The sequence below is a fragment of the Nyctereutes procyonoides genome, unplaced genomic scaffold (assembly GCF_905146905.1).
Source record: "Nyctereutes procyonoides isolate TBG_1078 unplaced genomic scaffold, NYPRO_anot_genome, whole genome shotgun sequence".
NCBI lineage: Eukaryota > Metazoa > Chordata > Mammalia > Carnivora > Canidae > Nyctereutes > Nyctereutes procyonoides.
Genome location: NW_026575140.1, coordinates 60054412 through 60342769, shown reverse-complemented (window position 1 = coordinate 60342769; position 288358 = coordinate 60054412). Strand labels below are relative to the sequence as shown.

At 43.7% G+C, this 288358-nt stretch overlaps 6 protein-coding genes across 16 annotated transcripts in view; 2 read left to right on the top strand and 4 right to left on the bottom strand.

Moving 5' to 3' along the window:
* Positions 1-29912, top strand: part of TMEM123 (transmembrane protein 123) — a 60042-nt gene extending 30130 nt beyond the window's left edge. Inside the window, exons 3-5 of the mRNA XM_055304758.1 lie at positions 24247-24501; positions 25632-25785; positions 27904-29912. Of these exons, the coding sequence (XP_055160733.1) occupies positions 24247-24501; positions 25632-25785; positions 27904-27928 (434 nt within the window). The 3' untranslated portion in view covers positions 27929-29912. The remainder of the gene's footprint in view (positions 1-24246; positions 24502-25631; positions 25786-27903) is intronic.
* A 10155-nt stretch (positions 29913-40067) lies between these two features.
* BIRC2 (baculoviral IAP repeat containing 2) lies at positions 40068-60893 on the bottom strand. The gene is made up of 9 exons (XM_055305808.1): positions 58397-60893; positions 55288-57363; positions 55097-55196; positions 50490-50568; positions 49649-49697; positions 43206-43448; positions 41189-41443; positions 40853-40894; positions 40068-40750 (listed from the first exon to the last, which is right to left on the bottom strand). Exons 2-9 carry the CDS (start codon positions 56177-56179, stop codon positions 40557-40559), a joined length of 1854 nt encoding a protein of 617 aa, XP_055161783.1. The 5' UTR covers positions 56180-57363; positions 58397-60893; the 3' UTR covers positions 40068-40556.
* Positions 60894-68216: 7323 nt separating this feature from the next.
* On the bottom strand, positions 68217-86759 carry LOC129497816 (baculoviral IAP repeat-containing protein 3). Of its 4 annotated transcripts, none has more exons than XM_055306974.1 (9): positions 86728-86759; positions 79756-82810; positions 79563-79662; positions 77895-77973; positions 75036-75084; positions 73197-73439; positions 69386-69640; positions 68969-69010; positions 68217-68853 (listed from the first exon to the last, which is right to left on the bottom strand). In XM_055306974.1, the coding sequence occupies exons 2-9, from the start codon at positions 80606-80608 to the stop codon at positions 68660-68662; spliced, it is 1815 nt and encodes a 604-aa protein (XP_055162949.1). In that variant the 5' UTR covers positions 80609-82810; positions 86728-86759; the 3' UTR covers positions 68217-68659. The 4 variants fall into 4 exon arrangements, with proteins under 4 accessions (XP_055162949.1, XP_055162947.1, XP_055162948.1 ...); XM_055306972.1 differs by lacking the exon at positions 86728-86759 and adding an exon at positions 86322-86397; XM_055306973.1 differs by lacking the exon at positions 86728-86759 and adding an exon at positions 86221-86327.
* Positions 86760-136164: 49405 nt separating this feature from the next.
* YAP1 (Yes1 associated transcriptional regulator) lies at positions 136165-249845 on the bottom strand. 6 transcript variants are annotated; one of them, XM_055304760.1, is made up of 9 exons: positions 249177-249845; positions 246199-246449; positions 195892-196007; positions 173186-173305; positions 157423-157613; positions 155339-155386; positions 144485-144615; positions 140886-140998; positions 136165-139564 (listed from the first exon to the last, which is right to left on the bottom strand). In XM_055304760.1, the coding sequence occupies exons 1-9, from the start codon at positions 249492-249494 to the stop codon at positions 139326-139328; spliced, it is 1527 nt and encodes a 508-aa protein (XP_055160735.1). In that variant the 5' UTR covers positions 249495-249845; the 3' UTR covers positions 136165-139325. The 6 variants fall into 6 exon arrangements, with proteins under 6 accessions (XP_055160735.1, XP_055160737.1, XP_055160738.1 ...); XM_055304762.1 differs by having other exon boundaries at positions 173192-173305; positions 249177-249844; XM_055304763.1 differs by having other exon boundaries at positions 157435-157613; positions 249177-249602.
* LOC129496625 (thymosin beta-10-like) lies at positions 224246-224371 on the top strand. Its single transcript, XM_055304767.1, has one exon. It carries the CDS (start codon positions 224246-224248, stop codon positions 224369-224371), a length of 126 nt encoding a protein of 41 aa, XP_055160742.1.
* Positions 249846-263975: 14130 nt separating the features above from the next.
* CFAP300 (cilia and flagella associated protein 300) lies at positions 263976-286374 on the bottom strand. Of its 3 annotated transcripts, XM_055305416.1 has the most exons (7): positions 286204-286374; positions 285996-286077; positions 280484-280559; positions 274851-275017; positions 270696-270868; positions 266079-266145; positions 263976-265258 (listed from the first exon to the last, which is right to left on the bottom strand). In XM_055305416.1, exons 1-7 carry the CDS (start codon positions 286311-286313, stop codon positions 265130-265132), a joined length of 804 nt encoding a protein of 267 aa, XP_055161391.1. In that variant the 5' UTR covers positions 286314-286374; the 3' UTR covers positions 263976-265129. The 3 variants fall into 3 exon arrangements, with proteins under 3 accessions (XP_055161391.1, XP_055161392.1, XP_055161393.1); XM_055305417.1 differs by lacking the exon at positions 280484-280559; XM_055305418.1 differs by lacking the exons at positions 263976-265258; positions 266079-266145; positions 274851-275017 and having other exon boundaries at positions 270725-270868.
* Positions 286375-288358: the final 1984 nt, after the last annotated feature.

Below are 288358 nucleotides of genomic sequence, written 5' to 3'. Positions count from 1 at the left end.
CTGCCGCCACCCTGGAACCCTCGTTCCATAATTTCACACACATGGACACACGGGCAGTGCTGTTTGAATTACTTTTCTGCGATCTGTACTTTAGAAATTTTAGGAAAAGAAGTAATACAAGTATTTATAAGTAAAGGAGTAGATTTCGGAAGTCTTTAAAATGAGAATGTCCCTGATCTACCTCCTTTCTTGATGAGAATCCCTGTTTGATTGAGTAAAGTAATATGTGGCTCTGGCTCCTGTGCAGAAGGAATAGCGGTGGGCTCGTGGCATAGCATTGAAGGCCCTGTGAATTCTGGGAATCTGGCTGTGTCTGACATTTGTGCCAGTCACGGGCTCCGGGTAGAACATGAAACTTCTACCTCCGAGAATGCTTTGATTTTCACAGTTTATTTTTGAACCAAAAATAGTCTAGTTAGCTTCAGTATAGTAACACGGCAGCAAACAGACATGGGCATTTATGTTTGCATGCTTATTAGTTTGAGGAAATGTCTTCTCAGGGCCAGAGTGAAAGATTCATGGAGGAGTGTGACCATTTCCAGGAGAGACATCTCACGTTAGAAGTTGCACACATCTGTCCTGCGGGCATAGTTGAAACGTGCATTCTGTTGGAAGGAAAAATGTTTTAAAAACTGAAGAGAGGGATCCCTGGGTGGCGCAGCGGTTTGGCGCCTGCCTTTGGCCCAGGGCGCAATCCTGGAGACCCGGGATCGAATCCCACGTCAGGCTCCCGGTGCATGGAGCCTGCTTCTCCCTCTGCCTGTGTCTCTGCCCCCCTCTCTCTCTCTGTATGACTATCGTAAATAAATAAAAATTTAAAAAAAAAAAAAAACTGAAGAGAAACCATAAACATGATGACAAAGAACAGGAAAACAAGAAGAAAGTAGACCTCACCCGAGTTATGATGGTTAGGGTCAGGAAAGAACCGAATATCTCTTGGTGCCTTTTACTCAGATTCCCTGGAGGTCCCGACCAGCCTGGCTGTAGTTCCAACGCCCCACGCTGAGCAGTGAGCAAACAAGGTCCTTGCAGGAGGGAGAGGGAGACAAAGTAGCCATTCAGGGCTCAGCTTACACGGCTGTGGGCGCAGCAGGGGCTCTGTCTGGCCTGGAGCCGGTGGTTCCCAGCTGCTGGCCTTCACTCCTTTGCACATGAGCAGCCAAGCCATTGGTGCGCTTCAGGCTGGTGATCGGTCACGTCCCATGAACCCAGAATGTCTCTTCAGTAGCTTTGTGAACTGTCTTGATAACCAAGAGTTTCCCACATGGGGCAAACATGCAAGAATGAGCAGCCCATCCCCCCATGAGTGTGTTCCCTGGAAACACTAGCTCTCAGCAGCTGTGTGTGCACCTTACATCTCAGCAGAGATCGTCCGTACCTTCCTGCTGAGCTGGCAGGGCCGCTGTATCTCACATCTCCTGAGAACCCACTGCCCTGTGGCAGCTCTGTGACGGCCACAGGCCGGTGCCAGCCACCTCCTGTGAAACCCCCGTTGTCCGCAGAAGCCGGCGAACAACACCTGACTTAAGTGTGTGTGGGAATGGAGGCTGCATCTGACGCGAGAAGACCTGCGTCAGTCTCTGGGCCGCCCCACGGCCACGAGTGCCTGCAAGAGCGAGGGCGTGCCCAAGGCCAGCAAGTGCGCAACACAGCCCAGGGCTGCAGAACCTCCAGTAGGTGCAGGACGCCTGGGCCAGCAGGGGCTCCAGGGATGGGGGCACCCTCCAGTGCGCCGGGGAAGGGTGGAAACACATATCCGCATGGAGGAAGAGGGAGGAGCCGCCACTGGGGAAGGAGCACCCAGCAAGGAGGAGCCTCCCTCTCCGTGCATAGGAAGGTCTTCCCAGGGAACAGGAAGGAACGTCCTTCAGGAAATTTTAAAAAGCCAGCCATGAACAATAGTGTTGGTCAGTGAGTTACTGGATGGCAGGGGTGGATACGTGTGAGTTCCCACCACACAGAACAGTTGTAAACAGAACACATAAAACAAAACCACCAGACCCTGGCCACTGAACTCTAGGGCTCCATCCCATGCCGATGGTGAAGCGTTGGCTCCTGGAAGACTCCATGGTGCCTCCTCGGGGAGGGTGCATCAGGGCCTGTGAGGGACATCCCTGACACCCTGGAGGGCCGCAATGCCAGCAGGTCAAACATAAGTTCTTGAATGGTGACTGGAGTCACTTGTCTAGGACTCGATCAGGAAACGAGGAACCAAACTGCCTCTGTCCCCGGGAGGCCATGTGCTCATTCCATCTTGATGTTTGTGGTGAGTGAGTCTGCTTTCACGGGACACAGCAGCGACAAGAGACCCTGAAATCCCTGCCCGTCTCATTAATTGTGAACTGGCTGATTTTTCCATGATTATGAAGTTAAGACATTTTGTATAACTTCCCTGAGTAGCTGAAACTTCTGAAGTTTTCCTTTTTCGGGAGAAAGCTGACATAAAGAAATTGACCCTAAGTCACCTTGCACCCAAAACACAGTTTTACTTAGATAGGTTTTTTGGTTTGCTTCTTTAAAATCCTCCTGTATTCAGTTTGTTAACGTGCTAGTAACTGCAAAGCAGCATCCAGCGGGCAGAGCCTTGGAGAAGCTGCCACCCACAGTGCCAGTGGTGCTGGATTAGAGTAGGGGGCAGGTCATGGCCGGCAGCAGGAACTTCTTTTCCTGGGGGCTAAGCATGAATAGCCATTAAAACACGAATGGGGGCGGGGGCAATAAAACAGGCCTGATTTTAACCCACACGGATTTTATGAAGTTTTTGGGGGCAAACTGTAGAGTGTTGTGATGCTTAGTGACTCATCCCATGCCCTGATGGCACGTTCAAACCATTGGCTCCCATGGACTGCTGTGAGCTTCCTCAGCCTGCTTATCTTACGTGGTTCATATGAGCTGACACACGTCCGTGCCTCGGTCTCCCTGCCAAAGCACACAGGTGGCAGTGTGGGGGGCTGCACACATGCACATCACAGGTGCTATGTGAGCACTGCAGGTGCGAGCTCTCCTGGGGCCTGCAGGTGCTCAGCCTATGCCCAGGAACATCGATGGAACTGGGCCCAGGGGAGGCCAATTTCAGTGAAAAGGCAACAAGAACAGAAGCAGCTCTAATGGACAATGAGCATGCTGGCTGCAGAGCCTGCAGGGTCCTCAGAGCAGGAGGGGGCTTCCAGCTAGCAGGTAGCTGAAGGATGAGGGGAGGGGATGTGGTAGTCAGAGACGGGGCAAGGGAGGCCGGACGTGTCACTGGAGTCTCATTGTGAGGACAGGAGTCAAGAGGAACTGGGTCTGTGCTACAGAGGAGGGGCAGGCCGTCCTTACATGCATGTCCTCTGGGAAATGGCGGGGACGGTGGGGGGGGGGCATGTCGGCGGTGGGTTCGATGCTTAGGCCAGGCCTGGGATGGGCACTGCCCGTGTTCCTGACCACCATGCAGAAACCGATGCAGGCTCATGTCTTCACTCCCACCTGGGCTCAGCAAACACACTTCGTGCCTCCAGCATTTGCCAGAAACCTGAGTTTCTGAGAAGAGAACTCATGAGCACAGAGCAGAGCCAGGCAGCTCCACACTCACCCTCTCCCTCTTCCATGTAACCTGGACGGTGCAATCCAATGACGAAGTCTGAATTCCGAGCACGGGATTCAAGGTCTTCTGTGCCCCAGGTTTGTTTCCAAATCTGTAAAATTACAGTAAAAATATTGCATAGGTCTCAAGGTTTCTTGTGGGTAAAAAAATACTGTCTGTGGAATACTTAGCTTATACACGCTGGCTTATACATGCTATACTCATAATCCCAGTCCTGTGAAACCGTTACATCCTCAGGGGCTTCTAGTCACATGGGGGTCTTTGCTCATAAGCTTGTGGGCTCTGTTGGCTATGCTCTGATGGCCTGGATGGTGGGTCTTACATTGGCATCAGGCCTCCCTCCAGGGGCCCCACCTCCCTCCATCTGCTGCTTTGAATCAGCAGTCAGCTAGAAAACTACATAACAACTTGTTACCAGTGTGTCTAAAATTAAAGAAATTTTCTTCTGTAGGGACTGAGAAGTTTTTTTAATCTCAATTGATTCAAGTTTTTTTAATTTTTCTTTTATTGTGAATGGGCTTTGAAAAAAAAAACGCAGAATAGGTGCACGTAGTCTTTCAAGCAGTGTAGGAGCACATAAAATCTAAAGAGAATCTGGTCCCTTCCTTCCTAGTAATTCCCCAGGAATATTACTAGTGCACATATACCAACAAGTATATACATAGAGTCCAGAAGCTTGCTTCTGTGACTAGAAGGCAGATGTATTGTGTGGTACTGGTTATTGCTGCAGACAGAGCCTGGACTCAGTGCACAGAGACCATGCTGTTCCTGGCCCCTGCGTCAGGAGTTGGGCAGTAGCCAGGTGCTTCTCTGGGGTGGGCCTGGGGTGGCAGTCAGGAGGATGTGAGCAGGGCTCAGGGACTTTCTCCTTAGGTGGCTCTGGGGAGTCAGGCTGGCTGTTGGCAGGCCTCCGTTCCTCTCCTTCTCGTGTTGTTGGAGCATCTTCATGACATGGGGGCACACGTCCCCTAAAGTGAGCAGTACCAGAGATCCCTAAATCCTTAAGAGCCAGACAGAAGCTCTCCTTCACTTAGAAAGAGATCCCTAAGTCAGGTCTCTGTGCAAGGGAAGTGGAGTGGGCCTCACCTTGCAAAGGAAGACCCATCAGAGAACCGCGGATGCACGGTAACCCCATCAGGTGTGCAGCCCATGTCTTTCGTGCCCATCTCTGCTATGTTTCATGAATAGATGTACCGTGACCTTCTCAGCCCTGCCCTCCTCAGCATGCACCTCCTTGTGATAAGTCTGCAGTGAATGCACACTTGCTGGGGTGGCCAGATTCTCGGACACCGAATGGTGGGCTCATCATGGGGTTCCATGCGAGGCCCACGAAGATGGACTCTCTCACACTCGAGAGCCTGGACACACTCTGCCCTTGAGCCTTGTTCTGGGCAGACTGGAGTTAGTCCTTGCACATCATCAAGCACAGAGACAGCATTGCCAAACTAAAGTCCTAAGGCAAAGTTAAATCCTGCAAGAAATGAAGCAGAGGATTAGGTCTCAGTGAGAATGGACCGGTTAACTTAGTGTTGAGTACAGAAAGCAAGAGCAGAGCCTCTGGCCTGAAGCCACTGGTAGAAAACTTAGACACATGGTCAACTATGTGACATGCCTCAGAAATCATGTGAAGTGAGAACATGAAGAAACCAGGACACGTTCAGGATAGTGGTGACTCCAGGGACCGCATCCAGGAGAGCGCTCCTTTCGGGAATCCCTTAGCAGATTTTCATTCATCAATTCATCAGGATGGTGAGGATGCAGATGGTCCTGTTGTTATCTGTAGCTTTTTGCATGCCTTAGTTTTAGTTACTTAGCTTCTTGCTTGCTTGTTTGCTTAAAAAAATTAAGAGGCCATTGGGTATTAAATACAAAGGTGTGTTTATTGATAGTGATTCGGTGCTGTGAGAGTGGTTGGTGGTGGAACAACTGAGGGAAATGCAGGGCTGGGGTTCTAATGGATCCTCATCAGGGAATGAGGCACGAATGCCAGTGGAAAGGTCACCACGGCCCTGCGAAGGTTTGCTCACTGCCTCCTGCAGCAATTTGGGGCATTTCCCTCACCTTGAAGTCCATGTTCTCCTCTGTGAATTTCAGGGAACAAGCCTACTTTTTGGTGCTCTTACACAGATCACATGATATTTTTAAAATATTAAACCTGTGCAAAACACCTGCACGCAGTGACTGGATGCCACAAATGTTCAGCATTTTCTCCCTGTTCAATTACTGCCTTGGTGGATCTAGCATTTGAACAAATAGGTATTTTTAATAAGTGCAAAGTTGATGTTTTTCTTTAGTCTTGCAAGAAAAAAAATGTTCATATTAAATATTTTCGAATGCCTTTCTCCAGTGAATTAAAATTATTTGCTAGTGGCTAGTGGACTGTAAGGTTGTCATGTCTGGAAATTTCTTTTTGCTGACATTTGAGCAGATCACTTTTTCACTCCATGAATCAATCTCTCTTTGTGGTTGGACCTTAAGCTCATTAATGACCAGATTCTCTTGTGGAAGCTGTATGTTGCAGGTGCATGTTCTCCATGTTCAGAGAGTAAATCTTCCATAACAATGACAGCACCACTGCACAGCATTCTGGGACTGCAAATAAGGTCATTTCAGAATATTTCAGACAAGGAAATGATTCATCTGGGTGCAAGAAGCTTGTGACCATGACGTGTGTTGATGATGGGGATGTGCTGGTGCTGTGTCCTGGCTGTCAGCTTGTAGGTCATAACATCAGGACTATTTGGTGCGTGCCCAGCTGAGGATGGTTAAATATGTGGAGAATTCTGAGAATGTTATTTTTCGGTCTATGATCTATTTGCCAGCATGCTCTTCACCAGCTACTTGATGAAGGCCAACAGCAAGGCAGGGACAGTTACTGACCCTGACCGAAGATTTTCGACTTGGTGACACTGCTTTCCATGGCTGGCAGTCAAACTCAGGGGCCAAGAGAACCGACTCGTAAGCTGGGCTGTCCAAGTCCCAGTCATCGTGGCCTCTCTCCCTAGTTATGCTCACACTACTGAACCTGCGTGCCTCAGTTTATATCTGCCTCCTGCAGGAATTAGGACAGTGCCCGCTCAGAACGAATACTGGTACATACGCTCTTGAGCTCACACACTGGGCTCAGCTTGGAGAGCTGATTCCCGGTTGGATCCGTGCCCACATAGCGAAGGAGGAATACAAAGCAGTAGCATATGGTGCTTTCTTTCTCTTTGACCAAACCAGAAGCTGTGGAGCCGAGGAGCCTCATGTAGCTCCGAGGGCCTTCTCAGGGCAGAGAGTAGGCAGGAGACACTGGGGACAGGGTCTGGAGGGACAGGCAGGCACTATCCATCACAGGTACTGAGCCAGTGTCTTCAGGTGTATTTATATATAGTGCACACATGATATGTATTCCTGTACTTATTTCTATATAAAATTATTCTCTTCCTATAAATGTTTTCTAAGTTACTACAGAAAGAAATTTAATTTTGGCACTTAACTGGGAGGAAAAATAAAATGATTGTGGTCACTTAAAATGATTGGAGTTGGTCTGATGCTCAGACGGGAATGTGCACGTGTGACACAGGCGTGCCTCTCGCCCCATACTCCTCTTTGCTCTTCTCGCTCTGTGCCTTCCTCACTTTGCGCCAAGTGGGAGGAGGTAGATGTATGCTTCCCACTCCAGCACACAGATGTGTGACACCTGCAGGTCCACCTTGCAGCTAGCTCGTCTCAGGCTTGGGGGGAGGGAGTATTATGCCCCCAAGGCTGGACCCGCTGCAGGTGCTTGCCTGAGGAAGAACGTTGACAGCCAGCATGTCCATTCTAACAAAACAGGTCACCGTCGTGCTTTATGGTGTGAAAGCATGAGTTCTACTGTTAGTGCCTTCACAAACTGTTAACACTTAATGGACCAACAAGCAATGTGCAGAGTTAGAGCCTGTGTCCCACGGGGGGCCAGAGTAAGTACTCAGGCTTCAGAACTGCACGGTGTCTCTCTGTGCTCTGCTCGCTGTGTCCCCCGTGTGCTGGCAGCCACACACAGCGCAGAGATAGACATGTGGCCACATTCCAGGCACACTTGGCTTACAGAACAGGTGGCTGGCTGATGGTGGCCTATGAGCCACTCGTCCACAGGGTTTCTGAGCAGGGAATTAAGCCTCTAGAGTGCAGTGTCCAGTGGGGCAGCAGATCCCAGGAGTGCTCACGGGTGCCTGGGGATGCTGGGGCCCTATGAGGGGTCACCTTCTCCCTGCCCCTGCCCCACCACCTGAGCCCTCACCTCCCAAGCCTTCTGTCCCTGGTGTGTCCTAAATGCTGCTCATGGCACAGCCACTCTCTACCCAGGAAAGCAGGTCCTCCGTGTGGTGACCCCGAACCACCTTACGGCCCCCTTTCCCATCCACGGTGTCAGCACACACCCTGCACTCCACTGTGTACTCTGCACACGTGTGTCCTGGTGCACAACCCCCACCCCCATCCCAGGAATAACCTGCTCGGTGCTTGCGTCCTCCTGCCCCAGACCCGGTGAACATCCCTCCTTCCTGCCCTCCCTTCTTTCACACTTGAGCTCTTTCTGTTCCCACTGCATCTGTTCTCTGTAGAATAAAATATCGTCCATACTGTGTTTGAATAATAGAAAATACATATCTGATATTCCGTACTAGGTTAAATGTCCTTAGAGGAGTTTTTCTTTGTAGCACTTGTAATATTTACCATATAAAACAGGCAACCAGTAAACACGCATGTTTATTCTATAATTAGGCAAAATTTGTAGACTCAAATATTGCCGAATTTAACTGAATTCAGCTTTAAGTAAATAGCATTCTGTTCCTTTATTTTAGGGCTCACTATGAAAGACTCATTTGTGCCAACTGGTCTGTCTGTCCACCTGACCAGTCCACCTGACCATACGCTTGGGAAATGTATTAGCGTGTGTCAGTGCCCAATGCATAGTAGGATGCTCAATGTTCAGTGAATCAGTGGGTGATTGAAATTCTGTAGGAATGCGTGAAGATCAAAGTGGTTTTTTCGTATGATGTATACTTTAATTTTTAAGAACAATGAACAAGAAAGCTGAAAAAGCCATCGACTTGAATGCACAAACTTACAATAAACTGTGTCTAGAAGAACCATCTTGAGATGCTTTTCACAGCCGAGCTATAATGAAGCCGGGTATCCCCAGGCTCATTCTCCTGGTCCAGGTGAACACCTGCCTTGCAGGAAGCCTCTGGAAGTAGACTTTCAACTTTGCAACCTTCCGAAGTTCTTATGGTCCCCCCCCACCGTCCCCCCCGTCCCCCCCCCCCCCCCGCCAAGGAGACATCTGGGGAAGTTCCTGCAAGGTTGTGTGTGCTCTGAGCTGATGAGATCTCAGAAGTCTGTGTGAACCTACATTCCTTTAATGGGTTGCATTTCAATGGCAAACTCCTCTCTGTGCATCCCTTGAGTTTAGCTCACAAGGTGTGACACACCATAGGTTCATTATCAAAAAGTTTTGAATTTTATATTGTGATTTTTAAAATTTAATCTATGGGTAATTGATAAGTGTAAATTGTCTAATGTTTTAGGAACTGGCTATCTTCTTAATGTTGATTTTAGCTTAAATTCACAATGGCCAGAATTCATATTCTAATTCTTTAAATCCTTGAAAGTCATTGACTCTTGTTTTGTGATGAAAGTCAGGTTCCTATGTGCTCAATGAACCCTGTGCTCTTGAAAAGTACATGAATTTTAGTTAGATAGAAATGTATGTATTGATTAAGTCAAATTTGTTAGTATTATAAATTCTTAACTGATTTTTTAAAAAAATCTGCTCATTCTTTTCCCTCAAGTTGTCAAAATTCCAGGTCCATAGATTGTTTGTTTTTCCCTATTGGGTCATTCATTTTTTGCTTCATATATTTTTTCTGATATATATAAAATATACTTCCTGCTAGGTTGACCCTTCTATGAAATGTCCTTTCTTAAAACATTTCTGGTTATGACTATTATGATTATTTATAGTTTCATCACTGTATTTTTTTTTACGATAGTCACACAGAGAGAGAGAGAGAGAGAGAGAGAGGCAGAGACATAGGCAGAGGGAGAAGCAGGCTCCATGCACCGGGAGCCTGACGTGGGATTCGATCCCGGGTCTCCAGTATCACGTCCTGAGCCAAAGGCAGGCGCTAAACCACTGCGCCACCCAGGGATCCCTCATCACTGTATTTTGAAGTATAATTGGTAAACATTATTTGCAGGTGTAGAGTGCAAATTTGCAGGTGTAGAGTGCAAATTTGGTATTTGTACAGTGAAATGATCACAATGACTCTCGTTAACATTTGCCATCATTTGTAGTTAAAAATTCTCATCCCAAGAGGAAACTGTAAGATTGAGTCTTGCACGTTTCAGATATTCAGTACAGTATTAACTGCAGCTGCCATGCTGTGCATCACATCCCCTTGACTTCCTTACTTTATAACTGGAAGTTTGTACCATTTGACCCCATTCATTCATTTTGCCTCCCAAACTCCACTCCTTCCTCTTGCAGCCACCAAAGTATCATGTCTGTGAGCTTAATTTTTTCAATTTCACATGTAAGTGAAGTCATACAGTATTGTCAAAAGGCAAGATTTTATTTCTGTTGGCTGAGAAATATTCCATTGCATGTATGGACCACATCTTCCTTATCCATTCCTCTGTCCATGGACAGACTTAGGTTGCCTCCATATCTTGGCTACTATCAATAATACTGTGATAAATACAGCAGTGCAGATAGTTTTCAAGGTAGTGTTTTTGTTATCTTAAGATAAATAACCAGAAATGGAATTTCTGGATTATTGGATATTTCTGCTTTTAATTTTCTGAGGAACCTTCATATTGTTCTCCAGAGTGGCTGCACCTGTTTGCATTCCCACCAACAGTGCACGAGGGTTCCACTTTGTCCTCATCCTTGCCAACATGTGTTGTTTCCTGACTTATTGATTTTATAGCCATTCTGACAGGTGTGAGGTGGTATCTCATTGTGGTTTTGATTTGCATTTCCCTGATGGTTGGCAATGTTGAGAGTCTTTTCTTTTCATGTGTCCGTTGGCCTGTCTATGTCTATGGAAAATTGACTCTTCAGATCCTCTGTTTTTTTAAGTGGATTCCTTCTGCTTTTCCTTCCTGCTGCTGCTTCTGCTGTTGAGTTGAATGACTTCTTTACATATTTTGAGTGTTAACCCCTTATCAGGTGATCTGCAAGTACCTTCTCCCATTCATCAGGTTGCCTTTTCATTTTGTTGAAAGTACTTTGCTGTGCAGAGGCTTTTTAGTTTGATGTAGCCCCATTTGTCTATTTTTGCTTTTTTGTTGTCTTTGCTTTTGGTGTCAAATCAAAAAAAAAAAAAAAAAGCTGTGACTAACATAAGGAAGCTTACTGCCTATGTTTTCTGCTAGGCATTTTATGATTTAAGTCTTAACATTTAAGTCATTAATCCATTTCAAGTGAATTTTTATGTGTGATGTAAAACACTGGTTCAGTTTGCCCAGCACCATTTATGGAAGACTCTGTTTTCCCTGTTGTATAATCTTGAATTCTTTGTCATAAGTTAATTGACTGCATGTACATGGGCTTATTTCTGGGTTATCTCTTCAATTGATCTGTGTGTCTGCTTTTTTTTTTTAATGTTTTATTTTGGTTTTTTTTTTAAGATTTATTTATTTACTTATGATAGACAGAGAGAGAGAAAGGCAGAGACACAGGTAGAGGGAGAAGCAGGCTCCATTGGGAGCCCGACGTGGGAGCCCGACGTGGGATTCCATCCCAGGACTCCAGGATTGCGCTCTGGGCCAAAGGCAGGCACCAAACCGCTGAGCCACCCAGGGATCCCCATGTGTGTCTGCTTTTATGACAGTAACCTACTGTCTGGATTAGTACGGATTTGTAATAGAGTTGGAAATTAGGGAGCATGATGTCTCCAACCTTGTTCCTTTTGTCAAGATTACTTTGCCTATTTGAGGTCTTTTGTGATTCCATACAAATTTCAGAATTTCCTATCTCTGTGAGGCTTTTGATTGGGATTGTAGTGAATTATAAGAAGCTTTAGGTGGTATGGATTTTTAGGAGTATTAATTCTTCCAGTACATGAGCATGGAATATTTTTCCATTTGTGTCCTCTTCAATTACTTTTGCCATTGTTTTAATGTTTCCAATATACAGGTCATTCATTTTCTTGGTTAAGTTTATTCCCAGGTATTTTATTTTTCTTGATGCATTGTAAATAGGATTGTTTTCTTAACCTTGTTTTCTGCAGGTTCCTTATGAGTGTTCAGAAATACAACAAATTTTGTATACTGATGTCTATATCCTGAAACTTAATTGATTTCATTTATTAGTTCCAACAGTTGATTTGGTGGTGTCTTTAGGATTTTCTGTGTATATTATCTTGTCATTTGCAGATGGCAACAGTTTTACTTTTTACTTTTCAATTTGTATTTTATTTTTCTTGCCTAATTGCTCTGGCTGGGACTGGTAATACTATGTTGAAGAAAAGTGGCAAGAGGCGGTATCCTTGCTTTGTTCCTGAGCTTATAGGAATAGTTTTCAGTTTTTCACCATTCAATAGGATGCTTGCTCTGGGTTTGTCATATACAGCCTTTATTATGTTTAGCTGTATTCCCTCCAAGTCCACTTTGTTGAGAGTTTTTATTGTGAACAGATACTGAATTTTATCAAGTGTGTTTTCTGCATTTGTTGAAGTATGATCATAAGATTTCTAACCTTTGTTTTGTTCATGTGGTGGATAACACTGACTTGCAGATGCTGAACCATCCTTGCATCCTTGGAATAAATCCCCCTTGATCATGGTAAAGGATGCTTTTATTTTTTTTTCTTTTTTTTTTAATAAATTAATTTTTATTGGTGTTCAGTTTACCAACATACAGAATAACACCCAGTGCTCATCCCGTCAAGTGTCCCCCTCAGTGCCCGTCATTCATTCACCCCCACCCCCCGCCCTCCTCCCCCTCCACCACCCCTAGTTCATTTCCCAGAGTTAGAAGTCTTTATGCTCTGTCTCCCTTTCTGATATTTCCTACACATTTCTTCTCCCTTCCCTTATATTCCCTTTCACTCTTATTCATATTCCCCAAATGAATGAGAACATACACTGTTTGTCCTTCTCCGATTGACTTACTTCACTCAGTATAATATCCTCCCTGGGTGGCGCAGCGGTTTAGCGCCTGCCTTTGGCCCAGGGCGCGATCCTGGAGACCTGGGATCGAATCCCACATCGGGCTCCCGGTGCATGGAGCCTGCTTCTCCCTCTGCCTGTGTCTCTGCCTCTCTCTCTCTCTGTGTGTGTGACTATCATGAATAAATAAACATTAAAAAGATTTAAAAAAAAAAAGTGAACACCTTTAAAAAAAACAAAAAAAAAAATAAAGGATGCTTTTAATCGATGAATAAAGTTTGTTAATACTTTGTTGAGGATTTTTGCATCTATGTTCATCAAGGATATTGGGCATTACATTTCTTTGCTTGTGGCATCCTGATCTCGTTCTGTTAATCAGGGTAATGCTGGCCTGGTAAAATGTGTCTAGAAGTGTTCCCTTCTCTTCTGTTTCTGAAAGAGTTTGAGAAAGATTGTTGTTATTTCTTTGAATGTTGAGCAGAGCTTACCAGTGAAGCTATCTGGTCGTGGACTTTGGTTTATTGGAAGGTTTTTGTTTACTGATTCAATCTCCTTAGTAATAATAGGCCTAGTCTGTTCAGATTCTCTTATTTCTTCATGATTCAGTCTTAGAAAGTTGTATGTTTTTAGGAATTTATCCATTTCTTTCAGGTTGGCATTTAATTGTTCTTAGTATTCTCTCATGGTGATTTGTAATTTTGTGGTATATATTGTAACATTTTTTCATTTCTGATTTTCAGTTCTTTTTCTCTTGGTGATTCTAGCTACAGATTTGTCCGTTTTGTTCATCCCTTCAAAAAATTAGTTCTTTGTTTCATTGATCTTTTGGGTTTCTTTCATTTTTTAATTCCACTATGATCTTTGTTTCCATTTTTCTATTAACTTGGGGCTTTTTCTCTAGTTTCTTGAGGTATAAGGTTAGGTTGTTTGAGATTTTTCTTGTCTCTAGAGGTAGACATCTCTAAACTTTCCTGGTAGAGCTACTTTGGCTGCATCTCATAAGTCTCGGTATGTTTTACTTCCATTTGTCTCATGGTATATTTTGATTTCCCTCTTGATTTCTTCTTTCAACCATTGGTTAAGTATCATGTTATTTAAACTTCACATATTTGTGAATTCTCTGGTTTTCTTCTAATTGATATCTGATTTCATACCATTGCTGGAAAATATGCTTGGTATGTTTTTTTTTTAATTTATTAAGACTAGTTTTATAGTCTAATGTAGTATCTATTCTGGAGAATGTCCCATGTGCACTTGAGGAGAATGTGTATTCTGTTGCCTTAGGATGGAATGTTCTATGTATGTCTGTGAAGTCCATCTGATGTGTGTTATTTAAGGTCAATATATTTTTTAATTTTTCTGGCTAGTAACCTTTTTTTTTTAAAAAAAAAAAATATTTATTTACTTGAGAGAGAGAACGGGGTGGGGGGAAGGTGGGAAGAGGGAGAGAGAATCTCCAGCAGACTCCGCACTGAGCACAGAGCCTGACACAGGGCTCGGTCCCACAACCCCAAGATCATGACCTGAGCTGAAACCAAGAGTCAGACACTCAACCAACTGAGCCACCCAGGTGTCCCTCTAACAATTTATCTTAATGAAAATAGGGTTTTAAAGTCCCTGGTATTATTTTCTATTTCTCCCTTTTGGTTTATTAATATTTGTTTTATACATTTTGGTTTTCTGTGTTGGATGCCTAAATATATACAAATGTTTTATCCTACTGTTGGATTGACCTCTTTATTTAATGCCCTTTTTGTGTTTTATTACACTGTTTGTTTTAGAGCCTATTTTGGGAGCCCCTGGCTGGCTCAGTTGGTAGAGAATGTGACTCTTCATCTCCAGGTTGTGAGTTCAAGCTCCACATTGGATGTGGAGCCTACTTAAAAAAAATCCAGTGAAGTCTATTTTGTCTGATAGAAGTATTGCTCTCCTGGCCCTCTTTTGCTTCCCATTTACATAAAATATCTTTTCCACCCTATCACTCCGAATCTGTGTCTTTGGGTCTGAAGTCTCTTTTGGCAACATATGGATGGGTCTTGTTATTTTATCCATATAGTCACTCTTTTCTTTTGTAGAATTCAGTCCACTTGCATTTAAAGTAATTATTGATAGGGGTATACTTACTGCCATTTTTCTCATTTTTTTTTCTGGCTGTTTTGCTGTTCCTCTATTCCTTTCTTCTCCTAATCATACCATGGTGTGATGAGTTTTAGTGGTGTGCTTAGATTCCTTTCTCATTGTGTCTGTGCATCTGCTATAGGCTGCTGCTTTGTGGTTACCATGAGACTTGGATAGGATATAACAACTTATATTTATGACAGTCTTTTTTAAGTTGATTACATAGTTTGAATAAATTCTAAAGCTCTACTTTTTTATTCTCCCTTCCCCCAGTGCTTTATGACTTCATCATATTACATTTTCTATATCATATACCCCTTAATTACTGTAGTTATACTTTTACTGCTTTTGTATTTTTTTTAAAGATTTTATTTATTTATTTAACAGAGAACATGAAGCAAGCACGAGCGGGGGAACAGCAGAGGGAGAAGGAGAAGCAGGTTCTGTCCCAGGATTCTGAGATCATGACCTGAGCTGCAGGCAGACACTTCACCGACTGAGACACCCAGGCGCCCCATATTGCTTTTGTCTTTTAACCTTTGTATGCCTTTATAAGTGATGAATCTACCACCTTTACAACATTAGATTCATCTGAATTGTACCTTTATTCTTTCATATGTTTGCCTGTTACTCATCAGCACCTTCTTCTTTTGGCTTAAAAAATCCCTTTAATATTTCTTGTGGCCAGTCTGGCTGTGATGAACTACTTGAACTTATGCTTTTCTGGAAAACTCTTCATTTCCAAATGACAACTTTGCCAGATGGAGTATTCCTGTTTGAAAGCTTTTCTTTGAGCACTTAGAATAGATTGTGCCACTCTCTTCTGGCCTGCAGAGTTTATACTGAAAAAACCTGATCATCTCATGGGGGCTTCTCTTGATCATAAGCAGTTGTTTTTCTCTTCCTGCTCTTAAGATTCTTTCCTTTCTCTAATGTTTCATGTTTTAATTATAATTAAAATCCTTGGTGTGGATCTCTGTGGTTTCATCTTATTTGGAGCTCCGTGTGCTTCCTAAACCTGGATGTCTGTTTCTTACCCCAGGTTAGGGAAGTTTTCAGCCATGATTTCTTCCAGTTTTCTCTCCTTTCTCTCTCTGTCCTGGGGTTCCTGTAATGCCAATGTTGCTCGTTTGTTGTTGCCCTATGAGTCCCTTAAGCTGTCTTCACTTTTTTCCATTCTTTTGTGTTTTTGCTGCTCCAGTGGGGTGAGTTCCATTGATCTGTCTCCTGCTCAATCTAGTTGGCTGTTGAACCCCATCTGGTGCATTGTTCAGACCACTTGCTGTGTTCTTCAGCATTTTGGATTCTTCCTGGCACTTTATTATATTCTTTCTCCGTTGAAGTTCCCACTGTGTTCATCCATTCCTCTGCCAAGTTCAGGGAGCATCTTTTTAGTATATGTGCTGCCGAAGCGAGCACAGGGAGCATCTTTTTGACCATTATTGTGAATTTTTTATCAGGTAAATTATCTCTATTCCATTAAGAACTTTTTCTGAGGTTTTCTTGTTTAATTTGGAGTATCTTCCTATTTCTTCATTTTCCTTTACTTTCTGTGTCGGTCTATGCATTAGATGAAACAGGCACCTCTTATTCTTGAATGGGTGGCCTAATGTAGCAGAAGAACCGTACCATCTATCCTGTCCTAGCTTGGTTGTCTTTCATAACTCTGATTATTAAGCACCATATTTTATGTCTAAAGACTCCCAGGAATTGAGAGTGTGCCAAGCCCTGTCAGTGTAGGGGATAGTCCCAGCACCTGGACTCGGGCTGATTATAAGCCATGTCCTCAGGTCCAGCATTGGAAGCATGCCAGCACACACAGGGACTGTATGCATAAGTCCTGCTGCCCACCAGTCAGGCCATCTGGAGGTGTCCCCTGGGCAACAATTTCAAAAATGTGGGAGCCAGGCAAGGGTTCAAGTTCCTTTCCATGAGATGCCTGTGAGAGTGTGTGCCTGGAGAGAGGCACACAGTGTGTAAAGGTGCCCAAGCCCAAGGGAATGGGCCTCCCCCACAGAAGGATGAGTTGTGCTTCCATCTGCTATGTGTGCAGTGCCTGAGGGTGGCAGTCTGCCCAAAGTGCCTTTCCAGTTGTCACAGTCCATGGGACCCAGGAATGCAATCACCCTGGCCACCAGAGCCAGGCCAGCAGCAGGGGGGCAGAGCCTCCTCCCCTGGAGATACTGGGGAGCTGGAGTGGGGCAGAGGGAGAGAGCAAAGATGCCCATATCCATCTCTAGAGGGGACCCATCAGGCCCCTAGATGTGTGTTAAATTCCATGTCTGCCATTTAAGCCAACACCTGGACATTAGCAGAGGAGCCTCTGACATAAAGCATAGGCACCTATCACTCGGCTGCCTCTGTGCTTAGTCCCTGGAGTGAGCGAGACTGAGCACATGAGTCCCTTTCAGTCAGGTCCCTGTAGCCCAGTGAGTCTGCTGGGCCTGAGCCCCGTCATGCTGGAGGGCCCATGGGCTCGTCTCCCAGGCATAGGTGTAGAGGTGGGGGTACCTGATGTGTGGTTCAAGGAGAGGGTTGTGAGCTCCCTTGTGACTGTGGGTCATAGTGCTGGGGTGGAGTTTATGGTGGGATTGTGTGTCAGCCTCTCCCCCTGCTTCCCTGGGAAGGTTTCAGCTTTGCTCCATGTGTAGGCCTTGCTCACCAAGGTAGTGGTTTCTTCCTGGAGGTCACTGCAGATCCGGTATTGTGGGAGGAGGTGACTGTAGGATCTGCTGCATTGCCATGCAGAGCCTGTTTTCTGGTCAGTAACTGGTTTGTGGTAACCTCTACGCTTTTGCCCTCTGTACTTTCCAAGTCTGCTGTGTCTCGTATAAAGATAAGTCGCTTGTAAACAAAGCAGTTCATGGGGTTTTTCTTACTGTTGGATAATCTTCACCTTAATGTACCTTCAGTGTGACCTCTAGGCTGGGCCTTGAATAGAAACAACTTCACTAGACTGAGATGGGGGGAGGCACTGTAGGTCTCAGGAAGGAGGAGCGACAAACACAGAAATGGACTGGCCGTGAGGGGCAAGGGAGCAAACGCCTCTGTTGCTGGACAGTCTAGAGCACAGGCCAGAAATGATCTTGTTCACCCACAACCATGCCTGGCACTATGAGTAAAATGAAAATCCAGGTGTGTAGTTTGCACAGTTAATAACCAGCTAAATGTTTTTTTCTATTGAAAAAACAAAATAAGGTACGTTAATTTGGGGGGGCACCTGAGTAGCTTAGTTGGTTAAGTGTCAGACTCTTGATTTCTGCTCAGGTCATGATCTTAGGGTCATGAGTGCGAGCCTCTGTTGGGCTCCCCACTCAGCAGGGAGCCTGCTTGAGATTCTCTCCCCCACTTCGTGTGCATTCTCTCCTTAAAAAATAAAGATACACTAATTTTTATTTAATAATATAATGAAGAGGGATCCCTGGGTGGTGCAGCGGTTTGGTGCCTGCCTTTGGCCCAGGGCGTGATCCTGGAGACCTGGGATCAAATCCCACGTCGGGTTCCCGATGCATGGAGCCTGCTTCTCCCTCTGCCTGTGTCTCTGCCTCTCTCTCTCTCTCTCCCTGTGTGACTATCATAAATAAATAAAAATTTAAAAAATAATAATAATAATACAATGAAGAGTTCAAAATAAATGAAAACCAGATGTTTGATGAAAAGGGAAATGCCTGGGAAGGAGTTGGAAGTGGAATAATGTGACTGTGCTGTTTGCATGTTGCTTGGACTGTGAGCTCCTTGCAGGTAAGGACTGCATTGTCTGTGTGTCTGCAGAGCCTGGGAGCATACTTTCAAGTGGGGCAGGAGTGCGTGGGGGGCAGGGAGCAGGTGTGCACGGGGCAGGTGTGCGGAGCCTGCACAAGCAAGGCTGGAGCATGCTGGGGACAGCAGGGAGTGAGTTCTGTGCTATGGAGAGCAAGAATCTTGGGGATGAGAGGCGTGGTCAGTTTTGAGCAACAAGAGAAGGAAGTTACTGTCCTTGCAGATGCCCTTGTGACCATGATCCAGGCCTTCTTTGTCATTAGCCAGGGTTACTAATTAATTGGGAGTTGAGCGTGTGGTAACAGAACAAAGTGGGCAGGAACTCAGGTGAAGGCACCGGCCCAGCAGGTCATAGTCTGGTGGCCAGGAGGGTGGCGCCCACTCCTGGCTCTGCTCAGCCCCCTGCAGCTCTGGGCCAAGCAGACCCTGGTGGAACTAGATGTATTGTGGATATACGAGACCTTAGTCCAAACACCTTGGTTATTTTTCTGCATTTATATAGTTGGCTTTCCTTTTTGGATTTTTTTTTTATTTTTTTATTTTTTCCTTTTTGGAATTTTAATTTTGAACTTAGATGTTTAAGAACTTGCAAAATATATTGAATTTTCAGACAAAGCACAGTTCTCTATGATTATAATAGTTTTCGAAATTTTTTAAGGTCAGTTTCCTCTTAGATCCTGTTTTAATCTAGAGTTTTCAGTTCTGTGGATTTTTGGTCCTCGGGTCATGAGAATTCAGACTTTTAAGAACCAGTCTCCCGTGTTGCACAGGGAGGGAAGACCTCTGCTCTCTAAGAGCACAGCCGGGAGAGAGCTGTGGTTTTGCTGTGTTCCAGAGGACAGAGGTTCTCCGGGGGCCACACGCACGGTTTTCTCATCATTTGCTCAGGCTGCGGGGCGTGTTCGGAATCCCACACACTCAGAGTAACGTATGGCACCACAAACTCATGACCGTAGCTTAAATAGCTCAGTATTTTTGGTAACTATCATAGGAAATGAAAAGGTACTCCTATCCTATTTAAAGATAACTGCGATTTAAAAAACCTCATGTGTATTTTCAACTCCAGTTTGAGCGTGTATTTGATGCCCTGATGAAAGAACTGTCACCTTTAACCTTGGAATTTTTAGGTTAAAGGGGAAAGCGGTGTTCTGGGGCTCGAGGCTATCGGGCAGGAAAGTTACTTAACACAGACCTGTAGCGAGCAGCAGGACTCTGTGCAGGGTCAGGGCCTGTACTTGGTGTCGGGGAAACAGGCCTCGCTTCTTTGGAAAATCGCCTCAAAGAACCAAAGAACCGATGGGCACAGAGCCTGGTCTTCCCAGTGATGCCGCCGTGCTGACCTTGGGCCAGGAGAGCTGCCGGCACCTGCCCCTCAGCTTCCCTTGGGGACCTCCCGGTGCAGCTCCTGAGAGGAAGTGCATTTCCGAAAACTGATGCTCTGGGAGGGAAGAAAAGTCACCGAAGGTCTCTGTGTGGCATACACCGCCCCCTGGCTCTGTTTGCTAGCCGTGTCCATGCGTTCCCAGTTTCTTTTTTCTTTTTTTAAAGATTTTATTTATTCATGAGAGAGACAGAGAGAGAAAGGCAGAGGCACAGGCAGAGGGAGAAGCAGGCTCCCTGCGGGGAGCCCGACCCGGGAATCGATCCCAGGCCTCCAGGATCACGCCCTGGGCTGAAGACAGGCCCTAAACCGCAGCGCCACCAGGGATCCCATCATTCCCACTTTCCAGACGAGGCAGGAGCATGAGTGTCCGGTTCAGTGAGGTGTGTGAGGCAACCCGCAGGGAAGGGGCTGAGCGCCCGAGGGGAGCGCAGTGCATGGCTCACCCAGACAACACCCAGCACCCACCACGGTAGAGTCTCATCCCTTCTGAAAACTTTGTCCTGAGGATTGTGCTCTTACCGCCAACCAGTGACCGAGGGCCGATGGCCCTGGCAAAGCGCACTCCTCTCAGGCGCCATCAGTACCCCCTTCCTTTCCCCTGAACTCGCCACCTGGCGGGAAGCCGAGTGCGTGGACACATCCCTGCCACCCCTCACCCGCCGTCCGCTCACCGTGTCCTCCGACAACAGCAGCCGAGAATTTCTCGGGTCTGATTGAAGCCCTTCCATGGCCTCATTTCATCCATGGGAGTTCTGCGTGTTTTTGGACAGATGCTCAGAGGAGCCAGCTCCGCCCGGGCGCCACATGAGTGTACGTGACTGCGGGTGGCCTGAACCCGGCCCCACTGGCTAGCAGTGCTGGCCCCAACACGTCCTGCCCTCCTGCCCCCTGCCCCCGTCCCCTATCCCCTCTCCCTCCGTCCCCTCTCCCCCCCTTCCTCTGCCCCCCTGCCCATTTCCCTATCTGTAAGGTCCCTCCTGGTGACTCGTTTTAAGTTGATTCCTACGGAAAGATCCATCTCTCAGTTAACATCACACCCTAAGGTACTGGGGATACCGTGGATTAGGATTTCAGCATGCGCCTGGAGGACGCAGTTCGTCCCAGAACCTAAGCCCCGACCGCTGTGTGGGCCACGCCCCTTCCTAGCAGCCAAGGTGCTGGGCTGCCTCTTGTCCACCTGCTGGAAGAGTCCTTGTAGGTCCGTCTGCTGCGCAGAATGATGCCAGACACTGACACTCTGTGGTCACCCAAGCTCGGGGATTCTCCCCTCTGCCAGCCAGGGCCTGCTTCAGGATTGGAGGGTCGCTGTGGGCGTGCAGGTGTGGCCGTGGGGATGCGGGGTGGCAGTGTGGACACGGGTGTTCCCAGCTCCTTCCCGGCTCCTTCCCAGCTCTGCCCTGTCCCCCTCACTCCTGCTGATTCTGAGCTGACGGGCAGAGGGTCTGGGGGAGGAAAGCCAGTTGCAGGAAGGCTGGGACTACATGTGGCGTTGGCACACATGCGGTTCCCCCAAGTGATTCCTGGGGTTCCTACAGCAGGAGCTTCCCCCCTGCCCACCCAGCGCCCTGGTGTTGGGGATTGGCTCCCTGCTGGTCACCCGTGCAGAGCTATGTCCTGAGGCTGCAGACTTGGTGCGGGAAACACGTGCCTCTGCCATCTGCAGATGCAGCGTCGGACCCCTCCGAACGGCTTGTCAGGCCCCCGTCACTGGTGGTGTCCATTTCTTGTCACGTCCAGGGGCTCCGCATCCTGCTGCAACCTGAGGGCAGCCTCCTCTGTCCTCTGCAGACCCTCTCCAGGTACAGACCCTTTGTGCCTTGACAGTGGCTGCGAGCTTCTCGGTGACAGCACAGTGTCAGGTGTTTGCACGAGTCAGCATTTGCATCGACTGTGAAGGACCACAAGGAGTCCAGTAAACACCGGGGACCGTCCTCGGCATAATTTTCCCTTCGTGATGACAACTTTTAAGTGTTACCCTCGGCCACCCTCATGCACTGTGGCATCGACTCCTTTCCCCTCGCCACCTGTTCCATCCCCCATGACTTAGGAAACCTGTACCTGTGGACCACCCCTGCCCTGCCTCCCGCACCTGCACAGCACTGGTCCCCCAGGGATCCAACCCTCGGGGCCCAGACAAGGACACTGATCTTGGGCACTTCCCAGGATTGCCGTGGACGCATTTATACCTCGTGACACTGTTTGATACAGAACTTGCCTGTTTGGTCAATTTATAGAAATGTTCAGCTGCTTGTTTCTCTAACACACTGGGATTTTCCTAGTTGGATGAACCCACTCCAGCTCCCTACCTCACCCCTGTGGCTCCGTCCAGTGTCTCTGACAAAGGGCAGGAAGCTCACGAGTGGGCTGCCACCAGAAGCTGGACATGTTTGTTGTTTTACTCTGCGAAGCCCTCTGTTCTGAAGATGTGACATGAACACTGGTCCTTTGCTGTATTTAATTCCACTATAATAGCATTCGTGCACGACTTCTTCAAACAAAGGGGAATATTTCCACTCTAAGTGTATTACTTATCTCTACATGGAGAGCATTCAGAGTAGTTCATTTTTATCGTTTGTATCCTCTACTTGGAATAACTGTAATTTATTGGTCTCTATAGTACAAAAGTTTTCATTTGGCCTTTATTAAAAATTACATAAGACTCTGTGGGTGAGACCACACAGCAGGGACCCAGAGTTGAGAAAATGTGCTAGGAGTTGGAATGGTAAAAGCTGAGAGGCAAATAAGCAGCACCATTAAAATCAGCCTGTACAGTTAAACTGGAAAAAAAAAAAGTATTGTAAGTCTTCCAAGAAAAAGTCCAAAGTGACTAGAAGACGGGATGGGGATGTTGGTATAGGATGCAATGATTGCGGGTGCGGTACAGCACTGTGGGGGCCGAGACACCCTGGGGAAGGGGAAGGCGGGCGGGGTCACTCCTTCACCCAGAGGTACGGCGTCCCCAGGTGGCAGATGGGAGCAGGAAGCCTGCAGTAAGCTCGGAGCCTCAAGACAAATGCAGGAATCCATTCAATCCCAGTAAAAAGACCGAATGAGGGCAGCCCGGGTGGCTCAGCGGTTTAGCGCCGACTTCAGCCCAGGGCGTGATCCTGGAGACCGATGCTCGGGTCCCCCATCGGGCTCCCTGCATGGAGCCTGCTTCTCCCTCTGCCTGTGTCTCTCGTGATTAAATAAACAAAATCTTAAAAAAAAAAAAAAAAAAGACCGAATGATAGCAGGACTTCAGTCCGTGGACAGCACATACTACAACAACTGGGGCTCCTGTGGGCTTCCAGGGAGGTCCCGTGAGAGGCAAACAGGCGTAGTTAGAACCACAGCACAGTTCACGTATACACATGTCTAGCACCAAGGCTTTTTCTGAATGGGAAACAAGCTTTCTTTTTTTTTTTTAATAAATTTTTGTTTATTTATGATAGTCACAGAGAGAGAGAGAGGCAGAGACACAGGCAGAGGGAGAAGCAGGCCCCATGCACCGGGAGCCCGACGTGGGATTCGATCCCGGGTCTCCAGGATCGCGCCCTGGGCCAAAGGCAGGCGCCAAACCGCTGCGCCACCCAGGGATCCCAGAAACCAGCTTTCTTGTTTGGCATTTCGGGGAGTAGTGACATGATGAGTACCTGCTCCTTTCCATGAGACCCCCATGTCAGGTGTGAACCGAGTTGCTGGTTCAGGTGTTGGATTTCTGAAGCCTTCAGAACCAGGTTTAGTAGAAGTGTCCCCCCTAATGATGGGAAATTCTTCCCAAGCAGCCACACTGGGCACCAGCATGTGGCATCCTATCAAGCGATAGCCTTCACCTCCCAAAGCAGTGTGGGCTCCTCCCCACATCCCACATGGGGGGTTAAGGCACGGCTGCTGGGAACAAGGTAGCTAGAAACCGCATTTTTAAAATCCTTCCCCCTTCCACCCACCAGTCCCATCCTCCACTCACCTGATCCTTGGGACAGGACATAGGTATGAGGTTCAGACAGCATCAGTTTAAGACACAGTTCTTGTCCTGAAGGAACTCTGCCCTCGGGGGTCTTATTTCCTATCTTCACCAAGTTCTTAGCTTCACAGGCAGGCAGGCGGGATCCCACACAGTCGTTCATGGTCTGAGATACTGGCTGCCACGATGGGCTGGCTGGTGGTGGGCTCGGGATCTTCCATGCTGTTCCACCTGTCTGACCAGGAAGGCCACAAAGAGTGGGTACTAATTCCCTGAGTCACTGTTCAGGGGTAACATTTCTTGGATATTCCTGCAGATAATGTCACCTTTGTGACCTCCAACTATACGAGCCAGTCCACCACCAGCTCCACCAGCTCCACGAAACCACTGACCACGCCACTATCTCCTGTCTCCAAGACGGCCACAGCTACAGCCAGAATCACAACAGCTGAGGTCTCGGCCAACAGGATCTCTACCAGCTCAGGTTCCCAGAACACAACCCAGGCAACGCTGGCCACGGAGACCATCACCCACAACAGTTCAGCCACAGCCCTTTCTTTATCAGTAACAAGTACGTATCAAAGCTGCCCTGTTTCTGTACTGAAAATAGGTGTCAAATGCCACATTTCTATTTTCCTGTTGTGCAAAAAATAGAAATGTGGACAGTGGTGTCATATTACACAATCCGTGGCATCAATCCTGGTGGTCTTGTTCTTGTAGAAAAATGAGTTTCTGATTTAATCAGGTCCATGAGGACTGTAAGGGATGTGCTTTGAAAATGTGTCCTGCTTGGAACTCCTGGTCCCTCGCCACAGACCAGAATTAGGCAGCCTCATCCACTGGGCTCTAAACCCCAATCACCAATTCATGGAGGTTTTACTTCCTTTCTGCTTCCAGTGGTATCAGAACCTGAACATTAACTTTGAACATATTAAGAGTTCAGCTAGTGACTGCACATATCAACAGAAAGAGCAGACTTCACAGTTTCCTCTGTTTTTGTAGGTTTCTCTCCATTGTTTTATTAATATGGTTTATGTTCTGAAATCAACTGTAATGTCTCCAGGGCTGTTGATGTGATAAAGCCAAAATAGTTTGAATCCCCTATTTATTCAAAAGGAGAAATTTCAGTTAGAACCATTCATTCAGACTGGATCCATGGTGCCAACACCTACTGTTAGGCCTGAACTCTCCCAGGACCAACAAGGAAACAAATTCCCCAAATCCTGCGGCCTCGGAGGCTGTAGTCAAAGGTTGGGGTCCAGCAGCAGAAAGACCCTGAGATACTAAGGGGCAACCCTGGGGGCGGTGGGGGGCTGAGATGTGGGCCTGCAGGTCCTGGGCAGGGGGATCAGACCCGGGGTTGGGGGTGGGGAGAGGACCTGCAGGTCCTGGGGGGGGGGGGGGGTCAGCCCTAGGGGCAGGGAGAAGACCTGCAGGTCCTGGAGGGGTCAGCCCTGGGGTGGGGAGACCTGCAGGTAGGTCCTGGGGGGGGCGGTCAGCCCTGGGATTGGGGGGAAAGAAGACCTGCAGGTGCTGGGGGTGGTCAGCCCTGGGCACAGGAGAGAAGTGCTGGATGGGCTAAGGGACCCAGAGCTCAGCAGTCACCCAGTGCAAAGCAGGCTTTTGGCTTTCTTAGAAATTCAGATTGGCAGCTTATTATGATAATGTTGAAAAGCAACTAAAGCATATTTTTTGTTCCAGTCACACCAACTATTAATTCTAAAGGAAATCCAGGATCAAAATTTGATACTGGCAGCTTTCTTGGCGGTATTGTGTTGACACTGGGTGTCCTGTCGATTCTTTACATCGGATGCAGAATGTATTATTCAAGAAGAGGCATTCGATACAGAACCATGTGAGTTTTGCTGGCCAGCACTGGTTATTTCTGTTTTTCCTTAAATACCACAACAAAATGCCAGAACAGGGCCACAGGTTTATGAATTACATTCCCATTAATCCTCAGTGCCCAACATTACCTGCAAATACAAACAATGCCCATGCCTGTGAAAGTGCTGCACTGACTCATGTCCCTTTCACGTACCTCCAGCCGTAATCAGCACCTGTTCAGGAGGCTGTGGAGCTGGTACTTCCGGCACTTGTCGGGAGCACGGAGGTAAATCCTGGGTAGGAACATGGATTTACAGAAATTCTTCTGCAGTCTCATTTTCTCTGATAACTCATTGTATCAAATATCCTATCTATCCAACAAGGCCCCTTTGTAGGCCTGTAGGTCCTGTGCTGTTTGCAGGGGTCACCCCTAGCTTTTAGTCCTCAGAGGCCTTTGGGGGTTTTGACTCTTACTGGAGCACAAGAGCCAGTTTATTCTTTTGATTGTTGAGGTGTTGTAGGGTGACTCCTGTCCAGAGGACACACATGTGTGTCCCACATGGACCTGACATGTCAAGTGCATTTGAGCTGATTTAACAAACTGAAACAGAACAGGTTCCTTGACCACAGAAGTCACTAAGGCTTGGATATGTTGCTGCACATTGAGTTTCCAGAAGGGAACACAGCATGAAAGTATTTCTCAAATTTTTCATTAAACTGCGAAACTTTAATAAACTCACTTTCAAAGAATATCAAGGTTTTGCCAAACTAAAAGCATATTCAGAAACATTCTTTAGATCATGAAGGAAACAGACTAGAGTCAACTTGTTTTTTTGTTTTTGTTTTTGCTTTTTTAAAAAAAGATTTTATTTATTCATGAGAGGGAGACAGAGAGAGAGAGAGAGAGAGAGAGAGAGAGAGAGAGAGAGGCAGAGACACAGGCAGAGGGAGAAGCAGGCTCCATGCAGGGAGCTCAATGTGGGACTCGGTCCCCGGTCTCCAGGATCACACCCTGGGCTGAAGACGGCGCTAAACCGCTGAGCCACCCGGGCTGCCCCTCAACTTGTTTTTGATACACTTCTGTGCTTCTAGAAATATTTATAGTGTGCTTTTGGTAAATTTCACCAGTTGAGCAGAAGGGAGGTTTGATCAGTGTATTTTCATAGTTAATCAGTTTTCATTGATGTAAATGAGGCTGTGAAATAGTGAAGCAGTTCCATTGTTTTCATTTTAGCTTGCCTTCACTACAGAGCATGCTGTCCTGTGTGTGCCTGTGGCATCCTGCTGCCTTCCCCCGGCTTCAGGGGCCCAGCAGCAACCCCTCGGCAAAGGGCGGCGGACCTAGGGGACCTAGGCCCCCACAGGCCCAGTACATGTGGCTCTTCCTGTTCCCCACATTTTAGCACATCTGAAGTTAGGATGTATCTTAGTCTGTGAGCTGAAAAAACAGTGTTGCAGTTTATTTGGCCGTTTTTTCTTACTGCATCTGAAAGCCAGTAGTTGCTTTGAAGTTGTGAGGTTCCTATGCAGGGCAGTATTTGATGTCTGGTGGTGAGCACTACCAGGTTACGCGGGGGCAGGCGGGGAGGGTCTGTGGGTGCAGGGATGCTGCTGACTCCGCACGGGACCTACCTTGGCCCCTTAGCTTCTGGTCCCTGTGAGATGAGCTGATTAGATGAGACAGGCAGAGTCAACAGCACAGCACCTCATACATAGTCTGTGTTTGAGGAGTTGTGGGTGTGTGATTTAGCACAGCCACTAAGAGGCCAAGCAGAGGCTGCCTGAATCCTTAACCATATAGTAAACCAGGCACTTAAGATTTTACAGAAAGAAATGACAATGTGGATTCTAGGGCCTGACGTTATTTATTTAAAAATAAGAACCCAGGGATCCCTGGGTGGTGCAGCGGTTTGGCGCCTGCCTTTGGCCCAGGGTGCGATCCTGGAGACCCAGGATCAAATCCCACGTCGGGCTCCCGGTGCATGGAGCCTGCTTCTCCCTCTGCCTGTGTCTCTGCCTCTCTCTCTCTCTCTCTGTGTGACTATCATAAATAAATAAAAATTAAAAAAACAAACAAAAAAAAAGAACCCAAACTGTTTTGACATAAATACAAAACAAAGTAATTTTAACTTTTGATATATTACAGTGATGAACATGACGCCATCATCTAAGGAAGTCAAGGACCAATGGAAGAAGATTGATACAGCCCTGTCAATTAATTTCAGTTATTAGGCCATGCATATAATATACAATGTGCTGTATAAACATGTAGAGATTCCTCCTGGTTACTAAAGGTAAAACAGGTTTGGTTTGGGTTTTTTAAAGGAGTATTTGGAACATATAGTTAATACAATGGTTATAGTCACTTTTAAAAAATACACAGTAAGACAAGGCCTGCCCTTTCCTTATATGGCACTGGTCACAGCGGGGGAGTAATTGGCAGACGTGGTCCCTGATGGGCGCTGTGCCATCCCAGCATACAAATAAGGGCCTCAGGATGGTAACAGAAATGCCACACAGCAAAAATTATAGGAGTTAACCAGCTCGCAAGCATAACTTTAAAGCTTTGTACCTGGTGCACTGCCCCCAGGCCCCAATCAAACTAGAAATGATATCTGGGCTTTGCCCTACTAGGGAGAGCCTGAACTGTCAATGATAGTTAATCTAAGTATTTTTTCCTCTGTGTATTTCAGTAAATTGCAGCACTGAACAGTGTTTTAAAGATTTAGTTAGGTTATCGCTGCTGTGAGACTAGCGTCACTACTGGAAATTGCTTTATTTCATATGGAACAGTTATTTTCTGTTTAGTGAATATTTTTAAGAGGTGTAAAGCTTTCTGTTCCTAGAATCGCTTAATGTCCTGTAAACTTCCCTAACGTAGGCTCCTCCTGTGATTTCCAAACCCACCCCACAAGCTAAGGCCATGCCAGTCCGTCCAGGGGCCATAGGGCGGCACTACCTACACGACCCCTCGGGCTCCCACCTACATGACCAAATGCTGCATTTTTGTGCGCTGTTGATTTTACTCAGATTTGGGGAAATAGCATTTTTATACTAAAAAAACTTTGGATTAAATTTTTAAAACTTTTTAAGATAAGCTTTTATTATTCTTCAGGCCACTCGTCTCCTGGGGGCGGGCATGTGGCTATATTATGGTAGCAGAGAAAGCACCGTGTTGTAGGGACCCCAGGGCCAGTCAATGTAGTTCCTGTTACAAACAGCCAAAACTCGGTCATGTTTGGCAAAAAAAAATGGTATTTAGTCCGACTGTATGACCATCTGAGAGAGTGTTTCTATCTTAGTAAATTTCTGCTAATCCAGAAATACACTAAAATGTCCTAATGTCCCTCATCTGCACTGAAAAGTATTTAAATGTGACTTGTGATCAGCTTTTGTGTTTCAGAGGATGCTAGGAATTTTTATGTAAAAGCAGCACTTCTGCTCACTGTGCATTACGGCCTAGTCTGCTGAGGACCAGGTGATGCCGCAGGCCTGAGATGTGTATTGTAGAGGGAATCCAAGAAAGCCTGGGTGGGTGGAGTTAGTAACAGACCACATACTTGCCTGGTCAGGACCCCACCATTTCTATTTCTTTGCAAAATGATGTGTATGGGGGGGGGGGGTGTTTCAATTTTACCTTTTTCATCTCCTGTGTTCTTTGTGCTTCTCGGCTTGAGGTCCATTAGAACAACGTAGGCAGGCCTGATTTTGAGCACTCGGAAGATAGGAAACCACTTCATGTCCCTGAATGCCTTTTCTGTGGCGTGAAGACTGTCTTCTCTGTGTGGCGCTGCATTGCTCACTTCCCAGGCCAACCACTGCTCCCCCTAGTGCACATTTCACAGGCATAAACTCATACCCTTGTCCTGTTCACTTCGGCAAATACTTGCTTTTGTTTGCATTGAGAAATGTATTCACTTGAAGATACATTAGATACATTAGTCCAATCCAGGACTTTAGATAATCCAAAACATGAATATTCCCATTCAGATAAATGAGAGTTGACAATATACTAGTGAGAATTTTGTATTTTTAAGGAGAAAAATTTAAAGCAAATTCTTTTAACTCTTTTTTCCTTTTATTATAATGACCAGCTTTTGGTATTTCATTGTCACTGAGATCTATTTTTAGAATAAAATTTTGTTCTTCATCTAAGAGTTTTGTGTGTGTGGTTTTGCTTCATTTCTTCAAACTCAAGAGAAATGAAAAACCCCAAATAAAGAGGCATATTTTAGGGGTAACACGACACTAGTTAAGTGTGGTTGGCTGGACCAGCGGTACCACCGGGAAACCTGGTGGAAGAGGAAATTCATCAGCGCCACTCTAGACCTTCTGAATCAGTGTTTCTATGATCCTACCTGGGGGTCCTTCAGAACATCACACCCCTTCTTTATTCTATTGGGTAGAATTATACAAATATCAGCCACAAATGCCTCAAAGCACAGACCAGCACAGTAACATGCTGAGGGCTCTCTCCCAAGCCCGCAGCCCCCCAGCATGGTCTGGCCCCCTGGGAACCTATGACAGAGCAGCAGGAGACTTGCAAGAAGCAGCTCTCGGTCTGAAGACATCAGACGGATGCTCTACCTGCAGTGCCCAAGCTGTTGTCCAACCAGCACCTCTGCTCGCCTACAGAAGCACAGGCAGCAGTGCTCTCTGTGCAGGGAACCAGCTGTAGGTCTGCCTCGTTCTGATCTAGAAAAGAACCTCACCACCACAATCTGGCCAGAGCTGAGAAAAGCCCTAAAAGAAAGAGACACATGAGGAACCTACAACCTACCAGGAATGAATCCAGAAGGAATAGAAAATCTCGGGCAGTCTGTGGGCGCTCAGCGGTTTAGTGCCACCTTCGGCCCCGGGCGTGATTCTGGAGACAGGGGATCGAGTCTCACGTGGGCTCCCGGCATGGAGCCTGCTCCTCCCTCTATCTGGGTCTCTGCCTCTCTCTCTGTCTCTCTCATGAATAAATAAATAAAATCTTTAAAAAAAAAAATCTCAACAGACCAATTAGGAGTAAGGAGATTAAATCACTTGTCAAAAATCTCCCCATAAAGAAAAGCTCAGGACCAGATGACTTCATTGGTAAATTTAACCAAAGAAAATTAATGCTAATCCTTCCCAAACTCTTCCAACAAATAAAGGAAGGAACACTCTCCCAGTTTTGTTTTGTTTTTTTAAAGTGACCTCTACACCCAACATGGGGCTTGAACTCATGACATCAAGAGTCGGACGCTCTACTGACTGAGCCAGCCAGGGCATTCCCCCACCCCTGAAACCATTTTTAAAAGCCAGCATTACACTAATGTACACTACACCAAAGCCAGAAAAGGACACCACAGAAAACTAGAAGGTAAAGTCCCTGATGAATATAAACTCAAACATTTTTTCTACTACCAGAATTCCGCCCAAAGGATCACTCACCATGCTCACCAGGGATTTATCCCTGGGATGCAGAGATGGTTTGACATAGGCAGATAAGTGTGATGCACAACACTTGCAGACTGCAACCATGAAGTTTAGGTTCTTTCAGAAGAAAGAAAAGCATTTGACAAAATTCAACACCCGTATTTGATTTAAGGTTTTACCATGAGAACAGAAGGGATGTCCTTCTGTACAGTAAAGTCCACATAGGAATGGCCTATAGCCGTCATCAGGAGTCAGTGATGGCAGGGGCAGGAGGGAGGCAGAGGGTACCACTCCACACAGCATGAGAAAGCCTAGCCAGTTAACGAGGTAAACAGCATCAGAACTGGAACAGAGGAAGTAAATTTTTTATTCGCACACAACATGTTTTCATAAACAGAAAATCCTAACAACTCCACCAAAACCTTTTAGAGCTAATGGATACACTCAGGAAAGTTGCAAGATACAAAATCAACATTCCAAGAGCAGCAGTATTTCTATATACTGACAACAAAGTTCCTGAAAAATAGACAATCCTATTTACGGCAGCATCAAAAACATTAATACTTTGATTAAATTTAATCAAAGAACTGAAAGATCTCTGCTGAAAATCACAAGATACTGATGATAGACACTGAAGACATAAATGGAAAGATAGCCTGTGTTCATGGAATGGTACAGTTCATACTAGCAGAGCCCGTAATCTGTGGTCCTCTTAAACCTGGTGCCCGATGATATGGAACAGTTCATGGAGGAGATGAGAGAGCTAAGGAGGAAAATTAGGGAGCTTCAGTTGAGGTACAGTTTGCGCATTCTTATAGGGGATCCCCCTCACCATGACCATCATGATGAGTTTTGCCTTATGCCTTGAATGCTGAGGTTAGTAATAATAAACTCCCTGCCTCCCAAAGTTGCATTTTCTTTATGTACCCTTTACTGTGAATCTGTGATGTTCTGTCATTTTTCTGATTGGAGAATTCATATGACTTAGTCTGAAAGTTTTTCTGTCAGCGGGGGAGTTTCACCAACTTGCATGGAAAGATGTTTAGTACATAGTGTGAAGGTAATAAAGCAGTTTAAAAACAAACAAACAAACAAACAAACAAAAAAAAAAACCCTGTTGCCCATCCTACCTTTCCAAACTTGTTTCCCATTATTCACCTTCTTTTTCCAAAAATGCTTCATGCATTTTTGTCTTCATATTTCTCACTCTGGAAAATACTTCCCAATATCTCTGTTCTCCAACTCTGCATACTCTAATCCTATTTAATTTTCAATACCCAATTGTAGACACATAGAACAGTGGAAGAGAATAGAGAACCCAGAAATGGATACTTAACTCTATGGTCAACTCTTCAACAAAGCAGGAAAGAATATCCGGTGGAAAAAAGGACAGTCTATCCAATACGTGCTGTAAGGAAAATTGGACAGCCACATGCAGAAGAATGAAACTGGACCACTCTCTTACACCAGACACAAAGGTAAACTCAAAATGAATGAAAGATCTAAATGTAAGACAGGAATCCATCAAAATCCTAGAGAAGAACACAGGTAACAACCTCTTTGACCTTGGCCGCAGCAACTTCTTACTAGTCACATCTCCAGAGACAAGAGAAACAAAGGCAAAAAATGAACTGTTGGGACTTCATCAAGATAAAAAGTTTCTGCACAGCAAACAGTCAACAAAACTAAAAGGCAACCTACAGAATGGGAGAAGATATTTGCAGACATCACTCATCATCAAGGAAATACAAATCAAAACCACCATGAGATCCTACCTCACACCAGTAAGAATGGCTGAAATTAACACCATAAGAAACCACAAATGTTGGAGAGGATGTGGAGAAGGGGGAACCCTCTGGCACTGTTGGTGGGAATGTGAACTGGTGCAGCCACTCTGGGATTCCTCAGAAAGTTAAAAACAGAGCTACTCCAGGCACCTGGGTAGCTGTCGGTTAAGTGTCCAACTCAGATCATGATCTCAGAGTCATGAGATCAAGTCTCACGTTGGGCTGTGGGCTCCATGCTCAAGCAGTCAGTGTACTTGAAGATTTCTCTCCCTCTCCCACTACCCCTTGCCCTGCTCACACACACTCATAAATAAATAAATCTTTTTAAAAAAATAAGTAGAACTATCCCATAATCCAGCAACTGCACGAATAGGTTTTGACCTGAAGGATACAAAAATACTGATTCAAAGAATACCTGCACCCCAATGTTTATAGCAGCAATATCCACAATAGCCAAGATATGGAAGCAGCCCAAGTATCCACTGATATATGAATGGGTAAAGAAGAGGTGGTGTATATACAATGGGATATTACTCAGCATTAAAAATGAAATCTTGCCATTTGCAACAACATGGGTGGAGCTGGAGCTATAGAATACTATCCTAAGTGAAATAAGTCAGAGAAAGACAAACACCATGATTTCACTCATTTAGGAAACAAAATAAATGAGCAAAGAGAAGAAAAAAAAGACAAACCAAGAACAGAATCTGAACTACAGAGAACACACTGAAGTCACCAGAGGGGAGGTGTAGGTGGGGATGGGGGAAACGAGATGGGGATGAAGGAGCACACCTGTCAAGATGAGCACCAGGTGATGTAGGGAAGCGCTGAATCACTATATTGCATACATACCTGAAAGTATTATCACACTGTATGTTAGCAGGAGTTTTAAATAACTGACTACTTACTTTTATTACATTATTTGAACAATCCACACAGCACTTAACCTGAGCTTCTACTATGGCTTGGATTAAAATCTGCCTCTCAGAGCTTCAGTATTCCATATCATGCTTTACCTTCTAAGACTTCTGCTTGCTCTGACAATGATTATTTTTTTGCACCTCCTATGCCATCCCAAACCCTTCACTAATTAATCCCCATACCTGCCTTCATGCTTTTTCACCTTTAGTGTCTGTAAAATATACCCTAATTGCTCCAAATTCTGCTATAGTATGAGTTATATTCACAACAGCCTCAAAATGGAAAAGTTTCCTCAAAAGACAGAGATTCTGGTGGAAACACAGACTGTCTGGACCCATCTCGAATGTGGCAGAGATTATATACCAGATTAGGACAGAGAAGAATCTTTAGTTTCCTTATAATTTTGGAATAGCTATTATGATTTCTGGTTTTATAGAAAAATCATTGGGTATTTACCTATGGACTTGGAAATAAGATCTTCAAGGCCTACAGTCAAGTGACAAAGCACCTGGCCTGTGCACACGCATGTGGGATACACTGGCACGCACAGAATACGTGGTGGATTAGCAGGGATTACCACAGGGCAGATTCAAAATCCTGGTGGGGAGAAACAGGATTTCAACATCTCACTTTATATACTTACCCTGGATCTTCTACGTGTCCTAATTCTACCTGGCCTTTAAAAAACAGCAAAAACAGCAACACATGCTCAGACTCCGTTGCAGCTACTTGGGGATCGGACCCCTGGCCCTGCCATTAGCACAGCCCCGGAGAGAACAGACATGCTTGTGTGCAGTCCCTGGTCAGGTCCCACTTCACCTTGTGACCAACAGATGGGAGACACTGACTCTCAGAGAAAAGCTAGGGGGGCAAGGTTGTAAGGGCTTGCTGGAAGCCTTAGGACTTGGAGGGGAGTCCCTGGGTCTGGGATCCCGGGCTCTCACTGAACATGTGGAGCAGCACCACCATGTGGCTTAGGAGATGCTGCCCACTGCCCTTTATTGCCACCGCTGCAGAGGACTCAAAGCTCCAAGGATTCGCAGCTGGAGACCTGTCTGGACACCGTTATCACAGAGAGACCACAGGATCTAGCATACAGATCAGCTGTTGTCATGGTTTTCCCATCTCTAAGCTAATCACACACATCCCAGCACACCAACTAGACAGCGTGATCCATGGTGGGTTTGTGGGGCCCAATAAATAACACCCATGTTACCCAAGTTCAGGACCAGTAAGGGATGAAAGCAGTCACCACACACAGATGAAAACATCACCTTTACTACTGATGAAGATGTCTGACAATGACAGACGTGGAAGTCCGAACACCAAACCCCAGAAGGAAACCTCCTCCTTGGTGACTGAGCCCCAAGGAGGCCGCAATCACAGAGCAGAGCAGACTGCAGGCACACCGATCCCACGGGAACACCAGGGGCAAGACGTGGCTTAACGAATCTCACACCAACCCATCTACCTCCCAAAAGCACCGGGACCGTAAGTGCTGGAGAGATGAGAAGTCTGCAATGGAAGAAACTCCGAGGAGAATACGTGTCCTCCTCCCCTGTCCAGTTCTTCCTGAACTGTTACTAGTCACCAGTGGTTCTTACATAGGACGGTGGAGCTCCGAGGGTCCTGGACACTCTGGGGGTCCTAACCACTCACATGGGTTGTCTGCCACTCTCACAGGTGTGCAAACACAGGAGCGCAGTCACTGTGGACAACACGGCCTGCGTCCGTGTGCTGGGCTCACGGGGCCAGCAGCCACAGCCGCCCTGCCCTCCAGCACGTTGGAGTGGAGATGCGGTCACTTAAACCTGGCCCCCGAGCAGCCGTCGCTTTCATCCTATGGGACGAGATGGGAAGCACATCCAGGTACTTCTGCTACAGACCCAACTGCATTGCTGACGAGCTGCCTTTTTCCCAACAAAGCATATTTACTTTGGGGAAAAAAAGAAAAAAAAACACTGGCAGCTATAAGTGGCATTTTCTCCGAGTGAGATGAAAACGAACAGTGTTCGTAGTTGATGGTAAAAATCAAATTTCTAAGCAAAAATTAAAATCCTATAGAAGCTGTATTCTGTGAGCTTGAGAACGTCCCAATCCTTAAATTTGCCCTGATGATACTAATGTGGACATTCATAGATGTGACTTTTTTAAGATTTTATTTTATTTATTCATGAGAGGCAGAGAGAGGTGCAAAGACACAGACAGAGGGAGAAGCAGGCCCCGTGCAGGGAGCCTGACGTGAGACTCGATCCTGGGTCTCCAGGATCACACCCCGGGCTGAAGGCGGCGCTAAATTGCTGGGCCACCGGGGCTGCCCTAGCTGTGACTTTTTGACAATGAGTCATGAAATGTGCCAACATGAGACATCTGCACAACTCAGTAAACGAGTGTTTTACAAATGACTAATGCTTAAGGGGTCGTGCCCATACGTGGGTTAAAGATCCATTCAAAGTGCAAGGTTCAGGGATCTCTGGGTGGCTCAGCGGTTTGGTACCTGCCTTTGGCCCAGGGCGCGATCCTGGAGTCCCGGGATTGGGTCCCACATCGGGCTCCCAGCATGGAGCCTGCTTTTCCCTCCTCCTGTGTCTCTGCCTCTCTCTCTCTATCATAAATCAATAATCAATCAATCTTAAAAAAAAAAAAAACCACAAAGTGCAAGGTTCACCACTTAGAATGTGGATGTTTTCAATGATTATATAAATGTACAGTATCAGTACAGTAGTGGAAATGTATTTTCCTTATGGTTTTTAAATAACACTTTCTTTGCCCTCATATGCCTTAAGAATTTAACACATAATACACATAACATACAAAATATGTACTGTTTATGAGTAAGGCTCCAGTCGATAGTGGACCATTAGTAAAGTTTTGGGGGAGTCAATAATTATACAGATTTTTGCCTGTGTTGGGGGACTGGTGCCCCTAACCCTTATGTCATTGAAAGGGTCAACTATGAAAGAGAAAATAAAAAGATCACTGAACAGTTAAAGGATCCCAGGGGCTAGTGGGGAGGAAGGGATGAAGGGGAGGGACAGAATTTTAAGGCAGTGAAACTCTTCTGTGTATTACACTCTCACAACCCTGAGACCGTAAGCTGAGCTGAAAATCAAGAGTTGGATGCTTAACTGAGCCACCCAGGCACCCCAGGAACTCTGTACTTTCCATTTCGCTGAGAACCTAAAATAGCTCTTTAAAAATGTATAAATTTTTAGAATTTAAACTTAAAATTTTAAGACCACTGGCATGATTTTAGATTCCACATTCCAACTACCTTTCAGAAACTACCATTTGTCAAGTTTCCATGTAATGCCAAAAAGAATATCCACAATTACCTGAAAAATTCTCCTTCCTTTTCTAAATACATACTCCAGAGGCTGAATTTTCTTCATGTACTGTAACCAAAGCCAACATATTAAAAAAGATTAGCTGCAGTAGCTGATCTAAGAATCCAGCTGTTTTCTATTAAGCCAGACATCAAAGAGCTTTGCTAAAATGTAAATCGATGCCATTCTTCTAAAGCATTGACTTGTTCCATGAGAAGTGCTATATTAACATGCACTGCGCAGGGACGCCTGGGTGGCTCAGCGGTTGAGTGCCTTTGGTTCAGGGTGTGATCCAGGGGGGCCCTGGGATCGAGTCCCACATCGGGCTTCCTACATGGAGCCTGCTTCTCCCTCTGCCTGTCTCTGATGAATAAATAAAATCTTTTTTAAAAATTGAAAAATAAAAAAACATGCACTGTGCACTGCTTTAACGGAATATTTCATTTTTAACTGAATTAATATTTTAAAAATTTGCTGTAATCTCTAACATGGTTAAGTATCAGCAGATGCAACCCACATGAACAGAAGCTCTTGAGGTCCTCAATATTTAGGACTGTAAATGTTGAAGAGCTGCTACTATGCATTAGCTTTATTTCATGGAGAATAAGGGTACTGTCTGACATATTACACTTCTAGAAAAAACTTTAGATCTGTCTTCAAGGCTACCAGCAGCTAGCTGTCCTTGACTTCTGGGATGGTGGTTGACAAGGGAAGGGCCTGAGCTGCTGACACAGGAAGGCTCTGTTCAGCCCTGGACGTGGTCTCCACGGAGAACGTGGGAAACTGCCAGGGCAGACACAAGAGCCTCACAATCCCATTTATATTAAGATCAAGAAATAGAGCCATATATTATTTTCAAACATACATTAAAACCCCAAAAGTGTAGTTTAGCAAGAGATTAAAATTTTCAAAAGGTAAGTATTCTGGACTCCCCTACATCTGAACCAAACGGCTAACCAGGGAATCACCCCCTCCCTAGGGTCTGAAGTCTGCCCCTAACTCCCAACTCCCCCATAACTTTACTAATAGCCAACTGCCAACCAGAAATCTCACTGATATCACTTAACACATCATTTTACATATCTACTACTATACCCCGTATCACTAAAATACCTTTTTCTTAATTTATTTTTTGGTATTTCTAGACTACACAGTTTGTTTTTTCAAATTGTCACAAAACTCAAATTTCCCCATATATTTAGTTTAAAAATCCAAGTATAGTGACCCCACACTGTTCAACTCCATGTTGTCTGAGGTCCAACCATATTACTCCTAGACCGCCACCTAGATCTCCAGCAACCTACATCCCCGTCACTCAGCCTAAATCTGCATATTTACAAAACACGAGTGACACCAATCCTAGGGTCTTAAGGATTAAACAACACAATAAATACACCTAACAGTGCATCTGACATTCGCCCGTTGGTTCAACACCACAAATACCTCTTGCAACTGATTCTCATTATTAGAGCAAAAAGAACAAGAGACTGAAACCCTAATCTCTGATCTAGGCAGGCAGGACTCAGCAAGGGGATAAAATGTTAATTACATTGCCATACTTAAGATTCCATGCAATATTTTCACAGAATGTAAAAAACACAGAAATTCTTACACATTATGAAAACTGACTAGGCTGAACAAAGCCTAATAAGGTTAACTTTCAAATAAGCAAAATTAAGATAATTATTGTTCTTAAGCTGGATGACAGCCCATGCGATTTTTAGAAATATTAATACAGCTTACTGGAACAGCGTGTCCAACCAGCTAAGGAGTTGGGTAGATCCAAGTTCTCATGTTACTTCGTCATCGTTGAAAGGATCAGGGTAATGTGCTTCAAGCAGCTAGCACCTGGGGGCTGTTGGGGCTGCCATAACAAAGCACAGGCTGACTTAAGCAGCAATTTATTTTCTATTTCTGGTGGCTGGAAGTTAAGCGCTGAGATGAAGATGCTGGGGCATACGGTTTCTTCTGAGGCTTCTCACTGCAGCCTGATGCCCATCTCCCTCTGGCATCTTCACAGGTCCTCCCTCTGGGTGTGTCTATGAGCTCATCTCTCCTTAGAGAGACACCAGTCCTCTTACATTTGGACTTAGAGAACCTCCTTTTGCTTTAATTGCCTCTTCAAAGGCCCTATCTAGAAATACAGTCACACTCTGAGGTACTCAGGAGATCAGGACCTCAACACACAGATCTGGGGGCACAGTGTGGCTCATAACCACAGTGGATCCTCAATATATAGTAGCTATCAATCAAAAAGAAAACAGTTCCTAAGATGATTTAACACCCTCTCTGAATTCCGTCTCTAACGGCAGGGAAATACCTTCCACCAACACAAGGTCGTGCTGGAAACAGCCTGGACAATGCAGAAATCTCCACTCTTCCCGATGTCTTCTCTATATAATGGGACCTAAAGGAGTTTCAGGATATGAAGACACATGGAGTTTGTACTATTTGCTCTTTCTACTGGGCCTCAGAAGTCTGCCATGGACCCAGATGTGGTAAAGGCAGGGATGCTCGGGCCCAAGGAGACACTGACCAGTTAGCCGTATCCCACCTTCTCTTCCCACCAACATCAATGCATAAACACCACTGCACTCTTTTTTTTAAATCCCAATGCAGATTTACCTAATTTTTAAAATGGATTTTAATTACAACGCACAAAGCAACTAGACAGGTATCGTGTCATCTAAAACAATTTCATAAATCACATTATTCAAGAACACTTCTCAGTAATTTGTTTCATGAATTCCATTTTTTATTTAGCAGCTAACATCTGAGAGCTTATAATGGACAGATACTGCACTTAAGACCATGAACTCATTTAAGGCATGGAGGAAATACTTTGAGTCAGGAAAAAAAAAGTTTGATGGTACAGTCTCTTTAAAGAACTTTATTGAGATGTTTCTCACAAATTAGAGAAAAGCTTATTTACCAGTAAGAAAAAACTCTTTACTTTAAAACACAAGTGGAAATATCCCAGAGAATTTGGCACTGTGACCCAGAGTTCCTGGTGTCCAGCTTTTGTCAACTGCACTCTCAAGTCATACTCCAAGCTTCCAGAAACACCACCAAGCCCAGGCACTTGGGACGTGACACTGCAGGGAGCTGGGGCTCCCCCTGTATTGGCACTCGCACACTAACACAGCTTGACAAACCCAAGTCAGTCTTCTCTTTCATAGAAACAAGGGTTAAATAGGACATAGGATACTATGGTTTAGAAACAAGATCACTCATAGCAAAGCAGAATACAACACAATTGTCACAATTAAAGAACCAATTACTTTTTATACTTCAGATGGCTTCAAAGGTTCAACAATATCCTAAAGACTTTTATACAGAAGCTAACATATAGCTGACTTTTATGAGAGAAAGGTACGAACAGTACCCTTAATTATACCCCTGCAGATAGGACACTTTCTTAGAGAAGGGGCGCATTCCTGGCACACCACCAGGTGACCACAAGGAATGAACACGATGGACACTTCTTTGTCCATGCACACTTTACACGTTCTCTCTTCTTGCAACCTCCTCAACTGCTCCTCCAGCGACAGACCTATAGGGAGAACAAACTTCAGTGAAATTGTTTCTATTTTAACTCCCATTAAAAAAAAAGGGTAATATTTCCTGTTGTTCTTAAATCTTAGTTTTGTTTTACCTGAAACATCTTCTGTTGGGATATACTTCATGTTCTTGTCCACTGAGGAAAGAAAAATACACAAAAAGTATTTTCTACCATATTCTACCAAATATAAGACTGCTTCACCTTCTATTCATTTTCTTTTCACCTGCTATCTGCTGAACACCACAGATGCTACCTACAGATCAGGAATTACACGGTCATACTAACGGGGCAATAAGACGACTTCCCTTTTTTAGGACTAGTTAAATGTACGGACGGACTATTGTTTGCTAACCAGATTTACCTTGTTTGTCAAACATCAACATGAACATAATCTCAAAGATTTCTGAAATAATTTTACCAAAAACTCACCAAATAAGTTCTTATATAATGTAGAGTCGATTTCTTTTAAACAACTTTTGAAGATGTTGGCAGCAGAGTTTCCTTTAACTAAGACAGTATCAATCAGTTCTCTCGCTTGCAAAGGTATCTGTGTTTTTTGTTTAATGATATCATGTTCCTGTTTATTAATTACATTGGCCTTTAAAAGATTATCCAGGATTGGAAGCACACAAGTCAACTGTTGAAAAAGAGCCATTCTATTCCTCCGAATTAATGACAAATCATCTTCATTTAAAAGAAAGAAGAAAAAAAAATCCATTAGATCTTAAAGTGCTCCAACGATACTCACATAGTCACTAACAACCAAACCTACCAACAATTTAGACACTAAATAAATAGGTGCTTGAAAAAGCACAAAATTACTTGTTTGCACTTAAATTTAATGCCTATCATTTAGAAAACTTCTGGAAGATTCAGCTAAAGCATATCATATAGTACACACAACACACAGGGCCTCTGTTTTTGTCACTTCTAAAAGTGGAGATATTTACATGTCTTAGAACCCTGCTATTCCATAGAAAGAAAGCAGAGAATTTTAAAGACCAGTAAAAAATAAATAAATAAATACATACATACATACCAGTAAAAACCTTCCACCTCTGTACTTTCTCCCCTATGAAATTAATAATACTGACTTCTATTTGCATCATACCACTTTAGTTTTATAAGGGCTTTCGTGTAAACTCCCTTATTTGATACAAAAGATCCTGTCAATTAAACAAGGCAGGTAAGACTACTTCTCATTCTCAAATATGGAGGAAAAGAAACTCAGAAGATGAGTGACCTCCCCAAAGTCAGAGAAAGAATCCGTTGCAGAACCAGTGCCCTGGATGAGTGTCCTTTTCACCCTGGACTTCACCACTGCAAGAGGAGGGGAGGACAGTAGTGGTACTCATCCCGCCAGGACAGGCCTAGGATCCCATGCCAGCCAGGCTGCTTCCTGGCCCTGTGCCCTCAGCCCTGTCACTTCCTACATCAATTTACTTAACAAAAAAATGTTTTCAGGTCTTGCACTATGCTAAAATGTTTTGTTTGCAACTTATTTAATTCTCACAGTAACCTTGTGCAATTTGTACTATGATCTCCACTTCATAGAACCGCAACCTTCATAGAACCTGTTTTCTTCTGACAGAGCCAGGATTTAAACACGAATCTGTTTCAATATCAAAATCAGACTTTGCATTTTTCTACACGACCACACAATGAGGTTCTCTTAAACCATTTCTATCATTACTTACCAGGTTCAACACAAAATGTCTTCCAGCCTGAACTCCCAATCCACACTGTCTATGCACCCCTCACCTCTGCTGGTTCTTTTGTGTACTAGACTCCACACCTCATCCACAATCCCCACAGGTAAGCACCATAGTTACCACTACAGCACAGTATCTGACAGGTGTTCATGCTCCATTTGTATTTGCTGAAGGAATGATTTCTCAAGAGACTTGTTTAGGAAGTCTAAAGCTTAGCACAACCTGCATGAACACCACAATCAGCTCCCTGATTGGCTCCCCACTGTCTCTGGGCTGGGCAGGGGCTTCTCAAGCCCTAGGACTTTACCACCGGTTCCATTTTTGTATAAGGACCACTTAGCAAGGATCAGGGAGTCAAACACCATGGTAAGGATAAGATTTCAAGGAAATTTTTTTAAAACACTGAAAGAAGACCTCCATTCAACTTTAAAGTCTTCCTTTCTTCTCATATATAACAATTTAAATTTGTTACATAGGAGAAGAAAAGCAATATACTTCAAGAAGTTAGGTTAAAATCCGGACTGGCATGAATCACAGATCTTGTTGGAAAATAAACATATTCTAGAAAGCTACAGTCCAGTCTGAGCACTGCCCACAGTGCAGAAGGGGATGTGTGTCGGAGGCTCCTGGCACTGCTGCCAGGAGTTAGTGGACAGACGCTGGTGCTCCTGCAACAGGTCACCCAGTCCGTGACCCTCACGGAAATAGGGCGGGTAATTAACATTCCCAAGTACCTGATGCCATTTCTTCAGTTTGCCTTTCCTTCTCTTCCTCCCGGGTCTCATCTTCAGCATTAAGAAGTGCTAACACGATCTCATTAACTGTTCTGTAGTTCTCCCCAGTGCTCAGGATCTTACTCTGCACGGTCTGCCTCACCAGGATCCTACTGAAGCCCATCTCCAAGGCGGCCTTCACCACTGGGGTGTTCATCATGACTGTGTCTTCTGAATGGTTTTCTCCAGGTCCAAAATGGACAACTATTTGAAAAGACATGTACCAATGTTAAATCCCACAAATGTAAAACTACAGAGAAAAATGATGACTATGGCACAATCTTTCCTCTCCTGGTGCTCATATACTGGTATAGCACATAAGCTTTATGCACCAATTACCGATAATTCCAACAAAAGTATGAGTGCAAGAGGATAAAATAAGAATGTAAGAATATGCTATCCTTTTTTAAAATTCCACTTCCCACACTACACCCTGGAACCTACTTAATGAGCGACTCAAAGCACAGGGCTTAGGAATCCATGTTTTTTTAAAATTTCTGAAATGATTCCAACATATGGTCATTTTCAGGAACCAATATGCTACACAACTATAGGAATGCTACAAGAAAGCAGGGAAACCAACAAAGACTTCATTAAAGGTGGCGTCAGAGTCTGGACTTGCCAGGATACATGAGATCAAGAGAGGTGGACAGATGAATCCGAGAGTAACATAGATGGAAGGAGAGTTAAGACTAGTTCATGCAAAATATGTCTAACGACATAAAAATATGACTGAAGAAGTCATTTGATTTCAGACCATGATATAAAGAAAATCAAGCTGTGAAAAGTGATTAAAATAACCCAGGAGGGAAGAAAACAACTGACATGGTGGAGCAGGGAAGCACTTCCTAGAAACAGGGTCAGCACTGACCAATTTGACACTTTGGTGGAAATGACAAGAAAACATCATTCTACATGATGCATGACAGCCACCTGCTGGCAAAGTGTTCTAATAATCATGTCTCTCCAAAGCCGCCTGCAGGTGGTCACACACACACACACACACACACACACACACACACACAGCCAGTCTGAAGCGGCAACATCAGAACAAGCATGTGAATGAATAAAGAGGAATTATGGGAGTATCTCAAAGAAATCCTGACACATTCAAGAACTAGAGACACAATGGTGAAAGGCACTCAGAGATGAGGATGATCCCCAGATCGCATAGTAAAGCCTCGCCAGCTTATCTTTTACTCTACAGGTACTAGAATGTTTTCTATACATCTTAAGTGAAGGATGTTAAGACCTGGTTTGTTTTCTCAGATGATGATTCTGGCAGCTCTGTGATAAACTTTAATGAGCTAAGATGGAATGAGGAGACCCGCCAGGAAAGCACGACAGACAGTGATGGCAGTTTGCACTGGGCTGATAGTGCCAGATGGACATGGAGAGAGGCACGCAGATTCAGGCATGTTAGGAAGGCAGGGATGAAAGGACAGCCAACAGACGGAACACACAAAGAGGAGCTCGGGTGACACCCAACTTGAGTCAACTTTCTGACCTCAGTAGGTGGGTACCGCAAACTGAAATGGGCAGACAAGAAACACGTCTGAGGGAGCAAAGACAGGAGAAGAGGTCTGCTTTGTTCATATTAACTCTGAAACACCCGTTATAGTCAAGTAAAGATTTAAACACAAAGTTGGACATGCCAGCCTGGAGCTTAGGAAATGAAGAAATAAATCTGGGCTAAGTGTTGAGAAGTACTCCATCATTTATGGTTTGAAAAAGGAGCCACCAAAGGAGATTATTCATGATTAACCAGAGAAATAGAGAAAAACCAAGAATATTGTGTCCGGGAAGCCAAGCAAAGAAGGGGTCTTAAAATGGATGCAGGAGAATAATGTTGGCAAGACTACCAAATGAGACGTCTCCCACTACATTCTAATGCAACAGCAATTTGGAATCCACCTACAAACAACAGTGCTTTTGTGAAAGCTTTGAGATATAGGTAGAAGATTATGAAACCCCAATGGAACCCAATACCAAGGAGAACTGTTTCAACAAGACAGGCCTGCACTCAAAGGGCTGACTCACCAACCCTGGGCCTGGCCACAGACCCATGAAGAGCCCCATATCCTCAGGACTTGGCCACAAGCCCTTTTGGCTTGATCCTGTCACCAGCACCCTACACAAAAGAATGAGGGGGACCCACGCCTACCTGTGCTCTGGCACACAGACGTACCTGTGAGCTGGATCCAGCCACAGTCCAGGAACCACTCGAGGTAAATCCCCCAAATTCAGTCAGAATGTAGAATCTTGAAAGGACCAACCTATCTCCACCGCAATCTGCAAACAGTCCCGCTAGCACAGGGATCCAGGAAGTAACACTCCCCAGGGCACACCTGGAGCTCCTCAAAGGGCCCTCTTAGCCCTGGGTCCCTCAGCCGCAACACAACCGGCAAAGAGACCCAGGGAGGGACACTCATGTCCACACCTACAGCTCCAGCCTCTCCAAACTCAATCAGGAAGCAGTCCTGCCCATCAAGGAACCTAGCAGAGGACATGTCCACCTGTGCCTCCACAGCCAGTTGTGCAGACCTCAATCTGGGCTGGAGAACCTCCAACGGCCCTCAGTTCCAGATGCCCTTAGCCACGCTCCACGGCCCGTCCTGCTAACCAAGGGACCCATCAGACTCATCTTTTCCCTCAAACTTTTTTTTTTTTTTTAATGATAGAGAGAGAGAGAGAGAGAGAGAGGCAGAGACACAGGCAGAGGGAGAAGCAGGCTCCATGCACCGGGAGCCCGACTTGGGATTCGATCCCGGGTCTCCAGGATCACGCCCTGGGCCAAAGGCAGGCGCTAAACCACTGTGCCACCCAGGGATCCCTTTTCCCTCAAACTTAACTAAATAGCCATCACATCAGCCTAAATACCCCAGAAATCAACCTGAAGACTGACAGAACAAACTCCACCACTAAAGGGAGAGAAGCAACTACACTGAAGAAGGTAGGAAGTGTGAAGATGTGGGTTGGGGGAGAAACGGGCTGTGGGGAGGGGGATAGGGAGCCCTGGTTGCAAAGAAGGGGGAGAGAGAGGAGCACGGGAACCCACGAGGAGAATGCTTCCCCAAAGTCACTGTCTGGGAAAATGAGAGCGGCTGAATTTCTGGAGTTCTTGCAACCAGCTGGGAGTAACACCAGGAGTTTTAAAGGTCAGCAGGCTTGGATGGGGTACAGCCTGGGGGGCACTGCCCTACCACTAGAGTGGAGGCAGGCAGCACACAAACAGTGACCTGAAAACCCTGAAAAACGCCTGGAGCAGAAAGGGGGGAGATTATTGCTCTACTTGGAGAGGCCATTCTCACACGATGCCTCTCCAGGTACAAAGGAGCCGATGCCTCTCCAGGTACAAAGAAGCCGGCTGGCCCCATTTCCCTCTCCCCGCCCCTCAGTATCATCAAGGAGCCACCTGTGGTAAACAGCGCAGCACCCACACTGGCTGCCTAATCTGCTCTCACCAGGTCCCACACCCCTGCTCTCTGCCGGTAAGGCCTTTCTCAGTCAGGCTTGCCCCAGTCCCAGAGCAGCAGGCCCTTTACCCCGATGACAAACAGAAACCCTTGCCCACACCACACCTCTCGACAGGGGAGTTCTGCAGGCTCTCAGTTCCGGTGGAGTTAGGGTCAGTTCTCATTTTACAAGCAGAGCAGGGCACACCTCGTTACAAGTCACCACATTCAGGCCAGGGACCAAACACTGCCCACAGCGGGCAATACAGGCCTTCCTCATGAAGCAAGAAAAATCTCAAATACACAACCTAACCTTATACCTACAGGAGCTGCAGAAAGAACAGCAAGAAGTCTAAAGAGGACATAATTTGGAAATGACTTATCTGATAAAGAGTTAATATCTAAAATATATAAAGAACTTCTAAAACTCAACTCTCAAAAAACCAATAACCCAATTAAGCAATGGGCAGAAGACATGAATAACATTTTCCCAAAGAAGACATCCAGATGGCCAAAAAACACATGAAAACATGTTCAATATCACTCACCATGAGGGAGATGCAAATCAAAACAATGAGATATCACCTCAGACCTGTAAGAATGGCTAAAATCAACCACCTGATAAACAAGTGTCAGTGAGGATGTGGAGAAAGGGTGAATGCTCTTACATTGCTGGTGGAAATGTAAACTAGTACAGCTATTGTGAAAAACAGAATGGAGATTCCTCAAAACATTAAAAGTAGGACTTCCCAGGGTACCTAGTCAGTTGAGCATCTGACTCTTAGTTTCAGCTCAGGTCACCATGCAGGAGTCACGATGCAGAGATCGTGAGATCTCCTGCACTCAGCAGGAGTGTGCTTGAGATTCTCTGCCTCTCCCTCTCTCTTCTGTAATTCCTCCCACTTGTGAGCACGCTCTCCCACTCTCTAAAACAAATTAAAAAATCTTTAAAAAAAAAATTTCCCTATGATCTAGCAATCCCACTTCTGTATATTTATCACATGGAAACGAAATCACTTTCTGAAAAATTTACCTGCACTCCCACATTCATTGCAGCATGATTCACAACAGCCAACACATGAGTACAACCTCTAAGTGTTCATCAGCACGTCTGAATAAAGAAAATGTGGTAATATATGCAGTAGAGTATTATTTACCCATAAAAAAGAAGGAAACCTTGCCATCTGCAATAATATGGATGGACTTTATCAGATGAGTAAGTTCTGAGAATCTAATATAAAGTGTACTGCCTACAGTTGACAATACTGTGTTACATACTTGGAAGCTACTAACAGAATAAATCTTAAATACTCTTACCACACAAAAAAAAACTACGTGAGGGGACTGATGCATTAATGTTACTGTGGTAATCATTTAGCAATGTATGTGTATCAGCCATGCCTCTTTTTACCTTAAACTTAGATAGTGTCATATGTGAATCCTATCCCGACAAAGCTGGGGGAGAAAGGGATGAAGCACTGACTCTTTCAAATGCTGGTAACAGGTCAAGTGGTAGATTTACAAAGACGGTGGTTCTTGGTGACCCTGACAAGAGTAGTCTGCAGTACAGTAAGTTCAAGAAGAATGGAAAAGAGCAGAGTAAGCACAGATAAATCTTTCTACACATTTTGTTGTGAAGGGCAGTGAAGCGAGACTACAGCTAGAAAATGATGTCAGCTAGATGTCATCTTAGGAAAAGTCTTCTTAGAACTGGTTATGATACATTAAGTTTATATATATCTTGAAGATAGAAAAATTGATGCTATGAGATAGAAGGGGGAGATCACTGGCAAAGCAAAGTTCTTAACAGTGGCAGTAGGTTTGAGATTTGGATGACAAAGGACAAGAAGAGTTGGCCTCAGTTCCTTCATAGAAAGAACATGAATGAGAGTGTTAAAGATACATCTCAGACTGGTGGCTTGGCTGGGAATGAATGGTAGTAGTTCTCTTCTGATCATGTTTATTTCCTTGGTGACACAAAATTATGAGCTGTGGGTAAATTAGGGAATAGAGTGTAGAAACTTACAGAAAGAGAATATTAAAGTCATTTTATTAGGGAGCTGCAAAGGGTAGCAGGGTGGTAAGAAAGCTATAGTTATAAATTTAAAGCAAGAGCAGTCAGCCCTGCTATCTTTCCCAGTTCCAATATACAGGAGGTGGTTAAGTACTGATTCCAAATCCTCAACAACCCTCTTGAGTCCTGGTATGTGCTAAGAAATAGTACATGGTTATCTTCATTATTTTGGACACCCTAACATATGTAAATTACATACATGAACTTAATGCCAGATATGACCAATACTAAGCTCTTATCAGATCTACTTCCTGTTCTTACAACTAAAATACTACACACTTGGGACGCCTGGGTGGCTCACTGGTTGAGCATCTGCCTTTGACTCAGGGCATGATCCTGGGGTCCTGGGATCAAGTCCCACATCAGGCTCCTTGCATAGAGCATGCTTTTCCCTCTGCCTGTGTCTCTGCCTCTCTGTGTCTCTCATGAATAAATAAGAAAATAAATAAATACATACATACATACATACATACCACACACCTAATAAATACCTAGTATCTAGACCAATTCTTAAATCATGTATCAACTGGCCCTTTCCAAACATACTAGCTTATAGCAAACTTTTCTTCCTTGGAGGGCTTATTATTTACACTTCTCATGTGGTATTCTTTGAGCTAATCTGTGATGGTTATTTCTCTTCTGCATATGTCCTGTGTCCCCAGTTGGAAGCAACTTTAAGAACAAAGATTAGTATACTTGCTAGAATACTCTAAAAATGTCATGAATCTTAGCAGATACATAATATTTATTAGTTAACTTCTCAGCACTTTTTTCTATGTCCTCAGGACTCAAAACATAGCTCTATTTATATACTTCTGTGTTTAACATTCTTATAAAAATTCCCATTCTGTATCTGTATGTATTTCCATACATACTTGGTGGATCAGCATTTTCATCTCCAGGAGTATCTGATGTTGACAAAAGCTATGGAACAGGAGAAAAATTAAGAGGTAAAAATCAAAAATCTCAAACAACCTTAAACAGAACAACAATAAGATAAGTTTACCTTAAGTAATGTACACACACTTCGGAAAACTAGGTAATTTATATACTTATTTTGCTCTGTTTTACTTTAATCATCATAAAAATCCCCTTAAACTTTACCTACTTCCAAATTATAGTTCAAGCATTTCTTAGTTTCAGGAAAGGAGGAAAAAATATTAATGGTTTCTCATTCCACTTAAAAGATATTTCAGCTAGATCACTCTCAGGTTCCCAATTCTTAACAAGTTGCTTTTTTTTTTTTTCCTGCAAAAGATGGAGGAGGCACTACCAGATCCTCCTCCAATCCCACCACAAATTTGTACAGTGGGAGATTGATTTTTCAGAAACGTAAAAGCAAATCTTTTTTTTTAAAGATTTATTTATTTTAGAAAGAGAGCGAACAAGCATGAGCAGGAGGAGGGGAAGAGGGAGACAGAGAATCCTAAACAGACTTCCTGCTGAGTGCAGGAACACTGGCTCAATCCCACAACTCTGAGATCATAATCTGAGCTAAAACCAAGAGTCAGATGCTCAACTAAGCCACCCAGGCACCCCCCAAAAATTTTTAAAAAGCCCCGAACAAGTAAAGTAGTAACAAAAATAAAAATTAAGGTGTCATTAATTGGGTATAATGCGATTAACCATAATCAATAACAAATGTAAATATTACTCTTAATAATATTCTTTGTCATTATTAAAGAGAATTCAGCATTGCCAAATATAAAAACTTACCTGCTCAAGAAGGTGAGGGTATCGAGCTTGAATCTCATCCACAAATTCCTGCCCTTTCATGCGTATCAAGAACTCACACCTACAAAAGACAAAAGTTGGGATCACTAGGTGGCTCAGCAGTTTAGCGCCTGCCTTTGGCTCAGGAAGTGATCCTGGAGTCCCAGGATCGAGTCCCATGTCAGGCTCCCTGCGTGGAGCGGGCTTCTCCCTCTGCCTGTGTCTCTGCCTCTCTCTCTCTCTCTGTCTCTCATGAATAAATAAACATCTTTTAAAAATAATTTTTTAAAAACTTGTTTAAAAAAAAAAGACAAAAGTTACTTTTAAAAAGTGTTCTATACCAAAAAATATGACCTAATCTTCTAGAAAAGTGGCTTTCAAACTCTCTGATTGCACCCCACAATATAAACATTTTACATCACAGCCTATCAAGCAGGAAAAAAGACTCCTTGTGAAACACTACTCTATTGTGACACATTGTGTTATTTTCTATTTATCACATAAACGCTTAACAATAAAAGGGTTTAGCCCTCAAAGGGGCACAAGCTAAGACTTGAAAAATGCTGTCCTGGGCAATTAACTTTTGGGATTTCACATGGTTTCAGAAGCTTAATATTCCTAAAACATGATCTTTCACAACAATTGCTAATCTTTCTCAGGGGTCCACTCTTCCATTATCTGTGAAGCACAAACCTTCTCTCCGAAACATATCTATATGCAATATGATGGTGTTTCCCAAAAACTGGTTCACAAACTCCTAGAGCTGCTCAAAAGCCTTCCAAGTAGCTCACCTACAGCTACTTCCATTTTACCCCATCAGTGTCTCTCAGTAAACAGTCCAGCACCCACCCAGAAAAACAATGAGCCTCCACCTATGTTACACTGCATGCAAAAATTCACTAGGAATAAATCAGAGACCGAGATATTAAATCTAACATGATGCAACTTCTAGAAGACAGTAGAAAATCTTTTTGTCCTTGGGCCAGTTAAGATTTCCTAGCTAAGAGACCATAAGCATAATCCATACAAGATAAAACTGATAAAATGACACCCTCAAAAGCTACTGCTAAAACCATGAAAAGACAAGCCACACATGGAAAATTGGCAAAACATACCTAATAAAAACTTTTACCCAAAATGCATTAAGAACTCTCAAAACTTAGTAATTAAAAAAAACTTTAAAATGGGCAGAAGATATGCAGAAGGCAAATTAGCTCACCATCATTAATCATTAAGGAAATGCTAATTAAAACCTCAGAGAAATATCATGATACACCAACCAGGATGGTGATACCAATTACAGTAACTACTGTGGAACACCTGGAGGTCTCACACACCTCTGGGAGGAATCCAAATCAGCGCAGCCACTTAAACAACACAGCAGCCCTGAGGAAAACTTGCCATACAACCCACAAATCCCAAGCCTAGAGATTCACCCAAGCAAAATGAAAACACATGCCCATGGATGTTTATTAATATTGACAGACGCTTTGCTGCTTATTACTCCAAACTGCAAACAACCCAAATGTCCTTCAACTGGTTACTGGGTAGAATTAGCAGAGATCATTTAAGCACACTCAAGACTTAAGTCTGTCACGGAGATAAGACCGATAGTTCCCACAATGTTCTCTATTATCCTATAGTTTTAAGTTATTTTAAGGACTGATTAATTTACATACATAATGATTAAAGCAGCAAGTATAATGAACCCCGGCTCACAGATCTGCCCCCTTTTCTAACAAGGTCACTAAGGACAGAGATCTTGGGATGCCTGGGTGGCTCAGTGATTGAGCATCTGCCTTTAGCTCAGGGCATGATCCTGGATTCTCAGGATTGAGTCCCGTATCAGGCTCCTTGCATGGAGCCTGCTTCTCCATCTGTGTCTCTGCCTCTCTTTCTGTGTCTCTCATGAATAAATAAATAAAATCTTTAAAGAAAAAAAAGAGATTTTGTTTTCATCACTGCTACAGCTGCAGTAGCGGAACTATCATCCACCAGGGACTCAAATATGTGACAAATGAACTGTTACAAAATAGTGATAACTGTGATCCATTTTTGTTTTCCATTTACTGAGATTTAAAGTTATCCATAATTGAAATTTGCTGTTTTCTAAAGTGTTTACACAAAGCACCCTAAGCCTTTTTCCCTTAACTATCTAAAACAGAACACAAATTACATAAATAAACCAAGATTTTGTTTTGTTTTATAAAGGGCAAAATGAAGTAAATCAAACACCAGAATTGGAAAGCTATTTTTGTCTTTATAATAGTTATTAAGTTTCAAATTATATGTATACAATCCCATAAAGCCAAGCATAATGGTCATTTAAAATTCTGATAATAAAACACTTTTCCTAAATAATTTAAACACAACTTCACTTTTGAGAATTAGAACGTCAGATTTTACCGTGTTATGTTATGAATATTAAAGATAAAATTTTAAAACACTTTTTAAGATTTTATTTATTTATTCATAAGAGACAGAGAAAGAGAGAGAGAGAGAGAGAGAGAGAGAGGCAGAGACACAGGTAGAGGGAGAAGCAGGATCCATGCAGGGAGCCTGATGTGGGTGGGACTCAATCCCAGGACCCCAGGACCACGCCCTGAGCCAAAGGCAGATACTCAACTGCTGGCCACCCAGGCATTCCAAAACACAACTTTTAACAATGTACTGACTCATAATAAAATAGTTCTTACTTCAAGTTCCTTTATCTTAAATCATAAAAAAAAAAAAAAAGACAAAAAGATGTTTTAATTTCCTGAAGGTGTTCAAGAGATTCCTCATTCTTATGAAAGGCACTCGGGTCAGGACATTGTCCTGCTCAACCGCACTCCTATGAGGCACCTGGTGAAATGCAGAAGAACCATGGCTGTGGGGGTGACGGGGAGCCGTGTGAGGAGTACAAGCTATGCTTGGGATGACAGGAAAGTCTGGTGGTGATGACTGAGGAACAATGTGAATGCAGAGAAGTACATACAGAAGGAGAAATTTAAAAATGGTTAAAACGGTAAATTTTGTTAGGTATTTTTTACCACAATTTTAAAAATTACCTAGTCTAACCCCCTCACTATACAAAGGAGGACAGAGTTTCAAATGGGTCACACGACATGTCCAAGTTCACAAAGCTTCTCAAAAATGAATTTCTAATTCTACTTCCACAAACAATACTGCCTCTCAATTCTTTGTGGGGTACAGTGGAAAACAGGACCTACTGCTAGAGACACAGTGACTAAGAAAAGATGAGTGACGGGATCCCTGGGTGGCGCAGGGGTTTGGCGCCTGCCTTTGGCCCAGGGTGCGATCCTGGAGACCTGGGATCAAGTCCCACATCGGGCTCCCGGTGCATGGAGCCTGCTTCTCCCTCTGCCTGTGTCTCTGCCTCTCTCTCTGTGTGTGTGTGTGTGACTATCATAAATAAATAAAAATTTATTTAAAAAAAAAAAGAAAAGATGAGTGACAATCACAAGATAAACTGTACAGAAAAAATAACTTATAATTATAATCAGACTTAATCAGCTTTCATTATATGCATTTTTGTATTTGCCTTTTCCTAGATCATTTTATGTCGCTTTTTCTCCTCTTCCCTTTTTTCCAATGTACTTTTTTTTTTTTTAAGATTTATTTATTTATTCATGCGAGACAGAGATTGAGAGAGAGAGGCAGAGACACAGGCAGAGGGAGAAGCAGGCCCAATGCAGGGAGCCTGACCTGGGACCCAATCCCGGTCTGCAAGATCACACCCTGGGCTGAAGGGGGCACTAAACCGCCGAGCTACCCAGGCTGCCCTCCAATGTATGTTCTTTCATGTTATTTTACACACCTTTGTAATCCTTACAATTTCTTTAAGGCAAAAGGGGAACCCTACAGATAAAACATATGGCCATAATTGTAAATGAATATCAATAAATTAAATTAGGGGCACCTGGGTGGCTCAGTCAGTTAAGTATCTGACTGTGATCAGGTCATGATCTCGGGGTCTTGAGATCCAGCTCCACATCGTTTGCTTGTCCCCGCCCCATCTAGTGCTCTCTCTCTCAAATAAATAAATCTTAAAAATAAATAAATTCAATTATATCCTGAATACACGGCTTACAAAAGAAAAGAGAATACTAAAACATTTTTATCAAAATAAAAATTCAGTGTATTTTTTTCAGTTTTTATCTTAAAGAATAACCTCTACACCCAATGTGGGGTTCAAACTCACAACCCCGAGAGCAAGAGTCACAATCTCCTCTGACTGAGCCAGCCAGATGCCCCAGATCTGGTGTTTTATTTTTTTTTTTTTAATTTTTTTTATTTATTTATTTATGATAGTCACAGAGAGAGAGAGAGAGAGAGAGGCGTAGAGACACAGGCAGAGGGAGAAGCAGGCTCCGTGCACCGGGAGCCCGACATGGGACTCGATCCCGGGTCTCCAGGATCGCGCCCTGGGCCAAAGGCAGGCGCCAAACCGCTGCGCCACCCAGGGATCCCAGATCTGGTGTTTTAAAAGACCAAGTCCCCACAGGCATAAAAGCATCTTTGCTACACAGAGATGTAAAAATGAACCCTGCAAGCACACCTACTTTTGGAAAGCAGTTTTGTGTGGAAATACCTTTCAAAACAATTACCTGGGAAACCACTTGGCGTGCTCCACCCATGGGTCATCTCCAGACTCCCAACACCGCAGTCCACCGTCACAGCAAAAGCATTTGACATCATCGTTGCGACCTAAAGAAAACAAGACTGAACTGAAACACATGTTCCAATATGTTCAACAAAGTGAACCTGATAAATCATACACTACACCTTAGTTTCTTACCCACGTAATAGAATCCAGCACTTGCGAGCTGCTCAGGCCGCACGGGCACACTAGATGGCCAGTACACGAAAGTTCTCAACCGGGCCGCATGGGTCTGCATGCTCAAATTTGAAATGCTAAATCTCAGGGTCTCCAGAGAATTTTCCAAAAACGGGCAGTTGGGGAAATGTCTCCGGTGTTCGGACATCGCGTCATCCTTTGGTTCCCAGTTACTCAGGGTCCCACCGCAGGCAAAGCAGGCCACCTTATCTCCAGGTCCTATATAGTAAAAGCCTGCCCTTGCCAAGTCTGACGGGGACAGAAAGGTTAGCGGCCACATGTGATAAGTAAGAAATCTGGCTTCCTCGGTGCTCATGGCGTAACTGTAGGGGTTAGTGCTCAGTGGGGAGAAGTCTTCACCTGCTCTGGAACTCACAGGGTTTGCTGCGAGGTTGGAATGAGAACCACTAAATGAGCCATGTTCCAAAGTGGGAGATATCGAATGTGTAAAGCTGTTTCTCATTGCAGAAATGTTCTTAGAGGTGGAATCCCGGCTGGTGAGAGAAACCAGACTGTGAATAAAACTACAGCTTGGATAGAGCTGTTTATGCTTTTCAACAGGATTGTCTCCAGGCTTCCAGTTGTCCAGCATCAGGCCACAGCAGAAGCATTTGACCTTGTCATTCACACCCGTGTAATAGAAGCCTGCGCGGGCCAGGCTCCTCTCTGAGACGGGAACACCCGCCGGGAATGTGGAGTATGTAGACATTCTATAGAGTTCACACGAAAAGTCATATTTTATTTTTTGTTTGTTGCCAATTGTCTGGTTTCGTAAGATGGTGCTATCCTCCATTGTCCTCTTAATCCTCTGATATGAACCTGGGACAAGTCTTTGGGAAGTAGTTTTGTGCATGAGTGATTTTACTTTTTGATGGCTAAAAACCTTCACATGAAACTTCTACCTTCACAAAAAATTAGTTTTTATCATATAAAAGAATCAAATGACAGGCTCCTACTTCTGTAAAACTCACTACACCTTCTTTATGGGATTTATGCCAGAGTTTACACTGAGGTGAGATAATACCTAGAATCCAGGATATTAAATTACCAGGATACTACTTAGCACTATTTCAGATTAACTCTTATGTAACAAGTGCTAACTGCTCATTATTTGGTGTAATATTAACATAAAGACCTGAAAAGATATTGGCACACTTATGGAAATATGTTAAAACTGCCTGATTCTTCAGAAGGTTGATGTTCCCAAAATTCTAAATAAGGTACCTAAATTATACCGTTAAAACCTGTTTATTAAGCCAATTACAATTATGCTTCAAGTGGGAAAAAGTATATGCAGGTCTCTTCCAAGCACCTCAATATATTTTTAAAACTCTTGGCTTTATTCCAGCAAACAAGAATTAAACTCTTCATATGGTCACAATATCTAAAGGCTAACTTCACATAGGTTATCACCACAGTATTTATGTGAGGGTATCAACACTCACCAGCTTTCTAGACCTAACCTTGCCTGTTTTAGCATGTATGATGTCATATGAATTTTGCTTAAAGCTAACTGCTAACTCTTCCACCTTTGTCTGTACTTGTTTCCATTTCCTGCAGCATCACGATTGGTTTCTTCCTCACTCTGCATATCAACTACACTTGGTCAACTGAAGGTATTTTCTCCATCAACTACTTAATCATAAAATTTCCACAAGAGAAACTTTAACACTGCATTTAGAAATCAAACAACCTATCTTTCACTTAAAAATCATGTCTCTATAACATCATTCATTTTGTAAAGATCAATCAACTTATCAAGACACAGCTTACTCTTTCTAGTGTTATCTAGTGTTATCACACATGTATGATAACATATTATAAACCTGTCTCTACACAATGTACCAGTAATTAATCCTACTAGCCTTCCTTATGAAAACCCTTGATACTTTATAATTCATACACAAAATCACACTCCATAAAATCCAAGCTATATCCCTCTATAAAGCTTCTGGTTCTCCATAACGGGGTTTATTTCTGCCGAGGAAAGAAATCAGAGGGAAAAAGTGGACTCTTCAAAGGGGACCCTCTGTTAATCTGGAAAGAGAAAAACAAAAGCTGTTTTAGAAAACTGTATTTTCACAGTAAAGAGAACTTACACTTCCAAGTGTTCACTACAGTCTAAAAAGGCTCTAGAGTTTAGGGAACACACCTCAAGTCCAGAAACTTGTCACCGAGATTGTCTAACTGGAAGTAAAACAAATGCAGAAACGGCCCTTGGCACCATAGTTTTTCAAGAGCGAACCACCTCCAAGACACAGGGATTTGTCAGCGCTTTGTTCCTGGTCCCCCCGCCCCGGGACAACGTCAACAGCCTGAGGGGAGTCCCTGGCGCTGTGGGGGTGAGGTGCGGGGAGAGCCCCCGGAGTGGGGAGGGGCGGGGGGGAGCCCCTGGAGCGGTGCGGGGTGAGGGGGTGAGTGGTATCGAGGGAGCACCTGGAGCCGGTGGGGGCCGGTGCGGGAGGAGCGCTGTGCGGGAGCCCTCGGAGTGGGGGGTGCTGTGCGGAGAGCCCCTGGCGCGGTGCGGGGGGGGGGGGGGAGTGATCCGGTGGGAGCCCCGGAGCGGTGCCCGGAGCGGTGCGAGGGGCGGTGCCGGGGAAGAACCTGGAGCGGGGCGGGAGCAGCGGCTGGGGGCGCCCCTCGAGCAGTGCGGGGAGGAGCAGCCGCACCCCACGGACCGCGGCCGGCAGGAAGCAGGCGCAGGGGCCGGGAGGGAAGTGCATCGCCCGCGGCCGCAGGAGAACCCCGGGCCGCGCAGAGGCCCCGCTCCCACCAGCCCGCCGCGCAGAGCGAAAGCGGAAAAAAAGGCAGCCCCGGCCCTGCCCCGGCCCTGGCCCGGCCCTGGCCCGGCCCTTGCCCCGCTCCCCGGCGCGGACGCCGCCACAGCTCGGCCCGCACTCGCGCCGTCGCCGGGGTCCGAGGGCGAGGAACTCCCGCCGACGCGGAGCTGGGAGCGCCCGCCGCCACCCCCGCGCCCGGCCGAGGGACCGCGGGCTGCCCCGGCCTCCCTCCCTCAGACACGCCCGCGCCCCGACAGGACCTGACCCGGCCCGCAGACGCCCGCACTCACCGCCGCGCTCACCGCGGCCCGGCGCAGCAGGCGCGGAAGCCTGTCGGCGGCTCGGCGCCCTCCAGCAAGCCCGGCCGGCGGCGCCCCCCGTCAACGAGGCTCCCCAGCCCCCGCCCAGGCGGGGCCCGCGCTGACGCACGCTAACGTCACTGCCGCGACAGGGCGCCGGGGGCCGCGTCAGAGCGCAGCGCGACGGCCTCCTCCTGCGGGCGAGGCCGTCCAGTGGCGGGCGCTGTGGCGGGCGCTGCGGCGGGCCCTGCGGCGGGCCCTGCGGCTTCCTTTCTCCCTCCGCGCCTGTCGCCCTCCGGAGGCGCGGGGCACGCGCCGGACTGCGGAGTCCTGCCGTCCGGAAGCCGGCGGAAACGCCCGGCCGCGCGGAGTCCCTCCGGGGTGGCCCTGGCGTCTGCGCCTGCGCCGTGGCGCCTGCACGCGAAGGTCGCGCGGCCTGCGCGCCCTCCGGCCCTGGGGGCAGGGCCGGGAGAGCTGCTGGACGCTCGTCAAAGACGGATTACGGACTGGACTGCGTAGTCGCCTGCGAATCCTGTGTACTGTACGGTCATGCGGTGTGTCACCCATCATAAGCTGTCAGTTTCCGACCTAGGGCAGGGACACTGCGAGGGGAGGGTCCTGGCCCCAAGGCTGCGGGCTGGGGCCTGGAGGAGCGATGCTGCCTCCCCGGGGGAGCTCCCGGGGCAATTGTGTCGGAGCCACTCGGTGAGGCAGCCTGGGGAATTTCAGGAACCTGGACCCCTGGGGCTCTGCCCGCCGGCCGGCCTCCAACCGAGGGCCTCGCCCCGGCTGACAGCTGCGGGAGGCCGGGAGGCCGGGTCTGCCCAGTGACTCAGACCTTCCCAACAGGACGCACGCTCGGGTGGTTGTCCCGCTCGGAGCTCCGGCCTGCTTCTCGGAAAGCTGCAGAACCTCCCTACATAGGTGGGAAAACACGCAGCAAGAACTGTTCATTCTAAAGTCAAGACTATTTCTCTTTTTCAGTTCTTGTCCTGACGAGAAAAATAAGATAATGAGTATACTTCCCTTTAGGGAAAATTCCACATTTTAAAAACGCAAAAGCCTTAAATACCTTTCCCAAAAAAAAAAAAAAAAAAAGCATGTAATAACATTCAGGTCTGATAAATAACTACTTTTTAACCTCTAATCTTGTATGACCTTGTAGTTTAGTGTTAAATGTATGCAGTTACCCCTTTATTCAATTTGTCTTCGTATTTCCAGTTTAGAGTTGCTGGTCATTTTTTAAAAAAGGATGTATATTTCTGCTGAGGTTGCATTCTAATACTTTTCACATTTATGTAGAAAAAATACAGGATCCAAGACCATTTTGAGGAAGAATTAGATTGAAGGGACTGGTCTACCAGATAGCAACTTCTATAATGAAGCCATAGGTATTAAAACTACTGTATTAGCATACAGATGATCAAAGCAACAAGATAAAGAGCCCAGAAAAAGAGACATATATTTATGTATTATGTATGTATTTGATACAACATTGGTATTACATATTAGAAAACGATTAACTGGTCAATAAGTAGTGCTAAACAAATAGTTATTTCAAAGGAAAATAAAATTACACTGTGACCTGTTAAAAAACTATTTTTAAAAAATTCTGTGGATAAAAACACTGAAAGTGAATAGCTATTGTTATGAATCTGGGGATTAGACATATTTTGTGTCATTATTGGTGCTGCAGGGAACAAAGATAATTTCTCCTCTACCCTTCTAGGTTCTTGGCTGAGACGTCCCTGCAGCAAAAAGATTAAACACAGAAAAACAAACACTTTAATAACATTAAACAAACATTTAATAACATGTATGCCTCCCGTACACCATGGGAGAGAGCAGAATCCTGAGTGACCCTGTGAAATGGCCCAAGCCATCACCTCAAATTCCATCTTCAGCGCTAAAGACCTAAGGTGTTGAGGGTGGGGAATCTATTACGGGAAGTCACCAGAAAAGCACAGTGAAAAGGGTAAAGCTACTATGCAGATTTAAGTCTTTGCCTTCTCCATTGATAAGAATTTCTAGAGATTTGGTCATCCTGCCCCCTTCCTGGTACAGCCAAGAAGAGACCCTTACAAATGGGGATATCATTTATATACAGGAACATCACTTACAAAAAGGTAACTTCTCCTGGATTTTCAGAGTTTATCCTGTGTCTGCTATTTCCTAAAAATAACCAACTCAACATTATTCTTATGTCAAAGAGACACATTTTAGGGTGGGCAAAATTCCACTCTTCAGTGCTCAGGGTTATATTCATAGTGGCCCTAGTAGAGGAGTCTTTGTTTGCCAGGCTGGTTTTGTACATTTCTTACTTCATACCTGCAATGAGCATTTATTCAAAGTGCCATCATTCATTTAGTGGAAAATGGTGTTTAAAGACCGTAAATCGAATGTTTATGGTGCTGATTCGTCCTGAGTTGTAACGTTTTGATAACCTGTTTCATGCAGAGAGCTGGGTAATATGGCCTTGTTTTGTTTTGTTTTCAATTTGTTTTTATAATAAAATGCATTATGGAATCTCACCTTGAATTCCACTTCAGAAATTCAAGGTTTTATTTAACCTCATTGATCATACATCCTCCTCTTCCTTCACACTGAAAAATCTCCGTTCTACTCCCTTCCTGTTGCATGGGTAATGATTCAAACTTTTTTTATTCATTTTTTAATTGCAGTTAATCATACTTATCCATATCTCCTCTTTTCTTAAATAGTAGCATACTTTTTTCTTCCTTTTTTCACCTTATAATTAATTCTGAAAAATCACTCAATAGTGATATATATAGAGACAGTCCTCGTTTTTCCCAGTACTCCATTGTGTAGGGGTACCGTAATATATTCACCTAGTATCATCCTATATTCAAACACTCCCTACTGATGAACATCTGGGTGGTTTCCAATCTTTTGCTATTATACATAGCACTATGATGAATAATCATAGACCTACATCTTATTCTAAGATACATTCCTAGAAGTTGGACTATTGGTCAAATGTTAAATTCATATGTAAGTTTGCTAGCTATCGCCAAATATCCCTCTGCTTGTGTAGGAGCATAGCGTTTTGCAATCCAGTCTACATGGGTTCCTTTTTTCTGTACAGCTTCACCAGTGGTGTATGTTGTCAGACTTTTAGATTTTTGCAAATATGTTGATAAATACTATTTCAGTACAGTTTCCATTTTATTGCTCTATTATGAATGAGATTGGACATATTTTCACATGTATATTGCATATGTAACATTTTATTTTTAAAAATTAAGTATAAAAGAAGGTTTGGATTGATAAAGTTTTGATATTGCTAAAGAAAAAAATATTCTGACACTTGTTGAAATCTCCACAGGGAAGGAAGCCTTCATTCAGGACAGTTGCATAAATGCATTGCAACAGGGAGACAGAGCAGCTAGACTCTGAATACAGCAAAGGCAGCTGAAGATTTACAGCCAACCAGCAGAATGAGGGGGTGTCGGTCAGTGGCTGTAAAATCACTTAGTGGAGTTCTTGAGAGCAGGGGATTCTTGTTGAAGACTGGCGAAGGGTGTAGACATCAAAGACAGGGATAAGGAATTTGCTCAGCTATCAAGGGCAGGGACGTGATCACTAGGCACACCTAGTGGGACTCTTGCTAAGAAGGGGAAAGCAAGCAGAAGGTAGGGCCCAGGGCACACAGTGCCCTCCATGTAACAGACCTCCCCTGTCTACTGAGCTTTTCCTGCTAACCTCCCCAGAACCAGCCACCCCCAACCTTCTCTGTCTTTAGTGAAGACCGTTGGCAAGCCTGTGGCTCAGGCCACATCAGGAGTTAACTCATTTCCCCCCATCTCTCCCAAGTGCATGCAAACTACACCCCTTAAACTTGTCTCCTTTGCTCTTGTTAATCTCTCAGTCAAGAACTCAGAAGGGTAGGGGGAAATTATTTTGTCTCGCATACGTCAGGGAATGTTCTCCAGCCGGAGTCCTATAAATTAGATGGGACAAAAGTAACAAGGGAAAAACAAGTTTATTAAAACGTGCATAATACATGTATAGAAGAGGAGCCTCAGTGACGACTACGCCAAAGAGGTAATTAGAACTTGGGCTTCAATACCAACAAAGGAAAAGACCTTTGGGGTTCTGAGTGAGAGAGGAAAGTCATAGAAAGTGGCCAGGGGAAAAATATGGTAAACAAGAAATCTTTAGGAACATGTGTTTTGCAGATTTAAGTCCTTGCCTTCTTCATTGATGGGAGTTATGAGTCTTCATCTTCCTGATACTTCAGAGGCAGATAGCTCTACAAATAGAAATTTACTTTATAAATAGAAATTTCCTTTTGGGAAAGAAAAACTTATGTTTTTAGAGCTTTTCCTGCATAAGATGTTTCTTGATGGACTTCAGCTCAAAATAATCCACATGCCAAAGGGACAATTTTGGGATGACGTATTCTGGTACCACTGAGTACATGGATGAAACACACACTTTCCTGAAATCTTGAAATATTTCATTAAAAGGAATAAACAAGACCCAGAACATTAAGAACTGGGACATTCTGGCCCCATCACGGCTCCTTCCCCCTACTTTTTGTTACTTACAAGTTCTGAGCATTCCCTTTCCATCCATTTGTCTTAAATCACTTTATATTTCTGCCTTAAGACTTTATTTTGTTTTTTTTAAATATGTAAAATCTTTTTCATTGAAACAACGAGTCTGAAAGCTTACTTGATTTAATTAGCTTATTTTACACCTGAGGGCTTGACCAAGGTAATTGCAGAAGAGATTTCTAGGGCATATGTGGAGAATCTGAATGTTCATGACAGCTTTGAAATTGTGTTGTCTGTATCAAAGTCAAATTTTCTAAACTTCAGAAATATTTTAAAAATAAGTAAGCTTTAATCACTTAATATGAATTAAAAATCTCAGCAGCTCTCATTTCAAAAATCAGTGAGTTAAAAGGATGATAAAGGTATTATGTTTATGGGTTAAATGGAGCTCCGTATATTGGCCTCATACCATTCATTTCTTCACAGGAGGCTGGAACCATTGGCTTAAAAGCTTGCCTGTGCCAAAATCAAAATTTTACACATCTAATTGCTTTAAATACATCCCCAGTAACCGTATTTTGGTTTGCCACTTAGAGTCTGCCTGCTTTGCATACACAGCCTCTGCTAGCTAAGAGAACCCTCCAGGCTATAAAAGTCTCCAACTTGCTGCTGCTGCTGTCCTTGCTCCCTGACTCAGAGGCTCCCCATCCAGCTGTTGTGCAATCACCTAGTCTTGTGAGCTTCCCCTCTGCCTCTTGCCTGGGACCTCCCTGGACCACATGCCCTCTAGCAGTCCCACAACTCCAATTTTGGGAGGCCTCCTGCTGTGAGAGACTTACCCTTGCAGGTGTCAAATGCCACCAAAATGAGGCTCAAGTTGTTGCTGCTGCCACCTGACCTGCCCCCTTGAACTTACTACAAAAGGAATCACAATCCTAAGAAAAGACCTTATGATTGTTGAAAGATAGTCACATGTGGGCAAATACAAGACAAAGGGGACCTTGCTCTTTCTGTATTTCCTGACAAAGGAGGCAGAGATAAAAGATTTCTAGGATCTGAAAAGCTGAGGCAGGTCCAGGGAAGGCTCTTCCTGAGGTTCCCCAGACAGCAATCATGTGGGGGACCCTGGACAGCTGAGTCCATAGTAGAATTATTGGAAAACCTTGAAAAAGTGCAATAAATAAATAAACAAAACTTTAGGTGACTTAGAAAGTTGAGTACTCCCCAGGCCCAAAGTAAACAAGATTACATAAATATTGGAAACATGGACATTTTTAAAGATGACAGCTTAAAATCATTCTAATCTTTGCAATATAGGCTGCATTGTCATAATGTATCAAATTTAGGTTTACTTTGATCTCTGCTGCTTTTTCTTGAGTTGTACTCACTTGGAAAAGAAAGGCAGAAGGAAATGCAAATAAAATAATCTCTTATAACCTGTAGCCCATTGACAAATACTTGAGGCAGGTAGAGTATAACCTTCCTCCAGGAAATCCCAAGCTTAATGTTGATACCTGGCTAGAGGGAAAACAACCTTATTTGACCATAACCAGGCCTCTGGGATCCTGAGAGTCTAGCATAAGAAAGTCCTTTTAGAAACTTCCCTTACCTTCACCTCCCCCAACACCAAACTATATAATCAGTGGCCCCTCACAATCCTGAGGCAGCAGCCCTTTCTGCCCATGGGTCCTGTCCCTGGGCTTTCATAAAATCACATTTTTGCACTAAAGATGTCTCAAGAATTCTTTCTTGGCCGTCAACTCTGGTCCTCACAAACATTCCAAAACTACATCAATACAGCCTTGAGCAAATTATTTTAACTCATTCACTTAAGAAATATTTATGGAGTGTATATCGTGGACATAAATTCTAAAACTGTCCTTGCCCACAAGCTCACAGGCTAGCAGAAGAGACCAATAAACAAGCTCTATACAATATGATAAGTCATCATAAATTCAAACACATGGACAATAAGGGAACATAAGAAAAAATTTAACGCAGGGGGGTGGTGTGTATGGCAGCACAGAGTAGATTCCTAGAGAGAATAATATTTTATAGTGCATATTACCTTTGCATACACTCTGATGAGTCTCTAATGTCTCAAAGTGATAAAATTAAGAGCAATTATATTTATCTAGATCAGTGCTATCCAATAGAAATGTAATATCGACATAAGTAATTTTAAATTTCTAGTAACATATTAAGTAGAAAGAAACAACTGAAATTATTTTAATATTTATACAATCCAATGTATCTGAAATATTACTTCAACATGCAATCAATATAAATTATTGAGATATTTTACATTCTACTGTATTAGGTCTTTGCAATTTATTATATATTTTATAGTTATCATACATCTCAATTCAGAAGAAGGTACATTTTAGTTACTTAGTAGCCTGGCTAGGGATTACCATATCAGATCACACAAATCTATTTTCCACCAATATTCCCAATATTTTCAAGTATGAAGACATCTCAAAATATTTTGAGGATAACCACATAATAATTCAATACTTTTTAAAGAGAGAGAGAGAGGTGGGGCAGAGGGAGAGAGAATCCCCAGCAGACTCCACCCTGAGTGCAGAGCCCAGCATGGGGCTTGATCCCAGGACCTTGAGATCCTGACCTGAGCTGAAACCAAGAGTCAGATGTGTAACTGAGTCATCCGGGCACCCCTATGGTTCAACACTTTTAATATCCACTGACTGATAAATCACTGAAAAAATACTTATGAATAAATGTAACAACACTTTTCCATGTATTTTTTCTTTTGAATAAGAGTGTCTACTGTTAAGAAACAAAATTCAACCAGTAAATTTGAAGGTGTGATTGGCTTCATTAAATGATTCATGAAAATAGGCAGCATTTCCTTTTAGCACATGGAGAAGAAATCCAAGAGGTTGCATAAAATGAAAGGTTTTATTGGAGGGAGGATGGGGCAAGAAAGTTTTAGAAAAGGAAAAGGATTGTTTTCATAGGGGGACCTGTGGCGGTCTTGGGCAGATGACCCTAACATTCTTTTGGGATTGGAGAGGACCCACATAACTGACTCACTGGTGCTGACGGGGATATTCCTGACTGGCCAGTTAAGACTAGTTCGGGGCCTTGGCGGGGGGGGGGGGGGCGGGGGGATTGAAACTGCAGTTTGATTAGGTATTAGGCCTGGTGTGGTTCTCTTTCTAACACTACATATATTTGAAAAATGGTACAATAGGGATGGTAGGAGGTTGTACCATATAGTAATATGCTGGGATGTAACATGCTCAAGCAACTTTGAAATGGATTTTGGCCTGATAAAATATATTGATTGCTATTTTCAGGCATGACCTAAGTTCTGTTGTAAACACAGCTATTATGGTAAGGTGAGTAAAAGGACCAGGTGACCACTTTCTGAGGGATGATTCTAATATCCTGCCAGCAAAATGAACATTACACTAAAGAGTTCCTAAGGTCTCCCAATTTCTCCTCCTGCCTCTTTCATTTATGAGCCAGGAGACATCAGCTGATACACTTGACCTCTCTTAAGCCTCAGTTTTTATGCCTCTAAAAAACAAGAGCAGTGGCGGGCCTGGGTGGCTCAGTTGGCTCAGGTCCTGACCCCAGGGTGGTAAGTTCAAGCCCCACATTGGGTATTAGTGTTGCTTCTAAAATAGTGAATCCCTTCTACATTCCACCTGATAGTTTTGCCTGGAATTTACTTAGTAAATACCCACACAGTCTACTGGGATGTATAAAGCATCAGAAGGATGTGAACACAACTGAATCATGTGGACTATGACCAAAGGGCTACCTAATGGCTACTTGCATGAAGTAACTATCAGAAAGTGACAAGAGTGCATGTGAATGTCATGAGCATGGCCCGAGTATGAAATTAAGTGTGGTTCAAAGTTCTGAATTATAGCACTTATTATATATTATATATTGAGGTTTAAAATATCCCCCCAATTCAGACTGAAGGCCAGGTTGGGTTGGGACAGAGGGGATAAGGTTGGAGAGAATGAAATGAATTAATGCAGGTCAAACACACCAAAGTGGTGCCTGACTATCAACCCACTGAGTTACCATTATTATCTATGGTGATTTATTTTTTCCAAATCAGAATTTCAAGTTAACTAACATATAGATGAATAACAAAACATTTGAATAAATAAGTAGGTTGTGTTAGCTGTGTATTACCAAAATGAGCAACGAATAAGAGTTTCACAGTGAAGATGGCAAAATTAAAATACTGTAATATAGTACATAAGAATGAGATTTTTTAAAAGAATGTTGCAAAAGGAAAATGAACTTTCTAAATAGTTGTCCTGTAACAATGTTGTTACAAACCACCCAAACAATAACGCAATGTTACCAATAATTTAGCCAAATGCCCCAGGAGGAAGCTCTCAGTCTGTGGCCAGACAACTGAGCAAAAGGAGAGGCAGAATCAGCTGCACCTCAAAGTAGTAAGTCTCCCTGAGCCCCAAAATGGACGTTCTCCTCCTTGCTTGAGCAGCAGGACATCTAGAACATCTAGAGCTGCTTTGGATGATTGGCCTTTGCTTGTGCCCCCACAATATTCCTCATTACGGTGCTACTTCAGGTTTTTTTTTTTTTAATTTTTTTAATTTTTTTATTTATTTATGATAGTCACATAGAATGAGAGAGAGAGAGGCAGAGACACAGGCAGAGGGAGAAGCAGGCTCCATGCACCGGGAGCCCGATGTGGGATTCGATCCCGGGTCTCCAGGATCGCGCCCTGGGCCAAAGGCAGGCGCCAAACCGCTGCGCCACCCAGGGATCCCTACTTCAGGTTTTAAAGCCCTAATAAGTCTACAGGAAATAAAAAGTAGAAAATTATTAATGGGGCATGCTGAGTACCAAAAAGTAATGTAAACAAGGAAACTTTGCTGCCCTGACAGTACAGAATACATTGTTCACCACAATAGGCTGTGGGTTCCAGCCTAGGCTGCTAACCCATACGCTATGTCCCAATTCTAATACCAAAGTGGTGAGAATAAAACAAGCAACTTTTCTGATGGGAAGGGCAGGCATGAGACTTCCCAAAGGAAATAAGCAAGTTTGCGTATTCAACTCCCACGTCCCACAGAACCCTGCAGATGAAAGCCAGGTGTACTCCCCGCCACCCCCCCACCTCCCCACCCCCCGGGGCTTGACCAGTGTGAATGAAGAAGCATCTTGTAGTAAAGGATCTAAATAGGGTCCAACACCCACAAGGTCTTAAGGAGCATGGAGGCAGCCTGGGAGGGAGTAAACTGATACAGAAATAAGGAGTTTAAGACCAAGAGTAATTGTGATGGCTTTATTAAAATGTTCTTCACAGAATTCTTTGCAAAACCACCAAGTCCCTAAAAAGTCATCCAACAAATATCAAGACCTACTACATATAGGACACTGATCAAGAAAGGCAAATAATCTGTTTCTTCATAGGACTCCAAAATATTTAAAATTCTGAAAGCTTAATTCAAAAATTTAAACTTCACTTACGATTTCAGTAGTGTTGAAATTCTGATTCAGTAGCATGCTTGTAGTGCTCTGTCTTTTTCCACGTGAACAAAAGCCTATCATTCTAACATACATATGGCTCACATGTTTTAGCTATATATTTATATAAAACAGTTCTGAGTTGCAAAATAGATTTAAAAATCTTAAGGAAACCAACCATTCCAGAGGTCAAAATTATAATACATTTAATCCACTCTTTCTAAATTAGACAAAGTCTTGGGTCTTTTCAGGAAAGAAATGTACGAACTGTGCCCCTGACTGTGCCTCTACAAATAGGACATTTTCTTAGGGACGGGGCACAGTCTCTGCACACCACCAGGTGACCACAAGGAATGAACACAATGGACACTTCTTTGTCCATGCACACTTTACACGTTCTTTCTTCTTGTAGTCTCCTCAATTGCTCTTCCACTGGCAAATCTAACAAGAGAAAAGAATGGTTAAGGAGAGGCAACTTACTGCTGCTTCTCCAATGAAAAGCCAAGAAAATAAAACCAATAATTTGTACTGGTTTAAATTATTAATGCTATTTTACCTGAGATGTCTTCCGTGGGAATATACTTTCTATCCTGTTGTACTAAGGGAGTAAAACAAAAAGCATTACTAATAACAAGTAAGGCTAATATTGAGTCACAAAATATATTTTTTAAACTAACAGTTTAGACTCTAGCCAAATGCTATAAATGACCATCATCATGTCAATGCAACAGAACTCTTTCATCTTTTAGATCGAATTATTTTCAGTATTTATTATTTTCATAATAATTAAGAGCATATTTTTTAGTTGAATTGAATTGAATTTTAAGTTCCAGTGACTTAGCATACAGTGTAATATCAGTGTCAGGTGTACAGTGTCGTGATTCAGTTTCCATGCACCACCCTCACTTGTCACATTAAGAGCATATTTTCAATTGACCTAGAAAGTTCCCCAAACTAATTGCATAACACTCACCAAAGAAACGCTTGTATAACATGGGGTCAATTTCTTGCAGAGAGTTTTTAAATATGGTGACTGCAGAACTTCCCTTTACTAACACGGTATCGATCAGCTCTCTTGCTTGTAAAGATGTTCGTGCCTTCTGTTTAATAGAACTGTGTTCTTGCTCATTAAGCACCCCGGCCATTAGGAGACTGTCCAGGATTGGGAGCACGTAAGTCAAATGTTGGAAAAGCACCATTTTGTTCTTCCGGATTAATGATACATCATCTTTATAAAAAAAAAAAAAAACAAGCATGAACACGTTCCAACTCTGCTCAAAGGCTTCCTTCCACATATACACATAACTGAATGGAAAACCCTCAAAATTCATGATCCATTGGGCACCGCAGGGGATGCTAGGTCCAGGGGTTCCAGGATGAGCACCCTGTCTGTCATGTGTCCCTTCATTCCATGCTCCCAGCAGCCACAGAGGGAGGTGCCAGGGCCCCCACTTAGCAGAGGAGGAAACAGGCTCGTGAGGCAAGGGAACTGTGCAAGGACACACAAACGGAGGCAGTCTGGTGTCACAGGCTGTGTCCTCAGACATCTGAACAACGCTCAGCCTTTAACCAAGTCAAAGTCAGAGCCTGATCAAACTAAAATTCCAATTCAATCTAGTCAACTTGGGGAAAGATAAAATCAAGAGATTAAAAAGGACACAAAGTGTATTTCTTCAATTATCATCCACCTGTAAAATTTCTTCAAAATTCCCATTTTAAGATGAAATTTTAATTATTTCTCATATTAGACTGGATATTGCCATTACCCAAATTTTTTATAGTAAGTGGGGAAAGGCACCAACAGCATGTTAAAGATTAAATCCTACTTGTCAGGTGATAACTTTCTGTCCATAGGATCATTGTATTTGCCGCTGAGATCCAGATTTTGTATTTGTTGGTAAAATATTTTATATTTTGAAACTCTGCAATTTTATTATCTCCTTGGACTTTAACTTATGAATCTAAGTTTATTCATTATTACACAATTTTACCATGATCCTTAAGGCTCTTTCTATGAAATAACTAATGACAGAAGTGTGGCTGTCCAAAAAAGATTATCTGGGGGAAGATGATGTTAGATTTTTGAAACACTGACTCTGTCAAGTAATAGGAGATAAAAACCAAACCATTCAATAAAAAATTAAAAAAAAATACCGCTTAGTAAAATAGTCAAGGTCAAAGATACACATTTTGAAGATAACTAGAGCTCTGGGAGTAAATGGGAAAAGGAGAAGGGCTTAGGTGGTATCTACATAAAGTACCTGCTCCATAAACAGCTGTCGAGCAAATGAGCCATAGTAATGTAAGGAGCAGAAGGAATAGAGAGGTCATGGCCAGAGGGGTTAAGAATTAGAACCTAATACATTTGGTGAAATCATCTAATAGAGAAATACTGATATACCAGAAAATTAACATATAATTTACACTTGATGTTGATGTATATTCATTTTTCCATCTAAGATTTCTTTTTTTTAAAAGGTCTATTTATTTATTAGAGAGAGAGAGAGAGCAAGAAAAGGGAGGTCAGGGGGAGGGGCAGAGGAAGAAGCAGATTCCCCTCTGAACACAAAGTCCAGTGTGGGGCTCAATACCAGGACCCTGAGATCATGACCTGAGTTGAAATCAATAGTTGGATGGTAATTACATTTTACTTAGACTATTGTAATAAGTTATCTGAAATCCTTAAGATTTCTAAAATCGTATTGCTAGTGGTTGAGTCATTTCAAAGTCATAGACTATTCTGGCTTATAAGAGGTAAAGACTTGAATATACCTTTGAAGCATATTAATCTTTTGCTCTGGAAATGAAATCCTAAACTGCCTCTTTATTTACACACCTGTCAAGAAATTATTTACCCGCTGTTCTTGGGAAAACTATAAAGTCATCAGTAATCTCAATGAAATATTTTCATTTATTCATTAAAGCAATATTTCTTGAGCACAGACTATGTGAAGACTGTGTGCTGGACAGTGTAGACATAACAGAGAGTGCAGATGCTACAAGATCTTTTTGATGCAAATTATTGTATTGTTGATTGCAGACCGTTGATTTTCTTTGAAATAAATACAAGTGTTTTGAGGTGCCTGGGTGGCTCAGTTGGTTAAGTGTCTGTCTTTGATTCAGGTCATGATCTCAAAGTCCTGGGATCCAGTCCCAAGTCAAGCTCCCTGCTGAGCAGGGAGTCTGCTTCTCCCTCTGTCCCTCCCCACCACTCTTGTTCTCTCTCTCTCAAATAAATAAAATCTTTTTATAAAAAAGAAAGAAATACAAATGTTTTATAGCTGGATGGCTTTAGACTTCATAGTGTCTACAAACAATTGTAGAGGTGGGTATTTTCTTCTTCAAGGGATGATGACCAACAACTAAGATGGAGAAGACCACTGCAAGGATACACAAAGATGAGCTTGGGCTCCGTTGCTGTTCGTGTTGGTGGTTTGCAGAATTGAATAAGTCACACTTTGGTAAAGGCAGGATCTGTTTGTCCAGATTGGCTAGAAGACAAATCCACCTAAGGAGTAGGCTTATCCAAATCTGGAGTTGATGATCTGCCAATCATCTTTGGCAGAAATAGATCCCAGATGGCACTGGACAAAGTTAAGGGGCAAACTCTCTGCCCTTTCTGGGCTTTGGGGGTATTTGGGGGAGTGAGGTCTCCTAAGAGAAAACATGCTTGGGACTAACCTAGTCATTTGTGTAAAATGGTCAAAGCTATATTATAGCGATGAACCAGAACAGATGCTAGGCAGAGAGATTCTCGAGGATGCCTTTAAGGGGACTAAGAGAGACCCAAACAGCTAGAGTTGTCGACTGTCATCCATGATGTAAACACTCTGCTGTTATTCCCAAATCTCTAGTAGGAGCTTCTGAAAAGTTGCAGTTTGCTTTAAACTATATTGAATAGACTTATGGATCTGGTTCATGCTTGTCAAAGAGCAGCAAAGGAGAGACGAGCATTTCTGTTTGTCTAGGCCAGAGTAATGACAGCATTCAGAGTGACCAGATGGGGATGGATATGCCTGGAGGAAGAGAGTCTTTGTGAAGGGCCACAGAGCAAAGGCCATATAGTGGCAGACAAGGCTAGCATGGAGGGACATGGCTACCTTGTCTTGAGAGAATGTGCAACAGTGTCCTCACCCTCCCCTCAAGAACAGAAGGACTCCCTCAGTTCTTATATTGGCTGGCAGGAAACATAATCATAATTTGTACATTAACATGTGTTATTAATGCTATAATAATGTCATTGGGGGAGCACCTGGGTAGCTCAGTGGTTGAGCATCTCCCTTCGGCTCAGGTCGTGATCCCAGGTCCTGGGATCGAGTCCCACATTGGGATCCTCGCAGGAAGCCAGCTTCTCCCTCTGTCTATGTCTCTGCCTCTCTCTCCATCTCTCATGAATAAATAAATAAAAATCTTTAAAAAAATAATAATGTCATTGGGCTGAGACACTCTGTTATGCTAATATTAAAATAATTGTCCCTGATCCCACCCTGATTTGCAGCAAAGGAGAGTGAGCCTGGGATCACAAACAAGCCTTGATTACATATGCAGTCAACAACTTAGAGTAAAAATATAAATTAAGAAAATGCTTTCACTCAATACATACATTTTCCACTGACTAATGAGCAATTCAAATACAGTGTAATGTAAAAAAAAATTCCAGAATTCAAATTGAAAACACTAAACATAAAACTTGATTGCCCTGACAAGGAGTATACTTTTAGTGACTTACACATGGTGGCATCATATCCACACAGAGACAGACACCAATCAATGCGGATATGTACCTGATTCTCTGTTCTCAGCTGCTCTTTCTTTCTCCTCCTCCCTTATTTCATCTTCCACGTGGAGTAGGTCAGACACGATCTCATTAACCGTTCTGTAATTCTCTCCAGTGCTCAGGATCTTACTCTGCACAGTCTGCCTCACCAGGCTCCTACTGAAGCCCATCTCCAAGGCGGCCATCACCACCGGGGTGTTCATCATGACTGCATCCTCTGAATGGTATTCTCCAGGTCCAAAATGGACAACTACATGGAATAAGGGATTTTCCACATGTTGGGAGAGTCTGTATATCTTTTGAATTGAAAGTTATTACATTTCAAAAACATAAAGCCCAGAACATATAGGCATTGTTTTATACTAACTTTGTTAAATTTAAAATAACGATGTACATGTTCAGTCACTAAATAAGAATATGGAATAGTGTATTATGATAGAAAATATGCATTACCAGGCATAACTATGAGTGGGAGAAAGGAACAGAAGGTTGGATATCACCATCCACTCAGCATTCTTTTCTCCCTATGATGAATGAACAAATGAGCTTTCTAAATCAAGCACGTGTCACATATTTTTCAGAGAGGCCACTGTCCTCACTCATGCCATCACTGCGGGGCCTCCTACCATGCCTCTCCTGTCTCGTTCCTTCTCAGCAATGCCACCAGAGTGGCTTTTCACAAACACAAATCCAACTGTGTAGCACTCCTTCTGAAATCTCAGCAACATTTCCATTGTCCTCACAAACGTTTGACTGTGGCTCATAAGACGGCACACGATCTGGGCCCCACTCACCTCTTCAGCCTCATCTCCTACCACTTTCTCCTTCACATGCTATGCTCGAGCCCAGAAGTCACAAACTGTTGGCTCTTGGGTCAGACTCTGCCTGTGCAGCGTTGATCATTCAAAGAACTCTGCTTCCTTTATTTGCCTGTTCACAAATCCCACCTCTGGTCATACAGAATTTTGTTCAGTTCTTCAAATGTGCCTGTTCTTTTTTGTCACTTAAGACTTTCACAGGCTGTTCTCTCTGTCTAGAATATTCTTTTGACAAATATTTTGACAAATATTCTTTTGACATCTGGCTAACCCCTACCCTTCCCAGGTTTTCTGTGCTAAGACGAATACCTCCTCTGGAAAGCCTTTTCTCATGTTCCAAAGTCCGGGTGCACGGTCCTTCATGCATTCCCACAGCACACCATGCTTTACTTTTCCATACCCCTTTCTCCTACCTGTGTACTTGTCTGAATCCCCTGGACTGTTGGCTCACAAGAGCAGGAGTTATGTTTACTCTGTTCTGTGTCCTTTCCTCAGAATAGCAGGCACACAATAAATATTTATTGAATTAAATTAAACACTAGATAATAGAGTAGAACAGCCTGTTCAAATATTGGCTCAATCACCTTTTAGGTTTAGCCTAAAAAGACAGGTCATTTAACCTATCTGAGCTTCAGGGTCCCTCTTGAGGAATAGGAATAATATTTTCTACTATCTTCATTTTATAGAAATAATATGTGAGCGACCTAATGTCAGACTACCTGTGTTCCCACAAGGTCTGAAAATGAGTGTGAGGCTGGATGCATGTGGTCTGTTAAAACAACATATTCAAATCCCACCCTTAGATGCCATGGCTCAATATGATAGCTTTAAAGTGGAGACCAGAAATCTGATTCCTTAGGCAATTATGATGAGCACTAAAGTGTGAGAAATACAAACTTAATGAATGTGAGAGTGCATTATAAAGTATAGAGTGTCATATGGTACAATAATATGACCACTATCAGCTTTCCGTCTCCAGAGTAACAATGGTTCTATTTAAATGCAGTAATTATTGTCATTATACTTACTTGGTGACTCAGTATTTTCATCCTCTGTGTTGTCTGAGGTAGATAACAACTACAGGAAAAAAATTGTAAATTAAAATATAAGTCTCAGCCTGTCCATTACAATGTACATGAGTCAAGAAATCTATTTTATTCAATTTATTGCAGACTGACTTGCTTACAGTCAAAATGATTTTTTATCTTGAAAGCAGTATTTTGTTTATATTCAACAGTTATTCTCTACACCATAAACTATACTTCATAGAATCTATATTTGTGAAGGCAAGAAAAGGGCTATATCTTCTCAGTAATCTATGAGACAATTATGGTTTGCCTTTCATCCCAAACATCTTACATTTCCTGGGTCATCCTTTGGAATAAGTTGGACCCTCTATCAGTTCTACTAACTGGGGCTGAAAAGTGTTTGATCCTCAAACTATTATATAAGTTCTCATCTGCTTTTCCAGGAAGATTATTTCCCATTCAGCACTTTGATATTCTACCACTCTCTTCTGACCTGACAAGTTTTTGCTTGAAAAACCTCCCCTAGACTTATAGGGCTTCCTTTATATGTAACTGTCTTTTTCCTCCTTGCTTTTAAGACCCTCTATCACTACTTTTTGCAATTTTAATTATATGTGCCTTAGTGTGGACCTCCTTGGGTTGATTTTGCTGTGGATTCTCTCTGCCTTCTGGATCTGGATTTCTGTTTCCTCAGATTCAGGAAGTATTCAGCTATCATTTCTTCACATAAATTTTCTGCCCCCTTTTCACTCTCTCCTCTTCTGAGATCCATATATTATAAATATTGTTATGCTTGATGGAGTTGCTGAATTCCTTAAGCCTATTCTCATTTTACATAATTTTTTCTCTCTCCTGCTCAGCTTGATAACTTCCCATTACTCTGTCTTCGAGGTCACTAATTTGTTCCTCTGCTTCTTCCATCCTGCTGCTCATTTCATCAAGAGTGTTTCTCATTTCATTTATCTCTGCTATCTTATTCTTTATCTCTGTTATAGGGATCACTCATGCCTTTTCTCAAGTCCAGTGAGGATCCTTATGATCATTACTTTAAATTCTCCATCAGGCATGTTACTTATATCTGTTTCACTTGGCTCTCTTGCTGTGGTTTTGTCCCGTTCTCTCATTTGGGACGTAGGTTTCTGTCTCCTCATTTCAGTCTAACTCTGCCTGTTTCTATGTATTGAGAAAGTCAGTGATGTCTTCTGCTCTTCAAAGTCATGGCCTCAAGAAGCAGAGATGCTGCAGTGCCCTGTAGTGCTATGTCCCTCCTTCCCCAGGACCCGGCCATTCAGAGTATCTCCCATGTGTGTTGTAGATATCCTGCTGTTATGGCTCAGCCACATTGGCCTTAAGTCCAGTCATCTGCAGATGCTCCCCTTGCCTGTTGTGGGCAGTTTTGTCCCCATGGGGTTTGTAAGCCAGTCTGGGGCCACCTTGGGTTTGAGGTGAGTCAGACTAGGCACTCACCAGAGATGCAGAAGCATTGAGCCACAGGGTTCTTTCCCTATGTTGTCCCCTGAGAAGCTTGCATTGGTGGGCTGAGCCCACAGTCTACCTGCTGTCTGCTCCCAGCCCAAGGCTGGAGCTGCCATCTGACTGGTGTGTGTGCTCATCTTTCCCTCTTCCTGGAGAAGGAGTCACTTTGGGGGGGTCCTGGCCCCTGTTGGGGCTGCTTGCACACTGCCAGCCTGTGGCTCTGGTTGGATGAGCTCTAACCAAGAGTACATTGGATGGAGTGCATCCATAAATTACAAGACATAGTGTCAGCAAGGTTTGTGCCAGTCTTCCGGTTGAAGGGGACCCGCAGCACCAGGGCTGAGGCAGGCCCACTGGAGGAAGTGGTACAGTGTAAGCAAGTGAGGTAGTGAGTGTCAGGGCCACCCTGGCTCCCACTGGTGGCTGTGTGTTTATGCTGAGGGGGACCTGCCAGCTCCTTTGCTCCTGCAGAGTTTCCCTCCGTGAACTCTGAGATTCATTAATGACTCCGTCTCCCATACACCCCAAGTGTTTTTCAAACTGCTGCTCCTTATACCGTATCTCTGCAGGCTGTGTCTTTATGAGCAGGGACTAGGTTCCTCTCACCCACTAGTTGTCCCATTGCTGAGCCACTGATTTTAAAAGTTCCAAGTTTAAGTCCCGCTGGTTTTAAGGACTCACAAAATTCAGCCCCTCTGGTTTTCAAAGCCAAATGTTACAGGGCTGTTCCCTGCGTGGGCTCTCTGGTGTGAGGGTCTGTTTTCTCTACACTCTCTGTGCCTGTGGCTCCTTCACTCCCGTGGATGGCCCAGCCCACAGAGCCTCCACCCTTCCTACCCTCTTTGATGTGGCCTCTTCTCTATTTAGCTGTGGAGAGCCTGCTCTATCAGTCTTCCAGTTGTTTTCTGGGTTATTTACACTGATGTGAGTGTTACCTAGTTATATCCATGGGATGGACGAGATGAGCCTAGGCTCCTCCTACTTCACCATTTTCCCAGCAATCTCCTCCCAGGAAGATTAGAAAGAGTGATACAATTCTCTTTCTCAAGTCTTTTAAACAAAAATTTGTGTGGTAAAACTATCAAATACTGCCATCCCAACCAATTTTTTTCCTCAAGTAATTTAATTTATTGCAACTTTATTAAAGAAATACTTAGAGCCATCCCTCACATATAATTTTTTAGGACGTCTTGAATTCTGAATCTGTTTTTGTCCAAAGAATAGTTCTAAGACCATGTTGGGTATTTTTAAAAATGAAATGTATTTTTAAAACAACTCTTATCTTTTCACTAAATTGGTGTACTACTCTCTGTAATTATCAGAAAATAATTTATCTGTTGTTAACCAATGAACCAAAAAAAAAAAAAAAAGAACCATCCATACTTGTTCAAGTAGATGAGGGTAACTGGCTTGAATCTGACTGATGAACTCTTGTCCTTTGATGCGTATCAAGTACTCACACCTAAAACATAAACAAAATTAAGTTTGTGGGGTTAATTTAAATCCCACCATCTGTAGCCTGTTAAATATTTTGTGTGAACATTCATTTCACATACTACAGTAAAGGCGAGATGCCATAAGCAAGAGAGCCTGCATGGGCTGTTCTGCTGTAGCCGAAGCTACAAGGGTCATGAGATGCTCAGTCCTCCTGGCGGCAAGGTAGGCTGCCTCCACTGAGAGCTCCCAGCTGCCCTCTTCAAAAGTTTGAAGACTGATATAGACACTCTGAACATTGAGCTGAGGAAGTAGGTAGAAAGCTCTCTAATAAATGACACTGTTCACTCATAAGGTTTGTAGGTTTAAAAGTTAACAATATACAAAGAGGGACAAGAGAAGTAATGACGAAGGTGAACATATTTCCTAATAGGTCAGGTCTTCACAAGCTGGCAATTCCTGGAGAATACACATCACAGTTGACCTCAAGCACAAAATGAACCCCTCACACTACCAAAAGCAAACTCACCCTTCTTTGTATATATTCACAAAATCAGCACCATGGAAGGCCAGCGGCACTGTTCAAAAACAACTGTGTAAGGGGTTCTTCCTAATCTTTGTGAGTTTTGAAATCTGAAATATTTGGGGCACGTAAAGGTGCTATAAATAGAGTATGATACTAACAATTTACGTTAGGAAAATACATCAGGATACTGAGTTTAGTAAGCAACATTAAAAACACCAAAAGTTTTGACCATGCAAAAATATAATCATAAGCTACCTGATTTCAATTTAAAAAAGGAGAATGTAAATAAGTAAAGAACAATCAAAAGTGTAAGAATTGACAATAAAATGCTCTGTAGTGATCAAACAGATGAGGTGGGTCTGGATTTACCCCGACCATCATATTGAATATTGCGGCCTGCCTGGTGCTTCTGATTCTTTGTATCCAGCTCTGCTTTTCCTGTCTACCCATAGCACTTGCTATCTCCTGACATGCCATGGAACTCATTTATTAAGTTTTTAATTAAGTGTATGCCTCTCTTGCTATTAAATTCACCTATGAGACCAAGGATTTTGGTTTTGTTCAACTGAGTGTTTTAACCATCGGAACAGTCCCTGGCCAAAGACAAGCAATTAATATTAAATGTTGAACAAATGGAAATAAGTCCAAAACATAAGAATGGCTGAAAAAAAGTTTCAAAACAATATATATAATATCTAATTCATGTATTCCTATCTACATTTATCTGTATGTGTACATATTCAGGAAGAGATGTCTGTAGGGATAGTCATTAAAATGCTAACTGGTCCTCTTTAGGTAGATTTCTGGATGTTCACATTTTTTTCTCTGTGCTTTTCTCCAGTATGTGATTTTCGTCCTATGATGAACATATATCATTTTAAAATAGATATCTATTTTTTCATTATACAGAAAAAAACCTACACCTCTATCTTCCATCGAAATAGTTCAGTGATTTTCTAGGTGATCCATCCTAAGTTTATTCACAAGTGCATCTTTGAAACAGAGTAGAGCAACAGCTTATTCTAAGGGAAACACATATAACCTATGTGATGATAACAGCACACTTGCAAAGAGAGTGCCAAAGCAACAACCTGGGAAACCACTTGGCGTGCTCCACCCACGGGTCGTCTCCAGACTCCCAACACCGCAGTCCACCGTCACAGCAGAAGCACTTGACATCATCACTGTGACCTACAATTAATTGTGGACCAAACTGATGAATACATATAATATGCTCATTGAAAATGTGTGAGATGAAGGCTGACGACAGAGGAAGTGTCTTACCCATGTAATAAAAACCAGCACTAGCAAGCTGCTCAGGGTGAACAGGAGCTCGGGGTGGCCAGTTACAGAAGGTTCTGGAGCGGGCCGCGAGGGTTTGCATGCTCAAGTTGGAGGCTGTATATCTCACAGTGGCTTGAAGCTGACCTTCCACAAATGGGCAGTCGGGGAAGTGTCTCAGGTGTTCCGACAAAGCATCATCATCCGGCTCCCAGTTGCTGAGCTTCCCACCACAGGCAAAGCAGGCCACCCTGTCCCCAGGCCCCACATAGTAAAAGCCGGCTCTGGCCAGGGCCGATGGCAGTGGGAAGGCCAGGGGCCAGCCCTGGAAGGTGCACAGTCTCTCTTCCTCGCTCTTCATGGTGACGCAGGAGGGGCCTGCCCTCCAGGGGGACATGGCTGGACTGGGTCTGAAGTCGACAGGGTCCACAGGGAAGCTGGAGTAGGATGCGCTGAAATAGCTGCTGCGCTCCAGGCCAGGGGATTGTGCATGTATGGACCTGGCCTCCGATGAAGGGGCAGGGGGCTGAGAGGCAGCCCCCACAGTGCTGACAGCACTGAGATTCTGGATAAAGCTGCAGCTCGGGTACAGGTTTCTGTGCTTGCCCGTGGGGTTGTCCCCAGCCTTCCAGTTGTCTAGCATCAGGCCACAGCAGAAGCACCGGACCCTGTCCTTGGCACCCGTGTAGTAGAAGCCGGCACGGGCCAGGCTCCTCTCGGACACGGGGACGCCCGCGGGGAATGTCGAGTATGTGGACATGCGGTACAGTTCACATGAGTGGTCGTACTTCAGTTCGAACACAGGGCTGCTTCTCAGCAGATTTGACAAGAATATGCTATTTTGTACTATGTTCATAGTGAGGTGGACAGGGAAGGAAAGGGACTAGCCTTTCTCGGGGGAGGTAGTTTTGTGCACGGCTCTAGATTTGGGTTGGTTTTCACACTAAGTGGGACCCCAGACCAGGAAACCTATTGACCCGTGCCTGTGCACGCAAGGGCTTCGGCGTGGTGAGATGCTGGTTCTACACTGACAATTACGTACAACCACACCTTTGCACCGTCTTCATACAGCAGCTCAAGCATGACAATACAGCACCTCAAAGACAATCAAAACCCTTCACAGGGGCATGGAGCCCTGTAGGTCAGCAGGTGGCCCTCAGCATCTGCGTCCCCCCCGGTGGCCAGCGCTCTCATGGACGCGTTCGACCAGTCTGCAGATAAAACATGGGGCTTAGGCAGCTTGCTTGTCTTCACGGTGGAAAGTTATGCTCTGAAAGTCCTCTACAGAAAAAAAAATTCTAACTATGTTTTGCTTATGAAATTTCGCAGCCAGAAAAAGAGAAAAAGCCTAACACCTACCTCAAAAGAAGAATGCACTACCGTATTTCCCTGATTCTAGGATGCACTTTTTAAATATCTCTGTCATCTTACAACTAATAGCATATAGCATTTTAATTAGCAGCATTTTTATTTCCAAGAAGTATATAAAGTAATGGTATGTCTTATAATCAATGACATCTTAGATGCAATGAAATACAGTATATGTCAAATCTTGCTCAAGTAATTTTTTTTCCTACAATAATTTTAATGGGGGAAAACAAACAACAAACAATCTAGAAACTAACTAATCTAGCCTAAAAAGGAACAGAATTGGCTGATGCATCTTAAGGCCTGCTTAAAAATTTACTAAATAATAATTACTTTCCACAGTCCGGAGCTTGGTTGCTAACTCAGTGATTGCACTAGAACTTAGCAAATTAAACATTCTATTCCAAATATATTTTAGTATATGTGCTGCCGAAGCGAGCACTCTATTCCAAATAAATTATCAGAGATGAATGCATTTGCTCAGATGGTCTTTTGGGGGCACAGCTTTGTGCTGAGAGACAAGACTAAATCTTCTATTCTGATGATGGATTTATTTTTTTAAAAGAATCAAGATTCAGAGTGCTGAATTTGTAGGCTAAGATGGATAATCAAATCATACAAATTTGGCTTTAGTCAGAAATAATTTTACAGACAGCATACCGTGAACCAGAATTTATCATAACAAAAAAATAACAATAAATTTACTTTGTCACTGTCTACTCTTTTTGACAGAAACCTTCTAAAAGTTCAGAAACCTCTGTTATGACTAGCTATTTGTAATATTAGCAACGACCGACAAACAAGTCGTGGTGAGTTCCCTCGCGGGGATCCATGTCAGATCCACCAACACTGGGCCCTCTACTCCAAACTTTCAATGCTGTATTTCCAGGTGGCATGAGAAACGCGTCTCCATCCCAGCTATGATTTCCCTCAAAGCTAAGCTACTATGTCTCACTTTGCTTTGCTTCTCTTTGCTACAAAAACCTTTCTGGTGCTAGTCACTGTCTCTGTGCACCTTGTCTCTGCTAACTCTGTTCATTTCCCAAAACCTAACCACCTCGCCATCATTCTCACTGTTACCCTTCTCAGAGATCACACCGCATTTGAACAAATGGAGTTTGGGATTTCTCACATATGGACATTCACATACATGGCTGGATAACTCCTTTACCAATCAACCATGCTAAGGTGTCACTGTCTCTCTACACATGTCATACCACGATGTCTTGTCACTGTGGAAGGCTTCCAACCCATCAGCTGCCTCACCAGCATGTTTCTCTACTTTAGCGGAGGGGTGAATATTCTCTTTGTTCTGGATAACTGCCACTATTTTTAGATCTTTACTAAACATGAGTTCCTTATTTCTATTCTGCACTGCAGCCCATGCTTCAACAGTATGTTCCAGCTAGAACCACTTCCCCTTTAAGTCCATAAGTCAAATTCAGAATTTAACATCATTATCACTTCCTTGACACAACTCATATCACTAGGTCGTGCCTTTTAAATTAACATTCTTTGGATACCACAAACGCCAGTTCACTATGGAATTTGTTTATTCATGCACAAAACTACCTCCCGGAGATTAGACTAAGTCCCTTTTAAGGTTTTAGGCTTCCATTTTGAAATGTTCTGATTTATAGAAAAAACTGGAAAAAATCTAAAGTAGAATGGTTCTCCTCTTTTGTAAAACCTGTTTTAAAAAAAGAAAGACTGTTTTAAAGGTCAAATGATTCACAGAGGTGACAACACAACGATGTCTTTAAGATTTTTTCCAAAACAGAGCACTAGTACTTGAGGACAACATACCAAGCACACACGGTCAGACATCACAGAGGCCAAGGAGTCCCAGGGGACACCAGCAGCTCAAAGCAGCAGCCAGTCAGGGGGTACGATGATGTCCAGCATGCCAAATTTGACCTTAGCACTTTACTCATTTAACTTTTCATTTTTTTTAAATTTTTTTTAACTTTTCATTTTGACATTAATTTAGACACAGAGAAAAGTTACAAAAACAACAGAATTCCCACATACGCTGTACTCAAGTTCTCCCCAGTTAACATGTTACAGAACCATGGCACAACCGTAGGTGCCAAGAGACAACCTGGGATACAAGGCTGTTTGCCAACCCAGGTGCCCTGCCTGAATCTCGTGTTTTCCAGGTAAGTTTTTCTTGGATCACAGGTTTTTTTCCTTTAATGTTCTAATTAATTACTAACATTTGTTTAAAAGTAAGAGATTTCCCATGACAGTCTAGATCCTCAGCTCCTTCTGAAAAACCAGACTGGCCACAGTGGGACTACCCCTACATGGGGATATCAACTCCCTGTGAGCAGTGGCCTCACCACTTGGAGAGGTACATGCTCCCCCCCACCACAGCACAATGACCAATTCCCAAACCCACACTTGTCATTTGTCGCTAAACTGACACTATGGTTCTTACTGTACAATTATGAAGAAACTGAAATTGTTCTAATACCTGTGTCTGTCAAAAGTAACAAAAATGCAATATTCTCCTTTGTGGAAGAGGAGAATAATGCTAACATTAAGATATGTAAATAAAAAAAAAGATATGTAAATAAAGTATGCTTTTGTTTAAAAGAGACATCCCTGATCTGTTCATTTGTGTCACTCGCCTGTCCTCTGCACATTTGGGACTGTGAACCCCCTGTGCAGGTCTCATGCTGGAGAAATGTGGATGTGGACACAAGACACACAGACACCTCTAGAAAGGCAGGTAACAGTTTCTGATAAAAGTACAAAAATACTCCAAGATGCCCATCCCGCATCAGTTCCAACTCTATTACCCACTTCCACACACAGACCTCCCAGTCTCGGGGGGACCTGCCATTTCGCAGGCTGGGGCTGGCACAGGCTCTGCCATGCCATCACGGGTCCCAGGCCCCCGTGGCTCCCGAGCCCACCGCCCTCTGCAAGTCTGACACCTTCAGGATCCTCCTGGCACGTCTCCCCGCTGCCCCCAGCTCAGCTCTGGAAGTGAGCTCTGCCTTCTGCATCCCGCAGAGACCTCAGTGAACAGCCAGTCTTTCACACCCCAAATCCACGTCTTTCTCCATCAGAATCCTGCTCCCCAACCGAGCTCCTCCCTTCTTCCTCCTCTTCTCTCCGCACTTGCACTCGTTCTCCAAGATACCAGAACTGCTTCAGTGTGTCTCAGTTTCACAGTGAGAACAACACTGAAAATCCTCTTTCAACCCCACTTTCTGTTCTGGAAAGTACAGTGGACTCTTGAACAAATCAGGGCTGGGGGTACCCATGCCCTCTCCCCACACTGTTGAAAACCTGGCTGTTGACTCCCCAAAACTTAATAAACTATAGCTGACAAAGGTCCTTACTGAGTACAGTCAGTGAATGCATATTCTGGATATCATGTGTGTGATGTACTGTATTTTTATGACAAAGTCAGCAAGAGAGAAGAAAATGTTAAGGAATGCAAAGGAAGCTATATCTTACATTTCTGTACCCTATAAATCGAAACCACATGTTTCATGTGGACCCATGTGATTCAAACCCTGTTGTGGGCAGCTCTGGTGGCTCAGTGGTTTAGCACCACCTTCAGTCCAGGGTGTGATCCTGGAGATCTGGGGTCGAGTCCCATATCAGGCTCCCTGCATGGAGCCTGCTTCTCCCTCTGCCGGTGTCTCAGCCTCTCTGTGTGTGTGTCTCTCAAGAATAAATAAATAAAACCTTTTTTTAAAAAAAAATAAACCTGTTGTTCAAGGGTCAGCTTTACTTACCTCATTTTCTCTTCATAGCCAAGTGAACGCAGCAGCATCTACAGCTAAGGCTGCCTATTACACCTTGACTTAGCCAGCGTCACTGAAACTACTGTCAACATTAACAACCCCAAAGCCTTGGTTCCCCAGACCAGTGGAAATGTTTGCATCTGACACTGGGGCCCACTTCCTCTTAGAGACTTCCTGTTCCAGGGGTGCCTGGGAGACTCAGTCTGTGAAGCGTCTGCCTTCAGCTCAGGCCATGATCTCAGGGTCCTGAGATGGAGCCCCAGGTGAGGCTCACTGCTCAGGGGAGACTCTGCTCCTCCCTCTGCCTCTGTACCTCCTACCCCCACTTGCTCGCTCTCTGCCTCCCCCAAATAAATAAATAAAATCTTAGAAAAGAAATGTTGGAGTCCCTTGGCCTCTGGATACCACTCTGGGATTCCTCTCTCCTTTCTAGCGGTTTCCTCTCAGAATGGCCAAAGGTCACAACCTTTCTTTCTGATCCCAGGGCTGGAGGGTGTCTCCACCCTCTCCAGCACCTGGCACAGCCTCTGCCTCAACCCCGCCCCCCTGCAGCAAGCTCCTTCAGAACAGAACCAAGTTTCAGCTCTGCACCAGCCCAGCCCTGCCAACAACCACCTGGCTCTGCACAAGATGTAGACACTGAACAACAGGAGGTGAGCACACCTGACGGAGCACCCCGTGATCACAGCACCCTATTTGCCTGGTGTTAAGAACACCAGTTTTCCCTTAATGACTATAGGGTCTGCTCCCGGATGGTTTCTATCAGGGTTTGAGGGCACACGATCCTATTCAGGTGCCAAGGACGGGAGGCGCAACCTTGGGGAAGGAAGCCCCCTGAGCTGGAGCAACCCCAAATCCACGGCAACCATCAGGGTACCTATTTTCTGAGACCCTGAGATTTAATCCTGAAACTCACTCGTCTTCAGGGGTTGACCATGCACACAACAGGTGTGAACTGGTGCCAGTGACAAGGACTAGCAGACACCTCTCTGACTAAGGAGGTGGGCCACGCTAGGGACCCCCCCTGCTGACCACCAGGCAACCTCGCCCCGTGCCAAGACGCCAACCTTCCTTCCTCCGCAGATCCTGCACCATCTCATCGGGTCCTTCCCACAAAGTCCAGGGGCAGACTGTCCCCAGCTCACCTCTGGCTGGCACGAGGGTGCACACGGGCAAGGGGACCCCGCAGCACCCCCCACCCCGGTCCCCGGGCCTCCGTGCAGACCCTCGCCCTCCGCCGCGCCCCGGGCGCACCCCACTGCGCGAGGGCAGGTCCACGCACACGCGCACCCGGGGGCCCTCACCCACCTGCAACCCAGGGGGGGCCCGCACCCACCTTAACTGTGCCGCGAGGGCCTGCATCCACCTGCCACCCCGAGGGCCCACTCCACGCGAGGGCAGGTCCGCGCACACGCACGCCCGGGGCCCCTCACCCACCTGCCGCCCGGGGCCCCTCGCCCGCGGCTCCAGCCGTGACTTCGGTGGCCGCCTGTCCCCCCCCACCCCCGCCCCGGCTGTCCGTTCCCGGGCTGCGTGTCGGCTGCGGGAGGAGGGCGCCGCCGCTTTTAGGGCCCCGCGGGCGGGCCAGCCCCCATCCCCGCCCGGGTCTGCGCAGCCGGTGCTTTCCGTGCAGGACGTGGGGGAACTCCGCAGCGCCAACCACAGCACTTCCCCTAACCCCGGCCTGGCAAGCTCCCCCTCGCCCCCGCCCCGGGGGATTTCCTTTCCGAGGGCGTCCTGGGCCGGGTCTCCCCCGCCTTCCCGACAGCGAGTACTCGGCTGGCCGCTGCCGGGGCAGGGCTCGGCTGGAAACGCGAGGTTCTCCTTTTCAGTGCATTTTTACCGTGTGAAAGAGATGACCTATGAGCTTCCTAGATTGAAACCTCCTTTCTTTTTTTCTTGGTTGGGTGGTTGCTTTTATCCTTGGGGTGGAGCCACTGTACAAGCAACTTCCTCCTTGGGGCCTCCTGCCCCCATTAGAGGTCTCCCGGGTGACCTGAAGGCTCGCACCTGCCACTGCGCCCTCAGCACTCCCTGAGGACCACCTGCCTGCTGGCCGGGGGCCTGGGCAGGCTCACCCCCAGGCCTTCCAGAAAGTCAAAGAAAACTGGGAACCCAAAGAAAACCCATAATAATAATAAAAAAAGAAAAGAAAAGAAAAGAAAACCCATAATATTCCTCAGGAATTCGTCATCCTGTGGACACAAAGCGGGCACCCATTCCATTCGGCACAGTCAGGATGAGTCCGGATACCTTCAGGATGAGGTGGATGTGCCTGCCCAGATGTGTCAGGGCTCCACCTGGAATTGCGCCAAAATGATTCAGTCATCTGTCACGTGGAGAAGTCAGTCTACTCTGAGCCTGCCCAGTTCAGAACTTTATAAGACATTTCAGCTACCCTCTGATGTGACTGAAAACCTTTGCATGGTCCTTACATACTTTGCTTCATGTGCCCACCAAAATAATTTGTAAAAACTATATTCCTCTGCACATTTTTAACTTCACATTAAAATATAAAAGTTGTTTTATATTTTTGCATTTGCAAAGCAATTGCAAAATCCAGACTAGGTATTTTAGAATAACACTGACCCAGCACTCTCTTCAACCAATGCAGTGGAATACAGACACCATAGCCATTTGATGTCCACCATCATCACAGTTGACACATCAGCTCATCTTTAATAATTGCAAATATTATATCATTGCCTTTGTCCTTGAACATTCTATTCCCCCTGATTTTTATTTATTTAATTTTAATTTTAATTTCAATACAGTTAACATAGAGCATTAATATTAGTTTCAGGTGCCCCCACAGAATTTTAATATGTTTACAAGAAATATCTTTATAATCACTCATATTTCTGAAACAAATATGTGCATAAACTAAATTTAATTTTTCCCCTGTGATCATAAGGCTCGTAAGTGTTAAAAATGTCTCTTTGATTGCATTATTTTTTTAAAAGATTTTGTTTATTCATGAGAGACCCACAGAGAGAGAGGCAGAGACACAGGCAGAGAGAGAAGCAGGCTCCATGTGGGGAGTCCGACGTGGGACTGGGTCCCGGGTCTTTAGGATCACACCCCGGGCTGACGGCGGCGCTAAACCCCTAAGCCCTAAGCCACCGGGGCTGCCCTTTGATTGCATTATTGACACTAGGTTTAGTACTGCTTAAGCCTTTGATCAAAACACTATAGATCAGTGCCACCTGGGTGGCTCAGTGGTTGAACTTCTGCCTTCGGGTTGAGCCTGCATAGGGCTCCCTGCATTGAGTGTGCTTCTTTCTCTGCCTGTGTCTCTGCCTCTCTCTATGTCTGTCATGAATAAATAAATAAAATATTTTAAAAATATATAGATCATACATGTTGATACTAAAGATAAAAAGTTAAATTCTACTACAACTGCAATCTTAATAGAGGTTTCAGCTTAATTTGAACGATCTATTCAAATGTGTGTTTGTCAGTATCATCATTACTAGAATATGATGGGTTCAACAGAGGTGCTGTTCCCTTTTTTTATTTCTAAAAGTAAATGTTGGAAACCTTCTCTACATAAACAAGTATAGATAGGACCAGAAAAATGTTATAATATCAATTTTTCACAATTTTTTGAGCTATTGTTTTATACCCCCCAAATCATTTAATGTTCTTTAATTGAAATTTAATTAGTTATCTGTACACAACTCAATTTTGTTGAAATCAGTGACTTGGAAAGCACACACCTTTTGTTCCCAGATCAGGTTGCCAGAGTTAGCAAATTAAATACAGAACATTTAGTTAAATTTAAATTTGAGATAAATAATTTTTTGGTATATTCAGTTCAATTTGAATGTAAATAATCAATGAATAATGTATTGCATGGAACAAACTTATACCAAAAAATTTAATTAGTTATCAGTACACCTGGTAGCTTGGTGATGTGAGTGCCTAACTCTTGACCTCAGCTCAGGTCTTGATCTCAGGATTATGAGTTCAAGCCCTGCATTGGGCTCCACACTGGGAATGAAGTCTGCTAAGAAAGAAAAAGAAGAAAAGAAAAAAAGAAAAGAAAAGAGAAAGAAGAAAAGAAAGAAAGAAAGAAAGAAAGAAAGAAAGAAAGAAAGAAAGAAAGAAAGAAAGAAAGAAAGACCTCTGGGTGGCTCAGTGGTTGAGTGTCTGTGTTTGGCTCAGGTCATGATCCTGGGGTCCTGGGATTGAGTCCTGCATCAGGCTCCCTGTGTGGAGCCTGCTTCTCCCTCTGCCTATGTCTCTGCCTCTCTCTCTGTATCTCTCATGAATAAATAAATAAAATCTTAAAAAAATAAATAAATAAATAAAGACTGGGGCCTGAGAAGTCCTGAGAGGAGGAGGATTTGCACATGCCTCAGACTCAGAGTTGAGACCAGACCTGCCAGGGCCCTGAGTAGATCACTATATCTCCTTGCAACATTTCACACAACTTTAACTGTTGATTTTTTTAAAAGATATATTTATTCATTTTTTATTCATTTTAGAGAGTAAGAGTGTGTGAACAGGGGGGAGGGCAGAGGGAGAGAGAGTCCCAAGAAGACACCCTGCTGAGCATGGAGCCTGCTGTGGGACTCGATCTCACCACCCCAAGATCATAACTTGAACCAAAACCAAGAGCCAATGGCCCAACTGACCGAGCTACCCAGGCACTCCTACTTGATTTTTTTTTTTAAAGAATTGTTTTGCTATAGCAATTCTAAGTTGCATGTGAGCCAGGACTGCGTGTACTTTGTTCACATTATTCCAGCACCAGCAGGATAGTTGTAAAGAGTGGAGGCTCAGTAAATCTCTGTTAACTGACAAAAATGAGTCAGCCTATCTGCCGGTGTCTCTAAACATGCACTCAATTTTTTAATATTGTAACTGAACTTTTATTTTCCCTCTCACCCTGTGAGTATCCCAAATATTTTATATAAAAACTCCATTTGTCCTTCTAGCACTCACATATTGCCTAAGTATATTTTTCCTCCAATACCCTTTTGGACAAAGAGGGTATCAAGGAAATGCTTGAGGACAGTGATGAGACAGACGCATGGGGCCATTTCTACCTGTTCTACCAGCTTTCTTCCACTGTCCACGTGTAAATAAGATATGAGAAACATGCTCCCTCCATTCCTGATTTTGAGATTTGATAATTCTAACCACTAGTGTATTCTCAATATCCTATTATTTAATAATCAATTTAAAAAAAATTTCCCTTGAGGGTAAAATACTCTCAATTCCCTTGATGGTAAAATACTTTCAATATGATGAACAAATACTCTTTCTTTGGAAGGAATTTCACAGGGTGGAAATGCTATGACACCTTCAGGCCCAGCCCAGTGCTATTTCTCCATAAGTTCTTACATTTTTAGCTAAAGAGATACAAAGAAATTCTGCCCAGGAATCTAGAACTGAAAGCAAAAGTGAAATGTAACAAAGAGGACATACTGTTCTAATTCCAAAGTAAATCTGAAAGTCATTGTGAATGCCGGGGATTTCCTGGCCAGTTGGCAACTTCACAACCTAACTCAAGGTCACAAAGATTTTCTTCTATGCGTTCTGTGTGTTCTTTTAGAAGCTGTCATATTAGCTTTTACCCTTAGGACTATGATTCATCTCAGGTTAATTTTTGCATATGGTGTAAGTTGAGGGTCAAGGCTCATTCTTTTTCCTAAATATTGTTCCAACACAATTTATTGAAAAGACTCCCTTCCCCACTGAATTGCTTTACTGTCTTTGTCAAAAATCAATTGAACTTATATGTTTAGGTTTGTTTTTGAACTCTATATTCTGTTCTGTTAATCTACTCTTTTATCTTTATGACAATACTATGCTGTATTGATCACTATCTCTTTAAAGTAAGCATTGATGTCAAATAGCATTATTGAAACTTTGTTTTTCTTCAAAATTGTCTTGGCCAAGTCCTTTAAATTTTCATACAATTTTTAGAATTGTGAATAACTTTTTGAAAGTTGCTGGGTGTTTGATTAGCACTATGTTCAATCTATAGATCAATTTTAGAAGTATTGACATTTCAGTGTTACCGAGTCTTCTAACTCATGAGCCAAGTATAACCTTCCATCTATTTGCTTCTTTAATTCCCTTGTTTTCAGTACAACCATCTTATCCTTTATTATATTTATTGCCATGTATTTTGCATTTTTATGCTATTGTAAATGCTATTTTTAATTTGGATTTTCAGTCAATAGTAGTATATTTAAATTGTGTGTTCAGTGATTTGTTATTAGTGGAAATAAAATGATTTTTGGTATAAGGACCTTTTATCCTGCTATCTTGCTAAATTTGCTTACCGTAGTCATTTGTTAGATTCTTCTGGGTTTTCTTTAGCAAACTATCATGTCATCAATAGATTAAAAACAATTGTATTTCTTCGTTTCCTATTTTAGTCCTTTGATTTTATTTCTTGCTTTGTTGTAACTTGTAAGTTGGGACCTCTAGTACCATGATGAAGAGACTTGATTTAACACCAACTTCTTTGCCTTGTTCTTGATTTCAGGGAAAAAGTGACAAATATAGATTTCTCATAGGTATTCTTTATCAGATTGATGAGGTTTCTTTCTAGTCTTAGTTTACTGATAACTTTTTTTAAAATCATAAATGGGAGCTATGTCTATAGAGATGATCATACAGTTTCTCTGTTTATTCTGTTAATATGGAGAATTGCATTGCTTAATTTATGAGTATTAAGCCAACCCTGAATTTCTAGATAAACTCCACTTGTTCATGATGTCATATCCTTATTATATATTGCTGGATTTAATTTCCTAGTATTGTGTTCAGGATTTTTTAATCGGGGAGGGGCAGAGAGAGAGAATCCCAAGCACACTCCACACTCAGCACAGAGCCTGACACAGAGCTCAATCTCATGACCCTGAGATCATGACCTGAAATCAAAAGTTGGACACTTAACCCAATGAGCCACCCAGGCATCCCTATGTTTGGGATTTTTTTCGGTAATCTCTACACCCAGTGTGGGCTTGAACTCACAACTCCAAGATCAAGAGTCGCATGCTCTATGGACCCAGCCAGCCCCTCTTTGTTCAGGATTTTTGAGTTGAGGGTAGACAAGGAGAGAAATAAGGGGGGAGATGGAAACAGAACAGTTAAGATCCAAGAGAACATGTAGCATCACCAGAACAAACTGTTGAAATCTGGTAGAGAAGGTAAGAACTAATTAAAAGTCAATAGTTTATACACTTAAACACGGTCATGATATGGAGTGGAGAGAATGACAGGATGAATTCTACTAACGACACTCAATGTTGTGAAGTCAGTTTTCCTGCCAGAATTGGGGAGCCCTGACTCCTATGGCAGTGGTCCCACACGCGCATCTGCACATACACCAGGGCAGGTCTCTGGAGCAGGGTGGGCAGGGAGCAGCTAGGGCTGTGGTGGACTGGGGTTCCGGGGCACAGGGAGGTAAAGCCGGCTAACTCTCCACTGGAGGCTAAAGAATGCTCGGTGTCTGCCTGGGACCAGACCAGTCCTTACAGGAGCCAACCAACTGGACACAGGACCCCTTTGCAGGAGCCAGTGTCGGGGCTGACAGTCCCCTGTGCTGGCTGGGAGATAACCCTCAGATGAAGGAGGCTTGTTTAGAGCAAAAGAATGGGGTTAAAGAAGATGGAGCGAAGTTGCAGAAGACAGAGCATGTCCAAACAGCTGCCTGGATGCAGGAAGCCTTGGTGTGGACTGTTTCCCCATTCTCAAAGCTTCTCAGCCGCCCTGGCTCTGTGCCTGCAGAGGTTTGAGTGTCTGAGATCCAGAAACATTAAAAGCTGAAGAGATCAATTCCAGATGCCTACTACCCTCCTCCTACCATTTCCCCCACCGATGAGACCAAGGAAGAGGAACCTAGGGAAAAGCCAGGATTCTTGGGGCTGCACCTGCTCTGTTGCTAAAGAGATGCTGTATGATCCCAGCCCTTCTCTCAGTGACACTGAGCAAGGCCAAGGAGACATGTTTGGCACAGAAGCTCAGGAGGCACTCATTCTCAGGCTTGTGTACTGTGGTCCTGGCCTTGAGCAAGTGCAAAATGTGCATTGATAGGCCTTCCCAAATTGGGAATAAGAGAATTGTTATTGAAATAGCCTTACAACCTCTGAATTGAATGGGCATAAAATATTCTCCAAACAAATAAATCTAAACTGTGTAGGAAATTGGATGCATACTTGGCTTGGCAAGTCAGGAGCTGGTGGTATCCGAAGGTAGCTGTAGCAGAGGCCACAGCCCGGGGTGCAGCTCTGCAGCTAACTCGTCTGGCTTTGAACTCTACTTTCCCCTTTCTAGTTGTGTGGCTGCAGCAGCATTGCTGGTGCCCATCCCAAGTACCCTTTACCTCCCTGTGCACCCAAATCCCACTAACAGCTTGCACCTGTGACCTGCTCTGGAGCATTACCCTTGGTGGATGTGAGTCTGAGACCATAGCTGCTACTGTTGCCTCCTCCTGCTTTTCCCACTGCAGATCCAGTACGGCTGGGCTCCTTCCTTGTTTAGCTCATTCTCCCAGTGGATCCTGCCGCCCTCCTTGGCCACAGCTCTCCTGAAGAGCAGTACTTCCTCAATGGATCACGCGGTCCTGAGTCCCTGTGTTAGCTTCTGATTCTAGAGAGCCTACCAGAGTGGTACCGGGAGCAAGTTATGCAATCTGCATCCATCCATACCTCGGCTGGAAATTCAGTCACACCTCTTAAGAGTGCTCTCTGGATCAACTGAGTTGATACTCGTGAGGTACTTAGAAGCGTGTCTGGCACACAGAAAGAGCTCAGCCACGTTAGCTCTTCTTATGAGACATTGGTGCCATCAAATATAACTATATAGCAGTTCTCTATAATAATTTTCATAATGCTTTATTAGTACAGTTGTTTTAGGGATGATGCTTCTCAGGTCAAGTCAGTGTCTTACTTTTATCATTAGTCACAAGGAATGTGGTACAACAGAGCATCAGTGTTTCAGAGCAACCTGCCCAACTGAAAGCATGATCCATACTAAGGAGAGGAAATACAGAACACATTATGTCCCTCCCCCATGTCCGTCAGTAGAGCAATAATTAAATAAATCATGTTTAGACCATGGGACATGATACAGCTATAAAAAATTGCGTGACAGAAGTACATGTAATATTCTTGCAGAAATAAAAGAGAGAATTGAATATAACAAGATGAAATCAGAGAGAAGCGTACGCCATGAGAAACTCTTAACTCTAGGAAACAAACTGAAGGTCGCTGGAGGGGAGGTGTTGTAGGGGGAATGGGGCAATTGGGTGAAGGAGGCATGTGATGTGATGAGCACTGGGTATTATACACAACTGATGAATTACTGACCTCTACATCTGAAACTAATACAGTATATGGTAACTAAATTAAATTTAAATTAAATTAAAATTTTAAAAAAGTAAAGAGAATTGAGAACATGAGTAAGGAGCAAGAGATTATAAAAAATAAACAGGCAGATTTGTAAAAGGATAGAATATAAGTTCCAGAAACTGAAAAATAATCACTGAAATTAAAAACCTTAATGAGATCATTAAACTGTTAATGAAGAGATAGTGAACTTGATCCACAATCTGTAGAGACTGCTAGACTGCAGCAGAGAGAGATGAAAATGAAAACAGGAAAATAAATATGGAGGATTTGTCTAATTCCAGACCCAGAAAGATAATAAAGACACAGGGGAAAATCCAATATAAAGAAGTAAAGGCTGAGACTTTCCCAGAAGTTATGATTCAGACTCAATAATTTAAGGTGGCAACTGCTTCCTTACACCATAATCAAATCAAATCACCAGTGAATACTCAAGAACAGAGTAGTTCTCAGACATATTTGAAAAGTCCTTTACAACTGCCAATAAAAACCTTGATTTCTTAGGAATATTCTCAAAGATAACTTCGTGGCTCACCTTTCCGGTAAATGTCATCTCTCATAAGACAGAGGAAGTGGTAACATCTGACTCTCATTGTCACCAATGTGGAAGAAATGGCTGATGAAAAAAAAAAAAAAACAAAAGGACCTTGAGATCAAAAAGCAATGTATTGATTTCTTTCTTAATATGGTTGTTGTAGATTGCATTCTCTAGCAAAGGGACCCTCAGATGGAGACTGTGTGCAGGTGGGTTGTCGGACGTCACTTTCAGAGATGAAGGCTTTCAGCTCCTAGCGGGCCCCATGGAGGGCCTCCCCTGAATGCCACCAGCAGGTAGCACCCCTCAGCTAGGGCAGCGAGGAACTTTGTGCTGCAGGTGGATCTGGACAGCACAATGCATTCACTACAATGTCCAAGGAGGGAAGGAATGCTTGCTGTAGTCACACATCTACCCTTGACTTGCAGAACATACATTCCAGAAAGGTTAAAGGATCCAGAAGATGAGTAGCCAGCACAGCATCCGTCCATTCAACAGTTAAGCCAGACTTACTGTTATCAGACTTTGTACTGAAGTTGGCTGCTGCATGGTGGCGAGGGTCAATCATAAGTATTTCTTCCCAGTTCCCAGTGATGTCTAGTTGGTAGCTTGAAATGGGCCACAGTAGAAGCATTTGTACCAAGGAAATTGAATAAAGCTACAAAACAGAGCTTTTTACCCCAGAGAGCCCTTTGTTAAACACATACTAGCATAATACTACACCTCACTTCTGAGCTGATAATCCAACAGAATGTAAAGGTTTAAAATTGTCCACTCTGCCTCTAGTTACACACACCCATGTATGTATGAAAGGTGGGTTATATACACTCCTAGAGAGTTTGTGACAAGACCCTCAGACTTGCACTGTCCAATGGAAATATGTGAGCTACATATATAATTTAAAATTTTCTAGTAGCCATATTTTTTAAAAAGTAAAAAGAGTGAAATTGTCATTATGTATTTTACTTAACTCGATATATCCATATTATTCTCATTTCAACATGTAATCAATACAAAAATATTTTTATTTCTAATATTTTCAAGATCCCTGTGTATTTTATGCTTATAGCACATCTTAATTCAGATGCTTACTTTTGGAGTTGGGAAGAAGGTGAAGTAGGAGGACCCTAGGCTCACCTTGTCCCACAAACACAACTGGATAACTATAGAATCATTCTAAATACCCAGAAATCAACCTGAAGACTGACAGAACAAACTTCACCACTAAAGGAAGGGAAGAGGCCACATCAAAGAAGGTAGAAGTGTGGAGATGTGGCTTAGGAGAGAAGGGGATTGTGGTCACCATAGTAGGGAGGGAGCCATGGTCACAGAGAAGAGACAGAGACAGGGCAACACACAGGGGAGCACATGGGAAAATGAATCCCCAAAGCCATTTGCTGGGAAAAAGAAAGGGGCTGATTTTTGTGAGTTCTTGCAACCAGAGAAGCTCAAAGGCTGGAGTTGCAATGGTCAGCAGGCTGGGCTTGGCAAGAGCATGGTGGGAGAGAAGGCAGAGCAAACAGCCTGCAGACATATAGTGTGGAAACAGTGATCTGAAGAGTGCCTGGGGCATGAAGTAGGGGATTATATGCTCATTTCATGAGCATATAATGTAATAACATTTGAATAACATGAGTCCCAGAAGAAGAAGAGAGAAAAGGGGACAGAAAATTTATGTGACAATACAATAGCTGGAAACTTCCCTAATCTGGAGAAGGAAATAGACATCTAGATCCAGGAGACACAGAGAACCCACAGCAAAACAAAAGCAGATCCACATGAGGACATAGTTGTAGTTAAAATGGCAAAAAGTAGTGATAAAGAAAAAAAATTAAAAACAGCAAGATAAAAGAGGACACATACAAGGGAAATCCCATTAGTCTAGCACAGATTTTTTCAGCATAAACTTGGCAGGCCAGAAGGGAGTGGCATGAGATCTTCAACATGCATACGGGAAAAATCTGCAGCCAAGCATACTCTACCCAGCAAGGATGTCATTCAGAATAGAAGGAGAGATAAAGAGTTTCTCAGATGCAAAATTTACATCAAAATACTTGAACTGTATCAGATTTCAAAAAATTCATACTTCAAAAAAGTAGATTCACATACATAAGTTGTTCCAAACAATCTTTTACAAGCCAACCAATGAATATTGATAAACAACACAAGACTGCCCCATTCAGTGTCTTCTACTCCTGCAACAGTTACATCATAGCATCTGCATGTATAGATTGGACAATTTTAATAAATATCTATGATACTTTCCATGAGTCTGATTTGGAAAACTGAGCAAAAAATATTTTCAATATTATCACATGGTAAAACAAAGCAATGAGGGAAACATCAGCCTCTTGTTCTAAAACTCCTATAAATCTACATTTTTGACCTAAAAACTGAAGCTTTTTGATAGAACTAATATTTTTCCATATTTATCTGAAATTCTTTGATAGTCATAAAAGTTCCAAATATATCTATGTCAGAGTTTGGCTTTTTAGTCTGTGAGTTAAGAATACTTCTTCCTAAATTTGGAAGTCCATGAAGACAAAACATACTCAAGTGTTAAACAGGCATGACTCATCTAAAACTAAAAAATAGTAGTTGCAATCTGACAAATTTTGAATCAAATGATCTTTGAAATTCTTTAAAAAGGCTTGTGCTCTATGGGCAATGGTTTGGTGACTTCATCAAAGGTATTTCACTTTTTGTAAAATATTATTTTTACTCTTTTCCTAATAATTTTATAACATTTCCATAACTGAAATAATAATTGCTTTTACCATGTTGCCATCTAAAAATTATTTTCTCGGGGTACCTGGCTCTAGTCAGGAGGAGGTGTGACTCTTGATCCCAGGGTTATGAGTTTGAGCCCCATGTTTGGTTGTAGAGATTACTTTTTTTTTTTTTAAGATTTATTCATGAGAGACAGAGAGAGGCAGAGACATAGGCAGAGAGAGAAGCAGGGCCCATGCAGGGAGCCCGATGTGGGACTTGATCCCAGGACCCCAGGACTCCTGAGCCGAAGGCAGATGCTCAACCACTGAGCCACCCAGGCATCCCCAGAGATTACTTTAAAAAAATAATAAGTAAACTTTTGAAATGATTTTCTTTCCTGGGTAAGAATCTAAGCCATTTAACATCCAGCTAAATTGCAGACTGAGATCTGGTTAAATGTAATTTTTAAAAATTATATTAGATATTTATTTCTGATTTCAGAGAACTAACTTCCTCTTTTCAAAACTTTTCTGACTAGAGGAGGAAACATCAAATTCAGTACAAAGTTGCTGAAAATGTCCCTAATATTATGTACCTTATTGTCTTAGAGAAAATGTATACATCAAGCAAATAGCTTTTTCATTTTCCTCTGTCATAAACTGCAATTGCCATTCACTGTGAAATTTGAGGCATATCTTCTTCCAGTCCTTTTTTTTTTTCTTTCCTGCTCTGGTTTGGGGACTAGCTTCTGCATCTCCATTTGATTCTACATCTTTAGTATGCCCTAGTTTTAAACTTAAAATTTTGTCCATACTTAAATTTAAAATTTGAATAATATAATTAAAATAGTAAGTATATCCACCTACTTACCAATTTCAATTTACATAGATATCACTATAAGTTATGCTACCTGAATAAACAACCCGGTAATCACGTCACAATGTTACACTGGTGTGTAGGAAACATCATTAGCTCATTTTGTTGACACCGACTAGGCTGGGGATGTGTTTATGTGGCATACCAGAAAAGACACTAGCCCAAAATGCACACTATACACCACAATAACATCTCCCACGATTCAACACTTAAACGGAAATGCAATCCTATCAAAACAATAGGGATGTATTCAGTAGAAAAAATATTTTACATTGGCTCCATTTAAATTTTTCAATATATTTAATTAAAATGAAACAGAAATTAAAAATTCAGCTCTTCAGTGGTACTAGCCACCTTTTAAGTGCTCAGGAGCCCATGCACACAGTGGCCACCGAATTGGACACAATGGCCTGATGCCATACTTGCTGGTCCTAACTTGCTTTCAAACCCCAACATTGACCTGTTTGCCACACATTCCATTCCTTATGCTTCCTGTTGGACCCCAGCCGGGCCTCATCTCGCTGTCCCTCACCACTCTCAACTAAAGCTATTCCATCTTGGCTTCCTCCAGCAGCCGCTACTTGGTTAGTGCTTCTCTTGTTCCAGACCAACCCGCCTGCCAGGTCTTGGCAGGAATAGGATGGAACAAATGTTTGTAAGAACACAGAGGTTAAGATAAATCAGGAGGCTATAAAAGGCAAATGGTGACTCTAAAAAATTTGTGTTTCTTTTCTTGAACAAATGACTTCCAAAAGAAAAAATACTTGCAGGAGACATTATTTAATCGACATACATATTTGTAAAAAAAAAATCACACAAACTAGTAGAAAAATGAAAATAAGACATCATTCTGAATTTTTAAAAACAAAAGAAAGGAAATTCTACAGATAGTTCAGAGTAAATAAGCATCTGAAGGAATATTCTGTTAGGAATTAGAGTAGTATGTAACCTTTCAGAAAAGGAAGCATTGATCAGCATGGTCGTCAGGAGCAGCAGCGGCCTGGCACACCCACTTCCTCTTTTGCTAGGCTCTGTGGTGGTTCTGCCCAAGCCTGAATCTCATCAAAGAACCTGGCAATGCCTCCCGGTATCTTTGTGGCAACATGGACACAGACTGGCTGGATAATGGCATAAGTGGCACGGATTTTTTTTTTAAATAAAGTCTACCTCCAATGTGGGGCTCACACTCAAAACCCCGAGATCAAAAGGCGAGGCCCCTGAGCCAGCCAGGCGCCCCAAGTGGTACTCATTTTTATCTGATGTTCAACTTGATGTTTGTCTAAAATGTTCTTTTCTCTCTGCAGATTTTAAAGATCTCCCTAAAGAGATGATGCTTCAGGAAGTGACCTTAAATGCATCTTTGCAATATTTTAGTGAAATATAATTAAGAGTAGATCACATGAAGTTACTGCTCATCATTTTTTATAAGTGGCAGAAATCCTGGATTGATAGCTGGCCAAACAGATGTATTATCTTGGAATGCAAGAGCTCAACAGCTGAGATTCGTGGTTTAAGTTGACCTCACTGGGGCATAAAGTAGCTCACAAACAGAAATGCAGAGATGTGATTCATAGTATGGACTGTGTGACCCTGGCTCTAGGAATGAGTACAGACCCAGGGAAGTGGTCATGGTAACAGCAGTCCCTGCTTCCTGTAATTACTGGAAACCCACACCCTGCAAATCCCTTTTCCTGGGTGGCACACTGGCTGGTGTCCCCAGTCCGGGTCTCCACAGTAGCTGGCACCAGCTGGCACTGTGCCCCCAGCCTTGCCCACACTGGGTGCTGGCTACTGCTCCTGCTGCCATACCTGCCTGGCCCCAGCTCCTGCTCTGTCCCAGTGCCACCAAACTGGGCCAGTGTGGAGAGGCATCTGCTCCTGCCACTGAGCACTTGGTGTCCGTGGTGCTGTGCAGAACAGTGACCTTCAAACATAAAAATTCTTTTCTGTCCTGATGGAGAGAGAATTTCTACCCCAGGACCAGAGATGAATGCTGCAGGAACCTGCCCTTTATACCGTTGACCCTCACGTAATGTGGTGATCAGAGGCACCAACTCTCATGTCATCAAAAACCCACATATAACATTGGGCTCCCCCAAAACCTTAACTACTAGTCACCTACTGTTAATAGCCCTTCCATAACACAAACGGTCGATTAATACATATACTGCGTACGTGTCATATATTGTATTCTTACAATTGAGTCGGCTACAGAAAAGACCGTGTGATTGGAAAAATCATAAGAGAAAATACCTTCTGTACTGTATTGGGAAAAATCCATGTGTAAGTGGACTCACACCATTCAAACCCGTGCTGTTGGAGGGTCTCTCTACATCATCCAAATGCTAACAACGGTGGCACCTTCTCGCTCTCCCTGCCACTCACACTCATCCCTGCAGACTTTCCGAGCTGAGAGCTTACTCATGTATACCTCCAGTCCCTTCGTCTACCGTGAGGATTCTTTACTTTCCTTCTTGGATACATCTTTTATTCACTTAGTCTCTGCACTCACTGGAAGCTAAGTCTGAGGACAGCGAGGACTTCCTATCTCCAGTGCCCAGGGACACAGCAGACAATTAATAAATATTTATTAGGTGAATGAATGAAAATTTTTCTTTAATACAAAGAACTTCATAACCACAGAAGTTTTCAAAAATGGAAAGGACTTTTCCCAAAGGCACTGGGTTTCCTGTGACTGGGGACATCCACTCACCAGGGACATAACGTCCTCAACTGCTAACGGGAAGCAGGGAGTTTCTATATTTGCATGAAATATGACTATCACTGCTTTCTGTAAGTGGCCTGAGGCATGCTCTGAAAATGGTTTGCTAGTCATTTGGCCCAGGAAACTACAAAATCATGCAAATCAAGACGTTCAACTCTTTGTGTTCACATTAAGAACACATGTGAGACTGCCCAGGCCACCAAGGATATGTACATTGGGAAAGCCACCCAGTAACTGAGAGATATCACTTTGCAGAAGAAGCGTGTGCTATCCTGTCACTGCACACATGGACTGGCAGGTATGTCCCGGCCAGGCAGTGGGTCTGGACACACGATCAGTGTCCCAAAAACAGTGCCGAATATTTTCCACTGCACATGCTTTAAAAAAAGCTTCGAGGGGATCCCTAGGTGGCTCAGCAGTTTAGCGCCTGCCTTTGGCCCAGGGCGCGATACTGGAGTCCCAGGATCGAGTCCCACGTCGGGCTCCCGGTGCATGGAGCCTGCTTCTCCCTCCTCCTGTGTCTCTGCCTCTCTCTCTCTCTCTCTCTCTCTCTCTCTCTCTCTGTCTATCATAAATAATAAATAAATAAATATTTTTTCAAAAAAAAAAGCTTCGATGTAGATTCTCTGGTCACAGAACACATCCAGGTGAGCAAAACGCCCAAGATGCGAAGCAGAACTTACTGGGTTCGACACCCGAGCCCTCCCTGCCACACGGAGACGATCTTGGCGGAAAAGGAGCAGGTTGTTCCTAAACCAGAAGAGGCCTCACACAGAAGAAAAGGATATCCCAGAAGAAACTGAAGAAGTGAAAACTTAGGGCCTGGGAGTATGTTCTGCATAAAATAAATGCAAATAAGAGTTTAAAAGAAAGGTAACTATTATAATGTTAAAGATACAAGATAGGGATCCCTGGGTGGCGCAGCGGTTTAGCGCCTGCCTTTGGCCCAGGGCGCGATCCTGGAGACCCGGGATCGAATCCCACGTCGGGCTCCTGGTGCATGGGGCCTGCTTCTCCCTCTGCCTATGTCTCTGCCTCTCTCTCTCTCTCTCTCTCTCTCTGTGTGTGACTATCAAAAATAAATAAAAAAAAATTTAAAATTTTTTAAAAAAATTTAAAGATACAAGATAAAGATACAAATGTAGTTGGACTTCTTGTCAGCACAACTGATTCCTCTGAATCCCCGACGCTATTCCCACATGAGCACTTGCCCTCCTCTCACCTCCATCTTTACATAATCTGGATGTGGGCACCTAGGGCGCCCAGCCCCACCTCACCCTTTGTCCCCGGAGACCTAATTGTCTTGAGCAGCCAGGGTGTCCAAATTTCTATGCTTTCCTGGAAAGGTATGTGGTCTCATGACCCCCATGCCTCAAGAGTCCTGCTTCTCAATGTGCTGTCTCCATCCAACTAGCAGCCACAAAATGTGAAATCTAGCCTCTTCATCATTTTCTGCCACCCTGAGGATGGAGTCTGTCATTACTGCCCACAATTACGTGGACACTTCCATGTACACCTGCACAGACTCCCCTCCTCTCATCTTTCTCCTCACACTGAATGGCACCAAATTCCTTTCTTCTGTAAAGCAATGACCCTGCCTACACCTGGGCTTTGGCATCCACCACACACCAGACACTCACCCCCCTAAGTGTCCGCATTATGAACAGAGGGGATGGCTCACCTAGGAGGAGCTGTGGTGTAAAGTGTCCCGATGATTTTGTTCATTGCCTCTTTCTACTCCTACAATGAACTTTGAGCTCTTGTTTTGTGCCACGCCTTAAATATGTTTTATTTTTACCTTTTTCACCCTGAATCGACACTAATGAACATAAAGCTGGAAGTAATCCATATATGGTAAGTGAATTCTTGTTCAGAATAGCTAGAAAATTGGACATTAAAAAGACCTGGGCACTTAGCTTTCTGGGTAAATAAGAATTGACTTAACTATTTTTATAGATGGTAATAAATCCAGCTCCCTCCTTCCCCATGTAAGCTATCCAAAAAAACCAAACCAAACCAAAACAAAACAAAAAAAAAAAAACAAAAGTGTATTATCTTTTCTGATTATAGCATTAACATATACACACTCAACCAAAAATAAAATATATACACACTCATAAAATCAGAAGGTGCAGACAACTAGGATAACGATTTTGATAGCTAATATTTTTGAGTTCGTATGATGTGTCAGACACGCTGGCTGTTACGCAGCATTACCACCTTCACTCGCCATTATGGAGACTGAGAAACATAGAGAAGCCACATTTATTTGACGATCCCACAACCAGAAAACAGTGCTAACAAACAGTGACATTATCCAGAATCCATCATCAGCTTGGTGAACGTTTGCCATAACGCAGTCCTACATGTATCTCGAACAGTGGGATAAGCACACTGTCCATTCACTCTTGTTCAACTGTCTGATACTCCACTTGGTATAAACATCAGGAAGCATCGTCACTGAGTTCGAGAATGCGCCTTGGGTTACTTTCGTACATTGAGAGCCTAAGAGATCATTTTTTGGTATGCATTCCTTCTTCATAGTACTCTTCTGGATTGCACATTAATAATTAGGTGTTTCCCTTTTAGAGCAAAATCAGACCTTTACATGCTGTCTTCTTAAATCAAAATACAAACAAACATATACAAAAATTTTCAAAATAAACATATACATGTATTTTTCAAAAATAAACATATACATGTATTTCTCCGTGGGCTGCCGGGCTTCTTCGTGTGGTTTGTCACATTTGAAATGACATTAAACCCTGAACTTTGGACATAGTGAATTTTCCTTGTATGGGAAGTTTTTTTTGTTGTTGTTGTTGTGGTTTTTTTTGTTTTGTTTTGTTTTGTTTTTTGTTTTTTGTTTTTTTTTTTTGCTGTGGTCCTGCTAGCACCTTCTAGTGGCATGAACATGAAAGCCGGCAGTGATGATTCAGGTTTGTTGGGAGTTTTTTTAAGTAAAAAAACAACCATAATTTACAGCTTCCTGGTACTTCTACTTTTCTTTCCTTTTGCTAATAAAGCCACAAAGATCATGAAATTCCAAAAAAGAGACTAAAATATTTTGAAGTGAATTCAGAGCATCATTCCATAATAAATGTGAAACTATGTAATGTAGTTGTCATAAAAGGTCAAGATAGTTCAGGGAATTTTAGGTGTTTTTTTTCCTGAATGGTAACTTTTCACAATGCCTCAGGTTTTTGTTTTTTTTTTTTTTTTTTTTTTAAAGAGAGACCATGCTGGGTGCCAGGAGGAGGACGGATCTGAGAAATGGACAGTTGTGCTGTGCTCTCGATTTAGAAAGCAGAAATCGAAGTATTTTTTTTAATTTTCATTTATTTATGATAGTCTCACACACAGAGAGAGAGAGAGGCAGAGACACAGGCAGAGGGAGAAGCAGGCTCCATGCACCGGGAGCCCGACGTGGGATTCGATCCCGGGTTCCCAGGATCGTGCCCTGGGCCAAAGGCAGGCGCTAAACCGCTGCAACACCCAGGGTTCCCTGTCTCAGGTTTTTAAACAACTCCTGGAACTGTGGCTGTACGGTGGTCAGTTATTTATAGCCTCTGGCTCAGTCTTACCTTGACTGGTGTGGACAGACAGGCTAGAGGAACAGAATTGTGCTAAATCACACCCAACCAGCTGCTGGAGAAGATGCGGCATCACACACTTGGGAAAGAGGCCACAGCCCCACGGAGGCCCACAGGCACTGGAGAAGGACCTACCCCCCCACACTACCCCCTGCTTACAAGAGCAATTTCTTTTTTCTATCTATCGATCTATATCTATCTATCTATCATCTATCTATCTATTTATTTTACTTTAAGAAATCTCTACACTCAACATGAGGCTCAAACTCACGACCCGGCGATCGAGAATTGACACTCCACCGACCAAACCATCCAAGCCCCCCTGTGGTAAGACCCTTCGAAACACAATTTTGAAGACTTTCTTTTCGACACAGTTCAGAACTTTGGACATAGTGAATTTCCCTTGTATGGGAGATCTTTTTTTTTTTTTTTTTTTTGGAGAGAGAGAGAGAGAGAGAGAGAGAGAGAGAATGAGAGCAAGCATTCATGTGCCGGAGAAATGAGCAGGGGAATGCACGGGAGGGAGAAGCAGAACCCCGCTGTGTGGGGAGCCCGATGCTGAACTTGATCCTGGGACCCGGAGACCATGACCTGAGCCCAAGGCAGACGCTCCACCGACTGAGCCCCTAGGCGCCCCAGGAAGTCTTCCTAAGAGTTTTTTTTGGTTACTTAGGACATTATACATTTTGTGAGAGGGCTTGGTTGTTGTGAGGATGGGAGCAGGAGGTGTGTACCTTCTGTTCCCAGGCTACCCTCTCACCACTCTTGACTCACTTGTGTGAGAACCACATGCTGGGCAGGGAGGCGAGGCCGTGAGAGGCACCACAGGACACGTTCCAGTCCAGCGTGAAACTGCTCTGGGTCACAGACAATGGTCCAGCCTACCCCTTTGATTCCAGAAAGCAGCATGTGCTAGAGAGAGGACAGCTGTTGCCCCGCAGAGGTCACTTGGGGCGTCTCTGCAGTCCCGTCCATTCATTCAACAATCTATACTAAGGGCTGCACTGGATGGGGGAAGCAGCCCTGGGTGGGCCAGAGCCCTGCCCTCTACCCCTTACCAACAGGACTCCCGACAACCCCCTGGACTCCCAGCTCTGCCTCAGCACCCGCTGCCTGGGGACCTGACAGATGTACCTGCTGTCTCTGTGCTGGGCCCTCTGCCTGGGAGGAACTCCCACAGTTGGGGGGCTCATCTGCCATGTCTCCACAGACCTAATGCCTGCCAAGGGCTGGGAACTGTGCTACATGGCTTATATGCGCCCACCCCAAATTTCACACTTAGCCCGGGGGGGTGGACATTAGCATCCTACCTCGAAGATAGAGGCCTAGCTCTGCAATAATCCATGTTTCAGAATAATCTTTCAATAATTGTTCAACTTTGACAGGAAACCCTCCCATTATATTTGCTCTACTGCATCTTACTGATTGCACTTCAGATTTGGGAGGGGGAAATGCCCTGTTGTCTCTCTAGCTGACGAGGAGCCTGGCTCATGGGATGCACATGTAGCAGATGCAGCAGCGAGCAAGGAAAGAATGGTTGGGGCAGACTCACTGCACTCGTACGTGACAAGCCACATTCTCCATCGTCATTAGAGAACAGGGACACTAGAGAACAGGGACACTAGAGAGCAGGGACACTAGAGAGCAGGGACGCGAGGAGCCCAGGTTGAGATAAGCAGAGCCGAGGGTGCCCCAGCACGTGAAATGCTCCTATGAGGTAATGTAGAAAATCTCTGCATTCACAGAGGCTCGGATGGGAGTCACATCTGGAACTCTCAGATTTTTAAAAATGCTGTCACTTACGATAAGAAAAAAGGCCAGGTAGGCTGGGCCTGAGGCCAAGATAAGAAAGCGATTGGGCTTTAGGACCAAGATGGCAGAGCCGGCTGATTTGCGGAAAGCTCCTCAGGAGTACAGGACTTCCTTGGTCAGCTGGCACTGTCCAGAACCCAGAACCAGGGCGGCCCTGTCAGTGTGAGGTCTCTGCTGCAGGAAATTATAGCGTTTGGTGGTTTTTTGTTTTTCAATGAAGAAATTGCTCAATGTATTATCTTTATTTTGGGCTCCCAACTTGGAGACATCTGAACTAAATTGCTGAGGGATGTACCTCCCCCTCCCCACAGAGTTTAAGGTTTGGCTGTCCCCCTCTTTGTTGGACTGAAAAATTTGGAAACTGGGACAGAGCAGATAATATCTAAGAGTACTTGCAAAGAGAAAAATGTCATGATTCACTAACTCTTAGCATTTTAGAAGGCTGGTGGGCACGAAAGGTCTGCCATGAGGGGCTGCGTCAGGGAGATTCCCACACCTGTGGTTGATGGGATCCTGCCTCCACAGCCACCTGCTGTAGCATAGACACAAACACTGCCTTCTAGTGACACCTCTTGGGAATTTACCATTCCCCACCATCTCCATCCATCCTCCCTCCATCCATGCTCTCATCCGTCCTTCCATCCATCTATCCATCTACCCACCTACCTACCCTCCCACCCATCCATCCACCCACCCATCCATCCACTCATCCATCCATCTTTCTAAGACCTTAATGCTAATTTTTAATGAATGTGCTTAAGTGTTTTTTTTTATTTTACTGGACATCATGGAGAAAAAGTAATAAGCTGCAAATTAAACATTTTATTATTAATAAACAAAGATTTTTAAGTCTCTTATTCTTGTAATAGTTTGACTCTATTATTGATGTGTGACTGGTGACAGCTTTCAAGCCTCACCCCTTCTCTATGCTACCCCACATCGGGGCAAGCTGATAAGAAACCCTGGGTGTTTCCTCCTTTGGCACCAAAGGGAAGTTCATGTCATGCAAGCCTGACCAACATGGGAGTTGTTGGTCACAATGAAAGCAGTCAGCCTCCTCTCCCTGCTCTCTCAGGCCATTCTTAGATCTCCTTGGGAGCCACCCCACCTCCCCAGAAAGCCTCATTTTATGAATAATAAGACTTTCATTCCCTCTTTGTGTGGGCACGGCTTCATCTGTCTGTACACCCAAAACAAGTCTGGGGGAAGGGAAGGGTCCATTCCACCTCTATATGGCGGCCACAACAAATCTATTTTTTGAAACAAATATAAAAACATGTTATACGTGATTATAATTAAATACCCAAGTAAAATCTCTTGATTATATTTTATAATCTATAAAAATGCATTAATTGAAGTTCAAGTAATAAGACACTGGTTAAAAAGGTTGGAAGATACTTTTGACACATGATGTGCACCTTTATCCTCAGTATGCAAAGAATATTTAAAAAATACAAAAGTTCGATTGGAAGGGAAATATCATTAAAGAGACCAGGTGGCCACGACTACCACAGAAATAGCAGATGCATTCTCGAGGATACCACAGGCTGGGGAAAAGCCCTATTCCAGGGCTCTCCCTGGCTTTCTGCACACAAGACCTTCAGATGCTTCCCATCCTCCCCTCTCCCTGTCTCACAGATCCATAAGGAAATAGGTCAGTTCTATTTTACTAAGAATACCACACACAAATGTCATTACGTTAAGTGAATAAGTCAAATGCAGTAACAAACAGTTTTCAATGCATACTCTAAGAAGGAAAACACCTGTATGGACCACACCTGTCGGGATGAGCACCCAGTGCCGTATGGCAGCGCAAATCACCAGCCCTACCCATGAAACCAATAGAACAGCGTGTGAGAACTAAGTGGAATTTAAATAAAAACTAAGAGGGAGAGAGAAGGAAATATGTGTGTGGCTTTTCTTCTTTAATTTCATGGTTCTAGGTATGCCCGGGTGGCTCAGTGGTTGAGCATCTGCCTTCAGCTCAGGGCATGATCCCAGGTTCCAGGGATTGAGTCCTGCACTGGGCTCCCCTCAGGGAGCCTGCTTCTCCCTCTGCCTGTGTCTCTGCCTCTCTCTCTCTCCGTGTGTCTCTCATGAATAAATAAATAAAACCTTTTTTTTTTAATTTCATGGTTCCAAATACAGAAAATGTGAAATCTTTGCTGTGGACGTTTCCTATAAACTCTGGTCACTTTAGCTGCCATTCTATTTTGTCTTCCTCGGCTTCTGGGCTACAGATTTTTCAAGCCAGATCACAAATGGCAAGAGAAATGCTCAGGGCTGAGCAGTAAGGCCGGTGCTTCCTCTGGTCCCTCCTGGCTCGCTGGCCCAGCCTCCAGCGTTCAGAATGGAAGTCAAGGCACCTCGAGGTCCACCCGCACACTTCAATGAGCTCAAGTTTACGCATTCTGCCCTTTGGACGTTGGGTTTATTCTCTTCTGACTCCAGCATTACGTAAGGTTCTTGGGGTTACAGAAAATGAGCTGCATTCACTTGGACAAACCCCATAGCATGAATGAGGACCCGGTTCGCCCTTGGAGCAGGAAACAGGACAAGACATGTGAACAAGGCTCACCCTGGAGGCCCCTCTCTGCACCTGTGGTTCAAAATCCCAGATTCTGTAGAGAGGACCCAGCAGCCTGATGGAGGCTGGTCCTCCCAGTGGCCTGCCATGGCCTTGGGGCAGCCCTGTGCTCGGGCCAGGCTGTGGGCCATGGGTGCTGAGTACGGTGTCAGCCCAGGAGGCCTGCCTGTCCCGGGCACTGCGGTCCTTGTGCTAACCCTCCCACGGCACGGGGATGACGGTTCTCCAGTCCACAAGCTACTACTGCTCCTGGGTTCAACCCTGAGGATTACCCTGCTTACAGAACTAAATGCACCTGACATGTGTGTGACGCTACATAAAAACAAGCATAAAAAAGGCAGAAAACATACTCTGTTTCATACTATAACTTCCAGAAAGAGGGGATCCCTGGGTGGCGCAGCGGTTTGGCGCCTGCCTTTGGCCCAGGGCGCGATCCTGGAGACCCGGGATCGAATCCCACGTCGGGCTCCCGGTGCATGGAGCCTGCTTCTCCCTCTGCCTGTGTCTCTGCCTCTCTCTCTCTCTGCGTGTGTGTAACTATCATAAATAAAAATAAAAAAAATAAAAATAAAAACTTCCAGAAAGAGTTCTGTGATGTGAATGGAGTCTCATATTCACTCCTCAGCAAAAACTTCTGTTTCCCTGTGGGGATGGGCTGCGCCCACACCTCATGCCCGTGGCACCACCATCCTGGGATCCTATGCCCTGGATACCCCAGCAGAGGCCCCCGCAGGGGGACCTTGGCATGGGACCTTCTATGGAAATATAGTCTTTCGGATGTAGGTGATACTGGGTAGGCCCTACATCCTGGGAGGGAGTCCTAACGAGACACAGAAGATGAGGCAATGGCAGCAATGGGAAGGCCCAGGAAGGCGGAGGACGCACTCCCAATTGTGCCAGCCAGAGCCAGGGCTTGAGGTGAGGTCAGGGGCTTGAGCCAGCAGTGGAGATGGGAAGGTCGCTGAACTCACCGTGCCACAGCCCCCCTGAGGCAGCTCACAGGGCCGTTGTGGGTCTGGTGGACCCGCCAACCCCACCATCCCCACCATCCCCGGAGAAAGGAACAGCAGGAAATCAAACAAGCAGGCCTTGTGAAGCAGCCTACAGCTTACACTCACCGCTCCTTGCCCTGGCCCCTGGATCTCTCTCTACACTACATCAAACCCAGCCTAAAACGTACTTCTCACTGAGAAGACTATTTCGGGGAGATGGACGTTCTCTCACACAGCAGCACAAAGGTCAGGACCCAAGCTTCCGCAGCCAGGAGGGTCTGGGGGTGGTAACCGTGCTCCAAGGACACAGAGCGTCGTGATCCAAAGCTCTCGGGCCCTGCCAGCCGGGGCGTTGCTGTTCACAAGGGAATGATAAATAAACCTGAGTTTCGTCTCTATCACTGGGCTCTAGGGGAAACAGAGTCCAAACTGCAACTACTACTAAGCGCCATACTCAGGATTTGACTCCAACACCCGAGATGCTAAGATCTTACCTGCCTTCCTACAGAGGATACAAAGGGCGATCATGCCCCAGTACACACTGATACATGGCAGACACATCATGCGCTAACCTGGGCTGTGATACAACGTGACAGATAAAATCCCTGAGACGCTAGCGTCCTAATGAGGGCTGACTATATTTTTAAAAAACTACATCCATGCAGGGCGTGTTAGGAAGGGTTAAGTACTATGGAGAGGAACAGCACAGTCAGGGTGTCTAGAGAGTGCGAGAGGGATAGGTTGGTTTTCCTTTGGGAGTTCAGGGAGGTCAGAGAGTTTAGGGAGGTCAGGGAGGCCAGGGAAGCCAGGGAGGTCAGGGAGGCCAGGAAGGTGGCATTGGGGTCTCAGCTTGGAGGAGGCAAAGGATGAAGACAGGTGGACAAACAGAAGAGGAGCCTTCCAGGCAGAAGAAACAGCATGTGAGAGGACCATGACCCAGCTCCCAATCTGTGACTGCGATAACTGGACAAAATAACCTGGAACACTCCTTAGGAGCATAAAGCATCCTGTGGGAGGATGTCCAGTCAAAGGACAAGCTGGAACCTGCTTAAAAATACCTCCCACCTGTGAAACGTCCAGCCTGAAAGCTCCTGCGGTAGATTTCTTTCAGTCTAATGCTGTTTACCAGTGTGATGGGAGTGGGGATGGTTCCGAAGTCAAATAAGCTTTGAAAACTGGCTTAAAAAGAGTTAAACAGGATTTACTCACTGCAAGACTTCTCAGGTCCTTTAAAAAGCCAGTGTAGACAATGATTGTCTGAAAGTGGATTATGACACGCAAACTCTGCCAACCTGCCATGGAAGCCTTTTACATGGAGAGTACCTGGTGAGACTACTGCACAGAACACCCTTTGGAACAAACGTTGCACATGAGAGGCTGGCAAACATCTTCTGTAAAGGGCTGAATAATAAATGTCTTGGCCTGTGAGGCCAAACATTCTGCTTCAACGATTTGACCTGCCATTCTAACTGGCAAGCAGCTGAGTGGGCACGGCTGAGATACTAAATTTCAATGTAAATACACTTCTCACCTGTCATAAAATGTCAGTCTTATTTTGATTTTTTCCAGCCATTGAAAAATATGAACCATTTATCACTCACTGGCCATACAAAGACAGCGAGGACTAGATTTGCCCTGCAGGCTGTACTTTCCCAACCCTGGCTTTAAACAAACGTACATTTATCCAGTTTTTTTTTTTTTTTTTTTTTTTTTTGGTAACTGGGACTTTTTAATGTATTGCTTAAAGTCCCGGGCTGGCATCCTGATCACCAAAAGAGGTGGTTGTAACACATTTCCAAGATGTATTTGAGGCCGAAAATGGCTCAAAAGAAAAATCATATTTGTAGACATAGCTCCTTTATAATGACTTCTTGATAGAAAAATGGAGTTTAACTCTGCACTTATGGAGTTTAACTCTACTTTGATAACTGAACTATTAGGAAAAAATGGCATATATTTTTCTAGGATTGGGTTTTATTTTCCTCTGTATAGTTTTTTTTTCCTCTGTATAGTTTTTGAAAATCTAATTTTCATTCCTTCTCTAGAAGAAACTCTAAATGCAAGTTCCTTCTGTGTAAAGGCAGCATTTGCATGCAGCCTGGCCTGAGCCCGAATTGCCTCAATGCCATGCTGAATGCGCTCCTCCCCTCTCCTCTGCACGCAGCACCACCGTGGCTTCTAGGCCAGCCTGTCCCCTCGCACTCTCTGCCCAAATCTAAGTACCCTCAGACCGCTTTCCCTTCCACCTTCCTTTACATCTGTGCTCCCGGTAAATCAGAGCCTTGCCCTCACTAGGACGGAAACGACTTCTAAAAGAAATGGTTTCACTATCGTGTTGGCGTGTCTGCATTCTCACGGGAGGCATGAAACTGTCCTCTGGCTCGCCCGTCCTCACGCAGCTGGCAGGTGGGAACACCACCAGGTCTTCCAAGAACAGCAGGTAAGTTTCCAGCAGACCTCATCCCATCGGAAGTCACCTCCCTGACCCAGGGGAAAGACACGTGTCGTGCCCCAGGGTTGAGCAGGTGGTCCAGGCTAGCCTCCTCTCCGCCTCCTGCGCCACCAAGAAGAGTCAGATCCGAACAGGTGCCTCCTCTCTCCGTGTAGAGGACGCAGACAGCTTTCCCTGCACCCCTAGTCCTCGGCCGTAATTAAAGACAGATTAATGAGAACAGCACGCAGGTTACTGGCATGTACAGCAGGCATCTGTGGAGCTACCAGGGGCGGGGAGGTCCCTGCAGTGGCTGGAGGACCTGCCGATGCACCAGTCAGGACACACTGGTGTGGGCCTGTGGGCCGGGGAGGACCCCGGGGAGGGGCTGCCTCCTGCTTAGACCGCGCAGTCTTGAGCCTCCTCATCTTCCTGCGTGGATGTAGGGCTCCTTCATAAATGTAAAAATGTCCCTTGTGAGAGGTTAACGCTGCGGTTTTCAGGGTTTCCCCTGCATCTGCTGTTTCCTGAAACGAAAATCCTTACAGCAGAGATGCAGGTTTGGGTGTGTTCTGCATCCCTTCCCACCACCCCCAGCCTGGCCCAGGATGGCAGTCTGCACTCCCTAATTAGTGCAGCTCTTTTCAGCGTCTCCCTTAACTTAGTCAAGGGGGGGGGGCGCAGAGCACCTGCGATGGCACAGAAACTACCCCCCAAGCCCTGACACTGACAGGCCCTTCCAGACCCTGAGTGACTGACCCTCCCTGCCACCTGCACAGACCCACCGACCCCTGCCCCACGTTCTCCCCATGGTGGCCTGGACGGATCTTCAGAACTTGGGAGGTGTCCTCCCGGTGTCGGCCTCCCTGAAATAAATGCCTTCCCTGTGTCGCTCTGTCCGTGGCGGGGGTCTTGACTGGGCCAGAGCTGGCTGCCCTTACACCCCTGAGCCCCAGAGCCCCAAGGACCTCTTCCTGCTGAGATTTTCAGGCCCCAACCCCCAAAGGAGAAGGATGGAGGTACTGGGCTGGCAGCAGTGGCTCGTGGGGGGTTCGGAGGACACCCAGCCTGATGTCTGTAAGGCACGGAAGCATGCACAGGAGCATCCAACCCGCGGAGGACCACTCGCTTCATGCTCGCTCTGTCCGCCGTCACTGGCTTGGCTCTGGACAGTTGCTCCACGGAGCATGGGGAACTCAGAGCACACACGCTATCAGATGCACCCAGGAGCATAAAGCTTTTGTCCAAGGACAAAGCAATTGGATGCAAATATGGAGCTCATGGCCATGCCCTGCGTTCCCCCCGGCCAGGCACCTACTCTCCTCCAGGGAATGCCATTTCTGAAAATCCCGGCTCTCTCTGTTGGTGTTTTGCAGAGAACCAGGGAGAGAAAGCTGAAAAAGAAACAAGACCTTCGTGTTCTCACATTACATTATACTTTCCAGCCCTTTGAAGTTCTGCAACCCTCCGCCAAGTACTTGGCAAATCCTGAAACACGCATCTGCGAAGCTGGGGTTTTTCCTTCACATTACCTTCCACCTACTTTAAAATAAACCACTCATTGTTCAAAAGGGAAAACTCATTTTTTTTTCTTTTTTAAGTAATACTTAATGGAGTAAAACATTGCTGGAAGGTTTGCAATTAATTTACTGTGCAATAAATCTTTAAGAAACCGAAGTGAACAGGAAGTCAGTTCTCAACCGGGAATATTCAGGCCTCTGCTTTTTTAAATTAACAAAATGTAAACTCTTTTTTTTTTAATCTAGAAAGGTACATGAACCTGATTCTCTAAATGTTTATACAGAAACATAAAATCAAAAGGGAAATGTCAGAGCCCACTTTCTTGTGTATCTTGATTTAATATTAAAATAATGGAAGCAAATGTATGGAAATAAGTAGTTTGTTTGCAAATTTTATTAGATTTAAGTTTTAGTTTTGCCTACATCTTTCCAGATTTTATCACTAGGAGATCATAAAAACTATTTTTAAAATCATTAAAACCTTTTTTTAACTCACTAAGCCCAGGACGCCTGGGTGGGTCAGTGGTTGAGCATCTGCCTTCGGCTCAGGTCATGATCCCAGGGTCCTGGAATCGAGTCCCACATTGGGCTCCCTGCAGGGAGCCTGCTTCTGTCTCTACCTATGTCTCTGCCTCTCTGTGTCTCTCATGAGGAAATAAATAAAATCTTTTTTTAAAAAAACATTAAAGAGGATCCCTGGGTGGCGCAGCGGTTTAGCGCCTGCCTTTGGCCCAGGGCGCGATCCTGGAGTCCCGGGATCGAATCCCATGTCGGGCTCCCAGTGCATGGAGCCTGCTTCTCCCTCTGCCTGTGTCTCTGCCTCTCTCTCTTTCTGTGTGTGACTATCATAAATTAAAAAACAAAACAAAACAAAAAAACAAAAAACATTAAATCCAAGGTCTGTAGGGTGCTACAAAGACCAACAGGCCAGGACACATGACTCTTCAGCAGACATTATGCTTCCGGCCTTCTGCTTCCCTGACCTGACTGCCTGGTCTCTGATGATGCTCTGTCCATCTGCCTTAGCCTGAACCATAGGATACTGTATGCAATTCTCTAAACGTCCCCATCCCTCCCAGGCTTCTACACCTTTGCAAACACCGACCTCTCTCCTAGGAAGGCTTCAGGATGTGCTAGTCGCCCTGTAAGGATCAGCTCAAATAACATCTTTAGTGACTTCCAGGCCCCCAGCTCAGGACAAGTGAGTTACTCCCCGGTCCTTGAATGGACAGCATCACAGACACAGTTATGTGATGAGCATGTTCATTGAGTCGTTTCATTGTAGAGAGCTTCCTGAGAGCAAGGGGTGGGGATCCATCATCGTGACACTCCCATCCACTCTGCTATGCCGACGCATTGAGGAACAAGTGACCCCCTTTCTGGCCATTGGAGGAGACTTTCTGCAGAGCTTGGCCAGTTCTCAGGAACTCCAAGAAAACATCAGGACTTGGTGTGGAGGCGGACGTCTTGTCAAGTGGGTTGTAAGGAGACCCGTTTGACACGTGCCAGGTTTGGTGGCAGTCCTGGGACATCTGAAGGTGATATGGCCAGCCTGGGGAGGACAGGCAACAGTTCTCACCACCAGAGCAGGAATGGATCATGACTGAGACCACAGCCTTTGCCAAGGAGATGGAGAAAAGCATGAAGACCAGACAAGTATCTGTGGGACAGGATGGAGGCTTGCTTTGATACAGGGCTTGGGGTCAGGGAGGGTATTAGGCACCACATCCTATGATGACACTGACACTGGAGAGAGGTCACCAGCCACTGCTGCGTGGAGAGCAGGTGGAGTCTGGGCACTCCACAGGACAGAGGCCATGAAGAGAACACCTGCCAGCCTCAGGGCAGTGCCTTGTGTACCCACGGACTCGACTTCACGTGTTACACTGTTCCCATGGGAAAAGGGGTCTGGGTCCCACACTGAGCTTCAAACACTCGTGGAGAACAGCACCCGTGCATCCGTGGGACCGGCTGCTTTACCTCGGGTGAGGCCCTGAGCGGACAAGTCCGTACTTTGCTACAGTGAATACTGGGTGCTTTCCACTGCTGTCAAGTGGTGACAACTGGCTTGCTAATCAGCAGAAGCAAAGACCAACCTTCACCATGCTGCCCTTGCCAAGATGTCCCGAGGCCAACAGTCCCAGTTAATGACGGAGAGTCAGGATGATGGAAAATCACCGCATTCGTGAAAACAAAGGGATGATGTAGGAAACGACAATCAGGTAAAAACGGACATCACAACCAGGAGGGAACGCCGTCTGCTGGCTTTAGGTTAAAAATGAAAGGAGTATTTGCATCACGTCACAAAGCAGTATCAGAAGGAAGCACGCATGCTCTGCATTTGGCTTACCACTGGGGGTGCCCTGGGAGGACAGACCCTGGCCTCTGGGTCCCATGATTGCTGTGTGGGGGTCTCACAGCCTGCAGAGGGAGGGCCCGGGACCGTTGTCCAGCCCTGGGGACGCTGCGCATGAGCACAGGCTCCAGACAGGGGCAATGAGGCCAGTGTGCTGGGGGTGATTTCTCAAAGCCAGAGCTCCTCCCAGACCTGGCCTCCCTTTGCTGTCTCGGCTCTTTGTTCACAACAAGCTGGGCCTACAGGGCACGGGGCTGCTGGCTTTGCTCCGGAGCTGCTGACCAAGTGCGGGGATCTCTCAGAAAGCCAGCGTCTCGTGCAGAAGCAGACGCACAGAGCCTAGCCGAGCGAGCGAGCAGGGCAACATCAGGGTTAAGCAGCTGAGGACTCACAGCAGATGCTGCTGGTAAAGCTGCTGTCATCGCCCCTGTGCAACATACGTCCCCAACTCACTGATGCAAGAGAGGAGAAAGCAGATCTGCACAGTAAACAAGGTAAAAGAAAAAATTCTTGCCTGGCTTAAATTCACGAATTCAGCTTCTCCCCCGAGAATGCTAAGGGGGACGAAAAGTAAGCATGTGCTATGAGTCCTCACATACTCAGATCTGATGTTTTCCTGCTCACTTCCCTGCTCTCACTGCCCTGAATGGGTTCTACACCACAGCAGACTCAGGCCTCAGTGCAGGACACCCTCTCCTCCTTGCCCCCAACCTGGGAAGATTACACCTGTTTCTGGGCGGGTCAATCTCAGTGACTGGACCTGGACCCTATCTTATCACTTCCCTCTTCCTCCTCCATGTCTTGACCCAGCCCTGCACCCACTCACCCTGGAAACTCCTACCCATCCCCAATGCCACGGTGCCCAACACTGAGGATGGCAGCCGGTTAGAGGGACGCCTTCACTTTTATTTGTATTTATTTATTTTTATTTTATTTTTTTAATGTGGGCTCCTTACCCAACATGGAGCTTGAACCCACAACCCTGAGATTAAGTCACCTACTCTACCAACAGAGCCCACCAGGCGCCCCCACCCTGACCTATGATTATAGCAACTCTATGTGGTGCTAATCAGAAGTGAATATATTAAATTATTAAATACACATATACATTTATAGATAAAGAAATATGTAAAATTGTCATGTCCATGATTGATAGTCACTTATATGTACAAAATTTATATATATAATTCAAATATATAATTTATAAGATATTATATACACTATTTTATTTAATATGGAACAGCTACTACTTAAAAATGCCAATTAGTTGGCAAAATATATATTATTTTTTATTTTATTTTTTCAGCTTTTAAATTTTCATTTATTTTGCAAACTTGAGGTCCAATTACATTTAGTAACAATAGATCATTTACCAGAGTGCCAAAACACACACTTCATAATTTCAAATATTTTATTCAAAAATCTTAATAAGATTTTTTTTAAACCTAGATACATTCCAAATACTCATTAACAGCAGTAACTAGAGAAAGGATTCTACCATCTTACTTTCGCCCTGATACAGACTGTTGTCAATGAAGGTCCTGCGGTTTATTTATTTTTAAGGATTTTATTTATTTATTCATAAGAGACACAGAGAGAGAAGCAGACATAGGCAGAAGGAGAAGGAAGCAGGCTCCCTGCGGGGAGCAGCCAGTAGAGGAGATACTGGAATCCAAAAGGAGCCATCCAAGATGAACTCTAATAGGGAAACAAAATTTCACAGAAAATAAGTGGTTTTGCATTTTATTTTGAAAAAGACAAAGAAATGAAGACACCGTATCTTTTCTCTCAGTTTGCAAGTCTCCAAAGTCAAGACTTCACTCTATTGTTGGCATCGATTCCCAAGGACCTCTGAGGCATCATCACAGAGAGGGTCACCCGCATCGGGGCTTCACCAGTGCCCCGAAGGTCTGCATGAAAGTCGTGCTAATAAAGCTCTGGCAGTGTCCCAGTCTTGCCAACCTCTACTTTTTAGTTTGCCAGCTCAGCATGCAAACATTACCTTCCCTCCTCAACATCATGCAATCCTGTGAATTTTGCAAGATTTACAGTTTCACTTAGAGATCAATTTCCAATAACAACAGGGTGACTGGGTTGCTCAATGGGTTGAGCATCCACCTCTTGGTTTCTGCTCAGGTCGTGATCTTGGGATCGTGGGGTCGAGCTCAGTGTTGGGCTCCATGCTCAGGAGGGAGTCTGCCTGGGATCCTCTCCTTCCCACCTCCCACACTCTTGCACTCTTGTGTATTCTCTCTCAAATAAATAAATTTTAAAAGTCTTTTGTTTTCTTTTTAAAAGATTTTATTTATTTATTCATGAGAGATACAGTGAGAGAGGCAGAGACACAGGCAGAGGGAGAAGCAGGCTCCCTGCAAAAAGCCTGATGCGGGACTTGATCCCAGGACCCCAGGATGACGACCTGAGCCAAAGGCAGATGCTCAACAACTGAGCTACCCAGGCACCCCAAATTTTTACAATCTTAAAAAAAACAACAAAGAAATCAATTTCCAATGACAAGAAGAGCGATGGAGAGGCAAGGATGCAGATCCAAAGGAGTATTTGAGGATGAGAGGCCATGGATTATAGTCTCAGGCTCTGCCTGAACATGCAGGGACCTGACACTGACAGCTGGGATGACCCATAGCCTCCTAGAGCAGGAAGTAAAACTCCAACTCTCACTTTAGAACTGAGTGTTGAGTGTTCTCTGATCACACAACGAATGGGATACAGTTCAGGCTGCATCCAGGTCTGCACCACATCCTCTGTGATCATCACAGGGGCTTGGGAGCTGATGGGGACAATGCGCTCCTACCACTGCCCCCCCTGCACAAACCCAGCAGCCTGTCCCCAGACCCGCTGAGTGCCCCTGGGGCAAGGCCAGGGCCACGTGGGCAGGATGGAGCCTACACCCTGTGTGTGAGATCACATCACTGTTCATTGCATCTAAATGAGCTCGACAGCATAGTTATTAGCTAATCCCCAAAACTGCTGTTTCACAAGCAATATTCAGGAGGGAATCACTGAAATAAAAACAAAATCAACCACCCAACAACTCACGTATCATCTACCAGGAAACAAAGGCAGGGGAACTGCCCCACTGAGCTGTTCAGGGCTTATGAGCCCCCAAACTGATTGCAAGATTGCAAGCCTCAGCCGAGGCCTCACCCTGCGGAACCCCACCTTGACCTCACCTTGCTCATTCTTTCCCAGGACATCTGTAGGGAGGGGCTGGCCTTATGCAAGGACACTGCCTCCCTCCCAGTTTTGGTTCCCACAGCAAGGCATGGGTACATGAGGGACAAGACCAATGTGCACAGAGAGAGCTGGGCAATTGACCTGTAAAGGTTTCATCTTTTTCCACCTGAGTAAGTGTATGGAGGAACCAGCTCTGTTAGGAGGGGATCTGAAAACCCAGTTTGTCCTTGGGGTCTGAAGTCTCCTGAGCACTCAGGACCACACGGCCTGACCTGGGAGATCCCAGGAGCCTCTAACTTAGACTGCAGAATTCTGTCTGGCGGGTGAAGCTGCAGATGCAGAAGGTGGACGGTGACCTCTCCACAGAGGAACCTCTTGAGTCCAAATCCCAGCAGTAGCTCCCGTGTTCAACACACTTCAGTGGCTCCTCTTTGCTTCACGATAAAGGTCTTGGGAGTCCTTCCCAGGCCTGGGCCCCTCTCGTCCCTCCACAGCCCTCTCGGCCTTTCCTCCTACGGGAAGCCTTCCTGGATTGCAGAGGGCCCTATGCGTCCCTGTCCTCCACCTGCTCTCCACCTGTTGTCCACAGAACAGTTATTTCATGTCACAGCCCAGGGCCTGTCCAGCACCCAGGATCCTCGGCAGCTGCCGGAGCGGGATATGGGGAGAAACTGGAACTAATGAGCCCTTCCCAGTGCCGCTGCCAGGCACGGAGCTAACGCAGGTACATCTTTCCTCTAACCACCAGCGGATCATTAACCCCTTCCCGTGAAGGACTGAGGCTCCAGAGCTCACTTTGCTAAGTGCCCAGAAGGCAGGAACAGAGCGGTCAGCACAGCCTCCTGCCCAGCCTGCAGTGCACCAGCGAGCACGCGGGGTAGCCCTGGGGCTGGTGCAAGCGCGCAGGCCTGACCTGGGAACTCCGCCCCGAAGCCCCGCCCCGAAGATGGCCCCACGCACCCTTCCGGAGCTCCGCCTTCCCCGGGTGCCCCGCCCACCCTCCGACGTCCCGCCCCGCACGCCCCGCCCACCCTATTCCGGGTCCTGCTCCATCCGGACGCCCCGCCCACCGTGTCCAGGGTCCCGCCTCCCCGTGAGTGCCCCGCCCACCCTGCCGGAGCCCCGCCCGCACCCAGGTGCCGCACCCACCGTGCAACCCCAGCAGGACCCGGGAAGCAGCAGCGCTTCCACAGCAGCCTGCGCAGCCCCCGGGGTCCGTCTCCGCGGAAACGCGGTGCGAAGGGCGGCACTGCGGGTCCAGGGGGCCTGGGTCACATCCGTGAGGACCTGGGAGAGCTGTTCTGCAGACAGGGGTCACCTGGGCGTCTGGGACCACAGCGTCTCCGGCTTGCCCCAGAGCAGTCCCACCCCCGCAGCCGGCACAGGGGGTGTCCCTCTCCTCCCGGGGCCAGGCCCCCCCGCGCCGGAGCTCCTAGGGGAGCGGTGGATCACCTGGCTGCGGCGCGCTCCGGGGCACTGCTGCCAGCCCCGAGACGCACGTCTGTGCACGCGGCCACCTGGAGCGCGGACTGCACTCACCTGTCCGGCCCTCCGTTCCCCCAGCGATGAGGACCTCAAGCCAGGGGCACGCTCCGCTGTCCCTGCGCCAGCACAGCCCTGGCACTCAGAGGCAGAATCTGGGACCCACACGCTCAGCGGCCACCGCGGAAAGCCTCCCAAGCAGTGCATGGTCTCCGCGGCCCAAGGCCGGGCTGTGCACCCGAGGTCAGACAGGAAGGTCCGTCTGAAGTGCTGGGCTCTGCAAACAGCAGGCTAACGTCTCCCTCAGATGATCTTTATACATCGAAGCTACTCAGCTAGATTTGAGGCAAATGACTGCATTCTAGGTCTCCCATTGATTCGTCCCCATTTCTAACCAGGCTTACCTAAATGTAAATTGCTGTGGGAGTTCTGGAACGGCTAAATCATTTATATTCAAGAAAGAGACTTTTATCTTTACCCCATCCTCCTCCACATATTTCTATGCAGATTGTGTACTGGGTAGTATAGGAATTGAGGGTATTAGTCCCAGTGATCACAGGGGCCTGAGTATGGTGTTTCATTTTTCAGAGGAAGGAATTCATGCTCAATCTCATTGGTGACATTCATTCACTTAAAAATGACTTTTGCATTTTATTTTAAATAATTAAATAAGTGCTGCCTTTTCTTGGAAGAAGGTTATATGTTTACATAACAATGCTGTCATTTCTCAAGAGTTTTTGACGTGTTTTAGGTCATGAGCAAAGCATACCTCGAACACCCAGAATTCTGAAGGCAAGATGAGCAGGCATGCTAAATGCAGCATATGGTCTCCTACGCCCCCCCAAGTTTCTTAAATTCACAGTGTCCTTTCAACAAGAGCAGACTAAAATCTCTTTTCTGAAACAAAAACAGACATGACGCCTTATTTTATCAGAGGAAACACGTGGTGAGCAAAGCCTTACTGTGAATAGGCATCTCCTGCCAGATCAGAGTCGTACAAAACTCACTTTGCTCTAATGAGAACAGAGCTGGCTGGAGCTTAAAATTCTATTCCCGGAGTTTCCAAATTTTGTTAAAATATTTGGCTAAATGGTTGATTACACTTAACTGAAAATTACGATATTTTCAGATACAACATGTGGAAGGAACTAAACTACTTGCCGCTCATTTGTGTGCTTCTCCAGCAGACAGTGCAGCATGGCGTCTCAGGGATTCCACAGGGCTGGACTGTGCACTTTGCAAAATTATACATCAACTTGGACACAATTTCTTGTCAATTTTGCTGAATAGTGATCGGCTAAAATATTTTATAGTAAAACATTATGAATAGAATGCAACATTTGTAGAAGTTTTTATGATAAAACAGGACATTTCAAAGAAAGTTTTTCTGTACTGCCAGCATCATTTCTCCAACTGCCTGAGGACGTGTGTTCTCTTTCCTGTTCTTGAAATTGTTTCGGGGAAGTTGGAGATGCTCTAACCTAATGTGTGGATCTCAGTCAGAGCTCACTAAATGACCCTGAGGAGAGGCAGATAACATGACCCTCTCGGTCTTGGTCCTAATCATCTAGTTCCTCCACCCTATCTGGTCCCACCTGGGTATGTACTTCTATCTCCTATGTTTGTTCCCAATGAAAGGAGCTCATCTAAAGCTCACTCTGCCTTTTAAGGGATTCCTCTTCTGCGCGGCTGCACTCGAGGCCAGAAAGAATAGTGCCAGACTGTTACAAATTCCTTTTCTTGGGATCCCCGGGTGGCGCAGCAGTTTGGCGCCTGCCTTTGGCCCAGGGCGCGATCCTGGAGACCCGGGATCGAATCCCACATCGGGCTCCCGGTACATGGAGCCTGCTTCTCCCTCTGCCTGTGTCTCTGCCTCTCTCTCTCTCTCTGTGATTATCATAAATAAATAAAAATTAAAAAAAAACAAATTCCTTTTCTTTACTTTTTAAAAAATGTGCCTATAAATACCTAATTATTGTGGGTGAGGCTCACGGTTTCAGATCATGCTGCTTATCTGTCAGTGGGGGGCCTTTTCCTGACAGCACTGATTCTCACACTTCCACACATCAACATCATCACCCTGACCCAGACCTGCCTATATCACCCCACTCTCTCTTCTGTGAGCATCCAGCTGCTTTTCTGTTTCCTGTAGAGACAAGAGGTGAGCGTCTGAACTGTTTTCTGCTCTAATCTCATATGCTGTTGTTGCATTTCCCGAGTTGGCTGGAGGCAAATGTAGCTCATGATACCATTTCACATCATTTTTAAGCCCTGTGTCTTATGTAATCTTTTTCACTTATTTCACCTCCTTCTCCAGTTTTTGCACAAAGCTTCATAAAATCTCTAAGAGAAACTTTCTATAATCTACAAAGAGCGCCATGCTATAAAAATATTTGGAATGTGATGAGGTGATAATCTGAAGGATGAGGGTGGGCACCAACCCCCAAGCAGTCGAAAATCCAGGCCTAACTTTGGATGCCCCCAAAACTTAAGTATTAATAGCCTACTGCTAACCAGAAGCCTTATCAGTAACCTAAAGGGTTGAGTAACATATATTTTGAATGTCATATGTATTGTATATGGTATCCTTACAATAAAGTCAGCTAGAGAAAAGAAAATGTGATTAAGAATCATAAGGAAGAGAAAATACATTTACAGTCCTGTATTCATCACAACAATCTGCACGTATGTGGACTCATGGTTCAACTGTGTTGTTCAAGGGTCAACTGTGCTGTTAAAAACCCAAGAGCCACAAGAGCCAAACAGAGGCCAAAGAGAGAGAAGGAAGTCTCCTCGGCATGCTCTGTGGGGTCTGATGGCCAGGGAGAGTAGACCGGGGTGAACAGACCCATCATTGAACAGATGTATATCCCTCACCCACCTGGACGTCATTGACAAGGCATGTGCAGCCAGCCCAGAGCAAAATACAGAGTGTGTGGGACTATTGACCAGACTCTGAGCTTCCTGGCCATGGGCACAGGTTCAGAGAAGATGAGCAAACACACCGCCTAGACCAGTAAGTAAAATGGAGACTTTAAAATGCCCTTTATAATGCTGAGAAGTTTGAAAGAGCAATCTCTTCTCTTTGTAAATGTCCCCTGATCGTGTCCACTGAGAGGAACATCTGCTATTCCTTGGCTTTCCGGCCTCCAGGCGCTGCCTCCTGAACCTGTGGGAATCCGCCAGAATGGCCTCCACCACAGAGGCAGGATGCGGGTGCCCACCTTCCCCCATCCTGTGCATCTGCAGTGCAGGCATGTAACTCAGGTCTCCTCACAGACTGCCTCTCCCAGATTTTGGGTTAGAAACATGTAGACACCCTACTTATGTGTCCTGGTCCTAGACCGACGCTTGTGGTGCAGCTGGTGGTGTGTGCTCAGCGGACCCCCTCAGTGGCGTGATTTTGGCCATAATTTCCAGCTTATGCGCAACCTGTCAGATTCTCTGGCTCCTGTAGTCTGTGATCCACTCAATACTCTTTTTTTTTTTTTTTAATAATCTGTTTTCTGTTTAAAATAGCTAGTTTGTTGTATTGTTTCTATCAGGAAACTTGACTCAGAGAAACCAAGGACAGGAGCGGTGACAGGCGACAGCCAGTCAGGAAAGCACCAGAATCTGGGATTCATCACTGGGACACTGGTGACAGCTGTGAAAATGCATCCAGAGTTCAAGGCTGAATTTGAGTGCCCGAGTGCCCAAGGGCAGAGCTGCTTACAAAAACGCATCTCAAGCACTCATCAGGGGCCATGCTGTGGAGAAACACATGATGAACACTCCAGAAGCCTCGGGGAACCCAATGATGGGAGGGCAGCAACTGCTGGAACTTCTAAAGAGATGTGTGTCCTGCAGTGGCCGGCCACGGTAGATGAAGCCAACTCAACGTTGGATCTCACTGAATTAGCTGAATTCATAGGGTGCCTGGTTCCACTGAATTTGGGAAAGCATGCTGCCCAGGAGCTGAAGTAGATCTCTGAGGTGTTCTGCACGACCTTTCCTGGAGGATGTGACCCTGTTCCCAACACAGACCCACCTGGCCTCGCTTACAGGCAGACCTCACAGCCACACAGCTAGCTTGCCAGATGGAACTAGGTCTTCATGGGTGCTGCAAGTCTTCACAGGCACCCTCCGCATGGAACCAGAACCCAACCGCCCTGAGCCCTGAGCCCTGAGTCAGAGTCATGCTGCCAGGAGATGATCTTGCTAGGTGGGATGCCTCGGTGGGATTCTGACGGTGCTCGATTGAGTAGGACAGATTAAACTTAGAGATGAGATGAAAACAATGTGGGTGACTGGAGATCCTGCAGATCCAGCAGCTGGGGGTGATTTTTTGGCAAGCACTGGCCCACCAAGGCACATCCTGCCTGAACCGGCCTGTCCATGCAGATGGGGACGGGGTTGTGTCTCTGCAGCTGAGAAATTCCTCTCATGGACATAGGTCAATGAGTGAGGACCTGGCTGGCCTTCTTTCAGCTCAGGTGATGTGGAAGGCTACTCCCAGGCTTCCGATTCTGCCACCGATGGGGCCCACTGCATGGGAGGGCTGCTGGAGCACCGAAGTTAGGAGATTGCCCTGTGGTCAAAGATGGGACCTAGGGGCCTGTGTGCTAACCCAGCATCCTTGGTTATCCATGCACATGTTGGAGCAGCAGTGAACATGAGAGATGTCTTCGATCTGTGTGGTCACCCCGGCCACCCTGGGGACACTTGGTCTGTACAGTCGCCCTGGCCACCCTGCGGACACTTGGTCTGGGTGGGCGCCCCGGCCACCCTGCGAACACTTGGTCTGCGTGGTTGCTGCAGCCAGCGTGTGGACAAGGACCCACCTCCACTGTCTACCCTGGGTTCCTGTGCTCTCTGGTGGGGAGATGCCTCAGGCTCCTTCGAACAATGGGAAGGAAAGAATCCTGAGATAAGAATGTTGGAGGTTTTAATGTAACTGCTCAGGGCTCTCTGAGCTCCGTCCCTTGAAGAACGTTGAGACGTTGGTAACAAGCCTCGAGAAGTACTGGCAAGGAGAACACCAGCATCTTTGAATGCTGCCTTCGTGGCTGTAGGAAATACCCCAATTGAAATAAACACCCTGATGTCTGTGTAGAGGAAAAACACAGCCCCGGGGGCAGTGGCGGGGTGGGGGCCCATGATCCTCAGGTGGCAGACCCCGGAAAGTCAGGACAGTCTGACCTGCAGGAGCCACGGTGGCTGATCATGAGGATTCCCTGTGACCAAACTATAGGAATGTGGGTCCTGCCTGATCCGTGTAATAATAACAAACAACACAACACACCCAGGGGGAGCCTGGTGGCTCAGCGGTTGGGCGTCTGCCTGCAGCTCACGGTGTGATCCCACGTCCAAGATCAAGTTCCGCATCACACTCCCCCAGGGAGCCTGCTTCTCCCTCTGCCTGTGTCTCTGCCTCTCTCTGTGTGTCTCTCATGAATAAATAAATAAAATCTCAAAAAAAAAAGTCTGAGGGGATCCCTGGGTGGCGCAGTGGTTTGGTGCCTGCCTTTGGCCCAGGGCGCGATCCTGGAGGCCCCGGATCGAATCCCACATCGGGCTCCCGGTGCATGGAGCCTGCTTCTCCCTCTGCCTGTGTCTCTGCCCCCCCCCCTCTCTCTGTGTGTGTGACTATCATAAATAAATAAAAATTAAAAAAAAATAAAAAAAATAAATAAAAAGTCTGAAATGTTTAAAGTTTTAGTCAAGTTTCAAAATGTTTTCAAGTAAATTTTTAATCTGGCACCCCCTCCTATTTTGTTGCATGTCTGAAACAATTTAGTTTATGACACATTGATGTAGTTAGGCCAAATATGGATTTTAAAATATTGTATATTTTCTGCCCACCCTCTTTATCACCTCTGGTTAATATCTTGGATTATAATGTGTACACACAGATTTAAGTTTCACATCTGGATTATATGCTACAAAGTCTTTGCTAGTTGGTTTTGGGAATCAGAATGAACTTACCCACCAAAAGCAGTATGATGAATAGTTCTCAATCCCTAAGTTAGACATAAAACCTATTTGATTTGTTGCACAGCTGTTGTATAATCACGAGTTCTGTGTTGAAGACTACAACCTTCAGGCTACAAATTATGCTGGACTATGGAGAGTTATGCCAAAAAGGGGAGGTTCCTCAAGCAACCAGACCCCTTCTCTTCATCAATCCCTCTCAGGGACAGAGGCTTCGAGGCTGACCATGGGCAGTGGCAGAGAACAGGCACCTCCTGTTGGGCATGAAAACCAGGAGCTGACTTGGTGAGGGGACCCCAAACCCTCAGGTGGACCAGCTTGACTTTAACTGGCTTGGGCTCTTTAAAATAGAAAGGTTCTCACAGGGGCAGGATGGCCAGGGGGGCTGGGAGTCAAAGCAGTGTAGTGGGAATGGAGACTCCCCTACAGCGATCCTCTCCCAGTTTACTTCCCCGGGAAACTTCCTGACCCTCCATATCTTGGCCAGCACCCTACCTGTGGTCCTCCTTGGCGCACATGATGGCACAGGATGGCACACTGAGCTGCCATAGCCAGTGCTCCCCAGTCCTGGATGCACACTGGGGCTGATGCCTAGCCTCTACCCCTTCCCGATTAAAGCAAAATCTCTGGGAACAACCCACAAATCAAGGGGCTCTAAAAGCTCCCTGAGGTTAAGAAAACAATCCCATTTATAGTTGCACCAAAAAGTATGAACTATCCAGAAATAAACTTAACCAAGGATGTGAGAGACCTGTTCTCTGAAAACTATTAGACATGATGCAAGATACTGAAGAAGATACAAACAAATGTAAAGATACACCATGTTCATGGATTGGAAGCATTAATACTGCTAGAAATGTCTATGTCACCCAAGGCCATCTACAGATTCAAGGCAATCCCTATCAAAATACCAACATCATTTTTCACAGAACTAGAACAAATAATCCTAAAATTTGTATTGAACCACAAAAGACCCCCAATAGCCAAAGCAATCTTGAGAAAGAAGAATACGGCTGGAGATATCACATTCCCATTTTTCAAGGTGTACTACAAAGGTATAGTAATCAAGACAGTGTGCTACTGGCATCAAACCAGACACAGATGAGTGGAACAGAAGAGAAAGCCTGGAAATGGAGCCTCAATTCTATGATCAACTAATATTCGACAAAGCAGGAAAAAATGTCCACTGGAAAAAGAACAGTCTCTTCAATAAATGGTCCTGAGAAAACTGGACAGCCACATGCAGAAGAATGAAAATAAATTCACACCAGACACAAAAAATAAATTCAAAATGGATTAAAGACCCAACTGGGAGACCTGAAACCATAAAAATCCCACAAGAAAACACAGGCTGTAATCTCTTCGACATTGGGTATAGCAATATTTTTCTAGACATATGACCTCAGGAAAGGGAAACAACAGCTAAAAATAAACTACTGGGACTACACCAAAATAAAGAGTTTCTCCACAGCAAAGGAAACAATCGACAATACGAAAAGGCAACCTACAGAATGGGAGAAGATATTTGCAAATGACATATCTGATAAGGGGTTAGTATCCAAAATATATAAAGAATTTCTACTACTAAATATCAAAAGAAACACAAATAATCCAATTAAAAATGGGCAGAGGATCTGAATAGACATTTTTCCAAAGAAGACATCCAGATGGCCAATAGACACATGAAGATGCTCAACATAACTCATCATCAGGGAAATGTAAATCAAAATCACAAGGAGATACCACTTCACACCTGTCAGAATGGCTAAAATAAAAAGGACAAGAGAAAACAGGTGTTGGAGAGGATGCAGAGAAGGGGGAACCGTTGTGCACTGTTGGTGGGAATGCAAACTGGTGCAGCCACTATGGAAAACAGTGAGGGGATGGCTCAAAAAATAAAAAATAGAGCTACCCTATGATCTAATAATCCTACTGGTGGGTATTTACCGAAAGAAAACAAAAACACTAATTTGAAAAAATATGTGCACCCCAATGTTTATAGAAGCAATGTCCACAATAGCCTAACTATGGGAGCACAAGTATCCATGGACAGATAAATGGATAAGGAAGATATGGTCTGTATGTACAATGGATTATGACTCAGCCATAAAAAGAATGAGATCTTGCCATGTGCAACGACATGGATGGAACAAGAGTGTATTATGCTAAGAGAAATAAGTCAGAGAAAGACAAATATCGTATGATCTCACCCATTCCACTATTGCATATGTGGAATCTAAAAAACAAAAGAAACAAACGAAGAAACAAACCAAAAAAACCCAGACTCTTAAATATATACAACTATGGTTTCCCACAGGGAAGGTGGATTCACAGAAGGAGTGACTAAATAAAGGGGATTAAGAGGTACAAACTTCTAGTTATAAAACAGGTGAGTCTCAGAGATGAAAACTAGGGCACAGGGAAGAGTCAATAATATGATAATAACGTTGTATGGTGACAGATGGTGACTATGCACATCATGGTGAGCACTGAGTAATTCACGGGATTGTTGAATCAATATTTGTGCACCTGAGACTATTAAAACAGTGTATCTTAATTACATTTCAGTTAAAAAAAGCAGAAATATACAGTAAAAAAATTTTTTAAAGCTCCCCAAGGGATTCTAATGTTCAGCCAGGATTTAATACTTCCCTGGGATGCCTGGATGGCTCATTTGATGAAGCATCTGCCTTCAGATCAGGTTGCGATCTCGGGGTCCTGAGATTGAGCCCCACGTTGGGCTCTCTGCTCAGTGGAGAGCCTGCTTCTCCCTCTGCCCCTCCCCCTGCTCGTGTGTACACTCTCTCACTCGTTCCATCTCAACTAAATAAAATATGTTAAAAATTATAAATAAAGGGATCCCTGGGTGGCGCAGCGGTTTGGCGCCTGCCTTTGGCCCAGGGCGCGATCCTGGAGACCCAGGATCGAATCCCACGTCGGGCTCCCGGTGCATGGAGCCTGCTTCTCCCTCTGCCTGTCTGCCTCTCTCTCTCTCTCTCTCTCTCTCTCTCTTTCTCTCTCTCTTTCTCTCTGTGTGACTATTATAAATAAACTAAAAAATTTAAAAAAATTTAACAAAAAAAAATTATAAATAAATTAAAATTATTTTCCTAAACAGAAAGCTCTTTGGAAGCAGGGCACACGTTCCCTCATCTCAAGTGTTAATGAGCCAATACACCTGTCCAAATCCTGCCTGGTACACACTGGGCTGTCGGTGGTCCTAGAGGTGGGTCGTAACCCCTGGTGGCCAGTGCAGCTCCTGACCCAGGTGCCCAGCAAATGCACATAAATCAAGCTATGGGGATGCCTGGGTGGCTTAGCGGTTGAGCGTCTGCCTTTGGCTCAGGGCGTGATCCCGGAGTCCCGAGATCAAGTCCCACATGGGGCTCCCTGCATGGAGCCTGCTTCTCCCTCTGCCTGTGTCTCTGCCTCTGTCTCTCATGAATAAATAAATAAATTTTTTTTTTTTAAAAAAAGAATCAAGCTAAGCCTGCTGGTGACCAGGAGCAAGAGCTGGGTGCCTCTGCTGTGGGCCTGAGTGACAATGGGAGAAATGGTGTGGGTGGGCTCTGCCTTCCGGACCTGCATCTTGCTGCAGGACATGTCCATCCCTCAAGGAGTTTTTTCAGAGTAATTCTGGTTGTGAATTTTACCTGTGTGTTTATAGGATACACCCGCTGGGAGTCAAGAGTCTGAGGCTGCGCCCAGGCTCTACCGTGTACTAGCTGCATGCCCCTGAGTGAGTCCCCGAGGCCCGTCCTCTCGAGATTTGTGTGTGAAACCCGTCTGGTCTCCTTCTGCCTTGCCCCTGGCCACCTGCCCACCCCACCTGTGCCCACGAAGCCTTCCCGTCCCAGGGCCCAGCCCCACAGCCCCGCAGCCCTGAGGCCGAGTCTGTGTTCCTGGAAACCACGGTAGTGGTCACCTTAGCCCAAGGGATGAGCCCTCCACTGTGCTGAGGGGAAGGGGGCAAGACTAGCACTGTCTCCTGGCGCCAGGGGCGGGCTCGGGGCTGTCTGCTGTCTCTTGCAGGCTGGCCTTTGTCCTGGTGGAGGAGCTTCTCAGCCTGGCAGCTCAGCGGGTGCTTCCTCTGCTCATTCTGGCTACTGAGACAGTCCAGGTCACTTAACTGTGGATGAAGCCACAGGATGGCCAGCCTCCTCTGGTTATGGACACTACGGGAAGTGAGGCTCTGGGGAGGACCTTGGATTTGTTTGAACCACATACAGACATGTGCTTATGGGACCTGCATTTGGAAACAGTGAAGTGACAAACCTTCTCATGCACGTTGTGCGTTTGGGAGAGTTGTTAGCTTTGGTTCCTTTGGGTGGTTCTGCTCTGACCCTAACGGGATTGTGGACAGTCTTGTCACCTGTGGAGCTTCCTGGGTGTCATGTTAGTTTGCTGTGTTCACACTGTCGTGTTGCCCCTCAGAACAACACAGGACTGAAGGGCCACAGGCGTGGTCTTGGAGCTACACTGAGCCCATGCTTTCAGTCAGGGTCACGTTCCCCAAAGGTCCCCCTGCTCCTCTAGCTGGGGGCCCAGCTGCCCATCTGTCTGCAGTCCCCTGCGGTCTCTGTACTCATCTCACCTCGGGCCCAGAGGCCTTGCTTCCCTGGGCCCCCACCCCAGCCATGGTGGACCGCACTGCCTTCTTCGGGGCTGACAGGAACTTGTCAGCGCCTGGAGCATGTGGTGGACACGCCACCCCCCACCTCTGCTCTAGGTCCTGCTTGTCTCCTGAGACGCCCCCTGCCTCCCCCGCAGTGGGGGTCTCACACTCTTGCAGCTCCCAGACTTCAGGAGTCAGCGGGGAACTCACTCCTGGGGACGGAGACCTTCGGACTGGCCTCTCCGGTGAGCCCCTGGCTGAGACACAGAAGGGGCCAGACTCCCGTCCCTCTTGGGACCCCGCACTCAGGCCTCTGCCCAGCGGCTGTTGTCCACGCCACTCGGAGGCTGGGGCCGCGTTCCCCACCTCCAGCGGGCTTGCTCAGCCTCGAGTTCCTGCACCCTCTGACCTCTCTGATCCAGCGTGCTCTCCCCCTGCCCGGTGGCCAGGCTGGTCCCAACCCATTGACCTGCATCTGCAGGAGTGGAGGGTGAGAAGTGCTGTGCACCGGCCACCATGTCCAGCCAAACTGAAACACCCCTGTGCCTACATTTCCTCTCCTTCCTATGCTGGTGCCAGAGCTTCCACCTAGTCCCAGCCCTCGATGCCCAGGGTCACTGCCCTGGCCCTGCTGCTGGTCATCCTTCTGCAGAGGACACTCTCCAGGCAGTCGCACCAGCTCTCTTCAGCTCTCCACCGTCTCGCTCTCCTGTCTCTTAAGCGTCTTGGGTAAGGTGCAGACCACTTGTTACATTATCTGAGTGTGTTCGTGGAACCACTGTACACAAGCTTTTTAAGAAAGACGGATGAACGACCTATCTGGGTACCACCAAGGGTGTGGCTAACTGGGACTGTGTGGGCCAGAGAGCAAAGTCCCACCTGCAGTGGGGCCCACGCAGGGGGGCTCAGGCCCAAGAGGTAAAGGTGGTCTGAGCTCAGGATGATCGGCCTTGACACAAACATCACCGGGTGTGTACGTCTCTCAATGTCCAGTCCCCTCCTACTTACAGCGTGTGATCTGGACCTAGGTTCGAATGAGACCCATAGGCACAAACAGCAATGACACCCACATCTTAAAGGATGTGGTGTGACCAAATAGTATGCAGAAACGTTCTGACAAACTATGGTGTCATGACATACTGGAAGCAGTGCACCTGCAGGACAGGGAGCACAGGGACTCGGCACGTCCACTTCTGACTGCCAGGCACCCTGCACAGACCTCCAGCCTGAAGGATTCTAAATGAACCAACAGTATGGCTCTAAATAAGAATACACTGCGAACGATCGTGGTTATGGTAAAAACAAAAACAAAAAGAAACAAACAAAAAAAAAACCCTCTGCTTTTAAGGAATATCAGTTTACCAGTTACTCTTAGAATGTTTCATTTTGGTCCTTTGATCCAGCATTGGAAGTTGTGAGGATTACGGTATTTTCATTTCACTCTTGAAGGAAAAGTTGGTCTACATGTCTCACAGTTAAGTGATGGCAGTGGTCCAGAAACTGGATTAATTTGCTTTTGAAATCTGTCACAGGTAGCAGAACACAATGAAACTGTTGGCCATGTTTAGGCCTTGAGATTTCTGCTTTCATGACTTTGGACGGCTGAAAGAGATTTGGCCAATAGTTCAAATTAGTGTTAAATTTCCCCAACAATATTCCAGCTTTGGTCTGGGCCTGCCACCCTGCTCCAGATCAATGGTGTGTCTTTCTCAGGAGGTTCCGGGAGTGTTATCACATGCATGCCCATAGCATCAGCACTTTCCTGATTCACAAGTACACAGGCCCAGGCCTTCTCCCGTAAATCCTGTTGCTGAACTCCACAGAAATTCCTTGGGCCTAGCATGAAGAAAGGGCTCTGCTGCTATTCATGGTTCAGATGATAAAAGACAACCGAATCAAGGCCACCTTCCCCTCCACACAGTACCACTGCAATTTTAAGGCTTGAGACTTTTCAGAATTCAGATAAAGCCCCAGAGCAGGTGGCCCCGTCGGAACCCGCAGGGTACCCTGGCAGCAGCTCCGAGCTATCCAGGGAGTAGGATTTTGTATCTTTCCTAACGTCTAAAGTCTGGGTGCGTAGCTACCCTACTGGTCCGAGTCCTACGCACACAGGATAGTCCGACTCTCATCTGGAGCTTGCTGATGTACAGCCAGCGAGGCCACATGGACCCCTGGCTGCAGGGACGCTACTCTGGTCACCAGGACAGGTGTTTACCTATGCCCCGCTGTGAGGCTCACTGATGGGAAAGACGCAGCAAGGGCCTCCTCGTATCTTGCCACTTAACCCACAGCTTTGAAAAAACACTTGCTTCTGTGGGCCGGATCATCGTGTCCACCTTGTGTAAATGCACCATAACCCAAGATGTGGGCAGTAACTGCGCATGGCCTTCAGAGGACAGTGGTGTGTGCTCTCTAGCATCCCATGGGCAGTGGCACACCCCGCGGGCAATGCCCACCTCACACTGCTCTACATGGATGCTGTGAGGGTCATGGGACTCCTCCTCCCAGAACACCTGTAGGATAGACGCGGTGAGGTGCATCTTCTAAGAGGTTAGTGCTCTGGCCCACCGCGCCCACTAAGGCCATCCTCCTGCTTCAGATCCTATTTCCTGCGTCTTCAAGAAGCTACTTTTACTAAGAATCAAGTCCACTCACTCACTTTGCGTATTAACTAATATCAATTTCACAAAGTCACAAAAACTAGTATTTAAGTTTGCCTTTTGGAAGAACCATCCTAGGCACCAGATTAGCTGGTGAGGAATCTTGCAACCTAGGCTCTTTGCTCCTCTTATCTCCAAACATTAAGTAGCAGAAACCGGTTTTATCCTTTTCCCACTTTTTGGTTTTCTTGTTGCTGTTTTAAACTTCTGCAGGTCCTAGCAGTTCGGATGTCATGTCTCCTAGTTCAGAAGTTTCTGTTAAAATACGGCAGATTTTAGAATTCAGAACATCTTCTCAGTATCGTGCACTTTTGCTCACGCCTTGATTCTGCACCTGCTTCCCTCAGTATGAAGTCTGCCAGCTGACAGCTGGGTTTATACTTAAGAAGTTAACAATTTCACGTGGAGTTTTCTATATCCAGAAACATGGAAAAACATCCCGCGTGTGACTGGAAAACTACAATAGCAGATGTCACAGAACTATGTGCTAATTCAGTAGATTCTTCATCAAAAAAGCCAGTTTATCAAGTTTCTCTGATAATTGAGAAACAGTAACTCAATGCCAACAGTTTCAAGTGGGAACAGGAGGACCTGGCGGGTCCCGCCAGAGATGCGGCCCATTTCCACGGCAACTGTACGCAGAACCCCGGGAGGCACCCAGAAGCACAGCCAGATTTAACAGAATTGACTATATAGTTTGTAGTTGCCAGGCCCAGGGGCAGCTGGTTGCTCGCATAGAAGGGAAGAAAACATGATGGGGTGCAGGGTGGGGGGCACTCTTCTACAAACCCAGTAGATAAGACCATGGCAGAGGCAGGACACAGACTTCTGAGGTCTACTGGCCACTCCCCAAACTACTATGTGGGTTTACTATTTTTTCTCTGTCTCCGGTGAACCATTTCTCTGTTTATCCCAGCTCAGCATTCATTTATTCATTCACTGCGCTGTTTTATTTTAGTTTGGATCTTTCAAAAAAAAAAAAAAAGTGAGTGTATCAGGTTCTAAGTAATTTGACCAACACTTCCTCAACATTCAGGATGCACAGCCTTCTCTCTGGAGGGATGCACCCCACTTTCAGATTAATAGAATTCTTGTGAGTATTCTGCTGAATATCACTAACTGAACTGGTTATTTCAAGGTGATACAGTTCTGACCCACGGGAGCAGGATGAGGGTGGCCTCCCACCACGGGACATCAGGCCATCCATACGAGGTACAATCACTGCATCCTGGACAAGAGAAATGATCGATTTCAAGTGCCACAAAATTAGTGTTCTTCTACTGCAAAGAAATTACATGTAACAAAATATTAAGTTTTCAGATTTCCCTCAATAAAATTGATGTGTCAATGATTATACATGCAAGAAAAAAAAAAAAAAACCACTGTCAAAGACAAGTCTTCTATTCAAAGTTCAGGACCTACCACCACCTAAATTTGTGAATGCTTTTATTTGTAAAACAATAACTATTTCACTAATGTGTTATATTTTGGAGATCATGAGAAAGTATTTTGGAGAAATAAAGCCAAAGGCTCTTTTGAAAGACTGTGAAGCCCCGGTCAGTTTCTTCTGTGCTGTTATGTGTCATGAGGTCATTTCAGAATGAAGGAGGCACATTTCTGCTGACACTTGGTCGTTGTTGGGGACAGTTTACCTGAAGAACACAAAGTATCACGTTCAAAGAATTCCATCCAGCTTCCAGATGCCAAGCTAATCATGTGTGAACTGGTGTACCAGTTACTAGTACAGTCACCTTTCATTTCTGTGTCCTTTAATTGTTCTATTAGAAGACCATTAAAAGAAGCCAAAAATGTTTTACGTATATTAATTGTTAAAAACAACATAGAGGAGCTTAAAGAAAGAATATATTTGAGCCACATAAACACACAAACAGGGATTACAAAAGAAAAAGTAATGTAACAGTTTATGTAAGTACCTAACATACCAGCATGCTTACAGCTAAAACAAGACATAAAAAGGTAATACGGGTACTGTGTATATAGTTCTGACAAATGTGCATTAAAGAGTTCTCTAATATAAAAACATTTAAATTGTGGAGAATACTTTTCATGATACAGAAAACAACTGTTAAAATAGGCACACCCACAATCCTTATAAAAATATGCTTGCCAAAGATAAAGCTCATCCAAGCCCCAGTTCTCAGATGTGCAAAAGCCACGAAGCTGTTAACCCTGGGTACTGTCTCCCCCTCTGCGTCATGAGTTTCAACACTGACTGGTATGAATTATGAATTACAGTTAATTATAGTTATTCTTCAGTGTTTCTGCCAAGCTCCCTATAGGATGCATCTACTTAATATGAATACTTAAAACAACATTACTTGTATATAAAAGTCACTTCCTTAATGTCCTTTTTTCCTTTCCTAGAAAAGGCACTATATTTAGAAAATACTTATTACCACAAGTAGTGCTGTGGAAAATCTGAAACTCCAAATCAGCGTGCTCTATCAACAACAAGTACATCTAAGAAGCCCTAACTAAGAGAACACAAAATGTAAAAAGCTGATAAATTTAAAGATTATAAAATTGGTTTATTGTAAAAGCAATTCAAGAATACCCAGTTAAAATCTTATCCCAACACTACCCAGTACAACCCAGAAGGCATTAAACACTTTGACATCAGAACAAGGACACAGAACAAGAGAGACCAAATTAAGGTTGTGATTCAGATTCAGAAAGAGGAAGGACTTTCAGGCGCCCTTCAGTCAGTGCCAGGGGCCACAGCAGACGCAGGTGTAACTCAAGTGACTGAACTTTTAGGAACAACTGCCTTTTGTGACAACAGAAGAAAAAGACACGTATCAGGTTCTCTATCAAGGTCCCCCTAGTCTCTCGCGATCCCTCCCACGTCCCCACCCTTGCCCTGATCTAAAGCTACTGCTGACGTGTAAGATGCGATCTTATTTGTGGCTTATTGGCACACGTAAGCACTCCTTCCAAGTAGCCTTGACCTTCAGCATGTGAGAAAAGAACAACATGCTGTCTCATTCATACCCTCACTTATGCATTCTAGGTAGAATTTCATTATTGCTCTTATATATATATAAAAAAAAATCTGCACAGTGGCCATTTCCCCTCAGACTTAATTTCAAGATAACCTTTCTGTTTTCTTAATAAAAAGCTTTAGAGTCAATGATTACGAAGGATTGACCTATGAATTCATTATATAGAACAGTGATTGCATTTTTTGAGCAAAGTACTTAATATAAAACTTCTCACTCCCAACTTTCATACTCCTCTAACTGAAGGGTCAAAATACTTAGATTTAATCTATCTTCCGAAGCAAGATGAGACTTTCCATAGCAGCGTTAGCTAGGAAAAATGATTCTTCGGTTATAAACCCTTGAAAATAAGGACTTATTCTAGAATATTGAAAGACCCTTAATCACAGAGGTGCTAGCTGGTGCCACTATAATTCACAACCAACTATTACCGTCATAGCTTATACTGAAGAGTTGATTCATGCTCATTTTGTTCCTTTAAAAAATACTCTTTGGAAACCATTATTACTCCTGTAGACACATACTCTAGTTATATCTCTTCCTGTAAAAATAAAAAGTATAATCATGATTATCTCTATTTCTTTGCTAAACTCAACTACTGATATACATTAATTAATCTGATCACTTTACCAGCTAACTCACACCCTCAGCAGTATTCTATATATACTTCCAGGGTCAATTCTCGGCATACAGAAGTAGGAGCAAGTCTCCATGTATGTTATGAACCTACTTAGTGATTTCCCATCAAGGTTCAAAATTAGTCCAAGGGAGTGTCAGGGAAAATAAAGCTGTATCTTGTTTGCTTCTTTCAAATTCATCAGACAATACTGTGTGCCCAGAGTGCATATAGTACTCCTCCAGACACTATGCTTTCTAGAATAACTATCTCCAATGTCTGCAGACTGTCTCAATCAGATTTACACTACTGTGAGATATAAACTACTAGTCACATATTCTAAATACATACATTCAAAACTACCATTTTAAAATAAATTGGAAAGTATGGAAACCTTAAAAAAAAAGATACATTCTGCTATCACACTATTATAAACCTTATAAGTGTGTGTGTGGGTATATATAGAGAGAGAGCAGATAATCAAGATTTAAATAAGATGGTAAAAAATCAGGAAATGTAGATTTTACCAAAGGAACTACAATAACTGCACCAAGCAACAACTATAAACAGATTGGCTACTATGGTAATTTGTCTCGGTTCTGGGGGAAAAACAAAAACAAAAAAAGCACAACCCAACCAATCAAAACAAAATAAAATGAACAAAAAAAATACCAAACCCACAATAAAACCCACCAAAACCTATACTACAGTATGTGGCAATAATTAATATATTTCTATGGAAACTGTCTCATGCCTCAGAAGCTCCTAAAATAAAATCAAGGTCACTCTGTGACTAATGCTAGCAGTGTGAGGGAAAGCAGAACAGTCTTCAGCCTTGGTTTCAGCTAGCTCATCACATCAGCATTAAGGACTCAACATCCATACAACATTTTTGGCTTGGCAGACCAGTAAGTCATGTTTCTCCACTGGCCAAAGGCAGCTGAAGAAACAATTGCCTGAACAAACTAAACGCTGTGACATGAAGCATTTGACTTCCAAGTCTGAGGATTTAGTTAAAATGATCGGTCAACACCTAACTGGGCAAAAGGAATGGCATCCATCATCCAAACAGGCTCACTTCCCCCAGCCCCCAAAACGAACAGTAGTTATAATAGCAAAAGAAACAAAAAAAAGTTTTGTTTTGTTTTTTTTGATTCTTTAGAGCCAACTATGAAAGAGGTCAGCAACATATTAACAGCAGCAATGGACACGAAGAGCAAAATAGTGGATGAAAGAATCTTGCTGGACGTCTGTTCATCTTTTTCGGTGTCAGCCAGACGACTACGACTGGCTTACTTGGAAATTTCGAGCATACACGTCTCATCTCCTTAGATCCTTCACAGATTTGGAATTCGGTCTACCTGAGGGCTCTATAACCATGTGAGAAAGCTTTCTTTATCCAGCTTGGTGGCAGCCAGCACGGACTCCATGTCGTTAAGGATGTCAGAGCTCAGAGCTTCCTGCAGACTTGGCATCAACTCCTCTCCTTCTATGTTCATCCCATCTCCCTCCAGCGTTCCGAGGTCCACATTTGTCCCAGGAATGGCTTCTAGGTAGTCTGGGAAACGGTTCTGCTGGGAGGGCAGGGTGCTTTGGTTGATAGTATCACCTAGTTGGGATGGAGAAAAGCAGACATCAGTGCTCCGTTAGGTGAGCATCCAGAAATGAATGGAGACCGACCTCCTGCACCAACTCCCACAGTTTACTTTAGGTTAAACAGCTTGCAGAAAACAAAATACCAAGTTTACTTCTAACATGTGCGCAGATGCTGAAGCAACAGCTCAATGTTTTATTACTAAGTGCTCGGCACCAAAAGGTCTCACAAGAAAAAATAAAAATCCCTCAAAAACTTATGGACAGCAAGGGAGAGAGAACAAGAATGCCACACAGGAGCGTCACTGCAGACTCTCCAGGTCAAACTGTACGGTAGATAAAAATATGGAAATGATGCTCACAGACGCCTCTTTCTTTACCTGGCACACGGGGGAACTGTAAAAGAAGGAAAAAGGACTAGATGAAAACTGCCTTCTGCTCTGGGAAAGTCACACTCCTAATGGCAAACCAGCTTCCTGAGTCCTTGAATATACAAAATCTCTCTAGCTTTCCTACTAGAGGTTCCTGGTTTATCTGGCCTGGAAGCCTTTCTTGAACATGACGTTAACATTCCTTAGAGCTTCCAGGAACATGGACACTGCCCACTGAGAGCTCCAGGGTTCTGGAGAATGGAGACGTTGGGGAGAGGACAAGGAAAAAAGCATGATGGGCAAGAGACAGTCTCAGAGGCACCGGAGTATGGTGATCTCAGATTCAGGGAAATGAAGAGGAGGGGTGGTGAGTACTGGAGGACACACCAAGGCCACAAGCAGGATGAGTACAGGCAGAAAAGATGCGCCAAACACTCTGAGGAGCTGTCGGCCAAAGAGGTGGCCAGCGGGAGAGCCACTCTGGCCCTGCGGGTTCAGACCCAAGCATAGGGTGGTCAGGGGTCACCTGGTGAGCCACGGGAGGAGACAGCCCCCACCCTGCCCTGCTCAGCTCTTGCTACAACCAGGCAGCCTTCCCCGCGTGCTTTCCTGAGACCTCGAGCCCTTGGGGGAGATGGAGGCAGACAATGAATCCATATGGATCTCCGTGAAGGCCGTCCGCTGCCCTGCCAGATGGCTTAGTATGGGAAGTGCTAAAATAAGTTCTGCCATCAGTTCTGTTCAGAGAGAGCCATGCCGTCCATGTGCAAAAACAGAACACACATCAGTTACAAATGGCCATGAAGAAACAAAGCAGGCTCAACGGGAGTGGAAGTTTTGTAGGGTTGTGACTGGTTTTCTTCTCAATAACCTTTGCTCATAGACCTGTGACCACCCCCACCCCCAACCTGGAGAAACAATGGTGGTCACTGAGGCCGACCGCCAAGACACGTGGAGGACACCTACCTGTGTCCATCTCGTCAACACTGTTCAGGAAGTCATCTGGGGTTCGAGGGACGCTGTAGCTGCTCATGCTCAGCCCACTGTCTGTGCTTTCATCCCGGGAGTGGTAGGTGCCACTACAAAACAGGAGAATTCAAGACCTACACCAACATTTTAAATGATTCCAATGTAAAGGTGAACACGATTCTCTAAGAGGGTCAGTGAGACTCCTGCCTATAGTGTGTGGAGCAAGCATCACCCAGTCCCCGGGGCTCACAAGGGACCCATGGTGGGATGTGACACGTTTACCCTGAGGCAGGCATAGCTCTCCCACGAGTCTGGGGCTGGTGGCAAGGAAAGCAGAGAAGAGAGGCTCGCAGCCTTCCTTGAGAACAGAAAATTCTCTGTGTGCTGTCCTGTCATGCCATCTGAATCTGGCTTCTATCATCTCCCCAGTGGGTCCGCACAGGCTACAGGGGACTCAGATGCAGCCCCTTGTACACAGAGCTTAGGCCAAGGAAAAATCAACCCAATACAAACCCACAACAAGGCCTTTCTGAACTGGGCCAAAAGGGAGGGGTCACCACTGAGAAGGGAACAACTCCCCTCAGGGAGGCTGGGGGCCTCAGGCAATTAGGTTGCAGGTCGTGACCTCAGGGTTGCAGGATGAGCCCTGTGGCAGGCTCTGTGCTCAGTGAGGTGTCTGCTCCAGATCACCCCCCCACCCAACCTGTGTGCATGCTCTAAAATAAAGCTCCAAAAAAAAAACAAAAACAAAAACAAAAAAAAAACAACCAAACAAAAAAAACAAACCTCCCCCAGCTTTGCCTTCTTGCTTCTTCTGTTTAGGGGGAAAGACCCCAAACACTTTATTTAGCATGACACAGCAGTCCTGAGAGTTCCAGCAAAGAGAGAGATTTAAAACCCCAAGCATTTGGCAGGCCAGGTGGCTCGGTGGTTTAGCGCCGCCTTCAGCCCAGGGCGTGATCCTGGAGACCCCGGATGAGTCCCATGTCAGGCTCTCTGCATGGAACCTGCTTCTCCCTCTGCCTGTGTCTCTGCGCCTCTCTGTATCTCTCATGAATAAATAAAATCTTAAAAATAAATAAAACTCCAACCATGCCAACAATTCTAAGGTATACACCCTCAGGAAAAACAGAAAAATACGAGTGAAGATGGATTTTAACTTGAGGCTAAATGGTTTTACACATGTGTGGTCAATATCCCCTCAATCCAGACACAGAACACGTGCCTGAGCCAGTGCCACACCCACACAGCAGCTGGCGTGACTACAGGATTTGGAGTTCTGCTAATTCTAGAAAATTGTACAGCAAATAAAGGTGACTGGTACTTTTGATGGTCTCCGACCAGGATGTGAACTTTAACTTTCCTCCAAGCCTGGAAACTTAGGTAACTATTTAGCTCACACAAAGTTAAAAAACAAAAACAGCTAAGCTTTCCTTAGAAATAAGCTGTAACAGTTGCTCAAGGTTGAAAACTCAAGTCCCCCAAATTTCTTCCCTAATTACCCAAAGGAGCTACCCTGTCCTCCCTCCCCTCACTGTGTATATTGAAACCATGGATTACTCTAAAATCTGCCAGATTTTGGCAAGAGTCAAAAGCCTCACAAAGACCCAAGAAAACACAAATTTGCCTTTAAGACCATTTGTCCACCGTACTCTGTGTTCCATCCTGCCTGGATCTGGGAAAGGGGCCTGGTCACACTGCACTCCCGCTGCGAAGAGTAGAGCACAGACAGACACCGGAGACGCTGCTGTGGGGAGGCTGAGCTCACGTGGTTGTGCGGAGCTCTTTTGGAGCCACGAGACAAGCATGGGGGCTGCTTCTCTGCCCAGGGCCCCGGCCCATGCCTCCCACAAACACACAGAGCAGGCATGAGCTCAGGCTCTGAGGACAGAGAGACAACTACAAAAACCTACAGATGATGGTTTCTGAGAGACTTGTAATGTCGAGGAGACAGATGAACATGTGTGTTAATGAACTATACTCAGGCGCTACGTGAGCAAAGTGCTTTGAGTACAAAGAAGGAACATGGGAAAGCAGGATCTTGGGGTCCTGGGGGACTCTGTGCCAGGGCTGAGAGTCAACCTCGTGGTCAGTGTGAAGCCTCCAGGATATGCATGAATCCAAGAGAGAAATGGAACGTCAGATGAGGGTTTAGGACAGGGGGTGCCATACAACCTGGAAAAAGGATTCTGGTAATGCCGATCACCTGACACCCAGTGACCTTTACCAAGAGACAGAATCTCAAACTATAGCCTAGTGTTCATGAGACATTCTCAGGAAGAATCTGCACAAAGGATGCCCAGCCTATATCCACATTCTATAGTCTGCCTCTACCCTCGGGCCACACGAGGCCCAACAAGATGGACATTGCAATCACACCAAGCTGAAATGAAAGCTTCCTTGTAGGGGGAAAAAGTCATGTGGCTCTGACCTTTCCTGATTCACTGTTGTCTACGTTCAGAGCCTCGTGTACATACACTCAGGTTTGGCAGAACCACAAACTCAGAACACATCTTAGACAGTCTTCAAGATCAAACCTAAAAAACCAGGCCCCCAACCCCAATTCTAAGACTGAGCAAATGGAAATTCTACTGGACTGGACTGCATGTCTTGGTAGGATAAAAGAAATTTCTTTCTTTTTTTTTTTTTTTTTAAAGATTTTATTTATTTATTCATGAGAGAGAGAGAGAGAGGCAGAGACATAGAGAGACAAGCAGGCTCCATGTGGGGAGGCTGATGTGGGACTCGATCCTGGGACTCCAGGATCACGCCCTGGGCCGAGGGCAGGTGCTTAACTGCTGAGCCACCCAGGTGTCCCAAAATTTTATTTTTCTAAGATCATGAAGTTTGCAATTCACCTGCTGAGAACTGAAAGCGTAAGAGAATAGCTTTCCCAAACCAAAGGACCTTTAAATGTTTTTAAAGGTGCATTGTTTAAAACTAGTTAAAAAAAATCCGAAAACCAAAAAGTACAAAGACAAGAAAGTATTTGTTCCATATTTTAACAAACTGAAAGTCCATGAACATTTTACAACCCAAACGGATGAACGGTCATCAAACCTAGGAGTAGGACCTGTGGGTGAGCAGCTTTCACCACAGCTCCATGAGGCCACCGTATCTGCATTGGCCTGAAGCTGGCGGTCCATAAGTGCACTGAAGAGCACCTGCAAGCCCCTGCCTGTTGTGCAGTGTGTCTACAGGAGGCACCACCGTACATTTCACGTCCTTAAGCTACAGTCCTTAAAAACATGTGGCCTTCAGGAGCTGCTGCAGGAAGACCAGGTCCCACATCACTGGGGCTGCTCCAGAGGACGACCCCCCTTGAATGCCTTCCTTCACGACTCTGCCACATTACATCACTGCGCTGCTTCACCGTGCAGGCAGAAGCAAACACATGACTGGGAACAAGTCCCCCATGAGTCCCCATGGCCCAGGTCCTCCCACAGGAGCCAGCTTTGAATGCTGGAGCTTCACAGGGCTTGTCATGGGTGAGGGTCATTCACAGTGCAGTGCCTAGCCCCCAAGGGTACTTACTCATGGCGTCAGGACCAGCCCCGAGGGGACTCCCGTGAAAGCCACAAGCAGCTCCCACCCACCTGTTGAGAAAGGGATCTGAGCCACTGGTCGTCATCGTCCTCAGTTCCTGAGACATCCCGGGGGAAGGCACTGGATTGGGAGTCCCGCCATCCTGCTCCAGTGTTGGTAACTGGCTACGAAGAGCTAGTTCCTAGAAAAAACAAACAGCAACATGGTCAGCCTACTGCTAACAAACTCATCATTCAATTTAAAGAAATAAAATGCACATGACCGTGCCAGGTACAGAGTTCCGGTGTTAAACTCTGGTCAAAACTAACAGGTTACCCGGTCAGGAACACCAAGTTCTTTTGCACTTAAGTCACATAAATTCAAAGTCTATCTTGTCTTACAAACCCCAGAACAGATACACAGGATTCCCTAAATTCATTTTGTTATTTCTCTTACTTTGGCAGACCCTCCCAAACCTGTCCTGTGGGAAAGGATGGGAAGTGTGGTCTTTCAAAAAAGAATGCCTCTTATAGTTTCTCTCTACTCACCAACCCTCAGCTAATTTTTTGTTCGGCACCAAGGAGTCAAGGCAAAGTCGGAAAAACCACACTAGGCGATAAGCGTGAGCCACCAGTGCTCCTGGCTGCCCGGTGTCTGCACCTGACCTCACGCTCCTCCATCCCCAGCTGTGCTCAGAGCCATCCAATGTATCCTCAGCAGGACTCTACCTGGATTGCTCGGCAAAGACCATGGGTCACTACCACCCAAGTGGCTCTAGAGGGCCCGTCCCAATGGCCCAGGCCTCAGTCTCAAATGTGTCCAGGACCTGGAGCTACATCACCTCATCCGGCCATCCTGACACTGTCCTCGCTCACCTTTCTCATCCACCCAGGCACCCCAACAGCTCCTGCCGTGCCTCTCACACTCCCATTAACCTCTTGTTTGTGGGAGCACAGGCTCCCTTCTCCCTTGGCTTTTCTGATTTGACTAGAAATGTGGCTTTTTATTGCTAAGGACACTGCCTGGCTGTTCAGGAAGGCACACCTGAGGCACCCCAACTCCTAAACCATCAATTCCACCTCGTGCAGAAAACACTGCTTTTCACTCAGCTTTAGGCCCGCTGAATACACCATCCTTTACGCTGGGGTTTCTTTTCTTTTTTTTTATTTATGATAGTCAGAGAGAGAGAGAGAGAGAGAGAGAGAGAGAGAGAGAGAGAGGCAGAGACACAGGCAGAGGGAGAAGCGGGCTCCATGCACTGGGAGCCCGATGTGGGATTCGATCCCGGGTCTCCAGGATCGCGCCCTGGGCCAAAGGCAGGCGCCAAACCGCTGCGCCACCCAGGGATCCCATACACTGGGGTTTCTTAACTGGAGGATCATGACAGAATGCAGAGGGTCTATGAATTTGGGTGAAGATGATTCACTTTTATTTTTACTAACTTGTAACTGAAATTCAGCATTCTCTTCAAACACAGATGACAACAGTTGTATTTGCCATCCTCTTACTTTGCATCCATGGACAGCGTTTTCATATCCTACTGTAGTTGCAAATTATCTTAAAATACCATTTATGCTCATTACCATTTCAATAGTACAAAAGTTGTAAGACATGCTGTTAGAGCTTGTTATTTACAGGTTAATTACTAGGTCACATGGCAGCTCCCCAACCACCTGGATCCCAAGGACCTTCACCTCCACCTATCTGAATCACCTGCTTCCTTGGCTGAGACCATGGGACTTAAGTCTGCAGGCCTGCCTGGGATGAAGACTGGCGTGTCACCTCCCTGAACCGTGTGCACCACGATCACTATCAGTGCATCAAGCTTATGGAACAATCTACCCCTGAGGGTCCTGCATCTCCAGCAACTCTGGAATGGGTGTAGCGATTTCACCCCCAAGAAATCTTGCACACACTCACCCTGCTTTCTCCTCCCACCCAGCTCCTGCATGACCTCAATCCCACTCCATCTGCCCTCCAGCCTCAGGGACTCTACTTCGTCTCTTACGATTCCAATCGACTGGGTCTCTTTTTTCCCATTAAAAAAATAAAATAGTGGTTTAAGTGACATACAACATTGCATCAGTTTTAAGTATACAATGCAAGGATTTGGTATTAGTATACACTGTGAAGTGACCATAGCAATCATCTGTCTAGCTACCATCCATCACAACACATAGTTACAAAAAGTCTTTTCTTCGAATCAAGATTTTTAAGATTTATTCTCTTAACAACTTTTAAATATTTATTATGCAGTATTATTAACTATAGCTAATAATTATAATCATTAACTATAGTCACCATGCTGTATAAAGTCTGAACCTTTTGACCCCCTGGCAACCACCAATCTGTTCATTTTCTGTAAATTTGGTTCTTTTTTTCCTTCAATTCCACTTATGAAGTAAGATTACATAGTATTTGTCTTTCTCTGACTTATCTCACTGAGCATAATGCCCTGTATGTTCATCCATGTTGTCACAAATGGCAAGATATACACATCTTTATCGACTCGATTGTTGATGGATGCTTAGGTTGGTTAAGTGATTGACAGCTGAATGGACGCTGAGGTTTTCTCCACAACTTTGTTATTGTACAAAATGCTGCAGTGAACAGAAGGGTGCATGTATCTTTTTGAATTAGTGGTTTTTGTTGTTGTTGTTTTCAGAGAAATACCCAGAGGTGGAATTGGAAGATAGATTATAGGGTATTTTTATATTTAGCTTTCTGAGGAACCTCCATACTACTCTCCAGAGTGGCTGCACCAGTTTGCATTCCCACCAACAGTGCATGAAGGTTCCTCTTTCTCCAAATTCTTGCTGACCCCTGCTGTTTCCTGTGTTGTTGATTTGGGCCATTCTGACAGGTGGTATCTCATCATGGGTTTCTTTTATAGGATTTTATTTATTTGAGAGGGATTGAGTATGAGGAGGAAAATGGAAAGGCAGAGGAAGCAGCAGACTCTCTGCGCAGGGAGCCTGGACACCAGGCTCCATCCCAGGACCCCAAGATCATGACCTGAGCCACCCAGGTGCCCTGGTTATGGTTTTGATTTCTGTTTCCTTCATGGGCCAATTCCTGGTTCTTTTTCTCCTTCCCCATGAGCTTGAATTCTGAGCCGATCATGTAAAATACACATAATAGGCCCCTTTCACATCCTGAAATACACACATAATTTCATCTCAACAGAGCAAATTGCTGCCCTGAATGAATGTTAAAAGCGTGCTCACTTCATTTCTATACTGAGACTGCTAAGAAATGCTAGAGAAAAATCAAACAGCTACTCAGACTATTATAAATTAATGGTCTTCGGCCTCGAATGGGCCTTTGTACCACTCTAATTTTTTTCTTTTTGTCCTTTGGTCACTGTTTTCTCACACTCTCATGGTCACCACCCAGCATCTGGCACATGCTTTCAAGTCCATTCCCACCTCTCTCCCATTGAAGTGAGAACACTGTAGACATCACGGAGTCTGGCTTTCTGGTTCTCTTGCCATCCCCTCCTCCCCGCAGGGTCATTCAGTCCCACGGGTCTGTGTAACTCCTCTTCCTGCTAATGAGCAACCCACTCTCCTAGTGGCTTCTGGGGACCTAGGTCATCTATCTGCTCTCCATCCTCCCATCTCCTCATGCAAAGTGATAAGCACCGTAGAGCAGTGCCCTGCACTCCCTGTGAGGCTATAGCAGGACCTCAATGCCATGTCCTTCCATATGTGCTTTTTGACTAGAACCCCTTTCTTTCTTGCCTATTAAGACCCCATTCCCTATCCCAGATAACTCTCCATGACGATCTCATCTCCACCTTCGGATTTGATTAGAAGTGATGGATTAACAGTCTTGGGCATATATGGAATATGTTCTTAGCACTTACTATGCATTATTGTAATTATTTCTTCTCTGTCTCTTAAGGGCACATTGAATGAATGAATGGACAGTTCTGGAGCATAAAACAGTAACTTCTAATGCTCTGAAGAAGTTATGCTGCTATTAAAACATGAGGATACAATCAGAAATAGATTTGAAAATGAATAAAACCATAGGCTCTAGATGAACAGGTGGCTGTAGATCTTCCAAACAATGGGAGTGCCTGCAGATACCTTAAAAGAGCCTCATTCGTGTTCCACTATCAAAGGCATACCTGCTTCTATGTAGTAAGCACGAGACAGGACATTAAGCAGTAAGTCATTACTAAACTGATAAATTATTTTCACAATATTTTCACAATGTTTTTATAAATTTTTATTTTACTCTTTTTGATAAAATTCCTACTTTTTGAGATTGTTTTCTGAAGTGAAAGCTAACTGTCCTGTGGTACTTTGGATTTTGCCACTTTTCTTGTTTGAAGCTGCCGAATTTCTACTTGTCACTGTGTCTGACAGCTGAGTTTCTACTGCCAGCGGGCTGTGCAGAACCAACTATCCATATTCACAAAGGAAGCTACTTTGGAGACATGCCTAAGGAGATGCTCGAGGACCACAAAATCAAGTCTGTATCTGATATGACTAAGGCCCATCCAAGATTCGTCTAAAGTGGGCCTGAAAGAACCAAAGAGAAAAAACCATTTTACTTTTGCAGGTGGTAAGAGGAGGCTGATGGCATCATCAACCAAATAGGGACGAATCTGGGACAAACACAATAACGTCACATATAACATATATATAGACGGTAGGAGCCATATCAAGGTACGAATATTCAGCTCAGTTTCCAAACTTCTAGCAAATCGAACAGGACTGATGAGACCCCCTCCGTGATTTCTCAACAGTTTTACTGAGGTATAATAACTTGTACACCTATTATACAAAAATGGGTATTCTTAACATAGCTCAGTATTTGCTGAAGCAAAATTGCTGAAAGTAGACTTGATAGCCACTTCCCCAAGTCATTAATCTTAATATTTTCATTTCTTGTTAATGTAATTTATTTCACTGGGTTCAACAAAGAAGATGAGAGAATTTTGTTGACATTTGAAACAAATGGTCAAGAGACAGAGAACTACGCACTGATGGGCAGGACCACAGACCAGCTTACCTCCCCTCTTGACTGATGACTGGAGCTCGAATGAACATATCAACCCCCACTGCTCTCTTCACACAAGCACACCTACGTGTGCCACACACACAGTTCTAAGAAGGAGAAATCTGTGGCAGCATCCTATTCCCCACCTTCCTGTACCAGATCCCAGAGGAGAGAAGAACATGGGGAGCACAAGTGACATCACAGCTTTCACTGACAGGAAGCTTCACACGTCCTGCATCCGTAGCCAAGAACTGACATGTGAGAGTGAACACACTTACATAAAATTAAGAATTTTAGAAGTAGAATAGTGAAAATTTGCTTCAGAGCTGTATAGACCTTTTGCTAGTGACTTTAGAGAAAAATAATTATAATATGGATAAGCATGAAATGAAGTTACATAATCTGAATTTTTGAATATCTGGTTACATAATTTTTAAAAATTATTTAAAAAATACATTCCATAGAAATTTTTCTCCATTATACTAGTTTTAAATATATATATATATATATATATATATATATGTGTGTGTGTGTATATATATATGTGTATATATATATATATGTGTGTGTGTGTATATATATATATGTATATATACATATATATATCTACATATAAACCTATACAGGATAAGTCTACTCTAGTGTGATAAAGTAGCTTTAGGAAAACACACTTTGGACGAGTATGGACATTATTTTGAAATTGGGTAAATCTGGCATAGCTGTTTCAAAAACAAGCTTTGGGACATAACTGGATCATCTGTAAAAACGGATTTCAGTTGAAATGGTTCATGTTGAAAGTTATGTCTCTCTAAGGAGTTTTTTTACTCTGAAAAAAAAAATGCCTAATATTAGAATACTAAGCTAAAAATACAAATTTGTTAAGCTTCTCTTTTCCCCTAAAGGTAGAATAAATAGTTTGACAGATTTTCAAGAATGAAGAAGTTATAGGAAATTTGGCCAAAATTTAATCATGCTTCTGTATTTCTTTTTTTTTTTTTCATGCTTCTGTATTTCAAAGGTCAAAGAATTCTTTTAGAGTATTTGACTTTTTCTAAATGAAGCAAGTATTTTTAGCTCATATTCTTCTGTAATAATACAAAAATGTGGCAGTTTCTCCCATTGAGCTTGTAAATCTTAGCTCATCTGGGATACATTTGGAGCCACAGCCATCTGTAAAAGGGACGGTCCTGGCATGGTCCAAAGGGAACTTTCCAGGGTGGTTTGTAAGAGAAAACACAGCTTGCCTGTGTATACAGTGGACTTTCATGGGCTCGGGATCCAGCCATGAGCCACTGGTCCTTTGTATTTTCCGCTCCTCTTTCTTAAATAGCAGCATTTCCCACAGGGTCAAAAAAGACACTTTAATACATATCTGATTAAAGTATTTTGGCCTCATATAAAATCAGTACTTTGGTTCACATTATTTAGAAAAATAAGGAGAAAAGTGGTAGAAGTGGTCAGTAGTCTGGAAACATTTAGGAAAACGGAAAAATGAAAGAACATTAATGAATCTCAAAATAATCGTGGTAGGTGAAAAGTTAGGGTTCCAATTTATAGAAAATTCTATAAAACACAATGTCAACTTTCAAGCCTTTCTTAAAGCAATTTTGTCTTTAGGAAGCACTAAGCTATGTAACTGTGCTTCCATTTTAGGGTGACACATGGCACAGAAATGCACATTGGTTTGTTTTTCTCTGGGTCATTGATTTGCTTAAGGAAGTTTAGTTTAGTGAACTAGAAATCCAAATTTAGAAATGGAGAGTAACTCTAAAAATACACAACTTATAATAGTTTGTCTCAGTGATAGCAGTGTACACTACAATTTTAAAAAGAGTGGAGAAAAAAAGCCATTTCTTCCGGCTGTTCAAGACAGGCCTCATCATGCCCTGCTTTCCAACACTGCTTCCAACAGCCATAGCATATTTCATTATGTCTCCAGCAATTAAAACATTTAGTTGATGTTTAGAATGTTTTTTTAAAAAAGATTTTATTTATTAATTCATGAGACACAGAATGAGAGAGAGAGGCAGAGACATAGGCAGAGGGAGAACAGGCTCCACGCAAGGAGCCTGACGTGGGACTCGATCGGGGTCTCCAGGATCATGCCCTGGGCTGAAGGCAGAGCTAAACCACTGAACCACCGGGGCTGCCCTGCTTTTTGTTTTTTAATGTGTGTGTCATTTTACTAAATCATCTTCAACTTCACAATATCTTTGACTAAAAAAAAAAAAAAAAAAAAAAAAAAGTGTGTGTGTCCCTGGACCTGGGGACTATTATGACACTAGACTCTGAAAGGTGATCTCCAAAACAGACTCACAGTTTGCTGTTTCCAGCACTACCCTGGGATTCAAAATTCCTTCTCACAGAATTAGGTCTTCTGTAATTTTTGTTAATTATAATGTCAATTAAAGTAAATAAACATTATTTTAATGTTCTTCAAATTATAGAACATTATCTTAATGAGTAAAACAAATGAGATAATCAGAGTTTGCAAGTGTGGGGTTTATACAGAGTTTCCAATGTGCCTATCCAAAATAAAGTATGAAAGATTCATGAGAAAACACTTAAATGAAATTATGTTTTATTCAATATTAGGACTTCAAAAAGAGGAGAGATAATCTTGAGAAATGTTAACTGGACTCTGAAACAGCTTTCCTAGTGTCTGCTAACAGGAAAGACAACTTGGAGGAACAAAAAGTCAAATTCTTTACTGTTACTAAATTCAGGGAAAATAAGCTTGATGGCCATTGTTTTCATGTGGCTCTGAACAGTGGTATTATTTTGCTCCAATTGGCCCAAACTATGGACATCTGACCCTCTTCACCAGTGCAGGCTAACAGTGTGGGGTCTAGGACCCTCCACCTGAATATGACGGGTTTTATCCCTTATTGAACCAGTGACTGATCCTAGCGTGTACTTATTACTACACATTAGGAACGGCAACTATACAGTACTCATTCACTGCAAAATGTTTGCAGCTATAATTTTATGAAGATTGAAGCAATTATTTGCTCAGAAATTAAGATATCCAGACACAGCAGTCTTGTTTCTATGCTTGAAGTTGTATCAGGAATCCTGAAAAGGGCAAGGAGGATGGGTTTCGCCCTAGGCCCTAGACAATCTTAATGGGCGGAGAGGGAAACACGAGCAGAATCAGGGCAATCAGGGCGACAGGACAGAAGAGGGCTCACAGCCAGAGAAGAAAGGAGAGAGTGAGGAGGCCATAGCCTGGGGAGGGAATGGGGACGCCAGGCTGTCGAAGCACAATCTCACTTCATCTCATCTGTACTGGGGAGCCACATTATCAGGCACAAGAAGGTAAAAACGGTCCCCCTCCCAGTGGTGCTGCCTTATTCAAATTGCTTTGTTTCACAAGACCTTGAAGCAAAAACTGTGATGCATCCCTAACCAACACTCCCTAAGGGTCTCCCAATTTACCAAGGGGTAACTGATCTACTAGAAAGAGATACAGCTAGAAAATTGAGCGTTAAAGGCTCAACTCAAGGAGCAAAGATGACATTTATAATTCCAAAAAGTTTCTTCCAAGAACAGAAATAGCTTTTGAAACATAAAAGTAATGAATAATCAAAATGAAATTAAAAATTTTAAGTACTCTAAAGACAAGTTTTTCCAAAATTCTGCACACAAACCCTAACAAAATAAGCTGATAATTTTTACCCTTAACTAAAATATACTTATGCCTTTAAGTTGTTTTTATTTTCCAGAACTCTGCATTAACCTCGCCCACGCTGATGTCTGTTTACAGGACCAGAGAACCTGACTACGCATCTGTGCAGTTGGTCCTATTTGAAAAAAAATAAGAAGATAGCTTTTGAAATGACTACTTTCATAAACATTTTGAAGTTTGGTATCTTTCCACATCCCACAGTGTATGAAGTATATAATTACAGATATAGAGTAATGGCACTGATTTCATGTTGCTTGCTAACTCATGTGCACTAATTCCTATTAGAAAAGTAAAATAAAACTTTGAGCAGTGCCTGGCACTCAAATACTGAGTGGATCTGTCCCCTTTTCTCCATTATTCCTTTATATGCTCTGGTCCTTGAATGGGAAAGCTCCTCCTGGCTTTCTTGTTACCCTGGCAACGCTACATAAAGCGATCTTCACTTCAGACAAGATCCTTCTTTGTGAAACAGTTCCTGGTATCCACCTTAAAGCCATCAAGAAAACAGGTGAGAACACAGATGCTCGCCAGACAAAAACACCACCATATACTGCGTATTCTGAGCCACTCCAAATTTAACAACATTTATTGACATTCCCACAACTGTCAGGTAAAGACATGGACAAATAAAAACTTCTGTAGCAAATCAGTATTTCATTATCTAACATACTCCAAAGTTGATTTTAAAGAACCTCTTTCAGGTTTCTTTTCTGGCTTAAATAAATCTAAAGGAATCAAGCCTATAATTTTAATACCATGTAAGTTTAATAGAAATTTTGTTACTTAGAAGTCTCACCTTTTCTGAAACTTTACGACTAAAAACAAGTATCTAAGAATTCCCAATAATTTTAATAAGAAGTACCATTTACACTGGCACTCAAGTATGAAATAAACCTTGAGGTATTTATTTAACAGATCTACGGTTTAAGATCTCATTAGAGGAAAAAAAAAGAAACAACTTCGAAATACTTCGGGCACAGAAGACTTTTTGCTTGAACCCAAATCTCATTTGAGTTAATTTCTGCTCCTGTATTAGTTTCCACTTCATTTATTACAAAGAAAAACCTTCTTTCAGAAGCACTTCAGAGCAAAAGCAAGGGATAATATCTTCACTTTTTAAAGATCTGTGCTATGGGCTCTTCTCAGTCCTGTGTGGTAATAGTGGCTCTCACAGCAAGGATATGCTCTGCTCTATCAGACAACTTCCGTGAGTTATCCCTTTCTTGATTTCTTGATTAAAGAAGGCATTTACGAGATAAGGAGTAGAGTCTCTCTTCTCTCAAAGTTAACTGGTCTCTACAGGAACTGTCTCTGACTTGATAAGCATGATACTATGACGGGCACGCGATCGGTATCCAAAATGAGTGGACTTGTGCCAACCCCTGCTTCCACAGCCCATTATGACACACATACATCTTTAGCTCAGTGCAGAACAGCCCCGGAGCACTCGAGGCAGCACACGGTTGCTTCTCCCCACCTGGAAAAAGGGCAATGACCTCCTAGCTCTTCAGTCCTTTAAATCTTTTGAACTCTGAGCACAGACAATCTGTTTTCAAGACTGAGATTCTTCCCTTAAATCAGATAAATGTCTGAGTTAGGACAGTAGCCACAATCTCCCCATCTAAGTAAGATGCTTTCTCAACCAGTAATCTCTGGGGTTCATCCAGGAGAAAAGTTGATAAACAATAAAAAAACCCAAAACATGACCCAAGCAGATGCTTCCTCTTTTGGTAATTGAGATACTCTTCCTTTGGAATGCCCTGAGAAGAATTTTTCCTCTAAAAGTACCATTTTGACTCTCTTAGGATTTCTTAGTCTACCCAAGGAGATCATCTGTGCCATTTTGTTACTGTTCAAATGGTTAATTCCTATAAATCATTATAAATACTATTTTAAGCTAGGCAAATGAAAATCAGGCACGCCCCAAGGTTGACAGGATGCACACCTAAGATATAATACATATCCAATATGTAATAGAGCAAGACTTCCATGGAATCAAAATGAGCACTAGGACTCTCTGGAAGCAGCAGGAGGAAGCAGGCAGTGTAGACTTTCTGGGAATGGCAATGGTAACGTTACATATTTGGAAGAAGATGGCTCAAGTGTTATACCCTGGGCTAATGGTCAGTGAGGACAGGCCCCTGGAGCACAAGTTTCTCGCTTTCCTAATTTAATATCTTTTTTTTTTTTTTTTTTAATGCTAGAACATCAGATAAGAGCCTACCTGACATTTTGGAGAATTTGCTGTGCTGGGACTGATATTCCGCATTGCCTAAGAGTAAAAAATAAGATGGATAAAAATTACTTTAAGCCACATGGTTTGGCTATGTAGGCTGACTCACAAATTTCATCCAGACATACCACCATAGCACAGAACTCCCAAGCCAGCCCAAGAAGCAGCAACTGAGGAAGACAGTAGCCAACGGAGTCACCACATAACAAACTGAAACCGAGGAATACTGAACAGGATAGCATTGAGGACAGGACAGCAGGCTTTAGGTGTCAGACTCAAACTCAACCTCAAACACGTGATGTTGGTCAGGGAGGTTCTTTGCTTCTGAATATTAGAAGAAGCAGGAAAAATGTAACTCAACATTCTGGGATAAGAGCAACCAACACAAGAAGAAATTCATAGAAATCCAAAACTTCAGACTTGCTGAATTTATACTGATTGCCAAAAAGCAAAACCAAAAAAATCCTAACAAACAGACTATTAGTATGAGAATAGAGCAGGTCTGTCACTTCAACGGGAGAAGAGACAACACAGTTGGTGACAGAGAAGAAACACAGAAGTTGCCTTTAAAGGAAGTTAAGCTGTTTTGTCTAGGACCCATCACCCACAGGAAAAGAGTAAGACTTAGGAAAATTCTCTGAAGGAAGAGTTTTATGAACAGCAGCATTGCCCACCAAAACAAAACATCACAGAACAAAACAAAAATTCCAGTCTGATTGATGGTATACAACAAAATGATGAATGGTAACATTAACAATTACATAATTTTTCTTAATAAGATTTTTTGGTTTTGACAGTTTTCAACTCATATCTGACACTGAGACTTGTCTGTACTGAGACCACCTAGTGATCAGTAACAAAGTGAAAAGCAAGCATCGAAAACAGGCTCGTAAGCTGATCTCTTCTAACAGAGGCATAATTATACTCACTCTTGATGGTGCTACCTTGTTCTGATGATAAAGATTTAAATGAAATATATCTTTCCTTTTAGTAATTGGTTGGAAACTCAGAGGTACAATAAATTGTGTGAATACGATTCCTTTCTCCACCTTGTTGATGGCAGATAAAAAACCATCTTTCGAGACTACTCCCTGACATGAAACATGGGAACATGTGCTCTCTCGTCCCCAGGCTCGCTCGGGGTGCTAAGCACTAGGCTTGCACTGACCAATGGCTGACAGCATAGTCTGTCTGGGACCTCCAGGGCTTATCTTTCATCCCCAGGGTTCAGACTTCAGTGACCATACCACGTCCATGCGTTTCCAGTGACACTCCTGTGTCCAGAAAAGTGGAGTGTCATGTTTTTATTTCTACACTTGGGAGGCTACAATTTAGTGGGAAAAATAGTGAATACATGTGTTTCATGTCTGTGGACAGAATGCCAATGAAAAATGAAAATGAGAAGCTGACCATTCCAGACACCCTGAGGAGGACAGGACTCGGGGCACAAGCACCTTCTGCCTACTTTCAAAATTGCACTGTTTCTATGGTCAAAACAATTTTATGAAAACTATAATATATACTGCTCTGATAAGATTGCATGCCTGGTCCCTCCCAAAATAAGAGACCGTAAAAACCTGATTCTGCCAGGGGGCTGTCTAATCTCCTGATAAAGGAGCTCAGCAGCATATCCTGAGATAAGACTCATGGAAACCTCCGTCCTACCTGCCGTCCTACCTGCCCTCTCGAAGGGACATTCAGAGCAGTACATTTTAAGGCACTAGGGGATCTAGTTCTAAACTTGGGGTCACTTGTACTATGTTTGAAATAAAATATTTTAGATTCAGCAATGCTGCCACCACTTGCCTATTTGAGAAATGTCTTAGTGATTTACTCCCAGCGGGAAGACCTCAGAGTCTGGTCGCCTACAGCTAAGTAGCCCCAGAAGGCAAAAATCCATCTGCGTTGTGGGCGGGCCTGGGAATGAAGACAGGGCGGAGCTGGAGACAATGTGTCTGGGTTGCTGCTCCAGCAGGTGAAGGAGCAGCACCCCCTTGGAGATACCAAGGCTAGAAGAAAACACCGGGACCACACACAGGAAGCACACCCCGAAAAGTGGAAGGCTGGCCTCTAACCTGGGGCCTCACCTGGCGGAGCAGCTCCTGCTGCTTCAGGCGCAGCCGCTCCTTCTCCATCTGCAGCTGCTGGAGGCGCATCTGTTGCTGTTGGCTGGAGCCCCCGCCCCCTAGGACGCCTGGAGGGCTCTGCGGGGCTAGGGGCGGGGGCTGCTTCACTGGAGCGCTCTGGCTGATTCTCTGGTTCATGGCTGCAACAGAACAAAACATCTAGCCTAAAAATCTGGTAGCAAAGGCAAAGGACAGCTTTTCAAAAGCAACTGGGAATACTCAACGTAGCCTTTATGGCAGGAAGGCTGGAAATAACCTGAAAACCCACCACTGGGACAATGGTTCCAGAACTTGTTATCACGGCTGCTGCCTCCGTGGTCCTTATAAGATGCAAGACTGAAGAGACAAGATGGGGCGCGCATCGGCCACAATGTGAACGGTTGAAGATGTGTACGGATAAAAGCCAAGGGTGGAACAGAAGGTATAAAAAAAGGAGGGGTATACGTATTCCACGCACATCCAGAGCACAGCAAGGTACGGGCAGCCCAGAAGCCACGAACGTGTGTTGGCTTTGGACCTGGGGCTCTGTGATGGAAGGGTGGAGTTGCACAGATATTTTTGGGTCACTTTGGATATCTGACTGATGTGAACACGTTATTTACTACAAAATATAAGTACAGGTTTAGTTAAAAATACTTCTACCACAGCCAGTTTACTTAAAAACACATCTACCACAGCCAGTGACACGAAGCATTCTGAGCAGCAAAGTCCATTAAAAGTGCTCAGTCCTCAGGGCACCTGGCTGGCTCAGTTGGGGGAGCGCGCGGTGGGATCCAGGGTCATGTGGGGAGAGGACTTGAAAATAAAATCTTCAAAAATAAATAAAACGATCAATCCTTAATATATCCTAGAATACACACAGAACCTCTCATAGAGCAAGTAGATGACACGATGAGACGTGTGCTCCTGATGAAGCTTACGAGCCTCTGGATGGCAGGTCTCACGTGACACCACGGTCACCTCACGCGGCCCAGGCGGTCACGATCATCGCTGTGGTGGAACCTGTAACACCACATGACTATCAGCAACGGAGGGATTCTCCAACTTGTGAGTTTGTCACTGATAGATACAACCCTGATCAAACTGTGGACCGCGGTAGCCTCCCTGACAGGTGCAAGCATTATCATGTGAAAATGATTCAGACACGTATTCAACTGTTTAAGGTGAAATTTGGGTCCCCACTTCTACTAAGGTGTTTAATACACAGCAAGCAAGAAAACCTCAGGCCATACATAACAACCTCACAAACGCTGAAGGAAAAATATGTCTCCTCCAACCTTTTCTGGAGAATAGCCAAGAAGGAACACTTGACACAGCTTAGATGAGGCCAACAAAATCCTGATGCCAGGACATGAGGAGAAAGGGAAATTAAACATCCTGCTCTTGCTTTCTCTCGTCACCCTCACTACCAAACTCCTGTGGCTCACTGGAGTCCCAGGCTTTACCTGTGTCCTCTGCTGTGCCTGGCCGTAAAAGCCAAGGAGACAGGAGCGGGGGTGGGGTGGGGTGGGTGGTGGTGTCCTGGTCATGTGTGTGTTCTTATTAGCACAGGGTCTGGCACAATAGTGGTGCTAAAAAAACCTGGTTGAATATTGAGGCAGAAATTTACCTGAGACATTACAATATACAAATCCTACCAGCAATGTCACCACCTAGGACTGATCAGCTCTGCCAGGACGCTGGGACGACATGGACACAGAAGCAACCATTACCGTGACTCCATTTAGCCCAGCCCATGGAGGCCCTTGACACGAGCAGAGGGTATTCACCTCCGAGGCCCACCTCTCCATCCAGGCTTTGTTTCTTTTTCTAACTTCTTGACTTGAAGTTATTTAGTTTAAATCTTTTCTTGAAGCATTCAAAATCAGTAAATTTATCTTTAAGTTATGCTTTTCCTGAGTGTCCTACATTCTGAAAGTGTAATTCATAATTGTTCTATTTCAAGTACCTGTAGTTTCTGTGATGATTTCCACTTAACTCAATGAGCTACTGAGTACCCTGGTTATGCTTCTAAACGTGTTTTGTTTTTGAGATTTTACTTCTTTATTCATGAGAGACAGAGAGGTGGAGAAAGAGAGGTGGAGACACAGGCAGAGAGAAAAGCAGGCTCCCTGTGGGGAAGCCTGGTGTGCGATTTGGTCCCAGGACCCCGGATCACACCCTGAGCCAAAGGCAGATGCCCAACTGCCGAGCCACCCTGTCGCCCTGCTTCTAAACACGTTTTAAAGTTTCAAAGTAATTTCCAATAAAGCTACAAAGTAGTAGGAAAAATATAAATGATTAAACTCTCATGTGCTTGTCATGCAGCTTTCCAATCAATACACACAGCCTTTTAATTCTATTTCACCTCTATCCCCACCCACCATCTTGGATTGTCAAGCAAACGTGACAGCATTTCACCCATAAATATTCTCAGTATATATCACTCAGGGTTTTTACTTAGATTCTCTCATCTCCTGAGTATTTTCTCTCTTACGCTGAAAAGCATGGTTTGTTTTTTTTTAAATTTTTATTTATTCATAGAGACGGGGGGGGGGGCAGAAACACAGGCAGAGGGAGAAGCAGGCACCATGCAGAGAGCCTGACATGGGACTCGATCCAGGGTTTCCAGGATCACGCCCTAGGCTGCAGGCGGCGCTAAACCACTGCGCCACTGGGGCTGCCCTGAAAAGCATGGTTCTAATAACATGAATATGTATCATCCTTCTACACGTATGCAGTTATTTTAAATAACATGAGTGATGAATTTATGCTCAACAAAATGACTATTAGAAAGTTTCTGATTTGTCATTGTTGGTCCTAAAAATATTTCATTGGGGCCTACTGTCAAATCACTGTGGTTCAGTCACCTGAAATAATTCCTCTCCATATGACTCAGCCACTGGCTCATATAAAGGTTCATTTGTGACATTGTGCTTTCGAACCTTAGAGACTTGCTTTACTTCCCAGCCCCAAATGGTCACCAGTGTTCTGTGTATTTTAGAAAATCCAAGCAAACACATGCAGACTTTGTAGATCTATGGTAGCATCCATGCTAAGACTGCTTTACTCCACTTCCCCTTTTTCTTATTTCATAACACATCCTTGGAATCACCCCAGCATGGAATATAGAGGTTTTCTCCCATTTTCTTTTTAAAATAGCTAATTAGTATTCCATTCAACCAATTTCCTATCAGATTTTCACTATTTCAGAATAAACTCATCCATACACAATTCTGTCATTTTGCTACTGTATCCTGGGGCAGAGTCCTAGTTGGGAAAGACTAAGTTAATGTTAAAACAAATTATACTGCCAGACCTCCTCCCTTCTTCCCTCTCACACCACCTTTGGCACTTTGTTGCATCCCTACCAGGAATATGTAAGGGAATCTTTCTCTCTCCTGAATTCTTGCCAAACTTTTGGATCTTTGCCAATCTGAAAGATGAGAAATGGTTTCTCTGTGCGATTTACTTTGCTATTTTTTTTTCATCACCGTCCTATCATAAGGGCATGTGTATTTTTTATGTCAACCGTGTTATCTTTTCCAATGGGGTTATTAGTCTTTACATTCCTTGTTTTAGACAATCTTACCTCTACAGACTAGAGGTAGACAACTGTGGTCACATATAAGCTACAAATAATTTCCCTGTTTACCATCTATCTTTTTACTTTGCCCTGTTTTTTTACATGTAAGTTTATTTTTAAGCAAAATTACCAATCGTTTTGAAATGTGAGCTGTTTTCCTCACACCCAGAAGGCAAAGGAATTCATCAGTTTTTAAATTCAAACATACTACATGCTTCCTTTGTATATAGTTATTTGGCAACTCAATCTAATCCATTGTAATTTACCCTGAAATGTGGCATGAATGAACACAATTTTATTTTTTCATGCTTATTTGTCCCAACACTACTCATGTGAAGTATATCTTTCCCTGAGAAACATCTTTATCACAGACTAAATTGCTGTATTTTATTGTTCCTGGATTTTCTATTTTGTTCATTTACACAAGGTACCACAACTTTAATTACAACATTCATGCTATGTGTTGGTACCCAATAAGGTACACTTATTTTTTGAGGCTTTTTTATTGGGATCTAATTTAATGGCACTGTGGTTAGAAGAACAAGGTCTGTGTGTTTATTCCTGAAATGTGTGACTTGACACGTGGGCAAATCCTTGCTGTGGTGCCGGCCAGGGCCAGGAGCTGCTTCTCTCATATCTCCCTTGTTCCTAACACTCTGAGTTCCTGACATCCTGAGGAGCCGACATCCCTCAATCTGGCAGGACCCCAGCCCTGCCTGCCCTTGCTTCCTATATTATGTAGGTTTTATTTGCTGACCCACAGAGATTATTTCTTAAAATTTATGACCCCAGTTATGTCTTTTTGGTTATCTCCTTTCAGTATTTTGTCTGGCGGAGCAGAAAAGGGATATCAGAATGTGACTTGCTGCTCCAGACTGTTCCAAAGCTTCATTAGTCTCTTATATGGCCCAGTGAAAATCATATTCATCGATGATCTGTCTTTATAAAGAATAAATATCTTAAACTTCCATAATCATGGTTTGTAGTTTAGTATTCTGTAGGAGAGTGGATAGAAAAAAAAGCCAACAATTAACCAGACTCAATCCAGTAACTCATCCAACACTTTTTCAATGGTATGTGGGGTACTGATGTGCCTCTTTGGCAGATACAGCGAAGATTAATACATGTAAAGCACCTGTTTCAGGCTGGATGACAGGATATGCCCCATACATATTACTTGGTTCCCCTTGCCAGAGCAATTCCTACTAATCTTCAAAGATTTCCACCCCTACAGATAATCATTCTGCCCTTCGCTTTCTCCCATTTTGCCAAGCCACTTCCATTTCTAACTATGCTATGACTCACAGACATATGTGTATTTGTCTTTCCAATTAAATCTAAATGGAAAAAAGTGGGTAGTGGAGATTAAGTCTCAAGGGAGTTCCGCCAAGACATCTTCCTCCTTTGCTGAAATACATTCCCAGCATTCTAGTCTGACACTCAGTACACTTCCCCACTGAGATGTCTTAGACATTCTGCTACGTTTCAATAATACGAGTTAAATATGAATTGGGGGGGCTGATCTGACACTTCATCACATGCAGTGAACACCTCATAAATTGCAACCTAGAACAAACAGCTATTGGGGAAAATGTTTTCAGTTCCAGCAATTATATAAATTAATTTTAAAAAAACTGCTAGGAAATACTCCATTAGTAAGTTAAGAAGCACTGGAATATGAAACTTGATTAATTGCAAAATAGATTCTAGAACTATATACTGTTACATATTTCATCTATTAAGAAACATCTGAAAACTTCTGAGCTTTCCACACTGGGTTATTATTATTAACTAATATAACATTTAAAAGTTAATATAAATATATATTCTTTGTGAAAACTGGACAATAACACAACTGTGAAAATAAAGAGGAGAATATCCTCTGCTTCCCATCGTTTCCTAAAATTAAATACCATATGTAGTAATCACTCATGACAGGGACGCTAAAGGCATCATGAATTGGTTGGTACGATCTTTTTTGGATCTAAGCTTATTTAAATGATTCAAAACACAGGAAGGGAGAAACAGGATAGCAAGAGATGAAGGAAGAATTCTGCAGAGTTGAAGAGAAGTCTGCACCAAATGTGCAACAGAAACCATCTAATCTGCTGAGTGCACTAAATACTGCTCCCTATGGATACAGCAGTGCTACAAACTTTCCTTACAAAGCGCTTTATGTAAATGACCAATTCAAACTGCCTTGTTTATCTACTGAAGCTGGGATTGATTCCTCTCCAGAAGCATCCTGTTCTTTACCTTCTGAGCATCTCAAGCATTTCCACAGAGAGAAGAGCAGTGCACCCACAAGGGGTGCAGCAGAGACCTCACAAGCAGGCAAGAAACAAAACAGGCTTTGTTTCTGGGGAAAGGGCCAGAGAAGCTGTAAAAGAGGAGACCAGCAGAGGACCAAGTTCTTCCCTATAATCTTCTGAAATCCCAATGTCTCCAGCTTTAATAACATTTCTAGAAGGTAAAGAGAAAAAAATCTTTAAAATATGATAGATTTTTTTTTTAAATTATTTTAAAATTCAGAGTCTGTGCTGCTTGGACTATGAAACAGTAACTGTCAAGTTTTACTTAACAAATCAGCCCTGTCAGTTTGATGGTAGCAACCTATTCAATCAGTGACTATTGCTAAGAGCCCACCTTGTCACATGCTCGTCATCCCCATGGATGGGTCTCTTCCCAGACCTCGTTCTCAATATCTGCATTTCCAAACTTCAGGAAGTTTTTAGATTTTCATAATTTATAACCTTAACCTTGGAATATTACAAAGTATGACAGATCTGGTCATCAACCACGAACTTGGGAGATAATAAATTCAATCCTGGTAACCTCAGGAGGCATACCTTTAAAATGAGAAATCAGTGTTCGCAACTCTTAAAACACTATCTTGCACCAAGTCCCCCACAACCCCTAGAGGGCATGTCTTTACTTTGTCTGATATTTTACCAAGTCTCAACACTACATGTGTACATGTTAGCATGGTTGTGTTGGTTTGTTCTTAACATTCAGAAACAAATTTTAGGTTTTGCACATACCTTCAGGGAGAGTCAAGACCATAAAATAGTAAATATGTTAAGAGAAATGAGTGCTTTTCTAAAAACACAAACTAATAGGCCATCTGTAATCTTAAAACTAAAAGCAAAACCCAACACACTCATTGCTAGCTAAGTGTTACATGACCTAGGGAACTACTTCTACATCTACAAAAAATTGCTACTTACTGGCATAATAATTTATGTATTTAAATATAAAATGGTTTTTTCAGTGAAAACTACTGTTAGATTCACACTGAAAATCTGCCTCTTGTAAAAGATGCAAAAGACCATGGTCCTAACCTAATGATGAAATCTTTCTTTTTCTTTCTTTTTTTAAGAGGATGTTATTTACAATTAATCTGTACACCCAACGTGGGGCTTGAACACATGGCCTGAGATCAAGAGTCACATACTCCACCTTCTAAGCCAGCCAGGTGTTCCCCGAATCTTTTTATTATCAATATGCGAAAGATGTTTCCCAATACTTAATTGAGCCATGTACCTAAGTAACAATGCTGTGCCAGGAATGATTTTTTAAAAGTTTTACTGTGGTGCCTGTCTGGCTCAAGCTGATGGAGGCAAGCCATTCCTGATCTCATGGTTGTGGGTTCAGGCCCCACAGTGGATATAGAAATTACTTAAAAATAAAACCTTTAAAAAATATTAAGTTTTACTGAAATATTTTACCCTTTTAACAGTTTTCATAGATTCACAGAATTGTGTAGCCATCATCAATTTCAGAACATTTTCATCCCCCAAAGAAATCTTGTACTCTCTGCATTACACAGTCCCTCTCCCAGCTCCTGGTGGCTACCCATCTATTTTATTACTATGCATTCGCCTTTCCTGGACAGAACACATGCATGGCGCAAAACAACACGTGGCCTTTTGCAACTGGCTTGTGTCACTTAGCTCAACCAAATTCAAAATTCAACCATGTCGGGCAGCCCGGGTGGCTCAGCGGTTTAGCGCCGCCTTCAGCCCAGGGTGTGATCCTGGAGACCCAGGATTGAGTCCCACGTCAGTCTCCCTGCATGGAGCCTGCTTCTCCCTCTGCCTGTGTCTCTGCCTCTCTCTCTGTGTCTCTCATGACTGAATAATTACATCTTTAAAAAAAAAATTCAACCATGTCTAGTGTGTACCAACATTTCCTTCCTTTTCATTGCCAAGTAATGCCCCACCATATGGGTACAGTGTACTGTTAGTCCATTCGTCAGCTGATGGACAATTATGTTCTTTCTACTTCTTGACTATGGTGAATAATGGTGCTAAGAATACTCACGTACAGGTTTTTGTGTGGACGCACGGTTTCAGCTTCCTTTACGTATACACTTATGAATGGAACTGCCAGGTCCTAAGCTATCTGTGCGTTTAATTTTTTGAGGATCTGCCAAACTGTTTTCCAAAGTGGCTGCATCATTTTTTGATCCAATCAGCAGTGAATAAGGGTTCCCATTTCATATTCTGGTCAACACTTATGGCATGTTGATTTTAGCCATCTGACTAGGAACCAGGTGGTACCAACACTGTGGGGTTTGCTCTGCATTAGTTGTAGCAGTTTGCCTCCTCTAAGCCCCTGCTCTAGATCTTGTCCAGGGCACAGCAATACCTCCCTCCTGCATTCTTGCAATTCTCTCCTTTCCCAAGCACAGACCCACAGACCCCCAAAATTGGGCTAAACTTTTTAAATCCTTAAACTGTTAAAAAAAAATTGACAACAAACATCATTACTTAGATCCATTCAACTACTTCTTTCAAACATCTCTCAAAAATTCATCTATTGGCATGAAAATTCATTATGATGGTATTTTTCAAACAATGCAATTGTGGATGTAGCTTACAAAAACCCAACAGCACATTTTCTCCTTATCATGTCATTGAACCGTTTGGGGCAGGACACAAGGGTTGCTAAATGAGGTGAGAAGAAAGGGAGAGAGTGTTCTAATGAGCTTTCAGTTCTGTCCTCAGAGGACAACCATGTCTTCCTCCTCTAACACAAAAATAAAGTCTGAAGTCCAGCTTAGAGACAAAGCCCAGATAATGAGACTACTGGGTGGACAAAATGTATTTTATACATTTTAAAATATACCTGCCATCATGAATTCATTCAATTAATGAGTAAACAGTTCCATTAATAACAACGATTTCTAATTACATGTAACATATTACTATTAATGCTTTTTCTAGGGGAATTCATAGTTTAGGAGAGACTGATGTCTTATATATTGCTGATAAACACGAAGTTGGACCTTCTGGTCTAGAGCCTGACTGGGTTCTTGTCCCACTCCAATGCCCCCTTAGAACAGCTTTCCCTGACCACTCACTCCCCAGGCCACATTACTCCCTTCAAGGGCACTTTATTATCCATCTCTCACTGTCCTAAATGCATCTTGTCATGATTTATTTATGTAGTAGCCTGCAACCCCCTCCCTGATGGCTACTGTTATGCTTGGTACATAACTGGCACTCGACATATGTCGAAAGATTAAATACTGAAACGGCTTCTATCCCTGGTTAGGAGGATGCTATGAGTAATGCACAGGAGAATCTCCAAGCTGAAGCAAGTCCAGAATGAGCTATAAAATGACCTCAGCAACCAGGGTTGCAGAACAAAGGGAGGATAAAACCAAACAAAGAATGGGCACACCACTCTCCTCCTAAATCATTCTGGTATTTCAGCAGAAATCCATTTGATTTTTCCCTTAGAAAGCCTACAATCTGTTTCTCATATCTGAACCTCTGGGGAGGCACAAACAGTGGCTTTCTTCACCAGCACATTTTATAGAATACTTGTTGTTAATGCAGCATTGATAAAATATAACTTGAAACAGTTTTCTTTCAAAAGCTTACTAAGGTTTTGTTGTTTTTTGTTTCGGTGTTTGATGTTAGGGGTGTTAGTACCATAAACCAACCATTAATTTAAGTTATCATTCAGTGACTTCAGTGATCTTAAGATTTTAAGTTGTAAATATGAATAACTCATGTAAAAAAAATTCCTTCACTTTGTAATTACTTGGATTGTTGAGCCATCACCATATATAAACTACAAATGAACGAACAGGTCTGCTTTCCCCTTGGTAAGCAGTGCAAATTGCTCACCATGACTGACAAACTATTTTGGCACCATCTTCCTGAACAAACATTAAAAAACAAAAGACAGGGCAGCCCTGGTGGCGCAGTGGTTTAGTGCCACCTGCAGCCTGGGGCATGGTCCTGGAGACCCGGGATCGAGTCCCACATCAGGTTCCCTGCATGGAGCCTGCTTCTCCCTCTGCCTGTGTCTCTGTCCCCCCCCCCCCCGTGTGTGTCTCACATTAATAAATAAATAAAATCTAAAAAAAAAAAAAATTAAAAAAAAACAAAAGACAAAAAACACACAAGCATAAATAAAACTGCAAACCTCCAGTATTGACCTAATTTTGGTATTCTATAATCTTATGCATTAAAATATCCATTTCAACAAAAATAAGTTAAATATTAATTTCAAAGCAAATATAAGCAAATATTCATTTGCTTAAGTAAAAAAAAAATATATGTAGTGAGGACAATTAGTAACCATCTCTAAGAGCATGTTTTAAATCAGACTTCACTAAACACACAGCCTACAAGGCTACTTCCAATTAGCTTCTATCAGGCCTTTGCTTTCTATTAGGAATTTATGGGAACTGTAAATTTTAGAAACAAAGCATACTAAAAATGCACCACCTTTAAGGTAATAAAGCCGAATCCTGTGAATATATGCATTTTTTAGTTCCTACATGCTTCCAAGAGACTGAGGACAAAGTCTACCAAGTCCAAGCAGCACCGCCCACCCCCCCCATAAGATTTGTTGGCCGGGCCATACTCACCATGTGATAAGGCTTATCTTTAGATTAAAGGTTGAAAGATTTCTCTGTCTCCTCTTCAAAAGTAATTCCCAGCTGTGAGCAGAGGACCAAAAGCTAAACCTGAATGATGCAACAAATAGTTCAGATCTCTCTCTCTGAAACCTCCATGTGCTTGAACCCAGAAGCCAGGGGCCAAAGCAGTCACTGATGAATCCGTAATCCAGCAGAATGCATTTCATCAATTAACGACTCAAACTCATTCTCAAAAAAGCATCCAGTATCATATAATCACATTTAAGTCAAGAGAAGATAGTGGTATCAGAAAAAACTCAGGTCTCTTGATTCCCAATAGAGCAGGTAAAAGTCTCTATCATACTATGTTTGAATTTAGTACCTTATGTAATAATTCCTATGAAGAGAACAGGATGCCAGGTAACTTCTGCAGATCTGAAAATAGGATTTTTGGAAGGCACATAAAATGCCAGGTGAGAGCAATCCCACAACTATCTTTCTCAGTAGATAGTGTACATATAAAACACAATCTGGTGTATTAAATTCAAAGAAGCAGCAGTAAAATGAACAGCATCCAGAGAAAGGATGTGAAGTGGTTAAGATCCCAGAACTCTTCGAGTGCACAAGAAACCTGGAGAAACCACAGTCAGAAGAAAACACTTCTGGGATCAAAGGGAAGTAAATTTCAAGGTAATAAAGGGACACATACTTTGCAGCCATTAGAACTTTCTTTACACAGAAAGAATGTGAAGCTTGTAATCTTGGGAAAGGTCAGAACTGAGGTTGGGAGATGATGTCCTAACTCCCTCCCTTTAGGTAATTTCCTTAAGGTGAGTCACAAGAGAATACACGTAAATGTAGTAACCATTGTCATCTTCCCTCTGAAACTTCCATGTATCAGTGTTGATGAATTAGGGATGTTTCTAACAAATCAACTGCATGAAATCTAAATTCCCAAAAAAACTCTACATCTAAAAAGACAGAGTTCAGATTCTAGTTCTGCTGCTTAATGCTATAACCTTGGACAGGCCACACAGTTTCCCTAGAAAACAAATAGGTATCAGACAAACTCCTATTTGGAGCCATATTCCTTACATCCCCCAGCACTTCTGTCCACCTCTGCTGATGCGGTGGAGGCCGACACTGACTGGGTGGCACTGTGACGTTCCATGGGCCAGGGCCAGGGATGGTGACATCTCCCAGTATCAGAACATCACGTCTTCTCACCCAGCTCCATTCTGAAAAATGCTGGTTAGGGGAATTATAAAAATCTTTCCAGGGCCAAATTTTGTGAGACTTATCTGTTAAAAATTTTGCATGTGCCATGGCTCTTCTTATCTAAAACACAATGAACTATTGTTTTTTTTTAAGATTTTATTTATTTATTCATGAAAGACAGAGAGAGAGAGAGAGACAGAGAGACAGAGACATAGGCAGAGGGATAAGCAGGCTCCTCATAGGGAGCCCAATGTGGGACTTGATCCCCGGACCTGGGATCACACCCTGAGCCAAAGGCAGATTCTCAACCACTGAGCTACCCAGGTGTCCCGAACTATCGTTTTCTATCCTAAGTAGTTAGAAATATAGCTCATAACCAACTACTTACAAGTTAGCGTCATCAGGAAAGATTTAAAGAGGGTAAGAAAAAAAATGTATATTTTTTGAATGCATGATTATCAAGAGACTTGCTTCATTAAAATTGATTAGATGCTGACGCTCTATCTACCCAGGACTCCATTAGCAGAGATATGGGTTTAGTGTCCACAGCCTTCAGTGTATTTTTCCATCTCTACTAGTGCACACTTAGGTACTTAGTTGGTCATTAGGTACATTTTCATCAAAAGTAAAATACTGATTCACTTAGAACAGCTATCAAGAATATTTGGGGTTAAAAGGAAAAAAAATTAACGAATATCTGAAATACTAGTATTTGTAGAAGACCTCTAAGTGTTGATTCAAAAGATTTAAGTTTGATTAAGAGAGATGTGAACAACTTTTGGCTTTAGGACCTAATAAATTACATATTTTTACTCTTTTAATTCTACTTACCATTATTATTTTAGGAAAATTTCTCTCTCTCTCACACACTCTCTCTCTCTCTCTCTCTCTCTCTCTCTCTCTCCTTGGTTTAAAACCAAGAACCACAATCAACATCTAGGCTTTAAGTTTCTCCATGTACAGAACACCTATGCAAACAACTGTTAGGAAGTGAAAGACATTGTGTTTTTGTTCATTACATCCTTTAAGACTCAAAAGATGTACTTTTTAGCCCAAATCTCTGGTTCCAATATTTCATGTACACCAAACCTGTTTCTACTGCAGCGGTGCCATCAGCACTGACTTCTAGAAACAGACTGCTAGCATTATTCAAGTATGTCTCCCCGTGGACAGGAAGGACAGTAACAGTACATAAATGAAGAGTTTCTCTCATGAGTAGTGTTCTGGAGATCTTTCATTCTAAAGAACAGAAATTAATCTTTTGTGTATTTTCATTAAGGCTTTTACCAGAAATTGTTCTAGGACTATTACCTAAAACAGTATTTCTACAACACACAAGGAAACATTTAAAACTTGAGATGCTTCCTCATGTTTACAACATAAAATCTTCAGGGAAAAAAAAAAAAGGTGTTTATACAAAGTAATTTAATGGCCTATGTAACAGTTGAGCACCAATTTTTGTTAATCTAGGATCAAAACATCCCTAATAGGATTCCTTAAAAACAAATAAAAACCCTCCTTTTCTCAAAGTCAATAAATACCAGGAAATCCTTAGTGTTACTGGATGTCACTTTGTGATTTGTAATAAATGACTAATAAACTCCCTAAAGTAATATAAATGTCAAAAAAATATAGTTTTTAAATGTTAAACAAGAAAATCAGATAAAAGAAAACTGATCCACAACAAATTACTCTTCAATTTCCTGAAGTTATATGGATAATTTACCAACTGTATGCAGGATGTAAATGACGAATTATTCTAAATATAATCGATCTAAAACATCTGATACAGAAATGGGAGAGCTCAAGGAAGGGAGTGAAGACGTCAAGCTTACTACACAGAGCCGTATCTCCTATTTCAAAATGTCCAAAGACATAGGTCAACATGACCTAAGCTAAAAACAGGAAAATAGTTTAATACAGGTTTGGGGAATGGAGAAGAGCAAACCTTGCAACCCTGAAAACAACCTACCGTTTGTTTGTGTCTGCATGGCTCGGAGGGTCAGAAAGAGGACAGTTTATACTTTTTTTTGGCAGAGATAAAACACAACCCACTACAGAACTTCGGATTTCAAGGAAAGTTCCTTCAAATTCAGCAGCTAGCAGCCTGTCTCGATTTGCTGTCACTCAGATCAGAGAAGCCCACGCTTTTCCTCTCCTGCCCCCACTCGTCACACTTGAGCTCTCAGAATGAAAAGGTCTGGAACAGATTAAAAGTCAGGCCACAGAATAAAAAGCTCTGGCATGTTATCAAGCCCGTCTGGAATACACAGACATGGTGGGCCCAAATAGGGAAACTAGAGCAGTAAGAGAATTTTATGAAACTTTTTTTTGGTAGATCTAATTGCATGTTTGCGTGTACACATGTGCTAAAGGGAGGGTGGGATGATTTCTTTCTTTCTTTTTTTTTTTTTTAGTACTTTTTCTCATTTAAAACAAAGACCAAGTTGTGTGTGTCATTACTTAGGATCACAGCCAAGTTGTTTTACTTCACTATTTTAACTGAAAGTACTTACACAAAAAAACAAACTTTGCTCCAATTCCTGAGTTCTGCAGTTAGCTAAGAGTTAATCATCATCTTTTATAACCTTGTGTTAGGGGAAAAAAAAAAAAACCACACACCATTTTTAAAAATTTTCAAAATGTGGACAAGCTGACCCATTTCATTAATGATGATTTAAGGAAACATGGCAGTTGTCATTCCAGTCTGTACAAATGGCAGCACTGACTTAATTCTCTACCTTACCTGGTTTCCTATTTCAACTGCAAGGACTTACTCAGGTATTAAATAAAATCCGAAGTTGCAAATTATTAACATGCCACATTACTTTTCTAACACCCCAAACAAACTGTGAAGCTCCAAAGGTGAGCACTGAAGCCAAACTAGGCATCTGTTGGAAGGATGGCCTGTGCCCTGGCCTACCTCTGACTTCACGGGAATGGGGTTCAATTACTGGCAGTCCCTGCAGCTCAGGGCAGACCTGACAGGTCACACATGGATGGAGCAGAACTGCTCACAGTGTTTCTGACAGGGAAGTTATTTTACCCAAGCAGCTCCGGGCAGAAGTTTCCTGTCTCCCTTTCCCCCAGGACTGTGTTTGGAAAGATCCACAGAGTTAACTCCTCTTTCTCTTAAGGGCCCCACAGCTGCTGTCGGGCCAACCTCTGGAAAGCTTCAAAGGTCCCCGTCCCCTTAGTGTGACCTACTCATTGATGTACACATTGTTTTCATTTAGCTGCACCCAGTCCAAGATGAAAGCTTCAAAACCACAATGCTTTGCTCCTTTTTAAGACTCATTTTTCCATGGCTTTGGAAGACTATCTCAGAAACCCAACTGAAGAAATTGAGAAGAGTGAAGAAATGTGGCACTTAAGAGCTTGTATATGATCACTGAAATGTGTACATTTATGAGGAGAGTATTCCTTTGTGCAAACGATGATTTTAGTCATGCGATTGGAGGGGAATATGGCTTCGCTTTTTGTTTCCTAAATAAAAAAACTAAGGATCCTTTCTTAAAACTGATCTCCAGGGTGATGGCACCCCTCCCAACTGAGGACAGAGAACACAGGATGGGGCTCACTGCCCCCTGAAGTCTAGCAGAAATAGACATGGGGTCATGGACAAGAGCTGGAACCCCAGGTTTCATAGCAGCCTGACAGCCTGATGATTAGCGTGGCCAGAAAGACCATTTAGAGCAAGATCGCTTTGTCTCCCAAAAATGTGAAAGAACAGTGAGTCTGGTTAGCAGCCACCACAACATTACCTCAACCCCACCCTGAGAAGTCCAAGTTACCAAGCTGATTCAGATCTACATTCTCAAGTCCAGAGTGAAAGGTATAAAAAGAGATATAAAAATAATACAGGAAAGAAAGAAAAATAATACAGGAAAAGCTGAGCGGGCAGTCATTTCCTTTTCAATACTATAAAGCAACGTAATTTTAGTATATCTTCCCAAACCAAAGTCTCTCTCTCATTCTCTATCACACACACACACACACACACACACACACACACAATCAAAAATATCTAAAAAGGTTTTGAGATGAACCTTTACCAAAACGAGGGTCAAGCCTTGGGTCTAGCCAAGAGGTGGTCTTGTTCTTATGGTTTATATAGTATATTTCTCCATCCTGAGTCATGGCTTGTTCCCATCCATCAGGAAGAGGACCTATAAGTACAAAAAAAACATCATAGTTGGTTTTTATTTGGTGCAGCTAAAAAAAGTGGGAAGGGTGCTAATTTATAAAGAAAATAGGTCTTGACAAAACAATGTATTAAACCAGAATTAAACATGTGTTCAGAGAAGAAAAGTAAACCTATATACCAAAGTCTTCTGCACTTTTTAATCTTTTTTTTTTGAATTTTTTAAATTCATTTATGATAGGCACACAGTGAGAGAGAGAGAGGCAGAGACACAGGCAGAGGAAGAAGCAGGCTCCATGCACCAGGAGCCCGACATGGGATTCGATCCCGGGTCTCCAGGATCGCGCCCTGGGCCAAAGGCAGGCGCCAAACCGCTGCGCCACCCAGGGATCCCTCTTCTGCACTTTTTAAAAGAAACTACTAATTAATATACTCTACATCCCCAGAGACATGGATAGAAAAAAAGTGTTGTGAGAAATCCTTTCAGAAGTCATGACTCAAATTATCATCATTGTTAATAGGACACATTTGGTGCACAGCTTTGGGCCTGCCCACAGACCTCAAGGCTCTTCAACAAGGAGATCACACAAGTGTCCTCAAAACACCTGATGTGTCGTTAACATTTTGCTTCATGTAAAACACACTTTGGCTAATTCTGTGAAGCTCTGCTTATTTTCATGATTTATGTGATTGGCTCACACCAAGAAAATTATCACAGAGAACTAACCATATTCCAGAGAAAGCTTATTTTTAAGCAGCCCAGAAGCACCAGGTGGTAGGGTGGTGGCTGAGCACTTAGAAGAGGCAGGGGAAGCCCTGGAGCTGCTGAGGGCCAACTTCTCAGGAAGGAAGAGAGAGAGAATTTCAAAGGTACAACATCTGTAAGGTAGGACTAAAGAACATGGGAATTCTAAAACTATTTGAATGAACACCTCAACTCTTTCCATCTGTGGATCAAAATGAACAGAGCACTCCCTGGGTGCCTGCCACTGCTCAGAGAAGATCATGTGCTTCAACTCATTTAACCCTCACAACCGCCGGTGACTCACGCGGTCCTCACACCTCCATTCTAACCAGGACGCTGGCACACAGTGGCTCCATACACAGGGTCACACGGCATGCACATCTGGCAGCAGGGCCTGAAACACTGCTCCTCTTCCCTGGGCTTCTTCTCAGCCATCACCCCACACTCGACACAAGCACTAAGGAAACTACTAGGTTCCTTACCTATCCTCAACTGGCATTCCAAGACACACTTGCGCGTGATGTTGAGTAACTTTGCTTAAACAGAACATTCACACAGGCCCATGGGGACCCAAAGCTCTCATTCTGGCCAGTTTCCTTTATTTCAGAAACTGACCGATTTGCTACTATCCCATTGCCAAAGGTCTGCTGCATACTCTCCAGAGTCCACAGGGAAAGCCCTCTTGCTGTCCTGCTTGCAGAGTTCTGTCCACAGTGAAAATTAAGCACGTCCAGAGTTGGAATTTGCCACAGGGACCCCATATTTACTAACAAGTGAATGGGAAGCAAATTCCTTTAACACATGTACATCGATCCACTTTTCTCAGTAGCATTCACTATCACATGGGCTCTATTTCACTACCAGGAAAACAGAACCCCCATAACTGAATATGAGTGCTCGGGTGCTAATTGGGAAGCCAGCTCAATAGAAAGATGCTTTAGAAAAATAACTGACATTTTAAGTGCCTGAGACATCATGATGTAGAAGTCAACAAAAGTTGCAGGATGGCTCTGATCACCTCCATCAACATCAGCACATCCCAGTAGAGCCTCCAAACTTGCTGTTTTTTACTGGTATTGCTATCCACCTTGGCCGCCTGAGTCAGAACCCAGAGCAGTATCCTGGATACAAAGCAACCTTCCTGCCCCCACCACCCTGTACTGCAGGTGACACTCATGTTCTCTCTGACCTCTCTGTTCCAGGGCATCTCGAAGAACGCAGTCATCAGGAGTCACTAGCAGCTCCTCTTTCTCAGCCACCAGAGCTTCCTTCCTTGGTGTCTCATCACCTCTCCTCATCCCAGCGTCCCCTATCAGCCACCAAGGATTTCTTCTTACAATACTACCTGATCAATTCTTCTATGTAACTTGTTACTTGTAAAAGCAGTTCCTTTCCTCTTGAGCAACAAAAGGAAAATACCAGCTGGACTCATTTCTTAACAGGTGTTCTTCACACACCCGAGCCCCTGTCCTCCCAACTTTTCACAAAATCAGGCCATCTCTTTGTATTTGCTGCTCCTCTTCCACAGATGTCCTTTGACTTGCCCCTTATACACTCTCATTCATTCTGCAAGAGAGCTCAGATGTCACCCCTCAATTCAGCCTTCCTCGAGGACCCCACATGGATTATGAATTTTCTCTTCTGTGTTAACATTTACCAGATGAGCACTCACTTGTTCGCTCATCTTTTCATGCACAGGCTAGCAGTATCTGAGGAACTGCTCAGGCACTGCCTTGACATATTTTGAGCTTTCTATACATGAGCTTAAAAATCATTTAGTACATATATTATTTTCAATTGGTATATTTATAAACATGGAACACCTGAGTGGCTCAGTGGTTGAGTGTCTGCCTTTGGCTCAGGCTGTGATCCCAGGGTCCTGGGATTGAGTCATGCATTGGGCTCCCCGCAGGGAGGCTGTTTCTCCCTCTATCTGTGTCTCTGCTTCTCTCGCTCATAAATCAATAAAAAAAAAATCTTAAAATATATATATATTTATAAAAAGAATAATAAATGATGTTGCTAAACCAGTGCCTTTTGTTTCTTAAACTTTTTGTTCATAAATGTATTCATATTCACAGTTCTTTTAAAAAATGTTAAAACTTACAAAAATGCAGAATGGAAAAATTGTGCAGTTTTTGTGACCTACTCCTCAGGGGAAAAAAACTAAACAACTTCAGTTTTGTGATATGTTCTGGATGCCTTTCTTGTGCCTGTGTTTCTACAACAAATGCATACCCACTGATACCTGCTCTACCTGTCCCATACTTGCTTTATTCACTTAACATATTACGGCATCCCTTCTTGACACAACACTAGATCTTTTTCTCTTTAATGGCTTTATACATCTTACTGTACAGGCAAACCTGATATGTGGGTTTGGTTCCAGACCACTACAATAAAGGATGTCATGTGAACTTTTTGGTTTCTCAGTGCATTTTTTTTTTAATTCTTTATTTTATTTGTAAAGATTTTATTTTTTCATGACAGAGAGAGAGAGAGAGAGAGAGAGAAAGAGAGAGAGAGAGAGAGGCAGAGACACAGGCAGAGGGAGAAGCAGGCTCCATGCAGGGAGTCCGACACAGGACTTGATCCCAGGTCTCCAGGATCACACCCTGGGCGGAAGGCGGCGCTAAACCGCTGGGCCACTTGGGCTGCCCTCAAAATATATTTATTAAATGCTAAGACCTGAAAGTCAAAATGACTCCTGGATGCAAGGCTGCAGGCATGAGAACAAGGTGTCTCATTGGACACCTCCATCAGAGCTCCTGGGTGACCAGGCACATTGTCAATAAGCTACCACATTTTGAAAGTTATCCTTTTTCTGAGCAGTTGGTCTCGACAGTGGACTTACTCAGTAAACCATGTGTCAACAGCTGTGCTCTCATCCAGGCTTTGTTGCTCTGTTTTTCTAGAGCACACGCAATGTAGATGGAGCATCCTATGTACAGGCCCTGAGAATTTTCAGAGTCATCAACAAGCACTGGCTGCAATGGAAAGTCACCAGCTGCATCAGTCTCTTATAAGAGAGTCAGCCTGTCCTTTAAGCCAGGCACTGACTTCTCCCTCTCCAGCTCCGCAAATCCTACAGTCTCTTCTTCCCTTCATTAATCATCTCAGCTGGATTTCTTGGATCACTTGGTGCAGCTTTGCCCACACTTCTTGGGTTCCTTAAACCTCACAAACCGACTCCCTCCAGCTTCTGACTTTTCTTCTGAGGCTCCCTCACCTCTCAGAACTGGAGAGTCAGGGCCCTGCTCTGGGTGAGGCTTTGGCCCTCCAGACCACTGACACTTTCTACCCATCAGCAATAAGGCTGTTTTACTTTCTTACTTGTGTGCTCACTGGAGTAGTATTTTTCATTTCTTACAGAAACTTTCCTTTTCATTCACAGCTTGGCTGTTAGCACGAGAGCCCTAGCGTTCGGCGTACCTCGGCTCCCATGCCTTCCTTCCTCACTACTGCGACTTCATCATTTTCATCATTTTAAGTCTTTGGACTTAAAAGTGAAAGACCTACGACTCTTCCTTTCACTTGAACACTTAGAGGCCCTTGTAGGGTCATCAACTGGCCTTATCCCAATACTGCTGTGTCTCAGGAGAAAGGCCAGAGGAGAGGGAGAGACATGGGGGAAGAGCCAATTAACAGCATTTATTAAACTCACCATCTTACATGTGCACAGTTCACAGCACCTAAGACAATTTTAATAGTAACATCAAAGATCATTGGTTACAGATCAGCAGAACAAACAGATGATGAAAAAGTTGCATTATTATGAGAACTGCCAAAATGTGACACAGGGACACCAGGTGAGCAAATGCTGTTGGAAAAATGTCATCAACAGGCTTGATGGATGCAGGGCTTCCACAAACCTTCAGTTTGTAAAAACCTACAGTATCTGAGAAGCACAATAAAGTAGAACACAGTAAAATGAGACACGCCTACATTAGAATTCATTTATCCCTGTTCCCAATGTTAGATATCAAAGGAGTTCTGAAATCGTAAGGCTGCTGGAGCCCTGGGAGCAGCCATGGCACTGCCACCACACTGTGATGACACGGTCACATCTCACCTACACAGTGGCCTGGTGGCTCAGCACTGACCTCATCTTTGTCATACGGAAGAAACACAGGGGCATTCAGAGACATAATTCACCCAAGGGAGACAGGAAACTTGGTCAAGGTAAGATCTGAACCCATGTCTCTAACTTGACAGCTTCTGCTTTTAACCATATAATATATGCTGCTTCCCAAAGATATAAATTTACTCTCTAAAAGTTATGCAAGCGTTTCCATACATTAAATTTGCAAAGTGGAAATAGTGACTTTTTCTCATTATACAAAAGTTTGTCATTAAGTACTTATCATATATAATCATAATTTCAAATATTTGTTATATAGAAATCATTAAGTATTTAGCATCTCACTAAAAACAGCAGACTTAAAAAATAAAGTTCAGCAAACTTTTCACTAATACCATTCATATACACCATAAGCCATAAAAACCAAAGCTCTGGGGCACCCAGGTGGCTCAGTTGGTGAAGCATGTCTGCCTTTGGCTCAGGTCATGATCCCAGGTTCCTGGGATGGAGCCCAGCATCACACTCCCTGCTCAGAGGGGAGTCCGGTGTGCTCTCTCTCTGATAAATAAAATCCTTAAAAACAAAAACACAGCTCTGAAGACACTAATTTCAGACATGAAGGTACCAAGAAAACCAAACCTGCGAACAATAGTGACAGCTGCCCTATTTTCACACCATATTTCTATTTAAGAAATCAAATAAGGTGGGATCCCTGGGTGGCGCAGCGGTTTGGCGCCTGCCTTTGGCCCAGGGCGCGATCCTGGAGACCCGGGATCGAATCCCACGTCGGGCTCCCGGTGCATGGAGCCTGCTTCTCCCTCTGCCTGTGTCTCTGCCTCTCTCTCTCTCTCTGTGTGACTATCATAAATAAATAAAAATTTAAAAAAAATAAAAAAAAAAATAAAAATAAAAAAAAAAAAGAAATCAAATAAGGTGCATATGAAATAGAATTACTGTATAATTAATTTTCTAAGCACTCTAATGTGTCAAAGAGAAAAGAAAATAATGCTTTACAGATTCATTCATATTTTTCATTTAACACTGGGTAAATATAATATTATCTGGAAAAAGCGGTTCAGAAAGGATTTTTTTTTTTTAATATAAAAACTGCTAAAAGAAGTAGATGAGGAAAGATAGCCTTTAAATAGTACTGGGTGGGCAGCCTGGGTGGCTCAGCAGTTCAGTGCCACCTTCAGCCCAGGGTGTGATCCTGGAGTCCCGGGGTCAAGTCCCACGTCGGGCTCCCTGCATGGAGCCTGCTTCTCCCTCTGCCTGTGTCTCTGCCTCTCTCTCTGGGTCTCTCATGAATAAATAAATAAAATCTTAAAAAAAAAAATAGTACTGGGCCATAATCCAATCCTTAGCAGTAAAAAAAGAAAACTGAAAAGAAACAAATCTTCAACTTTAAACATGAATTAAATAAAATACAGACCTGGGGCATCTGGGGGGGCTCAGTCAGTGGAGTATCTGACTCTTGGTCTCAGCTCAGGTCTTGATCTCAGGATTGTGGGTTCAAGCCCCACGTTGGGCTCCATGCTGGGTGTGGAGCCTATTTTAAAAACAAAAAAAGGGCAGCCCCGGTGGCTCAGCTTTAGCACCACCTTCAGCCCAGGGTGTGATACTGGAAACCTAGGATCCAGTCCCACGTCAGGATCCCTGCATAGAGCCTGCTTCTCTCCTCCCTCCCTCTCTCTCTCTCTCTCTCTCTCTCTCTCTCTCTCATAAATAAAATAAAATAAAATAAAATAAAATAAAATAAAATAAAATAAAATAAAATAAAATAAAATAAAATAAAATAAAATAAAATAAAATAAAATAAAATAAAATAAAATAAAATAAAATAAAATAAAATAAATAAAATAAATAAAATAAAATAAAATAAAATAAATAAAATAAAATAAATAAAATAAAATAAAATATTTAAAAGAAAAAACAAACACAAACCAAACCAAACAAAGCAGGTCTGGGCTTTACACACACAAAACAAGATTTTTAGTTAAATGGACCTTAGAAGAAATTCAGTGACTTGATACTTACTTAATGCAGGAATCTAAGTCATTATGCTAAACTAACAAGCTAACTGTTAAATACTCATGAAAAGCAAAGAAAACAACAGTGATAGATTTTCTGAGCCATTAGGTTACAAAGGCTATTAGAAGTGTGATTCAAATGTGTTTGGGCTAGCCTGAGAATGGAGTAAAGTCCTAATAAGTCCAAGGGGAAATTGGGGCTTCCCACAAAATTACATTTTTAAGAGAAGACCACAGGGATATATCAAAATAAATTCAGAATGCCTGAGTTCAGTTTACATTCTGATGTAATGTGTTATAATTTCTTCAATATGGAGTAGATAAAATAAAGCAAATACAAGTAGCAAAATATTCACAAAAGATGATTTAAAATTTGTGATCAAAATCACCTGGAGGGCTTGTTAAAACACGTTGCTGAACCCCACCCTTGGACTTTCTGATTGGGAAGGTGAGGGGTTAGCCTGGAAATGCCCAAGGACGCTGATGCTGCTGGTCTGGGGAACATACTTCGAGAACCACCAACTTACAATAACCACTTAGAATCTTGTTAGCCGGGCACAGAACTACTTCTTGACTACATCTAGCTTACACACAACTACAATTACTCATCATTAGGTACCATGGGCAGTTCACAGACCAAACTCTGAGGTGCTGTGTGTCTGAGAATGCCCCACGAGGTCTGCTAGAACAGGATGACATGAATGGCTCACATCTATCAGAATAAAGCAACTCATAATGCAGGTGATGCTATTTCTTTGTAAAAACAAAAAACAAAAAACCTGAATGGCTCAAGCAACTATTAAGGAGAAGTACCACAATTAATTTTTTTTGTCCTCTAAGGACTACATGGAAACGAAGAGTAGGGCCCTGGAGGCAAGATGAGCGAGCATATGTGATCCATGGGATGATTACTGCTTATTTAGCTTCAACTCTTGATTTTCTCAATTCAAATGAATAACCCTTATCATAATACAATTTGGTTAGTTGTGTTTCCTTCCAGGCTAGGAGTTGTTTTGTTGTTTATTTATTTATTTATGACACACACAGAGAGGCAGAGACACAGACAGAGGGAGAAGCAGGCTCCTCACAGGGAGTCCAATGGGACTTGATCCCAGGACCCCAGGACCAGGACCTGAGCCAAAGGCAGATGCTCAACCACTAAGGCACCCAAGGCGTGGCACGTCCCTAGGAGTTTCTATTTTTGTGCATACTGAGCACTTTGTTATTTACTGTCTAGCAGAGTAGAGTGTCCACAGTGCAGAAGGAGGGTAATAAATGTTGACTGAAACAAATCGACAGGAGATTCAATTAAAATTTGTCATTTAGCTTGTGAAATAAGATACTCTGTTTTCTTTTCCTCTAAGCTCAACCTCTCCATTACCTGGCATGACAAACTGAAGGAACAAGAGTACTACAAAGTCTTTTCTTCAATACTATCTACTGAGGTCCTACTACATTCGGGCATGATGCTAGGTTCTGAGATGCACTGCAGGCAGAGAGCAAAACAGTCCCTGTTGGACGGAACTCATGTTCTAACCAGGAAAACAAACAGCTATGTATAGCACAGTGCTGGATGGTGAGTGCAGCATGCAAAAAGACACAAAGCAACATGAACGCAAACAAGGTCTTTCGGAAGAATGGACCAGAAACGTTGCATGAAAGAAGTGAGCTTCAGGCTGAGGCTTCAAGCAGCACAAGCTGAAGCCTGGGGCAAGCATCCTGCCAGGGAAAGAGTGAAAAGGACGTTATGGAAGGGCAGAGGTACCATGGTACGCAGTTTCTGCAGTCAAGACTCGACCAGAGAACTTTCATCATCCCAAACAGTGAAGTGCCAAATGAGTAACATGTGGGGATCACCGACCCTCAGGGGTAATACCGATTCTCTGAGCTCAGGGATAATCCCTAAATAAGTCAGAGTGTGCAGTAAACATTTCTGTGCTCAGTCAGGTTCACACACACTAGAGACAGGCCCCCAGACAAGGGGAGGAGGTGGGAGTTCTTCAAGGCCGACCACCACATCAAGGTCTTTTGGGAATGAGAGATTAAAAAATAAGCCCTGTGTCAAGAAGGTGGAGCATTTAATAACGTGTAAAGGTGAGAATTTTTTTAATGTAACCCTCAATGCCTAATGGGGGCTTGAAATTACAACCCTGAGATGGACAGTCACATATTCCACTGACTGAGCCCACCAGGCTCCCGGAAGGTGAGAAATCTGAATTAGGGCAAGAGAAAGAAGAGTGGTAGGCGACCATTAAATAATTCATAAATGAGAGTTACTTACCGTTGGGGAAAATAAACTCCTAGGCAGGAATTACTACTACTGGCTAAATAACTCATGTACTACAGTAGTGCAACTTCCTGCAATACTTGAAAAACAAATAAAATACTCTGGGTCAGAACCTGAAAGGTGACTCAACATTAACTTCCTGCTCTTACCTTAGGACCCTTTTGCATCAGTAATGCCTGACATCTGCAATGTCTTATCAAACAAGAAAATCTTGATAAACTACCCCACAAGTTAGATGAGCAACCTCTCCCTGTCACCACCCCACGTCATCAGCCAGGACACTGCAAGTTTACTGCACACAACCTGACACGAGGTTCAAAGTAGAGAACTATCAGGAGTCGTTTCCTTGGAATGCAGGACCAGCAGGTAGAAAAGATGCCAGGGTCTCCGAGAGGGATCCAACAAGGATGAATCTGTGTTTTGGGATTGTAGTCTCTGTATCAGTGATAAATCACAAAGTGTCCTTATTCTATGCAAAATAAGCTAAATTCTCCGCGAGCACCCATGAACTCACTAAAGACTCGTGACCACCAGGCACAGCCCAGACGGAACCAGCTCTCCAGAACTCATGATCTTCCAGAACCACCACCATTCACCGAGAACTCTCAAGTAGCCCCCCAGCTTCAGCCGTGTCCACACAGAGGACCCCTACATCCTTCATTCTTCTAACTAGACAGACACTTTACAAAAACATGTTCCCATGTTCTGAGTGATTTTGTTTTGAAACAACAATTTTATCTGCTCCTCAAACAGAAATGCAATGTAGACTCTCATATTTCCTGACTAAATTGCAGCAGCAGCCTCCAAACTGGTGTTCATCAACTGCCCATTAAACCTGGCCTCACCTCATTGGAGGAAAGGGCTCTCTGCCTCAGGCCGCCCTGAAGCCCACAGGGGAAGTCCTCAAATTGTTCTGGGGTTGCTGGAGGCCCTGGATGGCCAGCTGATTTGACCACGGCAGCTACCCTGGCTCCAGGCCCTGGGCACACTGTCTCCTCCACTCCCCTCAACAGGCCTCCTCATCCCTCCCCAGGGCAAGTGCCACTCCTCAGGTCGGCTCTGCCTGCAGATCCCTGCCTCTCCCTCGGGTCCTTCCTTTGTCCCAAGTAAGAAGATCCCCTTGAGGTTAGCCCTCGATCCACTTGGTCCATCTGCCCAGTCCCCTGCAATATCACACATTTTCACCCCCCACATACAGTCTCCAGTGCTCCCACCCGCAGCCCATCTCCTCCTAGCCTCCACTGGTGTTTTTCTTAGATTTTTATTTGAGGGGGTGGGGGGAAAGAGTGCGTGTGCATGTGTTTGGGGTGGGGGTGGGGGGGATGACAGGAAGGCAGAGAGAGAAGCAGACTCGCCCCTGAGCAGGGAGCCCAATGCAGAACTCGATCCCAGGACCCTAAAGTTTATGACCTGAGCTGAGGGCAGATGATTCACTGACGGAGACCCCCAGGCAACCCTAGCCTCCATTGTTTTTATCCACTGAAATTGTACTCTATTCTCATAAGGTACCTTTGGGAAGACTTCCTCAATCTTTCCCATCTACGTATTGAAATTACACTTGTTTTCATTTTTTACTGTAGCATGTATTGAATATGCTCTTTTATAGGGTTTAAGTATATAGGCCAGGTAATAGCATGGGAAGAATTTATCATTCTGTCCCAGAATATAGAAAAAGACATCTCCATTTATTCATAAATGGATATGCTTGATTTTCAAGGTTTATCAGGACAAATATGGCAACATTTATTTGAAACTACCACCAGAGTATTATTAGCTTGTGATACTTTGATCTGCGGACATGTGACTTTTCAAAATATACAAAGCTCAAGTATATTCACCCTTGACTCTTTAGTGCTTCTGTATCCAAAGGAGTCTTCCACAGGCATAAGCATCTGAACTTTATATGATCACATAAGCCCTTAACGAGTCCTGCCCCATGAGTAACATTTTCAGGTAGACACACTTCAAACAGTTGTCATGTATAATCAATATTAAATATTACTGTCACTGTTTTTGTGGTTTCAATAATCTAAGTGTGGAACAAGTATTTATGAATGTATTAGTTGAGGAAAACACAGTTTATGAAATCAGGTTTTGGTAAAAGAAACAGGATTTCTCCTCTGGTTTCCATTGCAACAGTTTTACTCTCAGAGTGAAAACTGACTTAAAGCATGCAGCCCCAGGTCACAGGGCAAGACTGTGTCATTCTTGTGTATAGGCCTAGAAGCTAAAAAGATTATGAATATACTGATAAAAATCTACTTCACTAACACAAATGCAAGAGTGGTGACCAGTCCATTTTTTTTTTCCCTTCAAGTTAGGGTATACTCCTAGGTCATGTGGGTAGCTAAAAGATTTTTCTGCCAAACTAGGGGACATGATGGTGAGCCCCAAGCCCAAGCCCTGACACTACTTACTTGCATTCAGGTCCTCAGCATGCTGGGTGCCCACCATGATGCTCACGTCCCCTTCACAGCACATGCCTCATTGGGCTCTAATCTGTGCCTACACCACCTACTTTCCCCAGGAGGCCCTAAGTCAGAAATAAGCACATGATTGTTTGTCCTGTTCTCCCCACAGCTGAGCACTGAAACCACACAGAACCAGTTTGTTGACCTGAAATGAGTAAAAACCTATCTGTGTAAAGAATGACTGATGTAGGGGCCTCTGGGCTCAGTTGGTGGAGTGTCTGCCTTGGGCTCAGGTCATGATCTCAGGGTCCTGGGATTGAGCTCTGCGTCAGGCTCCCTGCTCAGTGGGAAGTGCCTCTCCCTGAGTTCATGCTCATTCTTGTGCACTCTTTCTCAAATAATAAATAAAATTAAAAAAAAAAAAAAGAATTTGTCTTGGTCAAGTCATCAGATTCTTAGTTTGTGCTTTTATAAATCACAGATTTTTTTAACAGTTGATAACATTTTACAGAATTTTTATAGTAAACAAGTGCTTATACAAAATGATGGATTCTGTGGGATAGGAAACAGGAAGAACATTAAGATAGGAGTCAGAAAGCAGCTCTTTCCCACTCCTACAGTTCTGGGGTCTCCCGTGCATGCCGTCTGCGTACCAGCAAGTGTCAGCACCACCCGCAAACTCCCACTCCACATCTGCTGAATCACAATCTGGATTTCTCACATACTGTGACCCTGCCCCATTCCTTTTCTTTGGGCAAACCTACTGAAGCTCAGGTCCTGAATCCAGCCGCTCCTACCACTTCCCCCTCCACCACACAGACTTATTACAACTGCACCCAACTCCTATTCTAAGTCAGAAAGCGAGCTCAGGTTGTATCACTGCCTCTTTGAGACCTGTAAGCTCCTCTATGACATGGCTTCTGTGCTAGCTTTCCCAGATGCTTCCTGAACATCCCGCAGTACCTCTGAACTGGCTGTTGTGGGATGCGTGGAACATTCCTTCCTTTCCCCGAGGTATCTGCATAGCTCTCAGCTCATTTACCTCTCTGCTCAATGACAGGGCGTCTGTCCTAGAGAAGCTATATAGTGTCATCACCTCCCTGCCTCCCCAGCCAACTACTCTCCATCTGCAACTGATTTTTCTCTTGCCATTTTTAACTATCAGACACACTGTATATATACAATTACATTCTGTATTCTCATGATGTGCAAGAGTGCATGGCACATGGTGGGTATTCAGCACGTGCGCTCAGGGAATGAATGAACACTTGGCTTCTGAGATGCCTTCTCCAGCCTGCAAGGCACATGGCCGTCTATTTGCTCAGCATTCAGTGCATATGTCTGCTCTAACATTTACTGTTGTCATTAGATGGGAAAACCTGTTTTAACTTGACTCTACAATCTCAGTGGCCATTAAAATGCCTGCTACAAAGTAGGGCATTTGGGATTTGTTGAATGAATAATTTAGAAAGGGAATACTGTCTCTCAAGGTAAAACTGAGACTTTGTTAAAAATCATTTTCATGTTTGGGGAGCCTGAGTGGCTCAGTGTTGACCCCTGATTCTGGTTTGGGCTGTGGTCTTGTGGAGCTGGGTGTGGGCTCCCTGCTCAGCAGAGAGTCTACTTCTCCTTCTCTCTCTGCTGCTTCTCACGCTCCTGCCCACTCTCTCTTTCTCTCAAATAAAATTTTTTTAAAATCATTTTCATCTTTGTGGCAGCTGGAAGGAAGAACATCCTCAAGGAAAATGCCCAGTACAAGCTCAGAGAAGTGTCCAGAATGCAACCCTTTGAAATTTCTTCAGGGCAATGAGAATCTCCTCTATTTTAACTTAACAGTTCAGACTTTCAGTAACTAAATCTGAGAGAGTAGCTTCTGTAGGTTCAATCAGACTTCAGAATGCTCAAAGAAAGAAACCACCTTTGAAAAACTTTTTGACATAATGTGATTTCTGCTACCACATGTTTACTGTTGCAGGATTTTTAAAAAATTCGCTGACATTGCCTATATATGGTAGTCTATGGATATCATTTTTAAAGAATTAGCATTTTAATCTTTCACACAAATATTCCTCTTATGAGTCAACCAGAAGTATTTAGAAATCAGTGGGAAAGACAAAATATTCTAACACTATCTGGAGGAGAAATAAAACAGACATTTATTTTTTTCTTAAATGTAAGTAACTGAATCTCTTTCTCATCTTCTCTACTCCAGAGCTGAGTAAAGTTTCTAAAATTCTATAGATAAAAACTGAAAAAAGAGTTGAACATGAACACCTGTATTTGTAACAAGCACCAACATCTAGTAATGCATGCCCCAGAGAGCTGGCAGTGATGACACTCACAGGCTAACTTTTCTCTTTATTTTCTATAACAGTATCCTTGGCTCTCCTAAGTTAGTCTGCTGGTTAAAAGAACATTAGGTTCAGTATTTGCACTAAAATCTTAGTTAACTTCCAGGATTCAAATGAACTTTACTTTCTCAAACAATTATTTCAAAAACTGCTAGTAGACTTTTAAAAACAACTGTCATTTGTGCTGCAGATCAGGTAAAGGAACTGAGCCACCGTGCGTCTGTCCATGTCCGTCCCCCCCCGCCCCCCGCCATGTTTACAACAGAGCCTCTCACAGAAAGCAAACAAAACAGGAAGGAATTACAAGAAATACTGATCTCGGGGATCCCTGGGTGGCACAGTGGTTTGGCGCCTGCCTTTGGCCCAGGGCACGATCCTGGAGACCCGGGATCGAATCCCACGTCGGGTTCCCGGTATATGGAGCCTGCTTCTCCCTCTGCCTGTGTCTCTGCCTCTCTCTCTCTCTCCCTCTGTGACTATCATAAATAAATAAAAAAAAAAAGGAACACTGATCTCCAGCCACTGAAGAACCAAGAAACTCGCCTTATCTACCTTTCAACATGATTAGCTGGGATTTCTTCAATAAGGAATGAAGTCACAAATACTTTAAAAAATAGATTGGACAGGCCCATACATTAATACAGAAACAAAATTCCATCCCAGAGCAACTGACTTTAGGGTTCTGCATATGTAGTTGGGGACGGGGGGGGGGGGGGGGGGGAGGAGACCCTTGCCCTGGGAGCTTATTTCAGTTAGACTCAGAATCGAGAAAGACAATTTATATCAGAAAGACAATTTATATTATATCTATTGTTCCATCTGCCAAATGTTGCCACCCTACCCAGGTAATTCTAAGTTTTAATATTATTTGGAAAACATTTTGAAGTTAACAGTCATGACTGGAGTGGGTTAACATTAAAAATGATCCCCAGCAGACAAAGGAAAAGCGCTCACCGTCTGAGCACATCAGAGGCCATGGGCTGATAGTGCAGGAGGTAGCATGCCCCATGAGGCAGCAGAGGCCTGGAGAGGCAGCAGTCCTGGAGGCACCTCAACTAGGTGGACAGTGTGTGCGGCACACAATGGGACCTACCACTGACCACAGAGTAACTATATGCGAGGAGACATGGAAACAGCCGCTCCGGGCATTGGCCGCCTGCCTGGACACCCTCAACCCACTACGTCCCCACTTTCCCAGTACTCTCATCTTCACAGTTCCCACCATTCATGCACAACTGTTAGTCATGAAGTGGACTGCTCCTTGTTTTTGAATTAAAAATATAGTTCTTGTTGTCGTATTACTAATCATTCTTCTAACTTTATCAAATCACAATCAAGACACAAACTATGTAAACCAAACCAAGTTTCCTGAGAATAAGTTACACTGGTTCTGATTATTAGGCTTTTGTTTTTTACTACTTTCCCTTTTCCTGTGGCTATCTTTTCTTAATTTATGCACAGTTCCAGATTCAAGGGGGAAAAAATGCAACCGTGGTTTACAAAAAGGTATCTGGGATAGGAGCTTGAGAGTAACTAATAAAATACATGGGCTCTCCTACTCCTACTCCATTCACTGCTCTGACTCTGGGCTTCGTCATCGTTTTATTCCTGTTGAATATACTTTAGCATATCTCCTACCCTATACTGGACTTTAGCTCCACAAAATTTCCATCTTAGAACAGTCAAGAACTTTCAGAAGAATCAAAACAATTTTAACTTTAATGAGAAGAAGAAAATCATATTGATATTTAGCACTCCACCATCTAAACCAAACAGAATCTGTAAAAAGTTCACACAATGATTCACGTTTGGTGATTAAAAAAAAAAAATCACTGTAAATGAAGAGTGGCTCCCTGTTTGTAGAAAGTGAATACAATGTAAACCATCAGATCAGGTGATATCGACCTGGTACCATCTACACAGCCATTATCCCAAGCAGGGTGTGCTGTTGTGTCACTGTATCCCCAGGAGGGCCTGGGCCCCTGAGGAGCTGCGGGTCTGCCCATGCCCGTGCCCGTGCCCCTGTGGTCTGTGGCCCCCTCCTGCAGCCTGCCCAAGACCCCACAGGCCCTGAGCCACAGAGCTGGGCTTCAAGCCCATCCTGCTCACCTGAACCCTTACTCTCCATCTTCTCTATCCTCCTCCACTCCAGAGGTGAAAGGTATAATTCGAGGCTGCTGAGCTACCAGAGGCTGTTGAGCTACCAAACAGAAAGCAGGAATTACCAGCTCCGAAACCTGTTGTTAGCCCTGCAACCTCCCTCCACAACCTTTCACGCTTTCTTTACTTTTTAAGGTTAAAAATCTTCCATCTACTTTTACCTGTGCTTCTCCCGTACCACACTCACTGTCAGCCTAACATTTCTCTGGGTAAGCATCTCTCCCTGAATGGTTTTTGGTGCAGGGACTGCATGAAGCAGGAGGACATAGGAGGCTGGCGGGGAGGAGCTTGGCACCCCTCACACCTTCACAATTGAGAGCATCTGCTCTACCCATCGTGATGTGTTCCCTTGGGATTCCACACAGGTTTTCCTAAGAGGGAAATGTGAAAGTGCTACCCTGCTAGATGTGGACATTAGCCAAATAAAAACAACAAATCTTTTAAAATGTACCTGTGATAAGTCATTTGACTTTAGATTGTTACCAAAAGTAGGCAAAAAAATTGAATTATTGCTTAATTTAAATCAAGGCTTATGATTTCTAATGGTCCTAATAGTTACCAGCCCTTGGGCATCAAATTATCTCTGGATCATCAGAGTCTACGTTCTTGGGCAGCCTGGGTGGCTCAGTGGTTTAGCGCCACCTTCAGCCCAGGGCCTGATCCTGGAGACCCGGGATCAAGTCCCATGTCAGGCTCCCTGCATGGAGCCTGCTTCTCCCTCTGCCTGTGTCTCTGCCTCGCTCTCTCTCTCTCTCTGTGTCTTTCATGAATAAATAAAATCTTAAAAAAAAAAAGAGTCTACTTTCTTGACTTTACTGGTGCTTTGAGATTCAGGTAATCTTGCAGGTCGCTATTATCAAACTACTACTAAAAATTTAGTATCTTCGTATCAATAAAACTGGGTAAAGGAAGAATATCACATTTCTCTCTCCCAAGTCTATATTTCCAAACGTTTAACACAAAAGTCACTAATGTTTACAAACGCTTCAATATGTAGATCCTAACCAGGCATCAAAGGGCTGATCGTGTGCTAAAGGCATAATATGCTTAATATAATTTCAGGGCAATCATCTCAAGTAATTTAAATTGTTTTAAAGTAATCTCTACCCACAACGTTGGGCTGCATCCTGAGACCAAGAGGTGCACACTCCATGACTGAACCAGCCAGGTACCCATCAATCATCTCAGGTAATTTAATAGGATAGGATTTATACATACTTCTACATAAGTCCATATTATTATATATTTTAACGTAAAGTAAGATAGGACTATTATCTTACTGAATTACTTAGATTTTCTTTTAGCTTTTTTTAAGATTTAAAGAAAAAGTGCATGCTTGAGGCAGGGAAGGAGCAGAAGCAGAACCTCAAGCAGACTCCCTGATGAGCACAGAGCCCCTTGTGGGGCTTGATCCCATGACCCTGAGGTCACGATCTGAGCCCTGAGCCGAATACAAGAGTCCAGAGTCCAGCCACACAGCCAATTGTGCCACCTTGGCATCCCTTAGTTTTCTTTTCCTCACTTTTCAAATTCCTTTTACAAGGTTCAATGCCATTTACTTGCCAATTAAATGGACAGTTGAAGATATAAATTAACAAAAGATATAGTAAGTCATGCCTCTAGAACATTATCCAGATGTACCATTTAATCGGCAAATAAATGATTTCTCAATTACATATATTAATTGGCGGCTAATTACAAACCATGGGTATCCAGCGTAGCAATGAAATCCATCATTTCAACTTCCTATTTTGAAAAAGGGCTTGGGGAAAAAAACAAGTAAACCAATCACTTTGCTAAACTGAATCAGACTAAGAAATAGGATTTCATAAAATCTCAGAATCAGAGAGAATTTTAAAAGATCAGTCGGCATAGTGAATCATTAAGAAATTATGCAGAAAACAAGTCTAGAGCATCTAAAGAAAATGACCATGTTTTAAGGAAGTAGTCTGTTTAGGAATAGACCAGAACACTAATTTTATTTATTTATTTATTTATTTATTTATTTATTTATTTATTTATTTATTTATTTATTTATTTATTTATTTGTTTGTTTATTTGTTTATTTATTTAATTTATTTATCTATCCATCCATCCATCCATCCATCCATCCATCCATCCATCGACACACACACACACACACACACACACACACACACACACACACACACAGGTGAGACACAGGCAGAGGGAGAAGCAGGCTCCATGCAGGGAGCCTGATGTGGGACTCGATCCAGGGACTCCAGGATCACGCCCTGGGCTGAAGGCCGGCACTAAACCGCAGAGCCACCCAGGGATCCCTCTTTTTTTTTTTTTTAAAGCAAAACTAGAAAGTTCTTGTTTAAATAATTAATGATAAAAATGTAAGTCAAGGTGCACCTACATGGTGCAGTTGACTGACAGTATTGACTCCTGGTTTTGGCTCACGTCATGACCTCAAGGTCTTGAGATGGACCACCACATTCGGCCCAGCACGGAGTCTGCTTGAGTTTCTTTTCTTTTCTATTTTCTTTCTTTCTTTTCTCTCTCTCCCTCTCCCTCCCTCCCTCTCTCTCCTCCAATCTTTCTCTCAAACATAAATATATCTTTTTTTTTTAAAGATTTTATTTATTCATGAGAGAAACAGAGAGGGAGAGGCAGAGGGAGAAGTGGGCTCCATGCAGGGAGCCCCACGTAGGACTCGATCCTGGGACTCCAGGATCACGCCCTGAGCCAAAGGCAGGGGCCAAACAGCTGAGCCACCCAGGGATCCCCAATAAATATATCCTTTTTAAAAAATGTAAATCAAGTTGCATGTAGCACCACTGCCCAGGGAAGTGCTTCAGAAGTGAAGCGCCTGGGTGGCTCAGTGGCTGACCATCTGCCTTTGTCTGGCTGCCTATGTCTCTGTGTCTCTCTGTGTCTCTCATGAATAAATAAATAAAATATTTTTTTTAAAAAAAAGGAAGTGAAGTGTGGGGGTTTTCTCTTTTATCTGAAGGCTTCAGATTAGCATTCAGTTTAGAAGGTATTCCCCCTTCAGGGTGAAAACTGTAAATACCAAGGCTTAGCTGGAAGCCATCTGCTGCTTTGTTACAATAAACACCCTCAAAATTTATTGAAATCGCCTCACAATTCTCTTTGCTCACTGCGTCTCCAGGTTCTCAAAGATTATTATCCAGACACAGATGAGCATTGAGTTTGCAGCTTTTCTTATGGAGACACCCTGAGACAGAGATTAAGCCCTTTCCTCTCATGGCTATTGAGAAACTGGGCCGTGCACCTCCCCAAGCACCACTGTTCTTTGCTCCTGGATGGAGAAAGGGGAGTCCCTGGGTTGAGACCTCACTACAGTGACACACGAGTTGTCATTTTATGTGAATGTGATAACAGCAAGATGATGTTTCTCATGACCTCCATTCCACAGTATCTCCAGACTGTGTCAAGGTCCTATGTATTCTTACATGTCCGCTAACCATTGTACCTTATGTATTCTTACATGTCCATTTCCCTACTGGGAGAAATGAAAGCCAAGTGTCATGTGCTCAAGCCTCAGAGTAAGCAGAGGCCTGTGGCTGCCAGAATGGTCTCAGCAGCCTTGGCCCTCAATGCACCAGTTCTGCCCCCGAGTGTCCATGTGACTAAATTCCCAATAATCCACACTTACATCCATCCTATTCTGAGAATTCTCAGATAGCCTTAATTTCACATCTTACTCTCATTCTGAAACTTCTGGTAACTTCCTTTTCTTTTTTAGGATCAGTTTTTGTTTGGGTTTAGAAAACACCTCTGTAGTTTTCCTACATCTGTCTTTTCGTTTTGTAACCCCTCATACTGCCAGGCCTGTCCATCAAAGACAATGACTTTTAGCGTCCTCTGTCCACATCCCTCCTATTGAAGACGCAGTGTGCGCTTTATGACTTCTGCCCCTCCTCCAGCACACCCCCCATGCCCAGGCACCTCTGCTGGGCTTGAAAACATCCCCTGAGCACAAGCAGGTCCTGTCCCTCTGCTGCCCTCGTGGCTCTTCCCTGTCTCCTGTCCCAATCCTGGTCCCCACACAGAAGAGGATGGGCTCAGGAGCCCCAGGACCAAGGACTGAGCCAGCTGTGTGATTATGAGAACACTACTGACATTCTCTCAGACAGGAAGTGAGACGGGTGGGGACAATGGGAATGTCCACGGCCGCTACGAGGATGAACTGTGGGAGTCCAAGCAGACCCCACTCATATTACTGACTCCCTCCTCCTACCACTGGCACACCCACGTCTCTCCAGGCGGCTTGTCCCATTTCAGGTCAAGTCTGTACCTCCGAGCTCCTGTCCAAACCCCCCTAACCCCACCCTGCTCCAAATGTCCCCACCAAAGTTGCCTCTGTTTACTGAATACAACTACAAGTAAGCATGCTTACTAATTTATATGCAGTATATAAAACATATTTTTCATTTCACAAACAAAATATAAACACAAATATTCTGAAACCCACTAAACACCCATTTGATATTCTCTTTTGACTTTAAACACAAATTTGAATACAAATTCTCCCTACTTTGTCAGGCCATTACCATTAGAATATTTAATAGGAATAAAATAAATTAATATTCTAAAAGAATCACAATCAACCTTGTTAGATGCAAAATGCCTAAATCTTTCAAAATAAACTTTAAATTAATGAGTTATTTATGACTAGTTTCCTAGGCATAGTTTTAGAGAGCATGACATAATGAATAATGTGAATCATCTTTGGACTATAAATATAGGGCAGTTTTCACAACTTTTATTTGGAAATTACATGATTTAAAAAAATCTACGTGTCAAGCAAAAATATTAGTCAAATACTTTCCTAACATTTTGTCTTAAAACGTTTAACTTAAATATCACATATAAAACAAATTCTGAGAATAGGTAAATATATTCTTATTAAAATAAGCTAAAATGGAAGATTTAGGGAATTCATTGTTTTTCAAGAGTTTACAAGAAGGTTTACAAGATAAGCTTAGTCCTGAATCTTGTGTCATTTTTGTTTTCGTACTTAACTGTTCAGAATTCAAGAATTCAGCCCTCTGAAGGCAAGAACAGAGTTATGCAACAGCAGAAACACTGGACACACTGGCATCATCTCTGGGGGCAGAAGGACATTTCTTTCTTTTCTTTTTTTTTTTTAAAAAGATTTTATTTATTTATTCATGAGAGAGACACAGAGAGAAAGAGGCAGAGACACAGGCAAAGGGAGAAGCAGGCTCCATGCAGGGAGCCCGACGTGGGACTCGATCCGGGGACTCCAGGATCACACCCTGGGTTAAAGGCGGCGCTAAACCGCTGAGCTGCCCCCAGAAGGACATTTCTAAGTCTATGAGCTCTCTAGGTAAGGAGCTCTTGTGTCAACCTATGGTAAGAACCCCCATGTATTGGCAGCTCTTTTCCAAAGGCTGCTGTTTGACAAAACCTATAGGACAGCTGCCCATGCTGTCTTGGTCCACGTGCCTGGCGAGGAGAATGGATGCACTGTGAGAAGAAAGCCATCGAGGCCCCAAGTGCTGCTCGTGATCGTGGCTGCCACCTGTGCTTTGAACTGGGGACCTCAGCAAAGGGGGTGACGTGTGGGGCACAGACAAGTGGTTAGAGAACCACATCGAAGGCTCCAAGCCCTGATGCCAGTCCTGGAGCTGCATCTTCCTTGAGGAAGGAGCACCTGTTCCTCCTGTGCACAAAGATGCAGGATGGGGCACGATGGCCTCGGGCCCATGTAAACACACATCTAATGACTAGGGGTGTAATAAACTTCTACTGAGTATCTGTTCTGCACTAGAACTGTAAATAAAAGCTTTACATTTACTCTCTTATGTCTTTTCATATCTCCCGCTCTCTAGTAATGGGCACTGAAATCCACATTATGTAGATAAGAAAAACAGCAGATTTAAAAACATTGCCAAATAAGAAAAAAAATCCATACTCAGGTCTGCTGTCTGTTAAAAGGGTGAAAATGTGTTCAATAACACACACTAGACCTCAGAAAGATGCCTGGAATTTATATGTTGCTACCCTCCAGTCACTTTCAAGGCAGAATAAATATGTACTTTAAAGGGTAGGCTCAGTCTGTGAAGCATATGCCTTCGGCTCAGGTCATGATCTCAGGGTTCTTGGGATCAAACCCCAGGTTGGGAGAGCCTGCTTTTCCATCTGCCCCTCCCCCAGCTCATGTGTGTTCGCAAACGTACTCTCTCTCTCATTCAAATAAATAAATAAATAAAATCTAAATAAATAAGTAAATAAATACAAGGGAGTTAGGAACACCAGAACTTGGCTTCCCATCCAAATTACAAAGGGAAGGAAGAAACACCCAATTTCAAGACAAAAGAAAGCAGTAGTCAAACACAAGCAAATCAAAATTAAGCAAATGAGAGATTTGACATACTGACTTCAGAAGTGAAACTTAAAAAAAAAAACACCAGAAATGAACTGTCACCCAAGCTCCAGTTTTGTTAAAAGAGTTATTACCATTTTGCGCAGAGAATCCTATGCATGCACAAGCCTTGCTGGGTGTGCTGGGACAAGTGTCTCACTCACCTGAGGCTGAGGTCATCATACTCTGCTGCACTGGGGGGCTGGTGGGTGCCGTGACGCTCATCTGGGACAGCATGGCCTTCCTGGGGTCCTGCCACGTCGTCGTCTGATCGATGTGACTGAGACATAACAAATCAGCGTGTTAGACCACACACACACATCCTCAGAACAGCCCCCAGCACACTGCGCTGGAGCACACAGGTAGGCCAGGGCAGGGCACTTACTCCCTTTCCTCTGCAATCTTTCCTCACACCTGTGCCATGTGCTCTACTCACATTTCCTACATACTATCCCAGAAAGATCTGAGAAACCACACTGGCAATGTTAAGGGAAGGGAAATCATTTTCACCTCTGGGACTAGTACTATCTGCTTCTCATAAAAAGTGATTTATAAACCAATCATCTGTGATAGCAGTCATCTGACCAAAACCCCAAATTCACAAAGGTATCACCCACTTTTTTCTCTGGGAGCTAAGAATGCCAATTAACATATACTTTTTAGAACTAAAGCCCATTAAGTAAACCACAAAAGAATGAAAAAGTCTTATTCTAAATATTGGCTGATTCCAAAGCCAAAACAAAATGAAAATCTTCATCTGTAAGTTTTCACTATCTCATGATTATCAAAGGTCTGTTAGTTGCTAAATAAAACATTTAAATGTTAAATACTGCATCCTGTTACTACTGCAAAACATCTTATCACACGTGCACAAACATCTGTGCATCTATAAACTGGATGCAAAGGGTTAAAGATTCTGTGAACTATAAGACTACCAGGCTTCTAGCACAGAATCCAGCACAGGATCATTCAGAGATTTCTTCTTCCAGCAAAGTCTGTTTAGTGAAACAAGCTAAAAACACTGTATATGTGAAACTACTTAAGAAATTATCCTGAAATAGGGATCCCTGGGTGGCGCAGTGGTTTAGCGCCTGCCTTTGGCCCAGGGCGTGATCCTGGAGACCCGGGATCGAATCCCACGTCGGGCTCCCGGTGCATGGAGCCTGCTTCTCCCTCTGCCTGTGTCTCTGCCTCTCTCTCTCTCTGTGTGACTATCATAAAAAAAAAAAAAAAAAAAAAAAAAAAGGAATTATCCTGAAATAGAAATAGCCAGAGACATATTCAAACACTGATCAAAGTTCTCTCTGTATAATTTATAAAAGCAAAAACTTGAAAGCCAGCTAATCTCTAATGAAAGGGATTGGTTAACTAAATATTAGAATGTATGACAGACTACAATGCAGCCACTGAAAATACTTTAGAAGAATATTTAATAACATGGAAAGTATTTGTAATACAGTTATGTACAGTTTGAGCCTATGTGTGTATGTGCTGAAAACATGGGAAGGACAGACGTCATTTTCACAGTGTTTGTTCCCAGATGGCTAAATTACAGAACTCTGCCTTGCTAATGCTAGGCTTTCCTATTATTAAACAATCATAAACTAATATTACTTTTGAATAGGGATTGGCCAAAAAAAAGGGTTATTTTTAAGAAGTTCCCACCCTCAATCATTTTCTGTATGGCTGCTTCAATTTCTGAGTTCTCTCTTCTCGAATCCTCTCGTGTCACAGTGGTAAGGAAATGACACTCTCGTTAACTTTTCTGAAATGAACTAGAATGGTACTCCTATCAGTAAGAAAGGATCACTGCACTCTGGCTAGAATGATATGAACCTCAAGTATTATCTACTAGCAATGGGAGAATGATTTGACCTCCCAGGCAAGAAGAAAGGGGATGAAAACAGGGAAGGCCTGTTCACTTCCGAACAGCAGGGTACCTGTCAAGTCGGGGTTCCTGCAGACCAACTATAAATACTAAGAGTATTTATTTACTTAGTGGAGCATATAATTTCTCGAACCATAACTTACCAGCACACTTGCCTACCAGTTATATGTTTAGCACTAGCACTAGCATTTGCTCAGGCCCAGACAATAGGCACAACCTTGTTTCCATCCTGCCATGGAAGCACCTCCTTCCAGAAGACTGGGTCCTTATCAGACTCAGGAAGAGCCTATTCCTCTTCCCTTCCAATCCTCCATATAAAGCCACTAAACAAACAAAACCATAAAATGCCTTCTAGATACGTACTACTTCTCATGCTTACAGATATCAAGCAATACCTATGGGGTAATTAATACAATGGTACTAAAAAGAAGCTTACAATCCTCAAGAACAAAATTTACAGAAATGTTTCTCTCTGCCTATATAATGTTAAGGAAATGGCCAAGTGATTATTACTGGATCTTCAATTTCAAAGTATGTGCCCCTACCTACTCCTTTTGTCGAGTACTTCCTAAAATCCCCCTGCCTGTGAGGGGTACAGGAGAGGAGGGAGGAATACTGGAAGCAAGTTGAAGACACTGCACGTAGTTTCCTAACTACTCAACAGGTGAGTTTCCCTGAAAACTGATCAACTGGGGCACCTGGATGGCTCAGTGGTTGAACATCTATCTGCCTTCATTCAGTTCAGGTCATGATCCCAGGGTCCTGGGATCTAGTCCCACATTGGGCTCCACCACAGACAGTCTGTTTCTCCCTCTGCCTGTGTTGTGTCTCTGCCTCTCTCTCCCTGTCTCTCATTACAAAACAAAACAAAAAACTAATCAGTTACAAAAATCCTATTAATCCATTCATAACCAAATAGGGCCCCACCTGAGGGCTTAGGAAGACCTCCTCTGATGACTTCTGTAATACAGGCACCAACCTATACATTTGTTCTTAAAGCTTCTTTCTCCTTGAAATAAATTAGAGTTTGAATAAAGAGAACACACTTACTGCTCTCCAAAGATCATTTTACTGAAATGTTACAAAAGCAATACAAATGCTAAAATTTCTCTTCCAGACACAGCCCTTAAGCCCCAGTGAGATAGCTGAGAGCCCCAGAAAGCTGTACCAGAGTATGCTAATGGCACATTTACTTTAAAAAATCTAGAGCTCAGGATCCCTGGGTGGCTCAGCGGTTTACTGCCTGCCTTCGGCCAGGGGCATGGTCTTGGAGTCCCGGGATCGAGTCCCACATCGGGCTCCCTGCATGGAGCCTGCTTCTCCCTCTGCCTGAGTCTCTGCCTCTCCCTCTCTCTGTGTCTCTCGTGAATGAATAAATAAAATCTTTAAAAAAATAAAAATAAAAATAATAAAAAATCTAGAGCTCTTTAAGGAATAAAGATGTCATTATCTATACTGTCCAACTATAAAAGCATGCAATCACTTAGATGCCAAAGAAAATGTGAAATAAAATTAACTCGGAATTTGTACTTATTCTGTAAGAATAAATCATAAAAATATTATTTTATCCTGATAAGTCAATTTGAAACAGTATGCCTCAAAATATCGAGCCTTTTTATCATAAGAACAAGAATCTTTATAAAAACATTTCATACCTCAAAAAAAGTATTCTTGCCAAGACCAAATAGTTTGCAAGGTCTACTCTTCCCCTAGATATTTCATGGTACCTCTCCTTTACTTCCTGTGGTCTTTGTTTTAATGTCATATTCATAGTGAGGCCTTCCCTATCCATGTCACCTAAAATCTACCATGTCTAAACTTAGAGTACCTCTTCTCCACTTTATTTTTTTTCCTGATAATCCTTCATCATAATCTGACCTATTTTATTTTGTTTCCCTGTTTCCTCTCACTAACAAAAGCTCCAGAGAAACAGGGGCTTTTATTCACTTTATTAACTACTATATCTTCAATGAGAATTAATGAAAAGAAAGCTTTCTTCTTCTTTTGCCCTAAGAATATTAATTTCTCTCAAAGTCCTTGTAGCCTTACTGACTTTATACCAAACACCCACCTTTGCCAAAAAATGAGATTAATGTAGGTCCACTAGAATTAGCATGGAGGAGACTCCTAGTGGCAGTGGCAAGAGCAGGCTGGGTAGCATGAGGAGGGTGGTAGTGACAGGATGTGAGGAAGCTGACAGATTTAGTTGTGTACAGAAAGAAAGTTAAACTGCAACCAGATGCACAGGAGTTTCTGTTTCTTTCAAGAGGCAGAAACACAAAATTAAATGTGCATAGAAGCAGATGAGCTTGGGATCCCTGGGTGGCTCAGCGTAAACTGCTTTGGCCCAGGGTGTGATCCTGGAGTCCCAGGATTGAGTCCCACATTGGGCTTCTGCATGGAGCCTGCTTCTCCCTCTGCCTGTGTCTCTGCCTCTCTGTCTCTCATGAATAAATATATAAAATCTTTAACAAAAAAAGAAAGAAAGAAAGAAACAGATGAGCTCAAGAGTTACAGTCACCCATCAGAGGGCAGGAAGAAGAGAACGTAGACACAGCTTTCATTATAACCCGGGGTAGATGCAGCAGAAGCAAAGAATTTCACTGGCTGGTAAGAGGAGAATGGGTTTTGGGGTGAGGACTTTAATTTTCTGAAGAACATGAAATAATGAGGCTGGTATTATTGGTAACCCCACTATGCAAATAGAAAATTCAGGGATGTGGGCGCCTGGGTGGCAGTTGGGTCAGAGGACGCCTCTTGGTTTTGGCTCAGGTTATGCTCTCAGGATCATGAGACTGAGCCCCACATGGGGCTTCCCCACTCAGTGGGGCATCTGCTTGAGGATTCTCTCCCTTTGTCTCTCCCTCCTCTTCAAAATACATAAATCTTTTTTAAAATGAAGAAAAGAAAACTCAGGGACTTGTACAAAATCACATATCCAGGGCATAGGAGGATTGCATGTGGCATCCAGGAATTCTGAGAATAATTTATTTATTTATTTTTTCTGAGAATAATTTATGAACGAAACAAATAAATGAAAAGGACAGCACTCAAAAATGTAAACTCTTTGTAATACATATTGAATAACAAAAATATTGCACAAATACTACAAGGGTAGAATAAAAAGGTACAGGTATTAAAGATTCAGTAAAATATGCCAGAATATGATGAAATATAATTTCTATCCCACTAGATCAGCTTGAAGCAGATGCACCTGGGGGCATGCCTGACCCTGGCAGTGCTTGGGGAGCACAAACTGACTTTAACATATATTAAAGCAGCATGTATTACTTCAGAACATGGGTGATGAAGACTTCATGTAAACACTAATCTGAAAAAGGATTGAAAAGAATTGTCAAACTATACTAATTCTAAAAACGTCAATTTATAAATAACAGAATCAAAATATATAAACCAAGGAGATAAAATTAAGAAAAACTCATAAAACACTATTTCCAGAGTTAAAAATATGCAGTTATACATAGCATAGAAACAAACTAAAGATTCAGTTTATCATGTTCCTAAGAACAGTCTAGATGCTGAACTTACTATAAGAAAATAAGTGTGAAATCCTACAGCCCCTTCAACATATTTAAGTAGATCTTTGCTATTATTTTGGAGAAGAAAAATGACTGGGTTGATGACCAAGATAAAGTTGGTGATCTCACTGTGGAGCAGCCAAAGCTGGCAGACAACGAACCTGTCAGCATCCGAACAGATGAGACAGAAGCGCTGTACTCTGACCAAAGTCCGCTCAGGCAATGGTCTCTCCTGTGTCCACACAAGCCACCTTTCCCACGGGCTTTTGTCTCTTTTATTTTACACTGCAGAATTTGGTCTCACGTGTTGGATGACTTAGCAAAGTGTATACAGAACCACAAAAGGGGCAGAAACCCTAAGGTAAACCATTAGAAACAGACTTTTTGCATTGTCCCACAAGGTAACTGCAGCTACGGGGTACTGAGGTATTTCAGAAGCTTTACATTCTCCCTTAAGCTCAAACTTGGGCTCTGAACATGCGGGGATTCTGACCTTATAAAGAATAACAGTATTATTGTTACACTGTCAAAGCACGGAGGAAACCACAAGAACACAAAAGGCTCCTTGACACTATGATGGGGAGACCCCAAACTCTCGCCTCCCTAGGACCATTACTCAACAGGGAGGATGATAACCTGCCATTGTTTTAGGACTCAGAAAAAAAAAAAAAAAACACTAAAAGAACAAAACAAAACAAAACCACCTACAGTGTATTAAGATGAAGGCATTTGTCCGAGGGCAGATGACCTGCATGCAGCAGAGCTGGGTTTTAACTCAGAATGGATGCACCATCTGCACCGTGACCTACATGAGATTTCCTCTTATGATGAACCACACCTCTTACAATAAACCACACCTGGGGTGTAATTTAGATTTCTTAAGACTAATCTTTCCATCGCCACCTCTTCTCCTCTAACCCTTGCAGAAGTTACACACAAGGAGACAGAAATCTCTGCCACAACATCTGGCACAAAAACCCAGGGTCGCATTCCTCTGCGTCTCTCCCATTCAAATACAAAAGGATTATGGTAGTCGGGAAAAGTTCCCAGGGCTTTCAGATACACAAACATAACTTCTCATAGATCCCTTGGATACTAGGGGAAGAGGAGTGGGAAGCCCACCACACAGGTTCTAAATGTCAGAAACATCCCACGGGGCACCCAGCTGGCTCAGTGGGTAGAGTATGTGACTCTTCATCTCAGGGTTGTGAGCTCGAGGCCCATGCTTGGTGTAGAGAGGACTTAAAAACAAGAAATGTCCCACAGACATTTCTCACATATTAGAGACCATGTGCTGCCTTCCCCGCTGAAACCCTGAGCTTTCCCATGCAGAACAAAGTCACCACTCTTTCTGCAGGCTTGTCTCAAGAGGACCTGGGTCTGGGATGCTGAGAAGCACGGGCTGGGCACAATAAAGACCTCCCCCTGCTGAAGGATGGACCCTACCACAATGGCTCTCATTCACTCCTCAGAACAATTTCCTTAACAAATGGGACACAGGGGTTCAGGAAAATGAAGGAACTGGCCCTCCCTCACACTGATAGGAAGCAACAGAGCCAGGAATTAAAACACCTTTTAGCTTCTAGCTCAGTGCTCTTTCCGCCTCATCTCACTGGTCTAAATAGGAAAGGATTTTCTAAAATGCTAAAGTTGCCACTCTAGCAGAATAGAATGTCTTCAAGGAATGTAATTTAAAAAGAGACTTGGAATTCTTCTAAATGCTTTCTTTTCCAATTCATCAACTATTAAGACTAATCCAGGACTAGCAAACAAGTTTGGCCATCAGAACAGAAAATTATCTTTATTACAGAAAATGTACAATTGTTAGAGGATGCTAGTGATCGGTTAATTGCTGACGCTGGTAAAGGCATAAACTGGTTATGAGCATATTATGTTTACTATTTCTATTCCTTTATTTATTTTATTTTTTTTTATTATTTATGATAGGCACACAGTGAGAGAGAGAGGCAGAGACACAGGCAGAGGGAGAAGCAGGCTCCATGCACCGGGAGCCCGATGTGGGATTCGATCCCGGGTCTCCAGGATCGCGCCCTGGGCCAAAGGCAGGCGCCAAACCGCTGCGCCACCCAGGGATCCCTATTCCTTTAAATTAGTGGTTTGTACTCTAAAAAATTATGCTGGCTTTTGTTTTTCCTACTTTGTTTCTAAATTTATAAACAAGATTTCTGGCACTGGTATAACTTAAGATATAGACACGGTAACAGGCAAGTTGCCTACCTAGGCACTGTCTTCTCATTGCATCTAAGTGCCAGTACAAGTGCTGGCTTCAAATCATCTCTCAAAGTTTACCAAAAGTAACTCTTCCTTATGATCACACTGACCTTGAACACAAATGTGTGTGCTGTGAATAGTAAGCCCACTTGGAAGTGAACCCTAGAGAATGGCTTAGACATTGTAGTTCTTTTAAAAATTCATTGTGATCAGTATCAGCGCCATATAATCAACAGCTATGTAAGCCTATTATGAACCTGATTCTTTTCAAACATCTGCTACAATTCTTGAGACTACTTCAGATCATCTTTCCACCAACTAGCCTTTTCTAAAACACTTGGTTGTATGAAACCTTTTCAGGATGCAAATCCCTCCTCTCGGAAGCTTCTCTGTGGAACAGCAAGAAAAATAAGACAGACACAGATCGAATCCCAGCTCTGTACGGGCAGGCCATTTTGTCAAACTGTTAGTCTTCAGTTAAATGGGAATGATTTCTTTCCTTCCCAGGGCTGCAAGGACTAAATACAGCAATATATATAAAAGTGACTAGTAAGGTGGTTCCTGACACACAAAAGGCCCTCAAATATATATCCTGACTTCATTCTTGTGCTAGTCCAATATTTAGAACTGGAAAAACTTAGTGAGGGATGGACCGAGTCAAGAAGATGTTCAGAACAGAGAGAACAGCTCTGAAGTGAGGATGGCAGGTCTCAGGTAAGGAGACACAAATGGTGATCAACCAAAGCAAATGGGGGGCAGGGAGGGCAACATTTCTTATGTACCTGCAAAGCCCTTTCCCACAAATTCAAAGATGCTCTTCAAATTGTTGGCTGTATGTTGTATTATCAAATACTGAATCCATAATCCTTATAAGGAACCCTAAGCAACATAATGGGAAACGAGTTTTATAGTTATAAAAAAAAATACTGATGAGTTTCTTCCCTTTTTTTAAGAGAGGGATGGGGGAGAGGGAAAGAATCTCAAGCAGACTCCATGTGGGGCTTGACCTCAGGACCCTGCGATACTGTGTGTTACAGCACTGGCTGCACTGGCCATGGTCTCCATTCCATGCCTTTAATTGAAAACAAAGAGCATTGCAGACTTTCAACAACTGAGTTGACAATGTACCGACATTTTTATTTAGAGCAATGATTCTCAATTTAGAAACGGAGTCTGGGGGAGGGTGGTGATGGCATTTTTGGTTATCATGGTCCTGCAAATATTTACCGGGGGAGGGTGCTGGATGCTAGGTTTCCTTCAGTGGAATCTTCAACTTTAGAATGTCCTACCAGACACTCATGTAAGCAAACGCCACTTTTACACATAAGACTCCACTTCATACATAAAGTATATTTTGTACAATTTTAGTTAGATGCCAAAATTTTCTGGAAAACAATAACCTACATTTAGATTTATGGGGAATCTGTTAACAGTACATCCTGTTTGGATAATCCCACTATCAATAGTAATATCCCCTTGGTAGTTTTAGTTACCGATTCAACACACTTCGTCTTTATCCAAAACTGTCACATTCATGGGACTTGCAGACATAAGCATGAGACTACTTTTATTATAGCTTCTAAAACAGTCATATCTAAATATATATGTTAATATACATACTATTTTATCATAAATTACTCTATTTCTCATTCATATTACATAATGTTGGTTTTAAAAATTATGTATATAGTTAACTTCATATGAATTCGATTACCTATGAATATTTATTTAAATTTATTTTATTTAATTAACATAGAGTGTATTAATAGTTTCAGGGGTAGAATCTAGTGATTCATCAGTTCATATAACACCCAGTGCTCATTCCATCAAGTGCCTGTCACCCAATTACTCCTTCCCCCCACATCTCCCCTCCAGTAACCCTCAGTTTGTTTCCTAGAGTTAAGAGTCTCTCATGAATTTTATTTTAAAATAAGAAACATTTTCCTAACAATTTCCTGCTAAAAAGGGCTGATGGGATGGACAGCATTAAGCAGCATGAAGTACAGGGCACCTAGGTGGCTCAGCAGTGAAGTGTCTGCCTTGGGCTCAGGTCATGATCCTGGAGTCATGGGATTGAGTCCCATATGGAGCTCCTTGCTTAGCAGGGGGTCTGCTTCTCCCTCTCCCACTACTCCCACCAGCTTATATTCTCTCTCTCTCTCAAATAAATAGAATCTTAAAAAAAAAAAAAAAAGCAGCAGCATAAACTACAGGCAGATAATGTCTCTATGACGTACCTCTCCCCATGGGACCTGGAGCCTCCCAACCCCTCTATCTCAAACATGAATATAGTGCTTGGCACGTATGTGCTCAGTAACCATGTAATGAACTGAAAGCTTATTCCATTGGTTTATTCTTTAGCTACCAAGAAATACTGTGACCTAAATCCTAAATAGGGTCCACTGTCCTGCAGGGCGTGGCACGTTGTGAGTCATCAGTCAGCAAAATTGTTAGAAGACACAATCTTAAAAAAATAAAATAAAAATAAAAAGAAGACAAAATCCTGTGCTCATGATTCTTGGGGCAGTGAGAAACACACACCAGTACTTCTACATCACGTGTTAAGTGAGTGCAGTAGTTACATGGAGAACTGTGCTGTATGGTGTTTTTGGGACAGAGGGTAGACAGAGTTAAGTATCACCTAAGTGTCCCTGTCAGTCTGCCAAATGTTGCAATTTTGTTTAAAATCCAGAACTAGTAACAAAAAATGGGGTTGCTATGAACTAACCATATCATACTACTGCTTGCCTCCTTTCATAATCCACTTCTGAAATGTTCTTCTAAACCAGTAAAATCCACCTTTCACAAAACCCCAGCAGTGTAGTCTTTTTTTTAAAAAACAAAACAAAACAAAACATTTTATTTATTTAATTGAGAGGGAGTGGGGGGAGAGAGAGCATGCAGGAGAGGGGGGCCAGACTCCCTGCTGAGCAGGGAGCCCAACATGGGGCTCAGCTCAGGGTTCAAATCTAGGACCCTGGGATCACAACCTGAGCTGACGGCAGATGCTCCACCTACGGAGCTCCCCAGGTACCTCCCCCAGCAATGTAGTCTTATTAAACTGTCTGCACTTGTCCAGAACTACTTAGCAAATTGGTTCTTTACAACTCTGCCAAGATTCTGTGATGACCAATGCCACAAATCGGTTATAAGAATTTAACAACATAATTAATAAACTATTTGAACAGGAACGTTCTCTAAAAATACACCTGACAACTGTTGAATCTCCTAAAACACTTTTCAGACCTTCTCATGTTATGAAAGGGAAAAACCAAAAAATTTAGAAGTGACCTGCTTACAGTAACCCTCAAATAAAATGCACATTTGTGAAATCATCTTTGCTGCACAAGCTTGTAATTCAACTGTTATGGGAAAGGAGAGAAATCCCTAACTTTTCCAAGGCACCTGGCTGGCTCAGTTGGTAGAGCAAGGCAACTCTTGATCTCAGGGTTGTGAGTTCAAACCCCACAATGAGGGTAGCAGGGATTCCTTAACAAATAATAGCTTAAAAAAAAAACAAGTATTGAAACAAAACACTCTCACATTTAAAGAAAAGAAAAAAGAGGGATCCCTGGGTGGCGCAGCGGTTTGGCGCCTGCCTTTGGCCCAGGGCACGATCCTGGAGACCCGGGATCGAATCCCACATTGGGCTCCCGGTGCATGGAGCCTGCTTCTCCCTCTGCCTGTGTCTCTGCCTCTCTCTCTCACTGTGTGCCTATCATAAATAATAAAAATTTAAAAAAAAAATAAAGAAAAAAGAAATTGCTAGTTTTTCCCAACAAAGGTAAACAAAAACTGCAATGACAGAAGTGCGCTCTGCTTTTAGGGTTAGAGACACCTGTGCAACCAAATCACCACCTCTTAAAGTAAGACAATTTGTACTCAATTGTGTAAGACCATAAAACCTAAATATCTAATGAGAAGCCAAGTGGTCAAACTAAAGGATTCTTTTTATTAAGAAAAATTAACTTTTAGGAAATAACAAATATAAGATTAAGTCTGGAAAACCAGGAATAATACAAAATAGATGTGAGGAATGTTTTAATTTTAAAAGTTCTATTACTGCTATCAGGCTCTCAAAATACTATTATGGCAGGACCGGTTTTAAAATTTAGAAAGTAGGCAGTCAGCCGGGACCTACTGCTCACTTATCAAGCCCATGTTTGTTGTGCAAGTGTTATTTATAGTCACATGCTAGAGGCTGTCCCCCAAGCTAGCTAAACCTATAAGCTTAATTGATTCTAGGAACAATGATACATTGTGTTCAATCATCCTTCTATGAGCTACAGTTCCTAAACTACAATCATATGCTTTTTTCTAATTGTATAGATCTACCAGGGACTAGGGTTAGAACCCTCCAAAATTCCGAGATGTGCACATACTGGCATTTCTTGATAAGGATGAGAAGACTTACGTACTCAGCCCTTAGGATAACAGTTTTTATATTACTGGAAATCAGAACCTTAAATTGAAATTTAAATAACTGAGCTATCATTAGAGCCTATTAAAATTGGGCTAAAATATGAACAAGTGTAGGCAGAAACACATAAAAGCAAACGTACAACTGATTATACTCTACAAACTGTATACCACTGTAATCAGACCCTATGCCCTTAGGTTAAATAAAATTAACATTTGCTCACAAGTATGAAATCAATTTAAACACAACTCAACCATGTTGTCATAAAAGAGTGACATGCTTAAATGCATCTCCCTTGGAAATGGTTATTCTCCAGGGAGGGGTGAGGATGGAGCAGTCATTTGAATGATGCCAAAACTCAAGTGGACACTTCCTGAAATAAATACAAAAGTTCTCTAAATCCGGATCCCAGATGGCTTTTACCTGTAGTTACGTCAAGTGACATTCTATTCATAACGCCACAATGACTGAACACATTCTCCCCAAAAATTCAAAAAGCAGTATTTATGTATCCTTATTTCATGATGTCACAGCACATACTGAGATTCACAGTTGTGTTAAATGAACAAAGACAAGAATTCAAGTCCCTGGATTCTAAGTTAGGGTCTACCTAGCTTCCTTCCTTTTTTAAGGATTTTATTCATTAATTCATGAGAGACACAGAGAGAGAGGTAGAGATGCAGTCACGGCGGGGGGGGGGGGGGGGGAAGAGCAGGATCCCTGCAGGGAGCCCAATGCAGGACTCAATCCCAGAACCCTGGGATGATGACTTGTGCCCTACCTAGCTAGCTTCCTTCTTAAGAGTCACCTTAAAAAAAGAAAGAGAGGGCAGCCTGGGTGACTCAGCGGTTTAGTGCTGTCTTTGGCCCAAGGTGTGATCCTAGAGACCTGGGATTGAGTTCTGTGTCGGGCTCCCTGCATGGAGCCTGCTTTTCCCTCGCCTGTGTCTCTGCCTCTCTCTCTCTCTCTCATGAATAAATAATTTTTAAAAGTCTTAAAAAAAAAAAAAAAGAAAGAGAAAAGAGGGGCGCTTGGTAGCTCAGCTGGTTTGGCGGCCAACTCTTGGTTTCTGCTCAGGTTGTGACTTCACATGGTCATTGAGATCGAGGCCCATGTCTCAGCACAAAGTCTGCTTGTCCCTCTCCCTCTGCTGTTCCCCCACCACTCTCTCTCTCTTAAATATTTTAAAGAGAGAGAAAAAAGAAAAAAAATGGGAAAAAAAAGGCAGAACTATGACCAAATTAAAAAAAATTTTTTTTTCATAATCCACTTCTGAAATGTTCTTCTGAACCAGTAAAATCCACCTTTCACAAAAACCATTTTGGGATTCTGTGAGGGGGAGAAAAAGCTGAGAAATTTAAGAACACAGAACATCCACAAATGTTATTCCTTATACCACTTACGTCAGAATTACCTGGAATATTTTTCAGTACGGTGAGATCAGAGAGTAAATGATCTAGCAACTTTACATATGCTTTCATAATCTGAGATCCTTACATAAAATAAGAATTCATTTATTCACTCAGAAGAGCCAGATAGAGAGAATCCAGTCTCTTCAAAAGATGACTGATGGCTTTCTCATATTCCTGAGCAAATATTGTTAAATGAAACTAGTACATGTCAGATGTCAAGATGAAGTGACTTTGCTCACACCTTTTAAAGACCCTGGCAGGACTACCATCTCATTTGATAATTGTTGGTCTAGGGGAAGGGGGTGGGAGAAAAACCCATCAAGGTGGCCAAGAGGTGTGTTGAGCAGCAACTCTGACCTCATTGGCCATGGCAGGAGGAGGCCTGGGACTCTGGAGCAGGGATGGAGCAGACAGACAAGTTCAGATCGTCAAAGGAAGCTACCCCAGCTTTGTGGGTCTCATCAGACGCCAGTGGCTTCCAAGTAAGGATCTGCTCATTGCTGGCTCCTGTGTCTACTGTGAGGAAACCACACTTACTAACAAACCTGGAACTGTATTTACCTAGGATCTACAACTACAGTCAAGTTCTCGACTGTTAATACAACAGAATTTCAGCTACCCAAAATATTAATATAGGACAAGCACAACAGTCTGGGAAACACCTCCCAGATGGTAGAGCACCAGGAAGGCAGTCTAGAAAAGCCACAATAAACACTTCTGAGCAAAGGAGGCAGATGGGCCTCCAAAACAAACACAAACAACTTTCAACATCCACTGCTGGACCCCAAACCCCCACCATTTTGATGAAAATGATACAATCACACACACACAAAAAAAGAAAGAAAATGATACAATCACCACTTGCCTTAAACAACAGTTTGGTAACACTGTAGAATGTCTTCCATCACCTAAATCAGCAAAATAACTTGTGCATATTCTACACTGCACTTTCAGGACATGACAATAAATGTTATATTAAATTTTGATTTTGATGTTTTGTTATTGAATCATTAGTTTTCACTTGAAACGATGTTACTTGGCTAACTCTGAACTTCTGTTAATGCCTCCAGGGATTCCTTGGTCAGAAGAGAGAACGTGACACGTGGTGGAAAGGTGGAAAGGCACTCTTGTTTACTTACTGAACTTAAGGTACCCAAACTGTCAAGTCCTTGTCCTTTCTGGACCTCAGCTTCCAATAAGTCAAATCAATACTTCACTTTTTGAATGTCTACTAAACCAAACATTTTATCCATATAATCATTTTCAAAGTAAATAAATATCTGACGATAACACCTGCAAAATTTTAAAATTGTTTTATTATTTAAATTCCAAATAGTTAACATATAAGGGCTATAGGTTAGTTTCAGGTGTACATATAGATTCAGCACTACCATACATCACCCAGTGCTTATCACGACAGGTGCACTCCTTCATCCCCATCACCTATTTCCCTCCTTCCCCACCCACGTCCCCTCAGGTGGCCAGCAGTGTGTTCTCTAGAGTTCAGAGAATTTCTTGGTTTGCCTGTTTCTTTTTTCCCTTTGTTTTGTTCCTGAAATTCCACAAATGATTGAGATCATATGGTGTTTGTCTTTCTCTGATTGACTTATGTCACTTAGCATTAAATTCTCTAAATCCATCCACATTGTTGTAAATGGCAAGATTTCATTCTTTTCTATGAGTAATATTCCAGTGTGTCTACAGACCACATCTTCTTTTTTTTTTTTTTCCAGACCACATCTTCTTTATCTACTCATCAGTTGATGGACACTCAGGGAAAATTTATGTTGAATAGAGTGACAGAACCACTTAGCTAAATTCCACTTATTAGTATTAATTAATCATGAAGAAATGAATAAACTTTACATGAAGCACTAGTATAGACCCTAGTAAGGTGGTTTGCCAGGCCTATGGATTTTAAATGCAGCAAAGGGCCACATGGCCAATTAATCACCAACCATCCTCCCTCTACCCATTAAGTTCTCTTCATGTAGCCATGCCATCCTGATTTTTTTTTTTTAAGAAAATGAAAGCTGGACACTCCCCCAAGCCAAGCTGACCTTATTAAGTAAGGCTGACATACAGGGAACATGAAGCAGTCTATCAACACTGAAGTATAGTCTATACACACTGAATTACAAATACAGAATAAATGGTGCTCACTTTGTAAACTTCCCCCGTTCACCAGAATGAGAACATTTGTTCAGCTTGAAAACTAGCATTCAACTTGTTTTTTTAAAGTTGCAATTGAAATATGATCCTATCACTGAAAATAATTTTCTCTGAACCTTACAAATGAAGTGACTATGAAATTCAGTTAGACTCTGAAATGAATATATTGACACCTTCTTGAAGGGGATTTTTTTTTTTTTTTTGGATATTGGTAGGATATGTTACAAAAAGTCATGGTCATTAAAAGGAAATTAATGAAAAGGTTATACTGCAAACACCAAGTAACAGGATCACCTAGGGACTGCCTCCATCTTGGGAGAGCCGCTCAGTGGGCTGGATCCCCAATTTTACATGAGACCCTGGCTCAAGGAATAGGCTCCTAGTTAGTGGTTCTCAGGAGTTTGCTTCCAGTAAGAGTTCTTGTACATGAAGACAGCATTTCTCTAGTCTCTGGATTAGGATGCCAAATATCCACAAATTTACGGAAAACAAGTCCAAGCTCCAGGAATCTAAAATATTAATGAGGACACGGTTTACTAGATTGGGAGTTTCACTTTAATTCTCTTTAAATTCTCCTTCTGTAAGTAAAGTGATTAATAAATAACGGAGGTTCCCAAAGCAGGAACTTTATTGGTTTATTTATGGAATTCATTTGTAATTCACATATCGTGTACTTACGTAAAAATAATGGATTCTTTAAAATAGTGCCAGAACTCCTCGATTTTAAGGTGAGAAGGCTCAAACACCTCAGTATGAAATAAGTTATTTCTTTGTATCTTAAAAAAAAAAAAAAGATCTGTATGCAAGGGTCATACAACATTTTGTGGAGCACGACCTGTGAGAAGGGGCGGGGCTGAGGGGCGGCCATGCCTGCTTGGGACTGAGTGGTATGTAGCTGCTGGGCAAACACCAATTATTAGAACAGCCTGAGAGCGACAGGCCTAACAGGAATGCCTCGGCCTATCGAAGTAAAAAGTCCAAGTGGAGAAGGACTAAAATCACCAATGGAAAGGCAGACTCTAAAATTCTTAAAATAGGAAAAAAAAACTTTATACCTGAGGGAAAAGTTCAGTGACTGTTTCATGTTTCCCTGCCTCTGGTCACATTTTACCATGGATAGTAAAATGGACTTATTCTGCTATAATAGAAGATGTGCAAATAAGCAAAATTTGGTGACTTCTATGGGCAGGGAAGTTGAGGAAGGAACAGTAAAACACAAAAAACTGTTAGTTTAAGCTACCTCCAAAATCATGTAAAAAAAGCCTTAAGAAAACCACCAATATTAGGCACCATAAAAGGTCCCAAATTTGCACAGCAAAGGAAACAAGGAACACAATGAAAAGACTAAACCTTCAGATCTGGAAAAAATATTTGCTAAACCATATATCCACAATAAGGAGTTAATAACCAAAACATACAAAGAACTCATACAACTTAATAGGGAAAAAAAAAAACCCAAACTAATCCAACTAAAAAAGGACAGGGGAGGGGCAGCCCTGCTGGCTCAGCGGTTTGGCGCCACCATCAGCCCAAGGGTGTGATTCTGGAGACCTGGGATCAAGTCCTGCATCGGGCTCCCTGCTCGGAGCCTGCTTCTCCCTCAGCGGTCTCTGCCCTCCCCCCCTTCTCTCTCTCTCTCTGTGCCTCTCATGAATAAATAAATAAAATCTTAAAAAAAAAAAAAAAAAGGACAGGGCTAACCAGGCATCTGAAGAAGACACATCAATGACCAATGGGTACTTGAAAATATGCTCAGTATCACTAATCATCAGAGAATGACCACCACGTACCGGTTAGAATGGCATCAAGACCAGATATCACAAATGCTGGCATGGATGGAGGAAAGGTAACCATCAAGCACTGTGGAATGTCAACTGGAGCAGCCACTACTGACAACGGTATGCAATTTCCTCAAAAAGTTAAAGAACGACCCTAAGATCCAGCAATTCCACTTTTGCAGATTTATCTGAAGGAAACAAAAATACTAATTCAAAAAAATCTGTGCACTCTCAAGTTCACGGCAGTACCATTTACAGTACCCAAGATACAGAAACAACCTAAATGCTCATCTACAGATGACTGCACAAAGCAGATAGGTGTGTATGCACATACTCAGCCAGTAAGAAAACCACAAGGAAATTTTGCCATCTGTGACTGTGGGGATGGACCTGGAGCATAATGCTAAGTGCAGGAAGTCAGACTGTACAATCTAACACAATTAAGATGTGTACGATTTTAAGACATGAACTCTTAACAAGAAAAACACTAAACTCATAGAAAAAGAGATCAGACTTGGGCCACCAGAGGTGGGGGGTGAGGAAGGTAAGTGAAGGAAGGTGATGGCAAGGCACACACATTATCTTCCGTGGGAAGATAATGGAGAACTGGCAGCGCAATTCACAGCACAGGACTAGTTAACTCTGCCTGAGGACATGGTGGAAGCTGTTAAGAGAATTAGTCTCTAAGCGTTTTTATCACAAGGAAACATTTTTTCTTTAAAGAATTTATTTGAGAGAGTGTGAGCAGGAACGAGAGGATCTCAGGCAGACGCCCCACAGAGCCCTGAGCCCAATGGATGCGTGGCCACAACCCAGATCATGACCAAGAGTTGGACTGAGTCACCCAGGCGCCCCTTCCTTTTCTTTTCTATACCTCACCTTCCTGCAGTTCCTCACTAAGAGAAATTGTACAGGTAAGTTCAAACTGCAGTTTGGGGAAATCACAGGTGTCAGAAGGGCCCAAGGGCCCAAGGGCCTGGCTTTGGGAGAACCACCCTTGTGATCATGGCTTCTTCCCTGCCAGGCATTTTTTCTTTTCCTTTTATTTTATATCTATGTAAGATGATAGACATTAACTAAACTTACTTATGGTAATCATTTCACGCTGTATGCAAATCAAATCATGATGCTGCACACCTTAAATGTCTACACTGCTGCACATTCAATTCTACCTCAATAACACCTGTGAGTAAAATCCCAAGACTTTTTGTTCTTTCAATAACCTGCATAGGTCTCATGAAACTGTCTTAATGATCTTTTTCAAAATTGTTATAGCAATTACAGTGTTTTACTTCCATCCAATCATTTAAACATTCAAGTTCCTAACACTGATCATGGTACCAGGTAAAGGGAAAACAAAAATAGAAACGTTTTAGTTATAGGGATTCTGAACCTATAAAACATAATTTGTTTTTCTTTTCTTATACAGACTACGGCAGAGATTGGGAGGAAAACCAGAATATGCATTATCTATTCTAACATGGGCTGCTCAAGTCTCCCTTCCACCACCTGAACACAGCACAGCTCACATCTACCAATGAAGGCAGCCTCTGGATTATATTCAGATCATTTACTTATGTCCCAGGCACAAGTCTTCTGCATCACTAACTGGTGATTAAGTCAATACAAAGAACAGAACTGCAGAGATCAACAGGTAAACAGAACAGTCCACTGTCAGGACTAGAAGGAAACTTGCAGACCAACTGTCCCATTTTATAGATGAGGAAGTTGAGAGACAGTCTTAAGTGCTTGTGATGGGACCGTGACAGATTTCCTGACTCACAGTGCGGGACAGCCTCCACAGACAACACCCAGACTGATCTCCTAAACCACAGACTGACGGAGCTTGGTCTAGAGAGGCCAGAACAGAAAGTGTGGGCCCCGCCTACCTGTCCCAACACCTGCTGACACCAAGGTCACTGGGAGAAGCAGCATCTACAACTGCTTTGATGCCAATGACTCAGGTTGAAAAACAACTCACAGCAAAGCCATTTTATCAGCATCTTGAAGCTCTTCATTAGCCAGGTGAGAGGTGCTTACTACAGATGGTATGTGACCCACACTGAACAGAACACTTCCCATTGTCTTCTCAGCAATACAGAAGACAGTGTGCCCTGTACAAGTCCCTTTACAGGTACACGAAGGGACCTCCTCATTGGGATTCTGAGTGCTTGATATTTACTTACTATTAACTACTACTATTACCTCACTTAAACCACAGGGAAAATATCTGAAGTTACACAAAGGGTTCTCCTAGTCACTTGTGTTATTAATATTAAGGCTGTCTGGCCTCCAGCTAAGCAGGTTGTGACACAATGCTTGCAGGTTGAGCACTATCCTTGACCTCCTAAGTCCAATCCTCCCTCACTTGGGAGAGGACAGACTGAGGTTCATGATGGATTTAACCCCCTGCCAGAGATCACAACAGAGTATCCAGAAGAGGGAAAACTAGAATTCAAATCCCCTTCCAATCAGCTTTTTCCTGTGCAACCCCAAACCTCTTCCATACCACAAAACAACTAAATCCAAAGCAAACCAAACCGTAATATCTGAGCTATAGTTCATTTAAAACACTGAATAGGTAACCAAGTGTCAAGTACTGCTGACATTAAAGTGAGTAAGACATAGTTCCTGACTGGAGAAATTTCCTACTAGAAGGGAAGAAGACCCACAACAAGGAAATTTTAATAAACAATGATAGGGAGGCTTATGGTACTTTTGGAGAGGTTCTTGGTCCAACCTGGAGACACAGAAGACAGAAGAGATAACCTCTGACCTGTGCACTGAGTTGGTTGAAAAGGTGAGGAAAGCACTCCCCCAAAGAAAGGGCAAAATGAGCTAAATCAGAGGTGCGGCTTTTGTCCACTTCAATCAAAGAGCCCAAGTGGATTTCCATTAAACTCCTCTGGCTGAAAAAGATGAACCTGACTCTCGTGATCAAATACACCTCTAGACATTACCAAATGCCTCCAGGGAGCAAGAGGACTAAACCAACCACAGTTAAATCTTAATAAAGACCACATGTCCCTTCTTACATAGATAATATGCTCCATTAGAACGTTATTATTTAACAAATACTAGGCCAGGGGCGCCTGAGTGGCTCAATCCATTGATGTCTGACTCTTGATTCTGACTCAGGTGGTGATCTCATGGGTCGTGGGATCATGCCCTAAGTCAGGCTCCATGCTGGGCAAGGGGTCTACTTGTCTCTCTTCCTCTCCCTACTCACACTCTTTCTTATTCTCTCAAATGAATGAATAAATAAAATTTTTAAAAAACAAAAAGACACAACTACTAGGCCAGTGGAGATTTACATACACACACACACACGTTTGTATATATATAATATAGATATATAAAATAAAACGGAAATTTTTTTTTTAAGATTTCATTTATTTATTCACGAGAGATAGAGAGAGGCAGAGACAGAGGTAGAGGGAGAAGCAGGCTCCCTGAGGGGAGCCCGATATGGGCTCAACCGCTGAGCCACCCAGGTACCCCAAAATGGAACATTTTTTAAAGAGAGACTAGATCTAGGAAAATCTAGGAATACATGAATCGCCAGGATAAGGATGGCTATACACCTCTACGCAGAACATCCATGCTACTAATAAGCACTGATGTGGTTCCACTTCCACTACTGTAGAAGAGACCATCAGAGAACATTAATGATCTTAATATTTACTTAAGACTCAAATACTGTAACTCTGATTCCAAATTTAGACGTCTCTATCACCTCTATGTGATGGGAACTTTCACCAAAAAACCCCCAAACGTTCTACCACATTTCATATGTTCCTCCCAAGCGAGGAGTCTAGCAGCTTGTTGACAATGAGCTATGAGAAACTTTCTTTCAGGCCAAGCACAGACAACAAAATATGTAAATTTTGCATGTTTCTCTACCCTTTGCAGGATAACACTAATGGGCAACATGGCAACGTCACACGGGAGTATACCCAGGATGCCTGAGTTGCCACGGAGATGACAGCGACCTGAACACTGCCCAATCACAGAAATTATTCTGTGAACGATAAGTAATGTATTTAGGTACTGAAATTTCTGGGTCGTCAGCTACCCAGCATAACCTAGCCTGTCTTAATACAAAGTGCGGAAAAGTGCCATTTGATGTGTCCACTCATGTGTACTTCCTGGAGAATCTGCACAGGCTCTAAACTCCTAGCCTATCAGAGAAAAAACAAGCATTCAAAATGTTCACTATGAAAAAAAAAAACAAAAAACAAAACAAAACAAAAATGTTCACTATGACAATGATCTTGGATTAAAGAGGTAAGGAAGGACTCCAGGAGACCTTTCCCCAAAGATGCAAAGGCTAACGACAAGATGCCGGTCACCAGCCACTGGGGAAGCAGCCACGGCAGAGGTCTGCCACCAGAACAGGGAGGATAGGTGTTGGTGAGGGAATGGGATAGCTCTGGGCATTCTGCACTCCTGATGTGAAGGTAAGACAGTGCAGCTCTCATGGGAACATGAAACACAGTCACACAGGAGCCAGCAATTCCACTTCTAGATATGTAATCAAAGGGAATGAAAGGGGTTCCAACAGATGCATGTGTCCACCCACACCCAGAGCAGCACTATTCACAACAGCCCAAAGGCAGAAACCCCAAGAGTCCATCAACAAATGAATGAACAAAATGAACAAAAACACCACCAATGATTTACTCAGCTCCAAGAATGAAAGGAAGTACCCAGAACAGGCAAATGCACAGAAACAGCAGCATCAAGGTTTCCACTAGAAGCTGAGAGACAGAGGAGAGACTCACTGCTTGTTACAACACGTGCAGAGTTTCTGTTCAGGATTATGAACAAACTGGAAACGGACAATGCTGATGGCTGCATAATCCTGGGAATGTACTTACTGCCACCAAACTATAAGCTTAAAGATGTACATTAGTAAAGCTTTATGCTGTGTATGCACATACATCCTATGTACCACAATTTTAAAGGCAAATACATAAATCACACAGAGTACTGGAGGTTTCTTTTTCACAGCCTAAGATCAGGTGAAAATCTTTCTAAATATGCAATTGAGCCACATTTTCAATTGTGTCTTCCCAGAATTGCATGTAACCAGCTTTATCTCAAAGGAAGTTCAGTGAACCTGCAAACAAGGAAAAATTAAAAGAAAAGCAAGATCTTGGGGCACCCTGGGGGGGCGGCTCAGTCCGTGAAGCATCTGCCTTTGGCTCAGGTCATGATCTCAGGGTCCTAGGATTGAGCTCCATGTCAGGCTTCTTGCTCAGCTTCTCTCTCTGCCTCTCCCCTTGCTCCTGCTCTCACTCTGTCAAATAAATAAATAAAATCTAAAAAAAAAAAAAAAAAAGGCAGAATCTCTATACAATCTCTTGTTAACTCTCCAAATCTACTTGATACCTTTGGCAGATCTAGGCTTTGGCAGCTAACAAATATGGCAACCTAGGAAAGGGGCAGAAATCCTCAAAGTGAAGCAAAGCTATGACCAATGAGCCTTAGCCACAAAACTGATGGCTGACAGACTAGCCTAGCAGGCAATCAATAATGAGATGCACTCCTTTCAGGTAAAGGTCCCAAAGCTCATTGCATATTCTCAAGAGGTATAATTTTTTTTTAAGAGGTATAATTTTAACTGTGTTTGGAAACAATGGATTTGGGCACAAGTTGAATCAGAATAATAAGCTGTACAGGGTGGAATACCAGGTGCAGGGCTGTGGGACATTCCCCAATACAATCATCAGAATCATGGGCATATCTCCTAAATGCAATCCTAAACCACTAAGAGTGTCAAACAAAGATTCTATGTGAATTGAAAAATATTTGATAATTTCATCAAGGTAAAGGAAATGAAATTTCGGGGATCCCTGGGTGCTCAGCGGTTTAGTGCCTGCCTTCCGTCTAGGCGTGATCCTGGAGATCTGGGGTCGAGTCCCATATCAGGCTCCCTGCATGGAACCTGCTTCTCCCTCTGCCTGTGTCTCTGCCTCCTCTCTCTCTCTGTGTGTGTCTTATGAATAAATAAAATTCTTTAAAAAACATGAAATTTCACACGATAATCACAACCATGTGAAAGAAAATATTATTTGATTATATGTATTTCCATAAGGAAATTCAGATCAATAAAAAAAAGATGTGCATGTATAAAAAATTTTCATCCTTTACAGGTTCTATTAACATTTATTTTTAAGATTTTATTTACTTATTCATGAGAGATACACAGAGAAAGAGGCAAAGGAGGCAGAAGGAGAAGCAAGCTCCCTGCGGGGAGCCAGATGTGGGACTCGATCCCAGGACCCCGGTTTCATGACCTGAGCCAAAGGCAGATGATCAACCACTGAGCCACCCAAGCATCTTGGTTCTATTAACATTCTTAACCTGATGAAATAAAAATATTTTAAGAACTAAACCATGTATCAGGTCAGTATATATGGTATTTTTAAATCAGTGCAGGCCACGCACAACTCTGAAAGTGTTGTGGGAACTGCAAAATAAATACTACAAGATGGAACCCCTACTCTCTTGAGGATGCCAGGGAGAGGGAGTAGGATCAAGCTACTGCATCACCACATACATCATTGAACTCAGGCTTAACTTGGTAACTAAAGCTATTCATCATTAGATTTTATAACTCAACAATTTGCCATGCAAGATAATGGAGCACTAATCCATCATTCTAAAAGTTCCCAAAATGCTGGCTGGTAATACTTCAACTGGCCAAAGATCAAATCATCCTGAGACTTCTTCTTTGACAGACAAGACAAAAGGCCACTCCAGTGACATTCCCGGTTCCTGTGGAAGGAAGTGGGCCCACTGCAGCCAATCTCCTGGGCATGGGTCCCTCCATGGCTGACAGCCTTTCCTGTCTGTCTCCAGCCTTGAGAGATACTAGGAAGTGACAGCCTCAGGTCCCAGCACAGGACCCTAGAAATGTATACCCTTTCACGTATGCAATTGGTCCATCAACAACAGGCCAAGTCGCCACGCAAGGGATAGGCAGCGAGACTCAGGGTGATCTAGCCCTAAGCACTGTCCCGGGTCTTGGTAGGACAGAGGCTTGCAGGGAGATACGTTTAGTATTCCACATAACAGTGAACAAAAGTGATCACTTTTAGCTTCCCCAACAATCTCTTCTCACTTTCCATTGGCATAAATCAGTGCTGAATCGCGTATATGCCCTTCCTTGGTCACTTCCCACAACAGCCGTCATCAGTTTGGCCAGTCACCTCACATGACTCATTAGAAGAGCTAAACCAGACAGCCATCTCCCAGGCACCCCCACAACAAGGGGCTGGGCCAGCTTTCCTCAACCACGAGTTCAGTCTCTCCCTTCCCTTCAGAACAATGCATGTGGCTTCCCCAGTCCTGTGCCCCTGGTGGCACAGCCCACTGCCCCTGCCCATCTCACGAGCCTCTTGTTCTCTACTGCAGACAGGACGCCCACTCCTTACCCAACATGCGTGTCATACTCCTCTGACGCCACCTCCATGGACAGGACAGGACAGGCCTCTTCCTTCTCTTCTTTTGCAGCCCCTGCACAGTCTGGTTCAGGAAGCTGTACACTGATCACCGGCAGGTGAACGTGCTCAAGTTATACAGTATTAACATTCCTTTCATGTGCTGCTTTGGGAAAAGTCTCAAGTTTCTCCATTTGCTCCAGTATGGTGTTTTGCCCACAGCAGTCACTTTAAGTAACTTAAAGGAACTCCTGTTTGAAACTGTACTAAAAACTCCCTGGCAACATCTGGAGAGAATACCAGGAAGAGCAGTAAAATGTCCTCATCAAACTTGTGCTACTAGTGGAAGACAAGGCTACACCTCTCCTGCAGAGCTGTCTGCTCATGCCTGGGATGACATACAGAGCCAACAGCTGACTATACACAAAGGGTACCAGCAGGTACTGAGATCATGGGTTACTTATTGGAGGTTTTTGGCCTTTTTTTTAACTCTCCCCTTCACGACCTCCACCACTTGTGCAATAAACAATATAATTTCTATTTGTTCTTAAAAATGGACTGATAGGGCAGCCCCGGTGGCTAGCGGTTTAGCGCCGCCTTCAGCCCAGGGTGTGATCCTGGAGTCCCAGGATCAAGTCCCACGTCAGGCTCCCTGCACGGAGCCTGCTTCTCTCTCTGCCTGTGTCTCTGCCTCTCTCTCTCTCTCTGTGTGTCTCTCATGAATAAATAAATAAAATCTTTAAAAAAAAAATGGACTGATAAAATGGTGGGCAACTAACTGGCAAAAGACATTTCAGAATTTGCTGTGCTATCCAGAACAGGAGGAGAACATCTAAAGGGCATACTGATCTCTGCAACAGCTGCAGTGTTGCAGCCACCCCAGATTTGGCCCCAACACTGAGTGGGAATCACGGCTCCCACGGAATCCACAGACGTGCAACACCAGCAAGTACACAGGACTCACCGGGCCAAAGGAAGCACTAAGCCAAGCACAGCATAGTCGTAGGTCCTGTTTTTTCAGTTCTTATCTATTACACAAGATTTTCCACACAAATAAACTAGATCCAAACCTGCCCTCCTTCTGCAGAAACACGAGCTGTCATAAACTTCACTAATTTCAGCTTTCAGACCAATGGTGTTCTTAGGCTCCCAGAGCCCTGAAGCCAGGTATTTACAGATAATCAGGACGTTTCCTTGCAATTTAGAGATGAAAGCTACAATCTCTCTTATAAGTCAGCTAAGAAACAACCAAGCATCCCAGGTTTATGCATGCCCTGGTATTTTCTTATGTTATGAAATAGCTAGAATTTAAAACAAACTTAAAACATTAAGAATTCTTATTTCTAATACAGACTGTACTCTATCCTAAGTATTGTAAATAATGAAGGACGTAGTCAAAGTTAGTACACAAAAATGATTTTAAAGCTTTTTAAAGACTTTTCTTAAGCTTTGTTTTACCACAATTCCACACTACTCTAAACCTTAATAGTAAACGTCTTCCTTTTATTTTTCAGGACTATCATTCTCATTTTTTTTTAATATAGCAGTTTTTACACCTGCTCATCAAGGGCCCCATTCTCATACTTCTCTTGTAAGGAGGGACGACACCCATCATCCTTCCAAGCAGATGGGAGTGTCATCCTGCCCTTCAGGAATTCATTTTAGCAAGTGAATTTAATGATTTCAAAAGGTAGGAGAGACCCAGAAAGATAATTTTACGAACTCCATACTCTAGCATGTACACTCTGTAATGGGAGGAAATTATCTTTTTTTCTTTCAAATGTACATCCATTGTGCACAGAAGAAGTATTTTGTTATCACACTGCCTGAAGGGAGGGTCTCAGGACACTTAAACCCGAAGGGGATTATTATTTTTTTTTAGATTTTATTTATTGATGAGAGACAGAGAAAGAGAGAGGCAGAAACACAAGCAGAGGGAGAAGAAGGCTCCATGCAGGGAGCCCAATATGGGACTTGATCCCGGGACTCCAGGATCTTGCCCTGGGCTGAAGGCAGATGCTCAACTGCTGAGCCACCCAGGGATTTCCCCGAAGGGTGACACTTATACCAAGTGTGTCTGTATACGAGTAATGTAGAAATAATTTTTTTTTTTTTTACAGATTTTTATTTACTTATTCATAGAGACAGACAGAGAGAGGCAGAGACACAGGCAGAGGGAGAAGCAGGCTCCATGCAGGGAGCCCAATATGGGACTCAATCCCGGAACTCCAGGATCATGCCCTGGGCCGAAGGCAGATGCTAAACTGCTGAGCACCCAGGGATTCCCAGAAATAAATACTACTAAAGCTAAACTCTCTCATTCTAACTTACTGTCTTTCTTTAAATTTTTTTAAAAAAGATTTTATTTATTTATTCTTGAGAGACAAAGAGAGAGAGATAAAGAGAGGCATGCACCGGGAGCCCGACGTGGGATTCGATCCTGGGTCTCCAGGATCGCGCCCTGGGCCAAAGGCAGGCGCCAAACCGCTGCGCCACCCAGGGATCCCAACATGTTAACATACTATGTGGTATGTTACAGCTCCAGGTGTACAACAGTAACTCACGATCGTGTACATGACTCAGCGCTCAGCACAGTCCACGTGCTCTTCACCCCCGTCCTGTCTCCCCTGCCTGCCTCCCCTCTGGTGACCGTGTTCTCTAGAGTTAAAGGTCCACATTTTTTGGTCTCTTTTGTTGTTCATTTGGAGTTTTTTAAATTCTACATATGAATGAGATCAAATGAATTTGTCTTCTCTAATTTATTTCCCTTAGGATAATACCCTCTAGCTCCATCCATGTCATCGCAAATGGCAAGATCTCATTCTTCCTGATGGCTGAGTAACTGTTCCAGTATATGTACAACCACCTTTTTTCTATCTACTCACTAGTCGATGCACACTTGGGCTATTTCCATAATTTGGCTACTGTAGACGGAGACTGCTATCAACATTGGAGTGTACCTACCTTTTCGAATTATGGTTTTCATATTCTTTGGGTAAATACCCAGTAATGGAATTACTTAATGGAATGGAATGGAATTACTAGGTCATAGGGTCATTCTATTTGACATTTTCTGAGGAACCCTCATACAGTTCTCCACAGTGGCTGCACCAGTCTGCAATCCTACCAACAGTGTATATAAGCTTTCCCCTTTCTCCACATCCTTGCCAATATTTATTATTTCTTATAGGAAATTATCTTATTTCTTTATATTGTCAGAATACAGACTAAAATTTCTATCTAAAGATGACTACTGGGGGCAGCCCCGGTGGCGCAGCAGTTTAGCACCGCCTGCATCCCAGGGCGTGATCCTGGAGACCCTGGATCAAGTCCCATGTCAGGCTCTCTGCATGGGGCCTGCTTCTCCCTCTGCCTGTGTCTCTGCCTCTCTCTCTTTGTGTGCGTGTGTCTGTGTGTGTGTGTCTATGAATAAATAAAATCTTAAAAAAAATAAATAAAGATGACTACTGGGAGTTTTCTAGTACTTTACAAATCCTCATGGAGCTGTGATGAAGATTACATGAGAAAAGCAGCTTAAAGTACATGGCATAGGTCTCTTGCTGCAGCTACGCGAGTGGGAGCACCAGGCAGCAGGCTTGCAACAGAATTCCTCGGATCACTCTAAGAAAATGGCAGATGGACCAGACATGGGGGAAATCGCCAGCTTTGATAAGGCCAAACTAAAGAAAATGGAGATACAGAAGAATGCCCTGCCAGAGACCATTGAGCAGGAGAAGTGGAGTGAGATTTCCTAAGAATCTAGAGGATTCCCCACCCCCATCATCTTCGAGACACCCCAGTCATGATGTGGAGGAAGAAGAGCCACCTGCAAGATGGACACGAGCAACAGGCTACACTGTGAACCTGGGTACTCCGTGCCGAGGCCACTGGCCTTGCAGGTCTCTGAGAGGACCCCCCCCCCAATTGGACTGCCAAATTCTCTGGTTTGCTCTGGGATATTATAGTAAATTATTTGTATGATTAATGAAAATAAAGCACACCTCGTGGCAAAAAAAAAAAAAACAAAACAAAACAACAACAACAAAAAAAAAAAACACATGGCATAATGCCTGGCTAAATATTTATTTATATTTTAGTCCAGAATAATGGGTAAGAACATGGACTCTGGCACCAGACTGGCAAAGCTGCCTGGCCACGTCACCTGTTAGCTACGGATCTTGGTGGAAGTGTGCCTTAGTTTTGCATCAATAAAATGGGGATAACAGAGTCACTGCGAGGATTCAGTTACTCCATATGAAGGACTTAAACCAGTGCCTGGCACATAATAAACACTCAACAAATGCTAGTCATTACTGTTTTCACTGTGGACTGATTTTAGAATAAATCATGCCCTTGGGGCACTGGATGGCTCAGTGGCTGAGCATTTGACTCATGATTTTGACTCCCCCGAGTGGACATGTGCACGCTTTCTCTAATACAAATGGATAAATCTTAAAAAAAAAAAAAAAAAAAAAAAAGAAAGAAAGAAAGAAAAACTACAGAAGTTGAGATGGGGAGGTTTAAATACTGTCAATACAAGAAAGAATTTGTGCCAGTGTCTGAGCCTTAAATGACTAAAATAAAAAATGGGGAGGTGTTGAGGGGAGCTCCTCAGGTAAGCAGCCCTGAGGGTGGGCACACACTCACTGGGGGTGTGTACAGGAGAGCAAGGAGGCGGTAAGCAGAATCAAGGCTAGACAGGAGATCTGGGGCCAGGCCAGTGGTTCCACTGACTTGTACACTGCCAATTTAAACCAAGCAAATTAATTCCTTGATATAACTGATTCAACTAAGTCAACCTAAGCAAATTTCTATTAAGTGACCGATCTCAACTACTCAGGTAAGAGGGCTTGTCTTCTGTATCTCTGGTGAACCATGATTTTGCAACCACATTTGTCCTGAAAGACTCCAAAATATTCAGGCATCAAAACACTGCAAATTTTGAAAGGCATAAAGAACAAGATGAATAAGCAAAGGAGTAGAAAAAGTAGAAATACATAAAAGGCAGCTTGGATGTGAGAGCAAGAATCCCGAATTTATGAAGTATTACTCATCTTATCCAATACTTGCAGGCCCGTGAGGTTGTGTTTTGATTGTAAACAGTTCAAACTGACAGGACTTTTTACAAATACTTCACGCTGCCCAGATGAACCCACTTCTCCCCATTTCCCACCAACCTTTCTGTGCCTTCTTTGTTTTCTCAGTTCAGTATTCACAGTTTCTAGGGGTGAAAAGACTTCAATGGAACATTTACCACACGGTTTCTTTTCAAGTTGATTAGGGTTAACATTAACACAGATACTTCTCTCGGCATCTGGAGACAGCTTCTGTGGGGTGAGGACAGGGACAGGTCTTCAGTCCCACTGCTACTGGTCCTCTAGAACTCTCTCCCAAACTCTTGAAGAAATGCTGCACATCTTCCCTCTCCTCCCTACAAACAGTTGCCTGTCGACTCACAAGACATACAAAACCAACCAGTGTATCTGGGATTCTGACCAATTATTGGAGAACATCAAAAGCATGGAGTTGAACTCCAATCATTATGCAGAATACTACTATTCTTAGGAAACAGCAGGGTTTTGGTTCAGTTGGCAACACTCCTGGCCTCTGGATCAAGAGGTCACAGTCTCACATTTCACACAAGAACTCCAGTTTACAACCCATGCTAACACTCCTGCAGAATAATTCAAGAGGCATTAAATGACAGTCCCATTAAAAACCAAGTATCTAGCAAAACTTCAAACCTTGAAAGACAAGGTGGAAACAAACTGGACATACTAATTCTTCTTTTAAACAAAAGCCCATGTGCTTAGAAATAGGCGAGAGAAAGAAAGAGGGAGAGTGAGTGACTAGGTTTTGGCCAAATGTAGGATAAATGAATTAGATTTCATAACAACATTGGCATTTGCTTTTAAACACTGCCCTGGTTCCAAAAAAGAATAGAGTACCATGTGCAATAAAGATTTCATTAAAAATAAGCTCTGGTGTCTAAATATTTCTATTAAATAATTTAGCTTTATACTAGGGTGGTGGGCTAAAAATATAGGAAAAGTTTTTGCAGAAATCAGAGGCCATATCAAGAGATTTCATGTAGACAATCCACAAACACACAACTCAGACAGGGTGGCACCAAGTGATTAACAGCCCTTTACAAAAATAGATAAATAATGTTGCAATACACATGCTCTCACTTGAAACACTAGGCTGAATTCTTGAAAGCAGAAGCTTATTCCGTACTTTCAAAAATCAGTAAATCTCCTTTAAAATTGACACAACAGGTTACTTAACACCAGAGCTCCTAAAATGTCAATAGGTAAATTTCCTTAAATAAAACTATTTTTTCCCTACTTAAAATGATACAATGAAGTATTTTCCTCCCATGGAAATAATTTAGCCCTAGGATCGTTAAAAACTCTTACCACTTAAACTAATTTTGGGCATAGCTGGGAAAAAATTCTGTGTGTAGTATAAATAAATTTTTATAATGCCATGAATTTTCAGTTTTCATTTTAACTGGGCTTGTCTGGTATTATTTTCAGTGTTCAAACAGCTTTAGTTATGCCTCTTGATCACAGGTCTGGAGCCAGAAGGCACCCAGGAGGTCACCCTGTCTCTTGCACACTGGACTGCCAATGCTGGAATGCCCTCTAGCAGAAACCTGCCAGGCTACCCATTTGCTGAAGTCTTCTCTGCATGTCTTTATGATGAAGGCATTTTACCTCAACCAGGTACTATGAACAAAATCATTTCCTATTGCCTGACTTTCCCAGAAGTGGGCAATCCCAAGTAGGACAGACCCAAGGAGGAAGTTATCATAAATGAGAGTCAAGGGATCCCTGGGTGGCGCAGCGGTTTGGCGCCTGCCTTTGGCCCAGGGCGCGATCCTGGAGACCCGGGATCGAATCCCACATCGGGCTCCCGGTGCATGGAGCCTGCTTCTCCCTCTGCCTGTGTCTCTGCCTCTCTCTCTCTCTCTCTGTGACTATCATAAAAAAAAAATAAAAAAAAAATAAAAAAAAAAAGCATAAATGAGAGTCAATTTGAATTTGCTACTCAGTTATTTTATTAGAGGAGAGCACCAGGAGCCTAGGTGAAATCCTTACCACATTCTAATCCAATGCACAAGCACTGACATGTCGTTTGTTGGACTAAAACACTGATTTTCAGATAAAGCAAGAGGTCTAGCAACCTCTTCTCCACTAGTGCCTATACTACATGATCTCCTCTTAACAATAAACCAAGCCAGGTAATAAAGGACAACATATATGGCCTTTTTACAGTTTATGCAGTACTCTCACACATATTATGACCTACATATATAAAATAATAAAGGGAACTCAGATCAAGCAGCAGTTAGGGGTGGTGGCAGGAGAGGAGGAAGTGCTGGCTGAACTTCCAATTGTGCAACATGAAAATCCACCCATTTCAGAGCTTGACGCATGTGTTTAAGAATATGAAAGAATATGCAAATATATGTGAAATCTAAAAATTATTTTCAATTCATTCGATTATTTGATAAGGGGATGAACAAATCAGAATCACCCAAGAAGCTTTCATAAGAGGAAGTAATTCATCCTTACTGGCATCATTTCTTCTAAAGAACATGATAAATTAAAAGCATCCTGGTGTGTGCTTATAAGGCAAACTCAAAATCTCTTTCTCTACGCAAAAATAAATAAATAAAGCATCCTATTTTAGTTCAACAAGTGTTCATTAATCCCCATATGAGTACTCAATATTGAATGAGCCTCTAGTGTAGATTTCAGTCTACAAAAAAAAAAAAATTGTTGTATGACAAAAACAAACTTTATGATCATACACAGCCATAGATTTAAAAGAAATAGCTGTGCTATGGATTGACACAGGCCAGGGTGGGTGAATCTGTACATGTCCTCACCTCTTCAAGGAAGATCTGCCACATATAAAACTGATCACGCCTACACCTATGAAACCATACGGAAGATTAAGATGAGGCATGGTCAGTGTTCTCATTAAGTATTCCCACAGTCCGTATCCAAGACTCTTTAAAGCAGTAAAAGCAGTAATATCAAAGATGGAACATAAAACAAACTTTATATGCTCAAAAGGAAGCTTCTTTATATGTTTTCTCTCAAATTAAAGCTTAATAGAAATCACTTTCTACTCACAGAACAGTAATCTTCCTCCAACTCCTGAAATGAATAAAGCACCTAAATACCATCAGCAATTTGTACGACTGCCAACAAGTGTAAAGGAAAATTCTAACTTACATTTGACAATTAAAACAGTCCGGGGGAAAAAAAAAAACCAAAACAGTCCAAAATTAGGGGCACCTGGGTGACTCAGTGGTTGAGTGTCTGTCTTTGGCTCAGGTCGTGATCCCAAAGTCCTGGGATCGAGTCCCATATTGGGCTCCCTACAGGGAGCCTGCTTCTCCCTCTGCCTATGTCTCTACCTCTCTCTGTGTGTCTCTCATGAATAAATAAGTACATAAAATCTTAAAAAAAAAAAAAGTTTGAAATTAAATTAAAACAGACTGTAAAGAGATCCCAAAAGATATGGAAGATGTGTGGCACTGGCATGCCATGGTCCCGAGAGTGGCTAACATCTCTCCCCTCAGGAAGCTGTTAAGAAGCTCTCTTTTGGCTCTCAGAGATGACGACAGAGCTCGGTTTGTGGGCTACTGTGGGCTAACAGAGAAGACACCATTAAAACTGTAGTTTAAATCTCCAAATCCTTGTTTCTAGAATCTTTTTTACAGTTGCATAGATAATAAGCAACTAATCCCATGTCAGTATTTTCTCAAGCAGAACCAGTATTTAAATTCAGTTTGCACTCTTATTGAAGTATACGCCAAAACTCATGGATTTTTCATCTGAAACAGGGAGAAAGGTCAGCCCTATCTTTAACTTCTTCATCCCTAAATATCAATTCCATTGTAAATCCTACCTAAATCCCTTCACGTCAACGTTTGAGTTTTACTTTCCCCTTCCTTTCCTCCATTGTTAAGTCACAATAAGAAAAATCCCTCCTCTAAAAATATTCATCCTGTTGCCCAAGTTACTAAGTGTTTCTGCTTGTTAGTGGTTATTCACATAGTAAACCTAGTATACTTTACACTAAATGGCGAACATCATAAACACAACTCCACATTTCTGAAAATACCTAATTGGATATTTACATAAAGACCTGGGAAGTAAATGAATTTCCTCATTGATTTTCACAGAATTTGAGATGATGCAGTGCAATCCACTCATCATACAGTCTAGGGAAGTAAGGCTCCTGGAGGCAGGAGAGACCATCAGCCCACCTGTCAGCCACATTACTGCACATTCACTAATACACCAGTCCCCATGCTAGTGCCTGAACCACACCTAGCCACACTCAGAATTGGAAAGGACCTTGCCATATGCAGGGTGTGTGTGTGTGTGTGTGTGTGTGTGTGTGTGTGTAAGCATTCGGGCAACTGAAATTCAATAGGGACAAGTTTTTTAAGCTAAATGTAAAATTTTACTAAAATCACATATTGTAAAGCTACTAAACCACAAACAGAGCAAAGCCAACAAAGGATTCACTACTCAGTGTCAAATAAAACCCTATCCAAGATCCTTCTAAACAACAAAAGACCAAACTGCCCCACAAACCTCCAGCACTGCAATCTCCTTTCTCAGGGTTACCAACATAGAGTACTGAGGGGGTGGTTCAGCCAAGTAGACACCTGCCCATGCTAACCACTTCCCACATAATGTGCCTCCTGACTGAGGACAGGGACCATGAGGCTCTTGCTTGGTTTGTTCCTAGCTCTGAAGTTTTCAGGAGGTAGCACAACAGAGGAAAATAACTCCATATTTCTGAAATGACTGAGAAAGACATTTAAAAGCAACTCTTAGCATTTCTTGGTGAGCAGCTAATATGGGCTGGCACTACGCAGAGCATGAGAGGTCCAGGAAGTCTGTACACAGGCCTGACTCCCAATGCAGCAAGGCCCAAGGGAAGCCAGGAAAGGGGACTTTAAAGGCAGTCTTGGGGCCAGGAAAATCTGGGAAGGCACTCTAGAAGGATGTGTATGTCATTTCAATAGTTCCTGGAAAGGGGAGGTGGTGAGGAAATTCAAAAAGCAGTTCCCAAAAGCCACCATATCAGAAATACAAAAATGTCCAAAATCTCAGCTTCCATTAAAAACTAAGAAATTTTGGGGCACCTGGGTGGCTCAGTTGGTGAAGTGTCTGCCTTCAGCTCAGGTCATGATCTCAGGGCTGCATCAGGCTTCCTGCTCAGTGGGGAGTCGGCCTAGTCCTCTGCCCCTCCCCTCACTCATGCTTTCTTTTAAATAAATAAAATCTAAAAACAAAAAACAAAAAGCAAAAAACAAAAACCTAAGAAATTTCTCTGAATTGTAATTGCCACAGTTAAACTATTTCACACAATCTAACTGTGGAACTCAAGGAGATTAATTCAGAGATCAGGGTGCATTTTGAACAGGCCTCGTGATGTGGGGGATGTCCTACAATAAGTAGCACTGCTGTCTTCCTCCTCCAGAGTCTGTGCTGATGGCGCCACAGGTTGTTTTGTGTCTTGGGTGGGAGGAGGAGAGAGCTGCCAACACAGTAAGTTAGGAAATATTTACCTCTGACAGACAATGCCCATAACTAGAAAACCATTTCAAATAGCCTATGTTATTAGGGCAAAAAATGTTAACACTTTCAAAGAATTTGAATTAAACACAGATTTCAATTCTTGTAACATAAATTCTGATTTCATGGATTGGTGCTTTCTCTAAATTAAAATTACAGGTTATTACTAAAAAACATTTTTTCTCATTTAAAATTTTCCTGAAATTGAATGCAGAACAGTGGCAACGTGGATTTCTTTAATGAAGGGGGAATGGCATGGAAAAATGCCTGAATTTTTTACAGAAAAGCTCCCAAGTTTTAAAAGTTTAATACCAAAGAGTAATAAGGTTGTAAAATTCACAGATTAGAAGTATCCTGTTGAAGAAAACTGCTATTAATTTTATCCTGAGCAGAATGAAGCTCACTTCATTATTATTGCTATTCTCTAAGCAAATATAAGGTCCAACAACATTTGGATAGCCCAATTTCATACAATGATGACAAAAACCACAGATGAAACTGTTTTATTTTCTACTGCTATTAAAAAAACCCCAAAAGGGGCACCTGGGTGGCTCTGTCAGTGAAGTGTCTGCCTTGGTCTCAGGTAATGGTCTCAGGGTCCCGGGATCAATCAAGTCCCTCGGCGGGCTTCCTGCTCAGCGGGGAGTCTGCTTCTCCCTCTGCCCTCCCCTCTTTCCTGCACTCTCTAAATAAATGTATAAAATCTTAAAAAAAAAAACAACCCACCAAAACTATGGAGAAATAAATGACGTTTCCGTAAGTAAACAATGAAGTTACATAAAATCCAAAAATCATCTCCTCTCAAACACAGACACCAGGTCTAAAGGATACATACATTAAACTGGAATTCCTTTAACAGACAACTCTCAATATGTTTGTTTGAGCTGAAGCAAAACTGCTGAACAAGTTTTGCATTTGCTAAGATGACACGATTTTTTTAAAGGATTTTATTCATTTATTTATTCATTTATTCACAAGAGACACACACACACACACACACAGAGAGAGAGAGAGAGGCAGAGACACAGGCAGAGGGAGAAGCAGGCTTCCATGCAAGGAGCCTGACGTGGGACTCGATCCCAGGTCTCCAGGATCAGGCCCTGGGCTGAAGGCAGTGCTAAACCACTGAGCCACCCGGACTACCCGGATGACACGATTTTAAGCAAGTACAGGGAGTGGGGGTTGGGAGAGCACTGTATTCCTAGATACTGAACAGCTTCCTGCAAACCCAACAGCTAGCTTATGGGAGAGCTGTTTGCACCCGCAGCAGACCTGAGCTCCTGCTCCACTGCAGGCCAGAGGGCGGGGGCTGCAGAGCCTGCTGGCAGAATCCGGCCGTGCTCAGCAGCTTTGCTGTGAGGGCTTCAGATTGCAGCCTGAGAAAATGCTCCATAAATAGCAGCTCTATTTTCTTGTAAAGCCTCCTCACAGACCTAATACAGCTTTACTACCAAAAATGGAGGGGGTCACCATAGACGTTTTCTCTTTTTTTCCAAGTCCAGAGAACACAGGGATATCCTGCGAACCATGTTACTCATTTTGAGAGTATGATTCACAGGGCTAAAATCTGATTCACTGTTTAAATTCAACCTTTAGATAACATAAATTGCAATGGACCAAATCCATTTTTGTAATGACTCCCATTTCACAAAGACAAAAAGAACTGCTGTTTTTATAGAGCTTCAGAGAAAAAGACGTCTGCTTGGTTCTGAAATTAAATGCAGGAGTATGTGTTTACTCCCTGCCTGTTTAGCAGTGCTCAGGTGGCTCATTTAAACGCGGCCAAGAGCTGAGGACAGGTGGGGACAGGTGCGTGCACCACGGCCACAGGAAGCAACCACACAGCAGGCCAACAGCAGTGCTTGGACGCACCTCCTGGGTTCACGCACCTCCTGGGTGCACCTCCTGGGTTCGGGAGCAAACGTGACTTGGTAACTCAGACAACTCACCAGGTGGTAAAGTAACAAAAACACAACAAGTGAAGTCAAATCTATTGGCAATAGCAACGAAGATTTTTCTCAATTCAGTGGAACTCAAGTAGTGAGAGAATGCAGCACCATAGTTAAATCGAGCACCTAAAGTCCAGGCTCCTCTCTGCTGCAGCTTCCTGGGTGGGGCTGTGCCTATGTTATTCCAAAGCTAAACAACTGAAATTGAGATAGTTTTTTGACAAAATACAACAGGCAAGTTTTAGAGGGTGATTCAAATTAGACATTAACTGGAATTCACAATCTTAAACAGAAACTCTCAAGTGTAACCAAAAAGCCCATATTCTGTCTAACCCACTGAGTGGTTTCAAAATAACCTGACTGATTGGATGGCATCCTAAGAGAAAACACCTATCAACTTATATTACATTATTCACAAAAAACAAGACTTTACTTAACAGTGTAAACCGTTCCCCAGTGAGATTATGTTCCACTCTGAGTGTTTTTTGGCCCCAGATGGTAATTCACTTACCCTGAACATTGCTTTTTAAAACTTCCCATCCACGTGTGGACAAACACATGGGCACAGTATTCTGCAGTTCCGCCCATCAAGGAGCACACCGCTTCTCAAGCCCCTGAAGTCTGGACTGACCCAGTTGGAGCTTAGACCAACACGATACAGGGGAACCCTACCCCTCACCCTCTCAGGAGCTCCCACCAATATGAAGGAGACCTCTAAGCACACAGCAGGAGGGCTGCCAGGTACAAGCCAAACCAACATACCTCAAAGTGCACCTTGCGGGCACCTGGGAGAATCCCAGGGTCCTGTGTCAGCCCCCAGCTGAAATGCTTCTGCCCTGGCAGCCCAGCTCACTCAGACAGCCTAGCTCACTTAGCCTGCATGCAGTCAACGACCTGCACGTGCTTTCCTGTGCGAGCTGAGATTTGAAAGGCTGAGCTGCTGCTGCTGTGGACTATACTCACTTCTCAATCACCAGCATTCCAGAACTACCAACTGACTCCCGGAGCCACAGTAAACTCAGGAGTTTAAGAATTCAGAATGCTCTGCCCTCACAAATTTTTATTAATAAATTTAAAATCCAAAGAGTTTAAATTTATTTGTTATAAATAAAACAAGGCACCTTGGTGGTTCAGTCGGTGGAGTGTCTGCCTTCGGCTCAGGTCATGATCTCAGGGTCCTGGGATCAAGTCCCATGTGGGGCTCCCTGCTTCTCCCTCTGCCCCTCCCCGCTTGTGCACCCTAACTCAAATAAATAAATTCTTAAAAAAAAAAAAAAAAGAGACAAAACTTAGTTTCCACAGTAACTTATAGTGATAAGTAGAATATTAGATTTGTTTTACAATTTATTTTAATAAAGTTAATGATAAGCACTCAAATATTTATCTGGTTTTGGCAATGTAAAATAGACTAAACCATCTAATTCTGCCTGTCTAAAATGAATTCTACGGTTTAATTAGAAAAGTTCTGCAAATCTCTGGAAGTAAGTTTTGGTGATCAGCAGGTTTCCAATGAAACTTTAACAAATAAAAACCTGTGGGCCTCTGGCTGGCTCAGTTGGTAGAACATTCAACTCTTGATCTTGCTCAGGGTTCTGAGTTCAGGCCCCACATGGAATACAAAGATGCCCTAAGTAAGTAGAACTTCTAAAATAATAAAAAAAAATTTTAATTTCTTACACCATGTTTTACTATTCTATTTGTGCAGTATATGAAAAGGGTTCATATTCACTTCCCATAATGCTAATAAAGTTTATCTGGTCAACACATGAACAGTAAGCTACACTGAAACAGTGCCAGAAAAACAAAAGAAACCCTTTCAACTAGCATTTCCTGATGTACTCTCAAAAAATAGCAACAAAAGAAATCTTAAAATAGGCTGCAACATCAAAATAAACTTTCAAAATGCATATAGGATATAACGGTATTCAACAATGTTTCTATAATAGGTGGTCTTACTTTTAAACATTTTTTTTCCAAGCGGTGAATAAAACCAAACCATTAAACAGTTTTTCAAGTGTTACGATACTGGAATTGTTTTTTTTAAATGCCCAACGTCAGGGTATAGATTTAACCACAGTTAATAGGTTCATTTTGATGAAGGAAGCGAGTCTCTTAAAGACACAAATGTCATTCAAGAGAAGGCCAAACAGTTTAGAGGCTCCTAGGAAGCATGTGTGCAGCTCTGCCTCACTCCCCCTCGCCCAGCTCCACAAGCAGAGTACAGACGCTAACTGCATTCCTGCGATCCAAGGGAGGAGATCCTGTACAGGGTCCCATTGCCACCACCTTCTTCCTTCTCCCCTGGGCTCCCACAGTCCTCTTCTCTCTGGTATCACTTTTCAACAACACAGGTGTATTCCTTCATCTAATTCTACGCAAATATATTCATTTTCTGTGGAACAAACTTGTAATCATGTATTCATCTACACCCAGAAAACATGCAATATTTTTTAGTAGTCCTAGTTGTCTGAATTTAAGAACAATCTCAAACTTATAAAGTTAACCTCAGAATACAAAAAGCAAATACTTAAGCATCTTTTTAGGATGGAGTTGACCAGCAGCAGTAATTAGGCAGGGATACGGGCATTAATCAGGCTGCCCATCCACCAATGGACTCTGACATAAACGAGCAGTTCAAGGGATGTCATGTCAATAGAGCAAGAACAAAGAGGGCCACACCTATCTTTAGTGACCTTATAGTGACCTTATGCTGACCTTATACTGAGTGAGCCTCAGCAGGTTCTCCAGTGACAGATTCAGCAACGAAAAGGCACACAAGATGACTTGGAAGAAACGGGAGTCCTGAGACCCATCTGGTCCTGACTGACTTATGAATGTCATGACTGATGTATGAATTTGGTCCCAACTCTAAAGAGTGGGACCCATGGGAGGTGTTTATGAAGTCAAGAGACCTCTAAGTACATCTACTGAATCAAAGAAAACACTTAAGAAGAGGAGGGAGAAGGAGAGAAGAGAGTCACCCACATGAATTCGAGTGACCCAACACACACCATCCAGAACCAATGGATCTTTTCTGAGAACAATCTCCCTGTGTTTGGGGAAGTGGATGAGTCGTACTGTGAAAATTCTTCCCTATAGCGTGATGGACATTAACTGGAAACTCATACACAGGTGCACAAAGGGCACGCTTCGTCTTCAAAGAGAGGACAATGATCTTAATTTTACTTATCACTGTCCACTGTCAACCGTAAGAGATTTATACCAGTCACACCCTCCAGCTGGGAGGGGTTAAAAGTGATCCTATTACATCATCTGGAGCCCATCCAAAGTACACAATTTCAGAAACATAACCTGTATCAGTCTGAACATGTGTAGAGAAAAACAGAAACATCTGTATTTTGGCCAAATCTCCCCCACAGGGCTTTTTTTTTTTTTTTTAGGAAAAAAAAAAAAAGAAGTTATGCAGGAGGGTTCAGTACATTTTAACTGTAACCCCCATAAGTGGTAAGGATTAGTTCCAGGCAGGGCTCAGAAATCTCCATTTATTTAGCTCATTTCTAACCTTAGCATTTGGCTACTTTTAATATACTTCCTTACTCTACATATTTAACTAAGATATATTGATTCTGTTCCATTCTTCTGCACCATACATTTTAATATTTTTTTAATTTTTTTTAAATTTTTATTTATTTATGATGGTCAGAGAGAGAGAGAGAGAGAGAGAGAGAGGCAGAGACACAGGCAGAGGGAGAAGCAGGCTCCATGCCCCGGGAGCCCGATGTGGGATTCGATCCCGGGTCTTCAGGATCGCGCCCTGGGCCAAAGGCAGGCGCCAAACCGCTGCGCCACCCAGGGATCCCTTTAATACCTTTTACAATCCAGAATTATTTACTTTTTTGTTACATTTCACACTGTTCTCTCATGACCAGAGTGCTTTGGTCCGGTTTTATATTGATCACTGTGATTTTATGTGGGTTTTTTAAAAGGTTTTCTTCCTCTTCTTCCACAGATTTCCATATATAACTGCTTTTTATCTAATGAGAAAGAGGTTCCTGAAAAAGTCGATCTGGAGAAATTCAATGACATCAGTGATGGAAGAGTTTAACACATCTGTTACTACTATTGATGAATCCATTTAAAACTAAACCCAGTTTTCATGAAATTCTAACTACTTATCTCTCCATGGTTGCATCACAGGTAGAAAGTATTCTGTGTTATTTTATGACATTTGCAATAGCCTCCTAAACAACGAGCACTTGCCAGGGAAAGCAACTACGAAAACTAAAATAAAACCAAGTTATATATCCCTGGGAGTTAACCTACATAAGTACACCAATAATACTTCATCAATTTGGATATGCACAAATATTTTCATTATCCTAATACCAACTACACTGATGCAAACCACACAGAAGACACAAAATAATGTCGTAAGGCTATTTCACCTTACAGTCATGTTTACCAGACAAAGAACTTGAAAATGACGTACAAACAGGAATATCTCCATGGTCAAGTACGGGAATAGGAATAGGTCTCCCATGCTTCTGTCCCTGGACTTTATTTCAGAATCTGAGCCTTCTGAACAAAATGCATACAATGCCCAATGCCAGCTACCCTGTTGTCAAAGTATGCGGTTCTCCCTCTAGGAAAATCTAACACATGAAGACTTAAACTAGCAAAACTGTCACTAAAGAGGACAAATGTAACTGAGTTCATCATTGTCTAGTAAAAGCATTTTACTGTAAGGGCACCTGAATGGCTTGGTCAGTTGAGCGTCTGACTCTTGGTTTCGGCTCAGGCCATGATCTCAGGATCCTGGGCCAGAGCCCCACATTGGGCTCCCTGCTCAGTAGGGAGTCTGCTTCTCCCTGCACCTTTCCCCCTGCTTGGGCACAAGTTCTCTCTCTCAAATAAAGACATAAAATCTTAAAAAATAAAAAATAAAAAAATAAAAAATAAAAACAACCACCCATTATGTCAACCATACTCAGAAAAAAAAAAAAAACCACACCCACTATAACATCCTCTGAGAGACAGTCTATCACTATATCCATGAAATAAGAATGGCAAAAAAAAAAAAAAAAAAAAAGAAAGAAAGACATATTATTAAAAAGAACAAAGGAATAATGAGCTCAGAAAAAGAGTACCTGGAAATTAAGAATGATGAAGAGCTTTTTGGGAAAAAAAAAATTAAGAGCTTAAATTAAAAGAATCTTCCAAAAGGCATAACAAAAAAGATAAGTGAAGAAAAAGAGAAGATAAAGTTATTCTGCTGAGCAGGAATTCCAGAAGAAAACAGAACAGACTGGAAGAAATTATCCAAGAACAAATAGAAGAAATCTTTCGCAGACCAAAGGACAAGATGGGTCACTATACCACAGACTTGTTATGGGCACCTCACTTTCCAAGCCACAAAATCTTTACGATGAAGTAACAAAAAGGTCAGACACCAAGGCATTTCGTGAAATTTAAGGACCCCTCCCCCAAAGATAAAGATAAAAAAATACTAAAATGCCCAAAGAAGGCAAAATGGGTTTAAGTGTTCAATGAGAAAACTGGAAGCTAAAAGAAAATGGAGCACTGCCTTCCAAACTCCACAGGTAAATAACCTTAGCCTTGAATTCTATAACCTACCTGCTCATCAAATGTCAATAGACAAAAATATTTTCAGACATAGAGGCTTTCAATGCAGTTACCTACTACACACCCCTTCTCTCAGTAAATTCCTGAAGGATGAGCCATCTCCTTCAGGAATTGAGCAAGTGAGCAAACCAAGAAAAATAGTCAATAGAGTTCCCAACAGAGAAGAGTGATGCAACGACATGCCAGGACAAGAACAAGAACAAGAACAAGGGGGGTCCCAGCAGGACAGCGCTAAAGCAACCAGTCTAATTCAGAGCACGACTACAAAGGATTCAGGGTGGTTTCCAAGGGGGCAAAACACCAACAGAAATACCAATGGAAAAAAAAATACTAATGAAAAACAAGACAATTAACAATTCCTAGAAAATACCAAAGCTGTTCGGAAAGTCATATACATTACACAGCTCAGTTTCAGGCAAGCCTGGAAGAGCCTCAACACTGGAAAAGTACTTAACAAAACAATTATAGAAATTATGCTGCAAGGATTAAGGAAAAAAGGATTTTACAAAGTGCAGAAAATTTAAGAAACAGCACTGCAGCAGTTTATCAATACGGAGTTAAGTAGGTGGGGAGGGAGGGATGCGTGGGTGGCTCAGCGGTTGACTATCTGCCTTTGGCTCAGGTCTTGATCCCAGGGTCCTGGGACTGAGTCCCACATCGGGCTCTTTGTGGGGAGGCCACTTCTGCCTCTGCCCACGTCTCTGCCTCTCTTTCTCTTTCATGAACAAATAAATAAAATCTTAAAAAAAAAATTTGTGGGGAGGGAGGTCTCAAAGGAGTTCCACGTGTTTGCCTCTGGAGAACGCAAGCCCAAGATGAAGGAAAGTGGGCCCAAAGTGTCTTGTTTCTTTACGAATCTCACAGAACTAAGGGACTTTCTAACTCTATGTAAGTTATTCCTCTTAAAATTAAGTATCAGAATACATATATATATATATGTGAGGCTATGAAAACAAGAATCATTAAACCCTCTTTAGCAGAATCTCTGTGCTCCTGCCTCCACTCTCTCCCTTCCTCAATTTTCCAGTTCTAATGAACAGGTTACTTAAAATCCTTACTAAAAACCCACAAAATCTAGGGAATCTGGGGGGCTCAGTCAGTTGGGCATCTGCCTGCAGCTCAGGTCATGATCCCGGGGTCTTGGGATTGAGTCCCTAGTGGGGCTCTCTGTTCATGGGGTGCCTACTTCTCCCTCTGTCCCTTCCCTGCTTATGCACGCATGCGTGGGCTGAGTCAAATAAATAAATAAAATCTTTTTTAAAAATCTCACAAAATTCACAAAATCTGATACAAGGAGGAGGAAGAAGAGAGAGCAAAGTTTTATGAATGTAAAAAAAAAAACAAAACAAACCCACATTCACCCCATGTTACAGGCACATCAAGGTATGTGGGAAGAATTTCAAACAACTTTCTGGTCCACATTCAATTTTGTGAAAGTACATAGTAGCACTCTGAGTAAAGCCATCATTACTCTAAACCCCAAACCAAATAGTCTACACCAAAAAAGCACATCTCGCTAAATGTACTTCTTGGTCAAATAAATACCTTACCTTAAAAACAAACAAAAACCCTCCTCATATTAAGTTAAGTAAGCAACTGCCAGAGGAAGAAAAGAGCTTTTAACAAAATGTACCCTCCCACTCCCAAATAGGACCCCGCTGAAGAATCTGGTAAGTCTAGTGACTAGCCCTACCCGTGAAGAAGAGAGAAAAGTAACCGCCCTAACCACAGATAAAGCTCTGAAAATACCTGCTGGAAGGAAACAGCAGTATTTTAATAGATCCCCTTATTTGCCTTATTCTGTTCATTTTCCATATTGTTCAGAGAAACAACATCTTATCAATTGATATAGTAAAGGTTTTGATTCTTTGGGTGCTAAGAGCCAAATGAGGATACAACTGACCACTTTTTCTTGTCTAAAATATTAAAAGGAAAGAAGAAAAAAAAGGACCATTGTGATTTAGATTAAACTTGTTTGCTTTTTTTAATTTATTTTTTAAAAATTATTTAATTTATTTATTTATTCATGAGAGACACACAGAGAGAGAGAGGCAGAGACACAGGCAGAGGGAGAAGCAGGCTCCATGCAGGGAGCCGGATGTGGGATCCGACCCCGGGACTCCAGGATCAGGCCCTGGGCCAAAGACAGACACTAAACCGCTGGGCCATCCAGGGACCCCTTTCTGTTTGCTTTTAGAAGATGTCAAGCAGTTTGCAAACAGAAGTGCTTCCCTCATAGCAGAACGTGTTCCCAGGAAACTTGGTGCTGTAGCACTTGAGCAGCCAGAACCATGAAACAGTTCTTCATACAAACAGCAATGTCCCTTTTGTGGCCTGCAGTTCTGATAGGTCCTCTCTGTAAGAACTGCATCACTCAGTCACTACAGCTAGAGAACTACCAGCTCCTGAAGACCTCCCCTAACCAATGCTACTCAATTCTTATTAGACTTTCAGGTCACAATTAATAGCTATATTATGCTATTACTGCAGGGGGCAAATTAAGTATGAATGATCTTAAATCTTAACAACTAATCTTTAAAATGACTTCACTTTGATTTGCCCTGAGCCTAAACTTCAGCACGTATTTTGACAACTAGAATGTTTGGCTGAGAGTGTGCCTCTCCCTCAAATCCTTAAGGTAAAAGGCAATTCAGATTCACGCTAGCAATACTATTTTTGCACGCTAATTTACATGATTTTTCTATCAAGTAAAACTCATTACATTACTAATGAGGACTGATTTCAGGATTTCAAAAACATGTTTTCCTAAGTTTCAACTATTCAAAGGCTACCTAGCTTTTTTCTTAATAGCACAAGGCTTTTAGGGAAGAATATTTTTTGAATGTTATTTTTTACAGAAAATGAGCCTACCGCCTTGCAGCCAATTCAGAGTTTGCTATATTTCACAGCTAGTCTGTTAACTATCTTAGCTCACACTAAAATCGCTCATTATTCTCCTCAAGAAATAAGTTAATCTCTATGTTCCATTTACTCTTGTCACATCCGCTACCTCCAAAGGGTTTTTCTTCTGCCCCTGTACTAACAATGACTCCAGTTTTTCTGCCTAAATCACGTAGCTCTGTGGCCATTTCTCCTCAGACCACCCACCCAGTGCACAGAGGCAAGCACTTGGGGGGGCGATGAACCCTCATCTTCCCTCTCCACCTGGCCTCCACTGCAAGACAAACAGGCACACACCAGCCTGCCCTTCAGACAAGTAAACATTTTCTGAGTGCAATTTGAACATTTTTTCTTTTTACAGCTTAATCAACATTTAATGGCAATATTACAAGCTTTTCATTTTCAATGAGAAATCATTTGGGTTATAGTTGTCCTGTCAAGAAATCAGAAAACAGACAGCCTTATTCTTTATGAAGCTGTTCCTTCTTCAAAACATCTAATCTCTATGATGGTAACATATGCTGTGTTTTTAGTATTTTACTGGGCAAATGTTTGGGAGAAGCATACATCAAATTATAGTAAGAAATGATTTAATGATCTTTAATCAACATATTTTTGAGGTAGTGTTAATTAAGGCAGAACATTCACTTCTGAAATAAAATAGAAAAGCAAACCAGTCACAGTGATCAGTAACATCTGGCAAGGCAAGTTCATCTAATGTTGAAATACCAGCTAAGTTATGCTGTGCAATGTTGAAAATCTCTGGAAAAATACCTTTTTAAACTGTGGACCAAGAAACTCAATTTAACTTTTAATCAAATCACAGCCACAAGAAACCTTCACTCTTCAAGAACTAAAAGCACAGTGGCCAAGTATTCAGAAAATGACAACAGAAATGAAACACTCATCTTTAAAAATTAGAAAAACATTTATTACAACAATGCAAATTTACAAACTTTTAAGATCAATGAATCATATTTCTTAAACAAAATAGTAATTCTACATGGTACATGATATACAAAAAGTTCTTTGTAACTATTACCATTACCAGTTACAAGGTACCAGATTCAATAAAATAAAACCTGAGAAGTAAACACACTCCCTGTAACCAGAAATATTATAGAATACTAATTCAGGAAGTTGTTCAGCAGCTTATAAAGAAATAGGAAGTTGCTGACCACCTACTTGAAGAACTATTTCCTGCAGGAAAACTATAAGACGGCTGAAGAAGGCAATAATTCTCATAGTAATCAGCGAAGAATTCTTTTAAAAGCTCAACACACAATGTTGAAGAAATCGGTTTTAAAATGGTAAACTCACTAGCACAAATATTACAAACAACATACAGACTGTGCTTTTCTCAATAACTCTACAATCACACCAGAGCTCAAATATGTGTTGGTGATAAATGTAGCTACTGCGGTACTTTCATCTTAGCACCTGCCAGGAGGCTAAGGAAACGTCTTTACTCCAGATCTCACTGAAAAGGGCTCCAGAAATAGCAGTGATTACCTGTCTATAATCCTTCAGTAGTTATACTGCATTGAAACCAGAAGATGCGCCAACTGACTCCAAAAAGTCATTCATCCGTAGTCACAAGGCAACAATTAGTTTCCAAAATCAATATTCCTAAGTTTTCAATCAAATGACATCACCTTACATGTTTGGACCATTCAGTCAGACTTCTTCATGCCAAGTATAAACCTCAATATACTACATACTTTATAACTTAAAAGTTACTTCCAATAATTATCTAAAGAGATGTATATAAAAATAATTTAAAAAAATTAAAAGATGGGGATCCCTGGGTGGCTCAGCGGTTTAGCGCCTCCCTTTGGCCCAGGGTGTGATCCTGGAGTCCCGGGATCGAGTCCTGCATCAGGCACCCTGCATGGAGCCTGCTTCTCTCTCCGCCTGTGTCTCTGCATCTCCCTCTCTCTCTCTCTCTCTCTCTCTCATAAATAAGTATTAAAAAAAAGAACTAAAAAGCTTTGCATATACATTAGAAAATTAAAAAAAAAGAACCTAGTTTAAATCTGCATTCTACATCTTGATGGCAACTTCCTCTTCAGACACAAGAATGCAAATATAGGTCCCAAACACAGCCTGACTTGAAAACAGCACAACCAGGGTAAAAATGAATTTGGACAATAGCAACTTGGCTCCAAAAGAAGGTTTATTTACCATCATCTCTGACCCACAGTCAGGACAGTGATCATAAGCCATTTATCTGTGCAACATACAAAAGTTGTTTATAGCAATTTATACAACCCATAACATCAGGAAAGTAGCTAACAACTACACTGGAACTTTTTGTAACTTCTCCAAATTACACATTGTTCATAAAGCTGATAGAGAATAAAAAATTTTATAAGCCCACAGTACTCATCTTCCACAAGCCAATGCTTAGGGGCCCTGTCTAGAATTCCTGACAAGCACTGACTAATCCATGATTTTGCCTCTCAGGAAAAATCCTTGCATTTCTGAAAGGTTTGATATGAGAAAATTATTTTACTTCTCTAGGAGTCCATCAAAAATCTTGAAGAACAATCATTCTGTTTTGTTTCTGGTTTTTTAAATCTTTTTTTTTTTTTAATTTTTCATTTGTTAAGAACCATGTTTTCTCTCCTTTTTCTCTTGCAGGTGAGCTTCTCTGCACTCCCTATAACCGCTGTTCACATGGCTACATAATATCCCCTATCATTCCCTACAAACCCATTCAACTGGTATATTCAGGGTGGTGTGGTGTAGACATGCAGACCCTTCATTAACCCACCTTTAACAATACCATAAAGAAACATTTCTTCTTAAAGGAAAAACCACTGGAAACTTTTTAAAATAGACATACAAAATGTTTATTTCAGGTGAAAATAACAAGATCATTCAAAATAATGAAAACATAGGTGGGAGTTCCCTGGAGCAACTATTATAGATACAGAAGGCCAAGGGCACAAACTCGGCCCTGCAACCTAGTACGTTTAGCTCCAGCATCGACAAAGAAAGGAGGTGAGCAGGCCATTGAGCATTTAAAATCTGCCCAGGTCAGCATGTGACCCAGCAGGAAGAGGTTCAGGAAAGGACAGCCTTTCTTCTTCCTCCCAAGGACCCAGTCTGTCTCTGTTCCTTCCCCTCAGGATGCATCCCTCCCCGGCAGCAGCTAGCTCCCTCACCAACTCTAGATGTCTGCTTGCAACAGAGGATCCCACTCACACAGATGAGTCTGCCAGACTCCTGCATACTTCCCAGCTCAGGCTCTTTATTGTTCTGCCTGAAACCTGACCCTATGAAATGGACAGCAGGACACCAGAAAAATCTTACAGGAGAGGGGGCAAAACACATAGAAACTTTTCAAGACCAAACTTTTTTCTCAGCTCTGCTCCTAACCAAGCCTGTCTGAAAACCCTACCCTACATCACAAACAAGCTACCCTGGAAGACAAATGATAAAAAATACCCACAGTAAAACAACAGTATTAATAATTGTATTACCTAATCTAATAAGTAAATGTTACATTTGCCTTAGGAGTAGATTGTCAAGACAGATCTCAATCAAAACTTGGACTGTTTTTCACTTTGTTAATCTGATTAAACAGCAAGAAATAAGCAACTTCTTAAAAACATCACCTTCAGTCTATAATTACTTAAAAAAAAGTTTTGCATATACTTAAATCCAAAGAAGCGAGATAAAAATACTTAGGTCTTACCTACAAATTCAAACTGAGAAGTAATAAAATACTATTTTGATCTTTTCAGGGTTTATGAAAATTTACCATTTTGTTAAAGACAAAAAAGGCTCATAAAAATAAGTAACACAATGGCCTTGTTTCTGTTTTCCCAGAAGACAATTCTGTTTTGAGGACCTGGAACCTTGAACAAAGTTTGCTACAGAGCAATTGTATAAACGTGAAAACTTGTACTTCTCTTTATATTTTGGGGAGGAAAATAACCAATCATGCCAAGCTGTAGCTAACAGGTTTGTCATCTGACAACCCCAGATACTGTAAAATCTGACTCCCAAAAGAAGGCCTACTTATTTTTGTCATTCTTCTCTACAAATAAAACATTCATTTAAAAAGATGTAAGTTGCACCATACATGTTTCCTAAGACTATGCCTGCCTTTAATTCCCACAAATTGAAAATTTTCATAGTATTCTTTTCAGCTGTAAACTAAGCTAATTAATAGACTTGGAACAAAGTCAAAATGAGAATATCCAAATTGCCACAAAAGATTATTAAAGGACTCTGAACCAAGAATCAATCAAGCTTTCAAAATATTACCCAGGCTGAAAAAGATAATTAGGTCATATTAAACTGAAAAACAAAAAACAAAACAAAAAAAAAAACAGTTCTGCTTGCGTACATAAGCATATATTATGTGTATATATGTAACATAACCTTGGCATAAACATGAAACATAAAAAAACAAATGACATTTTATATCCTGATACCACCTTACTGTGTTTTCCAAAATTTGTTTTCTTTAGAAAACGACCTCTCACTGTGACCGTCACTTACTTCAAGAAGTATCTCTGACCAGAGGAGGTCTTGGCCATCTCCCAGCCGGCAGGCAGAGGTACATCGTCAGGTATCTCAAAGGAGGACTGGCGGAGGTGCTGAGCACTGGGTGCAGCTGCGGGGCCGGAGCTGACTCCAGTGGGTGTCAGGGTCCCCGGGGACACGGCTCCCAGCTGCAGGGAAGCTGGAGAGGAATGAGCTCGAACATGCTGTGGGGTCAGGGCTCCCGCAGTGCCTGCATCAGTGCTGGCCTATTAGGGATATTCAAACAAAAATTTCTTAAGTTATTTTTCAAGAGGGTCCCTTTAAATTTCTTTGACAGGGTTTCATTGAAACCAAATATCTAAGTACCAAAGGCAAAATTTAAAATCTACAGAGGAATACAGGTTTATAGATGCGTGTTTTTAAATGGTTTATGTGTTTTTAAGTTTCACAAACATTTGTAACTTTATAGATCAGCAGTCCATCTAAGTTACTTTCTATCTGGTACACATTAGGTGCACTTTCCATATATTTTAGAGGGAAACAGTAGAAAATGAATGGAACATGGAACATTCTTACAGTACACTGGATTTTAAAACTTAATTTCTTTTTTTATTTATTTTATTTATTTATTCATGAGAGACACAGAGAGAGGCAGAGACACAGGCAGAGGGAGAAGCAGGTTTCATGCAGAGAGCCCGATGTGGGACTTGATCCAGGGTCTCCAGGATCACACCCTGAGCCAAAGGCAGACACTCAACCACTGAGCCAACCACGCATCCCTAAACCTAATTTCTGAAAGACCAAGGCAATGTGGATGTTCTTCTGAGTTCTAAAATGTCCTGGGTATCACACAACTCCAGGAATAGTGATACCCAAGGAATAAAGTAACCGTGGGTTCTCTTTTCTCAACGAGGTCTTTAGTACATAACGTCTCTTTCCCCGCCAAGCCCCCCAAACACATGACAACTGCCATTTTTTCTCACCACGGACAAATGCCATCAACAAAGCCATCACACAGACTACACAACTCTTAATGTGTGTGACAGATTCAAATCAAATGTTCTTAAAAGACACCTAATGAAAACCCAAGTATGCATTCCTCCACAGATGATAAAAAACCTGCCCAGTTCAACAAGAATATTCCAACAAGAATATTCACACACATTTACAACTGTAATGAAAGAAAAAAGTCTGCATCCAGACCCCAAAGGTCTCAGTTCCAGTCCAGAGTGGCTAACAAAGCAATCCGTTTTGTTATGTGTAAGATAAAGGAACTCATATCTAATAGTTTGTAGACAAGAGCGTATATGCCCCACATCCGTCCTAGCCATAATCCAGCAGCTATTTAGGTTTCTCATTAGAATTGGGGTCTGATTGCTAAAATAAGAATTTCCAAGGTCGATATGGGGAAGGAGAGAATGGCTGATGCCATCAGCGGAAGCATGTGTGCCTGAAAGTCAGCCACACTGCTGAGTTTCCAAACAATAAATTTGAATTAGGAAATCAGCAGGAATCAAATCAAACTTACAAATGCACAACCCTGAGTCAAGAAACTTATCAGAAACGAAGCCACAGACTATGAATAGAGCGTAAACCCATAAACTACTGGACACAACTTCTCAAGGTAGTTACTAGAAGAATTTTTTTGTGACTTTACAGAGGCGGTTGTTTCTTGGCTTATAGATGCCACAAAATGAGATACAGACTCTCCTACGTGTGCTGTGTGGTTTCCAATCACAGCAAGTGACGAGCGGCCTAGCTGCTCCGTGTCAGGTGCAGCGAGGGTCACTGACCCCAACCGACTGGACTGCGGGAGGCCCAGGGCTCCCCTGCCCTCATGGCCCCCCTCAGGAGGTGCCCCCACCCCCCCACCCCCGCTCCTTCGGCAGGTTCTCCCACTTAGACTGCGGGACTCCCCCCTGCCCCCCCCACGCACCCCTCCGCCCGCAGGCCCGGGGACTCCCCGCAGCCCTGGTCCCCGCAGCAGGGGGCACACGACAGGAGGGCACGGTAAGGGGGCGATCGCCGCTCCCGCTGGAGCTGCGGCCTGACTGGACAGACCGCACCGCGGTGTTTGGAAAACCGATGAACTTTCGGGCAAAGTTCCTGCGCTCGAGTTCAGCGCAAAGCAAGTTCCTTCCAAAGACCGCACGCAGCGGCCGGCGGCTCGGAGCACACCGACGGCCGCGGACGGCGACCCCGGGGCGGGAACGCACGGTCCTCGGGGCCACCCCGGGCCACTGCTCTGTTCCGGCCCGAGCTCCCAGCCCACCAGGGCCCGCGGCCCGCGCCGGACGCCCTCCCCCCGGCACCCCTACAGGGGCCCCCCAGGCCCCCCTCCCCCTGCCCGCCCCTCCCCCGGGCCCCGGCCGCCCGACGCGGACCCCGCAGCGCCTTCCAGGAAAGCCTGGACGCCGCCCGCGGGAGGCGGCTGCGCGCCCTGGGGAGCCGGGCGGGGACGCGAGCGGAGACAGCGCGGCGGCCCCCCCCGCCCCCGCCCTCGTCCGCGCGGTACCGCAGGGAACGACCCCGACCCCAGAGACGCCCGGACACCCCGCGGCCGCCTCGGCCCCACGCGGCCGCCGGCCGCCCCACCCCCACCCCTCCGCTCCCCCTCCCCTCCCCTCCCCCTCCCCGCGGCGGCGCCGGGCCGAGGTGCGGGGCGCGGACGCGCGCACATTGTGCGAGCCCACGGCGGCCGCCCCCGCCCCGCCCCGCCCCCGCCCGCGCTCCCCTCCCCCACCTCCACCTCCACCTCCACCTCCACCTCCACCTCCCGCCGTCGTCCCGGGGCCCCAGGAAGAAAGAAAGAAGAAAGGAGCTGGGCCAGTGCGCCCCCCAGGCCGCGGCCGCGCCGCCAACTCTGAGGGAAAACAATCTGGGCCCGGGACTCGGGGCGGCGCCGCCCTCCCCCCGGCTCGCCCTCCCCCTCCCCCTCCCCCGCCCCCGCCCCGCCGCGGCCTCCCCGACCCCCGGCCCCCCGACGGCGGTACCTGGCGGGAGTGTGCCTTGGGCTCCGGCGGCTTGAAGAAGGAGTCGGGCAGCTTCCGCAGCCGCATGGGCACCGTCTGCGGCACGTTGGCCGTTTTGGGGTTCATGACGGCGTTGAAGAGCGCCTCCAGGTCAGTCTCCGAGTCCCCCCGGACGTGCACGATCTGGTGGCCGGCGGGGGGGGCCTGCGGCGCCGCCTGCGACCCCGGAGGCGCGGGGGGCCCGGGAGCGGACGGCGGGGCCTGGCCCGGGGGAGGCGGCGCGGACGGCGGGCCCTGGGCCTGAGGCGGGGCGGCGGGCGGCGGGGGCCCGGGGTCCATAGCGCCGGGCTGCGGGGCTGCGGGGCTGCGGGGCTCGGGGGCTCGGGGGCTCGGCCGCCTGGGGGGGTGCGAGCGAGCGCGAGGGAGCCTGCGAGTGAGTGTGCGAGAGCCGCCCCCGCCCGCCCGCCCGCCCGCCCCGCGGCCCCCGGCGGCTCCGCGGCCCCTGCGCTCCCCGACGGTCGCGGGGCGGCGGGGCGGCCGCTCCCTCCCCCGCTGCCCGGCTTCCTCCGGGACTTCCTTCCTTCCTCCCTTTCTCTCCCCCGGCAGCGGCGGCGGCGGCGGCGGCAGCGGCGGCGGCGCCCGACTGAGACGCAAACTCGCCGCCGACGCCAAAACTAAAGTTGAGAGAAGCGCCCGCCCGAGCCGCGCGCCGGCCCCGCCCCCTCGCGGCCCTTCCTGCCTCCGCGCGCCCGCCCGCCCCGGCTGCGCTCCCCCGCGGGCCGCCGCATTCCTGCGCTCTCCACGCCCGCCCCGCCCCGCCCCGCCCCGCCCCCCGCCGCACGTGACCCGGCCGCCGGCGCGCGCAGCCACCGTGGGGGGGGTCCAGGTGCGGTGTGGGGGCGGCAGAGCACCGCTCTGTACCCCCTGCGTCCCGGCGGGGGAGGGGAAGGGGACCTCGAGCTCTGCCCTCGCCGCCCCGGGACTCCCTACGAGGAAAACTGGCGGCTTGCAAAACTCTTTAACTTTGGTTTTGTTTTGTTTTGCACTGGAGTTCGTCACAGTCTGAGCTCCCCCGCTGCTGGAAGGAATCCCTGCTGAACGCGGAGACCCTGCCTGCCTCCCCCCCCCCCCCCGCGTGGCTGTGCTCCTCGACCCGTGCTTAGGGGCCCAAATCACGCGGGAGCTACGCAATGAGGTTTTTATTTTTTAAGGTTTTATTTGAAAGAGAGTGCGAGCGCGAGCGAGCTTGGGGGAAAGGGTCAGAGGGAGAAGCAGGGAGCCCCACTCATGGTTCCACCCCAGGACCCCCCACCACAGGTGCTCCTGGAAATTTGCTCTTAAATGCGTGCATTCCGATATTTTCTAAAAAGTAGCTTTCTTGATGTGTGGTTCCGGAGACATGTGGCTGGTCCGTCTATACGGTGCAGCAAGTTCAGTCAACCTCCCAGTTGTGCAAAGTTGCTCAGACTGTGAGGCCTGCAGCTTAGCCCATGCTCCAGAAATCAAGCTTTTTAAAGAATTTGCCTGCAATGCAAGGGAAGCAGATGTATAAGGGTTGAGCAAGAAGAAGTTTCCTGAGCAAGACGATAATCTGTTCCTCCAGCCAGGACTGGCCCAGGACGGTTCGGAGCAGGGGTCTGGGCCGATGTGGAGGGCAAGGCAGGGCCTGCAGGACAGGCTGCCGGCTCTCCAGTGCTAAGGCAGGACTGGAACCCGCTGCCCTGCACCCCACTGTCCTCCGGAAGGCTCTGTGGTCCCTGAGGCCCTGACTGCCACCTGGGCTTCTCTGCAGCCCGTGCCCCAAATGTCACGGCCATGTAGCCACAAACTTGTAGGGTCTGGAACTACAGAAATGTGAGTTCAGGTCCCAGCTCCACCATTTACTGGTTGTGAGACGTTGGGCATGTTACCGATTTGCTGTTCTTTAATTTCTTTCATGTTGAGGTTGGGGTAATAACACCTGCTTTATGTGTTGAGGCCTTCTGTGAGCCCGTGGGCACTCAGCCCAGCTGTGAGCTCACAGTGAGTTCTGCATACATGTCTGTGACCACCACATGTTGTGACACAGCCTCTCCTTTGCAGAAACCCCCTGGGAGACCCTCCTGGCAGTCCCTTCCTCTCTTGTCCAATTGTCCATACACACAAAGCCGCCAGGCCAAAAGTGTGCATTAAAAATGTCAACTGGGGAAAAAAAAAAAAAAAACTTTTTAAGAACCAAAGTGCTGGAAAGCCCAGGACTTGAGTGGAATCTTACTGCGAGGAACGAGGAATGCTGTCATTCCAGGGCTGAGGGTACAGCAGACCTTGCTTTGTTCAGTATTGTTACATCTGTTATTCAATGCAGAATAAAATTAGTTTTCTGAGTGGACTGGAAGACTGGATGATTCCATGTCCTACAAGCATGTCTATAGCAGCGCCCAAGATTTTGTACTTTACTGTTTCTTACTTATACAATTTCGGCCACAGGTCAGTAGAAGATAGAACATGTACTCAACACTTTGTTGCCTCTCTCCCCATCCCTGCTTCTGGAGCAGTGGCCGCTTTAAGACCCCTTGAGACACAAGTCTTCTCCTTACAAACACCCTTATTTCAGTGTCTCTGTGGACGGTGTTCTCAGCGCCACTGACACAACGACGTGCACCCCGCACTCCGCTGTGACGGGGCCTCCTCTCACCTGAGCCACCAGCTCCTGTGTCCACCCTCATCACATCCAGTCTCTGCTGGGCTACTCTCCTAGTGGCCACTTGGCTCCCTGGTTTCCTTACTCACACCTCACCAGGCATTCATCTCTCACTTTTCCACCAGCCTATCACTCCCTTTGTTTCTACTTCTTTCTAGTTCGGCTTAGAATTCATGACTCCGGGTGCCCAGGTGGTGCACTCGGTTGAGCAACTGACTCTTGGTTTCAGCTTAGGTCCTGATCTCAGGGTTGCAATGCAATGTCCAGCCCCACCTGTTCCACGCTCAGCGGGGAGTCTGCATGGGATTCTCTCTCTCTCTCTCTCTCTCCCTGCTCATGTGCACTTATGCTCTCTCTTAGATAAATAAAATCTTTAAAAAAAAATCATAACTCACTGCTTCAACCTGTCATCGTCCTCTCTGCCTACAATACCATGCCTTGTGTATTTCCTCCAACTGCATCTGTAAAACTGGATGAATTGGGTTGTCTGTCTTTTCCATCCCAATACCTAAGGCTTACAGAGGACCAGGCCCCACATTCATTAAAAGTTTCAATCGAAGATTTGACGTTTTGTGCAAGTGAGGTTATACCATCATCCCAGAGGTGTACCTTCACGATTGCAACGAGGCATTCTTTGTACAACTCTAAACTTTGTCCTATTACCCAGCGACACTATCTGCGTTAGTGCATTAGGAATCAATATTTAAGGTAAGCTCTGTAATCATCTGGTATACCTGTGGGTACAGTTATATTGGACTGTAATCACTGCGTTAAAAGTATTTGCTAAATGTAAACATTGGAAACGTACCCTGTTTTTGTCACTTTCTCTTGGTATTCACCATGCCTGGCTAGACTAACGGCTTAGAAAGAGGAAGTGTCCAACCCTTTCCCTGCCCCTGGAACTAGGCTACGCCCATGTTCCTAGGGAGGACAGGGAATCTTGCCCGTGGGAGGATCGGTGCCACTCCATATTTATGGTTTCTGATCGTGTTTCCTTGTATCCACAGTCAGTGTCTCTCTTTTTTGTTTAAAGATTTTATGTTTAAGTAACCTCTACATCCAATGCGGGGCTCAGACTCATGACCCCAGGACCAAGAGCCCCTCGTTCTACCCACTAAGCCAAGCAGGCACCACACAGTAGGCTTCTCGTTCCTGTGAGCCAACCAGCTATTGCAGGTGTTAACACTGTCCTCATGTGGATTCACTGTCCCCTACTCCAGAAGGTCACATCTTCTGACATAGGAATGCCACCGTGCACAAAAGGCCCAAACATCTTGCTCTGAACCCACAGAGACAGGTGGCCACCTCACAAGCACGTCCCTCCCCAGGCTCGTGGTTTGGAAGAGCAGCCCACAAGCCAGTTCTTTACTTCTTCCCCTTTCGATCCTTTGCCCTTTGACACCCCCACCTCCTTCACTCCGGCCATGCACTTATCCCATCTGTCCACAGCCATGACCTTGAATCCAGCACCTGGCAAGTGGCATTGTGGTCCTCCCGTGGCCTGGCTGCGCTTCCACCTCACTTCCCCTCACCATTTGCCAAGCTTCAGGATAATGTTCCACTTCTGTTGTCCATTCTGACGTTGCAGTGAGCTCAGCAGCATGTCCATGTGGTCACTGTGCAGTACCCTCATGGGTCACACAGACCACTAGTGGGGCACATGGGCCTGAGGCCTGCAGTCATTGCTTCCATCCCTGGCTCTGTCTCACCACTCACCCACCCTACTCCACCTGCCAGCACCCTGGACCACTTGTAGTTCCCTTCTTGCCCTTTGGCCACCCAGGACATTCCTCCTGCTGCCTGGATCCCCTTCCTCCTGCTTTTCCCTGGTCTCCCTTGGCTCTCTGCTTCTTGCTGGCCTCTACCTTCCAGGCAGAGAGGCTGGCTTCCAGGCATGCTGCCTCCATCACGGCACTGACCATGGCTGGTCCTCATGTGTCTATGTGCCCAGCCTCTCTGGGGGCCTCTGCACCAGCATCTCCTACCTCTGCACCTCTAGCCAGCAACGCTTAACCATAGGTGCTCAACAAACACAGGAAAGAGGGAGCTGATAGACACACAGAGGGATCCCTGAGCCCCAGAGTAGAGCTGTGGCTTCAAGTCTCAAGCAACTAACGTGCCATCGTGATCTCTTTTCTGAACACTGTCCGTCGGCCGTTTAGATGTCTCTCCATCCTCTGCCTTCACAACACGTAGTGAATGCTGATGAATGGCCTGGATTTTCAGATGTTCTTGGTGAAATCAAAGTAACAGTTAACAATATGCCAGTCACTGTGCTCAGTGCTTTACATGGGGTTTCTCATTTAATCCTTACAATACCCCTTTCAATTAAAAATTAAATAAAAAACCTCTTGTAGATGAAGAAACATGCAGAGAGAAGTTAAATAACTTGCCCAAAGTTGTACTGCTCATCAGGGGATCTGCGACTGAATCTACATTTCTGATTCCAGAGCTCCCACTCTCCACCGGAAATATTGTGTTTAATTTCAGGCAGTTCAGAAGGGTTCTTGACAAATGTGTGCTCGCAGAATGATGAAGGGCTGTGGGAACCCTGTCATTACAGGAAAGTTGGCCAATCGGTGGTTTAGGGCGATACGGTCTCAATGTTGAACGTTAACCTGAGCTGCTCAGTGAGGCACCCGCCTTCAGCTCAGGTCATGACCTTGGGGTCCTGGGATCCAACCCCACGTCAGGGTCTGCACTCAGTAGGGCATCAGCTTGCCCCTTTGCTTCCCCCCACCCCATTTGTGTGTGCTTTCTGTCTCAGATAAATAAAATCTAAAAAACAATGTTAAGGACAAAGCTGGGTTGATCACTGGGAAGTCAGATTGAAAACGTGAAGACACAGATTCTCTCATTCCAAAGGAGGGTTGTTAAGGAAAAACAACCCTGTGTGCTCAGAGCTTGGGCTTCTCTTCTATCTCTGGGTCTCACTGCCGATTCTGCCGGTGCTGCCACTATACCTGGCATGGAGCAGATGCAGCTCCAAGGACACGGTTGTGCCCATCTTGCAGAGCCAGTGACATGCCAGGCCGGGCAGGAATTGGCATATTAATGCCTATTTCACAGGATGCTAATGAGGAGTACACAAAATAACAAGTATGAATGAGTTTTTATTATGGCATCAAGAGGATTAAGAATCCCAGGATTAGGGGCACCTGGCAGGCTCAGGCATGAAGCAGGTGACTTCTTATGTCAGGGTTCTGAGTTCGAGTCCCACACCAGGCATGTGGAGCCTATGTAAGAAAAGTCATTTAAATCAGATTTCTTTTATTCTACAACCTAGCTGAATTTATCCACATGGGAGAAATTAAAGTTAGTCCTGGGAGCTGGGCATGAAGAATTTTGGAATCCAAAGCCCTCCAAGCTCAGGGCAGACCCCAGAGGGATATGTCCCAGAGGCCCTGGAGAGCCTTTCCAGAGCCTGCATTGTCCACATCCCAGCTTGAGTGGAGGAGCTACCGGAGCTCATCATTTACTACACTTTACTAAGTTATGCTAAAAATGGAAAGATGACTTCTAACAATACTAAGTATATTATACTCCCTATCGATGGTTCTCAAGGTGTGGTCCCCAAACCAGCAGCATCAGCATCACTGAAAGTTTGTTAAGACATGTAAATCCTCAAGACATAAACCAGACCTACTGAGACTCTGGAGGGGGACCCAGCAATCGGTTTTAACAAGCCCTCTAATGAGACCTAACAAGGTTCTCATTCATGCTAATATTCGAGGACCACTATATTATACTCTACATTCTGTTTTTATTCTATAAGTAATAAGTATGCTTTGCAAATATGCAAGTAAATGTCTTCATCATTTTAGAGATAAGTATCCCCTTCATCTTATTATTTTTTCTATAAATATCAATATCTAGCATATAATATGCATTTGATAATTGGAAAAAATCATGTTGTAAAGGATCTCAAAAAAGTGATGTCTTGAATCTTACCTGAAAGCTGATAATTAAACCTATCTTATTTTTTTAGTCCTATCTTAAAAGATCCATTAAGTGATGATTCCAATTTGCTTATAGTTTTAACATTCCATGGCTATTGTTTCGACTATGCATATTTTCAGCATGATAGGTAGCACAAGAAATGTTTTAAAAACTATTAAAAACTAAATTTCTTTTGAGAATTTGATATGCAAACTCTCTGAAAGTGCCTCCATATCTAAGTCACCATCTACATGGAGTTTCTAGTATTTTGGTAAATGGAGAACATCTGGACACCATCTCTAATAGCTGTTTGTACACTTGAATACAATTTGTGAGTCTTCCTTCTGTCTTTTTTCCTAAACAATCCCAGTTCCTCAACCTTTACTCGGTGTCTTGTCTTTCTCATCAACTTGTTCACCATCAGACAGGCTCCTGTGTCCTCTCCAGGTAATGTCACAATATGGTAAATGTGCTACACTGTCCAAAACATCATCTATACATCATCAATATATGTGAAGATCATTATTTACATACTTATTTTGTATAATTTACATATTTATGTACTTTAGGTGTAAAAGTGTAAACATTTGTTTTTTAAGATTTTATTTATTTATTCATGAGAGACACACAGAGAGAGGCAGAGACATAGGCAGAGGGAGAAGCAGGCTCCACACAGGGAGCCCAATGTGAGACTAGATCCCAGGACCCTGGGATCACAACCTGAGCTGAAGGCAGACACTCCACCACTGAGTCACCCAGGCGTCCCTAAAAGTGTAAAATTTAACATTCTTTATTTTTTAAAAAATATTTTATTTATTTATTCATGAGAGACACGCACAGAGAGAGGCAGAGACACAGGCAGAGGGAGAAGCAGGCTCCATGCAAGGAGCCTGATGTGGGACTCGATCCGGGTCCCCAGGATCACACCCTGGGCCGCAGGCAGCGCTAAACCACTGTGCCACCGGGGCTGCCCTTAACATTCTTTAAAAATATTTTGTTTTCGGAAGTCAAAGTCTGAACTCTTAAAATGTGTGCACGAATTTGTTGTGTTGAACTGGAGTAGCAGCATTTTGAACTAAAAGCCAGAGATGGCTTAGCCCAACCAGGTCTCCTCTTCTACACAAGAATCTGATGTCATGAGAGACCTGCACCGTCCCATATGGAGGCCCCAACCACTTAATCCCTGGAACACACAGTTCCTCAAGCACACTAGCCTTGCTTCCAGCACTCATAGGTGCACATGTGGCGAGTAGCTTTGGGCTGACATGGCACACATCTGGAACATTCCCCGTATTGCAGAAAGTTCTGTTGGGCAGCACTGGGCCAAAGCATATAGCTCTTCAGGGACGGAGCTAGACTTTCCATTTCCTGGTCCAGACATATCCCACCGTACTACTACCTTTTTTAAGAAATACAGTAGATGAAGGGATCCCTGGGTGGCGCAGCGGTTTGGCGCCTGCCTTTGGCCCAGGGCGCGATCCTGGAGACCCGGGATCGAGTCCCACGTCGGGCTCCCGGTGCGTGGAGCCTGCTTCTCCCTCTGCCTGTGTCTCTGCCTCTCTCTCTCACTGTGTGCCTATCGTAAATAAATAAAAATTCAAAAAAATATTAAAAAAAAAGAAATACAGTAGATGATTTATCCTACCTACGACATTTATTAGGTTCCTATACAAAGCATTGTGCTAGGCATGGATCTTAACCCCAAGGTTTTAAAGACAATTACTTCAGGTGAGGCTGCTGCCCGTCTAGAACATGGCAGGTGTTTAGTTACATCTTTCTGGCTTTGGCTGTTGATTGCATATGCGTGTGTAACTTTGCAGAAATATCTCCAGTCCTTTGACTTCCCGGAGACGTCAGATGCCACTCAGCATACACCTCAATTCCCGCAGCCAGTTCCAGGCTGTTCTCCCAGGCCCCAGCCTGCCTTTCTTGCTCCTATCCATCGTTTGGAATCTACACCCTTTCCCTTATGTGCTCTCCCACTCGAAACTCTAACGTATCACATGCTAACAATAACCATGATAATATCAACGACTTAGATTTATGTTGTTTTCACTTGGACGTATGTTACCCTTTTTCTTTCTTTCTTTTTTAAGTAAGCTCATTGCCCAACGTGTGCTTGAACTCACAACATGAGATCGAGTTGCATATCTACAGACTGAGCCAGCCAGGTGCCCCCACTTATCCCATTTTTCTTTCTTTCTTTCTTTCTTTCTTTCTTTCTTTCTTTCTTTCTTTCTTTCTCTTTCTTTCTTTCTTTCTTTCTTTCTTTCTTTCTTTCTTTCTTTCTTTTGTAATATCTTTATTTATTTGTTTTTTAAAGATTTTATTTATTCACAAGAGGCACAGAGAAGAGGCACAGGCACAGGCAGAGGGAGAAGCAGGCCCCATGCAGGAAGCCCGACATGGAACTCGATCCCGGGACTCCAGTATAATAACCTGGGCCGAAGGCAGCGCTAAACCGCTGAGCCACCCAGGCTGCCCTATTTATTTTAAAGTAAACTCCACACTCAACATGAGGCTTGAACTCACGACCCCAGATTGAGTCGTGGTCTGTATGACTGAGCCCCTTACCATTTCATTTAATTCCCATCTTTCTTTCCAGATTTCAAGACCTTCAATCAACTGTTGTCCTTTTATTTCATAATAAACATTTTAAGGAGATTTGTTCTGGAAGTTCTAAAACCTGGAACCTGAGAATCATCCTTGACTTCTCTAATCTGCATTTGCGGCCTTCAACTCAATCCATTAAGTAATGTTGGTTCCGGGTCCTAAAACCCACCTGGAATACATGTACTTCCCTCTGCAGACTACTCACCCACACTTTCCGTAACCAAGCATTACAGAGTGTGATAACTGACCAAGCATTACAGAGTGTGATAACTGAAATTAATTTTCCCACAGCCCTGGAAGTCAGAAGTCCAACCTCAAGGTGTCAGCAACATTGGCTTCTCCTGAGGTTTCCCTCAGCGTGGAGATGGCAGCTCTCTGGTTCTGTCTGGGTCTCTGTCCTACTCTTATCAGGACACCGGTCAGACTGGATAAAGGTCCACCAATAGGACCTCATCTTCCTGTAATTACCTCTTTAAGGCCTCCTCTCCTAATGCAGTCACATTTTGAGGTACTTCAACATATGAGTTCTGGGGAGGACACAATTCAGCCCATCGTGCTGCATCTTCACAGAAGCCATCTGTGCCCAAATTGCCCTCCTGTCTCACTAGATGGGGATAGTTTCTTCATCTTCTCACTCCACCTACTATAAGGTAGCCACAATGCTTTTTCCATCTTTTAAAGCCTTTGAAGGACGCCTTGGTGGCTCAGCGGTTGAGCGTCTGCCTTTGGCTCAGGGTGTGATCCCAGAGTCCCGGGATCGAGTTCCACATTGGGCTTCCTGCATGAGGCCTGCTTCTCCTCCCTCTGCCTGTGTCTCTGCCTCTCTCTCTCTCTCTCTGTCTTTCATAAATAAATAAAATCTTAAAAAAATAAAATAAAGCCTTTGAGTGGTTCCCTGTTGCACGACCATTATGGTCTGAACTCATTTCATTGACTTATAAGATGTGTGTGAGCCATTTCCCCAACTTCAACTCCTGCCATTCCTTTGTGCCTCCTTTGCGCCATTGTGACGTCTGGCAGCTCCTGGAACACGAAACTCATCTCCATCTCAGGCCCTGTGCACATGCTGTATTCCTGAAAACATTCATATGCTTATGTCTCAGTTCAAATGTTACCGCCTCAGAGGAGTCTTCTCAGACTAAGCACTCTTTTTTCAAAAAAATTTATTTTTTAAGTGAGCTCTATGCCCACATGGGGCTCAAACATGTGATCCCAAAATCAAGAGTCCCATGCTCCACTGACTGAGCCAGCCAGGTACCCCTCAGACTAAGCACTTTTTGATTTATTTCCTAGAAAAATCGTAATTTATAATTACTTTATGTATTTTATATTTTTATCAGTAGAGTATGTTTTTCAGAAACCGTGGTTTTGCATTTTGTTCATAGTGTCCCCAGGACTCAAACTATGCCTAGCATCCAGCAGACATTGGCTGTTTGGTCTAGTCTCTGGGCGCTCCCTAGAGCACCATGGTCCCATTTGTCCCCGAGCAGCGCCGTTACAGTAGAAACCACTCTGCCCCCTGTGCGGTACTGCTCATCCCGGGCCTTGTTTCCTAACTGGAGGTCTGTACCCCTCCATCCGACACCTGTTCCACCCGTCCCCCCACCACTCCTGGAAACCACCAATTTCTTCTCTGCATTTATGAGCCCGCTTCTGGTTTTTTTTTTTTTGGTTTGTTTGTTAGATTCCACAATAAGTGATATTGTATGTTACATCTTTCTCTGGCTTATTTCACTGAACACAATACCCTCTAGTTCCCTTTAGTAGTTGCAGGACTGTCATTTATTATTTTTCTTAGAGATTTTATTTTTAAATCCTCTCTTCATGGGGCTGGAACTCATAACCCTGAGGTTAAGAGTCAGCCTCCACAGGCTGAGCCTGCGGGGTAACCTGACCGTCATTTCTTTTAAAATGTTCTTCAATTCCCTTTCATTATCGACCAGCCTCTCCTGGTTCCCTTGGAGCTTCACTGGTGTGTTTAACCTTATAGGTGTGAGGTACATTTAGGCAGAATAACTGTTTCATTGTACAATATGTTTTGAGAATACATATTGGATCAAGAATTTGGTTGAATAAAAGTTAGTTTATATTGTCATAGCTGGTTTCCCTTGACCATTTCTCTCACACACCTTTCTAGTAACAAAAAAGGTAAGAAAAATAATTCAGATTCCTAGTGCTGGCTAAGGCCAAGTGACATATTTTTACTCTAAAAAAATGCACCCAAAAAATAAATAATCAATAAATAAAATAAAAAAATGCACCCAAAGCAAACCACCTTAATTAAACCCAGTTTGGCCTGCCTATCTCCGTGACCTTTAAACTTTGTGCCAGGTCAGGACACTGAGGGTGTCAGATACAGTGGCTGCTGGTCTGCCAGTTGGACACCGCTAACTGTGGCCTCACTGTGGCCTTTTGTGCCAATTAATGCAGATTTTACTGGAAGACCCCGTGTGTCCCTGTTATTCTTTGTTCTATTGTTTGTATCTTCTCTGACAGCAGGGCACTGGTTCCCAGCTGTGGGGTTCCCCACAATCATCAATATACATGGTTGAGGAAATACACAAAATAATGTTCTACCTCATACAAAAAGTGAGAGTAATGAAAATAATACCATTCAAGTTCATCAGACTGAAAAACATGAAAATCTGTGGATGTGTCAGGTCTCTGACCAAACTTCAGGTTTCTGGAGAGTAATTGGGTGTTTCTTTTCACATCTCACTGCACCTGGCACTGCTGCGGGCGCTAGAGCACAGACTCTCCAATGTGCAAATGTCATCTGATTTGCTGTCTAGCACAGAGCAGGCAATCCACAAACACTGGTGGAGCATGGACAATCCTTGCTGGTCTGCTGGCCAAGGAGAAGCCTGCAGCCCATGTCAGAGTCGTCATAGATTCTAAGAGCTGTAACCACCACAGTGGGTTGACACGGGGCTGGAACAGGAAGCATGAGCAGGACGAGGGAGTTCCCCTCCCCAACCACAGCTTCCTACCACAGCTCCCACTTCCCAGTCCTTGTACCTCAAATACTCAACATGTCATAATTCACCCCATTGCTGACTTTTGGGGGCCATATTTGATTTTTTCTGGTGCGCATTCCACTGTCACATCCTTTGTGATGCCCGGAAAGGTTTCCCTTGCTTGTCATGCAGATGGGCCGATTCTATGCTTTGACAAGTACAATGATCTTCTACTCGATCTCTAGACTTTGGACTTTCTTCACCCCAATTCATCACTGCCAGGCTAATCTTCCTAGAACACCACTTTGATGATGCCCTGCCGCAAAGTCTTCCATAATGGCTACGCATCACCTACTAAAAAGATTTACATTTCTCATCTTTGTAGTCACAGCCCTGTGAGCAGGTCCATCAACCTGTCTCCTGCATTAGTGCCCAGGACTCCTGGACAGAACTCCTCAGCTCCCACCAGCCAGTGCAGTCATGTCATCCCTGGAGCCACCAGGTCATTCATCCCTCCTGGGACCCCAGTGTCCCAAGTTCTCTGGTCTTCAGACTGAGGCCCCTTAGAATTGTCCAGATTATACTCCTGCCACCTTCTTCCCTTAAGTAATTTTCAGAATTTCTGAAGAATGCTCTCAAGTCCCAGAAAATGATTCTGTTGTCACCAGTCCCCACTGTCAGTTTCTCACTCCAGAGAAACCCCATCCCTTTGCCGGTCGCAGGTAGCAGCAGGCAGTTCTAGCACCAGCTGCTGGAGGTGCTGCCATCCTGGGGACAGTTCTGACCCAGTAGCATGGCTGCGTCCAGAGTAGAACAGTGTACAGCAGGACCACAGGCTGGCTGTGGCTGACCCTCATGTGAGGATGCTCCCCACTCTCCTTATCCACTTCCCCCGCCCCTCTGCACACCTGCAGTCACGCTTCAAGGGCCACCTTCTCTCCTTCAATCAACAGACACTGAGGGTCAGGCACTGCACTACACAGGGGAGACGTGGGGGTGAGGCACAGAAACACGGGTCGTCTTCCTGATAGACATCACATGATTACAGATAGACCAGGTGAGCAATAATTCTAAGTGTGCAAATAAGTTCTTGGGAGTACAAGCATAGGTTAGGTTCTCTATATTCTCTGGGGCCCAGAGCCGGCAAGCCTGTGCTCCCAACTCTTGTTCTCTATCCAGTCAAATTAGCAATAGTAGAACCTATAAAAAAAGCAATTCTGAGCTTGAGGAAGACCGGTTTTTACATTATTATGCACAGTTGAGCTCCTGGTTTTTTCATATTTCCTTGTTGAAGAATGAAAAGAACCCAAACCCACACATACTGGCACTATTCCAAGCCAAATAATGTGTATTAATGTATGTAATTTTCACAATAACCCATGACGAACCCTATCATTTCCCCTATTTTACAGATGAGGCCAAGTCGCGCACAGAGAAGTTGTTAACTAGTTCAGTCACACAGCAAGTCGGGTGCAGGTGGCAGTAAGAATCCAGGTGATCTGGATGCGGGCCCAAATTCTTTATTGTTGGGCTGTTCTACCCTCAATGCCAAGAATTTGCATGATCACAGAGGGGTCATTAAAATGATCATCCCAAAGCAATGGAGCCATCTTTCCTCAAAGGTGTTTTGTTCCTCCACCTCTAAAGCAGAAGAAAGGATGCTGGCCACCCATCAGGATGGGTTCCCCACCTTGACCTCTGGACTTTAACCCCAGGGCCCGGCTCTTGCCCCCTCCCACCCCTCGCTTCCCCCTGCCCATGCCCACACCCAATGGCCCAGCTCTCCTCCCCAGGTGCTGACACCCCACCCATTGTTCTGTGGAAGCCAGGCCAAGATGAGCCTAGTTCACAGCCATCTCTTCCACCTGCACACTCGAACAGATCCCCTTCTCCACCAGGCTTAGACGGAGTGTGGGCTTTCCCAAAGGAAGCAGCAGAGTGCCATGCACAGAGCTAATACATAAAAAAGGTTGATTGACCAACTAATTAGGAGAGGGTCCCCAGGTTGTAAAGTCTGTGTGGTATGCAGCATGACAGGTGTGACATTTTAGTTCTTAATTTTATGTTTCCTATGGATATTAGGAACATAACTGGGAAATTCTCATTCAATAGGCATTTAATGTGCACACACTGTATTAGAAGTGAAAAAGTGAAACAAACTGTCCTGAGCTCTCTATCCCAATTGCCAGGTGCTTTCCAGATAAATCCACAGGTACAAATTGCAGATTCTCATCCCTACTCTTACAACACAGAAACATGTATTCCAAACTTGCCTCCCCTCAAAGTCTTGACATTTCTTGCATGCTCCTTATCTTTGGGACACATGTCAGTCATGCCTCCCTCCCTCCCTTCCTTCCTCTTCCCCCAGTGAGGGGTTCGAACCCACAATCCTGAGATCAAGAATCTCACACTCTAGGGACTGAGCCAGCCAGATGCCCCTATTTTTTCCATTAAAATATTTTAAGTCACATATTCATTTCTGTGAATGCAACGAGGAAATAGGAGAATGTAAGACCCCTGCTCTTGAATCATCTGCCACCTGGATATCGTCATGGCAGTGCTCTCTCTTCACATGTGGGAGGTTGTAGTTTATTATGTGATAAGAGTTTACGATTACTTTCAGAACATTACTTAAAAAAAAGAAGATTTTATTTATTTAATTCATGAGAGACACAGAGAGAAAGAGAGGCAGAGACATAGGCAGAGGGAGAAGTAGGGTCCATGCAGGGAGCCCAATGTGGGACTCCAACCCGGGAACCCAGGATCACACCCTGGACCGAAGGGAGGCACTCAACTACTGAGCCACCCAGGTGCCCTGAGAACATTACTTTTTTTTTTCTTTTTCTTTTCTTTTTTTTTTTTTTTTTTTTTTTAGTTTATTTATGATAGTCAGAGAGAGAGAGAGAGAGAGAGAGAGGCAGAGAGAGAAGCAGGCTCCATGCATCGGGAGCCCGACGTGGGATTCGATCCCAGGTCTCCAGGATCGCACCCTGGGCCAAAGGCAGGTGCTAAACCACTGCGCCACCCAGGGATCCCTTCTTTTTTTTTTTTTAAAAAAAAAAAAAAAGGATGTTATTTATTTGGCAGAGAGAGAGAGAGCAAGCATGCACAAGAAGGCAGAGCAGCAAGCAGAAGGAGAGGGAGGAGGCTCCCCACTGAGCAGGGAGCCTGATGAGGGACTCTATCCCTGGACCCTGGGATGATGATCTAGGCCAAGGCAGACACTCAACCAATTGAGCCACTCAGGCACCCCAGAACATTACTTTTTATTCAGGATTTTAAGTGGGACAAATGAAGCCAAGGCATCGTTACGCATTCTACAGCCCTAGAGATGTAAATCTTTATGTAATAAAATGAAACTCAAATTTAAAAAGCTAACAGTTCCTATTGATCAATAGAGCGATGTTCAGTTTTCTGCCACAATTTCAACCCAGAATTAATTAGCTTCTAAAATAAAACACATGGAAAATTGAGGGCTTACTTAATTCTTAATGCAACAAATATGAACTAGATTTTTAGTTCTTTGTGACTTTCCCAGTTTTTTTGTAAAAAAAAAAAAACTGTATTGTTGTTGATTGTGTTATGGATGGAATTTGGTCCTTACACTGCTATTCCAGATAAATTTAAAGAAAGGCACCGTGGTATTTGTTTCCTTCTGCTCTAAGCAGGCTCTCTATACTTTTCTTGAATTAACTTGCAAAATAAATGTTTACCTATAAATTGGCATTAAAATTAAAAATTGGTAAGTAAAGCAATATTAAAATAGATCATCTGAGAGAACAATGTTAAGACATTTCCCCCACACCATAGCAGTGATATAAAACATGAACGTGACGCTTGATTGGATCCACGATAAAGTAAGAAAATGTCTGTTCGTGACTCTTTGTGGAAGGGTAGCACACACCATTAGAGTCCTGAAAGAGATAAAGCCAACTGTTAGTCTACGATGACATTTAAATAATAATATATTTAATTAATATATGTTTTCTGTTAAAATGTCATGAAACATAAATGAAATCTTTTACAATAAATTGATAATTAACTGATATTTTAAAATACTTACTGATGGCCCCATCTATTGTGCTGTATAAGCACACATAATTCTTGACCTTAAGGAATTTATAGTCCAAAAGGAAATTTTACCTTGTGAAAAAGTGTTTTTAAGGTGCTAATATTGCAAACATCTCTACTTTGCAATTTTCTTCTATCTTTGCTTCCTTTTAGATTGTGGCCCTTACCAACTATGAGGGAAGCAACTGTTTATCAACAAAAAATGCCCAGGGCCAACCCAGTAGCTGATACACAATAGATACTCAATAGTTGTTCAGTGATTGAATAGAGATACTTAGAAACTGATTCAAATGTGCTAATCATCTTCTGTCTGACCCTAGAATTTGAGCATCAGATTCTGTGATATAAAGACATTTGTGGCATTTGCACTTAATTGCCACATAGATTGCAGCATGGCTGAGCTGCGAAGTGCGTCCTACTCCATCAGTCAGGCTCAGGTCTTCCGGCGGTAAGGACTATTATTAGACACGGACAACAGAAGTGGGGGGGTCGTGTGGCTCTCCAAACAAAGGCATATCTTATCAACTTTGAATTTTAACAAAGAACTAAGAATCATCATCCTTTCTGCAGGCATGATATCATACTTGTTCTTGCTGGAGTTCCCACAGCCTCCGAATAACATGAGACCAAACTGATCACTCGCGAACCCCCCTCAGGACTTACATAAGCCATGACTTTAAAGACAGAAGAAGTAATTTGTATTTTCTTGGTCTGAGGATTCTTTCGGACACTAAAATAGGGAAAAGAGGTACATTTTGAATACAGCAAGCATTGGCATCATACATTTAAAATACCGAGGCCTTTTAGTATTCACATGTTCTTATTCATATACAACAGAAATACATAGCGTCCACCAAGACTAGTTTGAAAAGCACCAAGTCTGCAGTTTCATCCATGGATGGGGTGAGGTTGCCCAGACCAATGGCAGACAATGCAACTGGATGGACAGTCAGAGGCTGTGAGGTCTGATGATGAAGGTCTCCTGGGCCAGAGACAATTATTGGAAGAAGGAATTGGTAAGAATCAGATGGGGGTGTAGACAGCTACATGGGGCAGGTATGAGCATGTGAACCAGGGGATTAAATCATCTCACACACATGCCAGTTCTGCCCCTGAGCCATCATTGTTGCACTCTGGGCAACATGAACTCTCCTGATGTCAGTTCTCTTCCCGTGAAGTAGGGTAGAAGAGAATTGTCAGATGCTATGGCTCCCTGTAGGGTTACCCGAGAATTGAGTGGGATAAGGATAAGAAAACTATTTGTTGAATTACGGATGATTAACTTGTGTTGAATGAAATCGTTTTCTCCCAGTAGGTCTCTCCCAGTCCCTTTTCCCAAGAAGATTCCCTGTGGCAAAGTGTAGAGGGAGAGGGAGTGGGAATGAGGGAACAAGCCACGGAGAGTGGCACACGTTATCTTTGTACCGCTCTGCAGTCTGCCACACACCTGGCGTGCAGCTCCTTTCCCTGTGCAAACACATACAGCATGTAGGACACATGTAGGTGACATCTGACAGAAGATATCCCTCTTCTTCACTCTATTAGGGCCAAGCACTGCTTCTCCTTCACTCTATGTGAAGAGCAATGTGGAGGCAGAGAGGAGGAGGGAGAAGGAGGACTGTGCTGAGCATGAGTGTGCCTGAGTGTGAGCATGAGTGTGAGCCTGCTTGTGAGTGTGCATGAGCTCATATACCTGCTGGAGTGGCCAGACCTAAGGGTCTGGGTTTCAGGGGTCAAAGTGTGTATCTTTAAAACATTTCATTCAAATTTACACCCAGATATCAATCAATTAAGTTAATTTCTATATATCTCTTAAAGTGAGCAGTTACCTAGAATGGTCAGTGCAACATGTTTACAGTCAATATGGGATCCAGCCTCAGAAATTAGCATAAATGATTTTAAGAAATCATTATTTTATTTCTAAACCATTAATACAATCACTCTTTTAAAAAACTATATGGAAATTATGTTCTAGCACTCTTAAAAGCCATGGTTATCTGGAGTGAGTGAGTGAGTGAGTGAGTGAGTGGATGCCACAGACCTGATGCAGCATGATTGTTAGCTGCATTTCCTAGGGTGCTGACCACCATCACTCTACCTTTCCTTTTCTCCTAGGAGATTTCAGGCAGGTGATAGTCTACCTCATCTATAAAAAATAAGACAAATTATTTTTAGAGCTACTTTAAAGTAATGGTGATATAGGATCAGAGGTAATAAAATGGAATAATATGGTTTATTTCTATTAGGAATGACCTTCTAATAAGGTTCAAATGGTAGTTCCTTTTCTGTAGGTAACACGTTTATGGTGTTAGTATGTTTGAGTGACTGTACCATTCTGCTCACTTTAAGAAACAAGAATCCCGGGATCCCTGGGTGGCACAGCGGTTTAGCGCCTGCCTTTGGCCCAGGGCGTGATCCTGGAGACCCGGGATCGAATCCCACGTCGGGCTCCCTGCATGGAGCCTGCTTCTCCCTCTGCCTGTGTCTCTGTGTGTGTGTGTGTGTGTGTGTGTGTGACTATCATGAATAAATAAATAAAATCTTAAAAAAAAAAAAAAGAAACAAGAATCCCACTGCTTAATTAGCATCTGAAGCCATAACGTACGCCTCTCTGATAAAATCATAAAATTTCACATCTGGGATGGATATGCAATTTGGAAAACCCCTCTAAAAACTCTGACAAAAGCATGTGTTTAATATTGGAAGCAGAGAAGACAAAGATACCAATAGTAACTATGCAGTTATTTCTGCATAGACATTTCTGAAATGCAACAGAACAACTGGTCACGGACTCTCCAATGGAATGGTTCTAAAGTACTACCTATATTTACAAGAACCCTAATCCTTGAAAAGGCATTTTCCAGAACATTTGAAAAGTGTTATTTTATAGGACTTGTAATAATGGATGAGGGAAAAAAATATCTCAAGAATTTCTTGTTTTTCCCCTCTGTCTGAGCCAGACAGAGCCCATTAAAATCAAGCTCTGTAACGTGGCCTCCCCTCCACTGACACCAGGGGTGGTCTTCTGGTCTGCAGTGGATTGGTGATGTTTGTCTCCAAGGGCAGGTTAGATAATGCAAAGCAGCTACTGTGCGTACAATTAGAAAGACAGCAGATGCTTTTCTAAAAAAAATGTGAAAACATTTTTCAAGGGAAGGACAGGAAAAAACAAATGTGGTTAATCTGGCTCGTACCAATGACTTGTTTGGAAATTTGGCTCAGGATTCTGAGAAACTCCTGATGACACCTGGAGTTGCACCTGTGCTTCCCACATTCCTTGATAACAGCTACTCTGATCCACCCTGGATCCTTCCCTTACCCAAATGACGCAGCATCTCACCCAAATCAACATGACCAAAGTCAGAAAGGCACAAGCGGTGCCAGTGAGTGAGAAGCCAACCAACGTAGCTCTGAAGGGATCCCAATCGTTTAATCCATTCAATTGTTTTCTGTTGGCACTTAAGCCATCTTTAGCAGATATTTATTCTAATCATGGTTTCTACCAAAGTTGCTTTGGGAGGACAATTCCACATTTCCTCCTCATTCAGCAAAGAAATTCATAAGTATGCTTAAATTCGGATTGTCCAAAGAAATATTTAATGTCCTCAAATACGAGCAGTGGTATCCTGGGACTAGGCTCCTTCCCATAGTGCATGGAATGACAGGGGACAAAGCGCCCCCTCTCCCCTGCCTTGGGAGTTCTGTTCCATCAGACAGCCCTACATGCGCACAGCCACACTGACAATTTCTGAACTCCCAGGGTATTTATTACAGTATCAAGAGCTGCAAAAAAAAAAAAAAAGCTGCAAACATTTGCCTATCCAAAATTGAATGTTTGATTTTATGAAAATTTTTACTTAAAAAAGATTTTAAACAATTACTCTATGATATGTGAGTTTCCTGTAATCTCCTTAAGCTCAAGGACTATGTGAGGCCCCTCTTGTCATCTCTCTGGAGTCCGCCAGAGCTCTGTGCACAACTTCAATACCTGCCAGCTGCCTGATAGAGGGATTCTGTGGACACAGTGCCCGTTTTTTCTGTGGGATGCCCTGAGTTCTGACACCTCATTTCATGAGTGGCCATTACCCCTGGAGTGTACGTTTCCTTAGCACCCAAGGAGCATAGGCGAGAGTCACAGGTGAAAAGCCAGGAGGGTAGACAGATACTAGGGAAAGTGTTAGCTTCCTCAAAGTTTACATTCTGAAGGTATTTCTATTTCAAAGACTTCCAACAGAATCCCCTTCTCCATGGCACATTTCCTCAGGTTCATGTGGCCAGTGGAGCACAGCACACTGTGCTGGCAGCAGCGTGTCCACACGTGTGTGTGAGCATGTGCTGTGGCACACCGAGGGGTATCTTATCTACAGGCAGTGCTAGAAACCAGCTTCCAAGTTATCATGAACTGCAATGATAAGGACAGAACACTTTGGATATAAATATGTATATGTTTTTCTGAAATTCTAATATATCTCCGCACAATCTTTATATATTGATAACTTTTTCACAAAAATCAGAGGCAAATTAAAGAGATTTTTTTGTTTTTAAACCATATTTAAAAAGCTTGGTAAGAACAAAATTGTGTAGTGTGTTGTACAGTTACAGTACACACAGAGCAGGGTGAGAACTGAGGTTAGCGGAACAACCAAGAATCTAATGAGAAGCTAATTCTGCTCTTTTCCTAGTAAAGTAAAATTTTGTAACTAAATCCTGGGACCCTTTGCTTTCACTGTTCCTATCACTTCAGCCTATAAAAGTGATACAGGATCTGTGATACTGTAAAACTCAATTCAATGAAAGTATAAATAAATGAATTATAAAGGTTTTATTCCAGTTTGATCTTCAAAAAGAAAAAAAAACAAACAAACCCTAGTGGGATGTGTGAAACAAAGTAGGATTTGGTATTAATTTGAAAAGGTAAAGATTTTGCCCAGATGAAAATTCTTCCACCTCCTCAGAACAAAGGTAATACATGTTTTACTGTTTGCCAAGCAAATTCGCATGTGCTGAGGGATCTGGTGTTCTGAAAGGTGCAGAGCGGCCTGGGGGGTGGGGGCAGGTGCCCACAGGGACAGAGCAGCCCTGCGGGGTGAGGGGAGGCAAGGACAGGCAGGTCCCAGAGAAGAGCGCTTTGAGCCACGGGGGGCCCTGACCCGGGCTGGGGGCACTGACTCCTTCCACTCTGGATGCTCAGAGGAGAACGGCAGATGCCGGGTGATCCCACCATGAACCACCATATGTTCCGTGAGCCAGAGGTGTCCTGGCTGTCATCGGCAACCTTACCTCACTAGATCTTTATAGAGAAGCTTTGTGGTTTCCAAATATGGATGAAGCACATCTTCATACTGACAAAGTGCTCCACCGAGGCAAAGATGTTTGAAAAGACAAAACAGGAACTCCTCTCTGTCAGGCTGGCTGAACACTTCATATTTTTCTGAGTCTTCCACAAGCAAAACCTATGGAAGATGATAAAATTCATCTTAATGTAACATGATTTGAGGTTCTAATTTTTGTTTTCAAAAGATTCAATTTCTTTTTTTTTTTAAGATTTTTTATTTATTTATTCATGAGAGACACAGAGATAGAGGCAGAGACACAGGCAGAGGGAGAAGCAGGCTCCATGCGGGAAGCCTGATGTGGGACTCCATCCCAGGTCTCCAGGATCATGCCCTGGGCTGAAGGCAGGCGCTAAACCGCTGAGCCACCTAGGGATCCCCAATTTATTTCTTTATAAAGAATCTTACGCCTATTTTAAGAACCAACTCAGAGTGATCTGTGAGACTGGCACTACATTCCATCCATCTTCTTGGCAGGCAGTGACGTCCAGCGAAAGGACTGAATGTGCATCTAAGCCTTCTCTTCCTGTCCACACCTTCATTCTCATTTATATCATTAGTCATTGTTTTGCTACTATTGCACTGTTAGCGTGGAGTTGCCCCAAATCTGGGCAAACAAGAAGCCGCAAATAAGAGGAAGAACCTCCCTACCCTGTAAGGCCTACGGCTGACCCCATATTAGCGTTTCCAGAGCAGAGCCCCAAGTGCATGTATGGCCACTTGCCTACCATCCCCTCCCCACCCGCCTGCTCTGTCTTGGACTGTTCAGGTAAGTCGTCCCTCAGGCCCACTTCTTTCTCCTGCTGGCCCTCCAGAAACACCCCAGCCATCTACACTGGCCCTTGCTCTCTGGACACCCCTTTGCTCCTTCATAAGACAGTGTGCTACAGACAAGTAGCATTGAGCTGAACAAGGTGACGCACACATACTATTATATACATTTTTTTAGTTGACTTGTTTATACCTCAATCTCCAATGAACATTTGTCACAAGGTCACCAGACAAGAGGCATTTTAGTAACCATCAGCTCTGTGGTGTTGGTTACATGCAGGTGACTTACACTGAGCTTATGAGACCAACACTGCACACAGTAGACAGGGAAGGGGAAGGGGCGGAGGTTCACTGCTCCCTGGGTGTGCGCATCTCTCCTCCCTCCCCACAAGGAAATGAGGTGATACTGAAGCTACCTAAAGATCCGGCCTAATACAAGGGTGACTAAAGCTCTCAGGAATGATGAATGAATGCATTCCTTACATGAGCACTCTCCTTAACTGAACTGATTAGGTTGTGAATTTAAAGATGACAGGAATGAGACTGTTTGGGGAATAAATGTACACACAGCTCCAGTGTGGCTAATGCCCATGCACTCACTCACATGGGGCGGTCAGGGTCTAGCCCCAGGGAACAGCCCTGCACTGGTTAAAGAGGCAGGCTGCGGAGCCTGGAAGCCAAGCTGGGAAGGAGGTTGATAATTGGCCCTTACAATACACACTCTGCCAACAGAATCTGTGCTTTGCGGTTCAGGTGAAAGCTGGAGGTCATTTATTTTCTTTCAGCCAGAAAGCAACCAAGTTAAAACCTCCTCCCCTATTGCTGCAGAGCAGCAAAGAGCATGAGAGCATGAGTGAGCCAGAAAATCAGGGGCCCAGCACTCCTTCTGAGGTGCTGCTCGTGGAAATGAACAGGCGGGCAGCTAGGCAGGTCACACCCGCCTCTGGGGCCCTGGGCAGGTCAGGGTCTCTGCCCCAGGGGTGATGAGCTCTCTGCAACTGGGGCTGGGAGCCCTGAGGCAAAGACTGGCGGGCCATCGGTGCTCAGGGACAGAGACAGCTGCCCCACTGCCCACAGGGGAGGACGCCCAGACTAGCCCAGAGGCACTTTCTAAGGGTGACTTTCCAGTCCTTGGGAAGGAAGAGTAGAAATCATCATCAGGTTCTCGCTTGGTAGCACATACATTATCTTCTGTCATACGTAAATATACCGTCACTAAACTGAAGAGCAACTATACATAATCTCTTCAATTATGTTTTGGTTATTCTCAATGACTTAATTTTAGTTTTTTCTTCAACTAAGTGTTCTTTTAGGTGTTCTACTAATGTAGGTGAACACAGACTGGCCGGAGGCCTTCTAGTCCCTACAGATGACATTCCTGGATTTGCAATAAATTAGACTTCTGTTATCTCCCTTCTTGATGTAGGATAATATTAGGAATTAATAGAAGTCGTTAACATTCCTGGAACCTTACTAAGTGCCAGGCATGAGCTAGGTACTCTGAATGCATTATCTCACATAATTCTTACATCATTCCTATTTTATAAAGAGAGGTCAAGTATCAGTCATTAAGTAACAGAGCCTAGATTTGAGCCTATGTCTATTCAATACCAAAGCTGAATTTTGGGGGTCCCTGGGTGGCTCAGTGGTTAAGCGTTTGCCTTTGACTCAGGTCATGATCCCAGGTCCTGAGATCGAGTTCCACATAGGGCTTCCCAGCTCAATGGGAAGTCTCCCGCTCCCTTTCCCTCTGCTGCTCCCTTGCTCATGCTCGCTTGCTCTTTCTCTCTAAATAAACCAATTAAAAAAAGCCCTAGTTTTAACCACTTTGCAAATAGTCTTTCTCCATAATTAAAACAATGATAATAATACATTTCATTTTAACATTTCATATTTTTTAAAAAGTGCATTTAAATGCTTCCTGAACTCATTACCTCAACAATTTGAAAAAGATAGACTGGGTATTTTTATTTTATTATTATTTTTAAATTTATCTTTTTTTTAGATTTCATTCATTCATTCATTCATTCATTCATTGAGAGACACAGGGAAAGAGAGGCAGAGACACAGGCAGAGAGAGCAGCAGGCTCCATGCAGGGAGCCTGATGTAGGACTCGATCTGGGGACTCCAGGATCATGCCCTGGGCCGAAGGCAGATGCTCAACTGCTGAGCCACCCAGGCATCCTGATTTTTAAATTTATTTAAGTAATCTCTGCACCCAACATGGAGCTCAAACTCATGACCCTGAGATCAAGAGTCACAGGCTCTTCTGACTGAGCCAGCCAGGCACCTCAAATGGGCATTTTTAAGAGATTTATTTATGAACGTGGGGAGGGGCAGAGGGAGACAGAGAGAGAGGATCCCAAGCAGATTCCCTGTTGGGCACAGAGCCTGACATGGGTCTTGATCTCACGAACCAGAGATCACCTGAGCTGAAACCGAGTCAGATGCTCAACCGACTGAGCCACCCAGGCATTCCACCCACTTCTCATAAATAAGTAATAGGCATTTTAATCTCTATGTTGTACAGATAAGTAATCTTGGGACTCTAGATATTGAGTCATTTGTCTAAAGTGATTATCTTATAAATAACTCAGGAATTAGGTAAATAATCTATGTCTTCTGATTCAAGTTTAATACACTCCTCAATAAAACAAAAATGAGTTAATCAAATGGCTTTTTTAAAATCTCAGCAGTGATATAAAAAGATTTTTATCAGAGATATTTTATTTATTTTTTAAAAAAAAATTTATTTATTTATTCATGAGAGACACAGAGAGAGAGAGAAAGAGAAAGAGAGAGAGAGGCAGGGACCCAGGCAGAGGGAGAAGCAGGCTCCATGCAGGGAGCCTGACGTGGGACTGGATCCTGGGACTCCAGGATCACGCCCTGGGCCAAAGGCAGTGCCAAACCGCTGAGCCACCCAGGCTGCCCTCACAGGGATATTTTAAAATATTCATTTGATATGTTAAGAGCCTCATATTGAAGAAAAATTGAGCAGGTTGGGGTTTCTCTACCCTAGCACCACTGACACTCTGGGCCAGATAATCTTGTTGGGGAAGTTGTCCTGCATATTGCATGTTTAGCAGCAACTCTGGCCTGCACACATTACTGTCAGTAGCATCTGGCTGAAAAACTGAAATATACAAATAATTAATTTGATATTAAAAGTCCCATCCAAGAAAAAAAACTACCAATGTAATGACTATTGCTGATCATTATTCATTGATAAAAGGTATTTTATGTATTTTAGGCAGGCAAAATATTTTTGACATTAACCATTTCTTGAAGTAAAATGCTATTAGTGAAATTTTAAAAATCTGTACTTACTTTTCGTAACTCATCAGAAATAGGAAAGGAATCACAAAAAGAATCTAAACATTTAATAATATGTCCATTGGCTCGTACAATATCTTCATCATACAACCGATTAAAAAATGACATTGAAAGCTGTGTACAAGGAACATTTGTAGCTTCAATTTTTTTCACTTCAGCTCCTGTAAAAATTATTTTACAGAGATATAAAAGTTCACTTAGTATTCTCAATTATTTCCAAAACAAGTACCATCATGCAGAGATTCTAAGTAGCCACATATGACATACATCTTGATATATTTAAAAGACCATTTTAGGGATTTTATTAGATTCTTATTTTGCAGTTTGCTTATTTTTATTAATCATTAAAAGTCTGTCACAAAATTTCACCGTTTCAGACCGAGATGAAGGATATATAAATTTGAAAATGCTTGAAAATGAAATACATTTTTTTGTGTCAGAGGTGTTCTATCAGCTTTAATCTCTATGTCAGAGTTGCCTATAAAAGCATAGGAACGACTTTGTGAGATGATTTTGGATTTGTATTATGTTCAATGCCTTATAATTCATATTACAAAAACTTTAATTAACGTACATAATAATGGGTGTTTCTAAAGTACTGAGGATGTCTTGAAAGTTTATCTCTCCATTTAAAAATTTCTCTCTTGTGATCTCATTTACAATGTTTATTATGAAAAACAGCTTTCCCAGTCAAGGTGAGTCTCAAAGCAGGCCCTGATCAAGTCCTCACAAGCCTGGAATTAGAGACATTCACAAGCACAGTGTCTTTTCTCTCTTCCTCTGGTAGCTCTGGTTCTTTTCCTCAGACCTAACTTATAGCCAGGATGTGTCCTTGAGGAACAGACTTTCCATTACAAAAGGTTCTAATTAATGACGGAAAGACACAAGGATTGACATGACTATCTTTATTGTTGCCTCAATGAATCATTCAATTTCTCTCTGTTGTGTGCACCGCCCCCACACACATAAATCTAAGGGCTGCTGTTCTTCCGTGTTGTCCCCACTACACCCCTTCCCCAGGGCTGGCCGGATAGCCCTTGGTGACCCCTCTCCTGGATACGGGGGAGAAATAGCCTGAGTCTGAGAAGAGTAACACTGGCGAGTAGCCGTACTTTCTCCTCAGGCTGTCCTCCCAGAGTCCTGCTAGGACCCACGGCTGTCGTCTGGTCCTCAGTGGGGCGTGGAGGGGGGGCTATGATGGGTGTCTGGAGACAGGAACTGCATCTGTTTCAGCAATTTCAAGAGTTCTGCTGCTAAGAAAATCTCCTTTTGTTTCAGGAGGAAAGCCCTCTGGGGGATTGGGGCAGGGAATACTGCAGAACATGACAGGGTGGGTCTGAGCCCCCACACCACCTGCAAGCAGGAGCAGAATGGGGCCGGCTTGTCCCCAGACCGCTTGGCGACATGCCTACTTAGTAAGCCTACCCTAGCTCTGACATGGGGCGTGGCAGGATGGTTTGGATGGTGAGAAAAGGTAATGAAATCCAAACCACTTAAATCTGAGGCACGGAAACAGCATTTGCTCTGAACTGAATCATGTCCCTCCAAAATTAATATATTGACGTCCCAAGCCCTGGATGTAATGGTATTTTTGAGCTGGTGGCTTTGGGTGGGCTCAGGGCTTCATCAAATGAATTCTGAAGGGACACCATTCAATCCATAGCACTCTCCCCTGGCTCCCTGTCAATTTGTGTCTTCTTCTTGTGCAAACATACTTACGCTCCCCGAACAGCCCCCAAAGGGTCATCTCATCATAGCGCCAACACTAGAGTCCAGACTCCCAAGTATCACCTCCCTGTCACTTCAATCAGATATGGGTGAGATTGGAGGTACAATTCATCCCGGGGCAAAATTCCTCTCTGGCTATGAACCTGTGAAACCAGACAAGTTACATGCTTTCAGAACATTATGGGGAGAGATGGAAGAAACATTTCCATTCCAAATGGGGGAAGCAGAAAAGAAGGGCTGATGGTCCCAAGCAAGCCTGAGACTCGGGAAAGGCAAATTTCATTAGACTTTCAGCCTCGTTGGTTCTCTGCTCTGCCTCCCTGAGCCACTGAGGTCGTGGCCCAGCCTCCGTGTTCCTGCAGCCCAGGGTGCCTGATGACCTGAGGGGCCATTCAGTCTGCTGTCCTCCTGCAGCCCGACGGCTCTCATGTCCATGTCTGTCCCCACCCCCACAGCTCAATCCCACAGGGTCTCTGTTACCACCACCACACCTCCACCCAGCTTCTGCTGACATAGCCACCTGGGTCCGACTCACACACGTTCTCTGGACCAAGTGGTGGCTCAGCCATGTTTGTTCTCTTCAGACGAATTTTTCTCGTTTTTTTACAATATGAAGAGGCTGGGAATATTCCAGATCTTTGAGCTCTGGCTCCTCCTTCACAATTCCTTCTTCAATCCATCTCTTTCCTTCCTTCCTTATGAACATCTGGGAAGACCCAGGCAGGCAACACCTGCTTTAGACCCTCCCGGCTGCACAGACAGTTTTATCACCTTCCACAAAACATGACCTCATTAGCCAACTTCTCTACCCTCTCACGGCTTGTCTTTCCTCCAGCTGCTGCTCACAAAGCCCAGGTATCTGGAGGCAACCTCATCAGACTCAACTTACCATCCAGGACGGGGCTAGGACGCACAACTCTCTCCTGGCAAATACCCACGGCGCAGTTTCAAGGCCCCTTCCACATCTCCAGGCCTGTTACAGACACACTCCACATCTCTGTACCAACATCTTTATTCGTCCGCTTGGGCTGCTATCACCAAGTACCCGAAACTGGGTGGTTTAAACAAAAGACACGCATTTCCCATAGCTCTGGAGGCTGGGAGGCCCAGGACCCCGGGTGCCAGCTGATCTGGTTCCTTGTGAAGGTTCTTTTCCTGACTCGCAGATGCTGCCTTCTTGGTAGTGTCCACACACACTTGAGAACCCTGGCTTGAGGGCCCCTCACGATGTCACCTAAACCTGATTGTTTCCCAAAGGCCTCATCATTGGGAGTAAGACTTTGGGGGTTAAAGCTTCAACATAAGAATTTGGGAGGGACACAAGTCAACCCATAGCATGTGCTATTATGTAGAAATACGGTAAACCTATGTCTCCAGCATTTACAGGATACGTACCGCACTACTATGATCACTTACAAAGAATGTATTATCCCCCTTGATACTAGCATTAAAATATACAAGGTGTCTCCTATTTATTTGCTTGCCCAAGTTGGCACTTTTCTGACAACCCCATTAAAGCTGAAATGGCAGAGGCAGGATAGTGGAGAGGTGGGGGTCTTGAATTCTGGAGCCCGGACTCGAATCTCAAGTCTGCTGAGCCCAGCCAGCTGTGTAAAACTGTGCAAATTACTTAGCTCACGAATCTAACTCTTCCTTTGTGAAACAGGGATATATAATAACATGTCTCTGAGTCATTTGAGAATTAAAGGAGGTAATGAATGTAATGCCCTTAACTAAGCACAAAAGAAGCAAACCTGGTACGTCAACCAGAAAAGTACGCAGCATGTCTCTGTAATGAGGGCCGTGCCGCTGGTGGAGGCGACAGAACAGCCCCAACAACCAGCAGTCCAGGGGCTACAGCCAGCTGTGACAGAGGTGCTTTCATTGCAATCTTCCAAACTGGTTCACCTGTTAGAAGAATGTCTTTTCTCTCATTTTAAATAGTGTTTACTTTGCTGATAAAGGCTTCCAGAGGAAAAAGAGGGAAGATGGTTGATGTATCAGAAAAAGAAAAGCTGGCAGAAGGAGATAAAGAACAAGCTAATGGAAGAATATGAGCAAACCACTGGAAACTTCTGCCTCTGAAATGGAGTGCGACCTCTCCTGCCTCATTTTGCAGAGTACTTCTAATTGGTTCTCCTGGGCACATGTGGAATTCTGGAACCTCTCTTTTTGCAATGCCTTATTTAAAAATCAGAAAAAAGTCAGTACTGTTTTGGGGAGTATGTACTGATACAGGGGAAAGTTCAACTTTTTTTTATAAATGAATTGACTGAAGTTACTGTAAACATGTTTTATAAACACTATGATACATGCCTCTGATTATTTCCTTTTGAAGATTTTGAGCTGGTAAGTACATTTGCTCACATAGTTTAACTTTGTAAGATCACACTGTACCAGCTTTTTTTGCTTTATAAATTTTGCAGTGGTCTTTAGTCAAAAGCAGTAAAATGTACCCTATTAATTCTAAGATCATGAACTGTTTATGTAAGACAACTAGAATTCCATGAACACACAATGTACAAATTACCAAAACAACCCCATCTAACTTATTTATTTATTTATTTATTTATTTATTTATTTATTTATTTATTTATTTATTTTAATATGTTATTAATTTGACAGAGAGAGAAGGAGAAAGAGAGAGCACAAGCAGGGAGAGGGGCAGAAGGAGAGACTCCAGTGGGGGGGCTTGATCCCAGGACCCCTGATTGTGACCTGAGCTGAAGGCAGACACTTACCCACTGAGCCACCCAGGCATCCATCTAATAGATGTTTTATAAAGAGCAGGGAGCCCGTGGGACTCAATCCCAGGACCCTAGGATCATGACCTGAGCCGAAGGCAGATGCTTCACTGATGGAGCCATCCAAGGGCCCTGGGTAATTTTCTTTAAAAAGATTTCTAGCTGGGCAGCCCCAGTGGCTCAGCAGTTTAGCGCCGCCTTCAGCTCAGGGCGTGATCCTGGAGGCCCGGGATTGAGTCCCATATCGGGCTCCCTGCATGGGGCCTGTTTCTCCCTCTGCCTGTGTCTCTCCTCTCTCTCCCTCTCTTTCTCTGTCTCTCATGAATAAATAAATTATTTTTAAAAATTATTTAATAAAAAAAAGATTTCCAGCTATGTTTCACTGTAATATGAAATTATTATGTATATAAAGTTCTCTTTTTCAGAACTTAAGACTCTCTTCCATGATTTTATATATGATTTTATGAACATTCCATGGTGGCTGCTTCCTTGGTCAGAAGTCCATTGCCCGTCCCAACTGATTTTGCCTAAACGCTCTCACATCAGTGGAACCTTCCATGACACTCTCCTCCCTCTGCTCCTGCTGCTGGGGTAGTACATTATTGTGCTATTTTTTTTACATGTCAGCCAGTTTCTTGAATACTCATTTTCTTGTATTCACCTCACTGTTCCCTGCATCTAGCAGAGTCCATGGAAGGTGTGCAAGACATACTTTCCAAATGAATGAAGAGAGAAAACAAGTGATCTTGTGTGCTGCGCCATGATTGGAGCAGTGGGCTCCTAGGAGAGAAATGCAGGCCAGACTGGGCATGGCTTGGCGTGATCTTCTGACATGATCATACCAGCCAGTCATGATTCACAATGTGTATTTGAATAATGAAAATTGGGATCCCTGGGTGGCGCAGCGGTTTGGCGCCAGCCTTTGGCCCAGGGCACGATCCTGGAGACCCAGGATCGAATCCCACGTCGGGCTCCCGGTGCATGGAGCCTGCTTCTCCCTCTGCCTGTGTCTCTGCCTCTCTCTCTCTCTCTGTGACTATCATAAATAAATAAAAATTAAAAAAAAAAAACTTTGAATAATGAAAATTCCTAAAGTAAAATTTTGTCACAATAATAAAACAGTCATTTGAAAAGATGACAATAAATTTTATTTACCTAATGTGATCCACTGTCCAGAAGAATCTGAAAGTAACTTCAAATTGGGAATAACATTTGGGTCTTTGAAAAAAGCCTAAAATACAAATTTGAAGGGAGTTAGTTAGAGACTTCATTATAAACAATAGTAAGAATTAACTTCTAAAACAATTATAGTAAAATTTCATTTAACTCAAATTGGGGAGGGACAATTTTAAATGGATAAAATGCCTAATAAATGTTTTGGTTTTTTTTTTCTCCTTAATAGACAGAAAAGGAGCAAGCATGAGCATGGGAGGGGCAGAGGGACAAGGAGACGGAGACCCCCTCACTGAGCAGGGAGCCCAAGGGGGTGGGGAGGCTCGAACCCAGGACCCCAGAATCATGACCTGAGCTGAAGGCAGATGCTCACCCACTGAGTCACCCAGGCGTCCATCTAATAAATGTTTTATAAAGAGATGAAGTTTTGTTAACTTCAAGTATGAACAACACTGTACTATGGATATCTTTGAGGGCTTCATAAATAGAAAATAATGATTTCTAGTGAAAAGTAGGCGGTTATATATTTGAAAACTTTGATTTCCTTCAATCTTACTTTCCCAAGCAATTATTTTAGTAATGGCTACTCCCATCTCCTCAACTAGATCTAACTCTCAAAGTCATTAGCAACTGAATTCTACCCAAGGGGCACCCAGAAAATGGAACATTTGACCTCTCATTCTGCTCATTCAGTTCTGGTCACACTGAGCCTCTTAGTTTCCTTGAATGGGTCTTGTTTCTCAGACTTTAAACTTGCTAATTTCTCCACCTAAAAACAGTTTTTTTTTAGTGTCATGATCAGGACAGCCTGACTGCTCAACTTTTAGGAATCTTTGTTTACTAGGTTTTAAACTATTGATCTTATAGGTCAAGTCACAAAATTTGATCTTGATGTAATACTGATCTAGACTGATGAGTATTCAATCAAAGGGTAATAGGAAGACACCAAGGCGATCTAAACAAGGAAAGATGTGACTAGCCCTGTATTTTTACAGTTCATTCTGGCAGCAATGTGGAGAATGAGCTGAGGAGCTATTAAGAGGATGGTGAGGAGGGAAGGCACTGCTGTAATCCAAAAAGATCTGATGCTCATGTAGTTATCTACGCAATAGCAGGGGGAGGCAGAGAAGTGAATGGATCCAATGACTCCTTAGAAGAAGCAGACAGAGAGAGAAGGAACCACAGATGACCCCTGAACTTCTGCATGAGTGTCACATAATGAGAAAGGGAGCAGTGAAGAGGACCAGGTGTGTAGAGTGAAGACAAATATAATCTGCAGGTATCTGTGAATGCCTATATGATGCCAAGCAAAAATCCCTGTTTCCATGGAGTTTACATTCTAGTGATGCAGGGATACAGGTAAACATTTTACAGGTATCATGTATGCCCAATTACTTTCCCTAAGACTATTCCTCAAAAAAAAAAAAAGCAAGTTGTCTTATAACTTAATACACTCTTTCAAGCTAAAGAGTGTGCAATTACCTGAATTTTTAAAAAGAAACATAAGCTGGAATTAATCTTAATTAATACTGGTTTTGAATGCTTTTTAGATGTCTTCTGCAAAATTCAGTAAAGGGGAAAATTAAATTCATATATAGTCATTTTTCCTGGGGGGAAGAGTATCAACTCAAATCTTTTATTATCAAATTATTGAATTCTATAGGCCACTACAAATGGAAGTAATCTAAGTGACCTGCAGTGAATTGACAGAGCCAATGGAAAGAAGTCTTCATAAAGGCCCTTCAAATAAAGCAACATAAGAGTTGTTATGTTGTTGAGGTTAATTATACACCTAAAGAATAAAAACAAAACACAACACTTTTAAAAAGCCCTGCCCTAATATATGCAAATGATATTTTGGGTTTCTTATAGTATTTCCAGTGAGGCATTAGAAGGGATTGTCTATATCTCAGCTTTAGGGCTGCTGATGTGCTCTGGAAATATAGTAGATGATTCACAAACAAGTCACACTGATAAAGACACTGATGTCAAACTATACGTAAAATTAGAATAAACTCGTTTCACAAAATGTGAGAGTGGGAAAGTATTTCTAAATTAACATACTATTTTATATAATATAGAATTTTAAATGTATGTCTAATATATGCCACACATGATATCTGACTAATTTCACCTATCTGGCAGACTGCTGGGTTTAATTTAGTTTTTAAAGGTTTTATTTTTAAGTCATCTCTCTACCCAATGTGGGGCTCTAACTTACAACCTTGAGATCAAGAGTTATGTGCTCTACCAACTGAGCCAGCCAGGAGCCCCTAGACTGCTGGTTTTTGATCCAGTATCAGTTCTCCTCTTCCTTAAGGAATGCAATTTTATTTGGGACAACAATGTGCTTGGCTCAACGTATGCGCCTTCCAGTCCTCGTGGCGCGAGGCTGTGATGTGTGAGCAGACATGTGGTGCAGACCTGTAGAAAGCACTCTAAGCTGCTTCCTTGCACGTTATGCAGAAGACTGCCCTCCTTACCCTTAGTCCCAGGGGGAGGGTAGAGCCCAGGGCTCTCTTTTGAGACTCGAAGCAAGAGCTTAGATTCAACAATCTAGGGGATTGCCACTTGGATGCACTTCAAGTTTAGAATGCCTGAAACTAAACTCATTTCCTTTGTTTATTGTTTTGCATTTTCTGTGGCTTTAATGGCGTCAACGACCACTGTGTCAACCAAATCAGAAACGCTCCTCCTGCACGTCCTCCTCTGCCTTGTTCTCAGTGTCCTGTCAGTCCTAGAGCACTGCCTTTCTCCCAAACATTGCTTCAGGCCATCCTGGGGCAGCGGTCTGAACTCGGTGTACCCTACAATGTCCGGAGGACAAGAGTTTCCAGCCCGCTTTCTAACAACCTACTCTTCATATTCTGCCAAGGGAACCTCAATATTTTAAATGTTACTGTCTTCCCGAAAGCCTCACAGTGACTCTTCCTGAGCTAGAGAGCCCAAACTCTCAAGTGGCACAAAAGGTCTGAAATACCCTCCCACCCACCTAATGTTCTCCCTGCACTGTGTCTACCTGGCAAACTCCTCCTTATTCCTCAGGGCCAACCTCAAGTAGCTTGTCTTTTGTAAACCCTCCTCTGACCACCTCAATTAAAAAGAAAAAGAAAACAAAAATGAAAAAGAAAGAGATGGTTTTCTCTCCTGCGCCAGCTCAGTACCTTGCGCACATGGCAAATGTCACAGGACTTCCCGTTTTGCAGTGCAAGTTTGGGACGGTTTCTCTCTGATGGTGTCTTGTTCATCTGGACAGATCTAGGGACTACAGAAATGCTTGCCAAGGTAATGGTTCTTTCCTTCCATCTATTTTTTCTCTCGCAAATGAACTTTTGGAACATAATTTGTTTTTAAAATTGAAAAGGAAATTTTAAAATCTGGAATTCTAGTTTTAAGCAATACCCTCTGTTCAGTTATGAGTGTTTGGAGTAGAAATGACATGGAAGTTTGTGTCAAAAGGCCTCTGGCTCTTACCATTTGCTGGGCATTCTTGCACAAATTATGTAACCATTTTGAGCTTCCATTCCTTAAGCTGTAAAATGAGGCTCAAGACACCAAATTTACCAGCTTGTTGTAAACATTAGTGACAGATGTATATAAATGAGGTGCTGAAAGCTAAATGTGGCACACAAGAATCCACTACTACTATAGAAAAGGACTTTGTAAAGTAGTATGCAAATATTAATAACTATAACATTACTCATCATGAGCCAACCATTTTTGCTAAATATTATATTATTTCCTTTAATCCTTTTTTTAAAATATTTTATTTTCAAGTCATTTCTACGTCCCACATGGGGCTTGAACTCATAGTCCCAATATCAAGAGTTGCAACCTTCTATCGACTGAGCCAGCCGGATACCCCAATTTCCTTTGACCTTAATAATCAATCAGATAGTCAGCATTATTTTCATTTTCAAGAATACTTCCATGCCAAGCACTGTCATCATTTTGCAGAAAAGTAAGTGGAAGCTGAGGAAGTGGCAAAGTCATGTGCTCAATGTCATACAGCTTGGTGGCAGTGGTAGAACTGGAACATGACACTGACCGGAGGCCAAATCAGGGGAGAATCTGGGTTTGCATGGCCATCAGCTTATAGGTTCATTAGCTGCAAAGTAAATCCCTGTCTGGGCCACAGTTGGAGCTCTAATGCTTTCTGTCCTCCAAATTAGTTATAGGAGTAAAATCAATGATTCTATAAGGGCATTCCTTTGAACTGAAATATGGGAATATTTATAAGTAAGCATGAAGATCTTGAAATTTAGAAAAAAGAATTGTCTAGCATTATGAAAATCTGTTGTGCTTCACGGATGAATCTTGAATATCCTGAAGAATTCTGTCTCTGGAACAACCTACACTAATTTTACACCCTCCTCCATGCATTTTTCCTGACCTCAATGCCCCTGCACTGGGTGATCTTTCTGTGCCTAAGTCACCTTAGCTATCCTCCATTACAGCAATTATTTTACTGTGTTGTAGAGAAGTTTTTACATTTCTAACTTCCAGAACTCTACATGCCTTGCAAGCTGGGATCAGGTCTCTTCATCTTTTCAACATCCTCCAGGAGGGATGTGGTAAATATTTGACAAATATTTACTGAATAGATGATTTATATTAAAATTTTTGCAGTACTTTAACTCAGTGAATTAAAATCTTGGCTTAAAAAATTTCTATCAATTTGAAAGCCAATGCTGGTATGAATGAAAAATATAAATATCAAGAAAATTAAACCATGATTATTTGAAAATGTCATGTGATCATCAGTAGCCTCATAAGAGCACTATATTCTATTACTATTATAATGCTATTTTAAGGAAAGGGAAACATATTTAACCAATTTACCCTCTTTTAAGGGTTGAAAAGTGCGCGTCACCATCCCCTCATCTGTGTCTTTCCTGGACCCTCAGCAAGTCACCTTATTTGGAAAGCAGATCGTTGAGATATAATTAGTTGAGAGGTTATACTTGAGAAAAAGGGTGTGTGTGTGTGTGGGGGGGTAGTCCTTCATTCCATGGCCGGTGTTGTAAGAAGAGCAGAGGCGGCCATGGCACCCTGGGGTCTGACCAAGGGAGAGTCCACCGTGTGCACCTGCGACCAGGAACCAGCAGCAGCACCTGCGTCCCGGGGACCTGCACCCAGCATCACCCAGGGACCACCAGCACCTGCGCCCCGGGGGCAAGCAGCCGCCAGGCAGGGGGAAGAGCAGGCCCCCGCTGACAGCTGGATTTCGGACCCGCAGGCTGCAGCACCACCGGACACCCCGCTTCCCGCCTTTCGGGGCGTCCCGGCCGGGGCGCCGTGCTACTGGGGAAGGAAGCGCGCCGCAGTGGCCACCAGGCTGCCCTTCTCATCCCTCTGCGGGGGATGGCCTGATGCTGGTCAGGGCAGCCGTCCTGCTGCCTGGTCCCCGCGGCCCCTGACCCCGCCCGGGGCGCCGCAGGTCCCAGCAGGCAGCCGCTCCCCCGCCGCCCGCCGCCCCCGCCCTTCCACCAACCGTGAGGAAGTCGTCCCTGCGGTGCGCCTGGAACGTCTGGTCGAAGCCGAACGCCTGCGCCGCGACTCGGCCCAGCATCGACCTGCGGCGGGAGGGGAGGGGTCAGCGCGGGGCGGGGCGGGGCGGGGCGGGCTGCAGGGCGCTCCCCGGCCCCCTCCCGCGGCCCCAAGCCCCGCCGGGCCTCGCCCTGCGCCGCCCCGGGTCCTACCACTGGCGGAGCCGGCTGGCGGTGTCTGGGGCGCTCAGACACTGGAAGGTTTTCTGAGGCAGGTATCTGAAGCAGTAGCCGTCCAAGTCCCCCGGCTCCCCGGCCGCCATCGCCAACGTCGCTCGGCCGGAGCGGGCCCGTCTCCATGGAGACGCGGAGGCCAGGCGTCCCCGCGGCGCGGCGGGGGCGGGGCCGGGGGCGGGGCCGCGGGCTCGGGCCGGGGGCGGGGCCGGGGGCTCGGGGCGGGGGCGGGGGCGGGGGCGGGGCCGCGGGCTCGGGGCGGGGGCGGGGCCGCGGGCTCGGGCGGGGGCGGGGCCGCGGGCTCGGGGCGGGGGCGGGGCCGGGGGCTCGGGCGGGGGCGGGGCGGGGGCGGGGCCGCGGGCTCGGGCCGGGGCGGGGCCTTGCGAGGCGGGGCCGGGGGGACCCGCCCCTCCCGCTGCTGCGCCGCCTGCTCCTCCCCGCCCACGGGTCTGGGGAGGTTGAGGCAGAGGAGTGCGGAAGTGCCCTGCTAGCCGTGATTACTCCGCGTGCATTGATTTCCTCGTTTCAAACCTGCTGTCTCAGATTTCTAGATAAGCTTCATGGCTGAAACATTTCTGAAGAAAGTATTTTGAATTAATTAGGTTTATTTTGGAAGACACATGTCTGTATGACTAGTTGGAAAACTTCTCTTTTACCATCCACCCAGGCACCCCTAAAAGATTTTTTTCCCATGCATGCTCTAATAAAGAGTGCTGGATGATACAAGCATGCTTATTTATTTTTATAGATATGTAAGGATTTTGTTTTTAAGTAATGTCTCTAACCAATGTGGAGCTTGAACTCAGAACTCTGGGATTAGAATCCTATCACTTTAGCAACTGAGCCAGCCAGGCGCCCTGAAACATATACTTCCTATTGTCTTTTCTTTTTTATATATATATATATATATACTCCCTATTTTCTACTGAAAATTAACTTTTGTATCTATAGTTTTTGTTGTTTTGTCTAATAGCAGTGTAGCTGGACTTACAGTGGTTCGAATTAACGGTTTTTCAGCTTTACGAGGGTGCAGGAGCAATACATGTTCAGTAGAAACTACTTGGAATTTTGAGTTTTGATCTTTTTCCTGGGCTGATCCTCTTATGTTGCTGGGCAGAGGCTTCGTCCACAGCTGGTCAACCGAGTGAGCTCGAGGGTCAGGAGCCCATAAACTCACCACCACTCTGTACCCATACAACCACTCGTTTCACTTTCAGTATAATGTTTAACAGTTTGTATGAGATATTCAGCAGTTCTTTATAAAATAGGCTGTTAAATGCATTCACTCAGTTGTAGGCTAACATAAGTGTTCTGAGCACGGTTAAGGTAGGCTAGCCTGAGCTATGATATTCAGTAGGTTAGGTGGAGTAAATGCATGTTTGACTTATGATGTTTTCAATTTAAAATGAGTCTGTTGGGGTATAATACTATTATAAGTTGAGGAAGGAGATATGCATTATTGTTCATTGTTGATTGTTGCATTTCATTACTATGTCACCACTGATCCTTTCTGGTTGTTTACGGTTTGAGGCTATTCTGAAAGTAGTTATGAACATCTTGGGTATGTTTTTTGATGAACTCACACTTATTCCTTTTGGAAATATACACAGCATTGGAGGTGCTCAGTCATAGCATGTAAGTAAACTTGTTTTACTAGATATGGCCCAAACATTTCTTTTTTAAAAGATTTTATTTATTTATTCATGAGAGACACAGAGTGAGAGAGGCACAGACACAGGCAGAGGGAGAAGCAGGCTCCATGCAGGGAGCCCGATGTGGAACTCAATCACACTCTAAGCCAAAGGCAGACACTAAACTGCTGAGCCACCCAGGCATCCCAGCCCAAACATTTTCTAAAGTAGATCAATTTACACACCAACTTGCATGAAATTTACAGTTATTCTACATTCTTCCCAACACATAGTATCAGTTTTAAAAAAAAGTTTAAGGGCACCTGGGTGGCTTAATGGTTGAGCATCTGCCTTCAGCTCAGGGCATGATCCCGGGGTCCTGAGATCAAGTAAGTACCACATTGGGCTCTATGCAGGGAGCCTGCTTCTCCCTCTGCCTATGTCTCTGCCTTTCTCTCTGTCTTTCATGAATAAATAAAATCTTAATTAAAAAATGTTTTATT

Coding starts and splice junctions, on each gene's coding strand:
- CFAP300 (XM_055305416.1), bottom strand. CDS start 286,313: ATGGCGGCCGGGGAGCCGGGGGACTTGGACGGCTACTGCTTCAGATAC. Junction 270,869..274,850: donor TTTCTGATGAGTTACGAAAA/GTAAGTACAGAT, acceptor CATCTTCCATAG/GTTTTGCTTGTGGAAGACTC. Junction 266,146..270,695: donor CTCTATAAAGATCTAGTGAG/GTAAGGTTGCCG, acceptor TCCCTATTTTAG/TGTCCGAAAGAATCCTCAGA.
- BIRC2 (XM_055305808.1), bottom strand. CDS start 56,179: ATGCACAAAACTACTTCCCAAAGACTTGTCCCAGGTTCATATCAGAGG. Junction 55,197..55,287: donor TGCTGGATTCTATTACGTGG/GTAAGAAACTAA, acceptor TGTTTTCTTTAG/GTCGCAACGATGATGTCAAA. Junction 43,449..49,648: donor TGAAAATGCTGATCCACCAA/GTATGTATGGAA, acceptor CTTTTCAAATAG/TTGTCCATTTTGGACCTGGA.
- LOC129496625 (XM_055304767.1), top strand. CDS start 224,246: ATGGCAGATGGACCAGACATGGGGGAAATCGCCAGCTTTGATAAGGCC.
- LOC129497816 (XM_055306974.1), bottom strand. CDS start 80,608: ATGAACATAGTACAAAATAGCATATTCTTGTCAAATCTGCTGAGAAGC. Junction 75,085..77,894: donor ACCCTCATCTACTTGAACAA/GTATGGATGGTT, acceptor TTTTTCCTGTAG/TTGTTATCTACCTCAGACAA. Junction 69,011..69,385: donor GTTATACAAGCGTTTCTTTG/GTGAGTGTTATG, acceptor TTACTCCCTTAG/TACAACAGGATAGAAAGTAT.
- YAP1 (XM_055304760.1), bottom strand. CDS start 249,494: ATGGACCCCGGGCCCCCGCCGCCCGCCGCCCCGCCTCAGGCCCAGGGC. Junction 196,008..246,198: donor GGTCAGAGATACTTCTTGAA/GTAAGTGACGGT, acceptor GTTATGTCTCAG/TCACATCGATCAGACGACGA. Junction 155,387..157,422: donor TCCGCCAGGTGAGGCCCCAG/GTTAGAGGCCAG, acceptor TTTTACTCTTAG/GCAATGCGGAATATCAGTCC.